Source organism: Helicoverpa armigera, chromosome 19, assembly GCF_030705265.1.
Source record: "Helicoverpa armigera isolate CAAS_96S chromosome 19, ASM3070526v1, whole genome shotgun sequence".
NCBI classification, from domain to species: Eukaryota; Metazoa; Arthropoda; class Insecta; order Lepidoptera; family Noctuidae; genus Helicoverpa; species Helicoverpa armigera.
The window spans coordinates 9,022,345-9,310,702 of record NC_087138.1 but is presented as its reverse complement, the minus strand read 5'-3'; the positions used below and the strand labels follow the sequence as shown (position 1 = coordinate 9,310,702).

The 288,358-nt window shown below is 36.1% G+C and overlaps 14 protein-coding genes, 2 long non-coding RNA genes and 1 pseudogene across 22 annotated transcripts; 9 read left to right on the top strand and 8 right to left on the bottom strand.

Moving 5' to 3' along the window:
• The first annotated feature begins 3,450 nt into the window (after window positions 1-3,450).
• Window positions 3,451-6,423, top strand: LOC135118227 (uncharacterized). Its single transcript, XM_064039537.1, has 2 exons — window positions 3,451-3,881; window positions 5,031-6,423. The coding sequence occupies exons 1-2, from the start codon at window positions 3,577-3,579 to the stop codon at window positions 5,890-5,892; spliced, it is 1,167 nt and encodes a 388-aa protein (XP_063895607.1). The 5' UTR covers window positions 3,451-3,576; the 3' UTR covers window positions 5,893-6,423.
• Window positions 6,424-32,583: 26,160 nt separating this feature from the next.
• LOC135118253 (uncharacterized) lies at window positions 32,584-36,311 on the bottom strand. The gene is made up of 5 exons (XM_064039581.1): window positions 35,889-36,311; window positions 35,034-35,246; window positions 34,671-34,742; window positions 34,067-34,225; window positions 32,584-32,963 (listed from the first exon to the last, which is right to left on the bottom strand). The coding sequence occupies exons 1-5, from the start codon at window positions 36,109-36,111 to the stop codon at window positions 32,584-32,586; spliced, it is 1,047 nt and encodes a 348-aa protein (XP_063895651.1). The 5' UTR covers window positions 36,112-36,311.
• A 22,307-nt stretch (window positions 36,312-58,618) lies between these two features.
• Window positions 58,619-60,508, top strand: LOC126054846 (uncharacterized; annotated as a pseudogene).
• A 62,925-nt stretch (window positions 60,509-123,433) lies between these two features.
• On the bottom strand, window positions 123,434-138,207 carry LOC110381779 (centrosomal protein of 97 kDa). Its single transcript, XM_064039345.1, has 15 exons — window positions 137,904-138,207; window positions 137,678-137,835; window positions 137,282-137,426; window positions 135,453-135,568; window positions 134,681-134,880; window positions 134,371-134,454; window positions 133,886-134,042; window positions 133,472-133,550; window positions 132,467-132,703; window positions 131,685-132,234; window positions 131,077-131,198; window positions 130,522-130,610; window positions 130,082-130,192; window positions 129,616-129,692; window positions 123,434-127,177 (listed from the first exon to the last, which is right to left on the bottom strand). The coding sequence occupies exons 1-15, from the start codon at window positions 137,905-137,907 to the stop codon at window positions 127,054-127,056; spliced, it is 2,253 nt and encodes a 750-aa protein (XP_063895415.1). The 5' UTR covers window positions 137,908-138,207; the 3' UTR covers window positions 123,434-127,053.
• A 166-nt stretch (window positions 138,208-138,373) lies between these two features.
• On the top strand, window positions 138,374-150,757 carry LOC110381785 (GPI mannosyltransferase 3). 2 transcript variants are annotated; one of them, XM_021342188.3, is made up of 10 exons: window positions 138,374-138,517; window positions 138,875-139,146; window positions 140,020-140,245; window positions 141,113-141,260; window positions 141,613-141,741; window positions 142,008-142,160; window positions 142,539-142,640; window positions 143,002-143,178; window positions 143,525-143,756; window positions 147,799-150,757. In XM_021342188.3, exons 2-10 carry the CDS (start codon window positions 138,883-138,885, stop codon window positions 147,883-147,885), a joined length of 1,518 nt encoding a protein of 505 aa, XP_021197863.3. In that variant the 5' UTR covers window positions 138,374-138,517; window positions 138,875-138,882; the 3' UTR covers window positions 147,886-150,757. The 2 variants fall into 2 exon arrangements, with proteins under 2 accessions (XP_021197863.3, XP_021197864.3); XM_021342189.3 differs by lacking the exon at window positions 138,374-138,517 and adding an exon at window positions 138,524-138,690.
• An 842-nt stretch (window positions 150,758-151,599) lies between these two features.
• On the top strand, window positions 151,600-185,847 carry LOC110381783 (hemicentin-1). Its single transcript, XM_049841618.2, has 46 exons — window positions 151,600-151,965; window positions 152,298-152,527; window positions 152,636-152,758; window positions 152,933-153,022; window positions 153,441-153,581; window positions 153,809-153,974; window positions 154,629-154,807; window positions 155,304-155,376; window positions 155,451-155,479; window positions 155,923-156,038; window positions 156,499-156,620; window positions 156,988-157,128; window positions 157,479-157,589; window positions 157,832-158,101; window positions 158,875-159,047; window positions 159,465-159,633; window positions 160,017-160,265; window positions 160,803-160,875; window positions 161,183-161,391; window positions 161,829-161,985; window positions 162,302-162,426; window positions 163,566-163,737; window positions 165,675-165,769; window positions 166,239-166,392; window positions 166,882-167,003; window positions 167,469-167,612; window positions 168,101-168,235; window positions 168,610-168,725; window positions 169,432-169,662; window positions 170,372-170,525; window positions 170,932-171,049; window positions 171,580-171,790; window positions 172,095-172,314; window positions 172,722-173,027; window positions 173,301-173,479; window positions 173,746-173,973; window positions 174,256-174,418; window positions 174,845-174,961; window positions 175,297-175,391; window positions 176,138-176,269; window positions 176,632-176,724; window positions 176,870-176,963; window positions 177,294-177,410; window positions 177,780-177,908; window positions 178,382-178,507; window positions 185,570-185,847. Exons 1-46 carry the CDS (start codon window positions 151,710-151,712, stop codon window positions 185,668-185,670), a joined length of 6,954 nt encoding a protein of 2,317 aa, XP_049697575.2. The 5' UTR covers window positions 151,600-151,709; the 3' UTR covers window positions 185,671-185,847.
• On the bottom strand, window positions 178,861-185,160 carry LOC110381784 (uncharacterized). The gene is made up of 12 exons (XM_021342186.3): window positions 184,954-185,160; window positions 183,979-184,210; window positions 182,870-182,956; window positions 182,574-182,722; window positions 182,267-182,498; window positions 181,884-182,191; window positions 180,826-181,084; window positions 180,666-180,743; window positions 180,210-180,505; window positions 179,736-179,973; window positions 179,382-179,459; window positions 178,861-179,270 (listed from the first exon to the last, which is right to left on the bottom strand). Exons 1-12 carry the CDS (start codon window positions 184,975-184,977, stop codon window positions 179,101-179,103), a joined length of 2,151 nt encoding a protein of 716 aa, XP_021197861.3. The 5' UTR covers window positions 184,978-185,160; the 3' UTR covers window positions 178,861-179,100.
• An 84-nt stretch (window positions 185,848-185,931) lies between the features above and the next one.
• LOC110381781 (uncharacterized) lies at window positions 185,932-189,755 on the bottom strand. Its single transcript, XM_021342183.3, has 6 exons — window positions 189,502-189,755; window positions 188,476-188,687; window positions 188,026-188,078; window positions 187,733-187,831; window positions 187,340-187,440; window positions 185,932-186,983 (listed from the first exon to the last, which is right to left on the bottom strand). The coding sequence occupies exons 1-6, from the start codon at window positions 189,558-189,560 to the stop codon at window positions 186,884-186,886; spliced, it is 624 nt and encodes a 207-aa protein (XP_021197858.2). The 5' UTR covers window positions 189,561-189,755; the 3' UTR covers window positions 185,932-186,883.
• A 267-nt stretch (window positions 189,756-190,022) lies between these two features.
• LOC110381776 (centromere/kinetochore protein zw10 homolog) lies at window positions 190,023-193,743 on the top strand. The gene is made up of 4 exons (XM_049841396.2): window positions 190,023-191,621; window positions 192,461-192,664; window positions 193,049-193,314; window positions 193,520-193,743. Exons 1-4 carry the CDS (start codon window positions 190,121-190,123, stop codon window positions 193,730-193,732), a joined length of 2,184 nt encoding a protein of 727 aa, XP_049697353.2. The 5' UTR covers window positions 190,023-190,120; the 3' UTR covers window positions 193,733-193,743.
• Window positions 193,744-195,339: 1,596 nt separating this feature from the next.
• On the top strand, window positions 195,340-199,272 carry LOC126054751 (skin secretory protein xP2). Of its 3 annotated transcripts, none has more exons than XM_064039485.1 (3): window positions 195,340-195,586; window positions 196,761-197,790; window positions 197,930-198,105. In XM_064039485.1, exons 1-3 carry the CDS (start codon window positions 195,572-195,574, stop codon window positions 197,974-197,976), a joined length of 1,092 nt encoding a protein of 363 aa, XP_063895555.1. In that variant the 5' UTR covers window positions 195,340-195,571; the 3' UTR covers window positions 197,977-198,105. The 3 variants fall into 3 exon arrangements, with proteins under 3 accessions (XP_063895555.1, XP_063895554.1, XP_049697354.1); XM_064039484.1 differs by having other exon boundaries at window positions 195,421-195,586; window positions 196,761-196,894; window positions 197,930-199,272; XM_049841397.2 differs by lacking the exon at window positions 195,340-195,586 and adding an exon at window positions 196,249-196,662 and having other exon boundaries at window positions 196,761-196,894; window positions 197,930-199,270.
• A 1,700-nt stretch (window positions 199,273-200,972) lies between these two features.
• LOC110381775 (UPF0587 protein GA18326) lies at window positions 200,973-206,716 on the bottom strand. Its single transcript, XM_064039458.1, has 4 exons — window positions 206,582-206,716; window positions 201,827-202,013; window positions 201,480-201,599; window positions 200,973-201,303 (listed from the first exon to the last, which is right to left on the bottom strand). Exons 1-4 carry the CDS (start codon window positions 206,642-206,644, stop codon window positions 201,188-201,190), a joined length of 486 nt encoding a protein of 161 aa, XP_063895528.1. The 5' UTR covers window positions 206,645-206,716; the 3' UTR covers window positions 200,973-201,187.
• Window positions 201,836-207,508, top strand: LOC135118184 (uncharacterized). The gene is made up of 2 exons (XR_010277416.1): window positions 201,836-202,013; window positions 206,582-207,508. It is a non-coding gene; the product is annotated as an uncharacterized LOC135118184 (long non-coding RNA).
• A 782-nt stretch (window positions 207,509-208,290) lies between these two features.
• On the bottom strand, window positions 208,291-214,882 carry LOC110381774 (ataxin-10). 3 transcript variants are annotated; one of them, XM_021342172.3, is made up of 9 exons: window positions 214,743-214,882; window positions 213,899-214,025; window positions 212,578-213,443; window positions 212,266-212,406; window positions 210,760-211,594; window positions 210,240-210,384; window positions 209,750-209,813; window positions 209,329-209,390; window positions 208,291-208,986 (listed from the first exon to the last, which is right to left on the bottom strand). In XM_021342172.3, the coding sequence occupies exons 1-9, from the start codon at window positions 214,801-214,803 to the stop codon at window positions 208,861-208,863; spliced, it is 2,427 nt and encodes an 808-aa protein (XP_021197847.3). In that variant the 5' UTR covers window positions 214,804-214,882; the 3' UTR covers window positions 208,291-208,860. The 3 variants fall into 3 exon arrangements, with proteins under 3 accessions (XP_021197847.3, XP_021197848.3, XP_021197849.3); XM_021342173.3 differs by having other exon boundaries at window positions 212,272-212,406; XM_021342174.3 differs by lacking the exon at window positions 214,743-214,882 and having other exon boundaries at window positions 213,899-214,147.
• Window positions 214,883-215,026: 144 nt separating this feature from the next.
• LOC110381777 (E3 ubiquitin-protein ligase SH3RF3) lies at window positions 215,027-258,874 on the top strand. Of its 2 annotated transcripts, XM_064039456.1 has the most exons (17): window positions 215,027-215,388; window positions 218,169-218,295; window positions 234,058-234,237; window positions 234,483-234,562; window positions 238,164-238,278; window positions 238,715-238,814; window positions 247,460-247,586; window positions 247,886-247,964; window positions 248,306-249,390; window positions 250,067-250,254; window positions 250,829-250,959; window positions 251,425-251,545; window positions 251,934-252,001; window positions 252,287-252,483; window positions 254,458-254,577; window positions 255,168-255,272; window positions 255,475-258,874. In XM_064039456.1, the coding sequence occupies exons 2-17, from the start codon at window positions 218,182-218,184 to the stop codon at window positions 255,650-255,652; spliced, it is 2,988 nt and encodes a 995-aa protein (XP_063895526.1). In that variant the 5' UTR covers window positions 215,027-215,388; window positions 218,169-218,181; the 3' UTR covers window positions 255,653-258,874. The 2 variants fall into 2 exon arrangements, with proteins under 2 accessions (XP_063895526.1, XP_063895527.1); XM_064039457.1 differs by lacking the exon at window positions 254,458-254,577.
• Window positions 258,875-258,910: 36 nt separating this feature from the next.
• LOC110381778 (uncharacterized) lies at window positions 258,911-259,890 on the bottom strand. The gene has a single exon (XM_021342180.3). It carries the CDS (start codon window positions 259,825-259,827, stop codon window positions 259,177-259,179), a length of 651 nt encoding a protein of 216 aa, XP_021197855.2. The 5' UTR covers window positions 259,828-259,890; the 3' UTR covers window positions 258,911-259,176.
• Window positions 259,891-276,998: 17,108 nt separating this feature from the next.
• Window positions 276,999-282,375, bottom strand: LOC135118170 (uncharacterized). Its single transcript, XR_010277405.1, has 3 exons — window positions 282,142-282,375; window positions 281,586-281,758; window positions 276,999-277,546 (listed from the first exon to the last, which is right to left on the bottom strand). It is a non-coding gene; the product is annotated as an uncharacterized LOC135118170 (long non-coding RNA).
• On the top strand, window positions 277,857-279,709 carry LOC135118234 (uncharacterized). The gene is made up of 5 exons (XM_064039550.1): window positions 277,857-278,617; window positions 278,760-278,873; window positions 279,104-279,166; window positions 279,244-279,308; window positions 279,572-279,709. The coding sequence occupies exons 1-5, from the start codon at window positions 278,221-278,223 to the stop codon at window positions 279,707-279,709; spliced, it is 777 nt and encodes a 258-aa protein (XP_063895620.1). The 5' UTR covers window positions 277,857-278,220.
• Window positions 282,376-288,358: the final 5,983 nt, after the last annotated feature.

Genomic DNA, 288,358 nt, shown 5'->3' with positions numbered 1-288,358 from the left:
AGCCTGATGTGGCTCTTTCCTCAAAAGGCCATTCCAGACCGCGTACATGGTGACACTCAAACATAATTATTTCATTTATAACATGTTTGGACTTTAAAAGAGACTATGACCCTTGAGTTTGTTTCGGCGTTTCTTCTCAGGGATCAGTCAGTTAGGAAATGCCGGCCTCAGCGTTCTTAAAATGACGTGTAAAAGTGATGTAATGTCCAACTTGCAAAATAAACAATTTCATTTCATTTCAATTTAATTTAATTTCACTGGGTAAGCAAAAGAGCATCAATTGATCCCTCTCTAATGAAAGTAGTTAATGTAGTGTTTGCAGCTCCTGCAACGCAGGTATCAGTGGAGCGGATATTTTCATCAGTAAAATTTATATTAAAGCGAGATTTTTTTTCAGTTATTCGACCTGAACTTGTTATATGTATACTATGAGCGAGCGAAACGAGTAGTTTTTTTATGCTGCTTCACCTTTATTATATTTTGCGGTCTCCCATTGTTCAATAATTAGGGGCTTACGTATCATTTTTACTTTTTGAAAGCTATTTAAGCCAATTGTATTTCTTTTGAGCTATAATTTTGATAATTGTTGATTTAGAATTTTTGTGTAATTACTCTTACAGTAACGGTGCTTGCTATTCGATCCTCTTACTTTGTCATTTTGAATAATGATGGCGCTGCCCTTACCGGGACACCTACGCTGACACTGGGAAGCTGTAAAACGTCCTCTTGTTCGTTATGTAATGGAATTCCACTTTTTCAAAAGTATTTAGTTTAAGGTTAAATATGTTTTGTTTTATTTATTAATAATGAGACTAAAATAAAATAATACTTTTAAATATTTATTGTAATCAGTCTTAGGATCGAGGTAGCACATTAACCTAAACTACATAGATTAATGTAATTTAGACCACTAAACAACATTACGTCACTTTTTGGTACTTAGTACTTTACACCAACGTCTTTCATGTGGTTCATACGATCCATGTGTATATGTTTATGTTACAGCCAAAGTGATAAGTTTGCATATTATATATATTATCTAGATATTATTTATAATGTCTACTCAATTTGGATAAAGTGATAATTGACACAGAATTAATCACATTAACTAGCAATTTTATATAATATCTTCAACTACTTGGATAATGTAATAAAAGAAGTGGGTTAAGATTATAAAATTATATTTCAATTTGCTTTAAGCATAAATAACTACATGTGTAGTAATATTATTAACAGTTATTTGAAATGTAACAATTTTAAAGTTTATTTTAAGAATTAGAATAACGTTTCCATAGTTAATCATTCTATGTTAATTATCAATATTATAAAGTTATTTAACTTTTCATTTATAAATCAAATTTAAAGCTCACTAGCTATAAAACAAAATTAAAAAGAAACAAAGTAAAAAGGCTCACTGGCCATAAAACAAAATTTAAAAAAACTGAGATCAAAACAAGTTAACAACGTTCTACAGTTATTTAACTGTAATTTATAAAGTAAAAAGGCTCACTAGCCATAAAACAAAATTAAAAAAACAGACCAATATCAGGCCTCTGTCACTCGACGTACTTGCGCGCGATAAATGCCTACCGCTCGCTGGGTTACCGGTAGCCCCACGCGGCACAGGGCTTTCGACAGTCGCTTGCCACGCGCGCGTTTAATGTTTATTATTTTTATTTGTTAACATGACGACCTCTGGCCAGTTATGTGCTGTGCTTGGTTGCAGATCAAGTAAAAGAAAAAATATAAAGCTTACGTTTTTCCGTTTACCTAGAGATGTAGGTCAGTTATTGTTTATTTTTTATTTGGTTTTTAAAATTATCTAATAAACTGAACAACTATTTTGATTTGTGTAGGTGTATGTGACTATTGTAGGAAAATATAAAGGTTTCCTATATGTATGGGCATTTAAAAATAGAAACCTATGTATGAATATACATAAGTAAAAATACTTATCTTCTTTGTCATTTTAAAAATAAGCGACTTACTTTAGATACTTAAATTATAGATACTTATACCTTATACTTAGTTATACATGCAATGATTACCGAGTTTTGTAGCTAAAAACATTTCGAGTATAAGTAGGTATAGTTTTCGTCCAACTAAATGGTGGCTTGGAACATTGCATATATCGCTGCGCAGAAGCCAATTTTGGGTAAGTAGGTATGTATCAGCGGTCAGCGGTGTTGTGCCAGGGGTAGTAGGTAAGTATAGAATACTTGCGTGTTCTGTGCTCGAAAAGTAGTTGGGCACCTCCATTGATTTGGGAAGTTAGTTACAAATAAGCGTAACTTTGTTTCCCTATTTAATTGTAAGAGGCAACCCTACGCTCGCTATCGGCACGGTCGCGGTCACTGAACTGTGCGCTATCGCATTGAAATAACAATCGAGCGCTGGAGCTTTTAAGGTTCATTTTCTAACGCAGCTATGAATTTGTAGGTAGTTTGGGAACTTGTAGGTGCTTATAACAGTAGGTATGGACTTTTTTGTATGGAGTGATTTATCTGTTACGTAGTAACTATTATATAATCTGTGCATAATACGTATATAATACGTATTTGGTATCATTTTTGTAAGACTAAACTAATAAAATAACTGACATTAAAATATAACTGGGTCATAAATATTATTTATTCTTACAAGTAAGGCTCCTGTGACATTTAGAGTTACATAAAACGTTGGTACTTCTACATTTACACCTGTTTGAAACACATTTTCCAGTACAGAAGCAATACTGAAATCCCTGGCCACCAAGATTCTTTTTTTGCATATTATCTTAAGACTTTCTCTTAGTAAGTAACCATACTTCGTGTTGGGGAACCATATCGGTTGTAAGAAACGTTTCTTTGCAGACAGTGAACTGATTCCTTGTGTAAAGTTGATTTAGAATCCCATGCTTAGTGCCCAACTTGTACATTCCTTCTGTCTCCTGAGAAATTATAACAGCCATAATATTTCTATCATCGACTTTGGCACGGTCAACATCAGGAATTCTTACCACAACATTGTCACCTCTATTAGCAGCAAGATATTTTAGCGAAGATAGAGTTAACATTTTATCTGCTTGCGCTTTCAGAGATTGTCCAACCAAATTTTCTGATGTTTACAATGTCTTGTTTCTTTTAATCGAGAGCAATTACTATTTCTTGGTCACTTATTTTTACACACTGCGTTTGTTGAGAGAAATAAAAGGCTCAACTTAATACTGTAACAAGATAACGTATATTAATAAAAATGGCACTGAGTGTGTCGAGCGGTAACGCGAATGCCGCTGCGCTGTCTATGGCCGAATGTTCCCGGCGCCGTCGTCCGTCGCTCGCGCCGGCCGCCGTGGTCCCCCCGCGCCCCGCTGTACTAGATGCGTTCCGTCGCAGAGCGTAAATTGTCTAAACCAGCCATACTCAACCAGCGGCCCGCTGCGCTTTTTTTTGCGGCCCGAGCCACGTTAACGGCGTTAGCACACTGACGCCGCAAACCGCGATAGCGAACAGGAAAAAGCGGTAAACAAGCGAAATTTAAGCGGTCGTTTTCACACCGCATTTCAGTATCGCATTTTCCTATTCATTTTAGTGCAACATGTCGTTTGAGTCAGACTGGTTTCTTTCTGAATCTGAAGAAGAAGAACTATTACTTCTTGTATCGACATTAAGAAAAAGACGAAGAATATGGGTTCATGAAATTAATCAAAAAAGAAAGAAGCTTGGAGAAAATAAATTATGCAAAGAACTACAGCAGCATAGTGATCGTTTTTTCACTTATTTTAGAATGTCGCCTGAAACTTTTGATTACTTGCACAACCAACTTCAGCCATATATCCAGAAGAAAAATACAAACTTCAGGGAAAGTATATCCTCAAAGGAAAGATTGGCAATATGTTTAAGGTAAGTTTATTTATTTATTAAAAATACAATTTAGATTAGTATGTAGTAGATAATTCGCACACATGTTTCATTACTCGTTCCAATTAGCAAAACAACTTTGAGCACTCAAGTAATTATTTTCCTTATTATCATTTCTTTGGTCTGATGGTTGAATCATGATGTACTTTTGAGTACTTTTTTCATCAGTTATGATTTGTGATGTGTGTTGATCACTGATTTCAGATGATTGTAAAATGATGATATTAGGTGTTCGTATATTATTATGGGTGTTGACACCTGATGTGGACGGCTGATTGAGGTCACGATTTTCTGTTTGGCTTTGCGTGTTTGAAAGTGTATTATGATAGTTGACGCCTGATGTGGATGGTTGACGGACGTTACGATTGCTGTGATTGCTAAGATCATCGAGAGTAATACTTTCTGGAGTCGAAACATAGGTACTGTTGCTAGAGTTTGGTCTATTGTCACTTGTTATTTCTTTTAATTCATACTCGGTTATTAATTTCATGATTTGTAATTTAATAATGGCTTGGTTGTTCAAAGAAAGTTTCTTGACACTGTCAGCAAAACCTAAAAATGTCATATCAAGCCTGTCACACAATACATTAACTAGATTTTGACCTGTATTTGGAGTAGATGATTTTGCAATCTTCCTCTTTTCTAAATAATTAATAATTTTATCGGATGGATCTAAGTTTCGGCGTCTTCTTCTTCGATATAGATCGCTTCCTGTCTCTGAAATATTGCTTACTGACCCATCATCCTGTGCTTCTTGTTGTGTCTCATTTTTCGATTATAGGTTCTACTCGTTCTTCTATATCCGTTGGATTTTGAAGTAAATTTTCAATCTTATTATTTTCCGCTGCTTGCAGTTTTGGAGGGCTAGTATTTAAAGTGCTCTCAGTAGATCGTAAATTTGTTGTAGAATCCACATAACTCATGTGTTCAGCCCACACCCAATTAGCATATTTCTTTGCAGCTTGCCCACTAAATGTTAGTTGAGACTGTTTGTACTTCTTGTAAGTATCACGCAGATTTTTCCATTTTGCTTTTAGTGATTTCACTGAAACAAAATTAGGAGACACATGTAGATTATGCAGATTTAACAAATCTCACACAGCGTAATACATTCTGTATTTCATTTTTCAGATTTTTGGCTACGGGCGATACTTTTACTACTATTTCATCTTCATACCGAATGGGTATAAGCACCGTTTCAAGTATAGTTTCTGAAGTTTGTGAAGCTATTTGGAAAGTATTGCAGCCAATATACATTCCAGTACCAACTCTACAGACATGGGAGCAAATATCAGAAGGATTTTATACAATATGGGGCTTTCCAAACTGCCTTGGGAGTATTGATGGAAAACATATAACTATCAAGTCTCCACCTAACAGTGGATCGATGTTTTATTGCTACAAAAATAAATTTTCTATCGTTCTTCTGGCGCTAGTTGATGCACATTATAAGTTCATTTATATAGATGTTGGATCATACGGCAAGGATTCAGATAGTACAATTTTTGAAAATTCAACACTCTACAAACTTGTAAAAGGAAGGAAAATGGAATTGCCTGCATCTAAACCTTTACCAGGTTGTGAAAACCCTACACCACACGTGTTCATCGGCGATGGAGGTTTTAGATTGGAAACTTTTCTAATGAGACCGTTTACTAGAGAATCAATAATAAATGATCCTGATAAAAAAAAATTTAATCGTGCATTAAGTAGAGCTAGAGTTGTCGTAGAATGTGCATTCGGAATATTGGCCCAGAAGTTTCGTATATTTTTGAGACCCTTTGAAACTGATATAAACAATACCGTAAAAGTCGTCAAAGCAGCAGCATGTCTACACAATTATTTACAAGATATGGAAAGTGCCTATGTGTATGAAAACCAAAATTCTACTAATCCTTTGGGAGCATTTGTATCCATACAACCAAACAGACATAGGGCAAATAATGAAGCGTTTGATGTTAGACAAAATTTTGTGAATTATTTTAAAAGCTAGTTTCTGTAATTAAATGGAATGCATTGTACACATCTACAGTTTTTAAAACATCCTTTAAGATTATTCCAAACGGACCCCATGGCTCTGACCCAGTAAGGAGTCCTTATGAGGAGTCCGTCAGAATTCAAAATACCTAATTTCATGCTCATCCACCCTACCGAAAGTTGTATGGGGTCGGTAGGGATGAAAACATCCTATCTGCCCCTACGTCTTAATAACCATTTATTTAATTTTTTTTCTTTCTTGAACGCGTAACTTTGCATTAATTTGTATTAAACCGCAGTTAAGGGCCAGGTAAACGTTCAAACTTGTTTGTCAAACTTTACGTTTTCTTCAAACAACCGCGTACACGATCAAACCAAGGAACAAAATGATTTTCATTAAACGCTTCAAACACGTAGATCAACGTAGATTGTTTGACAAACACTTCAAACACAGCCGCACACTCTCAAAAAAATTGATAAACACGTAAAATTTGACAAACACGTTTGATCGTTTACCGGGCACTTTAGGTTAAATTCAACTCACCATCCAAGCCGGTACTTCCCTCGATTTTTCGCCACGCCACTTCTTTTTTATACGAATTCTTGTAATCAGGATGTCCCATAAGGTATAATTCGGGATAACCTCGAATTTCATTAATAATTCTTTCAGTTTCTACCTCCGTCATCTTGTATCGTCGCGATATTCTGTCGAAAAAGACAAATCGCGTCGTTTCTCTCCCAGCGGCGAAACTAAAATGGCGTCGTCCGTGTGAAACAAGTATCGCGAGGTACAACGATACCACACAAACTAAGATGCAATTATAGGAAGTCATAGGCGATAGAGCGAGATGTAACATAACGCGATACGTTTCGAAGTGTGGGACAGACTTACCGCAGTTTCGCTATCGCGGTTCGCGGCGTCAGTGTGCTAAAGGCATAAGGGCCCAAAACTACGTAAAATTAACGTATTTATTATTTCACGCATTTACTCATGTTTTCTCCCTTAAAGCGTACACACAGATCACACTTGAGTGCGCTCGGAGTTAAAAATGTATTTTCTGTGGCGTGCGTGCGGGAACCGATGACTGCGACAGTGAGACCGCTGAGCCAAGCGACATCGCCCTGCCCCCGCCCCTGCCGCACGCGCGCCCGATCCCGTGCGTCGTCTGTCACTCATCATCGGTCAGTTATGCGCTGCGCTTGACCGCCGCCGCCGCGCTTGAATAGTTACCTTACGTTACGGCTGATAATTCGTTTTTACGTTATTTGTGCCGAACATTTGAGCACCGATGTCTCCTCGACGTCACAATGCTCAGTTTTTGTACGGTACTGTACGGAACAGAGTATCGTTCGAGAAGATTTTCTGAAGTTTCTGCCCATGAAAGGTCAAACCAGAGGAATTGATTATATTGATACTATTTGTACTTTTATGGATAAAAATAACATTGATATCAAAAAAATGGTAAGTGTTTGCACCGATGGATGCCCATCTATGACTGGAAGCGAGGATGGGTTTATTTCACTATTGAAAAAAAAAATGACCTTAAAAATCTTCTATCATTTCACTGTATCATACATCAAGAAAACCTCGCAGCACGTACTACTGTGCCAGATATTGACGCCGTAATGAAAACCGTTGTAAATATCGTCAATTTTATTAGAGCACGAGAACTGAACCATAGAAAATTCAAGAGCATGTTACAAGAATTAAATTGTGAGTATGGCGATGTTCTTCTACATACCGGAGTGCGATGGCTGAGTAGGACAAAAGTTGTAGAACGGTTTTACGCTTTAAGGCACGAAATAATATTATTTCTACAACAAAATAATAAAGTTTATAAAGAACTTGAGCAAGACAGTTGGTGGTGTCTTTTAGCGTTTCTTTGCGATATAACAGAAAAACTTGGTGAACTTAATCGTCGATTACAAGGTGAGCATAAACTTATTTCTCAAATGGCAAGTAAAGTGTTTGCTTTCGAAGACAAACTTCATATGTATATCGAAGAAATAAAACATGAAAATCTTAATAATTTTCCAACATTGATAAAAGCTCAACAGGATGGAATTAAGGTTTCCCCAGAAAATCTGGTTTATATTTTTAATTACTTATTTTCATTAAGCAACGAATTTCAGAAGAGATTTCAGGATTTACGTAAAATAAAGAAATGTCTTCTTTTAATTGAAAATCCTTGGCATTTAGAAGTAGCCACTACAACAGAGCTTGCATTATTGGGTTTTGATAATGTAAAATTAACTGATGAGCTGATTGATTTAAAAAATGATACGAATCTGGAGGCGATTTTAAAAGAGAAAAGAGATACACATCAATATGAAGAATTTTGGAAATTAGTACCGGATAGCTATGAAACGTTAAAAAATTGCGCACATTTACTCTTGACATTGTTTGCATCAACTTACCTATGTGAATCCTCATATTCAAAAATGAAATATGCAAAAAATGTCTACAGATCTCGGCTTACCGATTCGCACCTAGACGACGTCTTGAGAGTAGCATGCAGTAACGATGTGCCTGATTTATCAAAAATTGTCAAAAAGGAGATGGCCAAAAAAACACCCAGAGTCGACAGGAACTTCATATGTATGATTGGATTCAGTATAATTTGTGGATTTTAAAAAGTATTTCAAATCATCTAAAAACCATGGGGTTCTCTTTTTATAACGTTTTTTCGATCAAGATTTTAGTTCACAAAAAAGTTTACTTTTACTGTTTGACGTTCGTTAGAAGTTGAATGCAGACTCGTGATTGGTCCGTTTTGCATTGCTGAGTCATTTGTTATATTTGACAACGTCACATGGCGCGATTTTCAAAGACAATTTCTCCAAAAACATTTCATAGCCAGTTGTGAAGGTTGCATGTAACTGTGAAACCTCTCCAAGTAGGTAAGGTCGGTGCTTAATCGTATCTGGAGTGGTTAAATACTGGGTGTCCCATAAGTCCTTTGAAATCTAAATTTCGAATAAAATTTAAATGGCGCGCGGGAATGGCATGCGGGGTGCGGGGATAGCATCAACGGTCTTTCGGAATTCATTCACCATGGAAAGTTTTATCGGAGCAGACCGTGGTTTTTGTGTGCTTGAGTTTTATCACAACAATGATTCGGCCACCATTGCGCGGCGTAAATTTAGAGAGTATTGCAATTTGCGCACGTTTAATGACTGTCCCAGTGTTCAAACGGTTAAAAATTGGGTTCAACAGTTCGAGGTGACTGGATCTACAATTTTAATTTGTTGAATAAACAACGATCGGGCCGCCTAAGGACATCACGGACGGAAGACAACATCGACGTAGTGCAAGAGTCAGTTCGTGAAAATCCCACTCAATCCATTCGTAAGCGTTCCAATGCATTAAATACACCCAGATCGACGTTACAGTTCATTTTAAAGAAAGATAAGAAATTACCATCCATAAAAAATTCAGTTAATACAGGAATTAAAAGATACGCCGCGCAATGGTGGCCGAATCATTGTTGTGATAAAACTCCCGCACACAAAAACCACGGTCCGCTCCGGTAAAACTTTCCATGGTGAATGAATTCCCAAAGACCGTTGATGCTATCCCCGCACCCCGCATGCTATTTCCGCGCGCCATTTAAATTTTATTCGAAATTTAAATTTCAAAGGACTTATGGGACACCCAGTACAAGACCTTTTAATCACTAGGTCAACTCTGAAACTATAGGGTTATTTTATTACTAGTAGCTTGTATAATGTTAGTTTACTTTGCTTTTTTATGTCCCTTGACGTTAATAATCTTTAAAATCAACATATATTCAACATAACCAATTTTGCGATAATATGAAATAGCTCCTATACCCCATGGATTTCAGTCTGAATTTTTGGCACCATCAAAGGTCTATCATAAAGAACCTATTGGTAACCATTTCATTGCTGTCGATTCTGGGTTTTTTTTTCTATGAAAATTTGGCCATCTCCTTTGTTACAATGTCAAAAATCACATTAATTTTTATGACAGAAATAAATGCTAATTTTTTTATTATATAGTTTTATTTAACTGTCGCATAATCTTCGCTTCATTATTAGTAACAAATGCGAAAGAAACCCAGTCTGTCTGTTACGCTTTCGTGAATAAACCACTGAATCGATTCTGATGAAATTTGGTACATAGATAGACTATTCGCTGATGACGTAGGTGACATAGGTATGTAGGTAAATTAATGCGGCCCGCAAGGTTAAACAGTAGCAATTATGTGGCCCAGGGTAAAAATTACTAACTACAATATTCTTTAATTTTACAAACTGCATTGTTTATCCCACTAACATTAAAAGAATTAATTTGTGTAGCTTGTAACCCTAACCTTTCCTTCAGGTTATTTGTTATAAATGATGACTGGCTTCCAGTGTCCAACAACACGCGCACAAGCTGAGCATTATTGTTATTATATTAACTACTTCAACTTGTGCCGTACATAATAAAACATGGCCTGGTGAATGGGCTGACAAACTAACAGGAATAGTTGGCTGAGTGGATTCTGTACTCTCTGTGGCTATGTTAGTAATTGTACTGTTGCTATGTAACAATGAATTATGTTTTTCATTACAGGACTGGCAAAAACTATTCATTTTACATTCTGAATTGTTGTTATCACTACGAAGACAGTTGGTACACAGTTTATGCTTAGCCACTTCTAACAGCCTATCCTTTAAGCTCATCATCATCACCATCAGCTTATCGCAGTCCACTGCTGGACATAGGCCTCTCCAAGTACACGCCACTGAGATCGATTTTCGGCATTTATGTACATAATGTGCTTTATTACAGATAACACATGTTTTTGTTTTTGAATCAAGCAATGTAGTTGTTAATGATTTAAAAGACAATCCTTACTATGAGTAGAGTTTTTGTTATCATAAGCGTAAAGTCTATGGACCTAACTATATTACAAGCGCTACCGACTAATTAATTTCTTAAATAATGAAATTTATTTATTAATGGTATGGACTCATTATTATTTATTAAAGAGTCAAATGTGTCTCTGTACTCTAACCACTAAGAATAGTTGCCATCAAATGTAGGCAAATTAATAGTTGGTGATTTGACAGAATTGTTCATTTTACTACAACTTGAATGAAATGACTCAGACTTATTTTTTTTACTACTTTCTGATTTTAAACTTATCAATTCTTGTGTAAAAGAAATCATGGAATAAAATTCACTTTCTGTAGTCTCGCTCTGACATTTGTTGATCTAAATTTTGATCAATTTCTTTTATTTGATATTGAACACTATCAAAAGACATTGGGCAGATTGGTATACCCCACCAATAGCGATGTCACACATATCATTGGATAGGCCTTTTTATGTAGAGCAACATTTACTATGACAGCTTTGCTGAAATGTTTATCTGTTCTGAGATATAGATCAAAAAACTGTGCAAAAGTTAGACTAAAGTTAACTTAATAATCTATTGATATCTCAAGTTTTTAGAGGAAAAACTAAGTTCCACTAAGTGTAAGTCTCCTAAGTCCTACCTGCTGTGCCCGTTAGGGTCCATAATTGTTACTATTATTTGGCATTTCATATTGCATATTGTACCAACTGGATATTGGGCATAATGATAAACCCCACCAATTTTTAACTGGAACAACATTTACTATGGCAGCTTCCGTTCTGAGATATGGATAAAATACAAACTTAAAATTACTGCAGATTAGGTGTTTAAAGGAAAATCTATTTATGTCTTCGATGTACTAAGTACCTGCTGTAAGTCTGCATTTGTTACTATATTTAGCAGTAATCATCAAACTGTCACAAAACGTTTCGTAATGTCAAATTATTTCAAAATTTTCGACCCGTTAGGAATCTTGAGTCCGGTCATAATTCAGCCTAAAATCATATTGCAGAAGATGTGGCAACAAAAGTTCGATTGGGACGAACCGGTAACCGAGGATTTGAGGGACGATTGGCTAAAGTTTACAGACAGTCAAAATATTTACATAAGTTTTAAATTCCTAGATTAGTATTGTGTGACGAGCCGGAATTTATAGCTTATGGTGCATGTATTTATTTAAAATCAATTAATAGTAATGGTGACAGCACTGTCAAGCTATTATGCGCTAAGTCGAAGGTATCGCCTATAAAACCTTTGACGACCTCGATGGCGCAATGGTCACCATGCCGGACTGCCGAACCTGAGGTCCCGGGTTCGATTCCCGGCTCGGTTGACATTTGTGTGATGAGCATGCTTGTTAGCCGTGGTCTGGGTGTTACAATATGTATTTATTAATATGTATATATGTAGTTTATCAGTTGTATTAGCACCCATAACACAAGTTAATTAATAACTTACCATGGGGCTAACCGACCGTGTGTGAAAAGGTGTCCCGACATTATTATTAAAAACCAACGACAATACCGCGCCTTGAGTTATGTGCTGCACTATTGGCTGCAAAACTTTGTAAATCTGTGGTAGATTCACTCCGGCGACGGTCGGGAAGATTGGTACACTGGTGTGATTCCAGTGTCGTTCTGAGTTGGATAAACAGTGATCCAACAAAATTGAAAATGTTTGTAGCAAATCGAGTCTGTGAAATAGTTGAACTAACAGTCGCATCGTCGTGGCGTTATGTGCCCACTGCAATGAACCCTGCAGATTTAATTTCTAGGGGAGTGGATGCAAAACATTTAATATCTATGCATATATGGTGGTCAGGGCCTAGCTACTTACGTCAAGATGAATCTAAATGGCCACTACTAAAAGAATGCAAGGTGGTTGACTTACCTGAATTAAAGGCATTTACGTCAGTTGTTTGAAAAAGATTTGAAGGTCAGATAGGCAGTGGCTTCTTGTAAAGCACTGGTACTCAGCTGAATCCGGTAAGACTGGAAGCCGACCCCAACATAGTTTGGGAAAAGGCTCGGAGGATGGATTTTGCTCTCGTTGCATTTATTGTACATGCAACGAAACGATTTCGTATCACACGCAACATTCTTTAATAAATCGCCAATGTTAGTGAAGGTAATCACTCCTTTTAATTTTAAAGCCATAAATATAAACTCCATATTGCTATGTTTAATACACATGCATGTGTCTCTGCTAGCTAAACCGGGTGACAAAATATAAAATGGCTAGTATCTGAAGAAGGTGATGTAACTGTATTTGCCACCCTCATTCTTATAAATCACAATCATGATACAGATTTCTTAAAGTATCTACTAGATATCTGATTTGCAGTTTTTTTCTTTACTTTTCTCGTTTCATTCTTACCAGCCGTATTTCTACTTATGTCGTCTCTATTGTAAAATGCCTATTCGAAAGCACCCGTTTGCTCTTGCTAACAGTTCTTATTTTGCCTTTTAATCCTAAAAGTTTGTTACTGGAACCATTTTCCATGCTTTTGTTTAATTTTAGACCTATCTTTTTGATTAACTGTTTATGGGCCGTTGTTTTACAATCAGTGTTTCACGCAGTGATAGCTCTAATATACACAATATCAATGCTGTATTAACAATCTCCATGATGAATCAGTAGCCGTTCACATAGACTTTTCTGAAAATTATTCGTGCAAATTAAGTACCGAAATTCAAGCCATGCACTTCGGTTCCTCACGTGAACAATTTACACTACATACTGGCCTTATGTACAGCAAAGGCAGATATAGAGACCCGATGTCATTTGCCTCCATTTCACCTTGTAACAACCATGGACCAGAAGCTATTTGGGCCTATCTGTCCCTGGTTTTACATTTGATTAGAGAGGAATTTCCTAACGTACATGCAATAAATTTTTTCTCAGATGGACCAACTGTTCAATATAAACAAAAAAATAACTTCTATTTGTTCTCAAAAATCACTAAAGATCTAGGATTCCCCTACTTAACGTGGAATTTCTTTGAATCTGCACATGGAAAGGGTGGTGGCATATGGCATTGGTGGTGCGATGTAGAGAAAATTGGATACGTTAGTCTGCTACGGATCTGACATAACTGATGCAGATTCAGCATATCGAATATTAAACGAGACTGAATCAAAAATTAGACTTTCCTAATAATAAGACTAATTAGATGTGCCAGAAATTCTTGAAAATGTCAATATACAGCTACATCCTGTGCCTGGTACTATGGCCCTCCATCAACTTAGAAACTCTCAGGCAGAAAACAAAATAATTTATCGCACTTTAAGTTGCTTTTGTAATAAAGTATTAAATCCTGGATATTGTCACTGTTTAGATATAAACGAACATAATTTAACAATCATTCAAAAACAGACTATTCTCAAAAATGTAAAACGCCAAAATAATTTTAAAGATTCAATAGATAGAAAGAAAAACAGAAAAGAAATAAGCTATTTAAAGAAAATGAAAACGTCCAAGTGGCGAGGCGTCCATAGAAGCCGATTCCCATCGGCTTCCCTTTCGAATTTCAAGTTAGACGCATAGGTATAATTAATAATATAGGTATAATTAATATAATCATTTAAACCACACAATTTAAATATGTAGGTATAACAAAACGCCTACCACCGAAAATTTTTGTCTATAAATTACTTGAAACATTTTCCTCCTAAACAACCCGGTGAGCGTCTCGGCTTCCTCCTCCATACAAAACTACGCTTGCGTGACGTCATCGGCGCCGAGAGATATTCTCAAAATATGGGCGCAGGTAAGCCGGCACACGAGCGGCTTCCTAGCCACTGAACAAGCGCGAGTGAACGAGAAAGAACGCGTCAAGAGTAGAGTAGCTATATCTGTCTACGCGCCAGTGACAGCGCTTAGAGCTCTCAAATATGTAAACAAAGAAATCAGACAAATTCACTCTAATTGTTCTTATTTTGTTTTAGATAATATCATTAACAATTTGTTAGTTGTATTACTTAATTGGATTTATTAGTGTGTGTATCATTTGGAAATAACATAGTTCGTGTGTGAATTGTATAGTGAAAATAGACAGACCTAAGTACGTTGAAATGAGTTATTTAGGTGTCCGAGCTACGCTAGACCCACTTTTGAGATTACCTCTTGGATTTTCGCAAGTGACAACACTGATTCCTCCCCTGCCCGCTCGTCGCGCCCCTCCACGTCCGCTCGCACGTCATCGTGCCGCGCCGGGCGAATAGCTTCGCTCTAGGGATGGCGATTCTTTCCAAAAAAGATCGATTTTTAAATCGATTCGAATCAAGGTCTAATAAATCGATACACAAAAAAATCGAGGTGAAAAGAATCGATTTTGCAAAAATCGATCTTTTTCGATTCGCATATTGAGTCTATGTTTTTAATACAAACACAAACCCATTTACTATTAAAGAGTTTTACGACTAAATCAAAGTAACAGGTAATAAAAAAGATATTTATTTCAGTTAGGTAGGTAGGTACATTAAGTTATATATTTTTTTATATTTCCCAGTGCTTAATATCCAAGCTTTTTAAGAATAACAATCTGTCTATCAGTTGCGATGTTGCCGGCAATCGAAAATAGACGCTCGCAAGGAACAGATGACCCCACAATACACATATACTTCATGGCTATTGAGTGAACGTGATGATAAATTGAATTCTTTTGTTCTTGCCAGTAAAGTATAGGATCATATTTTAGGTGCACAACTGCTTGCGATAAATAGTGTTTAAATTCTTCGTCTAATAAACCCTGATTTTCGTGTGCAAGTGTATTACAAGTGGAGAGCTGCTTCTTCATTAGTAAGTTGTGGAAATAAAATTTGTTCAAGACGTACTGAGGAGCGAAGTAGTTCGCTCCTCAGTACGTCTTGGATTTTATCGAAGTGAACACGTGCGTTGGAACAGTACAGTAGAATTGTTATTTAATAAAATACTTCTGTTCCGTACACTGAAATTTAATCTTAAAGGTAAGTGATATATATTACTATTTAGTTTCATCGTAAAAACAGGAAAGCCCTGTTAATCTAGTAGATTTGCCCGCTCTCAGGACGGCCTATCTACAGTTATAAAGCAAACTACAAAGGAAAGCCCTTAGTTTATTGTAAATTTTGTTTCTAAACTCGCTCTCGATAGCCGACTGTCGGCTGAGCGCACAGCCGACGTCGTCTGCTAAGCAGACGACTGGCGCTTGCCACACAGACGACACGGCGCACAGTAGATCGACGCCATACAAGCGTTGGGACATAGGATATTTAAATATCCAAATGTCAATTTTTGAAAAACGAGTTATGCCATCGTATTTGTCTTCTTATTAGCTGTTAAAAATGTTACTAGCATTTTCTGATTGGACTCTTACATCGAGAGCTATAGCGCAAAATGTGATTTAAATGTATGGGAAGTGACTTAAAAACTGATGTATCTCGAGATTCCCTTCGCCTTTCGACTTGATTTTTTTATATGGTAATAAGACATATATTTGGCACATTTTCTTCAAACAAACATGGTGCGATAAATGTGCCCGTTTTAAGATACAAGTATAGACCGATTTTTGCAATATCATCTACATATTTATTTATAAGTTTCACATATTTTATCTCTGAATCTCACTTCAGTGGTGACTCACTGATATGGTCAGGCCATAACTCATTGGTGCACCGATAATATAATCTCTGGAAATAATTATATACTACTAATGAGATAATTTGTTAATTTTTGGTAATTTGTTATTACCTAAATTTTAATGAGGTGATTAGCTATTTTTTTGAAAAATTAGCTAATTACTTTTAAAAGACCTTTTTATTGTTTACAATAAGAACTCGAATCGATTTTTAACATACCTACCCTCATTAGTGCCAATTTTGGAAACCATATAAATAGGTGCATTACTTGAAGAGCATTAGTTGTAATTTCATCCTCATCCGAGTGTTGTCATTATGTCTTTTCACGGTTTCGGTACTTACCTCGACCTTTACATTTCTCTACGTGAAGGTGGTGATATTCGGGACTATAATCAATTATTTACGTCTCTGAAAACCAATAGTGATTTTCAGTTAAGAGACGCAGTTGAAAAAGAACTTAAAGAATGGTGTCGTAGATTTTGTTATCGGATCTATGCTAAATGGATGAAATCTTCAAGAAATCAAGAAGCATTTATGCGGAAGTATTCCTCCTGGTTGCAAGCAGATATCAAATGACCAGAAAATTGGAAAGAGAATGTTATTATACCCGAAGAAGAAATAGACGAGGCATCTGAAGAACCAACAGCGACAACATCCGATTCTTTCACAAATGTTGTGATGAATCCGGAATGTCGGGTTTCCGACGCATCTACATCTACTTCGATAGAAAGCCGCAAACCTTTTGAAGAATTATCGAACAAACAAAAAAGAAGACGCACAGAATCGAGTTGCAGCTCCTATAGCACGGAAGAAATCGTCTTCTCTGCTCAAAAGAGCCTCAAATCATCTGGAAAAAAAGATGTGGCTGAAATCCTGCAGTACCTTTTAGAAAATCCAGAGCAAGTCTCTAAAGTAAAGCAGTTTATTCAATTTGGAGAAATGAAAGAAATATCATCCCAAAAAGCTTTGGCATTATATGTCACTTTAAGACTATCAAAGTTTCGATACATAACACTAAGAGATTTCAGTGAAAAGGAAGGAATTTGTAAATACCCTAGTTATTATAAACTTCAAGAAGAGAAGAAAAAGTGCTACCCTGACAACAGTGCTGTAACAATAACAGAAACTTCTGTTAAGATTAAACTTCAAGCTCTGTTAGATTTAACTGTAAATAGACTTATTCAGTGTTTGGACATAAGTCTTGACAAAGATGAACTCCTGCTAATAAGCAAATGGGGTTTGATGGAGCCTCAAATCAAAGTGTACATCAACAAAAGTCGGATTGTTCAAATCAAGAACTACAAAGCGTGTTCATGGCGAGTCTTGTGCCATTGAAGCTCACAACTCAAGATGGATGTATTATTTGGCAAAACCAACGGCCTTCATCAACGTCTTTCTGCCGACCCATTATGTGGAAGTTCATGAAAGAAACGGAGTTTAATGTTAAAAACGAAATGACTAATATAGAAACAGAAATAGAAAGTTTAAATCCAACGAAATGTGAAAATGCAACTATCAAGCATAAATTGCTCTTGACAATGATAGATGGAAAAGTGGCATCCTATATCTCTGGCACTTCTACAGCAGTTTGCGATTTGTGTAAGGTGCGTCCGAAGGAAATGAACAATATAGAATTGGTTCAGAAAAAACCAGTGGACGAAGATATGTATAAATATGGATTAAGCAGTCTTCATGCATGGATCCGTGCCATGGAATGTTTGCTTCATATAGCATATAGATTAGACATTAAATCTTGGCAATCAAGAGGAGACGATGCCAAAAAATCTGTAGATGAAAGAAAAAAGAACATTCAAGACAGATTCAGAAAAGAAACTGGTTTATTATTAGACGTTGTAAAACAAGGCAGTGGGACGACAAACAACGGAAACTCAGCTAGAAGGTTCTTTCAAGATCCAGCCAAAACTGCTGATATAACTGGACTAGACGTTGCTTTAGTGCAAAGACTTGGTGTGATCCTACAATGTATTTCTTCTGGTGAAAAAATTATTGTAAACAAATTTAATGAATTCTGTATAGATACTGCAAAAATGTTTACCAATCTTTATCCATGGTATTTCAGTTCTGTGCCTTCGGCTTGACCTTTCGGAGATTACCTACCTTACCTAGAGTACACACATGCTTGCTACTTACGTCCATTCATGATAGTGTGAGCTGCGGGCGGGCACAGCGACGACCGCGCGGGGAGAGAGGCGGCGGCAGGCGCGCGATTGTAACTCGAACGCGCTCTCGTCAGTACGCTATCTTTATTCTAGCGTGCGCACGTATTGCTACAGTGTAACCGTTATATTGTGGTGTAACGTTGTTGTAACGTTTGTGTAAGAAAATATATATAACGGTAAGTTATTCATTATTTTGTTTTGTGTGAATTGTGTGTTTTAGGTGCGGGCCAACTGTGAACAAGAATGCTGAGGTCTAATGGTGTCTACACACCAAAGCCGCTGATGCCGGCGGCACAGCCCGGCGGCCCAAGCCGCCGGCCGTATTTTGTACAATCATGCCGCATGATTTTACAAAATACGGCCGGCGGGTTAGGCCGCCCCATCAGCGGCTTTCAGCACTTATGTGCTTAATTTTGCATCTGCAATTTTATTAGAGCCAATAAAATGTTTGTCGGACATACCATCCACAAACTGCGACCGATATAAGCGATACGTTGGCAAGCCAGCCACTATCGTACCTACGGGTCGCGCTGCGAGTTGCATGTTTTGTTTACATAAACATTGCGGCCCAAAACTTGGGCGGCGCGGCTCACCATTTGAGAGGCGCGGCTCACTATTTGAGCGGCGCGCGGCTCACCATTTGAGCGGTGCGGTTCGATATTCGACCGGCGCGGCTCAAGGTTCGAGCCGCGCGGCCCTTAATCTAGGCGACGCCGCCCAACATTTGGATGGCGCGGCTCGATATTTGAGCGGCGCGCCCCGCGCCTTGAACCGCTCCCCAACTTGTGAGCACTCAGTGAACTTTTTCACTTTGCTTCAGATGACCCAGCTTGGAGGAGTGGTGACTCTGGGTGAACTTTTGGACGAGCATGCCGAAGCGGAGGAAGAGAACGTGATCTTGGAACGGGTGAAAGTTTTGGCTCAAGAGCATCTCCCCGATGGTTGGACGAACTGGGAGGTGACCACGGCAACGAAAGAGGAAGTCTTTGGGGAGAAAGTCGACCCAAATATACTAAACAAACTCGTAGTTGCTTTGCCTACCGTAGGGTTAGTTCGTGCCTTTATACCGGAGGCGGATCACCTGTCCGAAAAAGGTATAGGAAATTCGGCACAAGATACTAGACTGGGCATTTACACGTGCCCTTATTATAGGACCTCCTGCCATCTCCAACCGCATCCGCGGATCTGCGGCGCGCACGGAATACGTGAAACAGTCGGTTGCTGCGCTTATGCCTCTTCTCCACACAAGAGCGGAGACAGATAAAATACTCTCAGGCTGTCTTTCGGAGACAGAAGAGACCAGTCGAAAGAGGAGGTCGACGTCTCGGGTCAAAGAGCCCGCGACACGTCGACCTAGGCTTGAGTCTCCGCCGTTCTCTACTGGAACGTCACTTCAGGAAGAAAGGTTTTGTGCATTAGAGCAGAAAATGGAAATGCTCCTGGAGATGGTCACTCAAAGCAGAGGCAGAAACAAAGATTCGGACTCTGATTCTGACAAGGAAAACGATTTTTCCGATGGCGAGGAAGAAGTAAGTTCGGACGCCTCGGACGCCCCATCGTGGAAAGCCCCTACCTGGGGCCCATATCCAAACGAGCAAGACGAGCGAAACGAAAAGGAGCTTGAGTTTCGACCCACGACTAAAGAAGCAGATCCTCTTGTTCCGGAGCCGTCGTCGCAAGCCAAAAAGGAAGGCATTGAATGTCAAAGACTGGGCACTGATAGCTGGAATCGCATCAGATACAAGGACGTAGAGAAGCACTTACACGCCGCTTCGCCATTTAGCCCGCTAAAAGTAAATACAGAACTGGGTACTTTAGCCTCGCGGCTCTCTCCGTGGGTGACGAGGCAAGAAGGAATTCTAGGCACAATCACACACGGATTGTTGCGCCAGCGCAAGGCGCTAGCAGACGCGCTCAGTGCCATAATTAAAAAATGCCCAGACATCAGCACGGACTTGAGACGGTTGGTGGAGGCAGAGGACTCTAAGTTCAAATTAGTGTCAGATCAACTGCTACAATATGTTTGCGCTAATAGGGCTGAAACCATTGAGGTTCGTAGAAAACTTTCAGGCCTAAAATGACGTCCTCACCAGCGCCCTCAACAACATACCTCCTTCGCCAACCCACCTGTTTGATGAAAACTATTTAGCGCGTTTATTAAAGACAACGGTGGCACATCGGGAATTTTGCCTCATCTAATTTAAATAAAAGAAACTATTCATTCGTTTCGGAAGAACTCATTTCGCAAAGCATCTTCGCATGCTTCCAAAAGCAAACAACCGACTGGTCGCGGTCACTCTTCAGCAGCGACCACCACCACGTCTACTCGCAGTGCAAACTACCGCCGAAGCGGAAACTCTAAGGCACCAAATAAGCATCCCGATCGACACGGAAAGGATAAGAAATTACAAAGAGGTCGTAAGTACTGACAATTTTCACGGGGGACAGTTGGAGAAATTTCAAGCTCGGTGGCAGGAGTTAGGAGCTCCAAAGAAGATTTTAAAATTATTACAGGCTATACAATACCCTTTGCAGCAAAACCACCTTCGATTCCATTGCGCGAAAATTTAGGAAGGTTTTCCACAAACCTGTCCCCTGCTATGTCCAAGGAGATAGAGATATTGCTCAAGTCAGGTGTGGTAGAGAATTGCGAGGTTGCGAACGGGTTCCTATCAAGAATATTTCTAATACCCAAGAGAAACGGAAAGCTACGGCAAATCTTCGATTTACGACGCTTGAACCAATTTCTCAAACCCCCGAAATTTCGTCTGATAAATCAAAGTTAAGTTCCAAATTTTATGCAAGAAGGAGATTATCTCGGAAAGCTAGATATCAGCCAAGCCTATTTTCATATCCCAGTGAAAAAGAGTCATCGAAGATTCCTTGCGTTCGCTTACGCGAATCGGGTTTATCAAATGACATCTTTACCTTTCGGCCTGTCCACTGCACCAATAGCCTTTTCCAGTGTCAGCAAGTGGGTAGCAAGTTTTCTGAGAGAAAAGGGTCTTCGCGTTCTAGTCTACTTGGACGACTTCCTATTTGCACACCAAAACCCAAACACGCTGGAGAGGCACATGCGTTATGCAGTAGAAATTTTACAGAGCATGGGTTGGTGTGTCAATCTAGAAAAATCCGTGCTAAGGGCCACACAGGAAATAAAATTTCTGGGAATTATTTGGAATGTATCGACAAACCAAAAGACGCTTCCAAAAGACAAGATCGACCGGATCTCAAGAGATCTCAATCAAGTCTTAGAAACAAAGCAGTGGTCATGGGAATCCGGCACGGCATTGATCGGAAGGCTAGGGTTCGCATCACTTGTGACCCCTCTAGGAAGACTTTACACCAGGCATATGCAAAGAGCGGCAAGAAAACTGTCACAAGACCGGCCCGGGAAGAGGGTGGCAGTGAGTTCACAGGCTATTCAGGAAGCTCGTTGGTGGGCTCAAAATATCAGAAATCCCGGAAGGATCTTTGTACCGGAACCGACGATGTTTGTGAGCACAGATGCCTCCAACGACGGCTGGGGCATTCAGATGAGCGACCACCTCCTTTCAGGTCTGTGGACAGAAGAGCAATTAAAATGGCATATCAACAGAAAGGAACTTTACACAGTCTTAGTAGCTTTGCAGGAGTTCCAAGAGGTAGTTCTAGGTCAATCAATAATGGTTCAGTCAGACAACAGGACAGTGGTGTCGTATTTGCGAAACCAGGGTGGAACCAAGTCTATCGCACTGCTAGAAATGACAAAAGAAATTTTGGTCTTAGCTCAGAGTTTAAATGCAACCATTCACTCGTTTTACCTGCCCGGCCGCTACAATTCAATCGCCGACTGCTTATCCAGAGGAAAAGCCCTACCCGATTGGCACATCAAAAGCGAGATCACACAGAAGATATTTCGAAAATGGGGAGTTCCTCAGATAGATCTCTTCGCCTCAGACCAATCGAAAGTAGTACCGGTCTATGTCTCGATAGATGCAAAGGACACACAAGCTCTCTTCGTGAATGCGTTCAGCCGAACTTGGAACTACGAACTGGCGTGGATTTTCCCCCCTCCACCACTTGTACCTCGGGTACTCCAACATCTGAACAAGTCCTCCGGAACATTTCTGATCGTGGTACCTCGATGGGAGACAGTGTTTTGGAGAAGCGACCTCAAACACAGAGCCCTGGGTGCCCCGTACCTGATACCGAACTTAATAGAGAACCTAATCGACTTATCCACGAACCTTCCTCCGCCGGAGGTAGAAAATCTCTATTTGGAGGTCTGGAAGATACGGGGTGGGCGGATTTAGTAGCTGGTTTAGACCAAGCTGACGTTAACCTGATACAGTCAGCATGGCGCGATTCGACTTGGCGTACCTACGAGTCCGCATGGAAGCAATGGGTCTCGTGGTGTAGACAAAATGGGAGAAAACCTAATAGTCCTCGACCTCTTGATGTTGCTGCTTACCTGGGTTCCCTTTCACGAGTACGGAAATTAGCCCCATCAACAATTATGGTTCACAAGTCTGTAATCCTTACTTTTGCCGACCCTACTCAAGAAAAACAACTAGGAATCATCCTGTAGTGGCTGCAATGCTCAAAGCCATAAAAATTCAAAAATGTATGTCAGCAGTACCAAAGACTCAGATCTGGAACATTCAAGACTTATTTCGGTGGCTAAAATCGAATATACCTGATAAGGAAAGTATTTTTCAAGTATCTCGTCACGTGGCGCTACTTCTATTGCTAGCTTCAGGTCGACGTATACATGACCTCACCCTTCTTATGATAGACGACCAGCATTGTGAGAGATCAGATTCCTCAATAACGTTTTGGCCAAGATTTGGCTCAAAAACAGATAATGACAGGAACCGTCAATCCGGATGGCATCTAACATGCTCAGGTGACATGGATTTGAGTTTAGTAAAATGGATAAATTGCTTAATAGACGTGACTAACAGTAGAAGGAGGGCACGAGAGGGCTTAAATAATTTGTTTATTACAACGCGAGGGAAGGTTAAAGCAGCTTCCAGAACCGTTATTGCGGGCTGGTTGAAGGCACCCTTTAAGGATATTGGCAAAGACTGCAGCCCAGGCTCGGTTCGATCAGCTGTAGCTTCTAATGACTTCCAGAACAACGTACCGCTGGATGATACCTTGAAACGAGGGAACTGGAGAGGCTCGACAATTTTTTTCAAACACTACTGTAAATCAGTAGAGCAGCCTCGAGGTAGAAATGTTAATGTTCTTAATAATTCCTTTAATGCAGTGTAAGACTGAACATTTGATCTCATTAAAGATCTCAATCTTTACCTAATGTTTATTTATTAGTTATAAGAAAGGGTCAGGACCCTGTTATGTTTAAAATGATAAGGTTTGTAGCTGCAATACATACATGCGCGCGCCGCAACAGCGGGCGCCCCACTGAAGTCTCGCGCGCCAAGCTACCCATATTTATAACGTTTCGTTCGAGCGCTCTCATTGGCCAGCGCGGATCGCGATAGATTCGCGCCCTATACTACGAAATCATTGTAATAGCATTTAAATAGGCAGGCATTTTAGTAAAATATATTCATTCTTACCTCGACTGTGGAGTTTAATTTATCTACACCTATCTGCGCTACAGGTTTAAGAGTCAGTTTATATTTGCTAAATTGTTAAACTATGATGAAGAATAAAGATTTTATGTTTGATAAAGAAGAATTAGTTATAAAACTGTATTAATAGCATTTTATCGTTAAAAGATACGTTTGCTGTGATCGTACAAGACTTGAACTGATTTTGTACTTACTTGTATAACAGCCATTGATTCTAATTTTAATAAAACAGCTTGATTTTGAAGATGAGAACCTAAGGTTTTATTTCTCACCTTTATCACAGTACGCTTAATAGCACCGGCAGATGATAGACACGTCTCCGAAAGGTCAAGCCGAAGGCACAGAACTGAAATATCACCGTTTTCCACCCCGAAGGGAAGAAAACGATTATTTCAGGTCTTGCCGAGGCTTGACCTGAGCTCTGCCGGCTTTCGGAGATAGGTACTGACGAGAGCGCGTTCGAGTTACAATCGCGCGCCTGCCGCCGCCTCTCTCCCCGCGCGGTCGTCGCTGTGCCCGCCCGCACCTCACACTATCATGAATGGACGTAAGTAGCAAGCATGTGTGTACTCTAGGTAAGGTAGGTAATCTCCGAAAGGTCAAGCCTCGGCAAGACCTGAAATAATCGTTATCTTCCCTTCGGGGTGGAAAACGGTGATATTATATGCCTGTGAGTATTCATAAGCTGCTTATTCATGGAGCTCATATAATTGAGCATTTGTCTATAGTGCCAATCGGTTTTTTGTCAGAAGAAGCATCTGAAGCGAGAAACAAAGATTTTCGTAAATTTAGAGAGTCTCACTCGAGAAAAAGTAGTAGTATTAATTGTAATGAAGATGTACTTCATAACCTGCTTCTCACTTCAGATCCTTTTTTGACAACCATTCGACCAAAATTGGATCGTAACGTAAAGAGAAATATGTTTAAAGAAGTTTATGAAATGATAGTCACAGAAGAAAATCAAGTAGAATTTTGTGACGTTATGAATTTAATATCTGATAGCGATTCTGAAGAATCTGAAATAGAATCTGATGATGATATTTTCTGTGACTAACACTTTCTTTTAGACTATTGATTTTTATGATGCTTTATGATGCTGTTCTTCGTTTTGTTTGTTATATTGAATATTTGTTTTACTGTTTTATCATGTCTAAATATTAGTGTCAACCAATTTAAAATTTTGTCCTTACTTTATCATTATGAAATTAGTTATTAGTAAATTGTAGTTAAGTACTTCAATAAATATCTTAGTAATAGAATTGTAGGTATATTTTGATGTTTTTACATATTTTATTATTTGTAATTTATTATTTTTTTAGTAACTAAGCGTGACAATAAAATATTTTTTTGTTTTTCATAAAAAACGACTGCTTTTATTTAATTTAATTTCAGTCAACCATGCGCCTATTTATATGGTTTCCAAAATTGGCACTTATGAGGGTAGGTATGTTAAAAATCGATTCGAGTTCTTATTGTAAACAATAAAAAGGTCTTTTATAAGTAATTAGCTAATTTTCCAAAAAAATAGCTAATCACCTCATTAAAATTTAGGTAATAACAAATTACCAAAAATTAACAAATTACCTCATTAGTAGTATATAATTATTTCCAGAGATTATATTATCGGTGCACCAATGAGTTATGGCCTGACCATATCAGTGAGTCACCACTGAAGTGAGATTCAGAGATAAAATATGTGAAACTTATAAATAAATATGTAGATGATATTGCAAAAATCGGTCTATACTTGTATCTTAAAACGGGCACATTTATCGCACCATGTTTGTTTGAAGAAAATGTGCCAAATATATGTCTTATTACCATATAAAAAAATCAAGTCGAAAGGCGAAGGGAATCTCGAGATACATCAGTTTTTAAGTCACTTCCCATACATTTAAATCACATTTTGCGCTATAGCTCTCGATGTAAGAGTCCAATCAGAAAATGCTAGTAACATTTTTAACAGCTAATAAGAAGACAAATACGATGGCATAACTCGTTTTTCAAAAATTGACATTTGGATATTTAAATATCCTATGTCCCAACGCTTGTATGGCGTCGATCTACTGTGCGGCGGCTGCCTGTCCGATAGCTTATTAAGAACAACCGCTGCGTGCATTACACCAGCAGAACACACAGGCTTATATATAGTACTGTTTGCAGACGGAGCAAGTTACCCTGGGCTCCCTGACCGAGTGGAGACCTCCGACAAAAGAAGAAGCTTTCTTCAACAATGTCGTGCAGATTCTGGATGAAGTATTCCCAGATAACTGGAGAGCTTGGGTTATCAACATACCCTCCTATAATGAACTATTCAGGGAACATATCTCCTCGGATTTAGAGTGCAGGTTACGATTTGCCATTCCAACGATCAGACTGGCAAAGGCCTACAGCACTGAGACTACACTGAGTGAACGTCGCTACAAAAAGATTAAGAGGATTTTATTGACCTGGCCATTGGGTCGAGCTCTAATTTATGCTCCTTTAACAATAGCGGCAAAAGTTCACCCGGTACAGGCTTATAATAAATTCAGCGAAACTGTCAATATGATAAAGGCCTTGCTTATTTCACACCAGGAGGCGTCAGAAATTTTGCAGAAAGAAGCGGACATTGACACATCCTCCAACTCTAACAGCTCCAGAGCTACTAAGCGCAGTCATAGCCCAGAACCTCTGGCTCCTACAAAAGAACCAAGAATTAGTGAATTTATGGCACAACAAAATGAATGCGGACTTTTTGTTGAATTTAGAAGAAAAGTTATGTTAATTACTTTTTTTTTTTTATTAGTTTGTTACAAAATTACATAGATATTTTTACTTTTAAATCATTTTCCTCACCATGCCATTCACCCGCATACTCATATTTACGAACCACTCACAGTACGTCATGTGGCGCCGGCAGAGAATAAACACGTCTCAAAAGTGGGTCTAGCGTAGCTCGGACACCTAAATAACACCGTTTTCCCCCCGAAGTACCCTTCGAAAACGAATATTTAGGTTCCAGCGTAGCTAGACCCACTAAATTATCAGGCCTTGCCGGCCTGAGAATGTACTGAGGAGCGAAGCTATTCGCCCGGCGCGGCACGATGACGTGCGAGCGGACGTGGAGGGGCGCGACGAGCGGGCAGGGGAGGAATCAGTGTTGTCACTTGCGAAAATCCAAGAGTTAATCTCAAAAGTGGGTACCCTTCGAGGGGAAAACGGTGTTATTTTGGTACGTAGACAGTTTGCATCAGGTTTCTTTTTAGTGTACCTACTTTTAAAACTTAACTAGGATAGCATTGATCGCATTAGACTGTTTTCCGACAGATTATTTACTTTAGGAAGGAACTTATTTTTCAAGGTTAAGTTTTGAGAATAAAAACGTGTTGTAAAACTCGGGCACGCCGCTCGGGTGAATTACCTACCAATATTACGTCAATATTAAAATTACTAACGTCCTGACGGAAGGTCGTGGTGGCCTAGTGGATAAAGAACCAACCTCGAGTACGAGTAAGGTCGTGGTGGCCTAGTGGATAAAGAACCAACCTCGAGTATGAGTAAGGTCGTGGTGGCCTAGTGGATAAAGAACCAACTTCGAGTATGAGGGCGTGGGTTCGATTCCAGGTCAGGCAAGTACCAATGCAACTTTTCTAAGTTTGTATGTACTTTCTAAGTATATCTTAGACACCAATGGCTGATAAAAAGGTGAAGGAAAACATCTTGAGGAAACCTGGACTAAAGTCTGAAATCACCAACCCGCATTGAGCAAGCGTGGTGATCAATGCTCAATCCTTCTCCGTGTGAGAGGAGGCCTGTGCCCAGCAGTGGGACGATAAAAAAACAAGGGTGCTGACGGATTTATGAAACATAAAATGTATTCCGATACCTACGATAAATATCAATGGCTAACAGGCCGTTGTAAATTAAATACTAAATATATATTGTTTCTAGTTTTTCTCAGATTCTAGTAGTTAGGTATAGATAATAAAGTTATTAATAATCTGCCGAATTCCTCGAGAAAACATGTTCAAACTATTAGTCCCTCAGTCAGTGCTGGTGACTGAGAAATTACCTCCATTACCTCTCCCCCCCGTCCCTGAGTACTGCCCCCCCCCCAGTTTTTTTTTTTTTCAGAAATTGCATGTTGAGATCATACCCAATGCAAAAATTGCAGGGATTTTATTATAATAAATAAATTTATTTGAAAATAGCACGCTTTGCGAGGATGAGTAATAAGCACTATTAATCATTATACAGGCATATCTCGTGCAACAGTCTATAATATCCTCAAAGAGTATATAGAAGGTCGCCTGCAATCACCTCCTCGCCAACGGAAATACTCAAAATATGATGATATAATATTAAGTGGAATACGAAGGAAAATTCATTATTTTTTCTTTGATAATGAATTACCGACATTGGATAAGATTCTGGAAGCCTTGAATAGTGATGAGTTTCTACCCGATTTTAAAAGAAGCACTTTATATAATTTAATCAAGAACAAATTAAAATTTACATATATTAAAAGAAGAAGAAAAAGTGCCCTAATCGACAGACAGGAGAGCGTATTATGGAGGGTGAAATATCTCCATGAAACTAAGAGATTAAGGAATGAAGGAAAAAAATAATATTATTTAGATGAAACTTGGCTAAATGAAGGTATAGTGCTGCTAATATTTGTGAAGTCTGGAAGAAGGGGGTTTTACATAACTCGGTAAATAGCTAACCGTATTTCTCAGTAAATATGAGATATGACATAATCATTGGCAATCTATAGAAAAAAAAACCTGCCACTGTGATTGACGTGATCGATAACTGCGATGAGCAGTTTTTTCCTACAATAAAAAAGCTTCTTACTTTAGCTACACTGCCAGTGTCTACTGCAACCCCTGAAAGGTCGTTCTCCACCTTGAAAAGATTAAAAACTTATCTGAGAAACAAAATGGGCGATGAAAGACTTACTGGTTTGGCTTTAATGGAGTTAGCAAAAAAACGTAAAAGACTAAATTTATTACTTTAAAGTTTCACTTTTTGTCATTTACTTTTTAATAAATATTGCAAAAATACATTACATAAAACGTTTTATTTGAAGACACCTACTTAGATTAATTATTTATTTATAGTACATACATAGACTACCCGCGAGGCCGCGACTATAGGGTCGATTTCAAATTTGGGGCCAAAAGCATATAATTTCATTTATTTCTCATGATGTAGAATTTATCGTAACTAAAATTATTTTAAATCATGTAGTCTTATGAGACGTCCAAATGCCAGTTACAACGAATCTTTTATGATTGTAAATTAAAAAGACATATCTAAAACTAGTACCTATTTCTCATTAGTAGTAGTAATGCTCCAAAGTCTTATTTTTTCTAAATCTCTCTAAAAAACGAAATAACGCGTCGAGGAAATTTAAATTTTACTGTGGTATTTTTCTGTATACACTTTAAAGATGAATAATTAGATATTAAAACGAATGCTGGGTATAAAAAAATGTGTTTTTTTTTAGCTTTCTAAAACTGTTGGTTTTTAAAGTATCATTTGTGTGACCGTATTAAAATGCATCAGTAAATAGAATTCGTCCCTGATTTACCCTGCCCTTTACCCCGCGCGCGTCCCGTGTGCTCAGTCGTGACCGACCGCACAGAGTACATTGTATATACTGAGATAGAGACGTCACTCGAACATTTTATAGCGCCCTCTGGCAATAAGTAAGAACAACTTTCCATCAAGATATATACGTATAACTACACCTTCAAATCTACAGTAGGCTTTGTATTGTTTTCATTCCTTGTAGCAATATTTCCTTTTAGTAGTAGATTTCTAAAAATAAAACAAAAGATATAAAATATGAATCCTTTATTTAATTCTTTTTTTACAATAATTGTAGGCCAACTCCTGAACCTTATCTTTTACGTCGTAATCTTTTCGTGACCCTATTAGCAATTTATTGGTGTCTTTACACCAGTTATAAATAAAAAGATTTGTGCATGTATCTTCAATTTTTGAAATTAATTGCACTTTGTGTTGGTTGCAGCGAATAAAACTATAATCTAAAATAACTGAAAATATTGTTTTCATATACTGTCGTATGTTTTTCTTTTACAATCTTTTTTAATATATCAGTGACAATATCTTGTATATTTGAAAAGCATGTCATTAGTGAGATGGACGGATACGTAAGGCTTGTTTTATTTTTTAAATATTCCCTATAATTAATGGAAGTATTTTCTTTATTTTCATTATAAAATGATTTTTTGCACTTTTCGCATTTTCTTATTTTTAATTTACGCAATACGTATCCTGTCACATACTCCAATTGTGCCTTTATTTTTGGATCTTGTCTTTTAATTTCTAGATCTACAAAGATATTGTCACTGTTGACATCATCAAAATCAACCTCCGTTGTATAACTTGACGTCTCAGGTTTCTTAAAAAAGAGGTTTTTTAGAGATTTAAAATTTAAACATTTGTCAACTTCACAGTTGGACCCCGGCGAATGCGTATTGCTAAAATTATTAATAAGTAAGGAAGCATAGGCTGCTTCGAAGCCAACGCACGATGGCGAAGTATTCCGATATCCATGGCTTCGAATGCAGCCAAAAATTTTCTAGGGGTCCTGGTTGAAATGTCTCATCCATAGAGACGTCAAGTTATACTGCTTGGCTAAAACATCGACAAGATATTCAATATTTTCAATTGTCTGCAACCAATTTACAATTGAGGGTACAGTACCAGATTTACGATTACCGCAAAATTTCATGGATTTAAGAATTTTTTTTGAATTTGCCCACACCGCTTTGTGGGTTGAATATGGAGTTACTGGTCCAAGCAACGGTTTTCCGGCCCTTTTTTTTGAATTGTCGTAGCTCCCGTTGACGGAGTCAAATAGCTCGTCGAAAAATAAAAGCAAATCTGCTGTTTCTTGACATTCTGCAGGTAGAATTCCCATATCTGAAAAAGCAAGATAAATTTATTAACATCGACTTCACTTGAAAGTTTACATTCAATTTGTTAAATTATGTATAATCACACCACATCACGTCACACTAATATATAAATGCGAAAGTTTGTGAGTGTATATGTGTGTATGTTTGTTACCCCTTCACACCCAAATGGCTGAACGGATTTTGATGAAACTTAGCAGTAACATAGCCTATGCATCAGAATAACACAAAGGCAACTTTTTATCCGGGTACGGGAAGTAGTTTCCTCAGGAAGCGGGTGAAACCGCTGACGGAAGCTAGTTAATAATATTTACAAATTATCTATCTATAACTGGAATAGAGGAAGACCAAATAATCGTCGGATGGTTTGCGAGGTGCCTGTTGGGATGACAATAGAGAAGTATCAATTGGGATGAGCAGGAGAATGATGAAAGTTATCCATAACTATTTGGACTGGACTGTGTGAATCCAAATGACAATATTTTCGTAAACAACTTAAACAAGGTAATTAATTTGTTTGGTTTGGTCAGAATTTCAGTTCTGCTAGGGCAGAGGGGTGGTTTGTAAAAGTTACCATGGCCCTGGCACACAAAGGGCTCCAGGAGGAACAAAGTGGGTTGAGTAGTCAGTAAAAGTATGACACTCCACTGACCCTCGCACATTTCTTGAAAAGGTGGATTGTAAAAACATTTCTTAAATTATTTACAGTTTAAAGTTTATCAAGTAGGAATCACAGAGTATTGCTTTAAATAAAACAATTTGAAATGTCAATGTTATTTTTACTCCCTACCTGCAAGGTATCCCATATTTGCTGCAACAGAGCGACTGAAGACCTGTGTTGCACATTTGACTTTCATTTTCGATATTTTGTTGGGAATTATGTGCCTATCGGTCAATTTAGGCATCAGCCTTATCCCCTTGTATGAAGGATTTTCCTTATAAAGGTCTTGGACATGATCCCATTTGGCTGTCTTTTCTTGACCATCCATTTGATACACCAAATTTTTTGTCAGTAAGTTATTTCTAATTCCCTTAATTAGGTGAGGAGGATCATACAGTGGTATTATTTCTGCTCCATCTACCTCAAATGTTTTATTTTTTTGAATTTTTCCTTGTCGCAACTGATTTTCTTTTGTATCTTTCACGAGCCAATTAATGGCACTTACATTTGTGGCACCTTGATCACAAACAGTTGCTATTACTTTTAGCCCAATGGCATGTAATTTCCTTATTAAATTTTTATTTGTGAAGCCAATTCTAATGCTGGTGTGGTGCTTGCACAAAATGTGTATGACACTGGCTGTTTATAATTTTTGTACGCCTCTCACCATAAATACTAGAGCGTGGTCTGCAATTTTGTCATTGACGGTAGTGCCATTATTTACAAAACCACTCACTTGATCTGTTCTTCTATTATAATCGAAATGTGGAGTTAGGGCAACTTCGTCAAAAAGCAAAATACATAACTTTTCAGATTCTTTCATTTTTTTCACTTTTTTTTCTAATTCTTCAAATAAGTTTTCATTAATTCCGGGGTGCAATGAAGCCCGTGAGATCATCCTGGTAAGTGTTAGTGGGAAGGCAGTACAAAAACTTTCTTAGCCAGCGATATGCTCTGGGCCCCTGTTTATACAGGGATAAGGCCATCACTTTTTCGTCCTTATTAAATCGGCAACCTAATTTATGCTTCCCTGACTCTCGAAATTGTAGCATGGTGAAAATATTTGCTGCTGGTGAAAATTTGCTAAGTGCTTTCTTAAATGTTGCATTTTCTGACAATTTTAATGCTTTCTTCAATCTTGTCATTGCAGAATCCTTTTGTCCTTGTAATTTTTTTATTTTACTTTTTAGCATAATTGTCTCTGTGTCAAAACTGAAAATATTTCTTTTGACACCTTGTTTTCCTGAAAATACGAATTATGACTTTAGTTCTGGATAGCTCAGTTATAATAGTATGATGAGTCTGAAAATGAAGCAACACTATCATTCATTTCATTACTATAACTGCTATCTTTTGGCTTTTCAATGTCATTATTGATTACAAGGAAGAGTGGAAACATTTCCCCACACTAGGAATTTTTCCTGTATTGTGGGTGTATATATGTAACTGTATACATATATAATAATATAATAGGGTGGTCCACAAATGTATGGCGAAAAAAAAAATTTCAGGTAGAACTTTCGCCACCCCATTATTTTGTTACACATATCTATACTATTATCCATTTTAAATTTCAGCCCCCTATCTTATGTTAAAGACTTAAGCTCATCGACTTTAAAGTAAACTAATTTTATGAAAAAAAAAATTAATATGGGAAAGTCAGAATTTAAATGAAACATTTTTTTTTATTAACTTCTTTTATTAAAAAATAGTATTTAAATATTGCAAATCCAAAAAAACAAAGTAGGTCATGAAACAATTAGATGCAAAAAAGTTATTTTTTCTTAATCTAAAATTATGTGTACTATGTCTTTTTGGATGTCTCTATAGAAATTATTTTTGTGTTTTGTTCCACTACGTGGAGTATAAATTGCTAATCTTCCTCAAAAAAATAAAAAAAAAGTCAAAATCAGGCATTTCTTAGAAAAAATTAAAAATAAAACTTGATTGAGCACCCCCTTCCACTAAAGATAGATTGCTGTAATTTTACTAGGTTAATACTATAGATACGTGTAACAAATTTACGGGGTGGCTATATTGAAAAAATAAAAATGAAAATTTTGGACCACCCTAATGTATACTGTAAAACCCCGATCTACAGTAAATCCTAAGATTAACCAGTAAAACCTAAGATTTACCAACTCTCAGTGGTAAAAGTCCGTAAAGTTTTCGTACTTTTACCACTAAGGGTTAGTAAATCTTAGGTTTTACTGGTTAATCTTAGGATTTACCGTAGATCGGGGTTTTACAGTAACATAAATATACTCAAACACTGCACGAACCGACTTTTGCGAAAAAATGTAATCAGTATGCTACATGTAACAATGAATTGAATAAAAAAGGTACCTTTGGATGTAGGTGGGGCAGGTTGCTCAAATATTGATGGAGCCGGCTGATTTGGAGGTAGAACAGTTGGCTGCAGCACCTGTTCACATCTCTGACCCGAAAACATGGTTTCCCTTGTCATGTTAGTTACATCTTGTAAGGGCAATGATGAGTGGATACCTAAAATAGAATACAGTTCAGTTAAACGAAAGTTCAGTAAATTATTATTTAGTCAAATTAATATTTTAATATGGATTTCGTTTTCGGATAGAATTGCCAAAATGGCAGAATCACAATCAGTTTAACTCTAGATCAGTTTGAAATAAAAAATTAATCTAAGTTGGTTGGATCAAATTGTGGATAAATCCAGACTCGATCTAAGCCTGGTAAATCTAAAATGGCTTGAACAAAAGCCGTTATCTCCATATTTCTTTGTCTAATATTTCCTTAATAACAATCATATCTATTGGTAGTTTTACTATAAAATTTTCATTAAAAATAGTTTCTTTTCTTACACTAAAAGAGTATATATTACACTATGCTAGAAGGTTTTTATCATTTTATGAAAAAGAGTTCAAAATGGATTTATCGGTTTTTGATTAGTTCTCCTCAATTCTAGTAGTACCTTTAGATGTTGATGGGGTAGGTTGCTCAACAATTGATGGAGCAGGCTGAACAGGCAAAGATGAGTGAACACCTGAAATAGAATAGAGTATGTTTTTTAATAAATGTCATGATTGTTTAAGGTGATGATCATCTGATAATTGTTAAAATTACTGGTAGACACTCTAATATGGCCATTTAAATTTTTATATGAGAAGCTATTTGTGGTGTAAGTTCATATGGTTTCAGTCTTGTAAGTGTGGGGCCAGTTCATATGCACTAAAACTGCTTGAACAACTAAAAAACTGAGAGAAGAGTCACAAGTTCAATTCTGCTAACAGTAGGTATATTTAGAAATAGTTATTGCATACATTTATTGTCATACCTGATAAAAACAATGATGGAATTGCATTTTTGCTAAGTCTTTTGCTCGCAGTATAAAATTTTGGGTTAAAATGTGAGTGGCAAATTCTTCCATTTTTAAAGATAGACTTGGGATCCATCATTAAAACATTTCCACCAATTGCAAAAATCCAAGAATTAAATCTATCCAACTCTTTTTCTGGATCAGGGAACTTATGCAAGGTAGTATCTGGACCTGAAAAATTACCAAATATTATTTCTTGACCCAACTATCGATTTAATAGAAAAAAGACCTTAATTCAATAAAAAAAAAACACAAAGCACACATTTGATGTAGGTTGCACAGGTAATGGTCAGCTTAATGAAAAAAAAAGGAATTTCTGATTTTAAATGCAACATACAAGTTATCTTTTCTAAATTATTCCATGTAACTTTTTTATGGTTTTACTTGTGCTATGAGACATTCTCAACGTCTTACAAAATTTCATGTTCTAGATCAATGGGAAGTACCTTTTGGTTCAACTTATAGTCGTTTATCCTGAAGGTGAACACTACTAATTTCATACTTTATTAAAACCAATAAATCTAGCAAAATTAAAAGAAAATACCCATTCAAATTTTGGTTTTTAGTTTATTACATAAACTCCGATAGTTTTAAACAATACACAGATAATTTTTATCCAGTGGCTAAGATTTAATTGTTATTAACATTCTATGCACTTTTCACAAATTTAGATTTATATTAGGGAAACATCACTCTTCGAAAAGAGGCAAGACAGTAAGTTTGACTTCTAATTAAACCAAACCCGTACCGGTACCACCCTTGCAACTATCTATCAGCAATATAAAATTATTATACCTCATAATTTGTACTTACGTGTATTTTTGCAGTTCCGCACACAACACTTGCTCGCGTTCATGTTTATTAACAACACAAACAGTTTACCAAAGTAGTACAAAGTCCAGATTTTCATGCAAGGGTCGTTCAGAGAAAGCGATATCCAAAACTTTTCCAGGTCTACGTTTAAAAGCAGTATCGTCAGTGTCCTTACAAGCCAAGTCGTCAAGAAAAATCCACAAAATACTCGGAGCGCATCCATTCACTCGAAAAGAGAAAAACGGAATATTTTGTTTGAAAACAAACTGACATTTACTTGCGTTGCGTTCCTTTTCACAAGCTTTTATTTAGTTTTTCCCTCATTTAAAGCAGCTCCAAAAATTAATATATTTGCATTTGTGGATAATTTTATCCATTTAAATAAACGTATTATGATAATAAAATGTATTTGAAGGGTGTGAACTCATAATATAATTTAATTTATCAAAAAAATATTTTGATTATTTAAGAATATCTGAGTGAAACGAAACTTATCTTTGGGCTGAACCTATGAATATTTTGAGAAAAGCTCCATCTATCGTTAAGTAAGACAAACTTTTGATATTACTATACGGGTAAATTGAAAATCTATTAAACCAAATGTGTACCTATAAAAGCAGGAGCCTACTGAAATTGGTCGGCTATGATTCGGTCACTTTTGTTCTAAGTTATAGCACCGTGACCGACCGCGCGTGCTCGTCAGTTGTGTGTGGCGTTATTTTAAGAGAAATTCCAAATTTCAGGTAAGATTTTGACTTTGGTAACAAATTTATATCATTAGTGTTTTGTCACATATTGTGCAAAGTTAAATGTGTTTTTTGTTTTTGATTTGGCTGTTTAACAAACCATTGAGAGCATATTTTGTTTCCAATGTAGGTACGGTATATTCTCTAGAACGTTCTATTTACGAAATAAATTCGAATTACTTCCAAAAATCTCATTCGTGTCACTCTCATTTGTGTCGATTCACGAGTCACACGAATTATATGGAAAGTCACACTAATGATTTTTTTTGTTTACTTTTAGATTAAAGGGCTTATTACACTTGACTAAATTCAGTCATCTAAATGATTCAGTCACTAAATTCAGTCAAATGTAATCGCATTTAGGAAGGTAGTTTTCATTAAATCATTTAGAAACCTAATTAGACAAACCTATTTAGACGACTGAATTTAGTCAAATGTAATAAGCACTTAAGTATTAAATAATGGCGAAACCAAAAAAAACAAAAAAGTGAGGAAGAATTAAAGAGGCGTAGAATAGCTAGAAGACAAAAATATCAAACTATTAAAAACAATCCTGAGTTATATGCCGCTGAGCAAGAAAAAAAAAAGACAATATTACTTAAAAGCGAAGGAGAATAAAAAAATTAAAAGTATTAACGAAATGAGTCCACGCGAGCAAAGAATTCAAAGACGAAAATGGAAAGAGAGTGCCAAAAAGTTTTATAGAAAGAAAGTAAGCCAAAGAATTATAGAGAACGTTGCAGTAACTGAAGAAAGTTGTGATATTGAAAATGTTAACATGAATACAGATCCTTTAAGTTGCCTAAAGATATTGCCACTTTCAAGGGGACTATGACAGTTCATCAGGTATATTTTATACAACAAATAAACATTAAAAAATATACTGATGTTACCATATACAATGTAATAATAATACATATATTTTTCTTTCAGGTCGTTTGGGCAGCCGATTCTGCTTATCTAGAATTTAGAAAACAGAGCTGTTTCGAATGTATAAGTGTCGCTTGTAAACATGGCAAACATATAAGATTTTTCAAGATATACAAGCTGTTGTTTTGCATCCGTGCCATAGATCAGGAGGTTGACATTAAATACGTAAATAATCGATTTAAATTACGGTAGATGGGATAAACCTAATATGCGCTGCTTTTTTCGATGTTGTAATTTTATGGCATTTCAGAATTCAGCCCACGGTTCAACACAAATCATAACAGAATTGCCCCGCGGCCACAGTGTGTGCGTGATGGCAGCTATGTGTGCGTAGACAGAGAAAACTACTCTGTCTACGTGTGTGCGTGAGTGTCGATGTGCGAGTGTCTTATCTACGACAGGACAGAGCGCGCGCGCGAGCGAGCGAGACCGAGTGATACGCGATAGCAGTCGTTTTACCTAAATTTGTTTCGAAAATCACCTAGGTACATTATTGTCATTGTCATTAACTTCGCTTTACTTTATCACATAGCGTTAGCGCACAAAATAAACAGTCCTTTAACGTGTTCTGGGGGAGTGTTCACCTGCTTAGTACCTAATAGGAAGTAGACTCCAGTAATTCTTTGTGTAGGTACCTAGGTACACTGTTTTGTTTTGTTTGCTAACAAAGTACTAACACCTTATTATTATGCTTTATTTTTACTAACAACTCTACTAACGTTTTATTTATTTGTAAAAGCTATGGACAAAATGTCTGAAATAAAGATAATTTAATTAATTTATTGACTCATTTTGAGCATAAATGGAACACGGAAATCTTACAAATCACAGTAATACTAGTGCTAGAAAGGAAGTTCACTGACCCGTTAACAGCTGATTGATAACATGATTGTTTTGCCTTTATCTTTCAGCATAAAGCTTTCGTAAGTTAAGTAAGATAACTTCGTAAAGTTCACTGACCCGTTAACAGCTGATTGATAACATGATTGTTTTGCCTTTATCTTTCAGCATAAAGCTTTCGTAAGTTAAGTAAGATAACTTCGTAAAGTTCACTGACCCGTTAACAGCTGATTGATAACATGATTGTTTTGCCTTTATCTTTCAGCATAAAGCTTTCGTAAGTTAAGTAAGATAACTTCGTAAAGTTCACTGACCCGTTAACAGCTGATTGAAAACATGATTGTTTTGCCTTTATCTTTCAGCATAAAGCTTTCGTAAGTTAAGTAAGATAACTTCGTAAAGTTCACTGACCCGTTAACAGCTGATTGATAACATGATTGTTTTGCCTTTATCTTTCAGCATAAAGCTTTCGTAAGTTAAGTAAAATAACTTCGTAAAGTTCACTGACCCGTTAACAGCTGATTGATAACATGATTGTTTTTTTACCTTTATCTTTCAGCATAGTTTTCGCAGTAATTTTGTTTTTATGTTTTGGTTAAATTGGTTGATTTTAAATTTTCCTTCCTACTTAACGGGCTTAGGACCGGCAATAATACCTACCTTAGCTGGTGTACCGATCTACCAAGTTTGATAACATGTTTGTCTACGTTAAATGGAAATGGAAAGATGTGTTAGTTAAGTGTAGGTACGAGGTGATATTTTCGTAGGTATTATTGGCGTAGTTAAAAATTTTAAATCAACTTATTTACACCATTAAATTGATTGAGCTTAAACTACGTAGGTATTTACAAAATGTACAATAAATAAATTACCTCCTTATGTTACCCGGAGGTATTGTTCGAAGTTGCCACCTTCACACTCTTGGCACAATCGAGCACGACGTAGCTGGTTATCCTTCAGCTTACGTAACACAACCACATTCGTTTTTAAAGTGTCGAAAGCACTAATGATCCTATCACGTAAGTCTGACACATTTGCTACTTCCTCCGCGTACACTAACCGCTTAACGTCTCCCCACAAATAAAAGTCCAGAGGCGTCAGGTCCGGAGAACGCGGAGGCCAGGCCACAGGTCCTCCACGACCAATCCAGTGGTCACCAAACCTTTCGGTCAAGTACTCGCGTACTTGCCGACCATAGTGAGGGGGAGCACCGTCCTGCTGGTAGAATAAGTTGCGATGCAGTGCCACGGGAATTTCCTCCAACATCTCCTCCACAAAGTGACGCAACAGCTCCAGATATGTGGCACTGTTGAGGTGCCCATTGATGAAGAACGGTCCTATTATGTGTTCACCAATGATGCCAGCCCACACATTTAACGCAAACCGTACTTGGAACGCGTGTCGTTTGGTTACGTGCGGATTATGGTCGCGGTGAGCCCACCAATGCTCGTTATGAACATTAAAAACGCCAACTCGAGTAAATAAACACTCGTCCGTCCACAGGATGTTGGCGTCTTGGTGTTCTACTAACCAGCGACAAAATGTTAACCGCGCTTCATAATCCCCCGAGTGCAGATCTTGTGCCTTGCGGTAGTGGAACGGGTGTAGCTGCTCGTTCTTCAATAGGCGCCACACTGTGGTGTGGTGCACTCCAAACCGCCTACCAGCATCCCGCGTGCTCGCCCGCGGTTCCCGCTGGAAGTACTCCAGGATGTCTTCCTGCAAGGCGACAGGCAGGCCTTCGCTTCCGCGACCTTGAGCGTGCCGGGGAACTTCAAATTGGCGATGATCCCGCAGTCTCTGCGTAGCAGCCAGCGTAGCAGCCAGCATAATCCTCCGTGATGGGGGTTCCCGGTCGGGAAACATTTCCCGGAACATTCTTATTGCTTCACGCACATTATTGTTACTGATGGCGTACAGGCGGACCATCTCCACCAGCTCGATGTTAGTGTAGTATTCCGTCATCGCGCACTTAGTACCTACACTTCGCGGAACTCAAAGCGCACGTACGCAGCGGCGGCGGCGACATCAAACACACTGCTTGCCGTCGGCGCTTGTTTGGTCCGGCCGGCTTCAAGGGCACGCGGGGAGCGGCTAGGCGAGTGTGTGGGAGTACTCGCACTGTGATTGGGTGAATTTGGGTAGGCTGGATGATCTACGATTTTTATTGAACGATCGTTGCGAATGCCTTGTGCATGTATCGATTGCGTTTGTGTGAGTGCGCAGCGCGGTTCTAAGGCTAGTAACTCACGCGCCGAATTGAAATACGGCTGGGTTACACTGACGGATATACGTAAATAAGATTAAAATAAGAAAAAATTACATATCCATTTTTTTGTTGATTTGGGTCGAGAATCATTAGCATAATTACGTCCTTGACTATGGCACGCATGCAAATCAACAGCTTGTATAATACTCCAATTGGATCTACAATGGAAAATGTAAAGGTCATCCCGGAAAAGAAAAGAATTAAGGTACTTAGTGATGTTACCATTCGCTATGCTAATACCGATGATCCAATGTTACATGACAGCACGCCATCAACTTCAAGTCTCCGCAGTGTTCGACACTCCTGGGCTAATAAATGTTTTATAAATAATTATACAAAAGCGACAGATCATGAAAAAGAATTCCTTGATTTTTTAAAGAAATGTGAAGATGATGATGACGATCCCTTATCAGATTTATTAATTGAGAAGGTATTAATAATATGGATATTGTTATTGTACCCTTTTTAAAACCAGATGAGATACCTGAGGCTTTTGAAATACTAAAAGAAAAAGTATTACCCAAGGATGCAAGGAAAGTCATTGATTGGTTTTCCAAATACTATGTCAATGGTACTTATAAGAAAGGGACTACTCAAAACCTCGTATCATTAAAGACAAACTTGCACAAAGTGCCTCCATTGTTTCCGCCTGACATCTGGAAGCTTACTCTCGAGTTCAATTCCGATCGGTCGACATTGGAATTTTGACGTTTTGTACCCTTGAGTTCGATGCTAGCCCCATATTGGATTGAAATTGCGTGTTCATTTTGGGGAACTAATTGGGATCGGATTGGGTGCTAAACGCTACTCTTGAGTGTATTTTGACAGCTGCGTATTGCGCCAATATTAAGGTGGGATTGATTGTTTATTGTGATTTTTCCAATTACAAAAGTGTAACTTTTTAGAAATTGTTTTGCGTTTTATGTGGTTTTAAAGGTATTCAATAAGTTAGTTTTGTGATTGTCAGTGTGTAATATGGCACGATTAGTGGTAATGCACAGTATTTTGCTAAGTTCCCACAAAAAACAATTAAAACGAAGACGAGATGAGCGTCGGATGATGCGTTATATGGACAAAGCGTTTTCGATGAAGGAAAACGAGTTTAAAGCTAATTATAGAGTGAGCAGGGATTTGTTCGAGGAAATATTTAAAAACCTAAAGCCCTTTATGCAATCCCCTAAGAGAAGAAGTGACATATTATGGTGCTCCCACATTGCCGTTAGAAAATGTTTAATAACGTTAGTAAACATTTATTAGCAAACAATCACAAATACATTTTCATGTTAGAAAATGTTTAGTAATGTTAGTAAACATTTTATAACAAAACAAATTATAACAAAATAAAACATGTGTTATCTTTTGTTTGTAAACATTTTATAAGGGTGATGGCGGGATAGGCGGTGCAGTGCGGTGGGGGTTAGAGTACGCAGGTCGCTGCGCGTGGTGTCTCGCTTGTCAGTCCCTTTGTGTCAGCGTGCATCGCTGTGCGTCAGGGGCGTAGCTACCGCCGTATTTGCCGTATCAATTATACGGGGCCCCCGGGCCACGGGGGCCCCCAAAGTGTGTGAGGAAAAAGAATAAAAACTTTCTAATTTATTTTATTTTACAAATGACAAAATTCTATAAAGTAATTCCTTTTTTTCCCGCCTTAAGCGTGCGTTCAAAAGTTGGCAACACTACATCGTTATGGCGGGCTGCGGGACTTCCCCGTTTTACTTACTTCATCTTCAACTCAGCGGGGAATCCCCGGGAATCCTTTATCGATATCGCGATGTACGTGTACGTTGTTGTACTTTGCATTAGATGTTAAACCACGGAGTACAGTGCACTGTTTATTTACGCGCTTTATATAAATGTGCATTACATTGTAATTCAGTACAAACAATATTGTTCTTCTGGTTTAGCAGTATTAGTAGCGACTTGTAAAAGAAATGAGTGAAAGGAAAAGAGATTATCCCAGCGGCGCTGAGAAAAGAAAAATTAAACAGAAAAGGGACGAGGTTATAAAAAAAGTGCCCAAAATTTCTTCATTTTTTCAGAGACAAGATACTGTGAGTGATTAAGATTGGAAAGGTAAGTACTACACTACTACCCAACCCATTTATTAGGAGCCCGTAGTGATAAACAAGGAAATATTTTAATTTCGGTCTGTCCATCTGTCTGTCACGTTGTTTATTTATATATAATTCTTTTTAGTTTAGTATCAAAGCATTCGTATTTATTTTTTAACAATTACTCGTTTATTTTTAGATTCTTCTGAAGCATGTTCTTCGTCACATATCCATCCGGAAATAGAAGAAAGCCAAGCACATACTTTATCGGATGTCCATCCAGAAAGCGAGGAACCCCAAGTCAACGATTCTGATATATCTGCAGATAATGCAGATTGTAATATAATTTCATCAGATAGAGGAAATTTTGGTGACAATTTAACTGAATGCGAACGAAAAATATTTTTTAAATTGGGTCCATTTAAACCACAAGGACCATTTCCAAAAGTTTCAGAAAATAACCGACCTTTTTCGGCTTATTCATATTTCAATCAGGCAGGCATAAAAATTATAAGACCACGGTTATGTTATTCTAACGTTTTAAACAAACCGTACTGTCACTTCTGTTGGTTATTAGCAGATCGTCAAAACAAATCGTACTCCTCTGCTTGGGTTAACGGTGTTTCGGTTAGAAGCAATTTCACACAAACTATTCTTGACCATGAAAAATCACAGCAGCATATTAGTGCCTCACTCTCTTATAATAATTGGTTGCAAGGAAATACCATCGATACTCTATTGAAAAGTGAAATCGATAGTAAAATTACATTCTGGAGAGATGTACTGCATCGTATAATTAATGTTATAATTACTTTAGTATCTTGTAATCTACCTTTGAGGGGGCATGATTCTGATTCTGGCAATTTTATGGCAATTTCACGCTATCTAACTATGATGCAACTTTAAAAGAACTTCTTCTAAAACCGAAAGGTGAAATAAATTATTTAAGCCCTACGATTCAAAACGAAATTATTAGTTTGCTTGGTACTAACGTTAGGAACAGTATTATCTCAGAAATTAAAAAAGCTCCATTTCTGACAATAATTCTGGATACAACACAAGACTTTTCAAAAATTGACCAACTATCTGTAGTTTTTCGATATATCTCGGTTACAGAAAATGATGATAATGTGCCTAAAGAAATAAAAATCTGTGAGTCCTTTTTAGGATTCATAGCAGTAACCGATTGCAGTGCTGCAGGTCTGAAAACTGTCATTTTAAATTTGACTAAAGAATATGGAATTGATTTGACTAAATGTAAAGGACAGGGATACGATGGAGCAAATGTTATGTCGGGTGTGTATGGAGGATTACAAACCCTTATAAAAGAGCATGCTCCAAATGCCGATTATGTTCATTGTGCTGCGCACGCTTTAAACTTGGTTTTGAACGATGCTGCGAGACATGTTCGTGAAGTATCGACATTTTTCGATAATTTAGAAATAATATATACTTTTTTTGCCAATAGTATAAAACGCTGGGCTATGCTAAGTGACGATTCATCTGAGAAATATTTCAAAATCAAAATCAAAATCAAAAGTCATTTATTCAAACTTGGCTGCAAAACAGCACTTTTCGAACGTCAAAAAATAAATTTACAAAAGACAGCCCCCAAAACGCCCACCCTTCACCACTTCCTATGTGTTTTTGCTGGGAAGAAGAAGTGGCGCAACAAACTCCCCAGCAACACATGTCTGTCTGTTAGGTTAGAAGAACCTTAAACATTGTTTGATATGTACATTTGTATACAATTTAATTTGTATATTACATTAGAGGACAGTACAGTAAAATAATTTATACACCACATGCTAGCTAGCACTCACCCTACATACCTTTACTAACTCAAGCATTGAATATGTTTGATGAAAAGAAAATTATAGCCTCCAATTATTTACACTAAAGGCTCGAGCAGACCGGATGCGTATGCGTAACCACGCGCGTAGTCACGCGCGTAGTTACGGCGTAACCATGAGTTGTAATGTATGGAAATGTATGAGACAGGCCACACCGCTTGCGTAACGTAGACACGCGCGTCGTTACGCATACGCATCCGGTCTGCTCGAGCCTTTAATAGTATATCAGGGAGTGCCCACCTACATGTGCTATTCTTTTGTAAACTAGTAAATTAGTAAATTAGACCGCTCAGCCAGAACATATGTAAAATAAAAAGAGTTTACAAATAAAAACAAAAAAAAACTTATATATAGTCAGTAAGACGACCTGGCACCACAAGCAGCACCCGTTCACGAGCATAACGCGAGGATCAGCCATCGCCCCCCTCGCACATTTTTGAGGGAGGGAGGCAACCCGACCGCCGACGCTACCGCAAGCAGTGCCGTCTAAGGGAGCATGACGTACTCACTGCTACACAACTCAATATCAAGATCTAGACACACGGCAGTGTGTCCGCCAAGTTCGAGCAAAAAAAGCGACACACCGGCCGTGGGTTATATTACACGAACCATTTCGGGCCAAATTCGACCCCCCTGTAACTCAAAATCTATTTTATTTACGCATACCAAATTTCTAGTATCTGTTGAGACCCCCTCACTTATCTAAAATACAAAATTTCATTAATATACCTATTGTAGGTCTTGAGATATTGACGTCAGAAAATCGCTATTTTTACTATACACTCACTGACTGACTGACTGACTGACTGACTGACTCACTCATCAAAAACCTAGACCACTTCCAGTGGTCGTATTGACTTGAAATTTGGCATGGAGGTAGGTCTTTATGTCAAGGTAAAGGGAAAAATCTGAAAATGGCCAAGTGTGAGTCGGTTTCAAAATAATGAAGGTGTTTTATACCCGGTGTAAATTTATATCCCTAAGGAACTAAAACGAAATAAATTTATCTATATTTATATAATATATCTTCGAATGGTCGTACCGATCTGAAATTCGTTACAAAGGTTTGTATTAAGTCAAAGTAAAGTAAAAATCTGATCTGAAAACGACCAAGTGTGCATCAGTTTCGAAAATAACGAATGTGTAACTTTGATCCACGAACATAATATATGATAACATGTCATGTCAGTCAGTTGGTAAATCTAGTCCATTTAGTTAATCTAGTTCATTTCTTTGTAAGAAGCATAAATCTGAAAGATAGTATAAATGAGACATTTCCTTAACTAATTTAATCATAAGAAAAAAATACAATAATCAACCTTACAAAAATAAATGAAATCCCACCCAAAACAATAATGTGAAAGACTGCCAAGTTCGATAATATGGAAATGCTTCGCCTATAAAATAAGTGAGATCTGAATAAGTACCAAGTTCCATAGTTACATATACCTCAGTTCAAAATAGTTACTTTTTAATGATGTTACTTGGCAAGTTTTAATAGAAAATTAAATACTTGATTCATTGCGTTTAGTAGGTTTATAACAAGGTGTGTGAAAACTTGCCAAGTAGCATCATTAAAAAGTAACTATTTTGAACTGAGGTATATGTAACTATGGAACTTGGTACTTATTCAGATCTCACTTATTTTATAGGCGAAGCATTTCCATATTATCGAACTTGGCAGTCTTTCACATTATTGTTTTGGGTGGGATTAAATTATCAGTTCCCGCTAAGTAGTATTTTTTACTAAAATCCAAAACAGAAAATTAATACAAAGAATGTATCTTGTCAATAATGTAAAAACATTAAAAAAATAATAATTAAATAATAAATAAAAATAAAATAAATGTCATTGAGTCAAGAAATTGAATGGGAGAAATTTAAATTATCAAAATAATATAGCTAATATAGCTGTCTTGCGTTCATCATGGCGACCAACTATTTTTATCATTCAAATAATCATTGATGGTGTTATATGCCTTTTTTATAAGAACAGCCTTAATTTGTTCTTTGAATTTATTAAACGGCAGTTCTTGTAAGTTCAAAGGAAGCTTATTATAAAAACGAATACCTAAACCCAGGAATGTGTCATGCACTTTATGAAGCCGGTGATAGGGTACACACAGTTTATGCTTATTTCTAGTATTAATGCTATGGACTTCACTTTTTTTGGTATATAAATGTAGTTCTGTCTAATATACATAATGTTGGCAAAGATGAACTGTGATGCTACAGTGAGAATACCAATTTCTTTAAACAACTCTCTGAGGGAAGTTCTGGTACCTAACTTGTATATTGCACGAATAGCACGTTTTTGTATAATAAATATATTCTCTATATCAGCGGCTTTGCCCCACAACAAAATACCGTAGGACATGACACAGTGAAAATAGCTGAAATACACTAATCGCGCAGTGTCGACGTCAGTGAACTGTCTAACTTTTCTGACGGCATAGGCAGCAGAACTAAGCCTTCCCGCGAGGCTAGAAATATGTGAACCCCACTGAAGTTTTGTATCAACTGTTATACCCAAAAACACGGTAGATGCAACGGTTTGAAGAACCTCGTTGTTTAGGATAACATTAGGACCTAGGTTTTTTACATTAGGCAAAGTGAACTTGATGCATTTTGTTTTTTTAGCATTTAATACTAAATTGTTTGTTGTAAACCAGTGCGTAACTGTTGAGAGTGCACTGTTTACGTCGTCAAATTGCTCTCTATTTCTGTCAACTTTGAAGATAAGAGATGTGTCATCTGCAAATAATACAACATCGCAGATATTTTTGAGGTGGTAAGGTAAATCATTAATGTAGACTAAGAATAAGAATGGACCTAATATTGAGCCTTGTGGCACACCTAGCTGAACTGGAAGGCCCGATGATTTAGCACCATTTACATCTACACATTGCAATCTATGTTGGAGATACGATTCTATTACGTTTAGAGCTCCGTTTTGGACTCCGTAACAGCGTAATTTGCGTAAAAGTGTATCGTGATGGACGCAATCAAAAGCTTTGGAAAGGTCACAAAAGACCCCAATAGCATTTTGAGAATTTTCCCACGCATTATAAATGTGTTTTAAAAGGGCAACACCAGCATCCGTGGTTGAACGACCTTTTGTAAAGCCATATTGTTCTGTATGGAGGAGGCTATTTACATTGAAATATCGTAGCAGCTGCTTGAGTATCAAGTTTTCAAAAATTTTACTAAACGCAGGTAAGATGGAAATAGGTCTGAAATTAGTAATGTCCGTCTTATTACCTGATTTAAAAAGAGGTATGACTTTACTGTGTTTCATGAGGTCAGGAAAAACACCAGTGTCAATGCACTTGTTGAATGTAATCGCAAGGTAGGGAGCAATAACGTCAATTACATTACCTAAAAGCTTGATGGAAATATCCCAAAAATCACCCGTATTTTTTAATTTAAGAGTTTTAAAAACATTTAGTACATCAATTGGAGTAACGTGTTCAAAACTAAACAAAGAATTACATTGAGGCACACTAGCACGCATAAGCTGTTCAGCGTCAGTCGAGGATGAATTTAAGGAGCGAGTCGTGGTTACTGGTATATCCGCAAAGAACTCATTAAAAGCTTTAGCTACATCAGCCGCATTACTAACAAGTTTGTCATCTAATTTAATTTCCAATTTATTTCTATTGTTCACTGACTTGCCAGTTTCATTATTTATGATTCTCCAGGTTGTTTTAATTTTATTTGAGGAGTTTTTAATTGATTCACTTAAAAACTTTGATTTTGCAAAGTTACAGACCTTTTTAAATATTTTTGAATATTGTCTAACATACTCTACAAAATTATCATCAAATTGACAAGTTTTCATACCGTATAACTCATATAGTCTCGCTCTACTTTTATAAATACCTGGAGTGGCCCATTGGTTGAATTTGGCCGAGGTACCTGTAATATTTAAGGTTTTGGTCTTGAACGTAGAATTGAACTCTTTCTGTACAACACCGAATAGAGATCCGTAAATGGCGTTAGGGTCATCGTTATCAAGAACAGAAGGTTCCAGATTTTTTGTTACGTTACTTTTAAATCTAACACAACGACTAGCTGAATAGGGTCTGCATACTATTTTAAGTGGCTCAGTGTGAACTAACATGGGAAAACTAACTTTTTGTCCACAGTGGTCAGACGTGAGATGGTTGATGACTAAATCATTTGAGGCCTCAGTGTCGCTAAATATGTTATCCAAACAGGTAGAAGAAGTTGCGGTAATGCGAGTTGGTTCAAAAAATAAGTTAACCAGGTTAAACGACTCGAATAAGTTTAAAAGTCTTATAGTTAAAGGAGAATCTTCCAAAATGTTAACATTAAAATCTCCACATATAATTTTACCCTTGGTGCTTGATTTTAATTTATTAAGTAAATCATCAACAACTGATTCGAATTTATTATAGTCACCTAAGGGGGGCCGGTAAACGCAAACAATAATATAGCGCTCAAGTTCCACGCAAGACAGCTCAATAGTGCGCTCGATAGAAAGATTATCTAAATCAGGGCGTTGTTTACATTTTAACAAGTTTGAAACTAAAACTAAAGAACCGCCTCGAATAGCATTCCTTCTTACAAACGCACTTTGCACAGTGTAATTATTATTATTAATAAATGAAACTTCATGTTCTTTTAGCCAATGTTCAGTTAAGCATAGAACATGAACATTATGGTTCTCCAAAAATAAACTTAACTCTAATTCTTTGCCAGACAAGCCCTGCATATTTTGATGTACAACATTCAATAAATGAGGCCCATCCTTTGTCGCGCCTAATAGTTTAAACTACTGGGCGAATCAATAATTATGTTAGTATTACTACTAACAATATCCTTAGATACATTAGACATACCTGTGTCAGATTGTATAATATATGCTAAAAGATTAGCAATGAGTCTCCTACACCTAGCTGGTAAATACATTGAGTACTCTGTCAATTTAAAATCAGAAATAAACTCATTTATGTCAAAATATAAAATAGCATTAACTAATTGACAAGTCCTATTATAAAGGAACATGTTCAATTCAAATATGTGCCTACTTTGTTCAGCCGATAAGCTATAAGAATATGGTAGTGCACATAATATGAAATTAATTTTATCTAAATTTATTATTAAATTTACATAATCTAATAAATCGTTTTTAGTAACTGCCAAGCTATCCCCATAAATTAATATTACAGTTGAACCTGGGGTAAGCTTAGATGACTTAATATTTTGAATTAAGTGACTAAAACTGGCACCAGGTACACAGTGATTTAAAAAATATTGCTGCGAACACTGATTGAAAATACTTCCAATGCCTTGACCAAACTTATCTGAAAATATATATGTTCTATTGCTATTACTCACACTTGTAACCTTGTCAGAACATTCTTCACATTGAGTGGCCAGGGTTGTGACAGACTGGGGCTCCTGTGAGGGTGACACACACTGTGACAATTGTGTGGGTTTCACACGGTGGGCCTCAGATGTTGGGAGGCAAGAACAGTTACAAGAGATATTTGTAAGCCGGTCATACTTCTCTGCATTATGTATGACTAAGTCCACCAGCTCACAGGCCTCCTGCAAACGCTTTGTTAAGTCCTGCTGTGAAGCTTCATACTTATAGAAAATGTCCCTGATTGAATTTTCTTTAATACAAAGTTCTTCCTGCAAACGTTGGATGTCACTGTCATACAAGGTCCTACAAATGTCCAATTGATGTTCATAATTATTTAAGTCCTTAACTAAATTAATGTTCTTTCTCCTTAATATATTATTTGACTTAAACACTGTGTACTTTCTCAAAGTTTTCTTAAGTTTTTTAACAACCTTACTCATTTTTAAGTATTTTTTAATTTTGTTATGTGTATTACAAGTAATTTTATTCTGAACTAGAGTATCGTTGGTCAAGTCAATTGTTATCATTGGCTGATTACTACAAGAACCGGATGCACTACCAACAAGCTCATCGTACAGGCTGCAGGTGTTCGCAGACCGTTCACTGGACTTTGCAGACTCCAACTGTGTGATGGTGTTGTGGGCTCTGCTTAGCTCATGTTCCAGCTCAGAGATCCTAGTTAAAGCCAGTTCATGTGTGTCGCTGCACTCTTGCATGTTTGACACTAGTCGATTAAGATGTTGATTTTGGTCGAGTATATCCATATGTTCTATATGTAATTCAGCTAACTGGTTCTTAAGTTCAGTGTTCTTGTCTACAATGACCTTAACTTCTACCTCGCTGTCATCCCGTTCTTGTAACAGCTGTTTGCACAGATCTTTGCTGGTTTCCAAGTCTTTCAGGGTAGCCCTCAACTTTTCCTCAAAGAATGCAGCTCTACGGGTTAACATGATGAAAAGTTAACCCTGAGGCACCCTGGAATGTGAGAAGAGATAGCTAAGTAAAAGAAGGAAGAGAGGTTAAAAGTAAAGTTAAGTTTAGAAACAAAAGACTGGAGGATTATTGTTTAATGAATTAATTCTTAATACAGAGTTAAAGATGCTGAAGCTAATTATAAGGAAAAGAGTACTCTGTATTGCTGGATTGTGAGCAAGTTAATTATGTTTTATGAAAAGAGAAAATAAAAATTAAAAAGTTGTTGAGGGTATATATTTTTTTTTTTCTAAATATCAGTTGAAAATGAATGTGTTTGTTAATTGTTCAATAAATTCTATTTGAAATAAATTTCTGAAAATAAACTTTCACTGGATATGAAATATAGTCTTACAATGACCACAAGAATTTTGATTACTTTTACTTTACTTTTACTTTAATTTGATTACCCTTAAAAAGGTATGTCCTACCAGATGGTCTTCTAGGAACGACGCTTTATTAGCAGTAAAGAAATTTTTTTTACTAATCATGAAAACTTTGTACCAACTAAATTTAATTTCAAATAAACAAAATGAACGTGAAGAATGTAAAAGTATAATTAAAATTTTAGAAAGTTTTGATTTCTTAGTGCTCGTTACATTTTTTTCTTCACTATTTGAAATTATTAATCCTGTTTCTAAAGTTCTACAGCATGAAAATAATGACTTACAGAAATCTAGTATTTTATTAAGTAATCTTTTGAATAGACTGTGCCAATTAAGAAATCAGAATTCATTTAATAGTTTGCTAAATGAATCCAAAGATTTAGCAAAAGAGTGGGGGGTAACAACTGTTTTTAAAAACAGTAGGCGTAAGATAACGAAGCGTTTTTTTGATGAGTTATCACAAGATGAAAGAATTTCCGACCCGGAATCATATTTCAAAGTCAATGTATACTATTGCTGTTTAGATATATTAATTTCTCAAACTAAAGAAAGATTTCAGAGCCTTTGCAACCTGAGTAGTATATTCGAAATATTACAACCGGAGAAACTCCTATCTTCTTCAAGCGAAGAGATATTAAACGCTTCCATAAAACTGTCTGCTAAATACAGTAAAGACATCTCACTGATATATTAATTTCTCAAACTAAAGAAAGATTTCAGAGCCTTTGCAACCTGAGTAGTATATTCGCAATATTACAACCGGAGAAACTCCTATCTTCTTCAAGCGAAGAGATATTAAACGCTTCCATAAAACTGTCTGCTAAATACAGTAAAGACATCTCACTTAATCTTTGTGACCAATTAAAGGCTCTAAAAACATGCTTAAATTCTGAAATTAAAAAAAAATATTCCATTAAAGAACTCATTGAATTATTGCTAGTAAAATTCAATAGTCTTGCATCCAGTTTTCCCGAGGTAATCACAGCATGCTTTTTATTCTTGACTCTTCCAGTTACAACCGCAACGGCAGAAAGAAGTTTTTCAAAATTAAAACTAATAAAAAATTATTTAAGAACTTCGATGGGACAAGAACGGCTGTCAGACATGTCACTATTGTCCATAGAGGCAGAAACTTTAGAAAAACTAAAATCATCATCAGCCATGAATGATTTAATAAATCAGTTTGCCGAAAAAAAGGCAAGGAGAGTGAATATTTAAAATTCGATTTTTATTTGTAAAATGGGTAAATTATGTGATAAATAAATATTTCTTCTCACAATATTTTTTTTCTTTTGTGAAAAATCTTTACCTCCATATAAGGGCCTCCAAAAAAATTTTTATACGGGGCCCCGACAAGGCACGCTACGCCACTGCTGTGCGTGTGTATTAGTGGTTGCGCGTGCGCCAAGCAATAAAATATGTCCGGTAATTGGAATAACGATGATGTTTACAAACTGATTGAAATGTTTCAAGCAAGAGAAGTACTATGGAACACGATGTCAGAGAGCTAGCTACAAAGACCGAAATAAAAAACACGATGCTTGGATGGAAATTGCCAGTGAATTTAATATGGATAAAAAAGTAATTGAAAAAAAGATTCGATCACTCGTAGGTCAATTTAACCGAGAATGTAAATCTAATAAATCTGGTGCAGGAGCTAATGCGTCAAGTAAATGGTTTGCATTTAAAAAACTCATGTTCCTTAAAGGCAAAAATATTCCAAGTTTAACTGTCGATGGAGGGTTGCAGGTGAGTTTTATTTTAACGTCTTTTAATAATATTTAGATGCCCAGTCCAAAAACCCTTCATTTGAAAAATATTCTGCGAATTCTTTTCTTATTTCTTTCCCATCATCTGTCAGGGATTCACATGCTTCAAGTGGTGTTAATTGCTTCAGTTCTAATCTCCATTGTCCATCGATACGTGTACCAGTTACTATGTCATCTCCATCATAGTATTGAGATGGAGCGTAAATCATGCTCGATTCAGTTTTTCTTATAAAATTATGCAGTAGCACGCATGTCATAATTAAAGTAGTAGTTTTTTCTGGATCTAATAATATTGTAGTTCGTAAAACTCTAAATCTGGCTGACAAAATCCCAAATGCGTTCTCTACTGTTCTCCTCACACGACTCAGTCTATAACTGAAGATTCTTTCCTTAGAATTGCTATCCTGTGGTCCTGGAAAAGGATTTAATAAGTGTTTTTCTAAAGGGAACGCATCATCTGTTACGAACACATAAGGAACAGGTTTGTTTCTGCCTGGTAGTGAGCTGTCACTGGGTATTTTCAAACTATTGTCGTTAATTTTATTTCGAAATTTTGTGTTTGCGAAAACTCCGCCATCACTTATGCGTCCTTGGCAGCCAATATTCACGTACAGAAAGTTGTATTCTGCGTCCACTATCGCTAAAAGTACAACGCTGTAAAATCCTTTATAGTTGTAATATTCACTGCCGCTATCAATTGGCTTTTTTGTATGGCTACGTGCTTTCCATCGATACTTCCTAAGCAATTTGGGAAATTCCATTTTTCTTCAAATGAATTTGCCACGTGTAGCCACTCTTGAGGTGTTGTTGGTATCTGGAACAAAAATAGAAGATTAAGAAATAGGCGCGAAAAATAAATTTATAACTCGTTATTCTGACAAATTGTATTGGATATTTTTATTAATTATGAAATATTAATAGATTAAAAAATATGATTTCAGTTAAGGGTTGCTAAGTAATAGAAAAAGAAAATCGCGGTTATAGATTTTTTTACAATTTTAGCTAATTTGACGCGCCTATAACTTGAAATTATCGTTTAATTCTATTATTTCAGGGTAACGAAGAAAACAGAATTGCTTCAGAAAACACTCTCAGTTTGAACGAAACAGGAAATACTGTCACTGTAAATGAAACTACGGGCACGCCTTTCGCCACCCCAAAACCATTTCGGAAAAGAAGACGGCCTGTATTTTACAAAGAATGTACGAATCTAGAAAAAGCAGGGATGAAAATGACGCATTTGGAGAGTATGTCTCGATGAAACTGAAACAATTAAAAAACAGTCATGCTAAGAATACTGCTCAACATCACATTAACAATATTTTGTACAATGCGACAATGGGACAATATGATTTTCCAACAACCTTTACAGACCCAACCGCTAGTAGTTCCTGGGGATACAACTCTGAACCAAATCTATCCACTTTTTCGGAAAATAATGCTGACTGTAGCTTGAGAGGATACTACACCGCACCGAGTCTCTCGGCTTCATTTGAAACCAGTTTATTTATTTATTTACAAATTTTTGTACACACACATAATAAAGAAAGATGACAGGAAAGAAAGAATATACAAAGGTAATGCTTATTTCTAAAGAAATCTCTTCCAGCATACCTGCGAAAGGAAAAAGAGAATAAAAGAGATGTAGACAGTGTGTAAAAAGCAAAGGAAACAGAAATTAAAATGGAAGAAGACAGCTGTATATTGTATATTATATCTACATAAACAATACGTAAATAATGAATATATACCTACTAAATAATATATACCCAAAAATAAAATAATATATACCTAGATACATATATAAATAAATAAAATAACTATGATGCAATGGACAGATAATGTTCTTTAACTTTTCTCTTATAAGAGACTTAAATCTACCAAAAAGTAAAGCAGAGTTATTAGCATCGCGATTAAAACAACGGAATTTACTTACTCCTGATGTTCGAATATCTCATCAAAGAAAACGTCACGAAGAATTTTCTTGTTTCTTCAGTAAGGAAGATGGACTCTGTTTCTGTCATGACGTGAAAGGTTTATTTGAAGAAATAGGTATTCCATGTAACTGAATGGCGCCTTTTTATTGACAGCTCAACAAAAAGCCTAAAAGCTGTTTTACTACACAATGGGAACAAATTTCCATTTATTCCATTGGCACATTCCGTACACCTCAAAGAAAATTATGACAGTATTAAAATGCTATTATCTGCCATCAAATATATGGAATACAAATGGGAAGTTATTGGTGACTTCAAGATGGTGTGTTTTGACTGGAATGCAAGGTGGTTATACTAAATTCTCCTGTTATCTTTGCCTGTGGGATAGTCGTAATGATGCTGCTCACTACCGCCAAAAACATTGGCCTGTACGTGCTGAGTACGAAGTTGGAAAATCCAATTTTAAATGGGAAGCAATTGTCGATCCTAAATCTATATTAATGCCGCCATTGCATATTAAATTGGGTCTTATTATGAAGAGCTCATCACTGACATGATTACAAAATTTTCCATCATTGGATGTAGAATGTCTCTAAAGATGCACATGTTACATTCTCATTTAGATAAATTTAAAAGTAATATGGGTGCTTTTTCGGAAGAACAAGGAGAACGCTTCCATCAAGATATAATGGAATTTGAGAGGCGTTACCAAGGCCAGTATACTGAAAGTATGATGGGCGACTATATTTGGGGGTTTATAAGAGAAACTTCTTTTGAACATGCCAGGAAAAGTAAATCTGTTCATTTTTAAATTAAATATTTAAAAAAGAACAGTTTTACTTTTCCATTTACTCCATTTTAAAACTCATATTGTAAGAATTATTCATAAATAAATGTTCTGTATGCTTTAATAAATTATCTCTATGTCAATTTTTTACGTATTTTCATTAATGTGATTTTTTCACATAAAAGCAAATTCAAAGCATTTTTTTGTTCTTATTCTTATTTCTAGGTGCATTAGCAATAAAAATAAGGTATGTATATCCCGTGCGCAAAAATGCTGTAGACCGGTGTTATTAGACAAGCAGAAAATGAGGAGAGATATTTGAATCGAAAACTGGCCAAGGATTCCAGAAAAAATATATCATCAAATAATGGATCAAATACGCCAGAACCTCCACCGCGTACACCAGAGCCTAATGAATTACCACCACTCACATTACCGACACGGAAGAAGAAAAAAAGGGAGTCGGATGTGATAGAAAAAGAAATATTGGCTGAATTAAAAAACAGGCCGAAAAAGATATTATTCCTGCTCCCTCAAGGCAAAATGAAAAGGAAACAATGCTGCTGTCATTTTTACCTTACATAAAGGATATGAATGAAATGGAAACGATGGATTTGCATATGGAAATACTGACGTCGATTCGGAAGATAAAACAAAAACGAACTCTGAATTACCGCATCTTTTCGAAATCACCATCACCAGCAAGTACTGCACCTAGTTCGAATAACGTATATCTATCCCAGCTGTCGTTTGCGCCAACCGCTGTTACCCAGCCAACAGTTACCTCACAACAAGTGCTAATTGATATGAACAACCAGTATTCACCACCTGAAGTTAATGACAATGCACTACATGATAGCATTAACCCTCTGCCTGTCCCCCAGCCGACAGAAACATATACATTTTCACAGCAAAATGCAGGCGGAAATGCCTATCAAAATTTGTTGAATCAGTACTGAAGAGTAAATTTTCAAAACGCGCATTTAGTTTTTTACTTTAGGTCCTGTTCGGAATATTATTAAAGCTCATCTAAGAGGATAGGAAGGATTGTAATTACATTCGTGATGATTATTTTTTAGATAAGTAAAACAAATGTTTCACAAATAAATAAAAAAATCATTTATGATTATAAAATGTTTCATTTATAATGGTATGTATAATTAAACCGATATCTGTTTATTCCCTTTTTGCAAACAAAATATTCCAAAGTTTCACCAAAAATACTGAATTGCACACCACCTATAATTTTCAATTGTATCCTACTAATATTATAAATGTGAAAGTTTGTGAGAATGTATGGATGTATGTTTGTTATTCATTCACGCAAAAACGGGAAGCTAGTATCTAATAATTCTTCAGCTCAACAAAAATGTTAAACCTTTTTTAAGGTAAACCATATAACATCGTATAGTCTCAAATAATAATGTGCGCAAGAGTATATATTGTATCATATAAAGCTATTCACATAAAATAAACACAGTTTAACCAAGCGGCTTTTTACAATCGCAATTGAACTCAAATAACCATCAATGGTTAATTAATCTCATACGTATATCATAACTAGCTTTTGCCCGCGTACATAAAAGACCTTCCCTCTTTCTCCCCCTTTTCTCACTTTTTTTAAATAAAAAATAGCCTATCCCAACTATCTCTGTACCAAAATTCATCAAAATCGGTTTAGCCATTCATGCGTGAAGACGTAACAAACAAACAAACTCACTTTTGCTTTTATAATATTAGTAAGGATGATTCTGTACTCTTGCTATAAATAAAAATAAAATAAAACTTACCTCAACGTCACTACTAGCATTTCTTCCGGTGTCCATCCCTTCCTCGTCTCATATCCAGACACCACATAGTTCCCAAATAACTCAACCAACTACTTCCTCCTCCTCAAACTCCTCAGCAGTCACCCTTACACCATTCTTCCCAAATAACTCAACCGAATGTTTTGCCTTCCGCAAACTCGCCTCATATTCAATTACCTCCACCTCAATCGCCCGGTACCCAACACCCTCAGCAATCACCCGTACACCATTCCTCACAATTCTTGGAACAAACTACTGTGCCCTCCACAAAACCAACAACTTCGTGAATAAACGTAATTGATAATCAGGTAGTAATGTATGCAGAGCCTAAAATAGCCTTCCTCAGATGCGTATTTTTTTTAGTTATAAATGGCCTCACCATTTCTAATAACTCATAGAATGTTTCCTTTTCCATTCTAAGAAAGTTGCGCAGGTCACCAAAATCAAGTAGATTCATAAAATTTAGATGACTCAGTTTTATTCTTTTCTTAAGCCAACGCTTCATCCAAATTCTTTTCTTTTTTCTCCTCACTTGCGCACACAAGTGCTAATGCCACACCAACTCTTTGAAGTTTAGTTAAATAAGGAGCCATATTGTGATATCGCAACGCGTGCTTCCAAACAAAGAATCGACAACAAACTGAGGTGGGAGCCTTGTTGTAAACAGTGTGGACGCAAACACCAACCGTGGGTTCCACAAACTTCCCAAAAAGGTGACCCCTGTTGAAAGCTTGTTTAGGACAGTCTGGCCCGGCCTTAATACAGTAAGGCGCCGACTGCACGAAGCAGGTATTCATCATCGAGTACCAGCCAAAAAACTCATGTTAACAGCAAGACACAAATTGCAAAGACTCCAATTTGCGCAAAGATTTTTGAATTATGATTTTACAGATGTCATATTTTCGGATGAAAAACATTTCATTCTACCGAAAATGGTCGTATGACGCTCTGGCGTATAAATAATACTCGATATGCAGCACGTAATATAATCAATAACCGTGCAAGTGGCAGAATATATGTTGGGTTTTGGGGTTGGATGTGCTCTGGAGGCCCTGGAGAACTAATCGAGATAGGAGGTCGATTAAATAGCGCGGGCTATGTAGGTAGATATATTGAACGATGTTTTGTTGCCGACGACACAAGTCATGTTGCCAGAAGAGAGGCCAATAAACTTCGTTGACGATACCTGTCCAATTCATAAAGCACGTGAATGGCGAGTATGGTTTGATGAAAATACTGAGCAAATTTTGGAGATTCCATTCCCGCCGAGGAGCCCGAACCTCAACGCCATAGAAAAGGATCATGCCCATATTAGTATGGAGTCAAAAGTCAGCAACGCCATGCAATGCCCAAATTCCAGTTCTATGTCATACGATAGCTTTACAGCCATATTTGTAAGATATCTAGATTTAATATTATATAAAGCACCGATTCAAAAGATATTGGACATTAAACATGATAAATTCCCACTGGTTTTTTATACATTTTATCGTTTATAGACAGCATTGCTATTAGTTTTTCACTAGGAACTTCATGATCATCATAAATTCATGACTTATTGTATGTTATTAGATAAACATGTCAGTTATTTGAATATATTGTATACATTAAATGAATATATACATGGGCCAAAGGACGAGATTACAGACCGTAATAAATAAAGCATGATTGAAACGATGTCATGTACTGCAATATCAACAAGAATGTCTTATTTTTTTTATTTTTTAACCGGTGCTTTTTAAGACTTCAAATTATCATCATAATTCTAGTTTTTATTTAATAGGGCTATCTTGTAATATACTTTCTCTGGGCGTTACTGGGGCACAGTTGGGCATGGTCCTTTGTGGGCTCTTATGGTGCAAGCATGGGATCCCGATACTCTCCGCACTCGACAAAATATAATAGCTCATGCAACAGAAACTTGGGAGAGATTTAGGGGTCAAAATATGGTAGATAGTATGCGCGAACGTCTCCAGGCAGTAATAGACGCGAATGGAGGCCATACCCGCTATTAATTATTTATTATTTTTAAATACAATTTTTGATTTTGCGTTAAGATTTATATTTTATTATCTAAAATATTTTTATTTTAATTTTCTTGGCATAGATCACATAAATCGAGAAGAGTTGGTTTCCAGAAACCTTACCATTCCAGCTCATATTTTTGGAGATAACCATGATGCAGGAATTCTTGTAGGCATTTGACGGCACATATCTTTATGTGCAAAATAGCGCAAACTTTTTATTTCAGAGAATAACATATAGTCTATATAGTCTATAAATTCCGGAATTTAGTCAAACCATTTTTGATAGTGTGCACAGATGGCTATATAGTTGATGTCATAGGCCCATATGCAGCAACAACCTCAGATGCTACAATAATGCGCAGTATCATGCAAGAAAACTCAGGTTGGCATTGGTTTCTAAGGTCTAATGATGTATTTATATTGGACCGCGGATTTCGGGATTCTAGTTCAAGAATCGAAGGTTGTGGTTATAATCCACACACCTAGCAGACCCAGAGGAGAACAATTATTATCAAAGGCCGAAGCCAACAAATCGAGATTGATAACTATGGTCCGATGGCCAGTAGAGACCATAAATGGCCGATTTAAAAAAGATTTAAAAATATTTCGGCATACGTATTTTAATCTTGCGTTGCCTAATATGATGATGGACTTTAGGAGTACTGCTGCACTAATTAATGGAACCCGACGTCCTTACGAAGATAGCGTATACATAGAGCAATTTATAAATATTATATATTATATTTATAATATATAAATAGAGAGAATGAATTGACACAATATGTATGTACAAGAAAATAATATGAATAGGCAAAGAGTAGCCTTCGTGCCTATTGATGGTAATGATTAGTGATGTAAAATGAAAAAAAACGATTTGTTTTTTTTCACTTCTTTGAAAAAAAACTTTGCCTCGTTGTTTTTTTTCTAAATTTGGTTTTTTTTCTAGCGTAAGTTTTAGTTCAATTTTCAAAATTTCCCTTTCGTTGAGTTAATATCAATGAATGTTGCCAATATTTTTATGAAATTTTGGTACTGTTTTATCAGAAAAGTACCGTAGATTCAAGAATAAACCTAAGACTCTATCTTGTAATCTTAAGTATTAATCTTTAACGGTAAATGCCCTAATAATTTTAGGGTTATTATGCTCTTGAAAATAACCAGGCCCAGAAAAAAAACAGTTTTTTATCAGGTTTTTTTTCACATTAGAAAAAAAACGGTTTTTTTGCAACACTAGTAATGATCCATATTTCCATGATTTTCCTCAACTTACCTATGAAGAATTGACTTTGTTTACATTGGGGAGTTATCACTTGAGATTAGCCAGATCTTACTGCCACGAACACATGCGACCAAATGGTCTGTACACATTACAAGTATACAGACACCGCACGTTGGTTGACAACAAAATATTAATTAAAGGGAGAATACAGTCTCGACATGTCAGGAGTAAACATTATTATACTTATGTTTTGGTGAATGCAACACGACATGGTCGAGAGAGTATCGAGGGATACTACTGCTCATGCATTCACGGCCGCCGCACTATAGGAAGTTGTGCCCATATCGTGAGCATAGTGTACTTTTTATTCTGGACCAGACATCAAGAAAATATTGAAACACCTGCGGCTTTCTTGGACAAAGTTTTAGACATTGATGGGGTTGAATAAACATTAAAAAAAAATGTATTTTATTTTCTCCTCCCTAAAACCACAAGTTATACGTTTTCATACTAGGTAAAATATACTTTTTATTATTATTCTTTCATGATCCCCATGAGCCACAGCAATGCGCCACTTATCATTGAAAAGTATTATCATTTGTCATTAATTCCCGCCATATTTTATTTCTGCAGGGAAATTGTGCAGTGAGTGGATTCATAGTATCTGTATTTTAGGGGCAATAGCTGATTACGTGCCGTCAAAAAAATACCCTGTCAAGAAAGCGAGTGCAACAGCTGGATGAACAATTAGTTCGGATGATTGCGAAGGGGTATAACGCCTTCGCATGTTTGATGAAGTGGAGTTCCGAAAGTTCGTCGAAATGTTAAACTCGGGCTACACATTACCGACCCGGAAAACTCTTTCCGAAAGCCTACTTCCTAAGGTCTACAACAAGGGTCTTAGAAACGGTGAAAAAGGAAATAGCTAAAACTGCAGCTGTTTGCATAACTACAGACAGACGCCTGGACATCCTGCGTGCGCGATGACTATATTGCTATCACTTATCACTGCACATTTTATCGACACAGATACGCACGAGCTATGCACAGTTATGATGGAGTGCCAAAGCTGCGTCTACGCTAGAAGAGCCGAGCACGAGCGGAGCACGAGCCGAACACAATTCGTCTAGTGTGGACCAACTTACAAGCCTCTAACGAGCGCTCGGCTACGTTCCGCCTGTTGTCGGTTTTGCCCTTGTAAAAATTACGACGCCCTTTATAAAAAGGGCTTGGTTGGCTGTAACAGCCGCGGTTACTGCAATATTATTAATATCGTCCATATTCGCCAAGAGCCGCGAACTCACTGCGGAAAAATACGTTCGAGAACAGTGATCGTTGTAGATTCGTTGTACGTCCACACTTGACGCCGCGAACGACAGCTCCGCTTGTGCTTCGCTCGTGCTCGGTTCGTCTGGCGTAGACCCGCCTTTAGAGTTCGAGGAGACACACCAGTGCGAACCTAAAAGGCTTCTTGGAGGCGAAGTTCCAGGAGTGGAACATACCGCAATTTGTCAATGTTATAGTCAGTGACAATTTTAAGTGCTGCGTGCCTAGGAGGCTGGCAATCTTTACCTTGCTAAGCACATACCAACAATTTAGTGGTGCATGGTAGCTTGTACACCTTGTCTGATGCAATGGATAGGGTGAAAGCCGTTATTGCGTATTTTCATCGCGGCCATCCAGCGAAGAAGAAATTGGTGGAAATTTAGGAGCAGATGAATATTTCCCCGTTGAAATTAAAACAAGACGTGACTACGCGCTGGAATTCAATGTATGATGCACTGAGCCGGTTGCTGAGGATGAGAGAAGCTCTGCCACTCTAGCAATTTTATGAGGTCAGACCTCAACATGCCGCAAGACGATTGGATCATCATTGAAAAAGCGACTGAGCTATTACAACCCTTTTATGAGGTCACTATTGAAATTAGTGGCGAGCAATATGTATCGGCGTCAAAGTATATTGTACTTTGCAAAATAATTAATCGGCCCCTCGGAAAATACTCTCCTGATGGTCATCCCAAGTTGGCGCTCCTACATAACGCACAAAAAAAAACAAATGGCGCAAAGATGTAGATGTAGGACATAAAACGCTTCTTTGTGAGGCGACCATATTGGATACTAGATTTAAGAAAAGAGGCTTCAGCGACTTGAGAAATTTTGACAAAGCCCGCTGTTCTAAAATTGAGAATTTGCTCGGACAGAGCCCACGTACCCGTTCAGGACGAGGCAATTACGCAACTGCTAGTTCATCAGCCGCCGAAAACTGGCTCTACTTGAGACGAGTTCGACGCAGAAATTTCTGCTCTCGTTCTACAAAACCCAACCGCTGCTGGCATTGTCGAATTCAACAAATATTTAAAGGAACCTTTAATAAAAAGGTCTCTCCTCAAACTCCTTTTCTCTGGTGGAATGATCGCAAAGGTGTAGCCCCGGCTGTACAGATACATGCTTAAACGCCTAAACATCGCAGCAATGTCGGTACAGTGCGAGCGGGTGTTTTCAAAAGCTGGCCTAATATCATAGAGGAGAGTATTCCAAATACAGAAGAAAATGAAGTCCTAAAGGTTACAGTCCCGAAAAAAAAAGAAAGAAAAAAGACACAGAGAATGAGATTGAGAGAAAAAATTCAAGCTTAGCAAGTGAATATGAAATATAAATTCCAGAAACGCCTGAGAATATACAATCTTCTCATCAAATAGACGACACAGTCTCTGTAGATAGCCCCACATTAAGGGTCCCGGGTCTCCTTTATCCATCGTTGAACATCCGCGGTGGGTACGATTTTTTGACGATTTGCAACCACTTTATAAGTGACCATCCAGAAAAGCAATCTCTACAACACATTTGGAAACTATTTATAACGAAATGGTGAATGAAATTACAGACGAACTGAAGTCTATAAATGCTACATGGCTGGAGCAATCAGCGCAATGAAGGTATCATCAACTTCATTATTGCAAAACCCGAGCCTGTTTTTGTTAAAAGCCTTAATACTCTTACAAACCGACATACATCCAAGAGATAATCTACTATACTAATATTATAAAGAGGAAAACTTTGTTTGTTTGTTTGGTTGTAATGAATAGGCTCAAAAACTACTGGACCGTTTTTAAAAATTCTTTCACCATTCGAAAGCTACATTATTCACGAGTAACATAGGCTATATTTTATCCCGGTACGGGCAGTAGCTACCACGGGACGCGGGTGAAACCGCGGGAAAACGGCTAGTTGAAGTTATAAACGTGTATGGAGGCCACAAATTTGTAACTCTTATCGGAGATAACGCAAATAATATTCAAAGAGCATTTCAGATAGTTAAAAATTCGTATCCACACATAATTCCGCTGAGATGTGTAGCACACACATTGAATTTGCTGCGCGAAGATTGTTTAAAACTGGAACCAATTAATGCATTTATATCGATTGCCACGGATTCGATAAAAAGAATTAAAAGAAACCAAAGTATGAGCGCTTTATTAGCTCAAATTGTGAACGAAAAAGGTTCAGGTGAAACACTGAAATTGCCAGGGAAAACCCGCTGGGGTAGTTACAACACAGCGTTAAAAAGTTAAAAAAAAATCCAAAGTGGCATTACAGACATTAGCTGTTCACGAAGATGCCACTATTTCAGACGAAATAAAATCAAATTTATTGGATTTACATTTCTGAACCATGGTAGAAAATTGCATAAAATTACTGGAACCAATAACTGAAAAAAATTTCAAACTTAAAGTAGAGTATTTATAAATGAAGTGTATATGGCCTTCAAAGATATTAGGTCTACATTTAATTTTGCTTTTCCCGAAATATCCATTCTAAATGAGGATCATAAACAAGAGATTACAAATGCTGTAATTAGGCGAACAAATAATTGTTTGAAACCCATTCATTATGGTGATTATTTATTCGATCCAAGATCGCAAGGCATTGAATTAGAAGAAGAACACGAAGTGGATGCCATGGAGTTTATACATGATGTAAGCCAATCGCTTAATATTGACGTTGGCGTTGATTTAGCCAATTATAGAGCTAAACAGGGTTTATGGAGTAGACCATTTATATGGAAGAATGTTGCTGAAAAGGACCCGGTAGATTGGTGGAGAGGACTTTGCAAATTGCTGAGTAAGGTCGCAGTACGTATTCTAACAGCTCTCTGTACTTCAGCAGCCACTGAACGATCTTTTAGCACGCATGCGCATATACATAGTCACAAACGAAATAATAATGTTTAACTAAAAGCTTTAAATAAAATCAGCATATTATTCAATTCAAAAAAAATTTTTCAGATATTCATCCATATTATGCTGGTTTTATTTTAGTTCCTGAATCAGGCTACACATTTTGACGTTTTAAACAACAGACGACAAATAGAGGCGCAAAGAGTGTACGCATCACAAAGAAATTATTTATTTACATAGTTCTTAAACTAAAAATAAAATAATAATCATCATCATCATCATAATAATTACTTTAAATAATGAAAATACCCGTCTATTGGGTTTTTTCCCACATAAAAACCAGGTTTTTTCCCAAATAGGAAAAAACCTGGGTACATTCCCTTTGGGTTTTTTTACCAGTGCCCATCTCTAAACGATACACCTCGAAGCGTACGGCAACATCCTACAGCGTCGAAAATAATATTACACCCACGAATTGTTAGTGATACAAACACAGAAGAGGAAAATGCAGATGATGACTCTTTGTATAACTATATTAAAAAGTAATTTTCTGAAATTTCAATAAATGTTAGTCTCACCTTAAGAAATTCTTGTTTCATTGTTTTGAAAATAGCCCAACATGTCTCTGGTATGGTTTTTCCAAGAAGTTGAGGTGAAACGGCGCTTAAAAATTTCAAATTTTCATACGTGTTTCCACTTGCCAGATAACGTAATGTTATTGTGAGACGTTCTCTTGGACTAACTGCATATCTCATTACTGTATTTTCTTTCTCGATTAAGCGTTTTACTTTACTTTGTAGGTATTCAAAAGCTGATATATCCATTCTTAAAAAATTGAACAAATCAGCAGGCTCATGGATTGACAAATCTCTGAGTAGATTCATATGGCTATATCGCGGCCGTTTTTCTAGCCATTCATTGCTTTACCCAAACTCTTCTTCGTTTTCTTTCTTCGACACAAATAAAACTACCACATATTATTGCTAATTTATGCTTTGAAATAGACATTTTTACAGACGACCGTATTTGCTGGAATTACGATCTGAACTGCTGCCCGTACTCGTGTGTCGAAATCACGGATCTGACAGATCCGGCGGGCAGATCTGTCTGTGTATGGCTAGCTATTAGGCAGTGGAGATACATGTTTCCAGCCATCTTGAAGTCAGGTTGGCTAGACATTCAGTTTTTATTCATTCTCAGTTTTAAATCAAACGTTCAATACCTAAATCAAGTAAGGACAAAGCGGCCGAGTACCAAGATGTGGTTAGTAAAGATAGGAAGGCGCAAGGTTGGATTGTTGTCCACATTGACCAAAGTATTATGACGCATTTGCTTTCTGCTACATCGAGCGCCGAGATGTGACCAAATTAAATAACATATACGAAAAGAAATCTTTTACGTCCCTACAATTCAGAACAACAAAAGTTTTATACACTGAAATGCGACAGTGATATATCACTATTCTTTTCAAAGATATAAGAATTACGAGCGAATATTAAACAATTAAGCGACGATATATCTGACAAAATGGTCAGTCATATCACCAAAGTCCTTATGTCGTTACCCGAAAAGTATCGTCAATTTATTGCCGCGTGGGAGTCTGTACCGGCATCGAGTCAAACTGTTGAAGAACTGATGGCGAGATTGCTAGTTGAAGAAGAGCGAAGTAAATCTACTACAACAAACACTGAATCAGAATGTGTAGCTCTTAATTGTACAACAAACAAATCTAGTGCCGTCAAATGTTTTGGGTGTGGCAAGATCGGCCATTTTAAAAAAGATTGTCGTGCCAAGTTACAATGCTTTTACTGTAAAAAATATGGTCATTCTATTAAAATGTGTAGACTACGGCTAAATAAACAAAAATTTAACAATGATGTTGGTAAAACCGAATCAAATAAGAGTGTAAGACATGCCATGAGCTTTTTATCACACGATATAGAAAATGTAATTTTAAAAATGTATGCTCATTTTTCACATTCCGCTGTAAGAAGAGAAAAGGGAAACAAAACAGACTTAAATGACAATAAAGACACTTACCTGAAAACGGAAATGAAGGAAAAATCTGAAAATAGTACCGAAAATAATAATGAAAGAGAGACTGAAGACTTAAATGACAATAAAGGTACTTACCTGAAAACGGCAATGAAGGGAAAATCTGAAAATAGTACCAAAAACAAAAAAGAGCTAGAGACTGAAGACTTTAAGGACAAAGAGATTAATAACTGTACGCACTAAACACATTATAAACTAGTTAATGAAATGCCACAAAGAAATAGAGCAATTAAAAAATAATGACCAATTTTAATCAGCAAGAAGTCAGTATTTGACATGTCCCCCACTCGAATTTCTCGATGATAAAAGTTATTCTGAAAAAAAAATTGTATGGCGATACATTGACTTTTTGGTACGGTTTGAAAGAACTCTGAGTCTTCTATCGTCTCCGATACTTTTAAATTCAAACCTTAAACAGACACTTCCACAATTCAATTTCCAACAAACATGTAAGAAGTGATGCCGACCGGAAATGACAGGTTTGTTACGGCTAAAACAGCTATTTAAATAATACTTAAGGACTTTTTCATTTCTAAACTGGCAACATTAACCTTACAATCCAACGTTCGAAATAAAAAAAGAATCAGTTGTGTCACGAAACCGAGTAAAACAACGTGTTTATTTTGTTGTGCCACGAACGTCAAGATTTTTTGTGTCGGATTTGAGGCACAATAACTGCTGAGTCCGGTAAGTTTACATTATTCCATGATATTTAAGAGATTAATAATTTAATAATGTAATCGTAATATATAGTCAATAACAAATTTAGTGTAAATCGTTATATTAGAATACAGTTCAGAATATATAATAAGGGAATAAGCGTCACGTCAGGTTTGCGACATTTTATCCCGTGACCTACCAGGCTGACCAGCAAAGTCGCAAAACCGACACCATAAAGCAAGGTTTACATTAGGATAATTTACAATTATTTTTTATTTCCTGTTTTATTATGTCTGTCGGTCTGTTTGAATAGTGAGTTATTTTTTAAAATAAGTACTTTAAAATAAGTAACACTTTTCGTTGTGATCTAGACACACGGCAGTGTGTCCGCCAAGTTCGAGCAAAAACAGCGACACACCGGCCGTGGGTTATATTACACGAACCATTTCGGGCCAAATTCGACCCCCCTGTAACTCAAAATCTATTTTATTTTCGCATATCAAATTTCTAGTATCTGTTGAGACCCCCTCACTTATCTAAAATACGAAATTTCATTAATATACCTATTTTAGGTCTTGAGATATTGACGTCAGAAAATCGCTATTTTTACTATACACTCACTGACTGATTCACTGACTCACTCATCAAAAACCTAGACCACTTTCAATGGTCGTATTGACTTGAAATTTGGCATGGAGGTAGGTCTTTATGTCAAGATAAAGGGAAAAATCTGAAAATGGCCAAGTGTGAGTCGGTTTCAAAATAATGAAGGTGTTTTATACCCGGTGTAAATTTATACCCCTAAGGAACTAAAACCAGGCCTGTGTCACTCGACGTACTTGCGCGCGATAAATGCCTACCTGATAAATGCTCGCTGGGTTACCGGTAACCCCACGCGGCACAGGGCTTTCGACAGCCGCTCTCGACGCGCGCGTTTTGTTTATTATTTTTATTTGTGAACATGACGACCTCTGGCCAGTTATGTGCTGTGCTTGGTTGCAGATCAAGTAAAAGAAAAAATATAAAGCTTTCGTTTTTCCGTTTACCTAGAGATGTAGACAGGTCAATTATTGTTTATTTGGTTTTAAAAATTATCTAATAAACTGAAGAACTATTTTGATTTGTGTAGGTGTATATGTGACTATTTTAGGAAAATATAAAGGTTATCCTATTATATATGTATAGGCGTTTAGAAATATTTTATACCTATGTATGAATATACATAGGTTTCTATTTTTTAAGTAAAAATACTTATCTTCTTTGTCATTTTAAAAATAAGCGACTTACTTTAGATACTTAAATTATAGATACTTATACCTTTACTTAGTTATACATGCAATGATTACCGAGTTTTGTAGCTAAAAACATTTCGAGTATAAGTAGGTATAGTTTTCGTCCAACTAAATGGTGGCTTGGAACATTGCATATATCGCTCCGCAGAAACCAATTTTGGGTAAGTAGGTATGTATCAGCGGTCAGCGGTGTTGTGCCAGGGGTAATAGGTAAGTATAGAATACTTGCGTGTTCTGTGCTCGAAAAGTAGTTGGGCAACTCCATTGATATTCGGGAAGACAGTTACAAATAAGCGTAACTTTGTTCCCTATTTAATTGTAAGAGGCAACCCTACGCTCGCTGTCGGCACGGTCGCGGTCACTGAACTGTGCGCTATCGCATTGAAATAACAATCGAGCGCTGGAGTTTTTAAGGTTCATTTTTCAAAAATGTCAAATGTCTTACCCTTTGTTTGAATTTTATATGACAATATCGTTCCAAGCACTCATGCTTGGAACGATATTGTCATATAAAATTCAAACAAAGGGTATCCAATGTCGGAAATGTCTTACGACCATCTCGGGACGAAAAGGGACATGTATGGTTTGCAAACAAAAATATTGCAGCGAATGTATTGGTCAGCAAATATATCCTGATTTTATATGCGATCCATGTCTAGAAAGCTAAAAAATAGTATAGGAGTATTAATTTCTTCAGTGCCTAGTATGAAATTACTTCCATGATAATTTCTTTCTCAATTCCAAAGCAATGCTGCAATCTTTGTAGTTCCCTTACCGATTTAATACAAGGTTCGATAGTGTAATATTTGTTGCACCTTTACTGATTTTTTTATTCAGATTGATCTAAATATCAATTGAACTGAATAAGCTACAGCATGGCTATTTATTACGATGTTGATAAAATTCTAGCAAGATATGATTTTGTACAGTGTTACTACAATCATATTAAATGGCCTTGGCCTGTAACTCACTTTGTCAGAACTGAATATTGCTATGGATGTCGAGAGGAGCTACATACGAATAATGCACAAAGACCGACGCATTTAATGCTAACCATGACAAGAACTGATATTTTTTTACTTATTGCAAACTTCATATTTTTGGTGCAATGATTGCCAACTATGTGTTTACGATCATTTTTCTGCTGATGAATGTGTAATTTGTTGGAATTAGTATTCATTATGATAACTCTCAAATATTATTTTAGGTACGAAATTAAATTATTAAATATTATTTTAGGTTTTTTTGTTACTATTTGTGGTTTCATTTACAGAAAGTTCAATTATAGCCTTTATTATTTACTTGATTATTTAGAAACTATCACAGACACCTATTTTCATATTATTTGTTATTACAAGAAGTATAATATGAACGACTGATAAATTATGTAAAAGATCTCAGATTTAACCTTGATCTCAAGTTTTTAGAGTAAGTAATTAATATTATAAAGATTAAAATAAAAGTATACAAAGCGTTATTTAATTTTTGATAAGAGAAAAAAGTGGCAAAAATGTTATGATATTATATGCAACACCTAGTAGTGACTACCTACAAAAGCAGAGGCAAAAACGGAGATGTAAAATTGCTGGTCCCTAAAACTAAAGATTTAGACTGTGTTCCTGAAATAAATGTAGTTAAAAAAATTGAATTGGTCGAAAAAGAGGGCAGTCTTTCTCTGAAGAATATAGAAGACGTCGTTTATTTTTTATTAAGTTTTTTCTGTTTAAACTTTTTATTTTTTCCTGTCTTTTAATTTGAATACTTCATTCTGATTTCAGCTAATAATAAATGTACCTCTAATAAAAAACTTATTTTTAATTAATTCCCTTATTCCCTACTTTTTTATTAAAGCAGTCAATGCACACTTAGCTTTAGTTTACTATTTCGTTACGATATTTCATAACAACTTTTTCGTTACATGTACATCTTTCGTGAGAAATACTCATATGGCATAGAATAAAATTTGTGGTTAACATTGTGGCAGCTAAGGCTCGAAGTCTTATGCACAACAGTGACAGCAATAGAGTCTTTCAATAGTATAATTGCTAAATTTGTTGGTGGGAAACGCATAAACTTTTCATTACGTCGGGGCTGTGATGCAAGATGCAATGCAGCCGTGGTATCATTTAATACAAAACGCCCACTTACCACTTTACACAGAGCGATTTTGGCGAGAAGTCCTAGGTCGCTAGTGAAGAAACTAGAGGAGAAAAGCTCAAAACAAAGACAAGGAGCATCGGCATATCGTAACCTTTGTCTGATTATGGAGAAAATTGTGAAAAGCCAGACATGACAAATCTGGAGTACAATCGCATTAAAGAGAATTTTTTGAAAAGTTTGCCCAGTTCAGAAAAAGATCGAAGACAAGTAGAAAAGTCTACAATTCTACAAAGAGAGTCAAGTGAGTGGTTAGAGCTGAGAAGAAAACTTCTAACGGCATCAAATTTTTCCAAAGCATAAGCGACAAAACTCAAGAGTGAAAAATTTAGTAAAAAATCTTATATATCCAAAGAATATAAGCCATGTTCCATCTCTGAAACATGGTGTAGAACATGAAACAACAGCTACAGAGCAAATAGCATTGCAATTAAACATCCAAAAAGAGCCTTGTGCTCTCTTCATAGATAAAAACTTGCCTTTTCTAGGTGCAACTCCAGATGGAATAGTGGGAGAAGACACAATCATCGAAATCAAGTGTCCTACGAGGGTCAAACTGAAAGTTCTTAGAACTGGCCACTTATAATATAAACAATATAATAAAAAAAATATTTTAAAATTTGAAAATAGAACTTTTTGTAAATATTACTGAGTATACAAGATGTTGATTTGCATTTGTGCCATAGCACACTTTTATTGGGAATATCAGTGCGGGCCGTGGCTAGCACTGATAATCCCTATCAAAGTGTGCGTGCGCGACGTACTTGCCGCTCGCGGTGCGTTTCTATGAAGATAACTTACTCTATTTTTTTGTACTCTGGTAGTGACATGTCTTTTTATATTAATACATAAAATACCTGATATTAATTCAATGTTTTTTTTCATAGATATCATCATCTGATAGAATATGCCATGCATGCTGGATGAGTTGCAAGCGTGCTGCCATACGTATTGAGCATGCTGATGATGCCCGTGGAGTTGCTACTACTGAAGAAGTTCAAGTTGAAACAGGTGACTCTGCGCTAATCACTGCTGAACCAGTTCATGAAAGTCTAGATCTGCCTTCTGTAGTTGCACCTAGTGAAATAATGTTGGAAAATTATAGACGGGCAGCAAATACTGCTTCTCACTGCCTTTTCCCTCAATGTAATAATATTAATTTTCACAATATGGCAGATTCATTTAGAGCAACAATACTCAGTACATATCAATATTACATCCCTGTGCACAGCCGTGTTTGTACAGAACATAGACTAAGTAACCAGTGGAGTAATCTGTACAATTCAATTAATAGCATTAGAACATTTACTTTACAACAAGTGGAACATATTTTTTCATTTGTTAATGCTTTCAAGCCTTACCTTGATTTTACAAATGTAGAAGCTATCCAGGAAATTGAGGATAACATATTTTTCTTTTGGACTGGAAGGTCTAAACAAGATTTTTTCACCCTTGTTAGTGAAGTTCCTCGCATACAAATGATGCACAAAGGCCTTTTAGGATTAGCTGCATTGCTAATAAAAATGAGGACCGGTGAATCAGATGTTCGCTTATCTACATTATTAGATGTACCGCGTAGTACATTAGAACGGCTAATGAATAAAAGCAGGGAAATCCTGGTTCAAGATTTTGTACCTATGCACCTAGGTGTTACTCACATATCAAGAGAAAATCTAATGAATCATAATCTTACAATACCAAATGGTATATACAATGAAAACTTCACAAATGCTATTATTATTTGTGACGGTACATACATAAATATAAAAAAAAGTTCAAATTACTCCTTCCAAAAGGATACATATTCATTACATAAATATAAAAATCTATTAAAGCCATTATTATTTGTGGCATGTGATGGTTACATCCTTGATTGTTTCGGTCCATACAAGGCTACCACATCCGATGCCGACATTATGATTTCCCTCTTTGATGATGAAAACGCTCCTCTAAGATTATATTTTCAAGAAAATGATGTGTTCATTTTGGATAGGGGATTCCGAGATTCCATAAGAATGCTGGAAGGTTGCAATTACCGGCCATACATGCCTGATTCTCTATTAGAAGGTGAACACCAATTAACAACACAGCAAGCTAACCAGAGCCGCTGTGTGACTATATGTCGTTGGGTGGTTGAGGCAGTTAATGGACACTTTAAAAGAGATTTCAAGCTCCTGAGGCAAGACTATTTTAATAAATCTGTCCCAAACATGATGCAGAATTTCCAAATAGCTGCTAGTTTACTAAATAGATTTGGTGTTCGTTTTCAGGACCGAAATGAAGCTAATGAGATAGTTACAATTATAAGACAGCGAATTAATTTTGAAAATAATTTAGCCTTGTTAGTTGAACAACTTAACATGAATAGAAGGTCCACTGCTTTTCAGAGTATAACTGCTGACCGAGATAACTTATTTTTGTTTCCTAGATTAAGTTATAGCGAATTAATATTATTTGCTCTAGGTACTTACCAGATAAGACAAGCAAGGTCATACTATGGAGAACATATTAGATTTCATGGATCATATCGAATAGAAGCATGTAGGGATACACAAGACTTTTCTCAATATAATCTTAGAGGAGTGGTGATAAAACGTTAATAAGAGGAAAAATTAAATCCAGGCACATTTCAAGAAAACAATACTATGTCTATATTTTAGTAGAAAATAATGTGCCTGGCAGAGCTGGGATTGTTGAATATTGTTGCAATTGTTTGGTCGGTCGACGAACCATTGGATGTTGCGCTCACGTGATGACGGTAGTGTGGTACCTTGGTTGGGCTAGGTACGAAGACAATATATCTGCTCCAGCAGCATTTCTGGATGACGTAGTTATAAGAGAACTTGATGATAATGATGAGTATTAATAAACTATTCCATTGTAACATAGTGTTTTATTTACTTTATTTAACTAATTTTTTAGTCTTATAAATGTGGGTTAAATGAACTGTTAACAATGTTGGTTTACCAAATAAATAGGTAATGTGTCATGGAGAACAACAGTTCTCAACTCGACATTCATTTTATAGTGGCAATCATTGAGTTTTAACATTGATTTACAATTATTGGTTTCAAGGAATTAATAAAGTAGAAAAGATGTTTTAAACCATAGTTAGGTAAAAGATATTCCTATTTTAGAATAAACTTCGAGCGTTATTAATATGTTCATACACGTTTGTTTTTATCATTTCTGGTGACAGCAAATCCTAACCTAAAAATAAACATTAATATTTCTCGGAATTTGTGGCGTTTAAATCGCCAAAATGAATTTAATACATTATTTTCTAAACTTATAGGAATTATTTCTACTATATCTTATAGCTATACATATACTTTCACTATCAGGTTTTTCAATGTATGGGAAGTGGGCATTGTTCTTTGTTCTCATTATGAAATGGGTGTGATTAATACAGAGTACAATCAAATCTCTGCTGATCAAAGCCAGGACATCCTTGCTATTTCCCCATCACCCCATCAGTCTGATCAAGAAATATCCAAGGAGCCCGGTCCACCGGGACCTTTTTCAGACTCAGACTGACGATGAAGATTTGGTTACGGTCTCGATTCCAACAAAACGAAGTCGTAACTTTTATTTTAAATCTGTCTATGGTTCTTCGTCTTCAGAGAATTCAGACGAAGAAATTAAGAAGAATCGATTAATTGATCAGGTGTTTAGTCAGGCTTCTAACTACACAAAAACAAGTCGTTTTAATATTTTCGCATCTAATTCGTCTGATGAAGACATATTTTAAAATCCAGAACTGAGAGAGCTAAGTCTGATTATGTAAAAAAAATCTTTAAAAACTTTAAATGCGCTAAAAAGAAAAAAATAAACTTTTACTGTAACTTTACTGTCAACTTATAACGATATTTCAAATTTAACATATTTGACACAATTTATACGTTTTAAAAGCTTGTCGCGAGATTTAAGTACACGTATTTACTTTCTTAGTAAAATCGCGACAAGCTTTTAAAACATAAATTGTGTCAAATATGTTAAATTTGAAATGTCGTTATACGTTATGACGACAGTAAAGTTACAGTAAAAGTTTTTGACGTGACAACGTCTTATAAATCGATGGAGCCGGCTGCACGCACGAAAAAACATGACTCATGCGGCGTTACCTCGCTCTGAGGCGTTCCGTTTAAGGCTTGAAGTGCAAGCGAGAGCACGCTAGGAGCGACAAAGAGGCACGGTCGGCCTCCGCGTTCGGCAGCATTCGACACCTGACGATCAATTTCTTATGACGTTGTCACGTTCGACTATCGTCAGTAAACCGACTTTACAGACAACCGTTTTTTCTTTCTTTTTAGCGCATTTAAATAAAAGCTTGTTTTTAAAGATTTTTACCTCAATTTATTTTATAGTATAAGTACCTGACTAGCAGTTGTACTTACCTGATTAGTAATTATTCCAAGCAAGTCTGCATATTTATTAATGGATCTCGAATTAGGTAGTTATATGTCAGAAGGTGACGATAAGAAACGTCACTTCTGTGATCTTATTTCAAGTATTTTTTTCTGTGTCTTCTTGTTGTGTTCAAGAATAATTATTATTTTGGTTTAATTGATATCAATGTATGTTAACAATTATCGTTTATATCAAATTCTTGGTTTACAAATGTAAACCAGAATTATTTAGAATATCATCATTTCTGTTACGTATGGCGTCACATCTGTCATCGTCCTTTTTTATTTTATGCCAATTATCTCGTAATTGAAACATAGATTACCTCTGTGACTAATTATTTTGTTGATTATTTTTGTTACTAAACACATTCAATCTAATAAGCATATGAAAATCGAAGCTTCTTTTTTATTTTATTTTTTTACCCCAAATGTAGAATGACCCGTTTATATTAAATAATTAGTAGCAATTATTTAGCGATGTTATGTGTGGTGTTTGGAAATCATTTGATTAATTTCATCGGTCTGATGCATTCGTACGTAAGGATCGATTAGTCGAGTTTGACAGGAAATGGTTTGTGACAGGAAGGATTTTGCTCCGTGGTCGAACATTCGAGAGAGTGCGTTGTCATTGCGATGGAAAAGGATTTTTGGGTTTGGACGTGAGGAGTCACGCCATTTTGGGTCTGAGCTTGATGTCTGGAGGGGCCAGGGTTCTGGAGCCCTGAGGCCACGAGTGCCGTCGAGCCATATATTGTCAAGCATCGTTTCCCGCTCAGCCTTATCCAGGATCCATCTGCAATGGAAGCAGACTTTGTTCCCGACTGTTTCTGACGCTTGTCGGCCATTATTTGTTCGGAGCATATTTTGGAGTTTCCTGTGAGTATATTGTACGTGTTTCTGTTCCTCTCGGAATTCGTGTAGATTCATGCGTTTCATACAAGGTTGTTGCCTACAGGTCTGGTTTTTTAGGAGGGCCTTAATCTTAGGCTACTCTTGTGCACGTGATCACCGCGTGGGTGATTGGTGTCGCCGTGGTCTTGCGACTGTTCGTCGGCCAGGTATGGTCCGACGGGTGAGCTGTGACAGCGTGGCTGACCCGCAGTGGCTGCTACCGCCTCCACGCTCCTCGTTACATGAAGACGTCAGGTCCCTTGTGTTGTGCGTGAGTATCTGTCCTGGACGACATACCCCGGAGGACACGATTTCCGTGTGGAGATAGACGGACCCCGTCTATCACCGATGCCAAGGGGAGTTATTTGAGAGTCTGTGGGAGAGACTTTCAGACTAGGGAGTTGTATGCAGAGAGAGAGTACTTTGTGAGCCTTGCTTAACAAGAGCTTTGTATTAATTTTATTATCTGCCTGCGTGTGTGCAGCATAGTGATTACTTCATTTAACGATTGAGCTACCAGTCACCAGTGTTTACCTGTCGAACTTGCAAAGCGGCCTTGAGTCAATATACTCATGTTCACAGGTATAGGATTTGGACAGAGGTTGCCACTTCAGACCACTGTGAAACCTGAGACATAGTGTTCTGGGGCGGTCAGCCCTGTACTGTGTGTACAATTATTATTATGTGTCTATTACAGCATTAAATAATAACTTAGATTGTCTGTAAAATACATGGAAGTGAAATATAATTGTGTTGTTTCATTGGTTACCTATACCATTTAATTTTTACTGTAGAACGGTGGGAGTAAAAACCCTGTGCCGGGTTACATAATGTAATCAGTTTTTTTATTTTTTAAGAACTTTCAGTTTGACCCTCGTATAACAGCATTTAAAACATCTTTGGAAGAATCTGTAGAGAAGAAATAAAGTGAATTTTTGGAAAAATGCTAAACCGGACTTGTCATAAATAAAAAACAGCCTTGGTATATACAAGTACACTGTACAGGGACAACTTCATATAACTGGTAGGCAAAAATGTATTTTCGGAGTATGGTCTGGATGCGACAAAGACGTTAACCCGTATCATCCCAGTGATCCATTATTGGATCGGTTAGTTTAATATTTTTTTTACTAAAATTTCGTGAACGCAGCCATTTTTTTTGTCTATGGTGGCAGCACTGACAGTTCTTGCCGCCATATTCACTTGTCAGATCCTCGGTGGGCCGCGAAATTTGTGTTTTGTTACGCACTGAATTTTTTGGAAATTGTGAAAAAATGTCTCATCGCCGAATGTAAGTATTTCTTGTTTTTTTTTTAGATAATCTATAATTATTGTATCGTATTTATATCGGCTAGGAGTTGAGTTATCATATTGCAAGACAGTGAAATGCACATTTAGCTTATTTACATTTATTTTTTACTTTTATACGTACCGATCCAATAATGGATCAGTAGGATAATATGGATATGGAACATTTTATGTAGTGACATAATTGTTATTTTTGAATTTTGCGTTTATTTTGTTTTAGATTGTCGGTAAATGACATAATATCGCATCTTGAAGACAACGATGACGTATTGTCAGCAGATATTTACATAACACCCCCAGATAATTACGACAAAAGTGATGAAGACAGTGGAGATGAGGAGTCTTCGAACATAAATCACCTGTCCAGGCAGCAGCTCTTAGCACAGGCTGAGTTTAGGGCTACTGTATCTTCACAGTCTAATTTAGATATTATAGAAAGCGTATCAAATGAAGTTTCTATAGATAATAATACACACGGCGACTTATCAGTACAACCACCGGCAAAGAAAAAAAAATGTCCAGCTACCCGAAAGTGGAGGAAAGTAGATATTCCAGTGAAGACAGAGAAAACATCAGAGCCACCACATTTCTTAGAACACCTAGATACTCCTGTTCACTTTTTGAACTTTTTGACGAAGACGTTTTTGAATTGATTCGCTCTGAAACCGAAAAAAATGCTATTCAAAAAGGTTACCACAATTTCAAAGTTACAACTGAGGAAATAAAACGATTTATAGGGATTCTCTTGCTGTCTGGTTACAACAGTGTTGCTAGATATCGTATGTACTGGGAGCAAAGTGTTGATTGTAATTTTCAAGGTGTGGCAGCTGCTATGCCTAGGAACAGATTTGAAGAACTATTACGATTCTTTCACGTCGCCGATAATAATAACTTAGCTCCACAGGACAAGTTCGCGAAGGTTCGTCCTCTCTGGAATCTACTCAATAAGAGATGGGTAAAATATTATCCCGGTGACAGGAATCTAAGCATTGATGAATCCATGATTCCATATTTCGGGAAACATGGGACGAAGCAACATATTCATGGTAAACCCATTCGGTTCGGTTATAAGAATTGGTCTATATGTACTCGTCTTGGATATTTGATATATGGAGAGCTTTATCAAGGGGCAAGCACAGGAAATACCCACCCAGAACTTGGTGTAGGTGCTTCTGTTGTTTTAGACCTCATATCCAAATTGCCGCCCGGTACTTACAGCTTTTATATGGACAACTATTTTACATCTTTACCCTTGTTGGATGAAATAAAAACATTAGGACACGATGCGACGGGAACGGTTAGGGCAAATAGGGTAGAAAAGGCACCCTTGAAAGAAGCGAAAGATATGAAGAAAATGAGCAGAGGGTCTTTTGACCAGTGTACAGATACTCTGACGAACATCACCCTCGTACGTTACAATGACAACAATATTGTTACCGTTGCCTCAACCGAATGTGGTGTGGAGCCTTTAGCTAAGGTAAAACGTTACTGTGACAAGCAGAAGAAAGACGTCGACCAACCTCGCTGCATCGTCAACTATAACAAATATATGGGCGGTGTCGACCGTTTGGATCAAAATGTGGGATGCTATCGTATTTCTATACGCCTGAAGAGGTGGTACTGGCAGCTACTTATGTTTCCTATAAATGTATGTATGAATAATGCTTTTCAGTTATATAAATTATCGCCAGCTTCACAAAACAATCAGCATGACTATTTGTCATTTACAAGACATGTTGTAACAACATATCTTCAGACTTTTCCTGAAAATTCTTCTTCAGTAAAGAAGCCTATTCCAAGATCATCTCTAGCAATCATAAAACGAGTTCCAGTTGATATTAGGTTAGATGGAAAGGCACACCATATTATCAAAAGTGATAAACAAAACCGTTGTGGTTTATGTCATAAAAACACGACAATGAAATGTGGCAAATGCAACGTCGCCCTACACCAAAAGTGTTCTCCTGCGTTTCATACGAAATAAAATTGTAATACTAAATGTTATACTAAATGTTATATAAAATACTAAAAATACTAAAATTATATACTAAAAATAAATAAGATTATTCATAAATATCTTTCATTATTTACAGCAATCTTCCTAAAAAGCACACAATACCAACAATAAAATACAGTGGCATATTCTCCTACTGTTCCATTTTTGGATCGGTACTGTAACTGAAATACCGGAAATCGAAATTTTTTTTTTGTTGCATATTATCGATAATTAGGCTACTAACAAATGATTCTGAAAGTTTCGCTTCAATCAGATGAGTTTTGAGGACTTGGGAAGATACGGGTTAAAGTTGAAATTATACGAGTAGAGAGGGATGACCAATATTGGCAAGAAATGGAACCAAAATTAGTACATTTTATATGTCATGCATGTTACCTGAGCTATGCGATCCCAGACATGTTAGAAATATGCCAATACCAATTTAAGCGAATTAAATGTTATGTAATTTTGACAATGTGGAATAAATTATGGTAAAAACCATATTAATGGCTATACATTTTCTGCAGCTGCTACAACTGGTCTACGACTGCCTCGTTGGTCTAGTGGTCGCAAGCGCGTCTGCTGGGCTTGAGGTCTCGGGTTCGATTCCCGGGTTGGGCCGAAATCGCTTTGTGGGTTTTCTTAAACTCTTACAAAGTACCCCGTAGTCTGGAAGTTGGTGATTGATTCACCCGTGCAGAGCACGTAAATGTCGGCCCTGCGCCTGATCTCTTTCCGGTCGTGTCGGATTACCGTCCCATCGGGTTATGAGAGTGAAGGAATAGGGAGTGCACCTGTGTCTGCGCAAATGCTCGTGCACTTTAATATGTCCTGCGTAGCTGGCTGATCTCCTTAAGTGAGAACAGCCGCCGTGGTCGAAATCGGCCGTGGATGCCATCATCACAACTGCTCAACAAATTGCCATTCAAGTAAAGGAAATTGTAACAGAATTACAGAAAGCTGGGATTATTGTTGTTGCAACAATTTGTGACCAAAATGCTAACAACAGACTAGCCTTAAAGTCACTGGCGCAAGAATCACGCGGTATCTATTTGAGAAAAGGAGAAGAGCCAAAAGAAAAAGTTATTCTTATCAACAATGAAGAAGTTATTCCACTGTATGATCCGGCGCATTCATTAAAATGTCTTCTTCTTTCTCCTGCCCTGTTCCCAAATATTACTTGGGGTCGGCGCAATATGTCATTTTCTTCCATTTTCCCCTGTCACTCGTCATACTGACACTTACTCCCTTCCTATTCATATCATCTTTCAGGCAATCCATCCATCTTTTCTTAGGTCTTCCTCTTCCTCTCCATCCATCTACATTCATACTTAGCACACACTTTGTTGCATGCGTATCATCCCTCCTCATTACATGTCCATACCACGACAATCTTCTACTTCTCATCTTTTCTGTAACTGGCGCTACTTTCAGACTTCCTCTAATGTAATCATTCCTCACTTTATCCATTCTTGTAACACCACACATCCATCTCAGCATTCTCATTTCTGTTACATGCACTCTCTTCTCGTCCCTCTTTTTCAATGCCCAACACTCCGATCCATACAGGACGACAGGTCTAATGACGGATTTGTAAATTTTGCCCTTCAGTTTGAGGGGCATCCGCGGGTCACAGATAGTGCTAGTTACCTGTCGCCACTTCATCCATCCAGTATTGATCCGATGCGTAACGTCCCTGTTCACCTCACCGTCACTTTGGACGAGTGAACCAAGGTACCGGAAGTCGGAGCAAACTGGTAGGGGCATGCCGGCTAGGGTTATGGTCATGGGTCCCGAAATACCGCCAAAATCACAATGAAGGTATTCGGTTTTACTCCTGCTCACCTTTAAACCCACTGTCTCCAGTCTCAGCCGCCATGCCTCCAGTCTACTCTGGACCTCTGGCCCACTCTCCCCCACCAGAACAATGTCATCGGCGAAAAGCATACACCAGGGTGCCTCCTCCCGTATATCTGCCGTAAGCGCGTCCATTACAAGCAGGAAGAGATACGGGCTGAGGGCCGACCCCTGATGTAAGCCAACACCTACACTGAAGCTGGTGGTAGTGCCCGCTGCGGACCGGACTTCTGTACGGCATCTGCCGTACATCGCTCGGATCAACTGCACATACTTCCCTGGTATACCTTTCTCCTCAAGGGCCCACCATTCATTAAAATGTATTCGTAACAATTTATTAACGAAAAATCTGGAATACTTTGCCGATAATTCAAAATGCACTGCTAAATGGGAGCACCTTATTTTGCTCCATAAGGAAAACTTATGGAGCTTATAGGTGTAAAACTTATACCAAAACTGACAGAAAACCATGTTTTGATATGTTTTGGCGGTACATGTACTCCCCCATGTACCACTTAAGGCGACGCTGGCTCCTACATGATCGACAGTGTTGTTTCAACTCGCGCCACTGACGCTCTCTGGTATTTGTGTGAATTTTAACTCTGACATTACCACCTGGGGCCGGTACTCCTAACGAATCGTCAACCGGAATCTCGATGGTCCCCCCTACAAAATTCTCGCTATGGTTCACCGACGAGTGACCCCTCATGCCCAAGCGTAAATGTATGTTGTCATATGCTCGGTGCATGTCCGACATTATATACGTGCCTGTGCGGACATTTGCCTCGACAATAGGGTCCAGGGTCGTACGCGACTTATCCGGGATGAGCTCAACATGAATTTTTTTGGTAAGGCGGCTTAAGCACCCAAATGTCCAAGTTTGCCGCCTTAACAGCCGGCCCCGGTGGTATTTTCTAGTGAAGAAGTGGGTCTCGTCTATCTCAACGATGTCCGTGTCCCCACCGAGCAATTCCCTATCGTGGGCTTCTGCCACCTCACACACCTCTCTAAAGTAGTGATAGGTTTGGATTGCCGTTTTTTTTGTCACTCCAACATCTATTGCCGCCTGCGAGACCTTATCCTTTCTTAGGAAATGCAGCATCAGACGCAGCGTATCAAGTACGCTTACGTGTGACCTTTCAAAAAAAGTATATTTTAGGGGAGATCTAATAGACGGTCTGCCCTCCCTAGCGCACCTCCAGCACCTTAGTCGGTATTTTAATTTATAGCTCAGTTTGGGCTCCTTCGACATATTGCCCCGGCATATCGGACACCGAGGCGTCCGGGCCGGAATAAGCAGCCATGCCTTGGCTGCAGCGACCGCGGACTCCTCGTCGCGAATTGCGCAAGCAAAATTCCATATATTGAAATAGCGAGCTAAAATAAGCTGCAATGGATCCATTGCTACTGCTACTACTGCTAAAAAACGAATTAAAACAACAAATCAACAATATTTATTTTAAAAAAATTATAAAGAAAACTTATATCTAAAATTACAAAGAAAATAAAACAACCAATTAAAACTACAAAGCAACAATATTTATTAAAAAAATAATAATAAAGAAAACTTATATCTAAAATTACAAAGAAAATCTACAACTACCTTACTAACTACTATTAAAATAATTAAAACAAAGAAGTTGGCTCTTAAAAGAGCCTTTGATTGCTGACCGTTAAAGGTCAACAATAATAATAAAAATGAAATACTAACCAACCTAAAAACTAATAACTATGAAACTACTTAATACAAATTACAATAAAACAATTACAAATTACAAAAATAGCACGTGAAAATGGAGTATCGCATACGCAAACCGAGATTTGAGTACAAAATTTGCTCATAAAAGCGTTGCCTACATCAACTCGGTCGAAATTCGGCGAAAACATCGATATCAAGGACACACAGGGTCGCGCGGGCACACGCACCAGACGTGTCGAGAATATTTGTATGGAAATTTAATTAACTAGCTTAATAATTAAGTTAGCTAAAAAGTTTTTAGGGAAAGTTCATTAATTTTTTTGTCTTGTACGCGTTACCATTAATTATAAAATAATAAATTACAGTTTTCGATTTTTTTAAGCAATATTTACTTTTTAAAACGTATTTGCCGTGAAACCGTTGTACCTAGACAAAAAGTGCCCAGATTGTTTTCGTCTTATTTTTAGACATTCTATACGATGGAAATGAAAAACTAGGCATTTTAGGAAAAAAAAATTCTGATGAAAATTTTTCTAAGTGCTGTATGCATTACACAGCCTTTTTCAGGCGAACCGTTGGTCCTAGACAAAAAGTTTCCAGATGATTTCCGTCTTATTTTAAGGCATTCTATACGATGGAAATGAAAAACTGTCCATTTATAAGAATTTTCATTTGCACACCCTAAAGTAAACGGCCCTACTCAAATCGCGAAAAAATTACAAGTCCCTGGCTCCTCTACCTTCAACTAGGAATATCCGCCGATTGATGACCCGTGGCGGGATAGTGATCAGAGCAAAAAGCGATTGTATTTACGTGTTCTATAAATTGGCATTGAAAAAAAAAACGATTTTTGGAACTTTTCAGTTTACACGTATTTTTTCTAAGTCCCTGGCTAACCTTCGACTCGCTGTTGCTGGAGAACGGCTGACGCTAGCAAAAAAGTGATCGGAATGAAAAGCGTTTATTTTCCCCTCCTCTATACAATAGAATCAAAAAATTTTAGAATTTACAGAAAAAAAAAATTGCTCCAAAAATTTTGTTTTTACGTACATCGCAGAATGACCTTCAGTGCTCATTTTCAGGAAAACCGTTGGTCCTAGGCAAAAAGTGCCCAAGTGGTTTTTGCCTTACTTTTAGGTATTCTATACGATGGAAATGAAAAACTAGGCATTTTCAGAAATTTTCATTTTTTGTGAAAAAATTTTTAAGTCCCAAAAACCTTGCACACCCTTTGCTACACTCCAACCGCGCGCGTGTGACCGTAGCATAAGATGGTGTTGGCACGTTAAGGCTATTAGAGCAAATTTTTTGCCACAATAAAGTATTCCTAAACACTCCGTCATCACTGATTCGTCCTTAGCAGCCAATATCAGCGAAAATAAACCGATAATTGCTGTCAACTAATGCCAAGAGAACAATACTGAATGTATATTTGTAGTTATAATATTCAGATCCAGATCTAACAGGGTATTGTAAAACTTTATGTTTGCCGTCCATCGCTCCAACACAAGCAAGCAGATGAAGCAGACATTTAATACTTTGAATAGTGTTCTAAAATACCGAAGAACTGAAGAAGATGAGTGCGATTTGTAACGCAAGTTACTTACCAAAACATTACTAGGGCTACCTGAAAATGAACGTACTATTATCATATACGAGATAGACGGCATGTTTATAAACCGCTTAAATAATCGTAGTACCCCATCACATGATCTAGACACACGGCAGTGTGTCCGCCAAGTTCGAGCAAAAAAGGCGACACACCGGCCGTGGGTTATATTACACGAACCATTTCGGGCCAAATTCGACCCCACTGTAACTCAAAATCTATTTTATTTTCGCATATCAAATTTCTAGTATCTGTTGAGACCCCCTCACTTATCTAAAATACAAAATTTCATTAATATACCTATTGTAGGTCTTGAGATATTGACGTCAGAAAATCGCTATTTTTACTATACACTCACTGACTGATTCACTGACTCACTCATCAAAAACCTAGACCACTTCCAATGGTCGTATTGACTTGAAATTTGGCATGGAGGTAGGTCTTTATGTCAAGGTAAAGGGAAAAATCTGAAAATGGCCAAGTGTGAGTCGGTTTCAAAATAATGAAGGTGTTTTATACCCGGTGTAAATTTATACCCCTAAGGAACTAAAACGAACTATATTTATATAATATATCTTCGAATGGTACAAAGGTTTGTATTTAGTCAAAGTAAAGTAAAAATCTGAAAACGGCCAAGTGTGAATCACTTTCGAAAATAACGAATGTGTAACTTTGATCCACGAACATAATATATGATAACATGTCATGTCAGTCAGTTGGTAAATCTAGTCATAGTTAATCTAGTTCATTTCTTTGTAAGAAACATAGTGCATATTAAAAAATCTAAAAGATAGTATAAATGAGACATTTCTTTAACTAACTTCATCATAAGAAAAAAATAAAATAAACAACCTTACAAAAATAAATGAAATCCCACCCAAAACAAAAATGTGAAAGACTGCCAAGTTCGATAATATGGGAATGCTTCGCCTATAAAAGAAGTGAGATCTGAATAAGTACCAAGTTCCATACACATACCTCAGTTAAAAATAGTTACTTTTTAATGATGATTACTTGGCAAGTTTTAATAGAAAATTAAATACTTGATTCATTGCGTTTAGTAGGTTTAAAACAAGGTGTATGAAAACTTGCCAAGTAACATCATTAAAAAGTAACTATTTTGTACTGAGTGAAAGAGACGGAAATATATCCGTCTCTTTCACTGTTATGGAATCTCCTATCGTGTTTTCGTGTCAATTTATGACTCACAGTTCGTGTCCGGAGCTTGTGAAGATAACCTATCGCTATTTTATTTAACAAGGACGCAATCGTTTTTGAGTGTGTTTACCAGTAAATTATCAGGCAAGGTTCATGAAATTAGTTAATCCTTTATTGACAAATTAAATTTAGGTCACTTTACTGCTTATTTCTATATTACATTACGTGAAACATTCAGTTTTGAGCCCGTTTATCATTTAATGTTATGCTATTTTTCGAGGCTCATTATGAGTTAAGTCAGTTTACTATTTAAAATTATACAATAATAAAGGTAGGTAACTCTTTTGAACATTCAGATATAAGCGTTTTTATTACTTAATATATCTGTTACTTATGAGCCCTAATAGTTGAGTCTTCGTTTGAAAAAATTCAATGTGCAATATTTTCACTGCCTGTAAATATTTAAAAAAAACATTTGAAATTCTGGGGCGTAATTGTACCCTTTCAAATATGAAAACTCATTTTGATCACCCAATTAAACCTACAAAAGTATACTGCATACTTGACCCCGCCCATTTGATTAAATTAGCCCGAAATTTATTTGCCGAAACTCATTTGTCATCGGAGAAAGGTGACATTAGATTCGCATATATGTATAAAAAAAACTGCAAGATTTGCAATAAGAAGAGGGGCTGAAATTGAAAAATAAATTGACTAGGGTACATGTCGATTATTTTGGAAAGAAAATGAATGTTAAACTAGCTGTCCAAGTACTCAGTTCTTCTGTGGCTGATGCAATTGACTATCTGAGGTCAATTGGTCATCCTAGTTTTGCTGGGAGTGAAGCCACAGTGGAATACCTACGGTACTTGGACAGACTATTTGATATTCTTAACGCCAAAAATCCCATAGGAATCGGTTTCAAATCACCTTTGCGGCTTAATAATAAACATGTCTGGTCACAAGTCTTTGAAGAAACAAGACATTATTTGACCGAGCTTAAAGTCGACGGAATAAATATAATGACCCATAGAGGGAAGACGCCGGTTATTGGTCTGAAAAACCAGAACTGACGCTTTTTCAACTAAAACTGATTGAAGTGGAAAACAAAAAATACAAGCTTTTAATGAGAAAAACAAAGAACAAGACGATGAAGACATGTTGTTCTTAAAATCATTGGCGCCATATTTCAAGTATTTAACGCCAGTACAAAAACTAAGACTGAAAAATAAAATTCAAACTTTTATTGCTGATGAAATTAGATTATAATTTAAAAAGTTTTAGTGGAAGATATCCTGATAAACAACTGAATATTATTTTCTATACAGATAATTGTGCTGGACAAAATAAAAATAGGTATATTGCATGTTTATACTCGTATACTGTGTCAAGCTTTCCGAATATAATGAGTATAACTCATAAAGGACAATGGGCGATTCCGGTCCAAATTTCCACCACGAACGAGACCTATATGGCTAGATAGCCCGTTAAATGTAGAACATTTTTTGTTATGAGAGTTAAAAAAAATATAATGCCAGAAAAAAGTTATAGCAAAATCAAATAATACATTTTATAGATTTTTTCAATTTCAATTTTTCAATTACGATTAGTGTTTCGTACTTTCTGTTACTTCTGACAAAATAGAATTGTTCATTATAAGAGAGAAGACACCACCAGTTACATCCAACTTTCTTAGATCCAGGAACCGCTGAGTATATTCAAGCACTTCTGGCGCCTGAATTGGTTAGTGATTCGTACATCCATCGGGCAAAAAAATATGGACTATTTATATGCAAATGTGTGTTACTCATCTAGGTTTTAGATAAAATGCGGAAATCTTAGTAGAATAAAATAAAAAATAATAACGATAACATACAAAAACTACCGAAAATTAAGAATACAGTTTTGGCTATAACTTTTTTTCGGCATTGTTTTTTTTTACTTTCTTAGTAAAAGTTACTCTAAATTAAGTGGACTATTTAATTGTATAGGTCTCGTTCGTGGTGGACATTTGGACCAAACTTCATACATTCTTGCCCAATCTCCTTTCTCATTCGCGGCCACACACACAGAATGAGGGTGACAACGTTCATAGCTTGACCAAAAAGTCAAAAATCTGAAGTCCGGACCTATATACACTTCACATCAGTATGTTGCCCTAATAAAAAGTGCTAAGAAATCTGGATAGCCTTTTAAAGTCCAAGAGTTGAATTATGATTTTTTTATTGATCTGAAATCTCTACAAGATCAGTGGGGTTATAATTTTAACGAAGATGATGAGCGCAACCAGGTTTCTTGGAACGACATTAAGGTTTTGAGATGTTTGAAAGACGAACCCTATACGATTTTCTTCAAAACATTATACGCACAAGAAAATTTTAAACGTGTGTGAACATGAGAAACAAACGAAAACGAATGCCTAATGTTGAAGATGTCTCAATCCCGAAAGCATACCCAAATAAAATTAGGTGAAAATAAAAAGGAAGGGGCTAAGCCAACTCCTGCGAAAAAATTTAATACCCGGTTTTTATATAGATTATTAAAATCTTTATTAGATGATTAAGATGAAAGGCTGGTGGAGGATAGAAAGTTCCTAGTGAAGGAAGGTTTATTTTTTGATTTGTTTACTATTGATTTTATTGACTTAATAGTCTATAAGATTATTTTAGAAAGAATCATGTCCATTATTGACCTGAAATTTTTTTTACGCGTCTTGAGATGTGATTTATCTTAAAAAATTGCATTTTTTTTGTTCAATTCATATCGCCTATTTGAATTTTCAAATAGACCCAGGGAAAAAAGCAATGTTTATTTGTTTATCATGGTGAGTTACGGATAAACGCAAGGGCACAATAAAAAACAGACTTGAAACGGAACGCGTTTTACACAGTTCCGATTCACGGAATATGAAAAACTTGTTCGTTCGTCATGTGGTTAATAAAAGTAAAATAATTGGTACTTGTTATGTTACTTCTGCTTATTAATTAATAAAAATCATAGCTATTCATAAGAATAGAATGAATAACCGTGATTATTGTATAGTTTTAATAATAAATGTTCAGTTGACAGATACAGACGCGTAAAACGAACTACTTTATCGTGAATGACAGGCTGTCATTTGTTTCATGTTTGACTTTGACATTTTGCAGTCGTTCGTTTGCTCTTGCTACGTATTGTACTGTGCGCTTTTTGGATTTCCTGATACCCTTACAACTTTTGCATTCTCCACGGACTCTGACACCTACCACGTACGATTACTTTGGCTTGTGTGATACGGATACCGATTTAGTGTTTTTCGATTGGAAGCTACTGCTCTGGTTGGAAAGCGTTATGGAGCCATCTACGAGATTGCTTTGTCTAAACTGCAACATATGCATTAATACGCTTCGGCGTTATCAAGCATTTCAACTTGATAGCAGAGTCATCTCGTTACTTAGCACTTGGATTTCTCCAGTAATAGTAAGTATAATAACAATCATGTACCTCACGATTTAGCATTTAGTCAACGGACGCTACAGAAATCATTGTTTTATCGATAGAAACTGATTAATATCCATTAACAAGAAAAATACACCCCTAACACGACCCACTAATGAAATGAGTTAGTAACATGTACATTTTCCCTATGTTAAGTGTTCTTTTAGACAGCTGTTTATAACAAAACATGTAAAAATATAAATTAAATATACTTATTTCCATTATAAGCTTCAAAATCTCATAATTGATTTGTTTTTCAGATAACTGAAGATGATTACATTTGTGAAGCATGCTTTGATATATTGATGCAGACTATTAATGCTCGCATTCATGGAAATAATGAATGTGATCCATCTGCTGGTTCATTTCGCCGAGGTCATGCTCAAGTATGCCCTGTTTGTGGTCGATCCTTACTCGGTCGTCAAAGTGACTACATTTTAAAAGAAAACCCATCAAGCATCACACTAAGGATGATAAACTTAATCCGAACTACTGTAGCACCTCGTCAGGTTTGTATTAAAATATTCTAACTCATTTTAATTAACATGCAATTTTTTTCTTTAAATATCATGGTCTAATCTATGATTTTTACTAGGTATGTCACTTCATGTATTACAAATATGTTGCTTTTTGTTGTCAGATATCACAATCAGACCGTGTATGTCATGCCTGTTGGTTGAGATTCAAAAGACAAGCTCTTTCAATGCAGCAACAGGATGAGAGAAGAGGCTTAGATGGGGACGAGATTCTTCAAGGTGAAGAAGTTGGACATGAAGTGGAACAATCTGCTAATCCAGTCCATGTTCCAGAAGTTCAACCTCTCCTGTCTCTTGCAAGTACAGATGAGGAGCAAGAAAGGGAATCTTCTGTAGTTCCAGCTCCAGAGATCCAATCAAGTAACATAACATTACTTAATTATCAACGTGCTCCCAATACAGCATCTCATTGTATATTTTATGGGTGTGAGAATGTAGATCTGCATACTGTGTCAGATGCACTGCGAGCTACTATTTTGTCCAGCTTCAATTTTTACATTCCCAAACTGGCTAGGGTATGCACAGAGCATTTACATGGAAACAGTTGGGTTTTCCTTTATGGTAGTGAAAACAGCATGACTGATTTCACTGTAGAACAAGTTGAGCATGTTCTTTCATTTGTTCAAAAATGTTCAAAAATACAAGAGTTTTCTTGATTTTTCAAGTAGAGAATCAGTACAAGAAATTGATGATCATTTGTTTGGATTCTGGATGGGATTAACAAAAGCAAAATTCCTTGATTTATTAGATGACCTTCCACGTCTGTTAGGAAAGCATAGGGGAATATTAGGTCTAGCTGCTATTTTAATAAAGATGCGGACAGGTAACTCTGACTTAAGAATATCAACATTGCTAAATGTTCCACGTACTACACTAGAGAGGTTAATGCAAACAGCACGAGAGGTACTGTTACAAGATTTTGTTCCTCATAACCTCGGAATAAACCACTTGACAAGAGAACAGTTGAAGGAACACAATCTTATGATTCCAAATGGAATTTATAATGAAAATAATGAACAATGTATTGTGATGTGTGATGGAACATACATTTTTTTAAATAAAAGTAGCAATTATATGTTTCAAAAAGACACATATTCATTACACAAATACAGAAATCTGTTAAAGCCATTTTTAATAGTAGCCTGTGATGGTTATATTTTAGATTGTTTTGGCCCATACAAAGCTACCACATCTGATGCAGAAATAATGTCTTCTTTGTTCAGCAATGAAAGTTCCCCACTAAGACAGTACTTTCAAGATAATGACATATTTATTTTAGACAGGGGATTCAGAGATAGCATCAGCTTATTACAAAATTGTAATTATAAGGCATATATGCCAGAGTCACTTTTGGAAGGTGAACGCCAGTTAACCACCACCCAAGCAAATAGAAGTAGATGTGTAACTATATGCAGATGGGTGGTGGAGGTTGTTAATGGATATTTTAAAAGAGATTTTAGATTGTTGAGGTTTGACCATTTTAATAAAACTGTACCAAATATGATGGCATATTTCCAAATCGCTGCGAGTTTAATAAATAAGTTTGGTGTTCGTCTTCACAATAGAGCTGATGCTGCTCAAATTCTAAATGTAATCAATGAAAGGATGCCCCTGGAAAATAATTTATCGACTTTAGTTATAGATTATAATTTGAATCGCCGGGCATCCTTTTTCAAAGTATTACAGTTAATAATGCTAATATTGAGTTTCCCCGTCTAGAATACAATGAATTAATATTATTCGCCTTAGGAACGTACCAAATTCGCCAAGCACGTTCTTATTACGGTGAGCATGTGCATTTCCATGGCGGATACAGAATAGAAGTTTGTGTAGACAACAATCACATACCCGAAATAGGCAGTGGGGAAACATTTTGATATCAAATGGTGTTAACGGACGAGAAGGCATTAAAGAATATTGCTGCAACTGCATTGTAGGACGTCGCACTGTAGGTTGTTGTGCGCATGTCATGACATTGGTGTGGTATTTGGGTTGGGCCAGGCATGAAAACAACATTGTTGCTCCAGCAGCATTTTTGGATGAAGTGGTTGTACGAGAAGATATCGAATAAATAATAATAAATTAAGTCCTGTATATTATTTTACTTCCCAGTCCTCGCCAATAACATGTAGGCAACTCTTTTTGTCATATATTTATGTTGTAATAACCAACAGAAGTCCCCCTTGTTTGTCCATCACACTGGGACATGATGGCTAAAAAAACCGCCTATCAAGCTAACTCCTGGAATCTGCTAATTCGCACGATGTTGTGTAGAAAACAAGCATAACATAACATGTGAAGTTCTCATATTATGAGAACATATATGCAGTCTGCAGCCACGCGCTGTTTTGATGTTAATATTATGTTGAAAAGGGATTTATTTCTGAGCTAGTGCGCAGATATGCGCGAGACACAATTGATTTTCTATTGTCTTATAATTACCGGCATTTAAAACAACATTTGATTTCAACTATCCTTTGAGTTTTGAGGTTACAGCACCTGTCAATAGTGTCAATCATTATCTGACAGCTGTAATAACCTCAAAAACTTATTTACTTAATAACATTTTTTCCTGGCTTCTAATTGAAAATACATCAAGTTATTATGTTATAATAAACAATAATTATTTTTATACATCACGAGTTGTAAAAAGACGCGACCTGTAAAAAAAATCAAGTGACAGGTCAATCAATGTATGGACGGTGGGCATGATTCTTTACTTTTTGTTGCTAATTACTTAACATTTGTGTTGATTTACACTGGTTTTTTATGGACAGCTTCATATTTTTATTTTTTTAGATACTTTTATAGAGGAAAAAGGTCTTGTTTATTTGTTTTTATTTTAAGTGTCAATTTTTCTATTAGATATAATAACAGTCATTATGTCTGTTTACTAAGTAGAGTTCCTATGAATAAAGATCTCAGTTATACATTATTGACCTATAAGTGTTGATTTTGATTTAATATTATATTAAACATTGCCATTAATAAAGAAATTCAATTATCTATAGTTTTATTTTCTACACTTTGGTATCCCATACCCAATGTGCAATTTATAAGAAAAAAAAATTATTGAGTTGGAATATGCAAAAAAATACACAGTGTTATAAAAACAAAAAAGGCGTTACCTTTCACATATATTTGATATTTTTTCGGTCGAAAAAAGACGCAACTCTTAAACAGTCAATTTTTTTTTTCGGTCCGAAAATTTATTTTATTTAATTTTTTATTTTATTTAATTGGCTTATCAACAATTGTTAACACTTATACAATTACAGGAAAATCTTGTGTATACGTAACTTAATCTAGTGTCACAATTTCTTACAGATAAGCACCACATGATATATATATATATACTAGGACTGTATGCTAATACTTTTTATATGTACAATGTTTCAAGATACAGGTTACAAAAATGACTGATAGAACCTTTTTTTCTATATTAGTCTTATTAAAATATGTGTTTTTTTATGACACTATAATAGCCGAACATCTTCTTTATAATTTACAATACAAACATAGTCACTGACATAAATAATAGACGAACGATTGCGGTGGTGTCAAAATTTTAAAACTTGTTTTGCTATTTCCCAAAAAAAACAGATTTTTTGACGTCGGTTTCGTCTTAAAGGTGCGATATTTGGCCCATACGCAGCCACAAAATCAGACGCTACAATTATGCGACTGCTGTTCCAAAATGAAAATTCTGAGTTAAGGCAATATTTTAGACAGAATTATGTTTTTATTCTCGACCGTGGTTTTAGAGACTCTTTCGCATTATTAACACCTTTGGGATATACAGTTTGTAAACCTGAGACCCTAAGCGCAGGGGAAACTCAATTATCGACTGACGGCTAGTGACGCTGTGCAGGTGGGTTGTAAAAGTTGTAAATGGTCGGTTTAAACGGGATTTCGAAATAAATATTTTAATTTAGGGTCTCAAAACCTAATGAATGATTTCAAAATTGCAGGAGCTATTTTAAACCATTTTCATCCCGTTTTGACTGACCATCCTGATGCTCAAACTACTGGAAAGAGCTAATCAGAGAATGAACATGCAAAACTATTTGGCTAACCATGTGATTAGGCATCAGCTTAATAGACACCGAGCCAGTTTCGTCCACATAAATGCTCAAATGCCACAGCTGAATGTGTTCCCCATCATGGAGATGTCAGATTTAGTTTTATTTAGTTACTAGTTATTTTAGTAAAAGTATCAAATGGTACTTTTACTGTAGAAGTAAGTGAAGATGTACAATTAATAAATATTCCAGGCTTTTAGTCATCACATGAGACAGTATTAATCAGAGGACGAATAAAGTCACGCCACATTAGTAGTCGAGTGTATTACACATAATATTTTATTGAAAGTGGCAGAGACTAATTCGCAAAACTGTATTTCTGATTATTTGCGTAATTGGGATAAGAACTGTTGGAAGCTGTGCTCATGTGATGACAATAGTCTGGTATCTTGGATGGGCTAGGCATCAAATTAATATATCTCCACCTGCGCAGTTTCTCGACAGTATTTTAATAAGAGAAGACGTTGAAAGTGAAGAAAATCAAATCAATAAATAAATACTATTTAAAAACCTAAGTATTATTCATACAAAACCCGTACATTGGCGTGTAATTATAGCTTGATATTCTGATATTAATCCGTTTTTAAATAGCATAATGTTGAAAGGCTTTTTATCCGCTTCCGATCTCGATTCCCCGTCAATAAAAGAAATTCTCTTATGTATTTGAACAATGGGTCGGTGGGTCGTCTTATAGTATAGTAATGAGTTATAGTATTAGTCATTATCTTCGGCTCATTATAAGCTCTGGTGTAATATGCTGAAACATGCACTTCTTGTTGATCGAGGTCTTAGTAAAATATTGTCAAACACCGCCAAGTCCATCACAGTTCATTTCAAAAACCGCAAAGTCCAAACTAGCTAATGGCGAGCCGCCATTTTGCTGATGCGATATACCGAATAGTTATGGCGGCCAGCTTAGTTTATGCTGTGTGTGTGAAAAAATTTAAGTATTTATTAGATTCTGTTTTATTTTCGAAGTTAAAGTGCCATAATTACGAAGATGGCTAAAGCTCGGAAACGGCAGAGAAATCCAGAACAATGGAAGAGAAACCTGCAGAAATTAGAGAAGAAGGTAGATACTAGTATGAGTAGTTTTGATCAATGATTTCAAAATATTTAACTTTTCTAAGTTGTCTTTTTTATTTTTTTATTCGAATTTTGGTACTTACACGTATATTCGAAATGTCCACATGTATTAATTTGATAATTGGTTCATGTGCAACTTTCTTTGAGCGATTTGAATCCCTTTCATAATCTTTATTATGAGAATAAAGATAAAAAATCACAGGATGCTTTTATACTAAAACAAATTAAAGGTTCATATGAATAATACTTACTTCTAGACGCCTAAAAGGGTAATCGCAAATGGAAGGAGTTAACCACAAAATATAACGTTTACAGCCGTTCCGTGAAGAAAATTATTAGAGTTTGTCAAAAAAATAATTGAAAGAAGGACTTGTGCCAGAAGATAACCGAGGAGGAGACCGTAAATCTCACCAATATTTAGGACAGAAAACTGCAATAATTGAATTCATCAAAAAATTTAAATGTTCTGAGCCTCATTACTGTCGAGGAAGTAGCGCAAGGCGTTACCTAGCTACTGAATTGAGTATCAACAAGTTATTTACATTTTACAATGACCAAGCAGAAGAGCAGCTAAAAGTTAAAAGAAGTTACATCAGGACTGTTTTCAACACTAATTTTGATTGGGATTCGGGACGCCTTGGACAGACGTATGCTCAGTTTGCTTACAATATACAGAGAAAATCAACTAGATAATGAGAGATTAAAAATGACTTAATTATCCAACAGTGTGTCCATAAAAAACGTGCTAAAGCATTTTTTACTTATTTAAAAGATGAATCCCCCAATGTTTACATATTTTCATTTGACTGTCAACCACTCCCTAAAATTCCCGATCAAAGCACATACACTCTTTTGCAAAAAAAACTGAAAGTTCGGAAGAAACTATTTCCACGGCCTAAACCAGACCTAGGTAGATAGATCTCTGCCAAAGCCAGCGAAATTATCAACAACATCAACACCACTAACTAATGATCCGCTATGGCTAGACAGCCTAGTCCTGGAAAGCGAGAAAGGACTAACTTCGGAGGAGCCGATTCAGGATTTTAACTCTAACTCAAAATATTTAAGGCAGATGCGGCAGGATACGGCGGAATGAGTAATCCAGACATTACAACCTTTACAAGTTATAAATGCTACATTTATAAATTTTATCATTTCAGGGACGAAGGAACCGGGCAGCCTTAACTACACCCCAAACAGTAAAGCCTATTTTCACCAACAATCTCTTAATCTAAGTGCTACTTAGAATAAGGGCTCTCCCAATTTTGACATAAATGACTATGGATAAGGGATACCTAAACTTTGGTGAAAACGAAATTCTTATTAAGTGTTCCGTAAATGCTCTTAGGGGATCCCTTAATTTAAGTATTTGTTGGTGAAAATGGGCATAAACAGACCAAACACCCCGGATTTGGATGAATATATGTAATAAAATACACTCAGCGGCACGGAATTTGGCCCAAACAAATACAAGTAGATATCAGCCCAGATAGCTGTTGTAAATTCTAATTTCATATGACATATTGTCAGTCCTTTCATAATTGTTAATTAAAATACAGAAAAATGTGTGCCTGTTTAATTTTTGTAACACTAGAAACAGATTCCGTTGTTGGAACACAAATCAGGAAGTTAAGTTTAAATTCAGATAGAAATTGCCGAAGTACTAAGCACGTTCCAAAAAAAATTTATGATTATGGTCGTTTTTTGTTTCTCTTTTTATCACAATTTGATCTGAAAATTACCCTTACTGCAGCTTAAGTTGCTCAAGTAGTGTTGCTAAGACGTCAAGGGTAGAAGCAGCGGAAGATGGTTGAAACTTTAAGTGCACCGCGTACACGTTAAAGATATGCATAGAAAATGTATGACCAGACTGGCCTTTACACAAGAAGACCAGAAAGTGGGGGTATAAGGTGTTCGTCGGCGCACGACGACCGATTTATCGTACGTGAAATAATGAAAAATCGGTTTCTCACTGCGTTAGAGATACGCTAGCCTTTGCAAACAGCAAGAGAAGTCGATGTCAGTAAGCGCACATTAAGAAGAAGGATGGAGGAACGGGATCTGCGTGCTCGAAGACCAACTCGAGGCCCGGAACTTCTCCCGCACTATCGCATAGCCAGACTTAGGTTTGCAAGAGAACATGCAAATTAGACGCATGACCAATGGAGTAAAATTTTATGGACCGATGAATGCAAAGTCGTCTTAAGAGCTCCAGACGGCCGTGAATGTGAATGGAGAAAGCGCGGAGAATGGTTTCTTCCCACCACTACCAAGCAAACAGTCGGTTTTCATGGTGGGTCCATCTTGGTTTGGCGAGGCATAAGTTCAGAAGCCCGTACTGAATTATTGGTTGTCGAAAATCGTCTGACAATAGTGCGGTATATTGAAGAGAACCTTCAAAATCATGTTTTACCCTGTCAGGGATTCATAGGAAGTGAAGAATTTCGTATAATGCAGGACAATGCTTGACCTCGCGGAGCTCTTTGAGTAACCGATTACTTGTTTGAGGTCGGTATTCAAAAATTGGACTGGCCTGCAAGAAACCCAGCCATGAATCCTGTAGAACATGTCTGGAACATGCTAAAAAGACAGGTCCAAGCAAGTCGTAACCCACCACGGACTCTTAGTGAACTGAAAACCGCGCTGGTAGCTGCCTGAAAGGAGATCTCTCAGGTGGAGATAAAAAAACATCCTCCAGAGCATGCCAGATCGTATGCAGGCAGTCATCAGATCAAGAGGAAGAAACACCCATTATTAAAATTCGATAACTTTCTGTTTTGTTAAAAATGTTGAATTGAAAAAGTTTATGGTGATTATTGCGGTAAGGACTCTGTTTTCTAACTCAATGAAACTTAATGAAAATCCTCACAATTCTGTTGTTTGTTAGTCATTTTCTTTTGGAAAATGAGTAAATTAAACAATTTTAAAATAAAACTTCAGATTTTTCATTTAAATAATGTTTATAAGGCTCAAATGTGTTTGGGCCAGATTCCGTGCCGCTGAGTGTATGATAATAACGATGGCAACGCACCCCAAACAAATAGCTTGGGACCAACCCCCGTTGTAGATGAAGACCAGGCTGGAAAGTGCCAGGCAGGACCAGGCACAGATACAACGCTGTTGGAGAAAACCGACACCTTCATCGCGAACAGTAACTCTTGACTTGACCAGTCCAGCTATTCCCCCAGACCGAATGCAAATAAGTTCTCTCGACCAGACTCCACCAGCGCAGGTTCAAGACTCTCCAAGACGCCGAAGCGGAAACTAGCCCATGATCCTAAGAGATCTTGAGCGAGTAAATTACAAGCCTTACTTAACATTCAGGCGATGCTTCAAGACGCCGAGGCGGAAACTAGCCCATGATCCTAAGAGATCTTGAGCGAGTAAATTACAAGCCTTACTTAACATTCAGGAGACGCTCCAAGACGCCGAGGCGGAAACTAGCCCATGATCCTAAGAGATCTTGAGCGAGTAAATTACAAGCCTTACTTAACATTCAGGCGATGCTTCAAGACGCCGAGGCGGAAACTAGCCCATGATCCTAAGAGATCTTGAGCGAGTAGGTCAATTACAAGCTTTACTTAACATTCAGGCGGCATTCAAGTCTACAAAATAGAAATGAATGCCTATACTGCTGTCATTAATTGCGATTACAGTTTCATTTTCAAAGAAAAAGGAACGCAGAAGACGGCAAACAGACATAATTGCTAAGATGATGTTCTTATTATGCAATTAAAAATGAACATGTAAAGAATTTTACGACATGATTTCTAAGGAATACGAAATTCTTGACTTAGTAGGTGCAAGTAGGTACCAAATAAAAAAGATTTTTTTTTTTTTCATTTTAAATTGTTCTATAATTACCCACTATAAAGTCAATTCTTACCTAGCCGTAAAATTTATAAATTAATAAATTTATTATCTTTTTATTTCTTTCCAGAAGAATGGCTATTTTCATTTGTTTTATTATATTTTTTAGTTTATACTATTAAGAATGCCAAAAGAGAGCTATATTCGTGTTACTTAATAAACATATCAAATTGGTAAACGAGTTTTATTATTATAAATATTGTGTCCATCTTTTAATAAATATCGAATATGCATATATGACAGACTCCATCTTCGATTTCATCATCACTTTACATCACGTATAAATACATTTTTCAAGAGCCCAGCTGTAAAAACATTATGTTTGGCAATAATAAAAACATGTCCGGCTTTTAAGGCAAAACATAGAGCCGGGCAAAACAGTGAACAGACCACACACTCCGGATTCGGATGAATACAAATAATAATAACGATGGCAACGCACCCCAAACAAATGGCTTGGGACCAACCCCCGTTGTGGATGAAGACCAGGCTTGACCGTGCCAGGCAGGACCAGGCACAGATACAACGCTGTTGGAGAAAACCGACACCTTCATCGCGAACAGTAACTCTTGACTTGACCAGTCCAGCTAATCCCCCAGACCGAATGCAAATAAGTTCTCTCGACCAGACTCCACCGGCGCAGGTTCAAGACTCTCCAAGACGCCGAGGCGGAAACTAGCTCATGATCTTAAGAGATCTTGAGCGAGTAAATTACAAGCCTTACTTAACATTCAGGCGACGCTCCAAGACGCCGAGGCGGAAACTAGCCCATGACCTTAAGAGATCTTGAGCGAGTAAATTACAAGCCTTACTTAACATTCAGGCGACGCTTCAAGACGCCGAGGCGGAAACTAGCTCATGATTTTACGAGATCTTGAGCGAGTAAATTACAAGCCTTACTTAACATTCAGGCGACGCTCCAAGACGCCGAGGCGGAAACTAGCCCATGATCCTAAGAGATCTTGAGCGAGTCAATTACAAGCCTTACTTAACATTCAGGCGACGCTCCAAGACGCCGAGGCGGAAACTAGCCCATGACCTTAAGAGATCTTGAGCGAGTCAATTACAAGCCTTACTTAACATTCAGGCGACGCTTCAAGACGCCGAGGCGGAAACTAGCTCATGATCCTAAGAGATCTTGAGCGAGTCAATTACAAGCCTTACTTAACATTCAGGCGACGCTCCAAGACGCCGAGGCGGAAACTAGCCCATGATCCTAAGAGATCTTGAGCGAGTCAATTACAAGCCTTACTTAACATTCAGGCGACGCTTCAAGACGCCGAGGCGGAAACTAGCTCATGATCCTAAGAGATCTTGAGCGAGTAAATTACAAGCCTTACTTAACATTCAGGAGACGCTCCAAGACGCCGAGGCGGAAACTAGCCCATGATCCTAAGAGATCTTGAGCGAGTAAATTACAAGCCTTACTTAACATTCAGGCGATGCTTCAAGACGCCGAGGCGGAAACTAGCCCATGATCCTAAGAGATCTTGAGCGAGTAGGTCAATTACAAGCTTTACTTAACATTCACGCGGCATTCAAGTCTACAAAATAGAAATGAATGCCTATACTGCTGTCATTAATTGCGATTACAGTTTCATTTTCAAAGAAAAAGGAACGCAGAAGACGGCAAACAGACATAATTGCTAAGATGATGTTCTTATTATGCAATTAAAAATGAACATGTAAAGAATTTTACGACATGATTTCTAAGGAATACGAAATTCTTGACTTAGTAGGTGCAAGTAGGTACCAAATAAAAAAGATTTTTTTTTTTTTCATTTTAAATTGTTCTATAATTACCCACTATAAAGTCAATTCTTACCTAGCCGTAAAATTTATAAATTAATAAATTTATTATCTTTTTATTTCTTTCCAGAAGAATGGCTATTTTCATTTGTTTTATTATATTTTTAGTTTATACTATTAAGAATGCCAAAAGAGCTATATTCGTGTTACTTAATAAACATATCAAATTGGTAAACGAGTTTTATTATTATAAATATTGTGTCCATCTTTTAATAAATATCGAATATGCATATATGACAGACTCCATCTTCGATTTCATCATCACTTTACATCACGTATAAATACATTTTTCAAGAGCCCAGCTGTAAAAACATTATGTTTGGCAATAATAAAAACATGTCCGGCTTTTAAGGCAAAACATAGAGCCGGGCAAAACAGTGAACAGACCACACACTCCGGATTCGGATGAATACAAATAATAATAACGATGGCAACGCACCCCAAACAAATGGCTTGGGACCAACCCCCGTTGTGGATGAAGACCAGGCTTGACCGTGCCAGGCAGGACCAGGCACAGATACAACGCTGTTGGAGAAAACCGACACCTTCATCGCGAACAGTAACTCTTGACTTGACCAGTCCAGCTAATCCCCCAGACCGAATGCAAATAAGTTCTCTCGACCAGACTCCACCGGCGCAGGTTCAAGACTCTCCAAGACGCCGAGGCGGAAACTAGCTCATGATCTTAAGAGATCTTGAGCGAGTAAATTACAAGCCTTACTTAACATTCAGGCGACGCTTCAAGACGCCGAGGCGGAAACTAGCTCATGATCTTAAGAGATCTTGAGCGAGTAAATTACAAGCCTTACTTAACATTCAGGCGACGCTTCAAGACGCCGAGGCGGAAACTAGCTCATGATTTTACGAGATCTTGAGCGAGTAAATTACAAGCCTTACTTAACATTCAGGCGACGCTCCAAGACGCCGAGGCGGAAACTAGCCCATGACCTTAAGAGATCTTGAGCGAGTAAATTACAAGCCTTACTTAACATTCAGGCGACGCTTCAAGACGCCGAGGCGGAAACTAGCTCATGATTTTACGAGATCTTGAGCGAGTAAATTACAAGCCTTACTTAACATTCAGGCGACGCTCCAAGACGCCGAGGCGGAAACTAGCCCATGATCCTAAGAGATCTTGAGCGAGTAAATTACAAGCCTTACTTAACATTCAGGCGGCATTCAAGTCTACAAAATAGAAATGAATGCCTATACTGCTGTCATTAATTGCGATTACAGTTTCATTTTCAAAGAAAAAGGAACGCAGTAGACGGCAAACAGACATAATTGCTAAGATGATGTTCTTATTATGCAATTAAAAATGAACATGTAAAGAATTTTACGACATGATTTCTAAGGAATACGAAATTCTTGACTTAGTAGGTGCAAGTACCAAATAAAAAAGTTTTTTTTTTTTTCATTTTAAATTGTTCTGTAAATACCCACTATAAAATCAATTCTTACCTAGCCGTAAAATTTATATTATCTTTTTATTCCTTTCCAGAAGAATGGCCATTTTCATTTGTTTTATTATATTTTTTAGTTTATACTATTAAGAATGCCAAAAGAGAGCTATATTCGTGTTACTTAATAAACATTTCAAATTGGTAAACGAGTTTTATTATTATAAATATTGTGTCCATCTTTTAATAAATATCGAATATGCATATATGACAGACTCCATCTTCGATTTCATCATCACTTTACATCACGTATAAATACTTTTTTCAAGAGCCCAGCTGTAAAAACATTATGTTTGGCAATAATGAAAACATGTCCGGCTTTTAAGGCAAAACATAGAGCCGGGCAAAACAGTGAACAGACCACACACTCCGGATTCGGATGAATACAAATAATAATAACGATGGCAACGCACCCCAAACAAATGGCTTGGGACCAACCCCCGTTGTGGATGAAGACCAGGCTTGACCGTGCCAGGCAGGACCAGGCACAGATACAACGCTGTTGGAGAAAACCGACACCTTCATCGCGAACAGTAACTCTTGACTTGACCAGTCCAGCTTATCCCCCAGACCGAATGCAAATAAGTTCTCTCGACCAGACTCCACCGGCGCAGGTTCAAGACTCTCCAAGACGCCGAGGCGGAAACTAGCTCATGATCTTAAGAGATCTTGAGCGAGTAAATTACAAGCCTTACTTAACATTCAGGCGACGCTCCAAGACGCCGAGGCGGAAACTAGCCCATGACCTTAAGAGATCTTGAGCGAGTAAATTACAAGCCTTACTTAACATTCAGGCGACGCTCCAAGACGCCGAGGCGGAAACTAGCCCATGACCTTAAGAGATCTTGAGCGAGTAAATTACAAGCCTTACTTAACATTCAGGCGGCATTCAAGTCTACAAAATAGAAATGAATGCCTATACTGCTGTCATTAATTGCGATTACAGTTTCATTTTCAAAGAAAAAGGAACGCAGTAGACGGCAAACAGACATAATTGCTAAGATGATGTTCTTATTATGCAATTAAAAATGAACATGTAAAGAATTTTACGACATGATTTCTAAGGAATACGAAATTCTTGACTTAGTAGGTGCAAGTACCAAATAAAAAAGTTTTTTTTTTTTTTTTCATTTTAAATTGTTCTGTAAATACCCACTATAAAGTCAATTCTTACCTAGCCGTAAAATTTATATTATCTTTTTATTCCTTTCCAGAAGAATGGCTATTTTCATTTGTTTTATTATATTTTTTAGTTTATACTATTAAGAATGCCAAAAGAGAGCTATATTCGTGTTACTTAATAAACATTTCAAATTGGTAAACGAGTTTTATTATTATAAATATTGTGTCCATCTTTTAATAAATATCGAATATGCATATATGACAGACTCCATCTTCGATTTCATCATCACTTTACATCACGTATAAATACTTTTTTCAAGAGCCCAACTGTAAAAACATCATGTTTGGCAATAATAAAAACATGTCCGGCTTTTAGGGCAAAACATAGAGCCGGGCAAAACAGTGAACAGACCACACTCCGGATTCGTATGAATACAAATAATAATAACGATGGCAGAGCACCCCAAACAAATGGCTTGGGACCAACCCCCGTTGTGGATGAAGACCAGGCTTGACCGTGCCAGGCAGGACCAGGCACAGATACAACGCTGTTGGAGAAAACCGACACCTTCATCGCGAACAGTAACTCTTGACTTGACCAGTCTAGATATTCCCCCAGACCGAATGCAATTAAGTTCTCTCGACCAGACTCCGCCAGCGCAGGTTCAAGACTCTACTAATTTTATCGGACGTTATCATATTAGAATTAAGAGTCGAAAGTGGACTGTGAGACTATTTTATCATCTTTTAGATGTTTCTGTCGTAAATGCTTGGCTGATATATAAAAAAGTCGAAAGACAAAATGATGTGACTTCATCCAAACTCCTAAATCTGTGTGAGTTTCAGCTAGAATTAGCAGATTCACTTTGTCGGGTTGGTATTCCTATAAATAACGGTGGAAAACGTGGTCGACCAGCAATTTCTACTTTACAGACTGAAATTGAGCAGAAAAGACGTAAAGGCCAGGTTCAAGCGGCGCCATCTAAAGATATCCGAATGGATCAAATATTTATGTGTAGTTGTTTTTGTTTCTTTATGTGTACCTACTAACAATAGTTTAATAAGTTTTAATGTATTTACTAACACTATGGACCTCGGTCTGCAAATAAATGAGTAATAATAAATATCACATTGGGCTGTTTGGACTGAAAAGCAAGAAAGGTGCAAATACCCCGGTTGTTCTGGATTCGCTTATAGAAAATGTATGAAATGTGGGGTTTCTTTATGTGACACAAAATCAAAAAGCTGTTTTTTTAAATACCACAATGAATAAAAAATAAATAATTTCTTTCTGATGGTTGCCATACTTCGTGTTCCCTACTGAACGCGCATTGTAGTTTTTAAACAACACAATGTTTTTTTGCGAAAAAGAATAATTTTTCAATATTTTTTTGTGTTTTTTATTGTTATAACTAACAACATTTATTTATTTTATATGAAATAAAAAAATTGCGACTTTAAGGGTTAAGAATTATTAAAAGTTATTATTCGCAACTTATTTTTTACTCTGAACTACAACCCACATATATAATATGATGATCAAAATCAAGGCATACAAGCTATTAAGCATTATTGCTGCAATTGCATAGTCGGCCGAAGGACTGTAGGTTGCTGCGCTCACATCATGTCTGTCATAAGCTGGGCCAGGTATGAAAATATAACTCCACCGGCCCAGTTTTTAGGCACGTTTTAATAACTTACGAAAATGAATAATTTTGCAAATAGGTAAATCATTTATTTTAAATTTTTGAAGTTTTTTTTTATTATTTAACTAAACAATTTGATACAAAACTTCCTATACATATGTTTTCTATGTAGGTACTGTAAGCTACTCAATAAAATCAAAAATAGTGCAATATTGTTATGTTCATGTTCAAGCCCAAACGCTTGGGCTTATGGTTGATGTCCTTTTAAGTCAACAGAGCAACGGCAGGAAAAAAAGAATGCAGGTCTCGTGGAAATGGAAAACACCAAATAAAATACACAACCGAAAATTACAGAATTTATTTAAAAAATACAAAGCTGGCTGGTATAATAATAATACGGAATAACGTCGCTGTGGAAATACAAACCCTATTACGTCCCTTACCTGGGATTGAAATCAAGAAATACTTGTTTGTGTATCAAGCATGCGAATATTGAATTATAATTCAAAACTTTACAGCTATACGGGCCATTAAAACAAATACATATGTATCTTTGGAGGAAGTTTTGGATCAAGTTACTTGTAACCGTCAGTCATATTCTTGTGCGACTAATAGATAGATGTACTAACTAACTATTCTTTATTATTGACCTATGAATGTCAGCAAAAGCAACGTCAAACATATAATGTTTTTTTTTTGTCCAGTAATAAGGTGTGTTGGGGAAAATCGGCGCAGGGGTAAGAACGTAGAACTCAGATACTCCAGTTATTTGAATTAATTTTTTAATACTAGCCATATTGCGCACAATGTCATTAGTAATGTTTAAAACACTGTCTCTTAATTTTATGAAAATCAACTTCATAAAGTCCTGTGTTTATATTTTTAAAAACTGACATCAGAAACCCAACTAGGCTTGGACGAAATAAATAAAGGCTGAAGAAAGTATGGAAGATTTGAAAAAATATGAAAATGTACCTCGTGTGGCTATTGCAGATCCCTATAGAACATGCCAAGAATTTTATATGGAATTGACGTCAGATTTGATTTAGGACATCCTTTATTTTCTATTTTACTCATCGTTGTAAAACCATCTACAGCTCAACAGTTTGAAATTAAATCACTGGTGCCTCTGCTGAAGCGATTTCTTGTGCTTTATAAATTTGTGACAGCACAAAAATGTGACGATGAATGGCGAGCTCACGCAATGCTCGATTTTTGTACCTAAACATGGGCTTGAAGCCTGCACAGGTTGACCTCTTCGTAGACCGTAGCGTGTATGGCCGGCATCGTATTTAAAATGTTCTTTTTGCCACATATATACATAACAGTGGACATTACAGAATCCTGAAAAATACGATTTCGATCTTGCATATGGAGCCGGATGGGACGACGCTGGACGGAATCGAGTATTTTTATGTTTATACTTTGACTTTGTTTATACTTTTTACACCCTTAAAATGTAAGACAACTTACACTTAAAGTTTTTTAAAATATCGGTCGTGGTGGAATGATGAATATAAAGCGGTGTTTATTCAGTTGGAAAAGAAATTTTGGAGCTACTCCTATATCAGTAGCGAGAGACAGAGTGAGAAACTCCACTGTACAAAAGAAAAGGAAAGAATCCTTGAAGAGTCTAATAGACATAAAAATTAAGACAGGCACAAGGAGAAGTACATGATCAACTCATGAAACACAACGAGGAACGACACCAAAAAGAACTTCAACTATTAGGCACAGCTCAGGAAATTGGTTTAAGGCGCTGACAACAGCCAAATTGGCTTGTCTCAAACAATATTTTACTTTTCTACTTATTAAGTTTTTAATTTATATTATGGTTTGACACTTCCTTGTGTGTATATCTCAGAAGTATGTTTGTATGTCATAAAGTTCACAGGCGATGACATGACATACTCGTCTGTAAAATGGTGCCACAATGTCGACGACAATGCGGAGCTATTCGGGTGGACACCACAGTAAAAGCTTGTATCGCTCGTCGATGTTTGTGCGGGTCGTCAGAACTTTGGCTGATTCGCGTTACGAAAATACGAAAAACTAAAAACGGGGATAGTCAAAGAATGTCCTGAGTCAGTTAATTGCAAACAAATGTATGAATTTATTTAACCCACAGTCAAACTATTGCAACGGTTTTGTGGGGCTTATAAGATGATTACTTTGAGAAGATGCCATTATGAGAAGAGGTGGAATGGCATAAAGGAACAGGTGAAAACCTGGGAAGAATTTGTTTCAAAAGTTCGCCACGCCTTTGACCCCCAAAGGACCTGGGTACCAATTATTTCAGAACGTGGTGAACATAAAGCAAGGTAAAGATATACTCACAGAGGTGTTTGTTGCAAAGGAGTTATGTGTGATGTTATAATACGCTTATCACACAAATGCCAGAACCACACTCGGAAACCCAAGAAATTGATATGATTTACGGGCAGTTACGGTATAAAATCAGAGTAAAAATGCCACGCGACACTGTCAATACTCTTGATGCCCTAGTGAAGGCAGCTAGGGGTATAAAACAGCTCCTTGTTGAGAAGAAGATGCCAGAAGGGACAGAGAAGGAGAAAGAAACAGGGAAGGTGCCATTTAAAAAGAAGCGTTGCACATACTGTCGATTGCCTGGGCATTCAATTGAGATATGTCGGAAGAAGGAAAAGAAGGATTTCGCTTCTGGTGCTTCTGATGCTTCTGTCGCGAAACCTGCGCCTACAAATGTTGCCATGGGTACTCAAGCACCATCGCCCTCCACACCAACGTTTGCATGCTACGGATGTGGTACACCAGGAGTGGTCCATTCAAAATGCACCACCTGTACCAACGCTAAGCCGAAGGTGGGAAGGGCTGAAGTAAGCTTCTGCTCAATCAACACGGCAGATGTTCGCGCTCGGCCAATTGTGGGTATTGCCACAGGCAAAATAAATTGCGAGAAGACAAGTGTTGCCTCATACGCGCTGTACAAATGCCTGCGTAGACTCGGATTTGCGTTCCAGACACAACAGCTGATGGTGTAACTGGCTGATGGCACAACTACTCAGAGAGACGTATTAACCGTGGAGGCCCCGTTAGTATTTGCTATCGTGTTGTACCAAAGACTTACCGTCTTCCCAGAAGCTCGTTAGTCTCGCACACTGTTGGGTATTGGGTTTATCGAGGATGCCAAAATGACATGGCATTTTGAGGCTTACCCTGGAGATGTCTTCGACCTTCAAGACGAAGATGCTGAGGAGATATCAATGGGAAAGTTGGAAGCTACGCCTATTCATTTTAATCCTCGGTTACGTCATATACTAAAGGATGTCGAGATGCCTGAATATATTTAGATATATACATATATATAGTCTTCTCCTGACAGCAATGCAGTCATTAACTTCCTAACTTTTCTTGGCTTTTGGGCTGCAGTGCTACCTGAAGTAGTTGACGCACAGATTTAGCTGCAGCAACGAGGACTAAGTGTGGATAAGTGTGCTCAGAAACTCTGCGATTTGAAAACCCGCTTAGTGGAAAGTAAGACTCTGCTAAGACTCTCTGCGAAAAACTCGGAATCGAACTCAAAACGAGAAGAATCCGCAGGAAAAAACGCATGTCTGGCGATGAATCTTCTAAAGATGCAGCTTTGACTCACCAGCAAAAAATCCGTCGAGAGGTATTCGCATCATTCGACAGGATCATTCAAGAAATGACTACTCCACCATAGACAAATATAAATATTTTAATACCAACATAGAGTAGAATAAAAACTACACATTCTAAAATTATACAAATTCGAATATGTCCACTAATTTGCTGTCAAAACCACGCAATTAAGAAAGATATGGTCAAGCGTGCCCTCGTCTACATCACATTCACAAAGTGAGGAGTCCCGAACTCTAATTTTGTTTAAGAAAACTGGGGAGCAACAGTGACCAATACGTATTCTGTAGATAACGGAAATAACGGTCTTGGATACTTTTTTTATGTTTATAGAACCAAGGCTTCGCAGAAATGGATGGTTGAATAGAGGCAAACAGACCACCTTTCAGCTTACTGGACTCGGACCAGTCAGTTTGCCAGGACTGGAATAGTCGTCCTACAAAAGAACTATTGTGACCCGTCCTAAATCTCACCCCTCTCTACATCCTGGCTATGACCACAGGGCTCACCAGGATATTATTAATAGTTTCTCATTCTCCCCTTCGCCGTATGGTTGAGCTCTCATGGATACTCTTCCTTCCGAAAATGATCAAGTCCAGACCATCCAATCTATTATCCGTTTATTATCCTCTTTACTTGTTAACTTTCCTTTACCTGACCACGTTGCCACAAATTTAATCAATTCCATTAAATCTCAACATATTCCATCTTCTGCAGTGAATAATAATAAAAGAAGTCTTTGACGGTGGCGGAGGTATTGAATCGACTCTGGTTCTGTACGGTGCCGGGACGCAAGTTCAAGCACGATTCTGTCGTCAAACGTTTGAGGAGTAAACGAAACATTGACGTCGAAATTGTAGACGAGGCCTACACATCACAGGCATGCTCATCGTGCAACTAAAAAAACAGGAGAGTTTCATAAAGTAGCCATGAACCACAAACTACGCCGGGGGGTTTGCCCAAACTGGGCCAGCGAGTTTGATCGCGACGCTAACGCAGCAAAGAATATACTCGTCAACTATACAAGGTCTACCCTCTGTAGGCCAGGATATATATATTCAGTCCATAATGACTATCACTGAATATGAGGTTTTAGCCAAAGAAGCTCTACTTCCCAAAAACTTGAAACCGTTCCAGGGCACGTTAAATATTCACCAAGTCTTAACCCTTTCCCTCCTTACGGTACTTAGAAGTACCTCCACATTTTTCGTCTAATACATTAAGTACGAAAATATTTTATGCAAACTAAAACTGACGATCCTTTAGAGTACCGTTTCCGTAAGCCAATCACAGCGCGTTATTTGAATTAGCGCGTGAAGTAGCCACAGAATTTGAAGAGCAAGTTACAACTTGTCGAACATTTGGACACTACGCAGTACAGTGTAATTGGAATTTTAAAAAAAATAGAATATCATAGGTAAGTGCTACATGTTTTTTACTTTTTACGTTGTTTATATCACTGATAACATTTATAAAAGCTGTTATAATGTATTACTAGTTTATTATATTGAATATTTGCTAAAAATCGAAGCGGACTTAAAAGTACCGTCAGGTATCATATTATCATAAATGAATTTACTTTTCTGTATGTATTTTTATCATTGTTCTGATTTATATTCTTATTGTTTTAGCCATCGAGATGGATATTAAAAACAATTCTGCTCTTATTGAAGCCCTATTATTAGAAGATCTTCCCGAATGCGACGAAGAGTCTAATGCAGGAGTGTCCGATGACGAAGAGGAAAATCTTCAACTACCTTCACCAAGAGGCTTTGATGAGATTTTCGAACGAGCTCTAGACAGTGTGTTAGCCGAAGTTTCACCATCTTCGCCGTCAAATGAAGATATTTTAGAGGACCCTATAAATCAGGTACCCACATCTCCTATACCTGGACCTAGTGTTCAGCCTGAACTCTGTCAGTCTGCAAATACGTCTACACACAGAACTAACCAGCGATTACCCGAACCAAACCGTAAATGGAAAAAGAGGGATCTAAATACAATTTTACCGGAATACTCTGCAGCTACTGGAGTAGTAGAAGACTATTTTGCTCACTGTGCTACACCGACTGATGTATTTTTAGTACTGATTGAAGATATTATTGACAATATCATATACCAAAGTAATCATTATGCTACTCAGAAAGGTAAGATATTGAACCTAAAAAGGGTGGAACTCCTAACATTCATAGGTATGAATTTTTTTATGGGTTATAATACTCGTCCGGCCTGGAGAGACCATTACTCTTCGCAACCTGATCTCAACAATGCACTTGTTTGCAAATCAATGGCAAGAGACAGATTTGCTATAATTTTATCTCATCTGCATTGCAATGATAACTCCCAAATGCCACGAGACTGTAAAGACAAGTTATATAAAATTAGACCAATGATTGATGGACTCAATAAAAAATTTCAAGAGGTTTATCATGGTACTCGCGAACTCAGTGTAGATGAATCAATGATTAAATTCAAGGGTAGGTCTGTCTTGAAACAGTATCTTCCCATGAAGCCCATAAAAAGGGGGTACAAGCTATGGTGTCTTGCTGATCAGAGAGGCTATATAAAAAAGTTTCAAATTTACCAAGGAAAAGACGAAGAACTGAACTCAAAATTTACCGGCTATGGCTTGGGAGAGAAAGTAGTTTTGGAGTTGACGGAACAAGATTGGGGTAAAGGGAAGATTGTTTACTTTGATAATTTTTTTTTCGTCGGTTGCTTTACTTGAAAAATTGAAAACGGAAAACACCTATGCATGTGGAACTATCCGAAGTAATAGAAAAGGACTGGCTGGATATGCTCGGTGATTCTCAAATGAAAAGGGGCGACAGTGACCATCGATTTTCAAATTTAGACATTGGATATTTTAAATGGAAGGATAACAAAATAGTTCATTTAGTATCTAATTTTCATGGCAATGAAGAGGTAACTGTGTCACGTAAAGAAAAAAATGGATCCAAGTCTGCTGTAACATGTCCAGTTGCTGTCAAAGATTACAATACTTACATGGGCGGCGTAGATACTGCGGATCGTTTGAGAGCCCTATACTGTATAGATCGCAAATCACCGAAATGGTGGCACAGGTTGTTTTGGGGTCTTCTGGATATCGCATTTGTCAATGCATATGTCATTTATGGACTAATAATGGAGCAGACTACCGTAAAAGATTTTCGACGGTCTGTTTCTCAAGGCTTGATGACAATGAAGGATGTAGGTCAGAAAAGGAAGACTTCTTCTGATAATACTGCGCAAAGCGGTCCTTCCAAAAGGCGCAAATCTGACTATTCCACTATAAAAGACGTACGCCTGGGTAACAGAGGCATCCATTGGCCTACATTCGTAGAGAACAGGGGAAGGTGTGAAGTTTGAAGAAGATTCAGTCGAAACCTCATAGTAAATGTTCACATTGCAACGTGTTTTTGTGTGTCAATGAGAAGAAAAATTGTTTTGTTGAATATCACGAGATTAATCTTTAATGAAAAAACCTATCAATTTAATTAATATGTTAGTAAAATAAGTCAATATTGGATCTCATTACTTTTGTAGTTTCTCTATCAAAGTTCCTAACATTGTGCTAACTCGAAGTTCCTGATGGTACTTATAAGTCTAGGTATTGGAATTAGTACTTCTAGGTACAATAAAAATCTGAAAAAAATCTGTGTGTTTCCTTTTACCTACCTTATTATGATAATAAAGTCTAAAAGCGGAATATCGTTAAAAAACACTACCCCGGGGGGAAAGGGAAGGAAACAAGATTTATTTAACCTCGTATTCAGGAAAGCCAGCTGTTTTAACTGTCAATCAATCAATCATTTTATTTTTATTTCTCATCATCATGTACAAGAATAACAATAAAAATTATGAAAAATTTGTTGGCCGTGTTTTCTGTTCAGATGTGATGTGTGTGTGTGTGTGTGTGTATACATGTGATTATTTATGTGATAAACGGTAAACATTTAGGATTTTCGAAAGTCTTCAACTTCTGTGCAACTGAAGAAGAACGCCCTGGGCCGAGTTCTGGAGATTCAATTACTCCTGAATACGTAGCACCTCTCGTTAGGACCAAGAAACCTCGCAGTATTCTTCCTAACGTAACAAATACATCCCCTAACATTAATATTGTCATGTTGTCCAAAAAAAAGGTTTCTTTTAACTTAAATAAATAAAAAGGTATAATACTTTAAAACGTGGGTTGATTTGATGATGATAATATCATTATATTATACTACTCGTTCAAATAAAGAATGGTAAGGAATTTAAAACGTAATTTCTACGAAAGACGCTGTGAACGAAGATGGCTGAACCTAAGAAAAAAGGTATAATAGGATTAAAACCCTCAACAGGCCCAAAAATGTCAGTATGGAGGAGTAGAAAAAAGTTCATGACGAGGTTCGAGATATGCAGGTTGGCGTCAGGAGCACAAACCGATACGACTGAAGTGCGGACGGCATTGGTGCTACATTGTATGGGAGAAGAGGAGGCCCAAGAGACACACGCGACATTCGATTTTGAAAAAGATCAAAATTTCAATTATGAAAAGGTTATACAGAAGTTCAATGAATACTTGTACCGAAAAAGAATGAGATTGTTAATTCACATAATTTTTTTCGTAATCAACGAGAAGGTGAAAATTTTGATAGTTTTTATACAGAAATAAAGAAACTCAGCACAGAATGTGAGTTCGGAAATCTACTAGACAGATTGCTTACAGACAAAATAGTGACAGGGATCGCTGACAAAGGACTCAAGGATCGCTTGCTGAGAGAGGGTGATTTGACACTAACTAAAGGCATAGTAATAAAAAAATGAACATTAAGAAAACTGTATCTTGGATATTAAGAAGTATTGTATCTTATAAAGTACAAAATTTATTAACTATAATTGTTTGCATGTTATTTGCAAGGGTGATATTAGATTCGCATATATACAGAAACTGCAAGATTTGCAAGAAGAAGAGGGGCTGAAATTTAAAAATAAATTGACTAGAGCAGACATGTCGATTTTTTTGGAAAGAAAATGAACGTCAAACTAGCTGTCCAAGTACTCAGTTCTTCTGTGGCTGATGCAATTGACTATCTGAGGTCAATTGGTCATCCTAGGTTAGCTGGGAGTGAAGCCACAGTACCGTGTGAATCCATTACACTGTATCTGCAGTTACAGTGTTTTGAATTTACAACGTCAATTCGATTTCTTTTTGCCTGTTACATAATCCTACATTCATAGATTTTGGTCTTTATTCACAAAAATCTGAGATATCGTCATGCAAAAAACAGTGTATTTAACTTAGACTAAAAGCCTAAAATTGCAAAACACGGTAACCAAAGATGCAGTGTGTTGGCAAAATAATTCTCGCGCGTTTTAAGATACAATGTTTTGTCAAAAATGTCGTGCGACGCGAGCGCGCCAATCAGAGCGCGGCTGACGGACAATCTCGATCATTATTGGTCGATTTAAGTTCTCAGTGCAGCGCAGTTCTAAGCAGGCACGTGCCATTGTTTACGCGCGCGGTGTCCAGTTGTTGTTTAGTTATGACAAGTGTTTGTTTGTTTCCGGAGTAATTGGTGAATTATTAAAATGAGTGGTTATCGTAATAAATTGCTGATAAAGTTATCACAACGCAATGTGCTACAATGGTGTCTGAGTTAAATACTAATTTTCAAAAGGAAAATTATACTTATATTACTGATCCTTCTAGTCTCTGTGTACCTGATGATCCCATAGACTTAAGTATAGACTTTCGCGATATCAGCCCGACTTTATTACCATTGAGTGAATCGGAGTGCCCAAGCCCTTGTGAAGAAATAGGTAAAGGGGACTATACTGAGTTACTAACAGTAATTACCAGTGGCGAAGGGTGGTTTAATGAAATAGGGAAGCCGCAGCAAAAAAAACTGGGGAGTACTCAGGGATGGGAGGGAGAGGTAATGAAGGTAATTTCTCAGTCCACCTTTTAGCACTGACTGAGAGACTGATAGTTTGAACATGTTTTCTCGAGGAATTCGGCAGATTATTAATATCTATAAAACTTTATTATCTTTAGTTAGGTATATTAACTACTAGAATCTGAGAAAAGTTGGCACTAGAAACAATACATTTTAAGTATTTAATTTACAACGGCCTGTTAGCCATTGATATTTATCGTAGGTAGGTATATGTTTCATAAATCCGTCAGGACGTTAGTAATTTTAATATTGACGTAATATAGGTAGGTAATTCACCCGTGCGGCGTGCCCGAGTTTTATACCTAACACGTTTTTATTCTCAAAACTTAACCTTGAAAAATAGGTTCCTAAAGTAAATAATCTGTCGGAAAACAGTCTAATGCGATAAATGCTATCCTAGTTAAGTTTTAAAAGTAGGTACACTAAAAAGAAACCTGATGCAAACTGTATACGTATCAAAATAACTCAATTTAACGTAGGTAGGTATCTCTATTTTCACTACACACACACACTGTACTTGTACTGAGTAGGGTCATTAAATCGCGGAGAATCTTAACACCGCGATTCAGGATTTGCATAAAAATGCACAACGCCATCTATGTTGACGTAATGTAACTAAAACACTTAAACTAACATAAAATATTGTACACACACGAACTATGTTATTTCCAAATGATACACACACCAATAAATTCAATTAAGTAATACAAAGAAAAAATTGTTAATGGTATTATCTAAAATAAAATAAGAACAATGAGAGTGAATTTGTCTGATTTGTTTGTTTACATATATTTGATAGCTCTAAGCGCTGTCACTCGCGCGTAGACAGATATAGCTACTCTACTCTTGACGCGTTCTTTCTCGTTCACTCGCGAGTTTTGATTGGTGGAAGCCGCTCCGTGAGCCGGGTTACCGCTCGCCCTTATTTTGCGAACATCGCGCGGCGCGGCGTGGATGACGTCACGCAAGCGTAGTTTTGTATGGACGAGGAAGCCGCGGCTTGTTTAGTAGGAGCAAAATGTTTCAAGTAATTTATAGACAATTTTTTTTTTACGGTGGTAGGCGTTTTGTTATACCTACATATTTAAATTGTGTGGTTTAAATGATTATATTAATTATACCTATACCTATATTACAACTTATACCTATGCTTCTTTCTTGAAATTCGAAAGGGAAGCCGATGGGAATCGGCTTATTAGGACGCCTCGCCACTGGTAATTACATCTTCTATTACTCAGTACTTCACGGCGTCTTCAACGTCAGATTGTGTACAAACTTCTGAATCGGTTGATAATAACTTACATAATTGCATTGAATCGCCAGGAAGTCATGATTGTGTCCAAATAAGTGCAAAGGCTATTATAAAGCACCAACCTAATCCTCGTCAAAAAAAGGACAGTATGCTTGTCCCTACCAGGCAACCGCGTGCAGCTAGTGACATCGATTTCAACGAAATTTTGCCAATGACTGAATATGATAGTGAGCCTTCAAGGAAACACAGTGTTACGTGTAACGACGGGTCCAACAATATAGAAAACCACGATCAAGTTGAAATTTTACAACCGAAAAGAGCGAAGAGAGAGAGAGACCCAAAAATTATTCTAGAAAATCAAAGAAAGAAGCACCCCATGAAACCCCCTTGCAGTAACTGTAAAAAGTCATGTACTGAACTTATTAGTGAGATAAATAGAGTAAAAATACATGAACTATTCTGGAATATGGACAGACAAAGACGGCGAGATTTCCTATCTAGACAAGTGGAAAAGTTGCCAACTGCAACAAAAACTGCTGGATGTAACTCTAGAAGACTTAACACATTAGTATGGACACTCGATGAGAAAAAGGTCTGTAAAAAGTTTTTTCTCAGCACATTGGGTTACACAAATGACGAAACAGTTCAAGCGGTTTTAAGAGCTAACTTGATATCTGGAAACGAAAATCCAAAAATAGGCGCTGCGCAAGACCCTCGAGGACGTCACCCTAGTTTGACTGCATTTCCTGCGTCTTATCAAAAAGAAATTCGACATTTTATATTAAAATCCCGTTCATTCTCACTACAACATTCAACATGCGCCTAATCGTCGTTCCCTTCCAATAGGGCTTACTTTTTCCTATATTTATAAAGAGTTTATAAGGTATTGTGACGAGAAATCTATAAATAAGTGTAGTTGGACCCATTTTCATAAGATCATTACAGAGATAAATATTTCTACTGCAGAGCCAGTACATGACATATGCACAAAATGTAAAAATCACGAAATTAGTCACAAAACAATCCCACTTCCTTGCAACTGTTTGGACTGTATTGACCTAGCTCAAAATTTAGAGAACAAAAGAAACTCGAGAAACTATTTCAAATAATCATTTTGATGACGATGAAATAAATGAAAAAATTAAAACACCTCTGCATTATTATTTTATTGTTGCAATTTCTGAAGTTTCAGAAATTCTAATAAAAAGACAGATGCTGCTCTTACAAGCTCACCCTGAACCTGACTGACCTGACTTCAATTACAACTTCCTCGGCACATTTAATCATTTTCATAACTATGTTTAAATTAAATAAATATGAATCTAAAATATTTTCATAAATATGAATCTTCAGCAACAAAGGTCACCCATTCGATCTGTATGAATTGAATAAGTGTTTTTTTTCCAAATATAAAAGTGGCATTCAGAATCTTTCGCAGCTTATTGCTAACTGCTTTACTGAACGATGCTTCTCACAACTAAAAAGATTAAAAAACACGCAAACAACAAAAACCCGTCAAGACAAGCTTAATTCTTTAGCATTGTGTATTGAGGCAGACAATTCGTCACATAAATTTCGACGATGTAATCTCGGAGTTTGCTCTGAATAAGGCAAGGAAAATATTTTTTTATGTTTTAAATTATACCTACAAAATTTTCTATTTTAATGAACTTTCATTTTATAATTTCCACCTTCCAAATTTAAGCAAAAGAGGGCTAGACAGACTCTGTGCTAAGGGCCTCGGAAACTGTTAATCCGCCGTATAGATGACATTTCATAATCTTTTTACGAAAAGGAACAAGGATCGGATATGACACAGATTTTTGTAAGAGCAAAATACTATTGTGTTATTCATTTACGCAGTTGAAAATAAAAACTTTTGCGCAAAATACATTAAGTTCAAACAAAAACCAAGGAACATTTTTGTTGAACAGATGCACAAAAAAGAAACTGAAATTATTCAATGCCTTAACTTCTATGTAACTCCAAAACCATCGATTTTTTCAAGACCAAACGTAAAACCATTTTTGTAACAAGACATGCAAAAACCACCACGACGTTAATTTTATACCCATTTTGCAACGATCGATTTATTTTAACCATTTTGCGAATATAATACATTTTATCGAAGATTTTTCAATAAGACAAAATGTTGAATAACAAACGAGACATACGATGTACCAGCTGAAATAATAAGTACAATATATATTGTTTATAAAAAATATTATTCTTTGTGAAACACAATATTTTTAAACAAGCTTACAATATCCATTTTTTTAATGAGACATCTGGTATAAATAAATCAATACATTAAATGAATAAGAGACAAGGCGTACTATTTACGAACTGTAGGCTGTTATAATGGTGTACAACCCACCACAGAAAACTACGAAACTTGAAAACCGGACAAAAAAGTACTTTGAGAAAAAAAGGACTACAATCAAACGAGACCAGCGCAGGACACAAGTCATGAATAAACATGTCATCTTACTCGTTCTACAACATATTTTTTTTGCAATCAATAAGATAAAATCGATTTCCCACATCATCTTAATATTGATAGTTTGTTACTCAACAATGACAAAAAATACTGAAACAGATTCGAGAATTGGTCATAACGGGTCTTCAGTTCCATTCGTAATAATTCTAGTGGTCACAAGTGTCATTGCTGTGGTCCTTAGTTCTTAACTTCTATGTTACTCCAAAACCATCGATTTCTTCAAGACCAAAGTTAAACCATTTTTGTAACAAGACATACAAAAACCACCACGACGTTAATTTTATACCCATTTTGCAACGATCGATTTCTTTTAACCATTTTGCGAATATAATACATTTTATCAAAGATTTTTCAATAAGACAAAATGTTCAATAACAAACGAGACATACGATGTAGCAGCTAAAATAATAAATACAATGTATTTTAAATAAAAAATTAAAAAATAAAATTCTTTGTGAAACACAATATTTTTAAACAACCTTACAATATCCATTTTTATGAGACATCTTGTATAAATAAAACAATACAATAAATGAATAAGATACAAGGCGTACTATTTACGAACTGTAGACTGTTATACTGGTGTACAACCCACCACAGAAAACTACGAAACTTGAAAATCAGACAATAAAAGTATCTACTTGAGGACTTGCATTCATAATCCGACAAATACAGACGTGCTCAACAAAGCAACTTAAAAATAGCATAATTAACAATTTTCTTATTGTGACCTAGTTCTAGAGACATAACGTTTTTGTTGTGAAATTATACAGTTTTTGTTACAAATATGGTCAAAAAGTGATTATCTACAATTATGGATAGCAGCCCCTCCCATCGTGGCGGACTGCCGCATCACTCTTCACCATCAGCAGTAGCATCACCCAAGAGTCGAGCACAGGATGAAACAGTTGAGGTTCTTTCTACCCCTGAAATTCAATCCTGGATGTCTAGCATTGAACAGTGCCTGAATGAAGTATCGATAACGGTTTCGGAAGGCAAGATGAATTCCGAACAAAAACTACGAGTTACTAGCCTTTGTCGCAAAGTGGGACACGGAGTCTCTCAAATGGCTGTGCAATATCAGTCATTAAAACATAAGGCCATCCAGAACTACACTACCCTGCAAACGTTAAAAGAAAATCAAGACCTCGCCATCAGTTTGACTGAGATCAAGCAGAAACTACAAGAGACTCATCAAACCTACACCGGAAAGCACTTCCTTCGCAGACATGGTAAAGGGTACAAAAAGCCTTATTCGGCCTCAAGCAACAAGCTCTGTTGCTATATATCCTAGTGACCATACCAAGATTAGTGATGAGACCAAAAACTTTGTCCAAAAAATTGTATGCCCTGAGGAAATTAAATTGAAGGTACATGGGCTTCGGAAAATAAGAAATGGAGGAGTTATCATAAGCACGGAGACCAAGGATGACATCCTAAAATTGAAACAGACTGTCGAGCGCTCCACGTCTGCATTTACTGTTACTGAACCTCAAAAGCGAAAGCCCCGTATTATAATTATTGGCGTACCCACTGATATGCCAGAGAAAGAAGTATTTAGATGTATTTACGAGCAAAATATCGTCGACAAATTTCCAACACTGACAAAGGATACATTTTTGACCTCATGTAAATTAAGCCATAAGTCAGGGAAAAGGGATGCTTACAGCTGCAACTACATTGTTGAAGTACCAGCCAACGTCCGGAAAGCACTAGTGGATCAGAATCGACTTTACATAAACTGGACGTCGTGCCCGGTACATGATTTCACCCTTGTGACTCGGTGCTTCAAGTGTCAGCAGTATGGTCATGCATCCAAGACTTGCAAATCTGCTACCTCTACTTGTGGCCACTGTGGTGGAGAAGGACACGCGACTCAAGAGTGCTCGTCAAAGGAGCAACCACCGAAATGTGCAACATGTAAGCGCTACAAAAAACCCCACAATCACAAGACGGGAGATTCCGATTGCCCTGCTAGAAAAGCCGCTGAATATAGGTATATCAACTCCGTAGATTATAAAGGCATCTAGTAGCGTCAAACTCTAGATAATATTTAGCTCTAAATCATTTTTACACATTATATAATTTCATATTTTACTTGGGGATTACTGATTATTTTTAGGCCCGCATTTTTACACTTAGATATTATAGGTACTCAATATGTATATTTTTATTAGTATGTAAGCATTACATTATACATGTGTAACAATACTGTATTTGTCACATTGACCTAGAATTTTAGTCACTATAGCAATTTCTGTTAATTCGCTATAAATATTATAATAAGCACTTTTACGCCCGAGACACAGGTTTTTACCTAGTTCGGGCAAATTATACATCAGCACTTTTTAGAATTAAGCTAAATATGGTAAAATTTTGTCCAAAGTGAAGTACTAAACAATTTCTTTATTTATTTATTATTTGAGAAAAAAAAGACTAAATCAAACGAGACCAGCGCAGGACACAAGTCATGAATCAACATGATGATGATGCATAATCTTACTCGTTCTACAACATATTTTTTTTGCAATCAATAAGATAAAATCGATTTCCCACAATCATCTTACAATTGATAGTTTCTTACTCAACAATGACAAAAAATACTGAAACAGATTCGAGAATTGGTCATAACAGGTCTTCAGTTCCATTCGTAATAATTCTAGTGGTCACAAGTGTCACTGCTGTGGTCCTTAGTTCTTAACTTCTTTGTTACTCCAAAACCATCGATTTCTTCAAGACCAAAGTTAAACCATTTTTGTAACAAGACATACAAAAACCACCACGACGTTAATTTTATACCCACTTTGCAACGATCGATTTCTTTTAAGCATTTTGCGAATACAATACATTTTATCAAAGATTTTTCAATAAGACAAAATGTTCAATAACAAACGAGACATATGATGTACCAGCTGAAATAATAAGTACAATATATTTTTTATAAAAAATCAAAAAAATAAAATTCTATGTGAAGTACAATATTTTTAAACAAGCTTACAATATCCATTTTTATAAGACATCTTGTATAAATAAAACAATACAATAAATGAATATGTAAGAGACAAGGCGTACTATTTACGAACTGTAGGATGTTATAATTACAACCCACCACAGAAAACTACGAAACTTGAAAACCAGACAAAAAAGTACTTTGAGAAAAAAAGGACTACAATCAAACGAGACCAGCGCAGGACACAAGTCATGAATCAACATGATGATGATGCATAATCTTACTCGTTCTACAACATATTTTTTTTGCAATCAATAAGATAAAATCGATTTCCCACATCATCTTAATATTGATAGTTTGTTACTCAATAATGACAAAAAATACTGAAACAGATTCGAGAATTGGTCATAACAGGTCTTCAGTTCCATTCGTAATAATTCTAGTGGTCACAAGTGTAATTGCGGTGGTCCTTAGTTCTTAACTTCTTTGTTACTCCAAAACCATCGATTTCTTCAAGACCAAAGTTAAACCATTTTTGTAACAAGACATACAAAAACCACCATGACGTTAATTTTATACCCACTTTGCAACGATCGATTTCTTTTAACCATTTTGCGAATACAATACATTTTATCAAAGATTTTTCAATAAGACAAAATGTTGAATAACAAACGAGACATACGATGTACCAGCTGAAATAATAAGTACAATATATTTTATATATATTTTTTTTTTAAATGTATGTGAAACATAATATTTTTAAACAAGCTTACAATATCCATTTTTATGAGACAACTTGTATAAATAAATCAATACATTAAATGAATAAGAGACAAGGCGTACTATTTACGACTGTAGGATGTTATAATTACAACAGACCACAGAAAACTACGAAACTTGAAAACCAGACAAAAAAGTACTTTGAGAAAAAAAGGACTACAATCAAACGAGACCAGCGCAGTTACATAGAAGTTAAGAACTAACTTCTATGTAACTGCGCTGGCTCCAAAACCATCGATTTCTTCAAGACCAAACGTTAAACCATTTTTGTAACAAGACATACAAAAACCACCATGACGTTAATTTTATACCCACTTTGCAACGATCGATTTCTTTTAACCATTTTGCGAATACAATACATTTTATCAAAGATTTTTCAATAAAACAAAATGTTGAATAACAAACGAGACATACGATGTACCAGCTGAAATAATAAGTACAATATATTTTTTATAAAAAATCAAAAAAATAAAATTCTATGTGAAGTACAATATTTTTAAACAAGCTTACAATATCCATTTTTATAAGACATCTTGTATAAATAAAACAATACAATAAATGAATAAGAGACAAGGCGTACTATTTACGAACTGTAGGATGTTATAATTACAACCCACCACAGAAAACTACGAAACTTGAAAACCAGACAAAAAAGTAGTTTGAGAAAAAAAGGACTACAATCAAACGAGACCAGCGCAGGACACAAGTCATGAATCAACATGATGATGCATAATCTTACTCGTTCTACAACATTTTATTTTTTGCAATCAATAAGATAAAATCGATTTCCCACAATCATCTTACAATTGATAGTTTCTTACTCAACAATGACAAAAAATACGAAACAGACACTATGCTATGTATGTTTCACGATGCCCTCACACGCTCATAATGCTTGAGTCATTGGTTAGGTTCCCAAAATGACTGGACGAAATCTATGGATTATTGGAAACTTATACAAACCAGGTCGAAGTCTGGAATTTGGTCAAAGCCTGCCTGGAATGACGATCGACCTAGTGTCACATGTTATGATGTAATTCGACGTCAAACGAGTAGATCTGACATATCTCTGAAATTAAGATTTGTTATTATCCAAGACATTCAGTGAAATAAGAGGTTAAATAAAATACAAATAATATTTTTAAATCGTTTTATAAAACATAATAAATACAGGCTATAACGTAATGGACAACAAATAAGGTGGGTACGCGATGAAGTTGAAATTATGACATACACAGGACGGCAAGTGTCTTTGGAACCTCATGATGCGTTCGCAATTATTTTGAAAAAAAAAACGTTTTTTTGGATACTTAAAACGGGAAAAAATGGGTTCTAAGTATTCGGACTCAAATACCTCAAGTTATTCATGTCTTTTTGACGTTATAACGACATGATTTCTGGTATTTGAGCTCTATTTACTCTTACTATTATGAGACAGATTACAAGAATACTTTCATTATCAAGAAATATGTTAAGAAAATAACTGTGAACTCATCAAAAGATTTTTACATCAAGTTATCTTACGTTTAAACGGTTAACATTTTTGTTAGGATTAATCCAAAATCGACCAGTTTCTTACAAACACATCTTGTTTTACTGTACTTCGAAACTGAGAACATTTTTATAATATTAACTGTGTATCTATCCTCTTTACTTTTTGTTCTATTACAAAGTACAGTGAGACGCGATGAAACAATCTATCCCTACCCGCGCTTACCAAACTACGTAATATATGTATTTTAAGAAAAGAATGTACATATTGTGAACACATTATGTCATGTAAGGCGAAGCTAAAATTAATTGCACTGACCACTATAAATAAAATGACAATGCGTTGTTAAAAATGACTAGTACTTAGCATATTAGAGCTTCTTTATAGGATGGGGCCATTTGAATTATTACAATAAACAATGTTTGTAATATTTGTCCCACGCATGACACTCCTTCAGCTTCGTGAGGGATCACATGCCATAGTTTTTTTTTTTTTTTTATCGCACGATTCGTTTTCTTAATTGTAATGTTTCACGCATCTATCAATTAAGAACCCTATCAAATAAAACATGCAGGTTTTCAACCTATATATTCATAGTTCAAGTAGTCCCATACTATAACAGAAAAAAGTAATAAAATCATATCCAAAAATTATTCAAGCGTAGAGATTCATGAACTAGTAGACACACGATAAAAATACAAAATTAAAAAAAAAATATATCGCGACGAAAATAAAGCTCAATATACGCAAGGCATCTCGTTTTCACATTTTATAATACCCATAAAACTAATAGACTTCTTAAGAATTCCGTGATTTTATGCTGTTTTGGTTGAGACAATATGTTTTAAAACCCTTACTGTGTGTGAGTCATCGTCATGTTGTGAGTAAAACAATATATTTTTAAAATTCCAACTTGGTGCGACCCTACAAGTCCTGAGCTACAACTTGTACAGAAATAAGTTTGTAAGACAGCACCGCCCCTTACTTATTTCTGCTACAACTGTGTATTTGTTTTGTGTACATAAGTTATATTTTCAAATTTAGTTACACTGAAAACTATTACAACAACACTTTTATTATACCTAATAAATTGTATATTACCTTGAAAAGTTGTGACGGTGTTGACTATTGACATCTGAATAATCTTATCACCTAAAAGACATTCTTCGGAAAATCGATATTCTAGAGAGAATCTAGAATTATGTAGAACATTATCTTTTCTTTGTATAATTTAATACTAAATAAACATTAACATTTATGTACCACAACTAGAAATAAATATGCATTTTTAACAATTAATACTGACTTATAAGCCGATTGGTTTACAGTTAATGTGAATATAAAATAGGTATGTGGAAAAAATATGCAAATTCCTTTGCAAAATGGCAGTGACGTCAGTGCGTTAACGAGGTGACTTTGTACACTGTCACAACTGGCAGATTTATATTCGAATAGACGATTTTAATTCAACTTTGAGATGTTAGACTGCCTTAAAACGGTCATTTCGTAGACTTCATTGTGGCCCTAAAATACTTTATTTTTATGATGATTCAACTGACTGAATGCAATACCAGTGTATAAATAAGTGCATGGCCTGTTAAAGCAACTTGGACTATTAATATATTCGTTTATAATACAACAACCGTGGCTTTGCGAAAACTAAACCTAATATTTACTAAAGTGAACGTTGCATTTTAATAGTACATATTATATTATGCATCAATTAATTACAAATCAACAACTTATTGACCCAAGTAAGTCATTTAAACAAAACGGCTTTAAGCTTAAAAGCTGTATGTACCTAGACGAAAATTATAGAACAATTTGAATAAAAAGATTTATGAGGATATTAGAACAGAACTTTTCCAGTCTTGTTTTAATTGGTCTTGGAAACGCTTCGCAACCGATATAATTGGAAAAACCATTTCAGCAGCCATTCGAAATATTTGTTGATATAACATGTCACTTCATGTCAGCATCATCTTATAACTAGAATTTTATTGTAAATGAAATTATATTTTATATATTCCAACCAGTCTAATTAATTTCTTTGTGATACATTAAAAATAATTTTAGTGTAATTTTCTTTATATGAATAGTATTATTGCATTTAATTCGGTGTTTTTTTTTCTTTGTTGTCTTTTATAACGTTATCACATTCTTTGGTATGTCACAGATGAATATTTTTTTCACATCAACAAATCCAACGATCTTAAGGGAATTGTTCTTGTTTTGTTAAACTTTCCCTTTCGTGGCAAGTTACAAAACAGGCAAGAAAAATCGTGCAGTGTCTAATGGATTTTGATGGGAGAAAAGTTAGTACTTATTCAATATTTTATATTAGAAACTTTGCAGGCAACTGCGATAAAAAAGTGCTAAAATAATTATTAATAAAGAGAACTTTTAAAGCTGCATTTTGAGATGCCTTTTACTATTTAACTTCCATCATTTAACTTAGCCATGATTTAAATTTTAAATTACATTTTCTTCTTACTTCTATTAAACAAGCCCACAAACCAAGCTTTGCTTTAGCGTACCACGAATATGAACCTTAGCTTTAGTCTAAGATTCTTTAAGATTACACTTACAGGTACACTGCTCTAATAGATAACCAAAATAAATTGTTCATTTAAAGAGATAGTATATTGGTATTTTTATTTTGAAATAAAGACAAACCTCTTTTTATGAAGTGAATACATAAAATTACATTTTAATGTTCTTTTGTCTTTGGTTCTTTAGCTGCGCGTCATACTACAAAATTCTACTATTTTATACATTATAATAAATTATGAACCCTTTATAATACCATTGTCAAAATGTCATTATGTTTCTTATAATTACGAGAAAGATGAATTATTTATTTCAATATTTATGGACTGGAATATCAATGTCAAACTTACATCACGTATTATAAAAACATTTTCAGGATATATCGACAAAACTTAAACTAGCTACATAGAGGTTCGTTTTTTGTGAAAAAAGACTTTTGTGTATTACTTGCGTATACTATCTCTTTAGAAAAGTTATCTTTGGCGGTTCTCCCATGATGAAGAAACTAAAAATTAAAAACACAAAGGTTATCTTATCAACAAAGTAGTAACCTTAGGAAATCACGGACTTTAGTGCTTTTACTATCAAATTGTCAAACCATTTTAGATAACTTTTTTTTCAAAATATATTGGACTAACTTCTCCGTGAGAGAACCGAGCGAGCCCGAACAATATTGGCCATCAAATAATGTCCTATGAACATAATGGTCACTTATCAATCAACGATGACGTCACGATCCCTCGAATCAACCTCCACTTCGATTGTTTCCGTAGACTGCTCTTCAATAACGGACTCGGTCCGCTCTATACCCAGAGCGGCCGTTTCGTTTGCATTTTCACTGTAATATTGTTCAAATTGTAGCCTAAGGCTGCCCATTGCCCCCTCACGTCCGATTTTTTGTAGGAGAAAAATATTGATTTATATTGTAGTGATTGCAATAGTGTACCTTCACGTCCAAGTCGGTCAGAAAATCCAGTTAAGTCAAGTCCTATAAAAAGGCTCGATTGTTTGTCCTACAAAAAGTCTAACGTGGGTGCGCAGCCTAAGAGTGAAAAGGAATGAAATATACATTGGACCAAGATATTCGATACTAGCCAATTTCCAGCGGTTTCATTCGCGTCCCGTGGGAACTACTTACTGCCCGTACTGGCATAAAGTATTGCCTATTTAACCCGGGAGTGTAGCTTACCAACAGTGAAAGAATTTTTCAAATCGGTTTAGTAGTTCAGAGCCTTTGTGTAAACCAACAAAAAATGTATCTTCTTTATTATATTATAGTTCGGCCGTTCAGAGAATGCGTTCCTGACACCTATCAGTTAGTCAGGACTAGTGATGGGCACAACATAACACTGAGTTCGTTACCGTTCCCCCAAAATAAACCGCCGCATTATTTTAAGATTATTTTCGTTTTAAATTGGCGGAATCATTTAAAATTTATATTTTAGTTATTTAAGTGGAAACCAAAAAAAGGTAATATTCATATAATAAAATCGTTTTATTTATTCTTTGTTACAAAGTTACAATCTGTATTTCTATGCAATAAAGTAAGTACATTGAATTGAATGTGCGTACAGAATATTAATCAGACTCCGATTCGCTTGAGGAGGTGGTGTCTTCATCATCATCTTCGCCTACGTGTATAATTATATTAGGTATTATCAATAACAGAATCAATCCTGATATCTCGGTCAAAATCTTCCAAAATCAGGTTTTTAGAGCTCTACCTCACTGGGAGGCCATGGCGACGTCGCCAGCGGCACAGGTCTGGCTACTTCTGGCATCCAAATGTCGCCAAGTCGAGTGGCCATGGCGTCTCGACAGTCAATTGTTTACGTCGTCGCTCAAGAAATTGCAAGCTGACTGGCGACCACATTGGCGACTGTGTGAGGGAGGTGCGCTTTACCGTGTACATTATAGTGGCTACTGTGGCCACGTCGCCAAGTTGCCACGGTAGCCAGAAGCCACATAGGGAACTGTAGCTCGTGGCCACGCCTCCAATTTGGCGACGTTGCCAAACCGTCGCCAAGTGAGTTAGGTTCCATACATTTCAATACTAACTGCTTGGATACGTAGCCGGCGACGTCGCCATTGGCGTCCTAATGAGGCAGGGCACTTAGTTTGAGACAAACACAAAATGACGGCCCATGATGCCATTTGGGGTTACCATTTTCAACCTAAATATAAAAATGCTACTTTCTTTCGCGCGTTCAGTTTGATCATAGTTTTATTTTTATATTTCATAAAAGTTATCCTATAGTCCATTATTTTCAAATTCTTAAAAAGAAAAACAAAACAAAACAAATTATTTTATATTATAAGTATAACTGTATAAGAACCATCAACCAGAACAGATTACGATACTTGCCTGTTATTTTTAGCACAGCACTACAAATATAAAGCGCTGACATAACCTTGTAATAGCGCAGTATAGATTTAGAAAAATATTGTTTACCAAGTTATTTGACACTCAATTTGGCACAAAATTACAACATTCATTGATTATTATTGATATAATAATGTTGTTTTAATGCTCAACAATTGTTAAAACGATAAACAACCAGCAAAAATATTTTTATCGTACTGCAACGCCATTACAAAGTTACGTCGTCAGTTCAATCGCGATGTGTCAGAAACGCATTCTCTGAGCGGCCGAACTATAGTAGAGAAGTGCATTCGTGTAATAGGCATGATGACTGAAAAAAAGTAATTAGTCTGTCTTTTAGATAACTCTAAAAACAATGGACACATATTTTTATTTTCTCAGACAAACAAGGAACAATAAAGATATAACACGATTCACGTCATTTCTGAGTAAAAAATGTACACAGACGTGACGTCACTAGCCGCCACTCTCAATCTTTGTTGCGTTCCTCTTCTTCATAGGAGCCTTTTCTCAACTACGTTAGGGTCGGCTTCTTTGTTCCGTTATATCTTATTAAATACTAGCCGTTTTCCCGCGGTTTCACCCGCGTCCCGTGGGAGCTACTGCCCGCACCGGGTTAAATTGTAGCCTATGTTACTCGCAGATAATATAGCTTTCTAATGGTAAAAGAATATTTAAAACCGGTCCAGTAGTTTTTGAGTTTATCCATTACAACCAAACAAACAAACAAACAAAGTTTTCCTCTTTATAATATTAGTATAGATTTAATGTTTTGTTAAAATAAAAAATACTTGTCTAATATTTTTAGCCAGTCTAAAATGCGGACTCATTAGAATAATTATTTTTTGAACCCTGTCAATATGCGTATTGTGTGTGTGTGCGGGTAGACTCACGTGTGTTCCCTGTGCGCGAGCGGCGCGGGCGCCAGCGGCAGCGACTGCGGCCGCCGCAGCCACGTGCAGCGCTCCTCCTGCACACAGATACTTCACTTACTAGCTGTACCACGCGCCGAAACCCGCGGCTCAGGAAACCCGGGGGAAACTCATAGTCACCTTAGAACAACTACCACGTTTACATCGATACTTTCGTATACGCTGACATGTGGCCTTCGGCGATATGTATAAAGCTTCATATTATAAAATGTGACGTTTCTAAATGGACATATCATACAAATTGCCTGCGACTGAGATGCTGTTGAGTCACAATAAACATCACATGAGGAGAAAAATAGCCAGTCCTCTACTCACTATTTCCAGTCTGTGTCTCAAGGCTAAACGTATTCCTAGGTCTAAACCTTTAAAAAGAGCCACTATAAAGGGCCCTATAGAATTAATTTTAAAAAAATGGAAGTTTTCTAACCTGCGGAGTGATAATAGCCGTAATATCAGTTTGCGTGGCGACGGGTTCCGCATGACTCTTACTCGATACTGCCTTCAGCACCTCTTGCATACACCCCTGTAGCTCTGCTACCTAATCACAGAGTATTATCTGTTATTTAAATGTACATCCAGACCGTAAAGTAGTAGAATTGTTGAGACCTCGTAATGGCACATAGGAACACAAAGAGAACATAAATAAATCTAGTAAGAGAACTATCTCTTAATTAATTTATCTGTGTTTTATTTCACATTATCGATTGAATTTGATGTTGCCAGAGCAAATTACTTCACTTTGTTATTTTAATTTCAAAATCTATTTGTTCAAAAAAAAAATGTTGTAGAAGCCATGTACCTATTTTGCGTCGTGGTGAATTTGCGGTCTAGTCGTTGTGAAAACAAATCTCTCGTTCTGGTACATACCTGAGCTTGTAAGCTGAAACAGGTTTCCGACAGTTGTCGCAACGCATCCGAGTTGTCATCAGACTCCGATAATCTTTGCTTCTGAGTGTCTGCAAGTTCAATTGTTATATTTAGTTTAACACCAAGTAGGGAAAAGGCTAGGCAAATTATTGGAGGCGACCTAGACGGGCAAAGATAGGTGCGATAACGATAAGTTTCTCAGTTTACGATATGTGTACAGTTCTCATAATCGCATTAATAGCTATGGTGCTCCTAAGACACTTAACATTTATGCGCAATAATGATTTATTTACATATTTTTTAATGATTTGCAGCCAAAAACATTAAGGGTTGCAAACGTTGTGACGGGAGTTATGAGCCTTATCGATATTTTACAAGCATATTACAAAACCATTCGGGACGTAAACGCGATCAGTACTTTTCGAACGTCAACGTCGGGTAAAGACAGGTGAAGAAAAGGGTATCGGACCTTTATATATGTATTACCTAAGTCAAAGTCCTGATTGTTTATAAATATATGTAGGAGTCGCGAAAGTTTAAAAACCTTTATCTTACCAGCAGCCTGTAGAGTGGAGACTTTCTTCCATAGCGCATTAATGGCTTGCATTTGCAGTTGTTGTATTTTGCGCTCAGACTCTAACGCAGCCTTCGTAGCCTCCATGTCGCAAGTTAACCTCCTACGAATACAGAGTTATTTATAGAGAAGATTTTAAGTCTGATGGAAATATGTATATGAAAAAATAAGCGTATTAAGTTTATGATTCATTTGACATACTCCTAGGGCCGATTTTTCTATCGCCAGATAACTGTTTTCTGAAGAATATGTTTTTTGACATCTTTTGTACAGAAAATATTTCAAAGTGCCATAATTATACCTCAGATAGAAGTCAACTCATGATTGAAAAATTTGCCAATAGTCTAATTTTCAAGAACCTAAACATCCGCAAGCTAAAAAAATACTCTCTTTTTATAGGACTGCTCAGAACGGGATTGACGATCAATGACTCTCATAAGATTACTCATAAAATGCTTTCAGAACATTTTGTGGTAACGGACACTATTGAATGATTTTGACAGACAATCTTAAGTACTTCGCACGTGAATGTGTAGCTTGAACACAAATTGTTCCATTATTTTAATCTAGCAAATAAAGCAATACTAACTGTATATGCTGCCTCGCCCTCGCCGCTTGTATAGCATGCAGAATCCTTAGCGTGTCCTTATTGAGATTCCTACTCCTATACCCACGCCACATCTTCTGTATAGTGACAGCGGCCATGGATTCAACACTCATTTTCTTCTGCCGTCTCTGATTAGAAGCCAACTTCATTATATCCGGACCCATTTGATCCGAATCATTTGTCACACCGTTGAGTTTCTTATCATCATTCTTGACATCAAGTTTGGATAAGCTGCCTTTTCTTTGTTCCATCCTTGTTTTTAGTTTGGGCGACGAAGTGGCGCTCTTTGGTAGTTTAGGGGAGCCTTTCATGTTTTTCGCTGTTCGCGGTTTGTCTTCGTGAATGCTGCTGTTGCTGGATTGTGACGATGTGTTGGACACGCTATGTACTGAGTTGTTCGTGGGCTTTGGTATGGATCTTTGGATATCATATATGGGGTCTTGGTAGTCGGGGCTCATGAGCGATTCAGGTACGGGCACCATTTTCGAAGCGGCTTCTAGTGAATGGTTTACTGGTTTTGGTTGTGGTATCTCTGTTAATGTATAAAGTACATTATTTAATTAGTTCAGGAATACTAGTAATGATTTATTTCCTAAACATACTCCAATTTTATAGCAATTAACCTACGTAAAATCGATGTGGAAAATTTGCACTTCCCATATGACTAGAAATGTTTAGCCTAATAAAAATAACGAACTATTTAAAATATAATATATGAAGAAATATTCTTAAATTCAAACTCAAAGCATAAAAATCCTCCATACCTTGAACCTTTTCCTTCTCTCTGACGTCACGCTTCTCCGTGGCGTACATAAGTCCGGGCGAGTCGAAGCTCTGGCTCATTGCAGTGGGGATCGCTTGCAGGTCCCCGCACAGCGATGACGTCATGAGCGATGACGTCATCTGGTGGGACGGCGACGACGTCTTGGAGAGCGCCGAGTGGTAGCTCGACGTGAGGCGGTCGGGGGACCGGCCCATGTGACGCGGAGTTGATATACGCGCTACAAATTAGCAGGAGGTAAGTTTGCAGGTACTCGACTATGTTGAACAGTCTAATATTGGGCTAACAATAGGTTAAGTAGGTTTTTAACTATTTTAGGATCAGAAATGTTTACTGCACAGCCGACCGGTTTAACGGATGAAACATCAATGAAGTAAATAAATAATTACTTTTTATAGAGTTCATTACAATGAGAACAAAAATTGTTATACAATGTAGAACAATTTCTCATATTCCAATTTGTCTGTATACAATCGTATTGATTATTACAACAAGCCGTCTAAATCTGACAATATAATACATACAAAGTCGAACTTAAGTACCTAATAATAATCGTTTATTTGGAAAACAGAATGATTTTCTGTAGAGGTCATTGTACTACTGCCAAAAATAAAAACTTCAGTATTCTTAAACCCACATACCCAATTCCACAAATTTCATCAAAAGCTAATTAAAATATTTCAACATTATTTGCGTTACCAGACGACATGGCATACATTCTCTACAAATAACGGAGTTCAAAATAGAATTCTATGAGAACTAAACATCATATATTCTATGTAAAATAACATGAAAGTATACAATCTGCAGTAGTTAATAATTGAAAACCATTTTTTTATTATTTTTAGGGTGAAAATGAGAGATCGCCCGACACGACCGCATGTAGGCAATTGCAAGAGGGAGTCACAAGAATGTTGTCGGATTTTAACAAAGGAGAATACTATAAAAAAACAATTTAAAAAAACGTTGAATGTCCATTAGTACTTACATTGCATTCTTGGCGATTGCAACTTTGGCTTCAACGGACTGTGGTTCTGGTCTTTCAATTGTTGCTGATGATGTTGAGCCTACAAATAAACAACAAAACATTTTCAGAATACCGCTACGATATACTTCATATTATAAATGAGGAAGTGCGTAGCACCCATTAAAACCTCTAAGGCCCATGTTTACCATCATAAACATCAATTCTTAAAACAACGGTTCACTATAAACATTCACGTTCAATTTTCAAATTAAACAGTTATTTTACTAAGAACTGATACTTATGTTAATTGTTAGTTACTTAAGTCACTCCTTAGTGACGGATTGTCAAAGAAATCCTTCACTAAGGAATGGCTTAAATAACCATTCTGCGGGGTTTATTCAAATCAAAGTTGTGTTACACCAAAAGCGACCCTACCTTACTGAGGATAAGGCGCAACTTCCTCTGATCTTCGGTCTCGAGAGCGTCGGCCGTGAGAGGGCACGTGGACGCTAAGTACTCGCACAGCTCTTGATGTTGTCCCGCGTGGTAGTGCCGCCCCTTACCTTGACTATACAGCCATTCTGCTTTTAAACTGTAGGCAATATTTCAAAAAGGTTCGTATAAAAGAGATTTTTAGAGCCATAGGTACATATAGACTAAACGATTTATAGGTTCTATATTTAAATATGGGGCATTATTTATTGTATGAGTATTGATTTATTCGTAATTTTTTTATTGTTTGTTATTTGTATGTATAATGTACTAATTATAAATATTGTGCTAAGGTATAATAGGGATTTTGATATGCTTTAGATACCGGAAATATGTTAATACGTGATCTCTAGTTATTTTCCCAGAATGCAATAGAGTGAATCTAACCTAAAATGTAATGTTTTAGAAGGTATTATAGCTTCTCCTACCTTTCTATAGCACTGACAACAAAGCCATCGATAGATTTGACGCTCATTATCCAGTTCAGCACAAACGGCCGGTAGTCAAATCCTCTGTTTATGGAGTTAAGGGATATTTTTTACACGTTACAACATATAAGAATTCATAGTTTAGTTACATTAGCTAGTAATACGGTAAACATTAATTTTGTAGTTTTGGATTTCAATCAAGGGGTTAAATTCGATATTAGATACCATAAAAGAGGTTTAGAATAGCTAGACGAAACATAAAAGAGCTAAAATCTACCAAAATGACAGTTTTGTTAAACAAAAAGGATACAATTTGTCCTTGCCAGCCATCGCCACACACGGGTTTCCCTGTATCGAGAAGCTGTCCAGTTTGTTCAGATGTACCAAGTGACTAATCTCATTCAAATCCTGGATGCTGTTGTGGCCGAGCCCCAGATGCTCCAAGTGAGTGGGTAGGTACCGGTCACACTGTCTGAGGTCTGATATTCGGTTCCTTTCCAGATTTAAGTGCTGGAATAATGATTAATTGTCAATACATACTCTATTAAGATTTTGTAATTACTATTTAATGTTGTGTGTATGCGTCGTGTTAAAACCTTTTCAAAATTATGGCCTGCGCGACAGTGGGACAGCATGGTTAAATACGCTTGTTATAAGATTCTCCAGATGCTTTCATAAATCTGAATTAGTACCGGAGCGTTGTCAGAATGATTGCCTACGCATATAGGTACAGTATGGTAAGGTAATTTGCCATCAGTCTCACTAACCGCTTAGGTACTGTATTCCCGCCGCCTACAAAGAAAAATTTACTGACGTCCTGTGACAATACTGAAATGTAATAAATAAATTACATTGTTCTAAGTGTTGCTATAGCATTGTAAGAGTTTTCATCCGGCGTGACAGTCACCCTGAAACACGCCACGGGAAACCGCGGCAGTAATGTTCTTTCGATGACACAGCATCAATTGAAAACAATGGAATCTAAGTTGTATTCATGCGTGATAAGTTTCAATATCCTTCACCATGCCGTCCCAGTACGCGTTGGTTGGCCATATGACGAAATTGTATAATGTAGCACTAACCTTCAAGCTCTTCAAATATGATATATCAGCTATGAAAGATATCTGGTTGTTGGAGAGATCCAGGTGTTCCAAATGCATGTTATGGTTCAAGTGTTCTATTGATTTTATGTTGTTACCTGAAAGGTATCACATGATGACATGAAAGTTGTTATTTTGTTTTTAAAGACTCAGCATGCCTTCAAAATGTAAGTGTAGTTTGTGCTAGATTTTAAGATATCTAGTAAATAGGTTCTGTTCTAGCATACTAAATTGATTTGACTATATATTTGAGTATAAAAGTAGTCCGACAGGCTTGTCTATAGATTCATAAATGAGAAAGATTTTTAATAGGTAATCAAGTTTTTCAATACCATCTAGATGACGGTACGTAATTAACTACATGCTACACACCTTCACATGACGTAATTAAAAGACCCTGACTTTATCAAATGATGATCTCAATCAGCCTTAGCTTTTGAGTAATCCTACACTGACCTCAATGTTAGTTTTTATCTTATGATGCTTACCACTTTATGGCTACTTCATCCATTTACTTTTATGGGCTACGCTTGTTAAATAAATGAAAAGTGCTGGGTTAGCTAACCAAGTCTGCATAGCAGCAATAAGGTACTTGATAAAAAGAACCTGGAATAGCCATTTTATTCTCATTTATTATTAGTTTTTGTGCTAAACTATAATTTTTAAATCAATGTTTAATGACTTCAGTACATGAGTAAGTTCTACAAGGCAACATGATTAAGTATGGAGTATTCTTCATTAACTTTCCATACCATATAGGGGAAAATTATTCACACTTAATGTAGCATGAGCATCTTAGTGAGAACTCATTGTATACCATCTACTAGATAAATAGCTAATTTAGTTTTAAAGTATGCACAAACAATGATATGATGATGATAAATTGTAAAAAATAATCCTAACAATTAACAATCCTAACAATGAAGTCGTGGTGGCCTAGTGGGTAAAGGACCAACCTTTCTAAGTTTGTATGTACTTTCTAAGTATATCTTAGACACCATTGACTGTGTTTCGGATGGCACGTTAAACTGTAGGTCCCGGCTGTCAGTGAACATCCTTGGCAGTTGTTACGGGTAGTCAGAAGCCAGAAAGTCTGACACCAGTCTAACCAAGGGGTATCGGGTTGCCCGGGTTACTGGGTTGAGGAGGTCAGATAGGCAGTCGCTTCTTGTAAAGCACTGGTACTCAGCTGAATCCGGTTAGACTGGAAGCCGACCCCAATGTGATTGGGAAAAGGCTCGGAGGAGGATGAATCCTAACAATTACTAATATTACAATTGGGAAAGTTACCCAGTTTGTCCTTCATGTTGTCACACCGAAATTACTAAACTGAATATCATGCATAGATAGTTGGTACCTGAGTAAAGATATCTGGGTGTGGGAAGTTGCTCCGTTTGTCATGTGGGTGGAACCGAGGGGAACAGCTAGTTTATCATACTTTTTGTATTGTATGTATTAATAGTAGTAGGTAAGTAGGTTACATTAACTAGTCACCTAAACTATAAAGGAGCTACTAGAACAACTAAGTAGGCTATTTAACTATATACAACGTCAACTATCAAACTCAATCCACCCTAATGGGTTTTTTTGAATTTTTAACTGTTTATTTAATCCCTTATTTCTATAAACTCAAAACAATTTGTTTTGCGTTTAGAAACTAAAAATATTGATTGTTTAAATCGAATGTCAAAAATATGCAATCCGTAAACAAAATGAGTTGTTTCATTTTATCAAGAAACTGGGAATTAAACCATTACATAACTATTTTTTTTTTTTTAGTTAATTATTAATGTTTTTTATTGATTACTTACCTGCAAGTTTTAGAACTTTGAGATAAATGAGGTCCTTCAGTCCTTCAATTTGTAAAATGCCATTGTTGTTCAGAGCCAAGATACGGATGTTGGTCAGCCGGGAGACACCATGCATTCGTAGTAGGAAGTTGTTGCATATTGATAACTAGATGAAAAAAATACTAGTTACAAATCTTCTATTACTAATATCTACAAAACTCATGCAGAGGTTCTAATTATCATGATAGTTATAAATTCTGTTTTAATGATGGTCATTAATAAAAATAACTGTTTAAATTGAAAGTAATATGTACGTATGAGGTTTACTACTCGGCAGCTACCAGTTTCTACATTGTTTTTACTACATTTTGAATATTTTTGAAAGTTGAAGTGGATAGAACGAGAAAAGGGGCTTACATTTTCTACACGACTGTATGTGTCGATATTATCGAGTCGTTGCAGCTCATTTTGGTCTAGAATTAAATTAATAATCGTCTTAGATTCCTCCGCAGGCGCTTTCTCTATTTTCTTCAACCCACGCCTCGAAAGGTCCACAGTTTCTTTTTTCGCCTCATCTATAAACAAATAACACAATACTATATTCGCCCAATTAAACACTTCCTATTTGAGTAATGGTACATACCCATTTTATGATCACAACATCATAGTTATTTAAAATAATGAAAAGAATTCTTTTCATGTAATTTTCCCCATAAAATCAACATTCGTAAATTGCCGTTCCAAACCTGTCCGTATATTTTACGCTAAAATAATCGTTAACTTTTCCATCATATTATACTCTTATTTCTTAATAAATAAAATGTAAATAATGTCACTTTAACTTTCCAATATACTTATTTAAAATTAATTCGTCACAGCTTTCACTACAGTAAACTTTGTCAACGAATTATCTGTTCGCCATTTTTCTTTTCAAATGCACTATAGCAAGTTTTTGAACGCGCTCTCGCCTATTTGACTAAATAGTGTTGTGACCGAGATGTTCAACCAAAGTAAGGTTTTAGTCGATTTAAACAAGCGCCATTTATTTGATTTGGCGAGCATTACAAACATTTTTTTATTGAAAACTCAAATATATGCAGTTTTGCAAAATAAAGTACTTTCGGTAAGTTCTTTTTGATTGCAAAGTAAGGCCAGACAATATTTATAACAGTTTTTTATTTTTATTAGAAATACTAAAACTATTATTTAAAAATATTAGTACAGCACTACTTCGCGGTGGCGGCGGGTTTTGTTGAGGTTAGTGAAATAATTTCGGAAAAAATGTTATAGTGTTTATTTTTGGCTAAAACAAATGATAAAAAAGTATTATATACAATCATGGAATAGTGTTATGTAAACAAGTTGCCTCAAAACGACACTGTTCATTCAATTCTATCGATAATTAAAAGGACGCGTTAGTTGACATTTTTGTGAGTAAAGTTTGTTTCATTAGCTAAAGTTATCAATATCAATATTTCTTATTAGACTGATCGTTTTATAATATTTAATATGCACAGTGTTAATATATTTTAAACCTATTTAATATCGGTTGTTATTGAGCACATTATAGCTTTCTATTTATAGACAATTCACATGTAACCTCTTTCGATTTAGGCGGGAGAATGGTGTTGGCAAAGGGCCTGAGGCCTCTACAGGTGGCTTCCGTGATACTATTTGTGAGGATTCTGTCCGTGTTCCTGGTGAAGACGTGGTATGTGCCTGATGAGTACTGGCAGACCTTGGAAGTTGCTCATAAGCAAGTGTTTGGGTATGGAGCCGTGACTTGGGAATGGCAGAACGGTATCCGTAGCTATCTTTACCCAAGTATAGTAGCTGCGATATACACCATACTCAAATACACTGGACTGGACTACCCTGAAGCACTGGTAAGCGGTCAATTCACTGTAACATTTAATTTATTTTCAGTGCTGAAATTAATTACTCACCATGACCATGCAAAAGATATAGAATGGCTGATATTGTGAATTTCAATTGATCATTTTAGTATCAAAAGCAGTACTGTGACTAAGTGCTGCAAAAACTTGTAGAAAAAACTCATTATCCTTTTTTCTCTGTTGCTAGGGTTGATAGACTTCAATTATTATGTCTTTATGTAACACTTGAATACTGTTGATTTATAAACTTGTTGGTACTATAAACACATACCTACCTATATTAATTTAATTCATATAGGTATCAAGTAAACATAAACAATAACAATCATGTACAAAACTAACATGAACTCACTGATAAGCTCATTTAAAAAAATGTTAGCTCTCTTACTATGAAAATATATAGACCTTGCTAGCCTAATAGATATCATGATTGAAATATATTTAGTAAGTAATGACAAAATACAGGAAAAGGAAATAGTTGTCCATACTAGACTAGTTTGTAATATGAGTAGCTCACTCACGAGGAATCAAATTTCTGTAATCAAATTAACCATGCATACCACCAACATATTTGTCTGTTACATGAATGTGTAATTAATGACATATCATGTATAAAAAATAATTAAACTTTGAATTCCTATGCATAAATTTGATACTTAACAGTTCAGATAAATTTATATTTAAACATAATATGCAGCTTAAAATGCAATTTAAATAATATGTTGGGACACCTTTGTGTGATTCTTTACCTTTAAATGGTAAATGTTATTTATTTTTCCAATAAGTCAGTCAAGAGGCTATTCTAATGTGGTATAGATTGAATATAATCCCCATTCTTTTATCTATTCATCTGTTTGCCCACAGATTCTCCTGCCTCGCATCCTGCAAGCTATAGTAAGTGCTGTAGCCGACTACAGTTTCTACAAATGGACAGGCAACCGCAAATGGGCTTTATTCCTCGTCCTCACATCATGGTTTTGGTTCTTCACTTCTGGTAGAACTCTGCTGCAGACCTTGGAGACTGCCCTAGTAGCTGTGGCCTTGTCCCTGTTCCCATTCAAGAGTGGGAAGCTGGGATATTATGAACAAGGTATTTTAATGGCATACTGTTTATAAACATTTGATTATTAACTTACATTATTAAGGAAGAAATTAAGAAAATTGTTTTATAATGACTTTACTTAATGTTATCTATATGTTGCATCATTCGTACCTTATCATTGTTATTACCTTTTTATATTGCTACTGAAAACTAAACAGTAAAAAAGGATTTACACTTTATGCATTTTACAAATATCATGACAAGATTTATTACTATCCTGAATACCAGAATAGTATAGATTTTTAAATACACAAGGACTAAAGGACAACTGCTTGGTGCATACATCCACTGTATGGTAGATAAAAATCCACTTTGATGTGCATTCTTGAATGTTAATTAATGTACCACATTGAATACCAATTACATGTATCATTTATATATTTACTCCAACTGTTGTTATACTATGGTAGATAGGTAAATCCAACATAATATTTAGTATCAATTATCCTTGACTTATGGTCATTCATTAAGTAATTCAAACACAAAACCTTTTCCTCAATTTAATGTAAATCATATCTAAGTGCTTATACAAAACAGCAATACCCAAATGATTAAGTGATTTACTCACTTGAGTAACATGCACTTAGAGCTGGGTTTCCCTTCGAAAACACCATTTTATTCATGTTATTTTGTTACACTCTGTTTAACTTTACACCTTCAGTTACCACAAAAAAGTATTTATTAACATCCATTCCCAATATCTGATGTTTTGCTTACTAGAGACAAAAACTTGACATTACTTGTATAGGGTAGTATACAAAATTCTATCTCTAGTAAGTAAATCAACAGATAGATAGAGTATTGGGAGCAGCCCTCAATCTAATATAAAGAATGACACCTAGCACTTCTTTACAGAGAACCCTCAATGGATATGGCTGGCGGTGCTTGCGGTGTTTATACGTCCGTCGTCAGCGCCGCTGTGGGCGGTGCTAGGCGCGTACAACTTGCTCACCACTAACCAAGGACGGCTCAAGCTTTTTGTTCGCACTTATTTGCCTATCGCGTAAGTTCCAAAGGGTTTTTTGTACCACTTAATGGAAAAAAAAAATAGTTTATGGTCTAGGTTACAAAATGTTCAAAATAGGCACTTTAAAAATGCGTTACAAATAAGCTCTCGTAAAAGCCGCTGAATGTGATATTATTTTGAAACGTTTTGTTAAACTTTTAAGTAAACTACATCTGAAAATATAAGCGTCTTTATAAAGATAAATCAAAAGATGCAGATGGATTCAAAAGTGTTTTTTTTTTCCTATATGCATAAAACTTGTTCTCATTGGCTCAAAGATATTGGGCTTTATTCCTTATTTTATAAAACAAACAATATAACAACATTCAATAAAATAACGTTGTTTCAGTGTGGTAGCGGGTGGCGCCCTCGTGGCGTTAGACTCGTACTACTACGGCCGTCTCGTCATCACGCCCTGGGAGTTCTTCAGGTTCAACGTTCTAAACGATATCGCTTCTTTCTATGGACAGCACCCATGGTATGTAAATAACTTGTTTTTGTACATATTTAGTTATACAATAGGTCAAAGAACGCATTTGAATTTGAACAATATGTTTTTTTGTCAAATGGTGATGGCTACCAGATGTTTATTGTATGATCGTGTAAAAACATAACAACATAACAAATTAGTGGTTAGTTTGCATACTGTTCTAGTATCATGTTTGTCACAGTACTTATTGAATAAGGACATCTATGTTGCGATTTTTTTTGCAAGACTCTCCTAATATAATATTTTTTGTTCAGGCACTGGTACCTCACTCAAGGAATTCCTGCAGTGTTAGGCATAAACCTGATACCAGTTTTGTGGGCAATCAGCAATATTCTGCGACGACCAAAGGAAAACAAGATCGGAAGCCTACTCCTGACTGCTGTCGTTCTATATGTAGCTGTATACAGGTTTGTAATAATTTCTATACAAGTTTCCGTCCACGTCTCGAGGGAACTACTTCTCACATTTGTAAGCTATAGGTATGACGCCCAAATTACGTCCCGTTCATTCGTTTTTGCGTGAAAGATTAACCAACAACCATACAAAGTTCTCGTTTATAATATTTTTATGAACAAATAACAACGAAGATACAACACAATTGAGTTTTATTTTACATCACTTTTAGGTACAAATTTTATATAGATAGACTTGACGTAACGGGCCCCCACTCTCAAGCTTAATGTTTTGTTAAAAAAAGTACCTCCATGTCCAATATTTTTCGCCCATTTAAAATGAAGTCAGACTAAATAGAATCAGTATTTTTGAACCTTCACCTATTGTTACAGTTTCATTCCGCACAAGGAGTTCCGCTTTGTGCTGCCGTTACTGCCCATCTTCTTATATCTCGCGCAAGATGTCATCGTGCCCTGGAGTCGCAAGGCGCAGAAGTGAGTACATTATAATACATACAATGTTTACTATATTTAGAGTTTTATGTATTGTTTATGAAACTCAAAAAAGAGGACTTTGCATTATTTATGAATATCGAAATAACTTGTGTAAAAAAAAGAAAGAAAAATGATTTGTTGGCACAATACAAAAACAAATTAAAAGTAAAGCAATAAGGTTAATTAAATTCGGATCTGAAGTGCAACAAAAAATGTTAAATAAGTCCTTACGTAACAAACACACATAATACCCATATAAACTTACTTTTTGTTGTATATAAATAGATACAATAAACTAATTATCATTTAAAATAACAATTATTATCTTGTTACAAAACATGATGAGCTATTATTTCCTCAGATGGCATCTATACCTTGTAGCGGGTCTCATCTTGATCGGTAACGCGGTGCCGGCGGCGTACTTCGGCTCGATCCACCAGGCCGGCACCCTGCAGGTCATGCCGCTGCTCAGAGAAGCCGCGAATAACAGGAGCTCTGTCACCTTCCTTATGCCGTGCCATTCTACGCCCTTGTACAGGTAAGATAGACATTTTTTTATGAAATCACCAGTGTTCACCTGTGACTCTTTTAAACTACTTCACGAACCAAACCTACATCGTCCCCGATAAATGGGCTATCTAACACTAACAAACTGAAATATTGTTTCAAATGGGACAGGGTTTTCAGTAATTAGTGCATTCAAACAACTCTTCAGCTCTTTTTTAGAAGCAAGGAAAAGGAATCTTCTTATCATAGAACACGCATAAGTTTTGTCAAACTTACTGTCTCATCACAAGTCCACGCATGTGTCCATAACACATGTGTGGACTTATGACGATATCGAGTTTTATGAGACCTGTACCTGAATAATATTTTCTCTATAGCCACCTGCACCTGAACATAACGACCCGTTACCTTCACTGCGAGCCGCCTATCAACGGCTCAGCCAGTAACTACGAAGCCGAGGCCTTCTTCAACAACCCGCAGCGCTGGTGGAGAACCGAACATGCCTCCCGACAGACGCCTGACCTAGTTGTGCTGTTTGACCGACTGCGGGGAAGAGTAGAGAGCTTGTTAACCGGGTATAAGCTGATACATGAGATACCGCATACACAGGTAACTTGAGATTTTTACTACATACAAGATATTTTCGTCATTTTTATAAAAAAAAAATGTCCCGTAATTAGGCTTATATTTAAACGAATCAGACACATATGTGTTTAATTCTACAACAATATTTTCATTCGCTACATATACACTTATTTAAACTTCTTTATACATCTATAAAAAAAATGATACATGATCATCAATCATCAATCATCATCAATGATAAAAATGATACAGATCCGAACCAAATCCAATTTAACTTAAAGAATAGTTTAGAAGTGTTGGCTAAATGTAATGTAATAGTTTTAAGTGTCAATAGAAATAAACACCTTAATGAAATAAAATTAAATACCCTTATAAAATTCACATGTGGTAGTTATCAAAATTGTCATTTTATAGACATATTTAATTTAAACAAACATTGCTATAACTACCACTACTTACAGGGCCACATATGCCAGTTAATCAATCTAACTATTGATACACGAGACTATGAAACCAAATACATTCCTTCAAATACAAATAAAGTAAAACCCTATCAAACCCCCATTACTATACACGACTTACCTAAAAAATCCCTTGCTGTTACAAACGAAAAGAAAAAAGGGACCATCCCATATTATTTTCCTACCATAGAACGTAATTTAATTAATAATAATTCGGAGATACCTGACAAAAATATTTTTTTAGGCGTAAATCAAAGGAATTAAAAGGGGATAAAATAAGACTACTTCATCAAAACATAGCAGGTATTTTAAATAAAATTCCTAACATTGAATTATGCCTATGTGAACTTGCCAAAAATAGATACCCAATACAATTTTTATGCTTTAGTGAGACATTTATAAAAAGTGGAGATGAGTCAAATATTAACATTAAGGGTTATACAATAGGTAGTTACTATTCTAGAAAAAAACAAAAGCGTGGTGGTACGTGCATTTTGACATATAGTGGTATTGATAGTAAGCCAGTAGAATTGTGCAAAGAATACTCATGTGACAATATATTTGAATGTTGTGGTGTAGAAATCTCTAGTATAAATACTGTCATAATATGTTTATATAGAACACCCACATCTAACATTAATTCTTTCTTTAATAAATTGGAATTACTATTGCATAAATTAAGATATAAAATATTAAGTAAAAAATTCATATTAGCAGGTGATTTAAACATCAATACTTTATTAAAAAATAAAAATTCACTTACTTTACAGAATATCCTTGCAAATTTTAATCTAACTTTACATATAAACGAGCCAACACGACAAAATAACTGTATAGACCTTATAGCAAGTAATTACCAAGAGGCTCATGGAACAATTCATCGGTTCTATCTATCTGATCATGACACTGCGCAAATGTTAGAATTTCCAGGAAAATGCGATACCATTTCGAGTTATTGGTATGCGAAAAAACGTGATTTCAGCAAGGAAAACATTGAAAAATTTCTTTACTATATCTCACAACTATCGTGGCAGGAAGTCTACTCCGAATCAGATGTAAATAAATCATTTAATATATTTCATGAAGACCTTTTATTGTACTATGAATTATGCTTTCCTTACTACAAATGTAAAATGACTTCTAATAGTAAATCTCCTTCATGGATCACTAAAGGACTGAGGAAATCTAGTGCAATAAAAAGACAATTAAGGTTTAAATATTATAAATATAAGAAACAAGATATACTTAATATATACAATACTTACGAAAAAGTGCTAAAGAAATGCATCACATGGTCAAAAAGAAATATAAATAGAAAACTACTTTATAGTGCTAAAAATAAAGGAAAAGCCACTTGGGATGTAATAAAAGATAAAAAAAATAGTATCAATTCGGTCAACAGTATAAAATCAATTCAAAAAGACAAAAACACTATTTACGATCCAACTCAAATAGCATCATTATTTAATGACTTCTTTATCAATGTAAGTAATGGGAATTATTTTCCGTCGCCTAGAGAGCAATCTCATAAAATAACAATAGAACCTAATGATAAATCAATATTTTTAAAACCAACTTCAGAAACAGAAATAATAAATATTGTCAAATCGCTAAACAACACTAAAGCTGTAGGGTATGACAGTATCACTACAGAAATCATCAAAACATGTGCTCCTATCATTGCTCCGGTCCTCGACCATATAATAACAAATTCTTTAGTTCAAGGAATATTCCCTGATAAACTAAAGCAATCCATTGTCAAGCCGTTGTTTAAAAAAGGTGATAGAAATGAACCTAATAACTATCGTCCGATTACCCTTGTGCCAATAATATCAAAAATTTTTGAAAGAATTGTGTACAACAGACTATTTGAATTCCTAAATAAGCATAATATTATTAAAAAAGAACAGAATGGTTTTCAGCACAATAAATCAACTTCCCTAGCTGCATTCTCCCTTATTAAAAATATATCTGAATACATCGATGAGAAAATTCCGGTAGTAGCCATATTTTTTGACATGAGTAAGGCTTTTGATTTTGTAGATCATGAGATCCTACTCTACAAATGTGAAAAATATGGCATCAGAGGTGTAGCTCTAGACTGGATAAAAAGTTTTTTGTCCAATCGTAAACAATGTGTTGAAATTACTAGTTTAAATGATAGTCATGAATGCAATGCACACAGATCATCATACAAGGTCAACAAATATGGTGTTCCACAAGGGAGCGTTCTAGGCCCCTTGTTATTCTTACTATACATTAATGACTTACCAAATTCAATAAATTGTCAAAATGTTTTATTTGCAGACGACATATCCATAATAGTACCGTTTAAGGATAAAGAGACAACTCACGAAATTCAGATAAGTAACGAAGTAAAATCAGTGTTAAGGTGGTTAAACGCAAACAAATTAAAAGTAAATCTTTCAAAAACAAAATTCATAAAATTTGGCACATGTAAAAGTAAACAGTTTGATAACAAAGCTATTAAGATAAATATAGAAAATGACAAGATAGAAGAAGCTGAAAGTATAAAATTTTTAGGTGTGATTTTGGATAGTCTTTGTAACTGGAAACAACATATAAATGAGGTTAGTGTCAAATTAAGCAAATTTGTCTACGCCCTTAGAAAGCTCCATACCATATCTGATCAAAAAACTGCAGAAATAGCATATAGAGGCTATGTGGAATCAATCCTAAGATATGGGCTAATAATATGGGGAAATTCGACTGATGTTAGCCAAGCCTTTATTGCGCAAAAAAAATGCTTGAGAGCTATTTGTGGAGTGAGCCCACTTGAATCTTGTAAACCTTTATTTAAGAAACTAAACTTACTGACTTTGACTAGCATGTATATTCTTGAGGTATCAGTATTTGTAAAAAAATATAACGAATTTTTTAAATTCAAAGGGGATCATGTTACTAAATACAGACCAAGAGATCCTACCAAAATATTGATTCCTTTTTGCAGAACAACCCTACATAAAAAGAATGTCTACCACATGTGCATTACAATATTTAATAAATTACCTAAAAGCCTAAGAGAACTCCCCCTTAAATATTTCAAACGGAAGCTAAAGAAATGGCTGATACACAAGTGTTTTTATACGCTAGATGAATTTATGCAATGTAAAATTGATGAATATGATTATTTGTAAAACCAAAGGAAATGTAATAGCTATTGTATATTTATATTAATTAATATTAAGTAGATTTTAAGCAACTATAATTTAATTATAATTTAAATTAAAAAAAATGTAATTATTAATATCAATATTTTCATAAAAAAATAAAGTATAAATATTTGCATGCCAAGTTAGGCAGAATGTAGCTAGAACTTTTAACCATTGTAAAACCGGGTACCACCTATGTTTTAAGCAAATAAATGTTTCTTTCTTTCTTTCTATAACTAATCGTAGAGCATGGAAATAAACATTTTGTCCTTCGTTTTGTTATTACTGCTTAATTATTTCATGCTATCCATCCCAATTTTTTCGGAGCTAAGGGCTCCAAACAAACAAAGACATGTTTCCTTTTTATTGTATTAGTATAGATTTAACATTACACTATTCTCGTGAGTAATCATTTTTTTATATTTTTCTCAGTTCCCAGAAGGCGAGGTGAGTGAAAACGTCCTGGTTTTCCAAAAGGCTCAATCTCCACCCAAGACTGTAGTTGACGACGTCGTGTAAATCTACGAGTGTCTCCGTTCAACTGTTCATGTTAGTGAACCCAGTTATGTAGCAACGTAGTTACAGCGAACGATTATGGTTCTTATTGCTCAACGAATAAGAGCCGTAATGGTACGAGTATAGACTGTTTTTGAGGTAACTTACAGAAAAGAAATCGAAGAATGTCCAGTGCCAAATTTCAGTTCAATTTTTTTGAAAGTATAGCCGTGTAATAAGTTCATACGGAGCTTGTAAACTATGAAAATCATTGAGAGAAATTACTTTTAAGTGTGTGGAATAGCAATGTTTGAATTAGTTAATAAATCGGGCACAGTGTAATAGAGTTAACTCAGCTTCGGAAACAAGTCTATGCTTATAAAGGTAGTTGCTATGTATGTAGAAACATTTCCGACGATGCTATAGCAAAACAAACCGATCCCTATCGACATTCACGATTTTCAATCTTATTTTAATAATTCGAATTTACTATTCGACTAAAATTAATTGGCTTTTGGTATTAAATGAATAAATTAATTATTAATATTAATTATTGATTCTATGGGAATGTTATCCCATAATAATGTGTTCGTAATAGAAAATTTACAATTTATTGTGTAGTTTTACGTGATTTTGAACTACGAATATTGAATTATATATTATACATGGATAGTTTATACAATATCTCAAATACCATTATAATGATATGTTTCAATACTTTAATGACTTATTAAATCCTTTTAATTTCAAATAACTTATGAAAAGTTGACTATAAAACTACTGTGACCAATTTACTTACGATATGATCACTTAATAGAAAATAAAATATGAATTGTTTCCTGGATCCTTATGAATTGTGCGCAAGTGTTGAATAATTTCAGTAGTGCTCCTATGAATTAATGGTTATTTTGAATATACAGCTTGTTTAATTTAAATGCTCGTTTGACCGTCGATCGAGTTTCTTGCCATCGTTACCGTTGGTTCTATTCGACACGTCAACGAGTCATCACTTATTAAAAAAATGAACTTTTTATGCAATGTGGATACATATTACAAAGACTGTAATGGAGTGACGTGTCTTGTTTTTCTTCTGCATAAAGCCTCCTTCTAATATTTCGTGGTCATATCGCATTAATGGGTAATTATAATATATTTGATAAGACGTGTATGTGTGTGTACAGAAGAACATAATCATCGTGAAATCAGTCCGCCATTCACCACATCCATGACTGAGCTTTGCAAGACGCAAGTACAAATCGTATACATTTTATGTAGTTTATATACTTGCCAAAGTTATTCATAAAGTGTTATGATGTTAACGTATTTTGTGCTACGCCCGACTGGAAATATACATACTTATATGTAGATGATTTAAGAATTAACTAAAGCATTTTTTTATTTGTCAGTGTCTTCAAAAAAATTAGCCTATGTCAGGTTAATCCTCTCGTGTATTTTTAAATCAAATTGCCAAGCCCTGCCAATTTACCTCATTAATTTAAGATGTATGTTGTCTCAATAATCGTCACCATCTTTCATTGTAAGTACCGCTCATTAAAACAATCATTTTATATTTTTAGTCGGGCCCATTATATTTATTTTGTTAGACAGATTTATTTTTCATTTTGGCATTTTTGAGGATATCACCACATCCACCGAAAAATCATCATAATAGATTTAAGAACTGAATTATCTTCAAGTAAAGGTTTATATGTTGAAATCGAAAGCCTTGTGGCTCAGGACAATAGGGTTAAATAAAAATTAGATAGTACATGATAAAATTCGCATTCTCATATTATTAAAAGATGCTTGCTTAAGTTGCTATCTAAAATGCAATAGAAATCTCAGTACATTTACATTTACAGTACATTTTATTTTATGAGCGATTAACACCTTTGCTTGAAGCTGGCTAGTAAAATAAAAGGAATATTTCAAACTTTTTAAATTAATTATTATTTAATGTCTATGGTTTTGAATTGCAATACATTATTAAGAATTCTTTTATAACGTAATTATAGTAATTAGATTTATATGTATGTTAGGGATGCTCAAAATGTAAAGACAGACAAGTATTTTAAGATCTCTTTGTCTTTGTTAATACTTTGACACTAATTTGTTGTCGTTACTTTTAGTGTTGTTTTTTTTACTGGCTACCTTGTGACATAGACATGGAATTAAGATAAAATCCACACTAGCTACTTATTGTAGTTAAAAAAAAAACATTTCAGTAGAGTTTTTACGAAGGTAGAAAGTTATGAAACAACGCCATAAGTACGGCAACGCAACCCATTTCAATTGTATTTTAAAATGATCAATGGCTGAGGGTAAACAAGCGTTATTTGTGTAATCAAACTTCACAGATTTAAGTCGCATTTTAGGCTAAACGAAGCGTATTTTACGCTACAGAAATTACGCTTGTTTGCCATGAAGCTCAGTATATGCTGTAGACTTACTAGAATTTGTCAAGATTCCTGCCGTGTATACTCATCATGTTTAACACTGCTTTGTATGGAAGTAGTGGTCCGTTTACCTATAATGAGCGTCTATATAAAATATGTAAAACTTTGTGTTGTGAAAATATGGTATTTTGGAACAGTCAGAGCAAAACTTTATGACTATGCCGTGTTCGATTTATTTATAACTAGTATAGTGTTTCTTCAAAATATTTGAATTTAGTACGAGTCGTATTCTTCTACTATTTAAGAAATTGTTTAATTGCATTGGGTTTGAAAAATGATTTCCACACTTCCAAACAAAGCAATATGTACGAATGTATAAGAAGCTAATTTTGAGCAGTAATCTAGGTGAATAGGTTGTTTTTCGTGTTTAAGTAAACAGAATGTCTTCTATACAGATGTCGAGTGTGAATTTGAAATAAAGATTTTATTTTTAATATTAATGTATTCGTTGATCGATTGACTGAACAACTCCACTTAATCATACAGCTGTTTGATTTAACGGCTATGTCAACGCAGTTACCTGCAACAGATGCATATGTTTGAGATTTTTGCGTTCAGTGAGCGAGTCCTAAATTACTTTTTTTACATCTTTCCTAACTTGAGCACAACAGCTAAGTTGGTAATGTAACCTCTTCAACCACCCTTTCAGTGTCATTGGCTTGACCTTGAACAAGCTCACTAAATCTAGAGCACCCTTGCAAACTCCGATTAAAAGGTGACGTAGCATCTAATTATAAATTTAAATAAAAAATGTTTGACCTAGTATAGCAACTCATTCGTAATTTCCACATTAGATATGAAACTGATAAAGGGGTTTCTAACTTGGACTCGAGATGACTGTAAACGATTGAGTTATTTCCCTGTTAAGAGTTAGTGTACATTAGCGGATTAAATCAGTATGCACTGATGTATGGGTAAATCGTGCGCGTATTTAGAATGATGAATTGTTCATAAATACACGGGACATAGGATATCCCCAGAATCCTCTTGAAACTAGAACTTGCTGAGTTTCAGCATTGGACCTACGAATGACCCCTGTGGCAACCTAGATTTTAGTATGTAAACAAGGGCAAGGCTGTTTCCCTAACCAATTATGATAATTTAAGCATATTGTTATAAATAATACATGGCTACTGTAAAAAAATTGACGACGTTAACAAAAATCGAACCAAAAAATGCTGCTAGATTTACCTAAACACAATTGTAGAATCCGGAAGATCCCAAAATTCATGTGCAACCGCTCTTAATATAAATACACCCAAGTACATAATTTCCTTACTCCAACCCACATTGATTACTCGGTCAGAGGTTACAGATAAGTTCATTAAAACAGACCACTACACATCAGCTAAAAAACATTTACTAAAATTACACCATGTGTTAGTGCTGAAAATGTTTGGGATCGTGAAGTGTTTCTTTGTGTTCATCTGTGTACTTTTAGTTGGTATTCAGTGTAAAGAGTTGATAAAGAGATCGGCCCTAGATAGTGATGACGGGAAGAGTAGTTTGGCGTTTGTTTTCGATACGACCGGCTCTATGTACAATGATTTGAAACAGTTACGTGAAGGAGCGGAGATGATCCTTAACACAGCGTTGAAGGAGAGTGATGTGATTGCTGACTTTGTGTTTGTACCATTCCATGATCCCAGTAAGTATTTGTTACCGACTACCTACGGCAACGGCTTACTCTGCTTCATAATATAGTGAAACTGAAAGGCTAATATAAAAAAAAAATGTATCAAAGTATTTCTAGAGCTTGCGGAAATGATTAACGAAATTGACTAAACGAACAGACAGTCACATTTTACAAATAACGTCTTTGTACCAAAAATTTTTAATTCATTTTGATTCTGAATGATAACTTAAAAATAAGTAAATTTTTGCAATTTTAACGCAGCATTTATACAGTACCGTTCATAACATCCAAAATAATAGTGTAGAACTTTCATCCCAGCCTGACGCCTTGCCCTAATTTTCCAGCCGTAGGCCCGGTAACAGTAACTCGAAGAAAGGAAGAGTTCAAGCGAGCGTTAAGCATGGTCCGCGTACACGGTGGAGGGGATTGTCCTGAGAAATCACTTACGGGGATACACCTAGCGTTGAACGTGAGCCGGCCTCGATCGTTTCTGTATGTGTTTACGGATGCCACGGCCGCTGACCACAGGATCGTTGGGAAAGTACTAGATACTATACAGAGGAAGCAGAGTCAGGTAAGTTTGACCTATGAATCTTCAAGGATTGTATTGAGCTGAACTTTGTTAAGATCCATAAATAACGTTCATTTCGAAGAAATAGCTATTTTTACTGCTGATTTTCAGGTTGTGTTCATATTGACGGGACATTGCAACGATTTAAAGCGTCCTTCATACAAGGTGTACCAGCAAGTCGCGGCCGCAAGTTCCGGACAAATATTCAACTTGAACAAAACCAGCGTGCATAAAGTTAGTACCTACCTATTGTCTCCAAATCAAACAAACAATATTTAGGGAGCTGCGAAAGTTGTGCTCAATGTTTCCCCTAAATTCAAATGGAAGAGCAGACTGCTCTGTTCCATCATCTACTAACTTTTGACGTAGGTAGGTATGTATGCACTTTTATGCAATTGTATGTTCCAGATGCTAGATTTTGTGACGAGTTCCATAAAAGGTCGCATGGTAAATCTGGCGTCTGTCTCAAACCCGCCCGGATACAACTACACACAAGAGGTAAGGTGTTTTACTGACATAATATATATTATTATCAGACAAACAGATAGATAAGAGTTCCTTTCGCATTTATAACATTTGGTAGTAAGTGTTTTAACAGCTGTTGTCTTTATGTTTAACAACAAAACATTCAATATTACTAGTCATAGACGACCTCGTTGACGCAATGGTCACACTCTGACTGCCGAACTTATGGTCCCGGGTTTGATTCCCGGTACGGTCAACTTTTGTGTGATGAGCATGCTTGTTGGCTGTGGTCTGGGCGTGATAATATGTATATGTAAGTATATACTTAGACTTACATGTTAAGTAGTATATGTAGCTTATCATTTGTTTTAGCACTCGTAAAACAAGCTAATACATGTAATAACTGCCCAAAGATTTATCTATTATCAGTTTAAAATCTTTCTCCCTTTAGATCCCAGTGGACAGCACACTAGGAGAGGTGACGGTATCCGTATCAGGAGCTAAACCCAAGATCACGGTAGTGGACCCTAACGGCGAACAGCTGACTGGACCACCCAAATTGATCACAACGCTAGATCTCTCTGAAATTATGGTGAGTGCTACGACTGAACTGCGGATTACAATAAATGATTCATCCATTGTTTTTCGCATTAGAGATCGAAGAAAAAGTTTATATGAAGCTCATGTCAAAATCAAAAATCAAATGTGCAATCGCAAAATTACCTAGTGATGGGTTGTTGCAATCCGCAAAAAAAACTATGTATAATGCGTTAGGTGCAGTTTTTGAAAATCGTTTATGTTATTGATGAAAAACCACAGGTTGTAAAAGTGATGCAACCAGAGCCTGGCAATTGGACGATAACAGTGGGCAGCGAAGAGGAGCATTCCGTTAAAGTCGTCGGTCTGTCTAACGTGACGTTCACTCACGGCTTCTCTGTAGAACAACCCAGCTCTATGAAGGAAACTAGCTATAGACCTTTGAGAGGTAAGTAAACTCCTTGATCAGTGACGGTCGTTTACAGTATGCTATCTGTCTGTGGTTTTGCTAACTTGAGATTACTTGTATGGGGTTAATGTCAAAATTATGTATCTAGTAGGCAAATCGACAGGTAGATAGAGTATAGGGAAAGATGTTAAATAAACCATTGCTAGAAGGTTTTAAGTCCCTTTTATGTCAACGGAAAACTTTTGTTGTTTTACCCGTTGCTGTTAGCATCCAAGTTACTCAAAGAACACCACTTTTCAAATCAGGCCAGTAGACACACTTGGACAAAGTTATATATTATTTGTGTATATCATCCTATATTATTTGGCCTATCACTGTATAGACGCCAGCACATCAAGTTACTCCAATTTGTAAAAATATCTCAAACAACATTTAAGCTTATACTTTAGTATAAATTACAACATTTAAGCTTGTACTAAAGTATTAACTGTCTTAATTGTTATTTGAGAGATAAAGTTACAGATCAATTAATTACATTTTACAGATTTGACAGTAGCTTGATCTGCTGGCTTCTTTAGGTAAAATAAAAAAAATTAAACACCTCCAGGCATAGCATGGAGATCTGTAACAAAACGTAAGAAATAAAAGTAATTTAATTTGATTTGAAAGAATATTCTATTTTGTAATTTCCAGGGACATATAACCACATGCTGATATCCTTGTCTCCGGCCAACGCGTCGGCAGATATAAACTACGCAGAAGTACTAACGCTAGACGGCCGAGTTTTGTTCGAACTGCCTCTTAAGAGAGTCGACAACAATATGTACAGAGCGGACCCTTTTATACCCCCTGAGGAGTTCTTTTATATAGCTGTGAGTTGGTTTTTTATCTTACATCATTTAACCACTGCAATGTACACATTGTATACTTTATATAGAAAAACAATCATCATCAGCCTATCGCAGTCCACTGCTGGACATAGGCCTCTCCAAGTGCACGCCACTGAGATCGATTTATACAGAAAAACAATGTTGAAGACGATTGTCGACACATATGTTGCTGGGGAATTTGTTGATCCACTTGTTCCTAGCAAAAACACATAGGAAAAGGTGAAGGGTGGGCGTTTTGGGGCTGTCTTTTGTAAATTTCTGACGTTAAAAATGTGCAGATAGGTTCAATCAAACAAACAAATCATTTTTCAGTTTTTATTAAAGTTTTCAGTTTTCGATTATGAAAATGTATGTGGAGAAAAATATCGAAATCGGCTTAATCATTTTTGTAGGAAAACAGCTTTACCTTAAGCCATTCTTGCCTTCATGTAAATTCGGCATTTTCAGTCCTCCAGATGCCATTTACAAACTGTTTCAGATTAACGGCCAAGATAAGCATAAGCAAGACCTGCGTCGGGTTGGCTCGACTGCTATTCAAGCACAGTTACCAGGTACATAAAGCACTTAATTAATATTAAACTATTTCTACTTATTTTTTATACTAAAGCGTGTTCCCTTTTTGCAGATGTTCCATACCTAACTACACGACGAAAGGTAAGAATGGAAATACATAATAATCCGCGTCCCGGGGGAACTTGTGCCCGTACCCAGATAAAATACATTTTATGTAACTCGAGGATAGTGTCGTTTTCTAAACGCAAAACGGTACAAACCAAGAAAAAAAATATCTCTTCTTTATTATATTGGTAGTAATTTTAAATATGGGCCACTAACGCCACCCAGTGAAGGCGAATCCTACGAAATCCTACGGCGAAATGCGAAAGTCCGTTTGTTTGCTACACTATCACGCAAAAACTACTTAACCGGTCATCATGAAACTATATTCACATTCTCGGTGATACTAGAATGAACATACACTTTTTATTTAATAAAAAAAAACTCACTCCGGACGCGGGTGAAACCGCGGGGAACAGCTAGTAGAATAATAGATTTGAATACTAAAAGAATCCTTCAAAGGATTTTGTGTATATTTGTAGGTAGAAGCACGAGCACATACCCGGGTAGTGTTACCCTGTAACGTAGAGAGTTTGGTGCCTGTCACCGCTATGTGGACCAAGGACGCCTCGAGGATACAAAAACAGATTTCCAGCTTGTAAGTACTTCAGTTACTAATTTTTAATTTACTATATTTATGGCCAGTTTTACTGGTTATTGATAAACTATCAGGCAGAAATTATAAGCAGCCTCTATCTGGCAAATAGCATTAACTGTCGGATAACTAACTGACACTTTATCGGTAATTAGTGTAACATGGCCTCACACTCGTTTGACAATTAATTAAACGATGGGTAATGATGCAAAAAATGTGTTTAATTTTCTCAGCTCGGATTTTTGTGAACTAAATTCCATGATCACTGACATCATAAACTTCAATTTACAATTGTATACTATAAGTTTTCAACGCAAAAATCCGTTTTATGTTATCGGTGAAAATGGGCCCTATTAGTTGTAATACCTACTTAGTGACGCTAGTTATCACCAGTGAAAATAAAAAATAATTTATACACATACAACGGCCATATTATTATTGACTATATTTGAGATTATTCCAGGCAAACTACATCACTCGACTATGTGATCGAGAATATGAAAGAAGAAGATGTCGGTACATACAGGTGTATCGCACACAACGTGGCCGGAGTCAGCAAGGCTATAACACTACTCACACTTACTGGTAAGAAGACAAAGCTTTTGATATCATTTGCCTAGCCATTTTCCAACTATGTTGGGTCCGGTTTCCAGTCTAACCGGATGGAGCTATCTGACCTGCTCAACCCGGTTACCCAGGCAGCCCAATACCCCTTGGTCTGGTTATTTATGGCCAGTTTCAACGTTTACTGATAGTCTCTGATAGGCTAACAGGAACCTATCTTGCAAATAAACTATAAGTTTTGGTTTCGCAGGTCTCAAATAGCAATATCTGTCAAAAAATATAATTTACTTTCTATCTTAATCTAACAGATAGCAGTAGCTATCAGATAACTTGCTGACACTTTTTCGGTAACCAATGAAACTGAGCCTAACCTTTGTTACAATTTCAGTGGAACCTCCTCAGATCACGATAAATCCAGTAAATACGACTGTTGAGCTAGGCGACAGTATTACTATATCCTGCACTGTGTATAGTGAAGCGCTGCTGTTGCAGAATCAATTTATGTTTAATGGGACACAGACGAGATATGGTAAGTAACATTCTCAATCGAATTCTCAAAACGGAGGAGAATGTTTTCTTTTATAATAATTTTATGGGATGTCTTAATAAATTTTCGATATAAACCCCTTTCAAAAACGTACCAAGTGTGGCCTATTTACTGCATCATAAATATACCCTGCCATTTTACATTATTTACTTACCCTAACTGCCTATAATTACCTGCCAAATAAATAAAAAGAAAATATCCGATTTGCCTATTTATCCTAAAAATAGGCTATTCTTGATACGTTCTTGGTACTTAATGCTGATTCTAAATCGCTTTTATTTTGTATTATTTTAACTAACTATACATATAATCTCTCTTTTCTTCTCTTTCAGCTACTGATGTAGATAAGAGCCCAAATATAGAAGGAGTTTATACTTATAACAAAACTCTACGAATAACTGAAAAAGATATTGGAATTTATTCTTGTGTTGCTGCGAATAGAGGTATGAATTCATCCTAATCAAAATGTAGTGTGTCTACTATAAGGGAAAATATATAAAAGGGGCTTTATTCTTTGCCCTTAGGGCTAGGAAAAAACTGAACAAATTTAAAAATTATTTCACTGTTTGGAAGCTAGACGATGTCCAAATCCCTCGGGGCGCGGGTGATACCGCTGGGAACAGCTAGTCCTTAAGTAACTGTCGAATATATTATTTGACATCACAATGTTTTTCTTCATTTACAGGTGGTAAAACAAATCAATCAACACACGTATCACTACGAGCGAACCCAACAGCACAAATATTAGGCCCGCACACACTATCGAAGCTGATAAACTCAGAGTTCCAACTCGTGTGTACCGTGGAAAACGCGGCTACACTCGTGTGGACCGACCCTAACGGAACGGTGATGACGTCACGTGACGTCACTGGTACCGCTACTGAAGTCTTAAATGTGAAGAATGTTACTGATGATGGTGGTTATACTTGTACGGCCGTGAGAGGCTCTCGGAACGGTAAGGTTTCAGTAATAGTAGGTGTAAAGATGTTTAACCAATCCTGCAAAAACCGGGGAGTTTAATTGTGGCATTTTCTTTAAAATGAAAAGAGTAATAGTTATAAATGGCAATATGTATTTGTTTTACGTAAAGGTAACACAATCATTTGGATCAATTTGGCACCATTTCATAGCCATATGCTATCTGCCATAGTATCAAACTTTGGACAAAGTTTCAAAATGGATATCATATATTCATCATTTATAACCACTATCTCTTTATATGTAAAGTTTAAAATCTAGAAACTCTAGAAATTTTATGCTATACTACAACATGTAACTTAATTAACGCACATCCTGAAATTAGTTTGTTCAGAATCGTTTACTGAATCGATTTATATCATTTTTAATATAGGTCATTTTTTATCCCAAAAATAATTAAAACTACGGAAATTATTGTCATATTAACCCTGTACAGTCAAAACAAATTCAAATAGACCGTAACTCAAAGTAATAAGACTTCGTGTATTGTCGGCTTTTTCCGTAGTTTCGTTATGTTGTGTCGAGTCGAGCGGCGCGCGGCGCGATATTTGCGTGCGTAGTAGTATGACCAAAAAGTTCTCAACAATGCATATACATGTTAAATTAAAAATTCAGTGTATGTATTATGATTATAACATAATATTCTAATTGGGGTGTTTGAGGGTGTGCGTTAATTACGTTACATGTTGTATAATAACTATTAACGATGTTGTAACAATATGGGTTATGTTAATTTTATACGATTTACAGGTTCAGACACCGTGAATGTAACAGTTTTAATAAAGCCAGTGGTCAGTATCATAGGGTCTAAGAACATTACCATATTGAATGGTACAGTCATTGAAGTGACTTGCCAAGTGATAGCGAAGCCTGCGCCCAGAATACTGTGGCATCGAGAGACTGAGACGTTTTTGAATCATACCGTGAGTAGCCTATTGAATTTGGAAATAAAATATGGTTAGATATAGGATATAATTCGTGGTGGCCTAGTGGGTAAAGAATTCTTGATAGGTTTATTAAATACTAGATTCCGCCAGCGGCTTGGCCCGCGTGGTGTGTTGATAAAAAATAGCCTATGTGTTAATCCAGGGTATCACCTATCTACATACCAAATTTCATTCGTCAAATCGGTCCAGCCGTTTTTGCGTGATTGAATAACAAACATACATCCATACATTCTCACAAACTTTCACATTTATAATATAAGTAGGATTGATTTAAATTCGTGTGTAATGTAGTGTATGTACTACATAAGTTATTTTTAAGTTGAATTACTGCTATAACATTGGGTATATCTTGCATTGATAGTCAGTAAATAAATATGTAAATAAATCTTCCAGGTAACACAAATAAAACCGAACACATACCGTAGTGTGTTGATGCTGAACTCCAGCGCAGAGTCGATTAACGCAACGTACTTCTGTTTCGGAGAGAACTCGGAAGGCATTCATCAGGACAGCGTCACCGTCGATGTCAGACGGAAGATGACGATACTGCAAGGATTTAGTGGTAATGATGAAATATTTATACTTCTATACAAAAAGTAAAGATTTGATTGTTTGTTATATGCTCCGAATGTACTGAACCAATTTGAATAATTATTTCACTGTTATGTACATTCTCTGTACTGTACATAGGCTTCTTCATGTACCTGGACAAATTAGGTAGATGTACTTAGAGTAGTACTGAGAAGAATTTAATCAAGTCTGTAATCTGAAAATACTAAAGATCGTGGTGAAGCTACGAGAAACAACTAGTAAATGCCACAACATGGATATTTTAATCTGGTTTACCATATCATTACATAGATGTAACATTACAGCCAATCTTTTGTAAAAAGAATATTCTTACAAAATTACAATTAAAGATAATTCCAAAAAATTAAATTCCAGACCAGTCAGTCCAACTGTACTACCAAGTGGAACTCCAATGTGACATAGACTCTCACCCCGCACCCCACATCACTTGGTACCACAATGGTACCCAACTTAGTACCGGTACTAACGTGCATATGTCTGAAGATAATACCACGGTGTATTTGAAGCGAATCGAATTTACTGACTTAGGTCTTTACCTTTGTGAAGCTGATAATGGGTTTGAGAAAATTAATGTTAGTGGGAGCATTAGTGTTGTTGGATTGGGTAAGTTGTATTTTTAACACTTTTGGTAAATAAGGGCCAATATCAAAGCAAGCTGAGTAAAAAAGTCGTGGTGGCCTAGTGGGTAAAGGACCAACCTCTCAAATATGAGGGTGCGGGTTCGATCACAGGTCAGGCAAGTACCAAAACAACTTTTCTAAGTTTGTATGTATTTTCTAAGTATATCTTAGACATTAGACATGGCTGTGTTTCGGATGGCACGTTAAACTGTAGGTCCCGGCTGTCATTGAACATCCTTGGCAGTCGTTACGGGTAGTCAGAAGCCAGTAAGTCTGACACCAGTCTAACCAAGGGGTATCGGGTTGCCCGGGTAACTGGGTTGAGGAGGTCAGATAGGCAGTCGCTTCTTGTAAAGCACTGGTACTCAGCTGAATTCGGTTAGACTGGAAGCCGACCCCAACATGCTTGGGAAAAAGGCTCGGAGGATGATGATCAAAGCAAGCTGAGTACCAGTGTTTTATATGAAGGGACTGCCTTAAGCTTGAAATTAAGTTTGTAATAATAAACTATTTATTTCAGCATCGCCGGTATTGTCGAAGGAGCCGGCGAGTGTGACGTCACGCGCAGGTCAATCTACTATAATCACATGTAGGTGAGACTATGTATCGTTGTAACTTTACTTTTGTCTTACTTAACATTTTGACCTTAGTATTAAATCAGACCAAACTCTTTTTTGTCTCCAACATTTAATTCATTCTTGTTGTCTGTATTAAGGCTGTAATTCTACGAGTATATTTTGGAATGTTGCCAGTTAATTGTAGCTAAAAATCTTATTTAAAATAATGATACAATTTTTAAACAGCAAAGTTAAATATGTACCGCATTCATCGGTATGACAGACACATAGAATAAAGGTATTTTTTCTACATCCATGTTATAATATAACTTTTATATTCTAGGGTGATCGCTGGCAACCCAGAGCCTACAATAACATGGCAATACAGACGTCTCTCCTCAGAGAACTTTATATCCCTTCCAAAAGATATAATAAATAATGAGAGAGAACTTATAATATCTAATACGACAGAAGATCATGTTGGTTTGTACCGCTGTGTCGCTGTCAATGTGATTGGAAAAGATGAATATGACGTCACTTTGGTCGTGCAGTGTAAGTTAATACCTAATATTTACTATATCCACCTTAACGTGGTTTTAAGAAGTTCCCGCTTTAGTAATAACTTTAGTTCACTGATTTTGTTCGGGACAGTGGTTTAAAGGTGGTACAAAAGCTGATACTTTATTTAAACCACGTTTTATAATAAGGTGTTATATGTATAGCAATTGAGATCTTCCTAGCTAGTCCTAGAGAACTAAACGACGACTAGACTCAAACTTATTTATATTGTTGGCATTCATTTGTGCTTGTAAAAGCCTAGATAAAATAAACGATTTGACTTTGACTAGATTGGCAAGTGTTTCTTAAAACAGTTACCCAACTGCGATTGTTTAAAACTGTTGACTTTTCAATGTATTAGTTGACATTTTTCATGCAGATGAATTTTCTGTTTTTGAATATTATTTTGTTAGAAAGACCGAATGTTTCAGATCCACCGCGTTTTAGCAAATCTACCACAGAAGATGACAAACCTCGTCAGATAAGAGTAGGAGAGAGAGTGAGTTTCTCCTGTGAAGCTGTTGGCTTACCCCCTCCTATTACTGTGTGGACCAAAGATATGCATCCAATTGTGTTCACTGATAATATGTAAGTTTTTTAAGATATTTGGACCATTTTCTTTGTCGAACTGTGTAACTTAAGACATTGAAAATATATTTTGCGTCGTACCACAAAAACTTTTAAATGTCTGTTGAACACTTGATGTCAGATTAAAACGTTGAAACAAGGTCCGTTTTGCAGCCACACTTTTTTTAGACAAGGTTTGAACAGATGTTTAAGTTTTTGTAGTAAGGCTTTTTATGTTTAATTGCCAGAAAATCTTTCGAAGTTTCACAAAAGACCTATCCTCGAAATAAGACACATACACAGAACTTTTTAATTAATATCAATTGACTTTCTCTAGATTACTGAACAACACAAATGAGTTAGTAATACAGAAGGCGACGGCCTACGACTCGGGAACTTATACGTGCAACGTAACAAGTTCAGTTGGCTCTACGCAGAAGAACTTTACTCTGGTTGTTTACGGTAAGTATATTTTTCAATAATTACTGCTCCGCTGGTCTAATTGCGCGACTGTTACGAGGTGTCTTTTTCGATTCCCAATAAGCTGCCCTGAATCTGAAAGTAAGCGTATGTATGTACAACCCGTGCCGATAAAGAATGGGATTAGAAATGGCGGCTCATTGAGCTGGGAGCGTCAGCATAACAATGCAATAACAATAAAAACTAATAACTGAATAACGTTACCGTTGAAAGTGTTTCGTTACTTCATGAATTAAAATAAAGCTTATGTTAGTTAAATTTGTGATCGTTTTGAGACTACATTACGTAGGTACAATGTCAATAAAACCATTACCTGAATCGCGGAGAGGGTAAGGTTGGATATAAACTATTTTCGCTTCATAACTTTAAATAATCTTAAATATCCATACTAATATTATAAATGTGTAAGTAACTCTGTCTCTCTGTCTGTCTGTTATGCTTTCACGGCTAAACCACTGAACCGATTTTGATGAAATTTGGTATGGAGATAGCTTGAATCCCAAGGCCTTCCTTGGGCTTACGCTAATTTACTACTACATATATGCTACTTTTTATTCTTCTTCGACTTTCTACGCTTGCGCAACATTCACGTGGGCAAAGGCTAGTTTTGAAATAAAAGGATGTAATAAATATTATAATTTAGTTTATTTCCACATCTTGCTGGTGCCGGCAATTACCGTATCAATATCACTAAAGGGGGGGAACGCATAATCCAAGTCGTTATTTTTTTGTCAGTCGGTACCAAAGAGTGTGAGTATAGACGAAAATAATATGCGAGCGAGAAGTGAATAGATGCGCCGCCATTTCTAATCCCATTCTTTATGGGCACGGGTAGTATGTAAAGGAATATATGAAACACAAGAAGATATACAGAGTAGTATATAAGAGATAATATAAAGAGGAGTAGTACATACGGAAATACATAAGATAGTATACAAGAAAGTACCTACATTACAGCCTAGCTTGGCTAGCTTTTCCCCAACTATGTTTGGGTTGCCTTCATATCTAACCAAATGCACCCAAGTACCAGTGTTTTACATGGACCGGTAGCCTGTTACCCGGGCAACCTAACCCTTTATTTAGACTAAGTCATAAGAAATAACGTCTACATAAAATAGCAGATCCTCCGTCTATATTACCGTCTTCATCGGATCCCATACAAGAAGTACTGGAAGGTCAAGCCGTGGAGTTACCGTGCTCGGCGCAAGGAGTACCCGCACCTTTTGTCCAGTGGACGATAAACGGACAACCTTTGTTTAGGCAAAGGATGTATGTCGATGAATATGGGCTGAGGTAAAAAAATATTTACTTTAATAGAATAAGAATTTTTATTTGCCAGTTAAGAGCGTGTACGCTCGGCGCGCGATGTCAACTTTAGGTAATTCAACGCAAAAAACCGCGCAGACTAGCGTCGCGGCTGTGTGCGTGCCTATCATACTTCACGTATAGTCACACAAACCATTTTGATCCTTTCGAGTGACATTGGTAGAACAAAAAATATATTATTTAGTAAATAGTTAATAGCGGGAAAATAGTGTAAGTCTATGGATGTCTAAAATATAAAAGCATGAAAATAAGTCGTTAATACTTACACTCTTTTTCAAAAAAATCGGGCACCTATGAAAACCTTGGTTTTGAGGACTTTCTGTATATTAGGTACATACAATTTTCAACAGTACTAAATAGTCGACTGATGATTAATGACAATGTTAAGAGTTTCTGTATTTTAACCGATTTCAAAAAAAGAAAGGAGGAGGTTTCAATTAGATTGTTTTGTGATTGTTCTCAATTTGATTGTTCTCGATTTCTCAAAGACGCCTGTACCGATTTGAAAAATTGATTGTTTATATGAATGGTCCAGTCCATCCAGACCGAAAAATTGTGGTCAAATAACAACAATTGCCGGAAAGCCAAATATTGGTGAAGAGCTTGGGTTTACCATTGCAAATAAAGTTTTAAGTTATCTATCCTTTATGCTTCAAAAGTTATTCGAGATCAAAAGTCAAAATTTGGGTACATCCAAAATGAAAAAAAAAAAAATTATAGCTCGATTGGTAACAGACATAATAAGTGATTTCTAGCCTAAGGAGTCGCCATATTGGATTTAGACTCGCGACACATTTTTTTTCGAGTTATTCATAGCAAGCCCTTTCATTTGATACCCATATCGTAGGAATGCATTAAAAACATTTTTTTCTCCATCTTGGGTATACCGCCATATTGGATATAGAATCATACATTGTCATTAAAACTGAACATTCAAACAAAATTTCAACTCAATCGATAAAAAAAATATGTTTCAAAATTGAGCTTTAAATGAAATAGTAATGTATCAAGATTTGTTGGTCGCGCTTGAAATGTACTCTATTCTCGGTATCCACGGCAGAGGTTATTCACCCTACGCGATGTGACGGAGCGACACGTCCTCTCTCTGTGAAGCCTTGCGGCGGTCTGGTTTGAGTTGACTCGCGTGCAGCGTTTTATAGTAGTTTTTAAATAATTTATAAGAAAATAAAAACGAGAGATTAAATTATAATATAAAGTTTATGTTTTAAAGAAAGAGTTATATTACTATAGTAAATAATTGTTATATTAAATTAAGTAAGATAGATAGGTAAAAAAAGCATTTGAAATTCACAATTTTTCACATTGTTAAAATATTTTTTTCTGAAAGATAGAGACCTAAATCAAAAAATGTTTTCAACTAACTATATGCATGGGGATTTCGTCTATGAGTAAAAAAATAAATATGATTAGATTTGCCACTGTTTTCACATGAATTTAAGCTTCGAAATAGACGCTGAACGGGAATTTTATAAAACATCTGTTACGTTATAGGGGTTTTAAGTATTTAAACTACACAAATTGAAATTTATGTTCAATTAACTATATAGACAGTGAAATTACCTTGCGTTATTAAAAAATAACATAGTTATAGGATAAGTAGTTACTGAGAAACAGTGGTTTGAAAAGTACCATTTTAGGCCAAATGGCGCGCGGTTGACGTACACGCTCTTAAGTTTTTAAACTCGTGTCATTTAAGCGTAGTAAGTAGTTCAAGTTAATAAATAAAATATATTCGTTTGTTTGTTTCGGGTATATTTACACACATAGAAAATTATAGGTAATATTAAACGTTAATATTTTAACCTTAAACAGAATAAGACGAAAACGTACCTTCAGAATTAACTTACCTACTTCTTGTTTGTTTAAATTGTATTTTTTCACAGATTTGTTGCAAACTTGACGGATTTTGGAGAATACACCTGCACGGCTAAAAATATACATGGAAACACATCTATCACTTACATGTTACACGTATGGGGTAATTATTAACTTTCTCTTGACTTACATTTCTTATGCTCCTATATATTCCTGGAAATGTGGTCGTTTTTGGGGTTGTGACATGTAATTCTGACGATTGAAATTCCTGTTTTTCAGACTACTTTGAATACTTAAATGTTTTTTTTTAATCTTATCTTATAAACTTGTACTTATTTGAATACGTACCTAACCGAATACAAACAAGTGTTATTTATTGCAACAAGTTTAGTATTTTAATAAGAAGTGTTTTTTTTGATTTTTGTTTTGTGTAATTTTCTACTTTCAAATTCTATCATTATTTAGGGTATGTTGGTTAACCTGTAATTGGCGACTGTGTAAGTCCTAGTAATAACAGAAATTGTACTCTAACCTTAATCTACACAGAAGCTGTTGGTAAACCCTTTAATAAATAAACAAGTCAAAAGCCTGCAAAAATGTAATCAAACCAATTAATTTCCTTTTTCTTTCAGTACCCCCGTACATATCCCCGCCGCTACAAGTAACAAAGGAGGCATTACTGGGCTCCAACGTGACACTGCAGTGTGACGTCATCGGCTTCCCGCTGCCCGCCATACGCTGGCTCTTTGAAGGCAATCCCCTCACTGATAATACTACGGATTTGAGGTAATTTCATCATCTTCCGAGCCATTTCCCAACTGTGTTGGGGTCGGCTTCCAGTCTAACCAGCTGATGCAGCTGAGTATCAGTGTGTTACAAGGAGCGACTGCCTATCTGGCTTCTGAACCCAATTACTCGGGCAACCCAATATGAAATGAAGCTTTCATTATAGCGGGTTCACCCTAGTGTAGCCTCACATCCGTGGCTAAAGTTAGGTGTAACCGTGTAATTGTGTTTCTGATCAGTTATTCGACCTGGGTTTTCAATTAAGTTTTAAGAATTATGAAAAATTAAAAACAAGGACGGTACAGACACTAGCCGGTCAACCTACCCTAATCTGTCAAAATACCAATCGAATATTAACTTTATCGTGGTAAGGTTGAAAATCTATTGAAGAAATTTGACAGATTGAGGTAGGTTGATGTGCTGTCTGTACAAACAAAAAATATCTTTCTAATAATATGCTAGCTAGATCATAGAACATTTTTGTTTCAGCTTCAACGATGTAGGTAACTTGTACATAGTAAACGCAAGTGTAAAACATGAAGGTTTGTACATCTGTGTAGCTGAGAATAATGGGGGCGTCGCCGAACAAACTACCTTCCTTAAAGTTAACGGTAAGTTTATGGGCAGTAGCTTATGTAGTCAAAAATTGACCAAAAACTTGGTCCAAACCACACTAACTTTATGAAAGCTAATAATAAAAAAAATATGTTGACTCTACTTTATCAGCCATCACTTGTAACTATACTTGCCAAAACTAATAGATAAAATGAATTTGGCCGTAACTTTTACTTTATGACATTACTTTGGCTTTTACTTTTGATGAAGAAACTGGCTGTAAGTCAATACTTTGACGTTGTTTCAAGGAACCTGAGTCTGTGTTATTAAGGCGAAGAGTCTAATAATGTCGAATGTAATGTGACACAAATCCACTTTTTTTTAACAATCTTTATACTGTAGATATTTACCTAATTTGAAAAAATTGTCTAGCTCCCCTAAGTTCTTACAGCTCTTCTCTGTACCAGGAAGATAAACAAAAGTTTTTTTTTTTAATATTCAGTAAAAATATGATTTTCCAGAGCCTCCTAGAATACTAGAAGACAACTACACAGGGCCGTACATAGCAACTGACATGGACACAGTACTGACGCTCGCGTGTCCCGCGACAGGCAAACCTAAACCTTTTGTCGTTTGGTCTAAGGACGAGTTTTATTTGAACAACGGTATGACATATCTTTATTTCATACTTTTTCAATACTCATTACAGCAATAAGAGAGGCAATAGTTTTAGTGTTAGTGTTTTTAATTTTGTTAGTCGGAAATCAAGACGAATCCGACTTTGAATGCCGGATCGTTGAAAGAAAATGTAGAAATTAAAATAAAAAAAATAGCATTAAGGACATCACTCAGAACTTTTAACTAAAAAATATATTCAACCGTTACAAGGATATTAGTTAAATAAATACAATAATCATTAAGATATATCCTACTTATATCCTACTTATATTATAAATGTGAAAGTTTGTGAGAATGTATGGATGTATGTTTGTTATTCAATCACGCAAAAACGGCTGGACCGATTTGATTGAAATTTGGTATGTAGATAGGTGATACCCTGGATTAACACATAGGCTACTTTTTACCAACACACCACGCGGGCGAAGCCGCTGGCGGAAGCTAGATTAAAATAAATAAATATTTAAAATTTCAGATCCACGCTACGCCATAGACACGGATGGCACGTTGAGCATAAAGTCTCCTTCTGAGGACATGAGCGGCAACTATACTTGCACAGTCAGCAACTCTGTCGGAAATACCAGCAAAACGATGCCCGTTGAAATATATTGTAAGTATACATATACCTTGACATTTGTCAAATATACTTAAATCTGGAAAAAAAACTAAATCGAATTAAGAACCTCTCCCCTTTTAAAAAGTCGGTTTTAATACATATTTTTATTTTAAAGGAAGTACATATTTAACTCTTGTTTTATAATTAGAAATTAAGTTAGTTCTCTCTGACGGTAGTGGCTAATATTCGGAATGACCTTTGCAAGGATTTTATACCACATGACTTGTATTTTTTTTTATGATTCTATTAGTCCTTAAAATTAAGCTTTTCTTCAATAAAGTTTTAGGTTCTATAAACTACCTTTTTTATTCGCAGTCAAAAATCCACTTTCTTAACATGACGTAAGGATGATTTTTGCTTGTCCCCAGCCATCCCTACACATATGCAGTCAGAAGAGAGTTTGTCCTCAGTGACGTTGTTGGAAGGAAGTGACGTCACACTCCAGTGTCCGCTACGAGCGACGCACACACTCAAATGGTACAAGGTTCGATTTTACACTATGTCGTGTCACATAATATATAGTTTTTGTTTTTGTCAATCTCGTTTGTCTGATATTTAGAGTTAGGAGCAATTAATAAATACATATGTTTGTCATTGTTTTGTTTTTAGTGCATTAATGCTTAATTATCACCATCTGCCTAGGCAGTACGTCTAGCACCGATTCGCCCATTTTTAATTTCGTCACAAAAAATATTATTTGTAAAGTCGCGATTGGCACTTCCGTTCCTCTTAAATACGGGGGAATCGGCTACCAACCCCTATATTGGGGTCGGTTTGCAGTAACGGTTACGGCTGAGTACTCGTGTGTTACAAGGAGCGACTGTCTATCTGACCTCCTCAACCCAGTTCCCCGGGCAACCCGATACTCGGACCGACTGCTCTAAGCGTTGCTCGGGTTTCGGTAGCCACTAATTGGTTAAGTGGAATCCCTACTAGTATTATACATGCGAAAGTAACTCTGGCTGTCTGTCTGTCCGTCTGTTACGCTTTCACGTCTAAACCACTGAACTGATTTTAATAAAATTTGATACAGAGATAGAGTTGACCTTGAGAAAGAACAAGGGATAGTTTTTATCCCGGACTTTTGCAGAATTCTCTTGAAAACGCGATATAACCGAACTCTACGCGGGCGGAAACTAGTTCTAGTTGTAGTTCTATATATTTTTTTTACTATTTAACTTACCTTACAGAATGCAAAACTGCTGTCAACCGGTTCCCTTCACCTCCGCAACATATCGCGAACGAACTCATCAACATATTCGTGCGTTGTATCAAACGCCGTCGGCTCCGCTCACTCTAAAGTACAAGTTAATGTGGAATGGCCGCCTATGTTTGTGGGAAATGCGACAAAAAGTTTGGAGGTTGTGAAAGGAGAAGATAAGTATTTAGATTGCGCTGTAGACGCGAAACCTAAGGCTAAGGTTAGTTAGAACAATATAAATTTATGATTATTTTCAACCCTGGTTCTAAAGGGACGACTTAATACACTACAGAAGACTGTAAGATACCTTTTCTCCATAATAATTTTCTTAGAGATCTGAATAAGGCATAATGATAGTAATACCATGTAGTCAATTAATTAAAACTAGTCAAAAATTTGTAAATAACCACATTTTAAAACCCATACATCTACATATTTGATAGTGTACTACACACTATTAAATATCTTTTGTCTTGTTCATACCATCATCATCATCATCCTCCGAGCCTTTTCCCAAACTATGTTGGGGTCGGCTTCCAGTCTAACCGGATTCAGCTGAGTACCAGTGCTTTACAAGAAGCGACTGCCTATCTGACCTCCTCAACCCAGTTACCCGGGCAACCCGATACCCCTTGGTTAGACTGGTGTCAGACTTACTGGCTTCTGACTACCCGTAACGACTGCCAATGCTGTTCAATGACACAGTACAGTTTAACGTGCCATCCGAAACACAGTCATTGGTGTCTACAATATACTTAGAAAGTACATTCAATCTTAGAAAAGTTGCATTGGTACTTGCCTGACCTGGAATCGAACCCGCACCCTCATACTCGAGAGGTTGGTTCTTTGTCCACTAAGCCACCACGACTTTTTACCACTTTTTTGTCTTGTTCATACCAAATTATGTTAATTGAAAAACCTTCTTGCAGACGAAATGGGTGTTCAACTCCAAAACCCTAGTGTTTGAAGACAAAGACTATTTAAAACTAATTAACGCACAGCCACACAACGCAGGCACATACAAATGTATCGTTAGTAATGTTCACGGGACTGTCATCAAGGAATTCTCTTTAAATGTTCTCGGTAAGTAAGATTCACAACTAAAATAAATCTATATCCTACTAATATTATAAACGCGAAAGTTTGTATGTATGGATGTTTGTTACTCTTTCACGCAAAAACTACTGAATGGATTTTAATGAAACTTTACAATAATATAGCTTATACATCAGAATAACACATAGGCTACAATTTGTAAACATATTGTTCGAAATACTAAACCTGCGCAGACGAAGTCGCGGGCACCAGCTAGTATTCCATAATTTAGTTCAAGATTGTATTATGTAAAAGAAATGTTATACAATTAAGTATTTATAACTCAAGACTTTCTGAACCAATTTGGAAAAAAAATTGTTGCCCCAAAACATATATTTTATGTTTGCTACAAAAAGGGGGCCACTTTTTGACTATTGAAAACATGTTGTTTCAGAACCACCGTTTATATCAGAGTTTGATATTTTAGACGTTCAGTTGAAAGAAGGCGTGAACGCGACGTTAGAATGCAACGCTAGAGGAACGCCTGCTCCTAAACTCTCATGGACTTATAAGTATATATTATATTAATTTTATAACAGTTTTTATGAACATTATCGTCAACTGCACCATTTTTTTTTCTTCTTATATCTCCTGGTAAAAAGAGGAGTTTTCTATCAAGTGCAATCATGATAATTTGACCTGAATGTCTTGCCAATCAACACAATAAATGAAACATTATTTTGATGATTGGTATGTATTAACAAATACTAACTTCTCTTGAGTCGATTTGGTATTCACAGTATTTAACTAACGATTATGTTGAATTGACTTGCAATAGCTTCGCAGTACCTGTATTATTGACTAGCTTCTGCCAGCGGTTTGACCCGCATCCCGTGAGAACCTCTACACGAACCCAGATAAAAGTAGCCTATAGCCTTCCTCCGTAAATGGGCTATCTAACACTGATATATTGAACACTAAATAATTTTCACAAAAATCGAACCAGTAGTTTCTAAGATTACCGCATTCAAACAAACAAACTCTTCAGCTTTAATATACCTAAGTATAGATTTTAAATATTCACACAAATACTGTTTCACAGCAACACGAACTGGCATGAACACAACTCGAGCCTATCAAGTAGCAACATTACCAGGCAATCAGAAGGTATATACCGCTGTGACGCTACGAACAAAGCCGGGGCCACACACATCGTGTACCGAGTGACCATCGTCGCCGCTCCTTACGTCGATGACATTATAGCGTTCAGCAATGGAGAGGGAATTTCTGTTGAAGGGAAATTGGAAATTGTGGTAAGGCCTTTGTAGTTTCAATCAAAGTTTGAAAGAGCTATTAGAGCTCAACAACAGTTTTTGCTACGAAAAATTTAGGTTTACCTTGTTAGTATGGTCCGTTGTGACGCTACGAACAAAGACGGGGCCACACTGGTAACTGAATATTCGTTGCAAGCTATTAAGGAGTGCACAAAAATCCATTAATATTGCTTTTCTTTCACATAGCTATAGATACACCTCTACATACCTAAATATTTCTACATACCTTCGCACATAAATCTTTTTCCCACAGACCTTATATCAAAAATAAAATCTCTTCCAGCAAGGTTCTCGCATACGTATAGCATGCAAAGCAACGGGTAGCCCAACCCCAGATATTCAGTGGATAAAACAAGGGCAAGTAGTCGGTGAGAATTCCTATGACATCGACTATGCAGATCTAGTACTAAATAACGTTCAGGTCAGACAGGCAGGTGTTTATACTTGCGTGGCTAATAATGAAGGCGGGACGAATGAGAGGACTGTGAAAATTGAAGTGTTGGGTAAGTTGGTTTTAATAAAGTTTTTTTTAACTGCCCCACTGTTGGGCAAAGGCCTCCTCATTCTGTCTCCACCTCTATAGATCCTTCGATTACCTACCATATCGGTGGTTCAAAAGTAGACTGCTTAATAAAGTTTAAAATAAAAATTATAAATCAGAACCGTTGTGTAACGGGAACCGAAGGTAATCTGGACAACAAATCACCCTTTCAAAGAACCTTGATGAATGAATAATGCAATAAAAAGCAATGACAAAATCTGCATGAAGATATAAAATATTGTATACTTGATAATGCTGGCTGTATGGCCATAAAGCGCTTCTGATTAATTTTACTGTTCTTCTTCCTAAATCATCTAGGTAAATACGATTACGATCGTGCCCAAAAAAACTAAATTTTCCACATTACAGAACCGCCAAAAATATTCCAAACGCTTTTCCAAAATGACAACACGTCATCAAATGAGGTCCATTTAGAAGTTCTATCGGGGCAATCGTTCTACCTACATTGTCATCCTTACGGCAATCCTTTGCCTGAAGTCTACTGGTTCAAAGACGATGTGCCCTTAAAACTATTTGATGACGCCATGGTGACAACTGACTTCGGGGAAGTCATTGTAGTCAAAAAGGCAGTGGAGAGTCAATCGGGCAATTATACGTGTGTTGCCAGGAATAAAGTTGGGAATACCAGTGTTGTTTATTTAGTTGATGTTTTGGGTGAGTATTTTTTTATTTACTAGTTTTTTTAAGTGGAAAATTGATGGTTTTTGTATTATACACTTCCATGGTTCTATCTTCTGAAATATTTCAATGTTTCTGAAAATTCTCATGACATAAATAATGTTATCATCCCTATTAATTTCATCAGCCATGCCTTCGGCTTCCAATGTCTATCTTGTTTTATATGGACTGACAGCCCATCTGACTTCCACAACTTTTGGTTAAATTAGGAGTCAGATATCAACTCAATATACACTCAATTGTTCTCAGTGCCGCCACCATCACCCAAAGAGTCCACGAAGAAGATTACAGCAGGTTTTGGAAAGCCATTAGTTCTAACTTGTCCAGCCGTGGGCAGTCCATTGCCTGAAATTATGTGGATAAAACATCCGTACACAGAAATAAGTGGAGATACGAGAATACTACTGTCTGAAGATAATTTTGACTTGGTGGGTATTTTTTTATTGTATTGTATTAATTGTCTATGACTTATTCTCATATAGGCTTTTTCCAACTATGTTGCGGTCGTCTCCAGTCTCACTGGATGTAGCTGATAACGAATGTTTTACATGGAGATACGCGAACCAAAAAAAAACGAAATTTGAAAACGACCGAACATTAAGCGAGGAGACTCGAATTTGGTCCGTACGTGTGCAAAAAGTTTCTAGCCAATATGAATTTCGTTTTAGGAAGAATATGATTATCTTATTTCCAGATAATCAACCAAACAGAAGTTACCGACAGCGGCAAATATTCCTGCATTATGACGAATAAAGTTGGTACAACTGAGGTTATATTCGACGTTACCGTACAAAAACCGCCGTCCATTGCTGCTAATGTAGGCAGTAATTTGATAGAAGGACACGTGGTCGCGTTGAAACGAAGCATTGTACTGAAATGTGAGGCTGATGGATATCCGTTGCCTAAGATTACTTGGCTCAAGGTATTTTTTTTTAGATTGCGTTTTTGTTTATAGAAAACTGCAATGTTTGTAATTATAAGGCGCCATATAGGCGGATAAAAATCTAAAAAAAAAATGAAACACGGAAATCTGTAAAGATACTGACCTGAAAATTGTCAAGATAAAATGGGTTCGATTACCAGGTAGGTATATAGGTAGGTCAATAATTTTGTGATTTGCCAAATTCTCATTTGTGAGCTTTAATTTTTCCTTTACATACACATCAATGTCAATTTATAATGTCTTATACATCGCACTTTCCAGGATACCCAAGCCCTAAGCGAGAGTCTCTCGAACATACAAAGAGTATTAGGCAACAGCCTATTGGCGATATGGAGTGCTGACGTCAAAGACGCAGGCCAGTACATCTGTGTGGTGGAGAACGAAGCCGGGACTGCGCATCGGAGGTACAATGTCGCTATACAAGGTGGGTTAAAAAATATATATTTATTGAAACATGGCTGCATAGCAGCGATTTTCGAAAACGCCCACCATTCACCACTACCTATGGGTTTTTGCTGGGAAGTAGAAGTGGCGCAACTAAGTCCCCAGCAAGGTTATTCGTACATACTACTAAAATGATTGATATAGGGTTTAGATAATTTATTTGTTGCCGTTACCTTAGCCTTGGTTAGAAGTACATATACATAAATGAAAGAACACAATATCTAGGCTAAGTATTAGATGAGGCACGAGTCAAAACAACTGCTGCTACTTTGAACATAACTTGAGAAAATACTTCTATTCACCGATCGATTGACATTTATTCCACATAAATTTCAATAAAAGATATGTGATATAAATCATCAACATTTGTGTAATAAGTAATAATTGATTTACTCGTTCCTTCCAGTGCCCGCTAAATGGAGTCCGTGGTCTCAATGGTCGTTGTGCAACACTACCTGTGGGCTAGGTTATCAACAGAGGTCTAGGTCCTGCTACTACATTGATGATAACAATAATACTATTGGTAAGCATATCTATTCAATTACGATGTCTTGTGAAAATAATGCTTAATTAAAGTACTTATAATTCGTTAGTTTATAATTTTAAAGAGGCTTTTGATATAGTTAGTCATTATCAAATTATAGTACTAAGACATAATTGAAATAAAAACCATAGTTTTGAAATGATACTTATAAGTATTCAGGCACATGAGAGGCAAAAATGACAAAGAAAGTAACTAAATCATAATGAATAAGTACGTTTTCTAAGGTGTACCGCAAGGACATATTCTGAGATCAACTTAGTTTCACATTCATTTTTAGTTGACTGTCCTGTTCTGTTTTTGATTTGATATTTCAGATAGTTCTTCGAAATCAGAGAAGATAATTCTAGATCAGTCAGCGTGTAAGGGTCCTACGGTAGATAAACGGAAATGTCACATGCCTCCTTGTGATGTAAGTACCTACAGTTAATATTCTTTGATACAATTATATATTATCCTCATCATTATCTGTATATCCTGCCTTTTCCTTACTATTACTCCTTATTATTGGTACATAGCTACCAGTCTAACGAGACTCGACCACCTGTCCTCCAGGTTCCTCAACTCAGTTACCATGCAACATAGTTGTAATACTGTCATATATTGGTTGGTATCTATTAATATGGTTATAAAGCATTGAAATGGTTTTTGCAATCAAATATAATTATTAACATAATTTTGAATTCCTCTCCTCTGGAAGTTTTGCCGTAATATGTTACATACTTTATTAATTACATATCGGGTGTGTCGTTCATAATCACATTAAATTAAATGCGTTAATATATGTCGATTAACACAAAGATAAAAGAAAAATACGTAAAAATAAAAAAAAAAGATTTTTTCAAACAAAGTAAATGGAATAAAAATGTGAAAAAATTAGAACACCATATAAAAGTCAGTCATTACAAACAACTGAAATTCTCCCTTGAAAACTGACAGCTGTCAACTGATCAAAACATACGATACTCCTAACTTTATCTCTGCTTTACACATGATGTTGTAAATTATAAAAACGAAAAATGTCTCCTGTGGTTAAACCACTGAATGGATTAGGTTATTTTTTTTACAATTCGCCATAGAATATCATAAAGTGTATGCGATATGATTTAATGTGATTATGAACGACAGACCCGATATAAGTGAAATCATTTTATGAAGGTTGATGAATCAAAACCTCGTTGGTCCGTATGGTCGAGATGGTCGGAATGTTCGGCTACTTGCGGCGTCGGCACTCAGGCGCGGACTCGACGCTGCAAGACTAAGGCCAGGTGTGATGGCGATAATGTACAGGTATGGAACTTTCTGGAAACTTCTTGAACATTTGTAACTGGAGGGAAACAGTGCACGCAATTTAGAATGGTCCATCGTTTTGACGTCTTATGGATAGATAAATGATTTCATTTCTTTCAGTGGATGATGTTTATGATTTCGTTTCTTTTAACCGGTGGAACTAATCAAAAGATTATTAACAATGTTGCATACTAACAAAATACTTGGAAGAATATCTTTACCTAGACTTACATATGGTTGGTTTCTGAGAACCGCAGGTAATATAATTAATACGAATGAAAATTAATAGATAAACTCTCGACAAAGGTGTTCAGATGACGGCCATAAGAGATCAACATTTTTATATTGCTTACGTTTTTCAGATCAAGAAATGTGATGGCCTTCCTCGATGCAGTCCTACTTCGAGTGCAGCTGATGCTGACGTTTTTGACAGCAAAGAGGATAACGGCGATGGCGTATGTTTTTATATTTGACTTTATCCCAAACTTATTAATAAAGTCTACATGTTTTGCCTGCAATCAGCGTACCAAAAATTTTGCAAAAAGCTTGATATTCCCATTTCTGCTCGGCTCTCATTTAAAAAAAAAATCCAATTTGCAGGACAATTATTTACCAGACCAGACGTTTGAGTTGCAACCAGAAGTGATAAATTCACATTTCTCACCGGACGTCGAAGAATTTTATAGCACATCAGGTAAATTTTAATGTTTCCAAAGTATATGTGTTAATAATAGTTAGTTTTACAAACATATTTCACCACTAAGAATCCGGCACACTCTTCCACCGACTCCAGGTGAACTATATAGTCCATCATTTGTCTAGCCTTGGGAAAAGGACTATATGAAAGAATTGGACTATGGAGGGCATTGATGTATATCAATAATGGAGGGTATGGAAAAAAAATCCAGTCTCGAAGCCATTTCTCAATGTCAACAGAAATAATACCTACTAAAATGACAATAATAAAATGATGAATATTTGAACTGCTGTAGTTGAAGATGATAAACGAGAAAATATATTTCAGGATCGCAATCAGCCACGGTGTTCTACGACGTGAGTGTGTCTGACAACTTGGACCACAGCGACAGAGGTCCCTGTGACCCTGGATATAGGCACAATAAGACGGCTAACACTTGCGATGGTATGTTGTAACTTTCACTTATTACTGATAAATTGTCAGTTATCTATCGGAGAGCACGTTAATGTCGGTCCTGTTTGTGATCTCTCTCCGGTCGTGTCGGATGGCCGTCCCATCGGGTTATGAGAGTGAAGGAATAGTATAGTGAGTGCACCTGTGTCTGCGCAAATGCTCGTGCACCATAATATGCCATCTGCCAGATAGAGGCTGCTTATAATGACTAACAGATATTGATATCTGGGCAAACCAAAAGTTAAAGTTTATACTTTTTTTATTTTTTTAAAGAGTGTCTATCTAGTTTTTAATACTTTGATTTTTTTTAATACTTTGATTTATGCTGATTGCTTACTTTATCATTATTTTTTTTAACAGACGTGGATGAATGTGAATTCGAGACGAATCAGTGTCACTCGACTCAAGTGTGCTTGAACACGGACGGTGGGTATCGATGCTCCTGTCCACCCGGGTACCTGTCTCTAGCGGCCGGACAACGGTGTTTAGGTGAGTCATTATAAACATATAAGTATAGTTATCGGCACGAATCTTGAGCTCTGATCTTCACCTGCGCAGAACTATACTTACTAATATTATAAAGAGGAAACATATTTTTGTATGTTTGTGAAGACTCCGAACTATTGAACCGATTCGAAAATTCCTTTGATTGATGGGACACCATACATTTCTTATTTATACAGGAACTAGCTGCCATAACTGGGTTGTATAAACCTATAACATGTGCCGCTTCAGAATTCTTATTCTATCAGCATGAGTGTGGATGGATGTAGAGAAAGGGGATAACGTAAGAAACAATGAATGGGCTATGTGGAAGGCTAGAAAGAATGTTACTTGTTAGATTTTGACAAACAGGAGCCTGAGCCGACCCCGAAATCAAATTGAGATAACTGCAGGAGTATGATGAAGATGAGGACGAAAAAAGCCTTTAACTTAGTTAACGTAACGTCTCTTGTTCCCAGATATAAACGAGTGTGAACTAGAAACGGACGGGTGTTCGCACTCGTGCGTGAACACGGCGGGCGGCTACGTCTGCGCCTGTCCGCGCCATCTGCGCCTGCATCTCGACAAGCATCACTGTGTCACTCGTAAGTACTACGCTATAAGGTCTATATTACAATAGCAATCGTCTTATAGTTATCGGCACGAATCTTGAGCACTGACCTACATCAGCACAGAAGTGATTTATTAGCAAAGAACCAATACCGAGTGACGGCTATGACGCGATGCACTGCGGGCCAATCACCGCTTTAGCCCGCTCCCGCGCCTCACTTCATACCACATAAGGGACCCAATAAATTACTTCTGCGCAGGTTAAGGTCAGAGATCAAGATTCGTGCCGATAACTATATTAAGGAGTTACTAAGAGCATACATTTGGTATTATTGTTTATTTCGTATAAAAATATAAAATATATTAAAGTAATTAATTAATTAAATAAATCTATGGGACTCGATCCTTTAAGACAAGATACATACATAGTATTGTTAAATATGTTTCACTTTGCCACATCAAAACTGATGTCACATAGTTTTACATTAATATTTGATTTCATCTTAATTTTATATCGACGCCTTAGGGTGAAAACATCGTACGTGTAAGACACATAACTTTTCGTGAGGAAGGTATGCGACGTTTTTTCGACATAATATTCTTAAAAACAATGCATTTTCGACGATTTTCACGAGGCAACTTCTTGTGTTTCTAATAGTTGTTCATCTTGTAAATATTCCCTCGAGTCTTCGGATGCGTTAGCGTCGTCCTGACTCTCGAAGTAGTCGCTGTTATATTCATAAGACGAGTCACAATCCGGATGCATTTTTCTGTATTTGATCATTCTTTTCACTATTGCTGGTGTCATGAAAAATAAAAGCAATTTAAAAATTTTAATCAAGCTATAATAAAGTTCGTCTGAAATATAGGAAAATTCACAAAATATAAAGTTCGCAGTGCAAAATGTACCTTTTCTATCAGAGCCCTTTTTGTCGAAATGTGGGGGCGTGTTTTCCAAAATATACCATTGTGCATCTTCATAGGAATCTGCAATAACAGTCATATTTTTGTCAACCGAGTACGAATAAAAATACTTTGTTAAGTGTATCATCTCCTTCCTTTATCCCAATTATATTTGTAGTAACATTATTTTTAGCTGTCTCGACTTTCACACCATCCTTCGTTTCTTAGGTCTACCCCATCCACTTTATCCATCCATATTTAAGCTCAAAACCTTCCTCACAACATGATCCTCATTCCTTCGCGTCACATTCAAACTACTTTTAATATACTCATTCTTTATTATATGATTCGTTAAATTACCTGCAGCATATTTTACAATAGACATGTAAGAGATCCATATGTCAGAAACGTTCTCGTTGTTCAGGACACGATTCTCCGTATCCTCGGGGTCTTCAATAGGAAATGACACCATTACTCTTCTGTCTGTCGGTCTACGTTTCTTTATCCACGACGCAGGTATGCATATAAAGTCATCAATGTCATTATAAGGCGATTCCGCAAATTGTATCACATAATATTGCGGGGCATTGGGTTGAATCTACAATTTGAAAAATCACTTGTAGGCAAACTCCTTCACCCGATTTCAATCTGTTGCTGAGTTGTCTTGTTCTCTTTCATACTTCAGTTCAAACCTATTTAAATTCATCATGATATTTGTTGGGCCAAGGTCTCATAAAGAAGGACTATGCATTGATTACTCGCTACACTTGCTTTATACGGATTAGCTATTTGAAAGTAGCCCAAGAGAACAATTTAACAGAACCATACACCTACCTGCTCAGGAATTCCTTCATTAGATTTATGATCAGCTACTTCTCGTGTATTTAAATCATCAGGAGTTGGCATTTCATTTTGTTTGACACTAAGGTGTTCCTCGAATCGTGTAGATTCTGCCGTCTGAGTACATTGTACCACGTTTTCATGTAAATCTTTATTCGTTTCTGATAGTGTAAGGTGTTGCATTTCACATGTCGTGTCTTCATCGCTCTCCGAAAGTATTTCGATAACTGTGTCTTCAACAGTATTCGGATCGTTCGTGCTTACGACTGTTGCATTCGCTCTGGCTGTTTCTTTGTGCAAAAGTAAAATAACATTATTATTATTATATTCGTAGGTTATCAACATGAGAGCTTGAATGTCAAAACAAGTTGAAACATTTTGATACGTCTTTGAATCTGTCTTTTTTTTGTAATGATCCCTAATGTAACACAAAAAAAAGAAATATTTTACCTGGATTATTTAAATTGACACATTTATGTTCGTAATCAATCATGAATTTGATATAATGTTGCGCTTGTTCATAATCATCTGTAAAACAAAAAAAAAACATTGTACTGCAGCTTCATAACATCGAAGTTTAAAATTGTAATAACAAATGAAAAAACCTCGCCTGTACTGTATTTCTTAATAGCTTTGTAAAAATCCCATTTCTCTGAAAAATCTTCATCATTTTTGACACGTTGTTCTGTAGTTGCTGGGTCTTCAATAGGATACGCGACTGTTACTGTTCTATCTCTCGACCAATGCTGACGTTGTCTCGAATGTTCATAGATAAGCCATTTGAATGGTATGCACACATATGGTCTAATATCAGCATTAGGTAAACGCAAAAATTGTATCACGTAATATTTCCACTTGCCCACACTCGTCTGAAATTAAAAACTTAATTATTGTGCTATAAAAACGTGCTATTCTTTTCAACCGACTTCAAAAAAAGGAGGAGGTTCTCAATTCGGCTGTATTTTTTTTTTATGTTTGTTACTCGATTTCTCAAAGACGCCTGGACCGATTTCAAAAATTCTTTTTTTATTTGAAAGGGTATGCTTGTCATTTGGTCCCATCGTCATCAGGTCAGGATCTGATGATGGAAACCCTGAGAAATCGAGGGAAACCTTCGAAAGTTGTAGGCATACTTAGGGTAAAAACTTGACATTCAGGTGCATGCCTGAAAGCACTATTCAACAGTGAAGGTTTGAAGCTGACCTGATGATGGAGACCAGAGAGGGTCGAGGGAACTCGACAACTGAATATGTAAACTACCTCGTGTTTGGGCTTATATTATTTATATTGACGAGACCTTTGCAACAGTGCAGGTTTGGAGCTGACCTGATGATGGAGACCAGAGAAGGTCGAGGGAATTCGACAACTGAATATGTAAAATACCTCGTTTTTGGGCTTATATTCTTTGTATTGATGAGAACTTTCCACATAATATATGGATAGTGACAACTATTCGTATCACTGAAAAGTTGTAAATAAAAAACTTTTTTACAAAAAAATTAAACCGACTTCAAAAACTAAAAGTAAAAACGAATTTTAGGTGCATCGGCCTAGAAGTCGGTGGCAAAATTAACTTAGTAACATCCATTAGACACCGACTTCTAGGCCGATGCACCTAAAATTCTTTTTTTTTTTTACTTTTTAGTGTTTTTGTCAGTCATCACTTACAGGATCATATGTTGCCGAATCAGGTCTTCCATTATTAACTTCTTCATGAGAAACTCCATGAGTTGGCTGTCGATTTTCATTGATTTTGTCATTTTTCTGACACGTCTGTTCTTTGAATGTTACCGTGATCTGAGTTGGTTGTGTTGCTCTTTCAATGTTTATCTCAATTTCTCTTTCGATTTTATTATTATCTACTGATAGAGCTTCCACGGGATCGTCGATAGAATTCCCACTATTAATTGTACTCGCAGGATATTCATTCATAGTATTGTAAGTGTTTTTGATAAGTACAGCATCCTTATATGAATCTGGAAGAAATAAATAAGTAGTGTAGAAAAATAATTTTACATACTAGATGAAGTTATAGATGAACAAGTACAAACCTGTAGAATATTTCACAACACCCCCGAACAATTTCCAGGACGCTGAAAATAGTTCTTCTCTTTGAACACGTGATTCTGTCTCTGAAGGAACTTCAATAGGATATTTTATAAGTGCCAGATTTGTTTCATTACGCTGTCTCACCCACGATTGGGGCACGCATACGTACTCATCGGTTTTTAAATATTTACTTTTTAAAAGTTGTATCACGTGAAATCTGGGTTGATTGTTTTCCTAAGAATAAGAATAAAGAATATTAAAATCAAACAACTGAAATCGTTTACTGCTATAAATCATTTAAATACTTACAGAGGTAGATTTCTTTGACTGAGATTTCGAAGTCTTTCCTTGAGATTCATCGTAAATTCGCTTAAGTTTTAACATTACTTTGCCGTCACGTTCGGACATCTCTGCTTTATCTACTGACGTTTCATTTCCTTTGGTATTGTGCTTTTCATCTGAAACATTGAGGCTTACATAGAGCTTAGACATTTAAGAATGCTCATATACCTACTTGTCCGACTCCTGCTTGGTCGGTTTTCACGTTCCGCCTCGTTTTTGTCTGTTGCTTGTACATAGGAAGGTAACATTACGATGATACTTACCACGTTTCTTGGTTTCCGCAGAGTCTACATCTTTATCTAGCGTTTGGAAGACATTTTTGAGAATAAACTGCGCTTCGTCGTAGTCGTCTATAAAGCACAAAGAAAACACATTATTTTTCACACAAAGTTTATCATATTTCTTTAACATGATTTCAACCAGTATTCGCCCACGTCTTCTTTATCTCGTAAAGAGGATTTTTTTAGTTAGTTTATGCTCCTTTAAAGGCTACGAAACGACTACTGAACAGAGTGCTTAGTGCGAGTTTTCGTGAATTTTTTTACGGACTCACATGAGAGCGCGTATACTAAGATTTGTATGCAGTGTTGCCAACTTAGTGGATTTTCCACTAATACTGGTGGTTTAAGTCCCCTATTTAGTGGCGAAATGTTGAAAGTACTGCGGGTCAAGTAGCGAAATGTAAGTTTTGTGGTACAACTTTAAGGAGTTACTATGGAGATTTGAAGTCTCACGGAATGTCAAAAAAGCATCTACAAAACAAAAAGGTGAACGACTACTATATAATTATATTAAGTACTCATTCATTGGTCAAATGCGTAACTAAACAATTTGTGAAACTACTACGCCGATTATAATTTGTGAAGGATTCGGATCGGGTCGGATGAATTGCTAAACAGATGTAATGCTTTGTCTGTTTTAATTTTCTATCGTTGCCGAGTTCTTTGGATGATTAAATTGTTTTAGGTTACAATAAAATATAAACAATATTTTTTTAGTGGTGAATTTGGTGATTTTAAGTGTGGGATAAATTTTTGTTAGTGGTTTTCTGGTGGTTTTAAAAGTTAACTCTGGTGGTAAGCTTCTACAACTGTTGGCAACACTGTTTGTATGGAACAAAAACAGGTTCCAATTTTTGACACTAGGTGGAGCTGTTTTTGTTCCATACAAATCTTAGTATACGCGCTCTCATGTGAGTCCGTAAAAAAATTCACGAAAACTCGCACTAAGCACTCTGAATTGAATAATTATTTCACTGTTGGAAAGCTGCACATCTCTAAAGCACCTCCTATTCCACACATCCAAATCAGTTTGGTAGTTTTAATCGTTGAGCTCAACAAACACTGACTACTTAGGTATTAGTAAGAATTACCTGTCGTGTGTCTAATAACGGTACGATATGTAGTGCATTTTTTCGGAGGTTTTTGTCTCCGTTTTATGCGCTTTTCTCGAACCACTGGGTCTTCTATAGGGTAGTACACTGATACATCATATTTGCTATGCCAACGTTGTTTTATCCACGACCATGGCACGCAAATAAATTTGTCAATACCAGGAACAGGCTGCTTTAATTGTACCAAGTAGTACTTTGGAGATATTTTCATCTGAAATTGGAGGAACTGTACTATTTATAAACAGCTAGTTAAAACGAATCATGATCATCATCATCCCTGTCGTTATCCTAATTTCTTATTTGGAGTCCATGCAGTATGCATTCTTCTTCCATACTTCTCTGTAAGACTCAGCTAGGTACATTCTTATACCCATATCGCCTTTCACACAATTCATTCATCTTGTCTTTGGTCGTCGCCTTCCGCTATTGCCTTCCACATTCACGTTCAACACCTTCCTCATAACATGACCATTGTACCTCCACATAACTCTTCCGTACCATGACAGCTGGCTTCTCTATTACTGTTACCATTTTCAAACTTACATTTATATACTCATTTCTTACTCTACCCACTGGCGTAACGTAAGATCGGATGATAAACAAATCGGATGATAATCAAGAAATAAATGTAAGATCTCTAAAGTCCTCAATATATTTCTTAAAAAAGTCCCCCTGAATTGGACAAGACGCTCCACAGAGCTGTGACAGTAAAATGAGTCACAACTCATTTATTTCGCGAACAAAACAATATTGTAGCAGTGCCCTAGAATATTAATGTAGTGTATATCTAAACTGGTCAAACAGTTGTATAACATAAGTTTCTACGTATCAAAAATTATGCCCTGATAATCCCTCCCTTTTCAATTGTGAGAATGAGAGAATGAAGAGCCGCCTCTCTATAAGTAAACAAGAATGAAGTTTTCTTGATAGACCTCACTCTCTAACCATACCTACCTTAACTCCTTTATACGCTTCCATATTCGGTATACTTTATTCACAAATGAATTGAAATGGAACAGTGACACATGGTTATCGTTTCAATAATATTATCGTGTACCACAACACTAATATCTATTTTTAAACGACCACAGCCGCGCTCGTGAATTTTGAGTCAACTGAACGTCCTTCAGCAGAACATTTACATATAAACATAGACAAGGCACTAGTTGTGCGCAAAAGGGACAGAGAATGGGAAGGCCCCGGGTCATCCAATAGGCTCCAATAATTGTAATGGTCGGTTCAGTATTACGTCTAGTCTACTTTTTGAGTTTCTGCTAACTCATTAAACTTTGACCTTCGCGTTTTATCACAATTATGATAACGCATGAATTAGTTGCCGCTTCATTGTTGAGCTTTCAGTGTAATGGTCCCAAGTTTATCGCGAGGTAAAGCGAGCAGACTTTTTAATTTTTATCCGTCGTCCTGTGCCTGAACAAATTAACATTCTTCAGCCACGGATATCTATTCTAGATTGTTGGTATCAAACTGTTTAACATAATATTTTATTTGGTACACACGGAATCGTCCCACAGTTCTGAAATGATGATATATTTTTTTTTGTTTGTTTCAGCTGCACTATACCGAAGGCCACTCGGCGAGTTGGAGTCAGATTATTTGAGCACCACCATAGAATTTCCTAATAGATACACGAAGCGAAGGAGTATAAATTAGTAGTAGACTTTTTAGTGTATTTTTAGGTAATGTTTTTAAGATTAGTTTTCAAATATTTACATGGATGAAACGATTTGATGAATCAGTTAATGTTCTCCTCAATAAATAATGTGCTCAGTAGATGCCTTTAGACATATTACGTGTAAAAAATATTGTGAGCGTTACAAATGGAAATAAAAGATAAGACATTAATTTTCTACTTTTTATTTTAGTCTACGTGTTAATTACTTAACAAAAATGTTTGTGAATATATTCTGTTTATTTTAATTTAAATATTCTACCAGTAAATGTAAAACCTGCATTTAAATCAAGAATTCATGTGATAGAAGCCGTTATAAAACAAATCCTGTAATTACAGACAATTATAGTGACTCTAACGTAAATCAATTTTTTCTATAAATTAAATAGACAAAAACAAGTGATTGCTTCATAACTAAACAGATTTTACTGATGATGCAGTAGATATGACTGATGCTTTCGTAGACGTAGTCATCTTCATAGCCTCAACAAGACGGTCCACTGCTGGACTGCATCCCGCATACATTATATTCAAATATTCAGAAGAATAAACCTAAATAGAGACAACTGATAGTCTGATAGTTAAAAACAGACTACAAAGTAAGATACTGTCACTATAGCTTTTTGCAGAAACGATGATAGCGTTAGTCATCATCCTCCGAGCCTTTTTCCCAACTGTGTTGGGGTCGGCTTCCAGTCTAACCGGAAGTAGCAGATTAGATACCAGTGCTTTACAAGGAACGTTTGCCCTATCTGACCCCCTCAACCCAGTTACCCGGGCAACCCAATACCCTTTGGTTAGGCTGGTGTCAGACTTACTGGCTTCTGACTACTCGTAACGACTGCCATGGATGTTCAATGACATCCTTAAACCTATGATGAAACTATGATAGCGTTACTTTAATAGCAGCGTAACTCTACTGCAACATCACAAAAACAAAGCGCAAATACTATGACTTCCTTAATTGTGTCCTTAATTTTTTTATACCTACCTAAAAGAAATAGGATCTACGTAATTCTTATGTTATTGCTTTGATATATACTTATAGTCTACTTGTTGCACTGCCTACCGAGTACCGACTTCTACGTTTTTTTAACCACCTTAAAAAGATACACACAGGTACATCTAGCATCTAGATTAATACTAAGTATTTGTAAGAAAATAAACTCTACAAGTGCGTTAATAATAATTGCATTAGGTAGCGATAGGGGCGAGTCGCTCGTTGCCGATCATCTTCTTTATAGGTCCTCGCTTTGGGTCCAGCACTCGCTCGTCGCTCTTTCTGGCGACGTTTCTGAAATGTTGTACCGATAGTAATAAGAACGAATCAACACTGAACTATTATACCGTTTTATGGAAATAAAATAAAAGAAGTGCCTACGTCAACAAGTATCAATTTAAAAAGCTTATTGTTCTATTCTAAGCTAGAGCTCAGGACCTAGACGAGAAACTGCTATGAACATCTCTAAAGCTAACCACTTTTTTCAAGTTGGTTTACAAAAACTAGAAATTTACTATATCCTATAATAACATAGTTTAATTTAGATCATCTTTAACGCCAATATAGTTCAACAATAAATAAGTAAAATATTAAAGTTTTATTTTACAATATGTATTAGACCAATATGACACCATGTGTATGATACTTACTGCCAGTAGCTGCTATTCTTCTGCAGTCTCAAGATATTATTCTGGCATATCAATAGCTCGTTCTGCAAGTAGGTTCTTTGGTCGTTCACTCTCACGAACAACTGCAATACAAAAAGCGTTAATTTTGCATCTTCACGGCTGACGAAGTTTTACCTTCGTTCTGAGAAACTTTTGAGTAATTGAAGCACATATTTATAGTTACTTCAAGCGCATATACATAGTTGATTAAAGCGTATTCCACGATCTTTTATCTCTAAAATATATATTCTTAGAGACCCTCTCTAAGAATATATATTTTTTTAACAATCAGCAAAGTCCGACAAATAGAACATCTTTCAAACTCTCATTTACCATCTTTGATAGATAAGTATCCTGTACCTAAAGATTTCTCACCTTAGATTCCGAGTCTAAGCGCCACTCTTTACTTCGCAGAGTGCTTATCAAGTCGGTTTTGAGACGCTCAAATCTCTTGACCGTTCTCAGTAATTCTGCCTGTAAAGTATTGTATAAAGATGGTAAGTCTTGGGGTTTTTGTTCAATTATTCAAAGCAGGCAGCACTTTTTAAAGGTCAAATTCACAGAAGACAGCCCCCAGAATACCAGCCCTTCCTACGTGTTTTTGCAGGGAAGAAGTGGTGGAACAAACTCCCCAGCAAGCACTCCCATAGTAGGGTAGGTCAACTTACCGGTGTAAGAATATCCAGGTTGATATTGAGATCATCGTGCTTTAATTTACAATCTGCAAAATAAAATATTTTGTTAAATTATCCCATTTCGTAAAACCGAATTAGGAAGATGCCTATAGTTAGAGTAGTTTCTTTATTTTCCTTATTGGATACGGCCTACTTTATGTAGGTAGATACATTCATATTCGCAGTAACTTGACCTAATTCTACAGGCTAACACGCTACACTCCGGTCGACAAAGTGTGTGTCTCTAGAAAGGTAAAGAACTAAGGGTTCTACCAAATCGCGTGAGTGCTCTCCATTTAGGCAGAGGATATTTCTAGACAGGTTGCATTTTCAGCTAGCTAACCGAGATTAACATAAACTAGGTACACGGCCAGTTTTAAACACACAAACATCTGTTTAAGTTTATTGGCAACACAAAATATAAAACAGTGTTGAAAATCGCACCTGCACCACAGATCTTAGCTTTTTTGATCTTCTCCTTCAATGCTGGTAATTGTTCCCTCAGCGTTTCTATAGTGTCCTGGAACACCTTATGCCTCGCGCTCTCCTTCATCAAGTCATCATCATGATCCCAAGTATAATCGGTCTTGCGGAGTTCGTCCTGTATCGAGACTATTTGCTTCTCCAGTTCCCCATTCTGCCATGCTGCTGACTCTCTGGTGAAGAATAAGAGTTTGAAGATTTTTTGTGTACCTAAGTATATATACCTACCTAAAGTGTCGCTGTCTATCATGTGGTAAGACTTGAAGTTATTCTTGCTGAAATCCGATGTTCTTATAGAACGAACAATGATTTGCGTATACTCGTCTATATGCAATTTTAGCGAGAAATATCATAAATGCTTTTATGGTGAATTTAACAAGTGACATCAACTAATAACAGAACATCGAAACATTGCTATTATCTATTTAAGGGGTTGTTGGACACCTGTATGATAAGTTGGTACTGGCAATGTAATAGATAGTCATAAGTACCTAATTTTCTTCATTGTACATCAACAAGGTATATCAACGGAAGAGGGTTAATATCCATCGAGTCTATTTGCAAGGAGTGGCAATAAAAACCGTGATTAAAGATACAAGGTACATACATACTGAGAGCCTAATAATTTAATCATAGTAAGTTATTCTGCAAAAAGACATTCTAGCAGTAGGTATAAATCTAGGTCTGGGTACCTCGTACTCGATAATGCAGATTGTGCACTAAATACCTTCAAGGAAGTAGGTAGGTAAACTAGCTGTTCGTAACCTTGACCCACATGCATATAAGGCCAAAATTAAGTAGTTCGGTATGGTAGAGGTCGCATACTAAGAATATAGTCCATCTTTACTTTATTGTAATAGATTTAAATCATAATTTACAACAGCATACAAAAATACAAAAGTTTTAGTACGAAAACAAATTGAAAGACGCATTTCCTACATTTATCCATAAAGTACCCTCATATTTTAAATACGATGTGTTACTGACCTGCAAGTTTTCTCGTGCTCCAATTCAGTTTTCAAACATTCAATCTCACAGTCGTTCATAATGGAAAATATTTTTGAGCGCTTTTGTTTTAGTTATTGTCGGAGCTTTGCTATGTTGAACACAGTGGTGCCCTTGAGCTTTCAATTGATTAAACAAACGATGGCAACCAGATCGTAGGGAAACAGTTTCTTCTTTCTTGAAACTAATGCGCATATTCACTTTAGTCAACTTTGGTCAGTAAAGAATGATGTTATTTGGACTGTATTTGTATATTTTCATCTTCCTGCAATAGGTATTACTAAACTATTAAAGCTTAAAAGCTCTATATAATTCAATAAAAATACTAATAAATACGGTATAAAAGTACCAGTACAGATCATTTTAATTGCAAGGGCGGCTTCAATTAAAATTAACATTTATTCTCAAATTATAAAGGCTCATCAAATTAATTCAAAGGCTATGAAAGGCTATTTTTACATAGAACGAACAAAACGCACCTGTCGAGTAGAGACCGAGAGAGATGTCAAAGTCAAAAGGAATCTATTTTTGTTATAATTTGAATTTAACTGAAACAAAAGTTGGTGCTTTTCGTTATTAATTGTTAATTTAACTTTGAAAAATGAGTTTATTAAGTGCTGTTCTTCAAGAAGCTGAAAGAGTGAACACACAAGAGCTGAAGAAAACTCGAGATCAAGTATTGCCTCTTGTAAAAGACTTAACTGAGCGCGTGCAATTATTGTCTTGGGCTTTGCAACAAAATATTATCGATACTTACGTGAATTTTACCATCACGAAGAGCTTAGAACAACTAAACTATAATAACCGTAAGGCCAAAATCATTTCTGATCATTCCAAATGCATTGAGGACATCAAATTGTTGCAAGACAGATTTGAAGAGAATGATGAAGATTTCGCAAATCACTGTGCAAAACTGAGTAAATCGTTTGAAATTCTGAAAGATTTAAGCACCATTGTTGAAGGCAAAAGGATTTTAGAGAAAGCAAATCATGAATTTGGGAGATATAATTACAGTGAAGCAATGCTAGCAGTGAAAAAGTTGAAAATGGAACTAAACAATTTAAAGTTCGAAGGTAACATGGCGAAGGCTTTAGCTAATATAACTGCACAGGCTGAGAACCAACTAGCCTTATACACAGCTCAGCTGAGTTTGGAGTGGGAAGATCTTTTTAAATGGTCGGAGACAAAAGGTCTTAAATTCTTATCATACTCCTTTACTGTACAGCAAAGTGACCCAATCCTCTTTCAGAAAATATTAAAAACATTGTATGTCACTGACAGGATGCATGCGGAACTTGGCCTCTTTTCACACTTCTTCATCAACAATCTACTGCACAATGTAATCAGACATAATTGTGATATGTGCACAGAAGATCCTTCTGGTTCTCTTGTATTTAATATAAAAATTACTCTAAATGACCCTAGTAAACCAAATTATCAAACCATTTTCAACAATTTAATGATAATATTTGAATTCCTACAATCAACATTAGGCTCACAGTTTGAAGGTGAGAAGACTTTCATAGAAATCTTTGCTGAAACAATTCGTCAAAAGTTCTTTAACAAAATAATTGAAGACTGCATCAGAATGAATCTGCCTTCCTGTGACAGCAGTTACCGCAATTATAAAAATATAGTTATTGAGTTGGAGGCATTCAACAAGTTTTTGATTGATTTGAAATTTGTGAAAGCTGATGTATCACCATTAAATAAATACATTGATGATACCGAATGTGTGTTGTACAACAAAAAATGTGATAAATTACTATCTGATGTCCGAATCTTGTTAAAAGAAAGTCTTTCGTATGGCACCATTGTGGTAGGTTCAGTTCCGAATAATGAAAATGATTCTACATTAGATGTTACTGATAACAATGCAGTCTGGGATATCACCAAGCCTCTGTTTCTCCCAAAATGTGTGATATCTCAAAATGTCAAGGCAATCATGACATTGATTACGGAACACTTAGAGGAGAGTGCAAAATTGCCAGAGAAATATAGTAGACAGCTGGTCAGTTACATAAAAGACATAGCAGTTATGTACCAGAGTTTGGTTCCTAAGAAGTTCAAAATTAATTTGGAGTGCTGCCCTGCTGAAATTGGTAAGTTGTGTTAATTTGCTCTTAGAATATATCGAGGGTTAAGAACTAGAGTAGCGTAAGGCCAAAATGGCAACTTCTCAGGAGAGCCCGAAAACAACTCAAATTTACCTATTGTTATCTTATAGCCCTTTTTGTGGCAAAATCTATAGTAGTTAGATATCTGATTTTTACTGATAATAAAACTTTATTTATCGACTACAGAATAATGTAACTTTTTGGTCAATTAAAATACGGTTTCATTTTAATAAAATTTATTTTTCAAAAACTGGTTGACATACGTCATTTTGGCTGTTACATAAATTAGTGCCATAGTAGCGTATCCCACCCTTACGTTTTTTTGGCAGGAAGAAAAATTACGGAAGCTTACGAAACAAGGACCCATAAGCAGTAACGGTACTTTACGTTTATTTGGCACGAAACAAACTAAGCCTACATAATCAAACTTTCTGCGTTAATAAAACGTATGGCAAGATACGTTATTTAAGCGATTACATTGATGGCATATTTTGGTGTCTTATTCGCTCTGTAAATCGAGTTACGATCGTTGTGCTCGTAATTTTTTTTAAAAATAATGTCAAGATTATTGTAAGTAGAAACACTTCATTTTGGCAATAAACAAATATCTTTTTTTTATATACGTTATTGTTGTACTAAGCAATCAACACACTACATCGTTCCAGTTTTTTGGCACATAAAAATATGGGGATTAAATAAACGAATGGTGAAAAAAAAATTTTTTTGTATTTTTGCCCTTACGCTACTCTAGTTCTTAACCCTCGATATATTATATTCAATTTAAATTCACTTTTCTGTCAACTAACAAAAATATTTTTTTTCAGCACTATTCTTCAACAACTGTTTCTACTTAGCCCACGGTTTACTTGGACCTCCATGGTGCAACAGCTTACCCAAAACCTTGGCTGATCAACTGAACCTGGTGCTGCTGGAGAGCATACAGGACTTGAGGGTTTTGGGGCTGGAGAAGATGTCCCTGTATTTACAAAGCCAAAGGAGTAGCATCATGCAGAGCATTGAAGCTAAAGGTAATAATTCTTTATTATATAGGTAATATTTTAGTTCTTTCCGGTTATTTGATTATCATCCTGAAGGAATTGTATCCTTGTTGAAGATGAAGATATCCTGTTATCCGTCTTCTACTAGGTGTTTTCTAGAAAACGCGAGATATTCAACTTGCCGCTGCTCAGGAGAGTCAGGAGAGAGAATACCCAACCGGAGGCTATATATTTCTTGGGAACATTAATTTAAAATAATGAACCAAATGAATAGCTTTCACATCCTAATGCGTAAAAATACGAAGAAACAGATTGCGTGTCACAAAGTTAATAAAAAAGTAGATATATATCAAAATTCAGTCATTAAAGTCACTTATATTTTATTGCTTAACAAATGTAAATTGTACATTACAGGAACAGCTTGGAGTCTAGAGTCTTACGAGCAATTTGACTGTGCAATCAACAAAGCGCTCAGCCTTATGAAGGACCTGAAGTCCTGCTGGTACAATGTACTGCCTACACGAATGTACGAGATGTCCATTTGTGCACTAGTGCAGGCACTATGCCAGTCTGTTCTAGAAAGAGTCATGTCGGACTGTAAGCCAGTCAGCGAAGAGTTGGTGTATATGTTAGCGATGAGAGCTGAGTCCACTGTGGCTGGTGTTTATACACTTTTTGAGGTGAGTTTATTATTAGACAAAAATTTGTTACAAAAAAAATACTAAAATGCAATATTTTTTTTATATTCTTACTGCTAACAATCAATATATTGAGGATCAATCCTGATGACATACACCATAAGCCAGAGTTTAGTTCACCCCTTTTTTCAGGATCTTAAAAAAACTATAAAAAAAAAATAATAACATTATTTTCATTTATTTCCAGGAGCCCATAGAATTCGAAACAAAAATAAACATTTGGTCGAAGTTTACAAAATTGCCGCTTCTACTAAAAGCCCAACTGTTGGAGATATCAGACTTGTGGAACAACGACCGGGACCAGTTCAAGAGCTACACTTGTGAGGAAGTCAGGCAAATTGTCAAAATGAGATTCCCTGATGATAAATATAGGCTTAAGATATTGAAAGAAATACAGTGATATTAATGTAATTATATTTTTTATTTCTGCTTCCTTCTCACATCTTCAATCAACTCAAAACTCCTTTAGATAATTTACACGGCGGTAAGCAGATTTTGTAACGTGTAAAGTTTGAGAGCATTTCTTCGATAAGTTAGAGTCAACGCCAGCCGCGGCGTAGCGCGATGCCGTGAATGAATCACATCGGTCTCAGTTATTAATTAACATTATTATGACTTTAACAAAAATATTTTCATACTCGCGTTAACATTGTACAAGTATATTTATTAGATGCTGTGGCGCTACTTATGAATGAATACGAACGTACATCATAATCAAAATGCATGATTAATGCAGCCTGTGTTCTTGTGATTAATTGAACCGACTTTGTGTACGAAATGTGCTGCTATTATATCAATCAAGTTGGAACTACTGAATATACGATACGACTAACGGCCACTAGAGGTAAGTTCTTAGTGTATGTTGAGCACTAGCAGTTTTCATAGTGTCTTTTCAGCAGAATGTTAATGGCGAAGCGGTCGTAGAAAATGGCTACTTCTACTGTACTGTCTTTTCAAGCTTAGGATAGCAATACAATCGGGAGGAGCTCCAGCTAAGTAACGACGCGATCATAAGGTCAGGAAAACGTTGCGCGTTCGGTGCGTGGACTGTAGGAATCATATTACGAATTTCTCCGTGTTCTGGAAGGCACGTATTGTTTACCTCGGCTAACAGTCTTAAAAAGGGATATCGAATTTGCCTTTCTTACTGGCTTGATGTCAGATATAGTTATATGCTCAGCTGCATTCGGTTTCACCGGAAGCCGAATCCCAATATATTTAAAAAAGCAGAGGATGATGGTACAGCAATGCGTGTTATTCGTGTCAATAAGAAATAAATTAACTAATTACCTTGTGGAAAAGACGAGAACCAAGGCGAACTAATAATTGCGTGCTTTGTTTACATGGTTGCATAAAGTCCACAAACAATTTTACTTTTGGTGCGTGCGGAAAATCGGAAGCAGGAAAATACATTACAGATACCTACTTATGTGCGCAACAATTCGGTGTTGGATAACGGATTTGGCCAGAATACGGTGTAATTTTCAATCTTACGCATCGCTGTTATAGGTATAGAAACGCAGACCTACCGTCTATCTGATTGCTTACCTGTACTTAGCAATAATTATACGCACATACTTAAGAATGTGTCGGTAATCAGGTTTGATCACTAACTCTTGCTCTACTTTTTACATAAGCATGATGCGTTTAATCTGATTTATTGGAGAATTACATGAACATGAAAGTATTTTGTGGACGTTGATAGTTGTAGCTCGTTTTAGAAATGATATCTCTCAATTTCATTCATCGTAATTTTTTCGCAGTGTTCTTAAAATGGCCCTAGCTTACAAAGAAATCAAAACTAGCTCAGATTTTACCCTAGGACTTGCCGCTTAGTGCCAATCTTGAATCTAGGATATACTTACCGAAGTAGGTACGTATTCAACATCTGTTCCTAAGTACATAATTAATTGGAAATTCACCCTAACAGGTAACTTAAATTAATTGAATTTAAAGTAGTAAGGCGTAATTTCGATTGTATCTGCCTACTTATGCCAGCGCAAATTAGTGCGCACTGGTTGTTAACATATTCTAGCATAACTTGGTGTAAGTACGTACCTAATCATTTTGTAACATTTCTTTTTAGTTCTGGACTGACATAAAGGGATGCCAATGATATTGGCAGAGAAAGTAATCGTCCTGTAATCAGCCACCCATTACGCGAATGCTATATAAGTGAGTGGCGCTTCCTCGGACCTATCATTACGTTGATGTCTGCATCGGCCGCAGGCACCGCAATATGCAACACTTATCGGTAGGTACATCAATTAGTTGAAAAAAGTTTGAACGTTTTCTAGAATGTTAAAACGGAACGCGAGTTTTCGAAAACGAATGAACGTAATCTTTTTATTATGGCGCGGAGTACAATGTTTCAAATATGGCGGAAAAACAGTGATTGTTTTTGGTGTTGACTTTTTCAGTTTTTGTGAATTAAAAAAATTAAAATATAAGTGCAAGTGATAGTGGTTGTTATTGTCTGTGATTAATTAGTGTTCATTGAGTGCTGTTTTTCTTATTGTGATTGAAGCGATTCGAGCTGGGTAAAGTACAGGCAATCAGGTTACAAAAACGACTTCTATATTATTACTAATAAAGTGTAATTAAAAAACTAAAAAAAGTATTTAATTTCTTAGTAAATTGATTTAAAATGCTTTACTTAGTTTAATTTGTGATAACAATTAACCGATTTTGTCCAAAGAAAAAAATGTTTTGTGCTATATAGATAGGTGCTTTGAAATATATTTATGTACCAGGTACCTATGTTAATAATTCCTAGAAAACTCCCAAGTAGGTAATTAAAGAAATACATCCACATAAATTAAGCAAGTTTTCCCATACCTACACAATACATATAAGCAAGAACACTTTTGTGTATCTCAAACAAAAAACCGTTCCTCTCACACAGGAAGAGGATCTTAGCCAAGGCGTTAATTACTTACACATAGTAAAGGAAATATGTAGGTGCTTATTAATTTGTTTCATGGGGAATTTCTCAGCGTCTTACGAATAGTGTTCACTGCCTTAACTTAACTAGACGAATACGGAAAGATGGCTTGCGTGTAAGCCCAACACACGCACGACTGATGCCGATAGTAAAAACAGACAAAAAAATATAAAACACCGAGATATTTGCAGTAAACACGCCTTATTTAATTGCTTTTTTGCACTTATCAATTTCTTATCACTGACAGGAGCTGAATTTAAAATATGCTGATGGATTAGATATGTGGTTAACTTGACTTTTATACTTGAACTGTTAACACGCAAGAAATAAATGTTAGAACTCTTTTGTTTGTTAGTGGTACCTACCAAATACTTAGGTCCACCAAGGTATGAAACATAATATTATTGAAATACGGAAGTATGAGCAGTTAATTATAGTATTAATACAGGAGCATAGTAAAATTCATTCAAATATTTTGTTTCAGGCGGCATTCCTGATCATTTCGTTAGTGATCGTCGTCAATCAAGGAAATGGCGTGACGGCACAAGATGACAGCTTGGACGAGCCACTCGCTATAGAGTCGAAGAATAGAGCTGTTACTATAATTCATAGTCCAAAGTACGTAGCTGAACCTCAACCCAATAATCAGTCACTGACGAAACCTGACTTGTCTACTCACAAACCTGAACAACGACCGCCAAGTAAACCGCCTAACATTCCTGATAAACTAGTGAAACAAAACCACGTAGTCGATGTTCCTCGACCTCATCTTGGGCAGATACAAAAACTGCCGCCGCCACGCCTCTATCCCAAACAACCTGTGAAGCTGCATCATTCACCAAACTCTATTTACAAGTTTCCTAGAGTGATCCCGCTACCACCACACCATAGGACATACTACTTCAAGCCTTCCAGGCCTCTAGTGTATGCTGCGTCAACTGGCCGACCTATTGTTGCAAACAGCCCTAAGTTCAGCTTGCCCGTTCAAGTGATCAATGGCATCCGATCAGATATTGTCAAGCCGCCGAAATTTTTCAATACGACTTCAACAACGACTACAACCACTGAAGCCACAACCGTTACTACTACCCAAAAAGTATTACGGACGAAAAGAATATGGCCCAAACGTGAACTAGACAAGAACTCGACTTTACACAACACGACATTGACAAAAGACAACACGACTCTAACAAAAACAAACACTACTGACGAACAAGATCGTGACACCTCTGCGAGCTTTACCCACAGAACTAGATTTGCGTACAGAAACACAACGACTGTGACGACGACTGCCACACCAGTCACGGCCTCGACGCCGCGGGTGTACCGCCCAGTTACCAGAAAGTTAAAAGTTAAAACCACCACGAATCTACCACCGATTAATTTCACTCAAATCGAACCTAATGACTGGGTGCCGATATTGCCCTCACATTATCCACAACTCAAGAGGCCCTCGCCGACATCAATCATTAAACGCTCGGATTATATATCTGCCATTCCCGCCATGCCTCAAAGTAAGCAAATGATGTACTTACAATCTTTTGGGATTATCCCAGTTCCGAGTTCTCAAAGTCCGTTGCCAGTTATGGCCCGAAAAAAAATGGTTTTCTTTAAACGAAAACGACAATTGAACCCGTATTATTATGGTTACAGTGGGAAGCGGGGACGCTCGCCGACGCACTACATGTACGGGGACCTAGAGAGCGATGGCAGCCACAGTCGTCCACGAGTCGTCACCAAAATCAAACATCACCATCACCACCACCACCACAGATACATAAAAACCGTTGAGAAACCTGTCAAGGTACCATACAAAGTCGAGGTTCCTAAGCCATACCCAGTGCAAGTGGAGAAGAAAGTTCCAGTACCAGTGGAGAAGATTAAAGTAGTGGAAAAGCCAGTGCCTTACCCAGTAACCGTCGAGAAAAAAATTCCTTATCCCATAGGTATCAAAGTACCGCATCCTGTGCCAGTGAAAGTAGTGGAAAAGGAGTACGTACCAAAACCTTATCCCATAGTTCACCGGGTGCCCGTAGTGAAGCACGTGGAAGTGAAAGTGCCGGTACCCGTTCACGTGGAGAAGAAAGTACCGTACCCGGTAGAAGTCAAAGTGCCAGTACCAGTGGACCGACCCGTCCCTGTGCCCGTACAAGTAGAGAAAAGGGTCCCCTACCCGGTACCTGTGAAAGTGCTCGTCCCACAACCGTATCCGGTCGAAACCAAAGTGCCTTATCCAGTCCAGGTTAAAGTTAAAGAACCATACGAAGTGATAAAACACGTTCCGATAAGGGTCCCGTATCCCCAACCTTATGCTGTCAAAGTACCGCATCCGGTTCCGGTGCCCTACGAGAAAAAAGTGCCTTATCCAGTCGAAGTGGAAAAGAAAGTCCCAGTCCCAGTCGAAGTGCTTGTTCCACAGAGAGTAGAAGTGGAAAAACGTGTGCCCGTTTACGTGCCCAAACCTTACCCGGTTGAAAAGAGAGTTCCCTATCCGGTCAAAGTGCCTTACCCTGTGAAAGTCAAGGTACCAGTGAAGGTGCCTGTGAAAGTCCCTGTGGAAGTGCCGGTGTACATTCATCCTTACCAAGTGTTCACCGATGATCAGTACGTCTCTAATTATGTGGAGAATTCTGTGACACAGAATACGCCTATAATTTCAAGTACGCCTCATCACACGGTGACTGTGCACGGGAACACGGGCTTCAATGGCTTCCAGTCTCGATCTGATACACCTGAAACAACGACATCGACCACACCAATTAGTTAGATAACGAACATATGTAGGATACCTATTAGTTATTAGTAGTTAGAGCAGTGCTAGTACCCGACTCCGCTAGAATACTGTACCATGTTTGTTATCGATAAGTTATTATGGTGTGTGTGGAATGCTAAGTTTTAAGTTGAATACGAGTAAATGAATGGTGCTGTGATAAATACCGCCTTCTCATTTTTTTGATCAATTAATCTAGTTAGTTAAATCAAATTCGTTCTTAATCAAAGGGGTGTTTAAATCATGCCCTAGGATTTTGGTTTCAATAATTTCGTCTAAATCGAGCTCTTCATTAGCTTCTAGACCGTTTAGGAAAATAATCTTGAAACATCATTCAAGTTCAATGGTCATTTGGGCGGAGCAGAGCTAGCGCAAAATTACACGCTGCTCGTATGTCACTCACCTTCGTAACGAACTGCCTTTGACGCAATTAATACACGCACGGGAATGTGATCGCGATTTCACGGCCGATCGCGAAAGGAGCAAGAAATTAGTTGAAAATCTCCGGAGTTGTGTTTTCGTCACTTAAAGACTATAAACTTGTTTGTGTGTGATTTAGATTGACAGATAAACGCAAGTACCCGGACTATGAGATCTCCATATAAACCTAAGTCGCAGTTTCGATTCCGGCACTGGGATCGGGTGCGCCTTTCCATATTCGTAAAACTACTAAATAGTTTATATAAAAACACATTTGCGTGGCGCAGTTGGGTAAAAAGGTTTAGGTACTGAGCGTAGTCCATCGAATTTAATCACCCGAATACTTACTAACTATTAGTAGCTGTAGATACATTAAATAGCCAAACAAATGAAACATTAAAATGGTGTTATTAGACAAAGATTAACTGCGGAATAGGAAGCGTTGATCGAAAGTGAAGTCACAGTCGAGTTGGCGCGCGAAAACATAAACGCCACATGGTTCACTCAATTGAACGCATTCTCGATACTTTACTCAAGCAAAAACAGGCATCAATCATCGTTACATTCACAGCTTATGTATTATCTACGCAAAAGGCGAATCAAACTTATATTAATTTAATGCGCGGCTCATAATCGCTATTCAACACCTTTTAGTTTCTTAATTACGTGCCTTCGTTATCTAAAACAGTTTTACTCATTAGTATCTCTTACACAACACAGAGCTAAGTGAGATACTTAGGTACCATTTTCAATACGCAAGGAGGCAAAGATATCTCATACTCATTACCCTTGATACTTAAAAGCCTTATTTTCAAGATGATAAAAGTACGTAGTACTACGACGGCATTTGAGTGTTACGCTAACTAAATTCAAGGCCGACTTTAATCTCGAATTAAGAAAGCCCAAAACTTACCATTAATCGATAGAACAACAATTCAAACTTTTATGTTTTCCAAGTTCTCCACATGCCAACTCCTGCTATATCCAGAATGAGTGCCGAACATATTGGTCTTGCGCAGGCCCGCCATCTCTTCAAACGGTTGTTCAACAGTCCGTAAAACAGCAAGTTTCATAGACCAAGTGCAAAATAAATTACTTCACAACCAATTACATCCAGTAGAAAAGTCGTAAATTGTCGCTTCCTTATGCCTTGTGTCTGTAATGTATGCCACGGCATATATCGCGTGTAATGAAACATCTTTCGGAAGTATCGCTAAGTAAAATAGAACAAACAAATGGTTAGAACATGCAAATCAAATGGCGTGTTTTTTACATACGGTTCGTGTTAGGAATCAGTCTTGAGCATGTTTTATTTACTCGGAAACTGTAATAGATAGATAGAATTCATTGCTAGTAACTCCTTAAATCATTGCAAGTTATCATCACAGTCCATTATCACCTTAAATTACGGAATTGGAATCTTCGAATTTTGAATGTTCCTAACAGACAAGACTAACGTAACAAACAATTAACAAAGTTTATGGAGAGAAAAATTAATAAAAAAAGTTAATTTTTGAAAATTTTATTGAAAATGTCATAACTAAAATAAAATTATACCTATTTTATTGTGTAAACAGTATTAGAGTAATATCTGACAAGATTGTTTTATTGCATTGAATAAGTATGGACAGGTCTTCAATAAATGCATTTTAGTACAAAGAGGTCCTATCCACTATCTTATTATTGTGAGTTCCCCAATGGGTAGCCATGGGTTACATAAATTACTTCACTTTAACAAACTGCCATTCCAATTCATAAACTCCAACTGAGTTCTGATTTTTGTCATCATAATCCGCCCATTCCTTTTCAGTTAAGTCTACATCTTCAAATGTTTTTCCTGAAACAAAGCAATTATAATAAATTATTAATGAATCATTTTGATATGAGAAAGCATTATGTAGGAAATAGATTATTATAAAATTAAAGATTTAAGTTGATAACCATCAACCATTTTTGTTTTTAAGAGGCACCAAGTGGTTTTCTTAATTTCTTATTAGCTAAAAAATTTCTTACCATCATCTTCACCAACAGCTATCCATCCAGATTTAGGTTCAAAGTCAACAGGCTCCACACCTCTGCAGTCGAAAATAACTAATGTTTTGAACTTGCCCTCATCACTACTTCTAAATTGGCCTGTGAGGAAGAAAATAAATGATTACTCATTATACAATATATTAGACTGAGGAGTAAATTATTTTAATGTTTGGCTTTAGGAATACTTAACCGACATAAGGAATATTGGAAAACTAATTTTGGGATACTTATCAAGTATTCGAAGATCCCAGAAGCTGATAATTATGTTATTAGAAACGAAGTAGGTACTGAAACACTTTTATATCAGAGAAGTTTCTTCAACTTACCATTGCTGCCTTCGACAACGTCTATGCTGTTCTCTCTGGAACATAATTTGCACTTTATCAACAAGTTAGTTTCCGACCTATTGTGCTTTTGTGGTATTTTTTCAGCTTCGGTGAGATCGTGGAACTTTTCTGTCACTTCGCCGCAACTCCCACACTTAAGTTTTAGGAACCATTGGTAGTACGGGTGGTTTTGTTAGGAATTTATAGTCTATGACATTTAAAAAAATGTAGGGTTGTTAGTCTATGAAAAAGAATGACTGTGGTGTGATTTGTCATGATGTAAAAACCAGTGAGAACAATGTTATAATTCCTAACAAAATGTGAGTGTATTTCTTTAACTATTAATAAAGATATTCAAGAAGACCAGAAGTTTGAATACCTACAATAGGTTATGGGCCCAGAACGCCCGAGAAGAAAAAATTAAAAACCGGGATTGGGTAATGAAAAACCCAACATGAAAAACAAGTGAAAAAAACTAAAAAACAGTAATAACAAGGAAGAAAATAAAAAACGGTGAAAAACTAAAAAATGGAAAAACCTGAGATAATACAGATAGAAAAATTAAAAGATGCGGAAACATTTTTATTGTGGAAATTTGAATTCAATATACACTTAAAAGCGGCAAATCTTGCAAAAACAATTGCACAAATAAAAGAAGATGACAAGAAAAGTGACTTCAGTATCAAAGATGCTCAGGTGCAAAGAATTATCATAAGCAGTATTGATAAGAAACTAAAAGGTCACATAATTAATTGCAACAGTGCACGTGAAATGTACGTAAAATTATGTGAAATATTCGAAGGTTCTGAGCAAAGAAACAAAGATGCCCTATTACAAGAGTTTTTCACATATAAGAAACAGGACAGTCAATCGCTTTCCCAATTAATAAGCGAAATAGAAAATTTACAATTTCGTATAAATCAGCTAGGAACAAAAATAGATGATGAAATGGTCATATCCAAAATACTAAGCTGTTTACCAAATAATTTAAACTATTTTATAACTTCTTGGGAATGCATGGCAGACGATAAAAAAACCCTTCAAAATTTAACAAACAGACTTCTGGCTGAAGAAAATCGAATGTTGAAAGCAAAAGAAAGTGACAAGCAGCTAGCATTTCAAGCTACATCTTCATCTACATCTAAGAAAAAGTTTAATACAATAAAATGTTTCAAATGTAACAAAACAGGGCACATGAAGAAAGACTGTAGAGCCTGTAGTATCTGCAAAAGGGACAACCATGAAGATAAAGACTGTAAGTTTAAAAATAAACAGTGCTCAATCTGTAAAAATTTAATCACAAAGAAGAAAATTGTTTTTCAAAAATAAGAATAAGAATGAGAATGAAGAAAAAGTAACAAAAGAATAGAAAAGGCATTTTTTACAAACGGTGAAATAGAAGAACCAAAACAGAAAGAATTTGTTGTAGATTCTGGGTGTACTGCACACATGACCAAAAATTTAGACATACTAAAATTTTTTGAATGTAAACCATCATCTGTTTTGACTGCAAATGAAGAAACAATAGAGGTGAAAGGGACTGGTAAAGTCATTGGCAATAAATGTACTCTTAATAATACCCTGCTTGTTCCTGACTTATCACAAAATTTATTATCGGTTAATGCAGTTACAAACAATCAAGGAGTGGTTATATTTACCAAAGATAATGTAAAATATATAAGGAGTCAGAATTAATATTAACAGGAAAAAAGAAAACGGTTTATATAAAATTAATTTGGATGATAATAATATGCAAGAAAAAACACTGTTAATGAAAGAAAATGGCACTGCCTTAGAATGGCATCAAAGACTTGGACATCCAGGAAAGAAAATACTAGATATATTACCAGATGTGGCAGATGGAATAAAAATAAATGGATTAAGGCAAATAGACGAATGTGAAATCTGTACACAAGCTAAACAAACAAGACTCCCATTTAACACAGTAAGAAACAGAGCCAGTAGACCACTTCAATTATTACATACTGATGTATGTGGACCGTTCGAAAACAAAACGTATGATGGCTATAGTTATGTTTTAACCGTCATGGATGATTATACTCATTTTACAAAAATATACTTGCTTAAATATAAAAATGAAGTTAAAGAAAATTTAAAACATTATATAGAAGAAACAGAAAGAGAGAGAACAGAAAAGGTATCTACCATAAGATGCGATAATGGAGGTGAATACACAAGCAATGATTTTAAAAATGGTGTACTGAAAAGGGAATAAAACTAGATTATACGGTACCATATTCACCACAACTAAATGGTAAAGCAGAAAGACTAAATCGAACATTATTAGATAAAATCAGAGCATTACTATTTGATTCAGGGTTAGATAAAGAAATGTGGGGTGAAGCTGTATACTGTTCTACTTATATTATAAATAGATTACCAAGTGAATCATTGAAGAATAAGACACCTTATGAGATGTGGCATGGTAAAAGGCCTAATATATCTAATATATGCAAGTTTGGTTCAATAGTATATGCTAAACAATTACATTCAAATATTAAGAAACTAGATCCAAGAAGCAAAAAGTTAATCATGATTGGATATACTAATAATGGATATAGATTGTGGAATAAAGAAGAAAGAAGAATTGAAATAGCAAGGGATATTGTTATAATTAATAATAATAAGAAAATTGGAGAAAAATATGAAGAAACAGGAAGTTCGGTGATAACAGAAATAATACCAGGTAATAATGAAGAAGAAATAAATCAAGAAGAAGAAAGTGATGACAGTTATTATGAAATAGAAGAGTTAGAACAACAAAGTAATGTAATAGAAGACAACATCCCAGATATTATTGATGAAGTAGAAAATGATGAAAATAAAGAAAGTAATACTGCAGAGATAGAAACTATAAATACAAAACGACAACGGAAAAAACCAGCTTACCTGCAAGATTATGTATTACTTACGTATGATGAAGTCATGAAATCTGCTGAAAAGAATAATTGGGAGAAGGCCATAAATTCGGAGAAGGAATCATTGGAAAGTAACAATACATGGGAAATAGTTGATATAGGAAGAGCAAAAGGACACAAGATATTGTCAAGTAAATGGGTATTTTGTATAAAAGAAAATGGTACTTACAAAGCAAGACTTGTAGCGAGAGGCTTCGAACAGCAAAGCATTGATTATCAAGAAATATATAGTCCAGTAGTAAGTCAATCAGCAATAAAATCATTAATAGCAATTGCTGCTTCAAAGGAATATGAAATGATAACTTTTGATGTGAAAACAGCATTTTGTATGGCGAGTTAAAGGAAGACATATTTATGTATATTCCTGAAGGATATGAAAGACAGCCTAATAAAATTTGTCGTTTAAAGAAAGGACTATATGGGCTAAAACAGGCACCAATGACATGGAATAAAAGATTTACAGAAACTTTAAGGAAACTTGGACTGAGAGCTACAAAGTCAGATCAGTGTGTGTTTTTTAACGAAGACAAAACTATAATATTGGCTATATATGTTGATGACGGTTTGGCCATATCAAAAGACAAGGAAAAGTTATTACAGATCTTGCATCAATTGGAAAAAGAATTTATCTTAAAACATATGAACAACCTCAAAACTATATAGGTTTTGAAATAAAAAGATCAGAACAAGGCATTTTGTTGCACCAGCAGAATTATACAGAAAAATTACTTAGAAAATATAATATGTATGATTCCAAAGCTGCAGATACTCCATGCATTGTGGGAAAGGAAAATGAATCTAAGATGGCTACGTCAAATTTTCCATACATAGAACTAGTTGGTGGATTATTGTACTTGTCAACCAGGTCAAGACCAGATATCAGTCAAGCTGTGAATGAAGCAAGTAAAAAGGTAGAAAATCCATCAAGGCAAGACATATTAGCAGTAAAGAAGGTGTTGAAGTACTTGAATGGAACGAGAGATAAAGGGATTTTATATAATGCTGGGAAAGATATTACAAGATTGCATGCATATTGTGACTCAGATTATGCAGGTTGTACAGAAACCAGACGAAGTACAACTGGGTTCATAATAATGTTGGCAGGTGGACCTATAGCTTGGTGCTCCAAAAGACAGCCGATAGTAAGTCTATCGTCAACTGAAGCTGAATATATAGCAGCAGCAGATTGCGTTAAAGAGTGTTTATACTTAAAGACTTTTATAAGTGAATTAATTGGTAGCAGTATTAAGATTAGTTTGAATATTGATAACCAGAGTGCTATCCAATTGATAAAAACAGGTTCATTCAGCAAGAGATCTAAACATATAGATGTGAGATTTTATTTTATACACGAAAATTATAAGAAAGGATATTTAGATATTATATATTGTCCTACAAATTATCAGATAGCGGATATGTTGACGAAACCACTATATAAAGAAAAATTTAAATTTCATTGCGATAAAGTTGTTGTGTGAATTATTGAGTGTTATGATTAGAAGTGTTTAAGTTAATGTTTTGAATACTTGTTTAAGTTAATGTTTTGAAAACTGATGGTGTCTCTGAAGTAATTATAAGGTATTTTTAATTTATGTTCATATATTAAAAATAGGAGAAGGTGTTAGGAATTTATAGTCTATGACATTTAAAAAAATGTAGGGTTGTTAGTCTATGAAAAAGAATGACTGTGGTGTGATTTGTCATGATGTAAAAACCAGTGAGAACAATGTTATAATTCCTAACAAAATGTGAGTGTATTTCTTTAACTATTAATAAAGATATTCAAGAAGACCAGAAGTTTGAATACCTACAATAGGTTTGTGTATAGCTTGTCGATGGATTCTAAGGTTGCTTTGATTTGCAGAGCGATTTTAACCATCTTTCTTTCGTAATATATGTATTTTGTTGGAAAAACAACACCGAGATTCGGGAAATCGAAATCGGCCGAACGTCAATGTCAGACGGTGACAATGACAACTGTCACCCGTGAAACTGTCAATATTGTTTCAAAGTCAAAGTCAAAGTCAAAGTCAAATCATTTATTTCATTTAGGCCTTTACAAGCACTTATGAACGTCAAAATTATAACTAAGTTTGATTCTAGTTGCCCATTCCAAAAGTAGCTTCCTATGGAGAAGAACGGGCAAGAAACTCCATGGTTACTCTTTTTAAAAATAATATAGTATTACAGTTTGTATGTATTGATACATACAGTAAAAGCATGCGAAGATCATGTAGAATCGCAAAGACAAATGAGGATAAAGTGACAATTAAAATGCTACATGGTGTTCACATTTACAAATTGGTTTATATTTTGGTACAAAGTTACAAACAAATAATCAAAAGATGAATACAATTTTATTTGCTGGTGTAGTTTTAATTTGTTAATTAATTAGATATTGTCAGTATGTCCTATGGAGCAGGACCAGCATGTTTCCAAGCATTTTTATCTTGAATGTAATCTTCTAATTTATAATATGCTTGCTTACAAAGTGTGGCTTTTATATGAGTTTTAAACCGCAAGTCATTCAATTCCAGAATGTTGTCTGGTATTTTATTATAACATTTGACACAATATCCCATGAAAGATGTATGTACTTTAGATAATCTAAACTGCGGGATAGCTAACTTATTTTTATTTCTAGTGTTATAATTATGTCTATCACATATTTTATCAAACAAATGTAAGTTTTTCCTAACATACATGATATTTTCATAAATAAATTGGCAAGGTACGGTCATGATATTAATTTTTAAACAGTTCCCTAAGAGATTCACGACCACGTAAGTTGTACATAGCTCTGACCGCTCGCTTTTGTAAGATAAATATGCATTCAATGTCAGCAGCTCGTCCCCACAGCAGAATGCCGTACGACATGATGCTGTGGAAGTAACTAAAATATACCAGTCTAGCTGTTTCTACGTCCGCTAGCTGCCTCATCTTTCTAATAGCATAGGCGGCCGAGCTAAGACGACCCGCAAGAGATGTTATGTGGGGTCCCCATTGTAGTTTTTTGTCAAGAGTGATTCCCAGGAAAACTGTCTGATTTATAAATTCTAGTTTTTGACTATTGAGTATTATGTCACATTCACTACTTTTTACATTTGGCAATGAAAATCGAATGCATTTTGTTTTTTTTTCATTAAGAGCCAAGTTATTTGCGTTGAACCAATTTTGAACCTGGATAATGGAATTGTTTACGTCGTCTAGGTTACGTCTACGTCGATCAATATTAAAAATAAGAGAGGTGTCATCGGCAAACAACACCATCCTAGGTTGATTATCAAATAGATAGGGCAAATCATTAATATAAACTAAAAAGAGGAACGTTTATGGAACGTTTAACTTTATTTTGGAATATCGAGCCTTAGGTAGACTGAAACTAAATGGCTGAATTAAGTTGAAAATAGGCGAGCGGTTAAGTTGAAAATAGATTAGAGTTAACGCTATATGATAAATCTGTTATTTTTTTAATCCTTATTTCATTTTCGTACAGTAGGAGACGGGTAAAATTAAAATCAAGTGTAGGTAATGATTAAATGCATTTATGTATTTATTAATAATTTATTTCTCACATAGGAATAAATCATGGGTTATGATTGAAAACATTGCAACAAGCAAAGGAAACTAGTATAGTTCATATATTTGCATATAACAAGACTGGCTTTACACAAGATTAGCTTCAGACTCCATCATATAAAAATCTATCACAAATGTACTGCACAGCTGGTATTTCTTCTGGAGTACATATCATACATTGAATCCAACAACCACAAGCCATTTCAACAGTTTTACATCACCCGAGGTATTACAATCTCTTGTAGAAAGCATAGGTCTTATTAAACATAATACTTCACTGCACGATCCTATTCTATACTGAGAACAGAATAAAGTTACACACATTGAAGTAGGTAGGTAGGCAGCAAATACGTTTATGAATAAAAACATGTTTTAATCATGAGTCTCCCTTGGATTTTTGAAAGTATAGCGTCTTCCTAATAAGAATTATAATCTGGTTTCACCCAAATCGATTCTCAGTACGGAATAGTAATCTCTACATAAGAAGGCTATTATATAGGTTGGTTTTATGTCAGTCTAACCGCGGGACATGGGTACAATTCTGATGCTGTTGCCTTGAGTATCCGTCTGAAGGGTCAGACCCATCTCTTGAAGTACTTCATTGTCGACTGGAGCTTGCAGCGTCATTTTCGATATTACTTCCTGAAAAATTATGTATGTTGAATTTTTTTTACATTAATAAAGAGGCAACGTTTTTTTATTTGTTTGTATGTGTACCTGGTACCTGCTCTGAAGGACAAAAAAATTACTGGACTAATTTGAAAAATTCTTTACTGTTGAAAAGCTACATTATCCCTTAGCAACAGGCAACACTTTACCCACGGGACGCGAGTGAAATCGCGCTAAAACAGTTGAATATTAATATATTGAGGCCAATGAATATAATCGAGCAGTTTTCAATTCTAAGCCGCATGTGCCGTAGAGTTTCATTTCGATTGATAAGTTATTTATTTTATGTTCATCAAGTCATCAAAAACATCGTACCTGATTCTCCGGACAATTCTCGCACAAGTTGCGTACAGCGAAGATGACCCACTGCATAATCACTGTTCGTGTTATAAGGAATTTTATATGGAAATATTGATACAGTTTCTAAAGAAATAGAGTACAGTTCGCGCAAAACTTTATAGCGGCGGAACATCTTATGTGGCGCCTCTGTCGACGATTGAAATGACTCATGAGTTAAATGAGAAGCAAGTAGTGATTCATATACATAGCATTAGAAAAATAATTAATAGCAAAATGAATTACGAGCCGCCATCAAGTTTGGCGAGAAATATACCTGTGAAAGTATTATAAAGAAAAATTTTTATGGTTAAATTAGTAATTAGCTACTTTAAGTTTAGGGCCATGAAATATTGTAACAGTTTCCCCAAAATAACTAGTATGTTTCATAAAAGGATACGAGGATTGCGAGCGTCGATATTGCAGCAATCTAGAAGCACTGGAATCACCTCCAGCTCCCGGATCTGTAACGAGTGCGAAGTGAGTAAAAACCAAGAACATACAGAAACACATATTTCTACACGATGAATATAAAGAGGATCAGATAGTCATTTTTAGGTGACGCAAAAAAGTATACTTTAATAGTATGGCAATAAAGGTGATTTTCTATCAAAATACGAAATATCAAGGGGAGAAGGTTTTTTTAGTAACAACCATTTACATTGCAATTTTAACTTTATTGCCATAATATTGAGCTATATTTCTCCTTGCCGGGTCTAAAGGTTAAAACATACTTATGTGTCGAGCGAGACGCGCTAGAAACAATCTGTTTCGTACATTTAATATACGTGTTGCGACACAGACGACATCCAGATATGTCTCTAACCATAATAAATGAATGCTTCTTCTGGTGCGTCACGACACATAGGTGTTTCCACCTTAAGTCTCACCAGTTTCTTATTCTCCTGGTTCTTCCAGCAGAGGTTGGCGAGTGTCCGCACGAGCGCCGCCTTGAAGCCGAACGCCACGTGCCGCTCCACCGTCTCCACGCACGTCACGGCTTTCTTAGGAGTCGTCATGTCAACCGCTCCTAGCCTGGACATATAGAAAGCATTGTTATAATTAATTAATTGTTCATCAATAAATAACTTATTGTTTTTTCATCATCAATCATCAATTAACTTCTATCTAAGGAATAAATGTGCACGATTTAACATATTTTTTTATACAACAATTGTCATTACATCACATATTCTTCAGATAAAAGTTATTTGGCGATTGAAAAATTGGCCTTTAGGCTGCGACTCCATTGAGGCGGCGACGAGCGGAGCTAAAAAGACGAGATGTGGATTTCATGTAATGTGATTGGGCGATCCCCACACGTCTCCTCTCAGCTCCGCTCGTCTCCGCCTCAGTGGAACCGCAGCCTAAGGGTGTTAAAAATCTATTTGCGGAATATATTTAACTGACCTGGTCTTCGCGCCCTCCGGCGAATCGATTTTCACCGACGGCACCTTATTATTAGTCGCATCATCAGAGATCTTTACTTCTTTAGCTGGTTCACTCTTCTTCTCAGCATTAGCTGTTTCCCCACGCGTTTTCTCCGATGAAATACCCAGAATTTTCTGTAGTTGTTCACTGAGATCGAAATCCGTCGACAAATTCTGACTCTTCTTAACTTCCTTCGGAGTATCTGGGGACTGCTTCTGTGACTCCGTTTCTGTAACATTCTCTGCTAAAGGTGGTGATATTTCGCTGGGGGACGCCTTGACTTCGGTTTTCAATTCATCTTTGGAAATGTGAATTTCTGTGGGAGGATCGTTTGGCGAACTCTCTTGAGACTCAGTTCTGCTTGTCGGCTGTAGTTCTAACCTCGGCTGCAAGGCTACGGGGATCATTTCCGCGATGGTATTCATGCTACCATTTGGCGACGCCGAGTCTATTATCAAAGGCGGCTCGTTATCGTCCCCTATATCAATCTTATGTTCCAAACTAATCCGCCTAGTAGGCAAGGGCACTCTGTCCTCATTTTTAGGAACGGAACTGCTTCGCTTATACGCGACTTTCGAAAGATCAGCATCAATTTTGACATTAGAATTTGAGTTGCTCCGCCCATTTTTGACTTCGGGAAACGTATCGGGGAACTTGAGAGGTTGTAAATTGTCAACGGCGTCGAATTTGTCCATGTAAGCTGGATTTTCATTGCACTCGAAGTATTGCTCACTGCTTTCTGATTCGGTACATTCTGAAGTCGTTTCGTTACAGGATAGCATGTTATCGGCTGAATCGTTTTTGGTTAACGGATCTGTGAATTTGTAACAGAGTATTAACTAAATTGAATTACATGTAAATTTACTACTATTAACTGTTTACATAGATCACGATTTTTTCCCAATTAAAAAGCCTTCGAGAAATAATAACTACTACTTTACTTTTTTGCTTATTCAATTTGATTTACTCACTATTTCGTAGCATTGCATTAATTAACAGACAGGACATACTGAATTAATAATTTCAATTAAATTTAAATTTTTGCAAAAATGAGCATTCTGTATTATTCCATTCACTATCTACTATATTATGTATGAAATTAAAATAAATTAGTTTCAATGTGTTGTGTTAAAGGCGGTGTTTGTAGAGCCATGATTTTCGATTACATGGTCATGCTGTTACCAGTTTTTATCAATAAAACCGTGAAGCTATAAATTTCAATGCTCATTTCACACATTAATATCATCACATAGATATCTTAATATTTGAAAGATGTTTTGTAGCATTTTTACTGTTCCACCAAACCTAGGGCTGTATGTGTTGATTTTTTTTTCTTAATGATCATATAAAAAAAAAATACAAAACTATAGTACCCAAATGTAAAATTTCTGTACTAAAAAACTAGCTAGCTAGACACTCAATTTATTATCTCAACCGTTGTGAAATTCTTGCTGTTATTTTGTTAGTAATGAACATGCAACTTACTCTCACATGGACTATTGGCGGGTACAGTTGATAAGTTCTCGTCATCAATGAAAGTCATGCCGGTAGCCTCATACAGTTTGTTGAGAGATGAGAAGAAGTTGCTGCTCTCTTTGCCTAGCTTGTGAATCGCTCTTAGGAGAACTGGAAAAAAGTAAACATTCATTTATTGCCTAAGGTATATATTTGAAGGGATAATTTGGTACAAAGTAAAAATGTTACCTAATATAACAAGGTTACTAATTAATAAGGTTAATATTCCTCTAACAATGGATCTATGTGCAAGTTACGTCAATATATGTATCTCATACTTACATGCACAATTAATAAATAATGAGCTGTCCGTCTGTAAGCAGTCCATGTAAGCATCCATACTAGATGCAGTAGCTATGATCTCCAATAAAAACACCACCTCCTGAGGCTCAATAGTGTTCACGTACTTATCAACCGTCTTCAATATACAATCCGATTTACTCTTGAACTCATGAGCCATAAACTTAACAAAGTTTACTGACACATTTATATCTTGAGATTCCGTAGACATCAATATATTGTAAGCCATGTTTAACACCAGCATTCGACATTCAGGATCCAACTTTGAATATAACTTCTCAATATAAGTATTTTCAACACCAATTAAATATTCTATGATTAAATGTGGGTATTCAGTGTTGCCATTACTATACATGTAAGCTAAAGAGTTTAATAACATAACATCATCTGGCAATACATTAGGTTGGCCTAATAAAATGTTGTAGACAATCATGGCAGCTGCAGTGGCTATCTTATCATTGGAACCAACAAAGCTGTTGAGGATATTGGCATCAAATTTATTCCAAATCATAATTTGGTTGAAGGGATTATTTACAACTAAGTTTCCTAATGTTTGCATGAGTACAGTCATGCATGACTCAAACTTTTTTTGCAGTTCTTCATTGACAAAGTCAACACTTGGATGCTGGTATTCTGTAGCTAGAATGTGCATAGAGTCTAGTATGGAGAGTTCTTTAGAGATGTAGGTCTGCATCTTAGTGCCTGCTGCAGCACATGAACGCACCAATCGGAGGCATTGCTCGGCAACAGCTAGTGTGCTCCTGTTGTACGACGCTTGCTCAACATCAAGACGCATTATGTGCAAGACTTCTGCTATTAGTCGCAATGTATACTCTGATGCCTTTTTTCTGAAATATAAAAAGTGGATTTTTAATTGAAGAGGCGAAGAGTATTTTTTTACTGAAGCTTTGGGGAAAAGGTGTTGTAATGACTATTAAATGATAAAATTAAAAAGTTGTAAGTAAACATAATCATACTAAAAATAAACATGGTTATAATCATTGTCACAATTTCAAGCACTGAAATTAACCAATTTAGTAAAAAGTTTAAGTCGCACAATTTGTGTATTACTTAGCTACAAAAGGACAAAAGGGTACCGAGCGTACTATTTACATCAGGTAAAATCTAATATAAAAAGATATAAGAATGTTGTACTTACTTATGACAACATGGTCGATAATTATTTAAAAATTCAGTAGGAGATCAACATAGCAAAAGTAAAATTGCCAAATATCTTAAGTGAAACGCGATTTATTCAAAACACGATTGAGAAACATTTTAATCTAATGTTTTTATTACTTACGGGCGCAATCGTCCGGTTTCTGCATCTCTCGAAAGCTGAGCTTCGGCTCGTAACATCTCCTCTACAGCGTCCCATTCTCCAGTCTCCAGTTGAAAATTAATTAATTTGGCATCCAACAATATCTCTTCTGCAAACCACACGCTTTTATCTCGTGACATTTTTGAGAAATTCAAGCAAATAAAAATCTACGCAAAAAATTCTGACATATTTTGACAGCGTGTGCCATTTTTTAGAGAATCAGTTATTTATCTGTGGCATTGAAAAACAGATTAGTTGTGTTAACTTGGTTTTTAAGCCCTACCATATTTTGGGCCTGGATTTATTTGCCACTTATGTGGAGGACACGCACTGCAAGGAATATTACTTCTAATAACAGTTAAACAGTAAACAGAAATAACTATCTGAGGACTCCTGAACTCCTATCATTGCTCAAAATGATAGTCGTATGTATACAAAAATCTATTACACAGTTAAATAAAACAGAAAATATATGACTATCTCACGAACTAGTAAAAAAGTATTCACTATTTTTTCTAAGTGATGATTGTGGAAATAAATACTGTACATCATGTATTTCTATGAACCTTAGCATGCCCAAAATACGATGTTAAATATTTAATAAGAAATAGCATATATAACGAGCTACTCTGATCTTATTAACCTTGGTTCAAATAGGTACCGTCATCATTATGTCGAAACATTTTTCGAAATGATTTTTGTTACTGTTATTTCTGAAAATTCTTCGAATGTTAAATGAAATGCGTATTATGGATAATGTTACGATGAACAGAGTTAGCAATTAAAACATGTACGATATGCATTATTAACATTGCTGTTATCTTACCAACTGAATCGTTAGGAAAATTTGACCGAAGAACAGTCTTTTTATTTTTATTCAAGAGCATTTCAAGAACGATTACAGGAAACGGGACAAGGATTTTTCATTCTATTTACAGAAACTTACCATTACCAAAATCTACCATAGTAGTTTCGACATGAATTTTCAGTAAACGTACTTTACTCGCTGCTAACTTTTACGCTTTAAATTAATTTTATCAAAGATATTATCAAATAAATAAATACATATAGTTTATATGAGTTGGATCCATAAAATGACTTTGTTGAATAAGCATGGTAGGAATGGCGAGATTTTGATGTGCAACCCGAAAGGTGATAGTCGCTTGCTCCCGCCCCCGCTTCGTCGTCCGGTCGAACGAAGAAACGGCGAGAATGGCATTTGTGCGTGAAATTGTATCAGTTTTTGTGTGAACAACTGCAAATTTCTCACAGCAGCAACTTCACCCTCCGACCTTTAGTTCGCTGGTGTAATTATCCCTTCACAGTGTTAAACTATGTGCCGTTTTAAATAGTTTAGTGGCGAAGAATTTTTGTGTGACTGGTTTGGGGTGGTATCCCGTAGATTTTGTTTCATTGTGCTTAGCAATAATGGTCAGACTTCCCGCTAACATCGTTGGAATTTAAAACATTCGGTGAGTCATCAACATTTTGAGTTTTAACGTTAGATGTAATCATGTAAATCTCACAAGAACGTGCATGTCGATCTAAAAATATCAAGAAAACTTGCATTGTAGCGATATTCTATTCGGTATCGTGTTTGATGGGCTATTTTTAATCAAATATATTTGTTTCTCTGGAGCTTCCGTGTATTTTGTGGAATGCAAACATGAATTTCGTAACATAACATCGCTTTTAAATATATCTTTCCACTTTGCAACATGCTTTTGTAGTAGAATTTCGTGTCCAGAAATCAACTGATCATTCCTAGAATACATCAAAACCACCAGTACTTCCATATTAACAGTTGATCTCGCATTAATTTCTCACTAATGCTTATAATATGGTTTAAGGCTGATAATAATAATGATTTCCAAAAGATTCTGTGGAAATGATCATCATGAAAGTACAAACCTGCAGTTGATAAGTCAAGTTAACAACCTAAGCCATGTTGCATGTTTTATAAACAAGAATATTCAATACATTTATTCAAAGTTCCTATCAAACTCACTGTTATCAAGGAATTTATCTCATGACTCAAGATAATAATCCTTTAGCATAACTTTTACAAACTGCAAATGTTGAATTATCTATTCAAATATTAGGATACAATTTTCTAAAATCTCCCATAGGGTCTGTGTACTTTTTTTATTAGACCACAGTATTCATCTATTAGGCTGATAATTTGTGCAAAAAGTTTTCTATCAGCTGTGATATCAAGTACACATGTTTATGTTGTTATGAGCTTATCTGTAGTGAACAATTTTATTACTCAGACATCAGTAGCTTCTAGAAGAAAAATGAAAATATACTGCATATTTTATACAATTGAAGAATAAGACGTCTATTAAAACCTTATTTGTTGTATTTAATCAATGAACCAGATTCATACTTTAACACAATAATTATGAAGTGTTGAATTTACTATGTTTATTGTTCTTTTATGACCTGTAACAATGAGAAATGTTTTGTTAACAAATAAATTACATTTCCTGTGTAAACAGTGACATGTTTGTTCAAGCATTTTGTTATTAAATCACATATACTCTAGTATCAATAATATCAGGATTAATTCCACCTTTATATGCAGTTCAATCTATTAGGATACAGTTTTGTAGTGTATGAAAAGGCTAGGCAGATGATGGTGTTAAACTATTTCTAGAATTTGAACAGTCATTATTGGTTTCTAGGACTCAGTTTCATTTCTACTTATCTTTATTGCTGTTTATAGTTTTTTAAAATTATTATGCAGTTTCAGCATGTACAGAATGAGCATTGTGGATCAAGGTGCAGTTCTTGAAAGAAATTATTAGATTTAGCCTTAAAGTTCATGTTTTCATTATTGCGGGCAAGTTTTTCAACATACTTCTTATCAGTCAAAACACAAGAAGTAAGCAAAGCCTACTGTTGTGACAACAACCTGCTTGTTGATGTCTCATAGACAATACAAAACTGCAGAGTTCTAAATTAATGTAGTAAATTGAAAACATATCAAGATTCGGGTTATTTACAGTTTAATAGTGAATAAAGTGTATCTTTGACACAAAGATGCTTTAAGATTAATCTAATCTATATTTTGTATATGGATGGAAATTTCCTGAACTTTGAGAGTAAATCCAAAATAAAATGCTTTATAATAATGTAATCATAAACAGGGCAACTGTATGCCAGACATAATATCTGATTGTACCCGAAAAAGCTTAATTAACACTGTCTAAAGACAGTCCTTCAAGACGCAGGAACAAAATACACTGACTACCTAAAGTGCTCTCAAATTCATTGAGTGTTGTGAAAAAATCAACAGGTGTTAACTTCCAAGGAAGTGTACATTGTTACGAACACAAAAGAAGTAATCATTTCATACAACTCTGTATTCATATTGTTCTTAATTGAAGATGTCTTAATCAATGAAAATGATTGTGTAAATAAAGTCGCTCTTATCTCCAGACTTGTTAATGTTCCGTAAAATACGAATGGATGATTTTATAGACTTGAGTCTGGGTTCTGTCTATCAGTGTTTACATATGTAGTTAGGCCTTCAGATAAAATTAGCTGCTCTGTGGCTTTCAAAATGTTATGAAAATGTAACTATGCATGCAAATACATATATAGGTTTCATAAAGAAAAAATATATCACAGTTTTTTTAACACTATAATCAATTAAATTATAGCGAATTAGATAATGTTACTGGATATCTAACCGGAAAAATGTTGAAAATGTGATAATAAGGTCAAGTTCATGCTAATAGATTGTGCTCAGCATAATACAAATACCATTTGAATTATCGATGGGATAAACCTGTATTTAAACAGCTGTGTTATGAATAATATGCTTGAGAGAACTATATTTTCATAACAGAAAAATGATAGGGAGGTAAGATAAGATGTATGGAGGAAAAAGTCATGTTTTATTTTGAGTACTTTCTGTGTTTTATCAGCTTCAGAACATTTATATTTTCTTTTGGTATAAGATGTTTCTTTGAAAATGCTGTTATGGGGATATTTCTTTAAAATTTATTATTGTCTCGAAACGGATGCCTCAGAACAACTAAAAGTTAAACAAGCAAACACTATGTCAAACACTGGTACTCAATTACTCAGCTGCACTGTGTGTCCATGTTAGAATGGAAGCTTGCCTCAAAATGATGAGATAAATTTTAGGGATACATATAACAATAAGCTATATTGGTAAAGACAATTTTTTTTATCAAAATATTGAGTATATTTTAATGATTTCTTATATTTTTGTTTCCAGTGCCCCAACCGGCATGGATGAAGGTTTACTCAACGATCTCCTCGAGTGCTCCGTATGTTTGGAGCGACTCGACACCTCGTCTCGGGTCTTGCCGTGCCAGCATACCTTCTGCCTCAAATGCTTGAAGGTAACTTGTTTATTTAGATTAAACCAGCTTCCGTCACTGGTTTCATCTGTTCCCCGAGGAAAATACTTTCGTAAGCTATATTATTGGCAAGATTCATCGAAATCCGTTCAGCCGTTTGTGCATGAAGAATTAACAAACATACACACGTATTCAAACCTTCAAATATAAAACACATGAGTGTAAAGTAAAAGTAGCTACCACGTCCATCCAAGCACTTTTTTTGTTTTGGTTAAAAAAGGAGACTTTTTCGCCCGAGTTACCTGCGTCCCGGTAAACTACTTATCTCATATCCGAATAAAAAATAGCTTATATTTTATGTCGTTTTTGATGATAGATACTAAAGGCAATTAATGTATCATTTGGCCTACACAGTTTAGTTTGAACCTCAGATGGCTCTAAGATGTGGTCATGAGTTGAGATCTAGCTAGCTAAATTGGTTTTACAGAAATTGATGACGAACAATGAGTCACTTCAAATTAATTGAGGTCTGAGTTTACACAAAGTCAGACATTAAAAGAGTGACGGTATAATATAAACAATGAGTATCTATTTATATTTGCGTAAATCTAACGCACCTTGCATAGACAACCTTGCTGACAAGATAATCTATAATCGCAACGATAATTTAGGTGACTTCGATAACTTTATTCCTAGAAGTTAACGAACCTTCAAAGTTAGACTAATTGAATATTTTTTTATCCCTCACTATTTTATTGAGTGGCTTCGTACACTATTTTTATTTATTTATTTATTTATTTAACAATTTATGTACACAGTGAAAATATAAAAGAAGTAGACATAGTATAAAAAATAGTACAAAGGTACTGCTTATTTCTAAATTCGAAATTTCTTCCAGCAGACCCGTAGTAGGAGAGTTAGAATAAAGAGAAGTAGATAGACTGTGTAAAAGGACATAGTAAAGATATATAAATTATACACATATATATAGGTATATTTAAAGCAAAAGATAATACATACATACAAAAATACATATTTTATAAAATCTCTATGAAGAAGAGGAGGACAAATAGTAGCTTTTGAGTTTCTGTTTAAAAGTAGCAACAGTTTGACAGCTCCTTAATTCAGGCGGCAGCGAATTCCACAACCGTACTGCGTTTACTGTGAAGGAGAAGGGATAAAAGTCAGTGGAATGGGAGGGGATTTTAAGGAGAGATTTGAGATGCGTTCTGCAGAGCGCATCAGGCGAGCGAACAAATGAAAAGCGTTCTCGCAGATAGGAAGGAGTTTTGGTATTAAAAAGGATATTAAAAAGAAGACACAAAATGCGAGTGTTCCTGCGAAGACGAATAGGGAGCCACTTGAGTTCTTTGCGAAAATGAGAAACATGATCATATTTTTTGAGATTGAAAACAAAACGAATACATAAATTTTGCAACCGCTCAAGCTTATTTAAGAGCTCCTCTGTGGCATCCAAATAACAGGCATCAGCGTAGTCTATGATGGGTTGAATGAGAGTCTGAGCAAGAGAGATTTTGGTTTTCAAGGGCAAAAAGTACTGGAGGCATTTCAGAGTGTGAAAGGTGAAGTGCACCTTGCGACTGACTTCATTGACCTGCGCAGACCATGATAAATGGGATGATGACACCCAAATTTTTAGCCGTTTCTGCATAGCTCAGTTGAACCCCACCTAAACAAAGAGGAGGCAACGACGCAACATCAAGCCTGCCACGCAAGTTTCTGCCGCCAATGATCATGGCCTGAGACTTCTTGGGATTGATCTGTAGCCCAAAGGACTGCGCCCAGCCCTCGATCATATTCAGGTCCTGATTCATAGCGGTAACGGCAGATTCCGCATCGCTTAACGAGAAATGTCTGTAGAGTTGCAAGTCGTCCGCATAGAGATGGAAGTTGGAAGAAATGACCTTAGTGACAGAGTCAATGAAAACAGAGAACAGGAGAGGAGAGAGAACGCCACCTTGAGGTACGCCCGCAGAAAGGTTGCACCAATTGGAGGATAAGTGATTAAGCCGGACACACTGCGTACGGCCTCTAAGATAGGAGTCAAACCAATTTAACGCGGAAGAAGAAATATTAATAGATTTAAGGATGCCAAGAAGAATGTCGAAATCGACAGAATTAAATGCACTGCTGAAGTCAAGGAGAACCAGTAACGTCAGGGATTTATTTTCCATCGCAAGACGGATGTCGTCAGTAACCTTCAACAGTGCAGTTACAGTGCTGTGACCGGGACGAAAACCAGATTGTAAAGGGTGAAAAAGGTTATTGCGGCTAAGGAAAGAAGAAAGCTGAGAATGCACCAGGTGCTCCAGAACTTTAGACAGGTAAGGAAGGATGGAAATGGGTCTATAATCAGACAAAGCAGCTGGATTGGAAATTTTGGGTAAAGGAATAACAATGGCTTCTTTCCAGGAATTAGGAAAAGAACAAGAGAACAGGTAGAAATTTAGGATATGTGTCAAGACAGGGAGGACAGTCGGTAGCGTTAAGAACACCATTCTAGAGCAAATGTTATCATTACCGACTGCACTAGAGGATATGGCAAGGATAGACTTTTTGACATCGTCTTCAGTCACAGCACTCAGTTCGAACAGAGAGCACTGAGGCAACGGCAAACTAGCAAGCCCACTCAATGTACGGGCACGGACGTGTGGGTCCAAACGTACGGGGGGAGAGGAGAAGTAGTTATTAAGGGCACCCACGTCAGTGTCCCCACCAGCAGCGCAAGCAGCCTTACCGATGCCAACAGTTTTAGAAATTTCCATACCTCAGAAGAGTTACGGTTATCGAGAGAGTTGTGGAAGTAGCGTCTCTTTGCATCTCTACACATTCGACTGCAACGGTTACGCAATGTCTTGTAGGTAATGAGGTTGCGTTCAGACGGACTGCGCTTCCACCTACGCTTGGCTCTGTCTCGACTGGCCATCACCTCCCTTATAGCAGGAGTGAGCCACGGAGCAGGAGCATACTTAACTTTGACACGGCGGAGTGGAGCATGAATGTCAAAAAGTTGCAATAACTTACAATTAAATAAACTCACCATTTCATTAACGCAGGTACTCATGAATATGCTAAACCAGTCAATGCAATCAGCATCACGCTTCAATGCCTCCAGATCAATGCCCTTGTAATTCCGAAGATACAGGTATTGAGGCTTACGCTTAGGAGGACGAATCCGATAGGATAAAAAGATTAGATCGTGATAGGAAAAAGATGCTGAAATCTGACCATGAGAGGATACATTACTTGTCTTAGATACTACTATTAGATCAAGGAGAGAAGGAGTGCAGTTGGGAAAATGATGAGTAGCAGACAGAGGTAAGAGACTGAGATTGAAAGAAGAAAGGAGCGATTGAAGTTTAAGAGCTCGCCTGTCATCTATACTTATAATAAATTCTTTAATAAACAAGTATTAAAGTCACCCATCAAGACCACGTGTTCGTAAAGGGGGGAAAAATCATGCAGGAGCGTGTCCAGTGAGCCAAAGTAATCAATGCTCAGGTTGGGGCTATAAAATACACCCAGGAGTACCTTAGTATGATTAAGAAGGACTTCGAGAAATAGGTGCTCTGCCGATTCCGAGTACACTGACGGCGAAGCACTGATGATCTTAAAAGGTATTCCAGCCCTTAAATAAATAGCAACACCACCACCCCCCTTCCCAGTTCTATCATTACGGATAAGGACAAAGCTAGGCAGGGCATAGTGGGTAGACAAGAGAGAGGGCTTAAGAAAAGACTCGGATATCAACAGAGCATCAAGATGAGATTATGAGATGATTATCTAAAGACGAATTCATAAAATTAAAAATAGTTCGATTTTTTGTTAATTAAGTATTCAAAAACACAGATGTTCGATCGAAAAAAAGTAAGCATATAAAACATTCAATCATGACCTTTTACATCACCAGAAAATACATTAACATTTATTCATTACCTATTTCTGAGAGAAAAAAATGTTTGTACATAAGCAGATCTAATGCATATAGAACATAATTTCTAGTCTCTGGTTTCCTACATCCTTCCACTTATATTGATACATAGAATCCATTGTCTTCAGCGATAACCTTTTGACAGCGCACTCTGGCGAACCTTTAGGCTTCTATACATACTTACTTTTTGATCTGTAAGAACCTATTATTGCTTAGAATATTACTAAAGCTTGTTGAAGATATTTATCAGCAATTGAATTCGTGTTACTAGCTTTCGCCAGCGGTTTCACCCGCTTCCAATGGGAACTACTCCGTGCATCCTTGCAAAAAGTAGCCTTCTTCAAATGGGCTCGGCTCTATCTATTACTGAAAGAGTTTTTCGAATCGGTCCAGTAGTTTCAAAGATAAAAGCGTTCAAACAAACTCTTCAGCTTTATAACTCCCGATAACGCAGTGCATAATGCATATGCATATGTATGTTGCTTCTGTATATCTTACCTTAACCTATAACTTTCACTTCAATGTTTATGCTGCATCTATAAGCTTCAATGTACCTGTATTCCTTTTAAAAACTGACGAATAAATCAATTCGCCAACTTAATTTTCATGGATGTCACTGGACAGTACTACAGATTGTAGACAAGCATTCGACCTTCAGTTAATTCATTCTATTTTATGCTATTGTATTAGCTCTTAAACTGAAGAGTACATGAGCTAATAATCTAAACAATTCTATCGATTTTGAATCGTATTTCTGAATGGACAGGGTGTGTATTTGGTTAAGGATTTATTACTTAAGCATCAATGGTGAACTAGTAATGAAAGGAGGACTGTCTCAGTCGATCGTTTTTACGAATAATCATTTGGTAAATTCACTACATTTCCCTTTTATATGTGGAGAATTGATATTCTTGTGAATAATATGTCCTTAAATGACATGGTGGTTTTCGGGGATTTATAATTAAACAAAGACCGTCCCGTTTTTCCCTACCATTTGGGATAACATAGTCCGACTGAGATTGACTTATTCAACTTCTGCAAAATCGGTGGTTCCTAATTAGCCTTTTCTTTTTTACGTGCCTGAAGTGGCACCATTCAAACCATCATGTTCCATAGAATAGTCCCCAAACTGTGATTGTTCTACTTGTTTCTGTATTTTCAGTTCTTCTGGTTTACGTATCCCATTAATTGGGAACCACTAACCTAGAGCATATGCCCAATAAGGACTCGCACTTGAGATCCCTAGTTAAGATCGTCCGTTTCAATGCTGTGGTGGTCCACTTAGTACTCATAAAGTTGCCAAACAAATGAGTCGTCAACATACATTGCCTTATTAAACATCGCAGTAAATGTACGTAACGTTTTTTATAACAAAGTCATATGTTCTATTGCCGCTCACGAATTGGGGCAGCGTAATATAAACAAGCACTACCGGTGTTGGCGACGGGAATAGACTGACGTGTTTTTTTACACGGCATAACAGCTGTAAATTGAGTCAGTGTTTAGTATTCTTATTGTCTTGTTAGATACTTGAATTACATAAAATTTTGCGAACACTTTCTTACGGGTATTGAAGATAAGGGTGTGAACCTGCACGCCTTATTACACTTGGCCGGTTAACCCCATGCTGTATACTTATGTATTAGCTTGTGTTATGGCTAACACAAAACACCCAGACTACAGCCAACACACTTGCTGGTACCGAGAATTGAACCCGGGACTATTAGTTCGGCAGTCTGGCATGGTGACCATTGCGCCAACGAGGTCTTTGAATATGATATGTACATTGCATCATCCATCACTTAGGACAGTGTGAGGAGATCCACAAATCCGATTGAACCTAATGCTACCAGATACAAAAACTCCAAGTTTTGAGGCGATCTGGGGCGCGATTTGTTAGTTAACTGTACACCTAATGCCCCCCTTCCCCTGCTTCCTGAGTTATCCTCGTCCATAGTAAATAAGCAGTAGTTACTGTAGTTAGCTCCCTATCTAAACACAGCATTGACTCACGCCTGAATCATTCACCAGTCTACCCATTCATGATGTGACATTCCCGCCTCTATGTAATAGGACGGATTATATCATAATACTCGTATTTTGATTCGCTTCTGTTATTGTAGGGTTTTCACTACACTACATATATGTTTAACGCCAATTGTAGTGATTTTCCTCATACCTACATTAGTTCTCTTTCAGGTGTGGGAAAGTCCCTAGTGATTAACATTTCGATGAGAAGCTACTTATGTAATAATATGTCAGTCACCAATTCTAATAAATTGCCGAAAGAAGACTGTCCTTTGTCTCATTATAATGTAAAATATAATTTACCTTGCACCAAAGTGAATGTACCGACTTCAGGAACTTCTTATGTTAATTCAGGATGCTCTCGCTATGAATTCTACTCCTAGTAAGACGTGTTATTATGTGGAAAGTTAGGAAAAACCCGATTTCGGAACTATCTTTTTCATTAGCATAAAAAATATGGTGCCAGACTGTTAGTAGCAGCAGGGACAAAGAGATAAGATAATGATTGATTGATGATAAATAAATCTAACGTTACTAGGAATTATGTATTCTCTATTTAAGATTATTTTCGCCATAACTTTACCTCGCTTCCGAATTTCAAAAAACTTCTAACACTTTGTAATTGTGATCTTCAAATTCGGAAGAAACAAATATCTTTACAAGAAAGAAATACAGGACTTTTAGATTTTTCTAGTATATAGTAGGATTTGCTTAAATACATATAGGTCACATAAAGGTTTTATCCTACTCATAAAACCTTTTTACCTGTCATTTAACGCAGCGGACTGTCATCAGACCTCCGTTATGTAACATAGAAGGTATTTAACCCCTCTGCTCGACAAGATTTTGACATATGACTATACCGTTGATTCGGCGGGATATTTTGAATCGCGACATGGAAGTCAAAAATTTGTACTAACTTTCAACACATGAATTCTAAGTCCGTAATGCCTGATTAGAAGTATTTTACCTATAACTTTAGAGCTCACTTATTTGACAACAACGTGCAAAGGTCAAATGGGGTCAGTTAATTTAGAAAAATATAATAATTACGGTGTTTTTAAGTCTATCGAAAAGTTAGGCATTTCAAATTTGGTGAAAACTTACCAATAAATAATCGCATCACTTTCTCAAACACAACACAAACGTCATATTTGTAACATTTTCAATCCGTTGCAATACATTTCGTGCACTTATTTATGTTCAACAACTAAAAAATCAGCACATAAAATACACAATAAAAATGAACAATTTACAAGATCAAAAAGAAGTAGAGTTTGGAATGGAGTATTTTTTTTTTTTTCAATCAGCGGTGTGCATTCGATACCTAAATCGGATATTTATTATAAATAATCGAATACCAATTTTATATATACCTATTTTTTAATAGCAACTTATTTCAATTTTATTTATTAATTTGAAATTATAGGTTCAATTTGTTTTTGTTGTTAAGAAAAAAGATATTTAAGTTTTATGAAAGTTTTTAGCATTAAATTTTTATATGTATTATTTATTTTGGTGTTGCGTCATTCGTAATAATGTTTAACTTTAATTGAATTTTTATTACCTATTACGGAATTTTAATTTATTCTTATATTATTTCTCAACAATTCTAAGATTTTTGTTTCGGCGGAGGGTAAGCCTGGCGTTCTGAAATATATAACAATTTGTAACTACCAAAGTAATGTACTTATTTGATGATGAGAAACAATAATAATAATTGATTAATTTTAAAGTCACCAAATATTTTTAACCGAATCCCAAAAAGGAGGTGGTTCTCAATTTGGATGTTTGTTTTTGGTCGAAGGGCTATATTCCCCATATTTGTTATTAGGTCCAGGATCTGATGATGGAAACCTTGAGAAATCGAGGGCAACTCTCGAAAATTGTAAGCATAGATAAGGTTATAACTTGAGACTCAGATGTATATCTGATAACACTATGAAACAGTAAAGGTTTGGAGCTGACCTGATGATGGAGACCAGAGAAGGTCGAGGGAACTCGACAACCGAACTTCTCTCGTCTCCATCTCCTTCACTGTTGCAGAGGCCTCAAGGTTCCATCATCAGATCCTGACCTGATGATAATGGGACCACCTCGGAAGTATACGCTAACAAACAAAAAAAGAATCATCAAAATCGATAAATAAATGGCGGAGTAATCGCGTAACAAACATACAAAAAAAACGGTCGAATTGAGAACCTCCGCTTTTTGGGAAGTCGGTTAAAAATAAGTCCGCGGCGGCCATCTTTCCATCTTGGACCAGCTTTCAATGAACAGCGAACTATTTGCCCTTTCAAACAATAAACTCGTCATAACATTTTGCGATAACTACACCTACAACTACGGCTCTCGTCAAATAGCTTTGCCGCTCAGTTAAAAAGTTGGAAGTAACGAATCGCCATTAAGTTTGGCAGGTCTACAGGAATCCTGCACATCAAACACCCGAAGAAATAAATAAGTCTTTATTTGCCGTCTTCAGAAACCCTAAAAACCGAAGATTTTGTTTTATTCCGGCTACAACGTATTTTCTACCACTGATTTTCTAGCATTTTTTTCAAAATAAATTAAGTCATTTTACTTTTCCTAATTTATTTTCAGATTATGGTAAGTATACAAAATTGCAATTTAGTAATATTATAATATCAAATAATATAAAATTATTAAATCGATTCTTTATTTTAACGATTCGGATCATTCGATGCAAAACTTCTATCACCGTCGCCATCTTGTCTATGCGTCTTCAAATTTAAAAAAACAACTAATGTAAACAAACATGGCGAGTTCGATCAGAATTCCCGGTAATTACGATTGGATTTTAAAAAGGTATATTTCTAACGGGATGCTAAATATGAAAGGTTTGAATGCGTAAAAATAATTTAAATTTATTAAGTTATTTTATTTAGTACTCACAAATGTGGTTTGATTGGAAAGAAAATAAATATGAGCGTAAATAATTAGGAAAGTGTATGACTGATTCTTAGACCCCAATTGGGGTCTCAACCGAGCTTACGGTGACATTGATGTTCAGACCCCGATTGGGGTCCGCTACGGATTTGACGGTTAATCGTTATAGTACATACTCGTAACAAGACTGGCTGACTAGAAAGTGACTACCAGTTTCGGCATCACACACGCAGCATTCCAATTTTAAATCATTCGTGATCAGTATTTTCAATTAAACGTTAAATTATTTATGTTTACGTGTTACAGGAATGGTTGTTTTTGTTACATAAGTCTTGTTTGATCGGTCCTTTCTCGCCTTTAAAGAAAGTGTAAGTGATAATTTTATTAGTTACTTTACACTCCGAAACAATACACTTAGGAATAAAGCATCAGAGAACTTTATATAGGTGAAGATATTACGATAATTTTAAGCACGTAGTCTTTTTCTTTGCTCTTAATGCATTCATTTATAAAGCTATCGAATGTTAAATTCAGTGTCATTATCCCTTTCATTCTTACCAACCTAAATGTGCAATGGGCATGCGTGCATTCGAAGTAAGTTTTCCAGTATACGGACGGGTTAAACTCCTGACCTTTCGGTCGCCATTCACAGCCAACGCCTTTGGCAATAGCAAAATTGTAACTGGGCATAAGCCATACGATAAACGTTTAAACTTTTCTTTACAATGATTCCATATTTCTGGGAATAATATTGATTCCAGAAAATGGAATATAGGTCTATCAGCAGAACAAATATACAGGATAAATTGAATTTGAATACGGTTCCAATTGCCATCGAAATCTGTGAAATGTTTTCTCTAAAATAAACTTTAAACGCGTGACTTTATTAAAAATTATCAAATAGTGTCTAAACCTAAATTAATGGATAAACCGTAGAAATTATCGTCGCGTCAATATGACATGTCATTCATACAAAACGTTAAACCCCCGTTATTTCTCAAAAGCCTCACCCGTTTATAAAATATTAGTCACACAATTCACGGAAACTGATCGCTAGTGAATAATTTAATCAAAAAGCATCCAATAACAGTTGAGGTTTATTAAAAGAAACTCTACAACAAGATTAAATAAAACGACCTTATTCCACAATTGAGTGCGGCGCCTGGAAATGTGTTTTATACTTCTAGACACTTTGTAAGTTGCACGCTTAGTGGTAAAGTAAGCTAAATACAAAAATCAAAATTTTTGGGAATCATGAAATCCTCAAATCTCTTTACATGTTTACTTGCTACGAAAGTTTGGTCAATCTATTATTCACAAGGAAGGTTTTCAGTTTTACCTGCGTGTGAATCCTCGAAAATAATCTGAAGATAGGTAATGGGCGGAATTGACAAAGGTGTTCAGCGTTTATTTTAAACCACCCTTCGACTTCAATGTAACTTCTTAAAACATTTTCGAAGTTTTCAAGTTCACTTTGATCTTATCAATCGCATTGGCGTAACATGCATGTGTAAGGTAATTCGTCACAATATTTCCGCGATACAGTCTCAGGAAGAAATAGATATGAATCGCTAGAACCATATCAAGGTAGAACTTTAAACATTTTGGCAGTGTTGCCAAATTGGTGGTTATGGCAGTTCTCCCAGGTATTTAGCCACACCAAGGTTCAGACATGATCTTTCTTCTCCTCTTTTTTAAGTTGCAGGCAATCCCAATGTTAGGAAGATCCCTACTTTTTAAAGAAAACCCAAAATGGATTGTTGAGAATATAAGCTGCTATTTTATCAAACGACTAAAATTGTCAGTTTGATGTACAACTATAGCCGCCGCCCCATTTGTCTCTAGCTTTTGTGTCGCTGTTGTAAAACCTATTTACAGAAGCCCTAGTACATTTAACTCAGACTCGGCCTTTATTTTAAACTTATCGATCGCCTGTTGCGTGTCGGTACACTTTCACCGGCTGATTCTGTAATCTTACCGCTTATGATGTCATTACGGTCAAGTGTATGATAAAGGTAAATCCATATATTATTATAATATAGAATGTTATCATTTGCTCTATTTTTTCAATCGTCCTCCAGTCTGCGTCAGTATGTATCCGGTACAATGTCGTCTGGTATATAATCATTATCAGAGTTTTTTTTGTTATTAAACCGTGATTGATTAGTGTTATATATTGTTGATTGTTCGAAGCACGTGTTTTACTGTTTATTTAGTTTCTTATACATACTTTGGCTGTCGTTGTCATCACAAATAAGTGTCGTGTCGCCACCCGGATTTTACAAACTTGTAGCTATTTTGAGATGCGTAACTTAAGCTTTGGAATTTTATCACCTGGTGCATTAATAAAAGATTGTATATTTAAAGATTCGAGATATTTTTTTTTTGTATAGCAAGTTAATGAAAAGGATATGAATTTGTAAACCGCAAATTAGAATTGGTACCTCGAAAAAAAGTACTAGATACACCTAAAATTAACAAATGGTCCAACAGACTTCAAAAACATCGAGGGCTGATCATAAAACTTTAAAAATAATAAATCGTTACCACGAGTTGGTTGAACACGGTCTAGAAATGGTATTGATCACTAATTGTCCTACTTACGGATGTGCGCCACTGGGTTGTCCATCCACGTACATTTTAGACGGGACGGTATAAATAGATGGCGGCCTCTGCCTGTTTCTGGCGTGTATTAATGTCTAGGGCCGTAATTGTTTATTTATATTTACTGACAAGCCAAAAGCACCGTTTATTTGTGGATGCCCGAGTTTGAGGGTGATGGAGAATTGGAGGCGATGAGATGATCTGTCAATGGGGATCCTTGTGATGTCTTCATTTACTGGTCTAAAGTTTGTCTTGTTCATTAATTGTGTAGAATTTTAAATAAATCTATTTTGCTGTCCTCCTTTTGTAGGCCACGTGAAGCTGATGAAAGTAAGGAATACTCGAGTTACAAGATTAATTAAGATTATTAAGAAATTATTTGAATATTTTAAATATCACGAGCGAAATCATCTGTACAACATATCAAACAAAATGGTTGGTTCAGTCGCTGTGTACAAAGCCTCGCCGGCAGCTTCCATAAAAAGGTTAAATTTTTAATTTGACGTATCTCTCTTTATTACCAACAAAAGTTTTTTCATTAAGAACCGGAAAGCTTAATCGCTAATTAACTGTATGGTGTATCAAACCCATTTGTTTTGCTGGAATATAAATCTACGTAAATCGCGAAGATGTAGCCATGTTGAGTATTTTTTCTCACTGCAATATTACCAGATGTAAAATTTGAATTGTGCCAAAGAGGTCATGTCGTTTGGCATAGAAGACTGCTCCCTTAGGTAGGCGATGTAGCTGCACTATAATTGTGCCTTCAAGATCTCCGACTAGAGAGCAGTTTAATTAGTAGGCATATGTATGCAATGGAAATTAAAGGACATGCTGTCTAGCTGATGACGTAGGCAAGCAACAGTGTATGTCTATCTTGTGGAGTGTTAAAGGAATTAAGGTGTACATGTATAGGACAGGAACAGGAAGATTTTTATAGGAGTTCTGGACTTGTACTGGACTTTGATACTTAATTGGTCAATTTTACTTTCTTAAATAATTAAGTTAAGTTTCTCTAAACAGTCATGACTCTAAGTTATGGTGGATTAATGAGCCCCTATGTAAAACTAGAACAGTCGGCACGTTCAGGAAAGAAGCGGAAGTAAACGTATCTTTGACTTACTTATCGCGTTATAATAAACATAAACACACACATCGAACAGTTCTACCTTGACTTACAAAAATTGCTGATAATAATCCATTGATTACTTATTGATTAGATAAAGTTTTAAATTATAAGTTTGTTTTGTTATTATTTTTTGTTGTTGCGTTGAATAATTATTCTAAAGAGGATGCAATTGTTTCATTGAATTACAAATGGAGAACGAATCGAAATTGTTATTTGAATTAATAAGATATGCCACTGTTCCGGAGTCTGTTAGTGAACGATGTTTATAAAATTACGTAAAATGTATCAACAAACTGAAACGAAATAAGAAAATTATTCAGACCATTTTACGCTAGATTTAAGTTGCACTTTGCTATACAAGGATAACATAATTTCAGTCCATTCAATCCTACGTTCTGCGTAGGTTTAAAAGACCTAGTTACGAAGTCTTGAACAAATTACATTGCTTTTATACTTTATCTACATTGATCTTGACCATTTTGGCAGCGTCGCCACACACGACAATTGATGGATATGCGTTACAGTCGCAAATTGAACACACTAAGTTGTTGTCTAGTTATAATGAGTCACAAGTAGTTTCTGGGAAGAATTTAGCGTTTTAATATTTTCAGGACGTAGTATTCCATGAATGACTGCACGCCTTTCTGTTTGCTTGATAGTAGGTTGTGTCGGATAAGTTAGATTAAGGAGTCACCTTAGTTTTGAGATCCCCAATTCTCTTTCCATATTTATACCCATTGTTTTCTATGACCGAGTAAGCCCTGTTCAGCTACCAAATCCTTGGGTAGTCTATTTTCAAAATAAATTCTGTATGTCGTAAATGTGGTTTTAACGTGAATTTTGTTGCTCTTGCAGGATACCAAATGAACTTACACTTCATTGCAAGACTCAATCCCACAGTCTAAAAATATCGCGAATTTCTTGCGTTCGTTTTCTACATCTGTCTTAACCAAGAGACAAAAGGAACATATGTATGAACAAAAGATGAAGCTTCAATTACCATTTTCAGTTCACGTTTCAATAACATTACGTTGTTGAGTTAAGAAATTCATTTTTCTTAAAACACAATTTCCATCTGTTCCACAAACGTTGTCGAGTTATGTGCATACATTGTAGATGCTACCTTTACTTTCCAATGTTTTGCTTCTATGAAATGTCCTTCTACTTCTAGCTAAGAACTATTCCTTTTTTATTTTGTTTCTATCTTTGGATCAATTATTTTAACAAAAGGAAAATAATTTGGCCACATTTCGAATATTAGCTCGAGCTTTATGTACCTACTCAATACGATTTTAAGTACATGACCGCAACGTTTACCTTTATACATTTTGTGTTCGTGTTATTTTAGTTCCATTTTATTGTTCCCCGTAAAATTTAGCCTAGTATTATTTTATTTGACCTGCTTCAAAGTTGATGTTAGTAACAAGAATAAACCCATCGCCTACGAGCATTAGGACAATTCGTTTCCCTCGATTTATTACTCTAACTAGCGTGGGATGATAAACGCCCTTCATTTCGGTTGACTCAAAGTCTGGCGGCTACCAGTTATTTACCAATTGATTCTTTGGAAGCCTCTGAAATGTCTTATTTATCTTGATACTCTGTGGGTTTCGTGAAGGAGCTCGAGGCTATAATAAGACATAAATACTTGATTATGTCGTGATTTACCCATCTCAGGCTCAATGTTCAGCCAGAAAAAATGTGTGAGATTATTTAGTCAATATTGAACTTCTCTAAGAAACCTCACGATTTAATTAAGACAATTTAAACCATATTCCAGAAAAGGAGCTCCCAAACTTTTTCAGTTCGTGGCCCACTTACAGGGTTAGTTGTTCTTAGCTCCGTAGCTTGTCGAAATAGGTTATGATGGTAGAGAGCTTCAAAACGTAGTAAAACTGGAGCATCCTTATTTGCACTCTACGGCACACACTTTAGTCTTCTGTACTATCTATCGATGACGCCAGTGTGAGGTGCCTAGAACCTTTAATTTTAAGTTGCAGGTCAGGCTCCCAAAGTCATTGCTTTTTCTGTAAGAATTTCGTGCTTTGGAATGCAAAATTCAGACAATGGGACCCAGTCAAAATTACATTACTCAATGAGTTGTATTATAGTGCTTTAGAAAAGTAGTAAGTATTAAGTAATCTGTCGTACTACAACAATCGGCCTCCTGCGTCCTCGGAGGTCTGATAATGTGTTGTCCCGTATCAAAGTTCATGAGGTCCGAACTTATCTATTTATTTATTTATTTATTTATTTAAATCAGGCATCAAGGCCCATAGCAAACACTATACATAAATATTATAACATTAAAAATAATATACTAATACATATTTTATATAAACAACTTAAAAACTAATGCACACGAAGTGTCGGCGTCGTGTTACGCTGCGTGGTGTCGCGTAGCCATCCTCGGAACCTCCGATAGACGACACCCTTCGGCCAAAACTCTTCCTTAAGGAATGTGTCGATGTGATGAGTTGGAACTCGCACCATAAACGAATTGAAGTTCGTATTGTGGCGCGACTCCAACTTCGCCACCCTCAAGGTCCAGTTGGTCTTGGATCGAACATACTCCACGATCTGCTCCACAGTCGTGGTGTGATGTAGACGGGACACGTACAGCTGCGTCGTTGGTACTGCAGGACGCAGCAGGATGTTGGGTCCAGTTTGTGCGGTACCGCACTGATTCCTACAAGGTGGCCTCTTTTTTCTCCTTTCTACCTTAATGAAGCCATCCTTGTCGCACGTGTCCTTCTTAGGACCAGTCTGTGGCTGTGATGTGCCACGGGTTTGTTTACCCCCTTTTGCTTTGGTCCGCTTTGATTGCGTCACAGCGGGCTTGTTGGTGGCTGCTACTGCTGCGTAGGCGCGTTTGGGGGTCGATGTTCCTACGCAAGGTTCGGCCGCAGGTGTTGACACAGCAGCGGCGGCGGCGGCGGGGCGGGGTGCGTCGTCAGCGACATTGGCAATCGGTGACGCATTCGAATTCGCCGACTCGAAACTGATGACCTATCCCTATGATGATGATCTATCCCTCTAGTCACTGGATAAAATACCTAATAAATCATAGCGCATTTTGGTAGATCAATTAATGAAATTATAGGTACATCGATGCACAATAATGCCAAAATAAGAAATTTTAAGACTTTTTTCCCCTTTGACACAATTTTCTCTTTCATTGCAGGTGATAATAGAATCTCACAAGGAGCTCCGATGTCCAGAATGCAGGGTCCTGGTGGAAGCGAAGGTGGAGGAGCTGCCTCCAAATGTCCTCCTCATGAGGATCCTAGAGGGCATGAAGAACTCCGCCCCGAGGAAAATGGTAACTGGACAACGGACTTCGAGAAGCGGTGGACATTCACAGGTAATGATAAATTGGGTGTTTTACTTTGAAAGCAGTAAGCCCTATTTGAAATCCTTTAAATTTAATAACGACTCATTCAATAAGTGTCTATTATATTTGAAATCAAGTTTTACTTCTACTTAAATTAGGGACTATTTTATATGAAGTATTTTGCTTATCTATTAATATTCACGGTAATTTTGTCTACATAGTTTATTTTTGTAAATGTATAACAAAACTTATTTGATTTTAACAAATTGTTGAAGGCTCTACAAGGCGTTCAAGGCGGTAAGCAGTTGCCGCCACACGCGAGGGCCCTCTACGACTTTATATCGAAGGAGCCCGGGTAAGTTGACCGACCTCATTACATTATGTTTTACTTTTTAATAGGCTGCTTATCGACCAGATCAGTCCTACTCGGGTTACATGTTGACTTATACTGTTTAAGTGAAAAGAGTGTGTTAAGCAAAAGTAGGTTCTACTTATGCTCGTTATTGATTGTAGATGGCAAATTATTTAAAAATATAAAGAAAAATCTGATATAACTTCAAAAGTGAAAGCTATTTTTATTATAAGTTGTAAAAGTATTCAGGTACATAAGATTGGAGAATAACAAATTAATTAAATACTTAGAATATCTCATGTCTTAAGCGTGACAATATGCGTGAGAAATTGTCCAATCATGCTAATTACGTACATTTTCCATTTCGTTTAACTTGCAGTAATTTATTGTTAACGATTTATGAATGGAGCTATTGTACCTACATACGGATACTTCGAATAGGACATTCCCATAGTCGTAATTCGATGACGATACCATTTACTCTTATTACGAAGACCAGTGAGAAATACGAACGATATGTTTATGACTTTATCAAACAATAAACAACATTTATTTTGAGCTAATTTCCGCCCGCGGTTTTACCAGCATCCTGTGGGAACAACATAGATTATCCGGATAGAAACTAGTCTTCTTCGATAATTGTGCTGTCTAAATATGAAAGATTGGTTCAAATTAGATTAGTGCATACGAATAAAATCTTCAGCTGTAACATATTATAGTAGATTATAGAGCTGAACATTGGTTCGTGTATTATTTGTGTTAGCGAGAGCGTTTAATGAGGAAGGCTTTAGGCAATTTTTTATACAAAAAAAATCGGTCGTTCGTATTCGTAGTACAAATACATTGATTATTCGACACATTCATAGTAGAAAAGTTTCCCTGATCCTGACTCACGAATGACCTGCAGGTGATTTCACATTTGCATGTAACATCACTTTACACGTGTGATTAATTGTGACTAACTGAAACATATTAACTGAAACGTATACGCTTCAATTAAATAAAGGAAATAGAATAATTCTACAACAAATCTGAATAAATACAATAAATCGTCAACAATGGTAAATAAGGCTGAAAGAAAATGACATAAACTTGCATTATTTCTATTTTATAGATATAATAACAATTAATAAGCTTTAGGAATCATATGAGGAAAGGACCTTTTTACACAGTTACAGTAGTAGATAATTACTTTTCAGTTTCTAACGTCACATAGAGCAGCCTTAAAATAGGAATGGTCCTTGGGAAAATTTGCAAAGTTGCAAACATTTTGTAAACAAGTATATAGGTTCGAGTTAATTCATTAGCACTAATGAATCATTCTGTTTACTGCCAATGTAAATAATTATTGATTTATTTATCCCGATAATGTTGTATAGTGTACATAGTTCACGTATGACGTTATATACAGTGCTATAGGTACTTAATAACGGTTTTAATTTAATACCTGATATTGCAGAACTATTTAATAGATTACTAACGCTAAAAACGGGCGGTACTTTATTAAATTGAAACTTTTTTTAATTCTCTGGGGTGGAAGCAATTATGTTTTTTTTCTATTGAGTGTTCAATTACTCAACATAAATAAACAACAGTTTTTAACCGGCTGCACGAGGATGTCTTTCATTTGAATGAACTTTAGACGGCCCGCCAAAAGTTTACCTAAGATTAACTGGGCAGGTCGAAGTGTACTGTGATTTATTTTGCACTGTAACCACCTTGTTGCATACATGTGTCAAATAGAAAAAAAAATCTTAGCAGTTTGTGAAGATTTTTACACATTGACCTGGCTGGTTTTTAGCAGTTTAAAAATATTGCTAACTGATGCTACTCTAATCATATTATTCTAGAACTAGTTATCATATTAATATATCAAACTTGTTAATTGATGGTCGCCTATATTGCGAGTGTTAATCCACTTTTCAATTTGACTATCTAATAAGAGTTACACGAGCCGAGCGACAACAATAAGACTCCGAGTAAATAAACGTCGGACGTCAAGTGGCTACTAGAATATTAAGTGCGAACCTGCCAACTACCCGAAATGTATGAGTCACCGGGGACCACTGATAATATATACTTTGAAGTCGATGTGATCGGTGGGTTGTGAACCACTTATTTTAAATTAGTAATCATTGAACTTGGTGCATTATTGTTGGTGAGTCACGGGCTAGCCGTATGCGCTTAGTAATGTGCTTGGACGGCATATTAACATGTGCACTGTTGTGAAACACTTGTACGATTGTAATTGCAGTGAACAGGTGTTTGATTTTGTAAAGATGCTGACCAGACTAAATTTTTTGAAGGTTAACCAAAGATTGCGTATTAATTGATGGGTCTATAAATACTTCAAATGTGCTTACAAAAGGATCCAATAAAGAACACTGCCTTATTACAGAATTTAGGATGAATGAAAGAAGGAAAGAAACATTTATTTGCTTAAAACATAGGTGGTACCAGTTTTTACAATGGTTAAAAGTTCTAGCTACATTCTGCCTAACTTGGCATGCAAATATTTATACATACACAATAATTTCATTTCTTTTTACATACTAGTATTTTAATTATACAAATTATAATTGCTGAAACACCAACACCATGTCGTTGTCAATCCGAATTATGCATGAAGCCATATAATTTAATTTTATAAAGACCACAATACTTTAAAAAATAAGTACATCGTTAGGGCTAACTGTATTAAAGAAGATTAAGGCTTGTGTTTAAACACCACCCAAAAAAGTGCCTATTTTACAACCAAAAAAATTCTAAACGGTTACCAAAATGGATAAATGGTCACCAAATAACGTTTTCAAAAATATTATTAGATAAAACCATTTTTTCGTATTATTGACTACTAAAAAAATATATGGACGCCTTTAAAATACACTTTAGACCAAATATTATATATTGTCACTACTTAGATGTTACCAATTATGTAATACCATGACTCCTAATTTGGTCATTTTTGTTAGACTAAAAAAGCTAATACTAGGGCTCCCAAACGTACCTACGTCGCTTATTTATTGTTATATGAATTTGTGTGTAACTCAGTGCGTTTAAAATGTAAGCACGAAACATGCAGCAAGCATGGCTTCTGTCACGGCTCCGGCGCTTCGTGGCTCCGGCGGTCCCATGCGAGCTTATCGTCGCAGATGGTTTTCACGCTCACCACCTCGCAGGCCGCCTCGCCCCTCCGCGCCTACGCGGTTTTGAATTGCACTCTAGGGGTAGGGCAGACAAGACTACGTGGAGTCGGTTTTGCAGCGATTCGTTTTCGTCACTAACTTTGATTTTTGGTAGTAATATTAATCTTTTAGTTGGATAGAATTTGGTGACCATTAATCCATTTTGGGAACCAAAAATAATATGTGTGCGAGATTTGCGATTTTTCTGATGTTATTTTATTATTTTTGGATCATAATATTATATACTTTAGTGCCCTTTCAATAAAGTCAATTTATTTTTTTTGGAGTTGTTTATTTTATTTGGTGCCTCAGCTTAGAGTCTTAAAAATATTTTTGGTGACCGCCTAAATTATACCCGAAGATTAAAAAAAAACCTGGTTTGATTTTGTATATTATTTATTTGATTTATTTGTTTACAGGGACCTCTCGTTCAAGAAGGGTGAAACAATATTGATACAGAAGAAATTGGACCCGTTTTGGTATCAGGGAGAATGTTCCGGCCGAACTGGCATGTTCCCCATCACTTATGTACAGGTTTGTTCATAGTTTTCAGATACCATTACATAATACAAATTCAGTTTACGCTAATAGATTATTACACATAGACATTTAGGAAAACTACGCCTTTAAAAAGTATTTCATATTGTAAATGTTAATTTTAAAGGTTTACCAGCGGTTTTTGTCTGACGTAGCGATTTAACAGATGTTCTAGACAAAAGCTGCCAATGGTTTAAGATAATCTTCAGATACAAGTCATCAGGCGATCAAAAATTGGATCTAAGAAGACCACCTTTCTCCTTTCTCTCCCACAATAACCTGTATGTAACTAAAGTTTGCGCCACGACTGAAGCCCGGATGAAAATTTACGAACAATTTTTTTTGTATTCAAACCAATGGCATTTCTCTACTAAATAATACTTATTATAAAATAAAAAAAATAATAATTAAAAGGTTAATTTATGAATTTCAGGTGGTAGTACCTCTCCCAGTGGCTACAGCGTTATGCAAAGCGTTGTACGACTTCCGTATGTCCGCCCCCGACGAAGAAGGATGTTTGGCGTTTGACAAGGGTACGTATTCTATACCAAACTTGTCACTAGAGGTACTAATACGTACAGTTCGTGTATTAAGTTCTTCCCATGTACATATGTTGATATCGTGTAGGTAATTATAAACTTAAAATTAGCTGGAACTAAGCTTGCGGAAGGTACTACTTTCCGCGGGATGGCTACCTTTTAATTAGCTGAAAGTTGCTTGCGGAGGTAAATATACTTCGCACAAATGGATAAAAAGCCGATAGCCTATAGGCATCCTCGATAAATGGTCTATGTATCACTGACAGTATACATGAATCGGTCTACAGAACCGATTCTGAAAATACTGTCATATTAAATATTAATGTCATTTGATCGATTTTGAATTTTGATTAGTATAAGCTAGGGTATGATCTCCTAGCCTTAATCAGAAATAAAACGTCAATTCGTATCACAATAACTTCTTGTATTCACTTTTAAAACACAATTTAACATCAATCGTAAGAAAACATAGTTTATCAGTCCACGAAGGAAGCGCATGGGAAGCGCGCGCTCTAACTGTCAAAATCTCTTTTTAGTGTTGTCCTCACAGTAGAGGTAGTGTTGTCCGTATAAAACTAAAATGATTTAGTATACTTCGGTAAATATAGTATAGTTCCTTAATGTATGAAAAGAGAATATAACATACAGAACAACACAGGATAATATTAGTCTAACATTCGGCCATTCTGACCACTAAGTTTGTCCTCAAACTTCTCAAAGTCAAAGTCAAATCATTTATTTCATTTAGGCCTTTACAAGCACTTATGGACGTCAAAATTATAACTAAGTTTGATTCTAGTTGCCCATTCCAAAAGTAGCTTCCTATGGAGAAGAACGGGCAAGAAACTCCATGGTTACTCTTTTTAAAAATAATATAGTATAACAATTTGTATGTATTGATACATACAGTAAAAGCATGCGAAGATCATGTAGAATCGCAAAGACAAATGAGAGTAAAGTGACAATTAAAATGCTACATGGTGTTCACATTTACAAATTGGTTTATATTTTGGTACAAAGTTAAAGGTCAAAGTCAAGAGGTTATTCGCCAGCAAGAATTCATGACTGTGCCACCTTTACAGAGCTGCGTTCCTAGGACTGCCTCGAGGCCTTCACTCTTACTGGACCCATCTACACCACCCAGTCGGCCTTAACTGGCGACGTTTGCATTTGGCCTCATGACCGTATCGTGGCCTTCACTCCAACTGGAGCTATCCACGCCTTTCAGCCAATCTCAACTCACGACATCTGCATTTGACCCCTCACCGCAAAGCCAAAAGGATGTCCACCAATAAGGCTTCACGATCGTGCCAACCTTCCAGAGTCGTATCTTTAACTAGGACGGACTGCATCGTGGCCTTCACTCCAACTGGAGCCATCCACGCCTTCCAGCCAATCTCAACTCACGACATCTGCATTTGACCCCTCACCGCAAAGCCAAGAGGATGTCCACCAACAAGGCTTCACGATCGTGCCAACCTTCCAGAGTCGTATCTTTAACTAGGACGGACTGCATCGTGGCCTTCACTCCAACTGGAGCCATCCACGCCTTCCAGCCAATCTCAACTCACGACATCTGCATTTGACCCCTCACCGCAAAGCCAAGAGGATGTCCACCAACAAGGCTTCACGATCGTGCCAACCTTCCAGAGTCGTATCTTTAACTAGGACGGACTGCATCGTGGCCTTCACTCCAACTGGAGCCATCCACGCCTTCCAGCCAATCTCAACTCACGACATCTGCATTTGACCCTCACCGCAAAGCCAAGAGGATGTCCACCAACAAGGCTTCACGATCGTGCCAACCTTCCAGAGTCGTATCTTTAACTAGGACGGACTGCATCGTGGCCTTCACTCCAATTGAGCCATCCACGCCTTCCAGCCAATCTCAACTCACGACATCTGCATTTGACCCCTCACCGCAAAGCCAAGAGGATGTCCACCAACAAGGCTTCACGATCGTGCCAACCTTCCAGAGTCGTATCTTTAACTAGGACGGACTGCATCGTGGCCTTCACTCCAACTGGAGCCATCCACGCCTTCCAGCCAATCTCAACTCACGACATCTGCATTTGACCCCTCACCGCAAAGCCAAGAGGATGTCCACCAACAAGGCTTCACGATCGTGCCAACCTTCCAGAGTCGTATCTTTAACTAGGACGGACTGCATCGTGGCCTTCACTCCAACTGGAGCCATCCACGCCTTCCAGCCAATCTCAACTCACGACATCTGCATTTGACCCCTCACCGCAAAGCCAAGAGGATGTCCACCAACAAGGCTTCACGATCGTGCCAACCTTCCAGAGTCGTATCTCTAACTATGACTGCATCGTGGCCTTCACTCCAACTGGAGCCATCCACGCCTTCCAGCCAACTCTAACTATGACTGCATCGTGGCCTTCACTCCACCTGGAGCCATCCACGCCTTCCAGCCATCTCTAACTATGACTGCATCGTGGCCTTCACTCCAACTGGAGCCATCCACGCCTTCCAGCCATGCTAACAAATCGTCAACAATATAATTGCATAAACTCTCACTACGATAAACAATTTCTGCGAATTAACAACAATTAACAATTTCATTTCATTTCATTTTGAATCCAAACTGTGACTTGTGTACCTACATTGCCATTTTAACAAATTGGCAACCATATACTTGTACAAATTCTTACTACGGTAAACAACTTCACGTCTAGTATTTGGACTTGTATACTTTATCAAAACATTCAAGTTTAACAGAGTAAGTTAATCTTACTATCACTGTGACTGCAACGAGGAATTCACTCCTATTTGGAGCTATCTATGCCTTCTAGTCATGTTAACAAATTGACATCAAGATCCTTCTATCAAGTCTCTCGACTTATGTACCTTATCAATACATTCAAATTTAACCATGACAAGTCAACATCAACATATTGGCATCTATATACTTATATATTTTCCTATTCAAATAATCGACTTGTTTTATATCCAGTCTCTGGATTTATTTCTTTATAAATACATTCAAATTCAACCATTACAAGTAAACATCAACATATTGGCATCTATATACTTATATCATATCCTATTTCAATAATCAACTTTATTTATATCCAGTCTCTGGATCTATATTTTTATAAATACATTCAAATTCAACTATTTCAAGTCAACATCAACATATTGGCATCTATATACTTATGTCATTTCCTATTTCAATAATCGACATGTTTTATATCCAGTCTCTGGATTTATTTCTTTATAAATACATTCAAATTCAACCATTACAAGTAAACATCAACATATTGGCATCTATATACTTATATCATATCCTATTTCAATAATCAACTTTATTTATATCCAGTCTCTGGATCTATATTTTTATAAATACATTCAAATTCAACCATTTCAAGTCAACATCAACATATTGGCATCTATATACTTATGTCATTTCCTATTTCAATAATCGACATGTTTTATATCCAGTCTCTGGATTTATTTCTTTATAAATACATTCAAATTCAACGATTACAAGTCAACATCAACATTTTGACATCAATATACTTTTATCATTCCCCATTAAATAAACAATTCTCTATATCCAGTCTCCGGACTTGTGTAGGTACCTTACCAATACATTCAAATTCAAGCAATACAAGTCAAAATCAACATATTGACATGAATTCATTTATATAGTTCCCCATCAAATAAACAATTCCTTATATCCAGTCTCGGTTCTTATCTTACACATACCTTATCAATACATTCAAATTTCAATATTACAAGCCAATATGAACATATCGACGACAACATACTTATATCATCAATCATTAAATAAAGAATCCTATGTATCCAGTCTCTGGATTTGTGTACCTCATTCAAATTCAAGCAGTACAAGTCAACATCACCATATTGGCATCAAAATACTTATATCATTTCTCATTTCAATAGAAAACTTCTATTATACAAAGTCTCTGAACTTATGTTCCTTATTAACACATTAAAATTTATCACTATCATAATTCAAAGTGCAAATCAGTATTTAGGTACACATTGCTTCTGCTTATATAATTTCTCATTACAGTAAACAACTTCTTTCTGTCCAGTACCTGGACTACTGTACATTAACAATACAATATACAATTTCTTAATATCCAGCCTTAGATTCATAAACTGCGTCACTACACTTGTATTGATCTTCAATACAATATACAATTGCTTAATATCCTGTCTTATTTTATATACTTCACAATTACACTTTATTGGCACAATATATACAATTTATTTTTTTAAGGACTTAGTTTCGAAGAATTGAGAGCTATGAGAAATATACACAGCTTTTTAAGTAGGTATGTGTCAATGAAGATCTCTATAAATATTGATTAATAATATTATCCCAAGCGGCTCCTTACACAAAACCGTCCTTACACAATTCCTTCCGTGTATTAAATTCAGAATCATAAATGACTCGTAATTATCAATATCATCAAACTGGACAATATACAAATCTCTCAATTTATTACATCTTCTATCTCTGACTACAATATATATGTATACATATTTTATCTCGTTTAGTATCCATTAATCATCAATATGATCAAAGTAGCTAATACAAATTCTTTAGTCAGTTTCTCTGCCCATCTCTTATTTATATTCGTTATCTCACAACTAGTACAATATATCTTGTCTATTCAATACTCAATTCTTTATTAGCATTCCAGTCGCTAGTTTTTTAATAATTAACAACATAATAAAACGAGAAATGTACAAGTAATTACATTTTTCTCTGTCCATCTCTTATTTGTATTAGAGCAATGCCTAGGGTTGAACTAAATCAATACATGTCTTCTATTATTATTATTTAACAACACAATCAAACTCAATCAGACCACTACAAGTTACAATTGTTACAACATTACAATTGTTTCTGTTAATCTCTTATTGTAGTGGTTAAAATACATAAATACATAATATCCATTTTCTTCCTCGAGTCGTTTGTTTTCAGCAACAAACAATAGAACCAGCTAAAACAGTACATAGTGCATACCTTCCAACCTATGAACTTATCAAAAGTTTATTTATGTAGTCTTATTTCAATAATTCAACAATACAACCAAACTGAATTAGTATGAATCTTTCAATTCATTTCACATCTCAATACAGAGGCTCGTAAGAATTAATAACAGATAATCAAGGTAAAAATTGTACAAATCTTTAATTTATTCATTCAATTTTCTTCGTCTGGTATTGTTTTATTAATTAACAATTCATTAAAATCACTACACTTCTCAATTTAAGCTTTTCTTTTTTAGTTAATACCATTTAATCAAATTATAACTCTACAAGTTGTAAACCGTGAGTGGAAAAGCTTTCTGCTCCTTCGGAACTATATCCCTGATGAGGGATACGAAAGCAGAATTGAAGGTGGTGCCGTAGAAACAATTTTAATACAAACAAAGTGACAACAAAGTACCCCTGAGCCTAGTTTAACTCATGGTTCTTTATTTATGGTGCCTTAAAGTATTGCCTTCTTTAGCTGTGCCCTAACAGGGCCTATAATGGTACCAACTTAGTTTTAAGCCTCTTCAACATCTATTGTAACATTATGGAATGCAAATAAATATATATGAAAATAAACATAACCAGATGTCATCATCTTTAAATATAAGTTCCAATCACCATATAAATTGTTCTTTATCAGTCAGTTTATTCAATTAATGGTTCAAAACTAATAAATACTAAGCAATGCTCTTTCTTAGTTGTTGACTGTAAAACACTTGTGGTTGTACTTACTGACTTGTTAAAGATGTTGTTGACACCCCACTGAATCTCCACAATCTTGGTTTCTATTTTATAAGTGGTCAGAATAGACTCACAACATCAATCAAGAAAATCATCATAAACTGTACATGTAATTTTCTGTGAGAGAAGGTCTAACATACAATATGTGCTGAAATTTAGTCTCAGAATAAATTGTCTTACCTCCCAGGAAATTACAAGATTTCCTGTCATAAAGAGAGTATAGAGAGAAATGTTAACTTGTATCGTTACCATCCATAAAAGTTCAGGTTCAGTTTATTTATAATAATCTATATGTTTTACTGAGTGCCCTGGTATGCATTCAACTTTTTATTGGGCTAGGACAAATTACTTATTAATTGCCTAGTCTTTTATTCTTTAACCGTCTCACATACTTCTTTTTCAGTATGGTATAATGTATTCCGATGGTATAGCTCCTGTGTAGTATCAGACAATTTTACGTATAACTAATGTTGTTTTGTTCCAACTCAAACCTATCTCTTATTGACCCAATTGCCATATTCATTTATTAAGTTAATAATATATAGACTGCTTTCGATTCAGATTTCAAAGCCGAAATTTCTTTATTTTGTATTTATTTGATTCTAGTATACATATCTTTAAGCACTTGGGGTTATTTTTAATGGTTGAGAAAACTGGTCTCAGCATCAAGTGGTGGATTCCAAATTAAAATGAAATCTTTCAAAAAGAACATATCTGATCTGGCTACTCAGATTACTGATACAGTTATATTTTCTTCTGATTAATTGACACTACTGATTTATATTTATTTATTATGCTTCAGTCTGTAAAATCCTTTAAGTAAATAATATTTACTACAATTGCTGCATCTTTACTGTGATTAAACTATCCTTAATGTGTTACAGTCCTATAATGTACCTGTTAGCTGTAATATCATCCAACATTCAGATAGAATAAGCAGTTTAACTTTTTCTAGAAAAGGCAATTTACAGTTAATAATATGGAAAAGATCATTTAAAAAGATTACCATTTTTATAATTTTCACTTTAGATACTCTTTAAAATAATAACAAGCAATGATATTTGCTTGGAATGAAGTTTTACTTAACAATGATGTATGCTATTGGCAGTACCAAGATATTGGTAAAACATACTTACTGTCTGAAACATACTGGCTTGAAGCATTTAGTTTCATAGTTACTTTATTAATAAAAACCAGTTTAGTGTTTATAGTACTTTAAAGTATTTGATTATCCATTATTAATACCTGTTATCACCGCTTTGGATGTACATAGAATAGTCAAGAGCTGTGTCGCACGGTTTTTGTTGGTTGTCAATTAACCACTTTATTTTCTACCTATATTTGTAAGTGATTATGATTATTTCAATTTTAATTATTGTAATATTGGCTTTATATCATGAATATCCTATTGTTATATCCTATTTACTTATTTTTATAGGTACTTCCTTTGTCTATTTCAGTAATGTATGTAAATAATGCATTAACACCAAATCGTTTGGCCATCATCCCCATGAACTATGCAATTAGCTTTACTTGCTTTATTTACTCTTTTCTCATGAATATTTTATGTATTCAATGTGTAGCAAAAATAACACCATACATAATTACTCAGGATATAAATGTTTACCTCAGAGTATGTCATGTTCCCAGCTGGTTTATGGATGTCTAATGAAATATATTGTTGTACATTTACTCACCTTAAAAATGCATGCATCAAATGGATCAATAGCAAACTCTGTTCACATCCATGTAAAACTGCACTTATGTGCTAAATTATATTTTGAATGGCACCCATTATGTACAACAAAATATCTATAACTTAGAGAAAACTCAGTACCGAAGCTCTGAAATGTCAGCTCAAATAGTTTTTAGTATATAGAGCTAAATGTTTCTGGTTTTATATTTGTATGCCATGACAAGTGGCAAACATGTTTTAAGCACATACCTTTAATAATTGTATTATCCTACATGCATGCACCTGCGTGTGTATGCATGTATACACATGTTTGGGCAATTAAATGATTGTTTTCTATTCCATGGATTAATTGGAATGAGAAAAAAAAATATTAATGCTTATACCTGATTGTCCAATGTCTCGGGTACCTGTTGCATCGCGGCGGAGAAGGTGTCTAATCGCCATCAGGCGTAGTGTGTGTCAAGCAGTAATCTACACACAAGAATCTTGTCTGGTCGTCGTCATTATAGGCTCCACAAGTTGTTGACCATGTCGCTTTGTTTTCCTTGAGTAGATAAGTCCTTGATACCTTATTGCGGTTGAGCAATCAGTGCTGTGGTCATCTCGTCTTCGTTTAAGTGTTTCGCATAGTGTGGCGTGATCATTAATTTTATTGTATTCGGAGCATTCGCGCCCCATTGGTAATTAGGCGTTTTCTGTTCTTCCCGCTTCTGATATAAGCTAGGGTATGATCTCCTAGCCTTAATCAGAAATAAAACGTCAATTCGTATCACAATAACTTCTTGTATTCACTTTTAAAACACAATTTAACATCAATCGTAAGAAAACATAGTTTATCAGTCCACGAAGGAAGCGCATGGGAAGCGCGCGCTCTAACTGTCAAAATCTCTTTTTAGTGTTGTCCTCACAGTAGAGGTAGTGTTGTCCGTATAAAACTAAAATGATTTAGTATACTTCGGTAAATATAGTATAGTTCCTTAATGTATGAAAAGAGAATATAACATACAGAACAACACAGGATAATATTAGTCTAACATTAGTCTGCATTTAATTATTTTTTTTCTTACTCAATTAAATATTTCCTTGTAGTCATTGCGTGTATAAATGTTTCGAGGGGCAAATTAAATATTTGCTTGTAATAATTCCTTGTAATAAATGTTCCCAGGAGCAATTATAACGGTGCATCGTCGTGTCGACGACAACTGGGCGGAGGGTCGGTTGGACCAACGCGTCGGCATCTTCCCCATCGCTTTCGTGGAGCTCAACCAAGCGGCTAGGCAGCTCATGAACAGGTAGACATTTCATTAAATGTTGGTAAGGAACTTGTAGCTTAGTTGAAGCAGCCGGATTCGAGCTAGCTAAATAGTAATTCAAAATAGCGACATTCTAATGGAGATTGATATGGTTCGGGGTAAAATATGCATTTTGATTCACATATTTAATTCTACAGTTTTATTTATTAAATCGATATCGTGAATGAGAGTCTAAAAGTTTAATTCACTTTGATTTTGCCACTCGTTGTCAAGATCGAAAGCAGTGAGGAAGTTCTTCAATAACTTTTTTTTTTATATATAATTGTGTGTTGTTCCAGTGTACCGTTGAACCGACCGGTGCCGCCCATACCCGAACACTCCCGACCTTCGCACTCGGAACACAGGCATCATGCACAGGTTATTAATAGTTTATACGTTACACAAATCGGAAGCTTTTTACACGGGTGTACAAAGTAGTTCAAATCGCAATCGTAGTTGCTGTGTAACTGACTGTATCCTAATCCTAAGGGAACCATGATAAAAAATAACCATGTTCTTAGATATCGCAGTTATTTCCATACGAAATCTAGTCACTATCGGTTGATTTTTTTGGCGTGAATTTAATAAACAAATTCTCATCATTGTCTATAATATAGAAGGATTGCTAAAAAATAGGTTACCATTAGCAAAATATCTATCTATTTCTGTAGAGATGTCCCACAAAAAGCATGTTTAACAAATACTTTTTTTTCTTTCAGCAACACTCGCACCGTTACCAACCGATGTCTATGTCTACCCCCTCCACCGTGCAGAGTAACTACCAAAACATGGCCGCCATGAGTCAGTCGCATCCCAACTACCATCCCGCGCAGACGCAGCCGCAGATACTGCTGCCCCAGCCCATCAACCAGCACGTCACCGTCTCCCACGGAGGCCTCGTCACCACCACCGCCGTACCCAGAAACATCATGGAGCCACAAACCAAACACTCGCTAGACCTCATACAATTCACTAACATGCACAACAAAGGACATCAAACTATGGGTATACAAAACGTATCCAGAATCGGAGAAAATTACGACAGATTACGAACAGTCAAATACGACAGCTACAACTCAACGCCAGTACATAAAGTCGAAACTACATACCAAAATGTGAGGACCCACGAACATTTTCCTGTTTCCGTCGCCAATTTCAATACTAGTAATGTCAGTTCGGATTCTAGTTCGAGCATGAACACGCCATCTGTCGGCGTTAGTTCAACAACAACTCCAAACACAAGTTCCAATACAAGTACCTGTGAAAGTGCTGAACCGAGCCTTCCCAGTTCTCCCGATAACAATACAGAGCGAAACGCAACCGTAATCGCTTCTAATACGACTCAAAATCCCCCACAAAATCAAATCAATCAATCCCAAACAGAGGAAGAAACGAACAACGACGAGTCTCTTAACACTTCAATGGGAGTGCTGAGTTTGAACGAAAGTTCTACGGCAACGAACACGTCTCTGAATGTCAGTTTACCGCCGTCAGAGAGTCCAAAATTGAACGCTTCGAGTGGAAGCAATACGTGTCAAAACCAGGAAGAAAATCAAGAAGCTGCAAGCAATAATGATTCTAACAGACTGGATGCTCCTTCGTCTAGTAAGAATTTGCGTTCTAGTGGACCGGAGTCGTTGAATTTCGGTTTAGGCTTGCAAGCGGCATTGTCCCCTTCGCATGGGAAGGATGGGAACTACATGGTGAATAGAGCCCATAGAGAACACCACCACAGAGAACGGGAAAAGAGACACAGCTTGACACCTTCCACGCATTTACAAGGGAATCATAACACGCAAAATAGGTGGGTAACTAATTAAAGTATATATAGATAATTTTCAGAAAGTAAAATTTTACAAGATAATGATTACACTTGAAAATTTAAATAAGCCTTTTTTATCTCCATAATTTTCATTGGCATGTCATGTTGATTGATCCTGGCCGATTTCGGCCATAGCGACTTGGATCTGCGCTTAATTTTGAGAGCTTCGCTGGTGTGCTCTCCAGTGACTGACAAAGCCAATTTTTGCACTCCTCCGATATAGGTGTATTGGATGGCCGCATGTCATAGTAAATCAGCCATTTTATCATATTTTGAAAGAGACACTATGATTATGTTCGTTTATTTCATCATAATTATCTCCCGAGCCCTTTCCCTTAGCCCCAACTATGTTGGGGTCGGCTACCAATATTTAATTGAATGCAGCTGAGTACCAGTATTTTACAAGGAGCGATTGCCCAGTTACTCGGGCAAAGTAATACCTCTACCCCTTGGTTAGAGTAATTGTCAGACTTACTGGCTTCTGACTACCCGTAACGACCGCCAAAGATGTTCAATGACAGCTGGGACCTACAGTTTAAGTTATGTAAAGGTTCAAAAATATTTTTGGTTATCGTTAACCTATTTTACCGCTTGTCTTCAAACGTAACAGGGTAGTATAATCCTTGAACATAATTACAAAAATTGACTCGTTTTTCAGGCACTCGGCAGAAATCCTAGCAACCAGTTTGCTGGACTCGGGCCCGGCGGAGCGAGGCGAGCGGGCGGAGCGCGGCGAGCGGCGGCGGCGACGCTCGCGCAGCAACGAGCGGCCGCTGCCCGCTGCCTACGTCGCCATCTACCCCTACAAGCCCTGCAAGCCCGACGAGCTCGAGCTCAAAAAAGGAGGTAACCATATCTATATACTGTTACTGCCTTTTTTATCGTCCCACTGCTGGGCACAGGCCTCCTCTCACTGCTGGGCTCGGAGAAGGATTGAGCATTAATCACCACGCTTGCTCAATGCGGGTTGGTGATTTCAGACTTTATAGTCCAGGTTTCCTCAAAATGTTTTCCTTTACTAGTTACTTTTTTATCAGACATTGGTGTCCAATATATACTTAGACATCAATATACTTCATCGTAAATATAAAAAAAAGACATGGCTGATAAATCTGCTCATTTTGACTTCAATAAATGACAACGGTCCGGATTCACTGGTCACTGATACAGTTTTAGTTTCTTTCAGATATTGTTCTCTGAGACCTATGAAACTAAGTTAAAGTTTATCTGCCAGATAAGTTTCTGATAGGCCATCAGTAACTTTTTCAGTAAAGTTAATTTGTCTAAGTCATCAAAAAATTATGCATGTTTTTTCAAATATTGTTTTCAATCTCTGATTTTTGAAACTGTGTTCGGAAACTTAGTGTTTTTATAAAAATGTAGTATGTTACAGTAAAGTAAATAAATGTATGTTGTATAGGTATCTACACGGTGACGGAGCGGTGCCGCGACGGCTGGTACAAGGGCAGCTCGGAGCGGTCGCAGCGGGCCGGCGTGTTCCCCGGCAACTACGTCGCGCCCGCACACCATCTGCGCCCTAAGCATGACAAGGTATTTCTAGTAGAAATTATTTCAATCAAATGTGTACTTAGTTTTTTTCTTCTATGTTAGAAAAAGTATCTGACCGTATCCGAGTCTCATTGCGTCCGTCGACCATAAAATGCGGCATCTTATTGATTTATTTAAATACTTCTTGCACATACAGTACAGGACTTAACGCCCTAGGCGTTCTTTACTTGTCTAACTTTGGGTGGCGGAGAGAACGTATCGATAGGCGCAAACTAATTGAAAAAAAATATTGTATGAAATGTTACGTATATTATAATACACAAATAAATTAATAATGATACATGTGTATAATAATATATAAATTATGAAAACATCATGCTTGGCATCTTGCTAAAATTTTGAAATAAATATACAGAAATAAAAATCATACGTGGACGTATTTCGCCTCTTCTATTTGGTGCTAATCACTCTGTTTACACAATATAAATATAACATGTATGTGGTAAGGCGGCGCCGACGGCTGTGTCGACAGTGTCGGCAGTGGGTGCGGCGGGCGCCAGCAGCGCGGCGGCGGCCCCCGACGCGCCGCCCCGCGCGCGGGACGCCGCGCCCGCCACCTTGTTACTCGGTAAGCAGGGCTCGTTACACTAGAAAACTAGACGTTCTTCTCTAACTAAATTCCGACCACAAGTACGCGCATGACTCCATAAGCATGTGATGCAAAGGAAGTTGTGGCCAAAGAAACAATGGATGGACTTTGCGACAAACGATAAAGCTGCATAGAGTTAATTGGTAGATGACAGTCAAAGAAGTACCTAAGAAAAAATTATACTCCGTAGACCGTAAATCCTCCTCCGTGTAAGAGGAGGCCTGAGCCCTGCAATGGGACGATAAACAAGCTGTAACAGAAACAGACCGTAAAAAAAACTTAAATGAAGGACAGGAAGCACGTAAACAGGGTTATTTACTTGTGAATGGTCGTGTAAAATAACTAATGATTATTATTAATTTTCCAGCTCAACCGCTCACCTACCCTTGGAGTTCGCCAGCACAGTCACAACAAAATACACCCAGATCTGAAAAGGTAACATTAAACGAAATTTAAATAACTTTAATCTTAGACAATTCTTCTCTTAAGGTTATTCTCCATCTGACTACGTATTTAACTTTTAACGAAACTTTTAAAACTATGGCTTAATTTGTTGTATAATTGTTATAAGTGTATTTCTATCATAGATACACGTTTACCAACTGGTTTAACACAAACAACAGCTCTTGTCTCTGTTAATGAAAAGTAAAAAAAGGTATACGAAACCGCATCTTGTCACATTTATAAAAGTTTGAACTGTATATTAAAATTACTCAACAGCCAAAAGAGAAAGCGAAAACGGAAAAGTCTTCAATCTCAACGGGTGTGAGTTTGATGAAACGTTTAGCTGCCATGAAGAAATGCAAGTCGCCGCCGCCGGCCGGCTATAGTATGGACAACCCGGTGTTCGAAGACGGGCCCGGGACATCCCTCATGCTGACCTTGAACACGCAGCAACATCACCCTGTACATGTCAGGTCAGTCACCTTTCATGTGTTATACACGAGCTCGTTAGCAAAGCGCTGGTTTGCGAGAATATCGACGTAATTCAAAATTCTGTCCAATTGAATACTGAATGCCAAACGATCATAAATCTTTGAATTATTGTTTTGATACTGCATTAATTTTAATTCAATCATTTATATTTTCTAGTATGCAAGTTCTCTAAAATAAATGCTGCTCTCTAAAATCAATCTTTTTTAGTTGCGTCGCTATTCTCGCAAACCAGCGAAGGTTGCTGCGTACATATCAATTCTGAAATGGATCGCAACCGTATCGACCTTACAGACGTTCCCAATAATCTATGGTTTCCTTACTAAAGATAAGAATTTGACATAACTTGTATGTGGCTGATGTCAAAACTCTATTTCTATTTCTAATCTTTTTTTTAACTAACGAGTATAAGGGAAAAAAACAGAGTGTAGGTAGTTGACAAATTAAAGGCTAGTTTAAATAATATAACTAGTTTTAGCTAGAAGCTTGAATTGTTTTTACACTGCCTACTGGGTAGCTCGATGGACCCACTATCTTGTGTACTGAATTTCATCTAAATTGGTTTTGGAAACGAAAGTATAGACAAAATTATTATTGGGAATTACTCATTATAATATTACTAAAGATGGATCAACCATATAACATTATTCATTTGTAGTCGTTTAACTTTTGTTTGTGATGTGATGCTGTTTTTTTAGGAATAATTCAAGGGCTTGCAGGCAATCTGATTGAGGTTCCCAGATGTATTTATTTGTAATTTAACAGATAAGTTTTAAGAATTCTTCTACTAATGTGAACTGAAATTGAACTCTGAGACCCTTACGCTCAGAACTCACAGTAGAGTTTTAGAAAAAATGGCCTTATTAAGTTAATAAAAAAAAAAAATATTTATTCAATAACTCTCTCAATCATCTTTACTGAATCGCTCTGACGGTCGATAACATTTTGGTATTTTGAACAATCTATATATCAAGTAAAATCAGTCAATCGAACTCAATTGATTGATTCTTCGATATTTAATTTTGAAGTTTGGTTGATATCATTGGGATTGCTAGTTGATTTTACCAGTAGTATAATTTACATAGGTGTTATATACTAGTTACTGACTACCTGGGGCCTAATCAGAACGTCTGCAGCCTTTAAACGTGGTTCTAACATGTGTGTGCTTAAGTTGTTTGTTCTAACAGCACTTTGTCACTGCATTTTGTGTATCACGTGTGTTTTTTGTTGCCACAAGCCGATATCCTGTTTTTTTTTTTACCTATACTATGACTTAATTATTATTATCACGGTTTATCTTTTTAATTAAAATTGTATTTACTTAAGGCAGTGGTCCGACTACTAACGAGAAAATGGCGGATTATCGGCGACTTTCTTTCTTGAGGAACGCCAGTAAATACGCATAACGTGTAAACTAAAGAGATGTAAATAATAGTTGCTCTCACTTTGTCAGCTCGCTTTTTCGCAAAGATCTGTCAAAATATTATTTTTTGGTCAGAGATGCTCGCTTGTCAGATGCTGGGTATGCACCATACACCAGAACTGAGAAATCGCGGACGACTAATTCTTCGTCTCACTTGAATACTTACGCTTATGCTTTTAATACAGCGATAAATGTATTGAAGATAGATAGTATACCCTCGCTTCCCACTGATCGCCAACTCGTTTATGAGTTCTACTCGATTCTCGTTCATCGTTCGCGGTCTGACCACTGCCCACGGCCGGTTTCAGAGCTACCCTCCATTCTCCCTTTACGAAATGATATAATTGAAGATACGATGTAAACCTCATTTTGAGTCCGCATTCAATCGGTTGATTATCTATTGTGAATATTCAAGTTTACTGTTGAAAGTTGCATAGTTTTCATTTTTATCGATGACTTATGTACTCGTATAATATACGCGGAAAATCGAAACAATTAGTGATCGGCTCGTGGCATACTAACGGTGTGGGTACAGGTCGGGCTCGTGCCCGTCGCAGCTGCTCCGCGCCCTGCCGCCCGCCGCCCGCCCGCACTCCTCGCACAAGGAGCGAGCCGCACCGCCCGCCCTGCACGAACACCACCACCATCTGCACAGGTTGTATGCACACACACACACACATACACCCGCCCGCACTCCTCGCACAAGGAGCGAGCCGCACCGCCCGCCCTGCACGAACACCACCACCATCTGCACAGGTTGTATGCACACACACACACACATACACCTGCCCGCACTCCTCGCACAAGGAGCGAGCCGCACCGCCCGCCCTGCACGAACACCACCACCATCTGCACAGGTTGTATGCACACACACACACACATACACCCGCCCGCACTCCTCGCACAAGGTGGACGTTGTACATTTAGAAACACACATACTACATTACCTATGACACTCAAAACATAACATATTTTACGTTATTTTGCCTTGTTGTACGTGTTTCTTTTGGCATGGTGTTACGTTTCTGTGTTGCTTATTGTCACACTCGCCTCGCTCATTCATCTAAAGACATTTTCACTAAATTACTATTTATTTAATGGTTATCACTAATTGGGCCAAAAGCGGGTTGAAACCTCTTTGAATATAATAAAAGATAATGTGCAGGTATTTTTTAGTTTGAACACTTGAAAGATTTTCGTTTCTGGGGAGAAACTATTTAGAATAACGAATTATTCAATTTATAGAGCCGGCACGGAAAACCCTTGGCAGACCCAACACAGAAAATCGCAGTCGCTAGACGTGACCGCTTCCAGGCGAGACAGACATCATACGCAACCGAACAAAGAGAGGTAATGGCGCCCATGTACTTATTCAGCCGCTCCATGCTGTAATTATTTTATAAAAATAATATTTTTTAGAAATAAATGATTTTCACCATGCATTCACCTGTATGTAAGTTGTACTTTCAGTCACTACTTAGTATATTCCAAAATTACTTTCGTAACTAAGCATTATTTCTCTTTGCTCAAAAACTTTTAATTTACGTTACAGATTCCGCTGTATAGTACCCTATCCGCCTAACTCGGAATACGAGTTGGAACTCAAAGTGGATGACATAGTGATTGTTTCGAAAAAGCGAGGCGATGGCTGGTACAAAGGTACCCTACAAAGGACTGGTCGTACCGGCCTATTTCCCGCTTCATTTGTACAAAGCTGTCCGCCCGAATGACAAAGGCCTACACCTTCGAGGTTCGGAACTCTATTTTAGTACATAAAAGTGATGGGAACAGGTGATTAAAGTAATGGCCCAATATATAGCTCCTATATTCTAAAACACGGCATTATTTTTTTAATTGAGTGCTGAGATCTGTGGGTTAACTTTGTCTATGCGTAAATTATATGTGGTCGTATTACATTGTGAAATATACTTGCTTGTTTTCAGTGATCAAATGTTGAAATAAACAATATTCACCGTAAAACAAAAATGAATTATTAATATTTTTTAACGATTGCGTTTTTTAACTAATATGTAAACATGTATTAGACAAATTAGCTTGCAAATTCACTCAGCACTTGATTTCCTATATACATTACTTATTTATATATATTTTTTGAAGTATCATTTTCAATTTCATGAAGAATTTATGTCTTAGTTTCTTTCAGTCTTACTGGTCTCAAAATTCGGTCACATTTTTTTTTTATTTTAGGCAGCTAAAAGCTATCGAAAATATCGAATCTAGATTTGTATTATAAAGAAACGAAACTAAGGGTACCTCTAAAATTTTTCTTAAGTGGAATGAAATAAATTTTGTTTTAAAGGTAAATACAACTATACGTTGTATAGTATGAATTTTGTTAAGGGTTTTGATACGAATTACTTACATTCAATGTTTAAATTTTCAAAATGTCACAAAATAATAGTTTTTAAACATATTAATGCCCATAAGTATGGCAGTTTTAGAATATTCTTCGTTTTTTTATTATTAATCAACACAGAATTTAAAATTTCACAATTATTATTATAATAGATTTCTTCCTACATATTTATGTCAATAGATAAGACGAACATGTTAAAACGTATGTGTTAATACTCATGAACCGTTTTTACTTTTAGTTAACAATTTTTACATTTTCGGTCTAGACCTAGTATTTCTAAAATCATTGTGACTGAACCTAACTGCCGACTCTTTGTGTAAATATACTTCAATTATTATTTAAAATGTTATTTTTTTTAATCAAACAATGTGGGCCAAATAAAGAGTCCATGATAAAAAAAGTATTTTTGTAGTATTAAAATAAAAATGATGATAATATTAAAGTTGTGTGGCGTGTATATTCTGATCTTAATTTAGATGTATAGCTGTTGTTAGTGAATTGGTGTTTGACAATTAGAGACATAATAAACTTTATGATTAAAGTTATTTTTGATGACAAATGATTTTGTTATTTTTAGTACAAGTTTGATTTATTTTTCGTGCATCGGTTTAATGATTCATATTGTATCATGTTTTTTTTGTTGTTAATTCAATTTCTGTAGTAGAAATGAACTTGCCACTTTTTTACTTTCTCATGTCTCTAGTTATAAAACACTCGTAGCTTTAAACACCCTCGCGTGCATGGAAACTGCATGGAATAGTTTTACAAACATACTTCAACTAGCCATAATAATATTGAAGGAAATATTAAAAATACTAGTACCAGTATACTTGCAAACAAATTCAATATTTTGAGCTTAACACAACTTACCCTTAGTGAACTAAAATAGTGTTATTTTTAAATATAATTTTACAATTAAACTTTAGGATTCAATATACGCTTACTATTTTTTAACAACATTATATTATTTTTGTTTTAGGACACTGCCATATTATCGTTTTCTATATCTTTGATTTTCATTTTGATATTAGTTTTAAGTACTATACATGACTTCAAGGAATAGGGTAGTTACATATTTTAACTAAGAAAATGTTTGATTGAACTATTTATATAGTAAATAGTAATTTATAAAAAATGTTTTACTTTGGGTTTTAAATAAAATTTTGATGAAATTAAGACTGTATGATACCTTAGTTTTTAGTATGTAATGTTGATAGGTATCATCTGGTAATATTATAAGTATATTTAACCATTTTCGGAAAACTTGTTTTTGCTAATAAGTTATAAGATAAATATTTGAAAATGTTCGTTGTTGTACCCATTTTTGTGGTCTGATGTGTGTTAACTTAGTAAGATGAATTTTTACCTGAATTTATATTCGTTCGAGATTTAGCGATGTTTGGTGTTGACAAAGATGTTATATTTATCATCACTACAAGTTTACTGCAACTTAGATAGATAAATTTTATGCAGAAATCTCTCGGAATTGTTTTAGCCTAATTGAATTGTCTAACTAGAATACAAATTACCCATTATTTAAGAAATATTCCAAATTCAAAAAGTTTTCATAGATATTGTAGTAGCTGGATTCCAAATTCAAATAAGCATGGTAGTGTTTTTTTTTAATTATAATTGTAATTTTACCATCAGTCCACGATTGAAATGGTGTATAAAAAAGGTCTTGATTTTTATCTATGGAACAACAGCTCAACTGCCCTCTGGGTGTAGTTTTAGCACTAGTTAATATAGGAACAATTGTACATTCGATGTCTTCTATCTATTTGTATAAAGAGAAGTGCATGAAACAGGTATATTAGCCCTTTAGTTTAGGTAAACTCGTTTGTTTGATATTTTAATACGATATAGGAGATCGCACTGTTGATTTGTAGCGAATTGTTTTGTAGATTTGTATTACGACACGATATGAACATTTTCGAAAATAGTTTTACTTCTGAACTCTTTTTTAAATGACTTTCTCGAACATTCTTTTTGAAATGTTTATTGAAAACTGAATTATAATTTAACATATACTCAGTTGTAAGCATATCTTCATGGTGTCGTAATATAAATTCTAAATTAAGGAGTGTAAATACACTATTCCTAAATAGTGAACATTGATTGTTCACGAAACTTGTTGTGAACTGATTTAAAACGTATTTATTTTATTTGATAATGTGTACTTTTAGTTGTAGTACCTTTTACAACGAAATTTGTTCAATGCTCTTCTCTGAAAGTGGGACACAAATGTTGATGCTCTAGGAAAAATATATTTTATTGAAGTGGCAGCAACATTCGATCAATTTATTGAAAATTTTAAGTAATTATTTTTTTTACTGCCGATGTCTTTCCTTGGTATTTTTATTGTAATATCAACTACTAAATAGTGAACGAACATACCTTATTGGTTTGACAGTTGAGTTTATGCGACGTACCCACCAAGTGACTATTTGATCAAAGTGGAGCAATTTGTGTCCATATTGTTTTGTATTGTGCGCTTCTATTGTAAATTTTAAGTGAATCATATCGAAGTTATAATTAGGTGATTTCGAAAAGAATTAAAATTTCTTCTTAACAAGTATTGTTTTATTTTTTAGTCAAGCAAAGCGTCCGTGAACCTTAGTTTTTCAAAGAACAAAAACAAATACTGCATGTTAGCTTGCCCGCAATACTCACGATAATTCGCTTATTTATTTGTTACAAAAGGCGTAGGCCATAGGCTGACACAAAAAAACAACAGAAATTATTTATTTAACATTTTTTGTCACCCGCGAACATAACCGAAGAACTTAACTTGAATTGCAGACTTAAAAAAAAAAAACAAGTTTATTTCTAACTACGTGAACTACTAGAACACACTTTTAGATTCATGAATAAAAATTATAGTTCATCCTTCACCAACTTTAAGATCTCGTCCTCATCTTGGCCCCACTCGTCAGGGTTTGACGTCATCTTGCTGATAGCTTCCATGCGCCGCTCCATCGTCACTTGCTGCAAAACATGTTCCATCTTTATGTGCATACAGTCGTTGAACACCGACGCGTACTCGCAAACCTCAAAGATTTCCTCCACTGCTTTCGTACACTCCCCTATGGCAATCGTCAATCTATCCAACACCTCACTATCTGCACCATACACGGCTTTGTTAGCCTCCAACAAATGCTCCTTACTTATCTTATTATTCTTTATAATCGAATTCCTTTTCAAAATACACGCAACAAAACATTTTCCCTGTAATGATGACTGGGGAATCCTCTTCAAAAAGTGTTCGACGTCCGCCATTGACGCTTTGACTTGGCGCGCGCATTCAGTCAAGTTTTTCCGAAAAGGTTCTACATCCTCCGTCATTTTGTTATATCTTTCCATCTGTTCTTCTTTAGTTAACGGCGTGAAGGAGATAGTCATATAAAACGCGAATGAAAACAGTAAAAATAATACACTGGCAAATAAGTTTGTTGAAGAATTATTCATTTTAGCTCGCGCCTTCTCTCGCGTGCGTCTTGTTTTAATCTTCATTTTATTGTAGCGCATTTTTATTAATTGGTTGTTAGCGCCACGTAAGTAATTTGTGTTATATTGACCTAACTGTTCTGATGCAGTTGGAATTTTATACTTTTTTAAACTTTTATGTAGGAATAATGTTTTTTTTTTTACTTCTTTCACCAGTCTTTTGCTACATATAGCAAGGTGATTTCAAGCGTTCTGGCAGAACTAGCATCCTCTATAAGAACCTAGGTATATACCTCTATAAGTAGGTACCTAGTAGAGTCCCGAAATGCTTGACATGCCGCTGAAAGCTGGGACATTTGGTAATGCAAATTAACCTGTACAGGTACAGATAACCGATTCAGTAGGTAAGTTGAGTAAGTACCAAGATAAGATATCAATCAAATTTTAAGCATAACCGAAAGATGCAACTGGTATAAACAGGGGCCCGATTCTCCTGAGTTCATAATGTCAAAGTCGAATAGAAATCGAATCGCAATATGATCGCAATAGCAGTTTTAACCATATCGGGCATTTTGCTACTAATAAAAGACCAGTCGTATTCGATTGACATTTGATTGGTGTGCGATTGGTCTGCTATTTTGGTGATTTTGGTCTATACGGTAGTTTGCTGTAAAATCATTTTGCAGTCGTAAATCATTTGCAGACAAAATGATTCATTATTGAATGACAGAAAAGAATAAAAACGTTTATTTCAAAGAAAAAATTGCGGATCTCAGTCGAATCGAGTCGAACGTGAATCGTATGTCGCATAAGTAAAATTAGGAGAATCGGGCCCCTGAAGAATGACGTGTCCTAACAGAATCGCGTAATCTGAAGGCAGTTTACGATTAGGAGACGTAACCACACGTAGGTATGCGATAACCGATAGCTTTGGGTTTATTGTTTTGTACAATAAAGAAACCGACTCTGACTTAACGAGGCCACGCTACCACTTTTTATGTTTTTTTTTTACGATTCTGCAATTTACTCCTCCGAGTTTTGCTTGTGAATCGGCTTAGTCAATAATGCAATGCTTGAGAATGGAACTCACGACCCCGCAATAGATGCGATTTTGTACCTACTTGAACATACCCGTAAAATTAAATCTATACTAATATTATAAAGCTGAAGAGTTTGTTTGTTTGTTTGAACGCGCTAATCTCTGGAACTACTGGTCCGATTTGAAAATTTCTTTCAGTGGTAGATAGCCCATTTATTGAGGAAGGCTATAGGCTACTTTTTATCCCGGTACGGGAAGTAGTTCCCACGGGATGCGGGTGGAACCGCTCGCAGAAGCTAGTATAGGATATAGACGAAATAATATAAATTCACCTATAGGTACCAAATATCATCCAAATACGTTAAGCTATTTTGTGTCAAAGCATAACAAACAAACTCATATTCGCATTTGTAATAAATAAGCAATATGAGTACCTAGGAATTTACCCGACATACGCAGTGCAATGTTTTGTGTGGGATATCCGCCGGTGTTATTGTATAGCTAGGTCTAGGTATCTAGTCATCTTCCTGCCACCATTCCCGAGACACTACGTCGGCGAGGTACTTATAGTTGGTACCCATCCATATGTCTTCTTATTTCCTTAATGGCCTAGTAAAGTTTACCAGACAAAAATAGTATAAGGGAAGTTTCATTTAATCAGTTCTCACCTTCTATAGTTTGTAATAAGATACCCTATGCCTCTAGCATCGAATCGTCTTCCATTAATCTATCGACTAATATTATAAAGCTGAATAGTTTGTATGAGCGCCAATCTCGGGAACTATAAGATATATTTGCTTTACACCTAGAATATTAGAGCTATCCTTATTAAGGTAAGGTGGAGACCACGCCTCGGCAAACGTAGTGTAGGACGTCCTCAGGCACGGTGGAGTGATGACTTGCGCAAGACGGCTGGCAGGAGCTGGATGCGAGAAGCCGAAAATAGATCTCAATGGCGTGCTTTTGGAGAGGCCTATGGCTGGAGAGGCTAATGATGATGTTTAAGGTATTCTTATCCGAGTGCGCGAGTAGTTTGCATGAATAAAAATGATAAGACCATTCAGCTCGTATAGGTTTTCGAAGGCGTGCTTCATTCGAAGACTTACTTACGAACTTTTTAATCTGGAACTGGTATTTAACACATATAATGTTCAAGTATACGGTAAGCGTCCAACCGACTACTAACAGCGCCTGGCGGTTGGCATAGCGTGAAAAACAATTGTTGGCGCCGACACAAAAAACCTAGAATGCAAATCGATTTTACTAGCGTTTAAATTACCCTACTTTTAAACGTATGTTCGCATAATAACCGTTCTTGTGTTGTAATCTTAGATGTGCAGTGAATACTATCTACTCATATTATATTATAAATGCGAAGTAATGTATGGATGTCACTCTTTCACGCTGAAACTACTGGATGGATTTTGAATAAACTTTCATAACAGGCTAAGTACCAACTTTCTATCCGACTACGGGGAACCTTCCGAAAGAATGTGAAACCGCTGGGGGAAGCGAGTATCTATCAATTAATGATTAGTCTTGTTAAAATTGGTCTGTTTTTTACTGGGAGAATAATTAAACTCTGCATTTGAAATTGTAATTTTACTCTAAGTCCTATCAATAGAGGTTTTCTAAGGTCCTATCTACAGATGCCTAAGTATCAGTAACTGCATACGAAATCAAATAGGGCTACGAGAGTACATCGGCGAGCCTGACTTTGTGTCAGTGCCAACAACATTAGCATTTAGACGGGTTCCCTACAAATTGATGATTTGTGATTATTCTGTCTAGGGGAGACAGGCTGCTGCTTTTTGCAGGCGAAATTGGGAAATCTTCATAGGTACTTAAATTTTCATGTTCATGAAAAAAAAGTTTTGATTGAGGTTGACCTTATAGGAGCACTGTCCTGTGGACGAAATAACATAGGTACCTAAGTACTAACAGGCTATCTGTAGGTATTGATCGACAGTAGTTTTTTGAAAGTTTTTGGTGAATGTTCATAAGTACCACAGAATGATCTCAGGAGGAGCTACAAGTAGTAAGTACTTAGGTACTTTCTATTATTATTATTAACTAGGTACGTCTAACTAGTGAAAGGAAGTAAAAATCTTATGAAAGAAGTTAGGTAGTCGTTCTGAGGCAATGCCTGATGCCCGGTAGACTTGAGATACTGTGTTTTTTCTTAACAAAACTACGACCATTGCATTGTAACAGACACTTTGTAGTGCTTACATATTTTTATGTTTTCTTCTTATAATTATTTATGAACCTCCTGTTCATAAAATTTGAATCTTGAAATAGCAAATGTAAGTATTTTAATGAGAATTCGGGTATCTACGTAGGTATTAGCAGCCGAGAGCATTGAACCCAATTGAACCGCTTGAGAGGCTACACGGTACACAGAGAATCATTTATTACCTTTTTTGCCGTAATCCTAAAAAAACGTAGCTGTTTTATTAAGATAGGTACACGATCTCCATGAATACAATTGAATTTGAATGCTTGTTTATAAAAACCGGAGTCTTTGTATGACTCATAGTTTTTTTCTGATGCTTTAATCCGCATGAACAACATTTGTAGTCGGGAAGGACACAAAAAATACTACTTGAAGGAACTTCGGATTGCAGCGTCTTGGCTAATACCTAAGTAAAATGTTCAATAGTATGACAAGGTCGGCAGACACGCATGCTAAGTAGTAGCTAACTTGCGGATTTTGCTAAGTCGTTCAATATTTATGAGAATGCCTGTCGGTCTAGAAACGAGAAGACATACCTAAATTGCCGAAATGTTAAGACATCAATAAGGTGTTTTGAATTTGGATTTATTTTTGTTCTTGAATAATAGTTTTTATTTAAGATCACGAGCAAACTGCTGGCTTAGCTGAAGCTGAAAATAATTAGATGATAAGTATGTACAGGCAGGTTATCAAGGAATACTTACCAACAAAAAATAGAGCATAATTTCGAAACGTGACCATTTAAAACGGTGGGTTGTGTCAAGTACCTACTGGAATATCAGACGGCTCGACTCGTATACCGCCTACAATACCTATATCTGTTTCATTTCAACCACATCGGTGATAGTTGTTACACTTCAAACTAACGATTTCTCTTTACCAATTCCTGGAATAAAGTAGAAAGAGAATCGAGTAGGTAGACCAGGCAAGCATATTCATTCTAATAAAAAACAAAACTCATATCGAAGTCTTTTTATTACATTAATCTTAATTACAAACAAAATATTGGGTATCACAATTTTGGCGTTCTTGTCGCACTCGATTTAGATAGGTAATCATATATGCGTGAAATATTTGTTATTTCTTACATAACGTATTAAATTCGTCTCGTGACGTTATCTTTTTTCCACAATGCCGAACAATCTCAAAAATATTTACCCTACCAATGATTTCTACAATTTCAGTCATATAATCATAAATACATTTAGGTAGGTTGACTACGTGTCTACTTTAAATACCAGAGCTTATATACACATAAATAAATATGGTATGTACACAATCGTTCCACTAACATTTACCTACGTTATACATAGTAGTTTTTTACGAAATAACAAAAAGGGATTGGTCGGTTTTAAGTACAAACACCAACTTACAGGTTCCTAAAGTACAGAATATCAGACTATGGATACTAAAAAATATGACAAACTTAAACAGATTATATGCGAGTATTAAAACAGTTCAATAAGAAGGGAGAGAGAGACCATTGGGCGTCTAAATTACAATGGTGGCTTATTTCTAAACGTTAATTGATGGTAACAAGGTAAATTTTATTTTAATAAGATACAAGTATTCGGATTATACTTATGCTTAAATTATAAGTACTTATTTGGCTAGACAAAATCCAGAAACTAACCTGGGTCTATCGGTTGAAATTGAAACTGGGTGAGTATTTTTAATGAATTTCTACGAATGAGTTATGTTAAAACCTTAAGGTAAGTAGATTCGTAGAGCAGCTATAGGTAGGTACGATAATACGATTACCATTCGCGTAAAATTAGATGAAAGATCACTGATACCAAGATCGGTGCAGAACAAGATTTTCTATGAAATTGATATAAATAACATGACTGGTTGGAAAGCCAATAAAATAAACAAAGCAGTGTGTCGTGAACACAAAGGACAATACATGTATCTTTGATCTAATATACAAACAAAGAGCTAGCGTGAATATCGTTTTTTTTTATAAAGTAAATTATCAGAAAAGGCTTCGAACTATTTACTCTTGCTAGGTAGGTATTTGAAGAACTTATCGCGTCAATAAGAAAGTTCTACATACATAGGTATGTTGATATCCATACTGTCATGGGTACTTCGTTTGCTTCGTAATGATCGAAAAGTACTTAATATTATAAAAATTGTAAAATTATAATTTTACTTAAGTACTTTTCGCGTATAACTTGGATAATTATGAAAAATTTAAAGTTATGAAAAGTTAAAATAAACGCGTACAAGGCCAAAATAGGAAATAGGTGTTATAAATTCTTAGGAAATGTTTTTGAAATACTAAATTACAAGCAAGACGTAAGTATGTCTTTTTGCTGCACCATTCACTTCCTGGCTTGGATTCGAGACAAAATATCACTGTTTCTTTGAAACAGAATATTTGTGATATACATACAATAGAATTATATTGAAGTTTAGTATCGACATCGCCAGGCAAAATATTCTTGTTGACATTTTCTCGGAAACACGTCAAAGTTACAGACTTTGTATAATGTTTAATACATAGGTGTATGGTACCTATAATGCCCGCTTGCTTTGTCTTAGGTACGGATCATTAATATTATACTTTAATCAAATTACAATCGTTTCTATTTTCAGACTGAAAATCCAGACAAAATATATTTTGTGCTTAACTGTAACTGAACTGACAACGTAAGCTTTTCCTTCCATATTTTAATGTGGCGTACCTTCCAATGTTCTAAGGTTAATCAGGAGTTCAGTGGAACCCATACGTACTAGACCAATCCACAGCAATGAGGGTTTTTGAAATTTTTTCTGCCACCGGGTGGCGCCACGTATGCGTCTGGTCCAAACAGCTGTCAAATAGTATGGAATTGTAGGTGCCGAACTTATTGTTTATTGAAATTCTGTTATATTGGAAGTGTTATTGATTTTATTATGGACTACGGTCAGAATAAGGTTTCCGAACTAAAAATTGAGCTAAGAGAGAGGGTGCAAAAGTCACTGGTACTAAGGAAAAGCTTGTTGAAAAATTTGTTAACACAATATGATTTAGTTTTTTTTATTTACTCAACCGCAATAGTAAAACAATAATGCAATGCTTTAATTATAAAATAAAAAAAACACTAAAATCGTTCACTATTCATAGTAAAGATAAGCACTTTGACAGTTATTAGACCTGACGACTCGGTGCTGCCACCTCGTGGATTGCCATTTTAGAAAACCCTCATTCACCCATTATCGTCGTCACAGCCTAAAAACGTATTAGGATAATATTTTCAAGCTTCTGAAATGCCTTACCCATTAGGTATAACAGCCGTATTAGGCACATTGTTACATTGAATTGATTAGTACTATTATGAAACGACTAACATTAAGTACAATGTCTTAATTTTATAATGTAAACTCACAAAATCAGTTCCCAATCCCTCACATTTGAATATTAAGCTCATTAATTTTATCGTTTTTTTAATTGCTTACTTCCGATACATTTAGAAAAATTCCACAGGGGTTTTCGTTACTTTCCTATATTTCTATGAAAAATTAAGATAATCAGTAGTTACCAATTTTTTCCTTAAGTCACACACAGTTTGGCACATTTTAATTGATTCAAAATAATTTATTTTCCTCAACCCTAGCCGATTTTACGGGGTCATTCTTTGAATAATGACTTTTTACAATAAGTATAGGATCAGAAAGAGTAATTCAGTGGTTTCTTACTGAAAGGAAATTATATCCCTTGTAAATGGACGAAACAGAATAAAGATAGCAGAATAAGTACGTCAAACTGTTCATGAGAAAGTAAATTGCTTTGATATATCCGGTAAAATAAATGTGGGAACTAGGCACAAACTTCCGACCTCAATGAGACATAGAATTTGACAAAGAATGGAAAATGTTTGATTCATTATTTGCTTTTGACCTACAGACTATTGACAATTTGATCCGCGTTTTCCTCGTTATCGAGATTTTAGTTTAGCTATTCATTTCTAAATAAGATCAGTTGACTAGGCTATGTTAACACTACCCATACCAAACCCTAGAATACGCTATCAAGAATGACAGTAAATCCTACTGTACATCAAAACCAGAAACATTTTGAATTGCTTTGGAGATTTACCGCTTCAAAGTAGATGCTTCGTGTATCGGAACTAAACAATCGTGCAAGGTGAACAACCTCGCAAAATATTCTTTCCTTCAGCAACGTTAGTCCCGACACAATCGCGTCTCATTTGCAAAACAAAATAACGCGGCTTCTAACACCAGACAATAACATGGTGTAACCTAGATGAGTCACGACGAACACTGGAGGTACCACTTGTTTTTATCAAGCTCCGCCGCCGAGACACTTTCGAGCGTTTGCAAAAAGCCCGACTTTCACTTTCGCATCCCATTGCAAAACAAACATAACCTCGTTTTGACGTGGTTCGTCAAAATTAGGAAGATAACTCAGACCATTTAGCGGTTAAATAATCTTGGATCTGTTTAGCTCTCCTCAGTTTCCACCAGGACCGGCAGGCTGGTGTGCACGCAGTGAGGCGAGGCTCGCGACGTGAACGCTGACATCCAAGACTCCATGTCGCGCTCGGAGCAAACAAATTTCGCGGAGATTGTGTTGTCGTACCCTTTCTGCCGTACAATAAAACCGCTGTTTGATTCTGCTTGTTCGACAGCCGTATTCCGTAAGTTTACCACTCCGATCGGCTTCGCTACCCTCTTTCGCGGATAGATCACCGCAAAATGCTCCAGTGAGGTTCTGTACACGACGACTCTCACGTCCTGCCGCATCCCTCCGGGTCCCAAAAGCACCAAGAATCCAGATTTTACTTCACTTTCGCTACTTTTTTTACTGAAACTTTTACCGAAATTTTCACCACGACATGCATTCGACATAATATCTGCAGGCATTTTGCTATTTTGATAACAAACGCTGTTCACATAACAATGTGCAATGTTATTGTTGGCGGGCGCGCCGACCGAGCGGAAAGCAGCCTCCCCTACCGCGTGCACAATATTACTGAAGAGTCATTTTCCAAGCGGGGTCTATTTATAACCTCTGGGGCCCGATGTGGTTCGGGTGTTGTCGGTTGTGATCGTTACTTTGCATTCACTTTGGAGGCAGTGGAGGCTCGACAGACAGTAATAAACCTACAAAATGTAGCTGTCTGTCTGGCGTGAATAAACGGCTATTTGATGATGACTTTTTTATATGGCAGGGTTACTGGATAGGTCGAATGTTATCGGTCTCGGACGAGATGTGAACGTGAACCTTCGTGACTGCATTGTTCTGTGCATAACTAGATAGATATACGTTTTATCCACGTCGTTGGTAATAGTCTTAATAGCCGTTTTGCAATGGGTTTTTACTAAAACGGCAACGAGTTTTTTCGTTAAAATGCAATAATCTGCATTTTTAGGTACCTCATACCATATCGGTTAGCGCGATGTATTTCCTGCTTCTATTCCTCCCTGTTAGCTTTCAAGCAATCCATTTATGAACCAGCTAACAAAAAACTGTTCACTCAAGATGTCACAACGATAACATTAAATAAGTAATCAACTAGTTTGTTCATTGTAACTATTGTAAGCGTACCGCCTTGAGTTCGACGAGCCTTAGGTAAAGGGCAGACAGCCTTGCACACCGTCTGGCTAACTTCATTGTTTATATGAACTGATCTTTGAAAACACAAAGGAAAAGTTCATGTCAATGACATTCAAAGTCTAAAGAAATCCAGTGATTTGATTACGGACCGCCTAAAGATCAATGATTTCGGCGGCTAAGGATTTCGTAAAGTCGAAATGTAACGATCGAAGTATGAATAAAAAAATCGGTAAAAAAACTTTTAAGGTAAACGGTTTTATCTTATGTGCACTGAAAACTAGAAAATAAAAAAAACTGTTACTTACCTATAAACCTACATAGGTGGTCCCGGTCATATTAGACTAAAATAAAAACGTGGGGCCCATTACCTAACTATTGCTATAATACTTTCTTCTAGAGGTATAATAGGTGTGGATTGCATCGTCTTACTATAATCGTAACTGGACATTTTGACAATCAATAATCAGCCGTAGCGGCTTCACCAGCGAACGCCGAGCTCACGATCTACCAAAGTATAAAGATATGCTTTGCCATAGGTAGGATTTCAGAGGGCTCCCACGTTTTTATTTTAGTCTAATATGACCGGGACCACCTATGTAGGTTTATAGGTAAGTAACAGTTTTTTTTATTTTCTAGTTTTCAGTGCACATAAGATAAAACCGTTTAACTTAAAAGTTTTTTTACCGATTTTTTATTTTCTAGTTTTTAGTATTTAATGAAAATGCCTACCGAATATTCCTCATTCTATATATGGGTCAGCAGCGGTGAGGGAGTGCCAGACTCTTACTGACTAAAAACCGTTGTGTTTCGTCGTAGGCCTTTTATGTACCAGGACAATCCCGCAGCCCAGGCAGGCCTTGGCCCTGTTGGGCCCCGCTGGGGTTGCTGACAGTATTCTACTTGAGTAGCCCTTTCATTTGATACCCATATCACAAAATACATAGGTACAGAAGTCAATCTACATATAAAGCGCGTTCGAGTCACGCAGACATAGGTGTCTATGTGTGCGTGTTCACAGACGCGCTGTCTCAAAACAACTCAAAACAGTGCGAGCGGGGCTGCCGTTTTCTTGAGATACGCGCGTCACACACAAGGTAGATAAATGTGCACGCGTTTTGATACCTACCTAACTGTAATTTGACTGTAATATTTTTAATTTTAATAACAAAAGAAAAAGTAATAATGGAGTAACAAAAAAAGTCGTATTATATGTAATTGTTCAGTGGACGGTTGTTTTAATACAACAATAAACAGTGAACTGTCGTTTTTTAGCCTGCCGTATTACCTATAGTATGGACCTACTTATTTTCTCATATTTCGATGGTTCTTTTAATAAACGCAGTAGGTAGGTACAGTTAGGTGGGTAGGTAAGCGCCCTCGCGGCCTCTGGCCCAATGCCGTAATAAGTTTTACTAGTGTCGGCCCAGGCGAACCGCCCAACCTACCCTCAAAGATTATTACTAAGTAGTAGGAGTTGATAATTCATGGCGAGAGTATGTTGTAAGGTAGACGAAATAAAACTCGCAAATCAAGGTTTCTGTAGGTAGAAGCAAGCTTAGATCAGGGACTGTACCAACCCATTACATACAAAAATATTTTTTCGCAAGTAAAGAGTAATAAGTAAGTACCTATAAGTATATGTATGAATAACAAAATTATAAATTGCGGTTTCTGAAAAAGTTCGGTATCTCGTTCAAACGAATTTCCGTTGAAAGTGTTTATTAACCTCATGTATGCCACATTAAATATTTTATTATTATTGGTTTATATTTCATTTTTCCTGTTTTATTCTCAACAATAAATCAAATAATTAGATACGAGTACCACTACCACGTTAGTTTTATGCGCATAAAAAGTTGACGACCCTAGCGCGACCGCCGAGTTTAGGCATGAAAAGTGAAGTACATACATGAGATTGACTTCTGTACCTATGTATTTTGTGCCCATATTGAGGGGGTTGAGGAAAAAATATGTAATCCGCCATTTTGTACCGGCGGCCATCTTGGATTTACAATGTTATTGATATTAGTATATTGTATTGTCATCGGAATTAAAGGTGTGTACCAAATTTCAGATCAATCTGACAACAGCAAGGTACTTAAATTTGAATTACTAAATTTGACCCAAGAATAAATAATAAATAAAACAAACAGGGTAAGCTAAATAAAACCGTTTAATAAAAATGACATCCACGCCCTAACTAAATAACATTTTTGTTTGTCCCAATAATCCCTATTTTTATGACCTCGTCAATAAATGAGATGGTTTACTTATTTTAGCCTATTTTTACGAGGAACTCAATAAAAATCTCTGTTGAACCTGAACCTTCTTCGATAAATGGGCCACCTGAAATTGAAATAATTTTCCAAATAGAACCTGTAGTTACTAAGATTCAGCGTTATATTAATCACAGGTGATATTATTAATATTAAGTAGTTACTAATCTCACGAGCCCTTTTCCCAACTATGTTGGGGTCGGCTTCCAGTCTAACCGTATGCAACTGAGTACCTGTGTTTTACAAGAGGCGACTGCCTATCTGACCTCCTCAGCCCAGTTACCCGGGCAACCCGATACCTACTTTAAGTAAGACTAATTATTGAGTAGTTAGTAAAGTATTTAATAGAAATGACGCGTTTGATAGTCTAGTCGTTAACCTTCACGGAATCCGTTAACGGCCAACTGATATGAAGTTTTTGCACTTATTTTGCAAATGACTGTAGAATTAAAACTAGAGGAAAGATCTTATAAACAAGACAGGTGTAGCGTAGCACATTAATTGCCCCCACTGGGGAATATATTACGTAAAACTTGTTATGTACGTTTAACCGACTTTCTGCTATAAATAGATTGTAAGGTATTACAATTATTCTAAGTGATATGTTAGGCTAGAAATTACTGTAAACAGTCATTTGGCCAGTCTACATATCTTTATGTTTAGTAGGTAGGTAGGTAGTTACTTTTTCTAAGGCCAGTACCTTCTGATAATTCTACCTACCAGACTTCTTTTCACGCCCAATGCTCTTGCCAAGTTTACCAGCTAAGATAAACCATGGCAACCACCCTTCAATTGTCTCTTTTAAGCATATTATTATGCAAAATAAATAAAATATGCATGTTCATATGCATGAGGGCAGGACTACATCCTCCATCTAAACTTAGATTTATTTTCTCACTGAATTAACGCTTAATATTTTTCCTAACATTTAATTTAATATTAGGTAAGTCCAGCCACAGATTATATAATAGTTACTACGTAACAGATAAATCACTCCATACAAAAAAGTCCATACCTACTGTTATAAGCACCTACAAGTTCCCAAACTACCTACAAATTCATAGCTGCGTTAGAAAATGAACCTTAAAAGCTCCAGCGCTCGATTGTTATTTCAATGCGATAGCGCACAGTTCAGTGACCGCGACCGTGCCGACAGCGAGCGTAGGGTTGCCTCTTACAATTAAATAGGGAAACAAAGTTACGCTTATTTGTAACTAACTTCCCAAATCAATGGAGGTGCCCAACTACTTTTCGAGCACAGAACAGGCAAGTATTCTATACTTACCTATTACCCCTGGCACAACACCGCTGACCGCTGATACATACCTACTTACCTACCCAAAATTGGTTTCTGCGCAGCGATATATGCAATGTTCCAAGCCACCATTTAGTTGGACGAGAACTATACCTACTTATACTCGAAATGTTTTTAGCTACAAAACTCGGTAATCATTGCATGTATAACTAAGTATAAGGTATCTATAATTTAAGTATCTAAAGTAAGTCGCTTATTTTTAAAATGACAAAGAAGATAAGTATTTTTACTTTAAAAAATAGAAACTATTTCTAAAAAAAAATATTTCTAAATGCCTATACATATATAATAGGAAACCTTTATATTTTCTTACAATAGTCACATATACACCTACACAAATCAAAATAGTTCTTCAGTTTATTAGATAATTTTAAAAACCAAATAAAAAATAAACAATAACTGACTTGTTTACATCTCTAGGTAAACGGAAAAACGAAAGCTTTATATTTTTTATTTTACTTGATCTGCAACCAAGCACAACACATAACTGGCCAGAGGTCGTCATGTTCACAAATAAAAATAATAAACATAAAACGTCACGAGCGGCTGTCGAAACCCCTGTGCCGCGTGGGGCTACCGGTAACCCAGCGAGCGGTAGGCATTTATCGCGCGCAAGTACGTCGAGTGACAGAGGCCTGGTCCAGCTTCTGCTCGTGGCTTTGTATAGTAGGACTTATCTCGCCATCACTAATTTCGAGATAGGTAAAAAGCTATCTAACACTGAAAGACTTATTTTGGGTTGGACCAAGTACCTACTTCCTTCCTAAGATCATTTGCCATTTCAACAAAACGGCAAATTCTTGAGCTGTATAATATTATTACAGCCACGGTCAGAAACTAGGGTAACAATTTCAAAATCAGGATTGGATTTCTTTGGTCTCCAAATAAAGAAACTGGTACAGTTTGTGTCAATCCACGGCAAAGAGCTTGCTATCTATACTAATATAATTTATAATAAAAATGTTTTTTTTTCTCTCAAACAAACAAACAAAAAAATGTACTTGGTTTTGAATGATCTCTCTATCAACTCTATCTATAAAAAAAAAACGCACGAAAATCGGTTGCGTAGTTATGAAGATTTAAGCCTACAACGGGACAGAAAAAGCGACATTGTTTCATACTACGAACTGTTTGACTTGACGCTAAAACGTCTATAATAAAAATGGCAGTAAAGAACTATGCCAAGCTATTTGGCAGCAACCATTGTAACCATTGTAAGGACCACCAGCACATTACTCCATTTAGTACCCACCGACCTATTTGGATAAATAAAAAAATCTGGATCTGTCTTACCTTAAAACCGTAGTCTACCGTAGTTACCTCACGTAGCTCGAAATGCAAGTGTTCACAATTTGGTACTTACAATTAAAAATATACCTAGTTACATATACACAGTTACAATATATCATCATCATAGTGTGATTAGAAGGTTACCTGCACAAGTATTTTGTACGAAGCAATTGCTTATTTGACTTCCTCGACCCAAAGCCTGGTGTTCTTAATAGCATGTTAGGTATTTCAGACTACCTCTTCTTCTCTCTATAATACTCCAGACCTTCAAAGGACTGAGCTTGACGTCAAACCATCACGTGACACTGGGCACGTGGGGTCTCGTGACGTCAGTAAAGCTGTCTAAACAACGCGTCCGCGAATAAATAAATAACAAATCCAGATTGTCACATTAATAGGACTGTGAAGGAATAGAAAGGAGAAAATAGTAACGTACGAAGGTAAGTACCTAAAGAAATTTCACGCAACGGGCGGTTCCGTTTATTGGTTTCGTCGCAGCCCTAAGTACCATACTGATCTAAATCATATTTATTTATGTCAAAGGAATATTTTAAACCGCGTGGGTGAAAATACTGAACACTAGAACGATTCACACAAAAATACCAAAAGTACCTAACTTTACGTTGCCTTCAATCATTAGCACCTATATTACGGTGTGGATAGACCATTCAGTACCCAAAGGCGAAAATGTTACTAAATGTGCATAGTTTTTTCAAAAAAAGTTTTTATACAAAAGAAAAGTGCACTTGCCAGACAATAAAATCCCAACTACTAAAGTATACCCTTTCAGACAGAAAATAATTGACAAATTGGATGGTAAATGATAGAGATATGCGAATGGAGATATGCAAAACGAACATATAAAAAATATAAATATTATTATAAACATAAAAGTGCATGTGGTATTTGACCCGTGTCACATGTTAAAAAATATTCGTAACTGTTTAGGTGATATAAAAGTATTAACAGATGGTAACGGTGATGAAATCGATTGGAAATATATTGAAAAGTTAGCTGATTTACAAGAAAGGGAAGGATTAAGGCTAGGTAATAGTCAAATCTAAGGAGACGCAATACAGAATACAGAAAAAATATAATGAAAGTATTCATAGCTGCGCAAACATTAAGCAGTAGTGTGGCAGATGCCATTGAATTTTGTGATCAAAAATTAAACCTCCCTGATTTCAAAGGGTCAGGTCCCACGGTAAAATTTATTCGAAGTGTTGATCGGATTTTCGATTTTCTTAATGTTAGAAATCCCTTAGGTAAAGGTTTTAAAAGCCCTATTAGGACTTCTAATGAAAACAGGTGGAGGAAAAATATTATGAAGCAAATTAATTATATAAGCGAAATTAAACTGCATGCACCAATAGCACATTCAAGACGTAAAGCGGGTTTCCTAGGCTTTTATAACTCTGTGCTTTCTGTTATAGATATTTACGAAAAGTATGTAAAATCAAACGGACATTTAAAAAATCTGTTAACTTATAAAATGAGGCAAGATCACTTGGAATTATTTTTTTGTGCCATTAGGAGTAAGGGTGGGTGGTGTCCGAATCCGACAGCAGCACAGTTTGTCAGTGCGTATAAACAGCTCATGATTCATCATGAAATTAAAAATTATGATTGCAATGTCAAAGCAAATGATGAAAAAAGTTTTCCGGTAGTTCTTACAGCAAAAGTTATGAAAGAGTTGCTACCAAAATCAAATACTTTGTTTCCAGAACTACGCCTTCATTTTTTGGAAACAATGATGTTTGAAACTGTAAATAGTCATTTTGATGTATTAATTAAACAAATTATAATTAAGTATATCGATGTTAGATTTTTTGCAGCTACGAAAAATTACTCTTTGTCAATTTCAGGTGAAAGTACAAGAAATTTCTTGACACGTCAAATAATTTGGACACGTCAATAATAAAAATTGCATTTAATTTATAAAAAGTGTTTTATTTTACCTTTTTGGTTTGATTAATTCACTATTCTATGGTATGGCAAGAGTGAAATTGTAACAAATATTCATCCAAACTATCGCAGTATAAAATCAGTCTGATTAAGAAATAATGCATGTTTTTTAACAGACTTCAAAAAAAGGAGGTTGCCAATTCTGCCCTATCTAATATAACTAGAATTGCATAGTTTTTACATGTACCTACGTATATGTTGGTCTATACCAGCGTCTTAACATGTGTGTAAATATATATATGTATGTAAAAAATTCTATGTATGCAAATCAATCAATCAACAACATGAGATGTGGGATTGACCTACAAAATGCAAAAAAAGTAAGATAATTTGAATTTCGCGGGCACAGTCGGCGCTCCCACCTTAATATAATATGGTAAGTAATTATGATTACTGTAAACACTTATTATCAACAGTTTTTTCTATCGATATTTGTTCGCTGATCTCGACATCAATAGTTTTAGTACCACGGACACTCGCTACGTCTAACAGCGCCAAAATGGGGATTATCAAACGGGCACAAAAGCACGTTGACAGCAGCCGGTCCAGTAGTAAATATAGAGATCAGTGTTGATTGATACGACATGACGGACGTTCCGTTTCTCGCATTCACGTACATAGGCTTTTTTTACGTCAAAAATCATCACAAATTACACCTAGCACGGGTCAGCAGCTCGCTCATAAACTTAAATTCATTGACAAAAAAATAGCCTATTACAAGTACAAACCAAACACAATATTCGAGAACAATAACCACAGACTTTACTGGGATAGAACCATCATCACTGACAAAACCATACATTTTAATAGACCTGACATCACATTATATGATAAAATCAATAGAATTGCCTACCTTATCGACATAGCCATCCCAAATATACACATAACGTACAATCTCTGTTTTAAATTATTCTAAAGCCATTAATAGCTTCGCTATCCCCGTCCTCATCTACTCATTCGGGATAATCAACTGGTCCCAAGGCTACCTACTAAACCTGCAAAGAGTCATAAATACCACTCTTACAGCTCACCGGAAGCACCATCCAAGATCTTGTGTGCAAAGGATGACTCTCCCAAGACGTGAAGGCGGAAGGGGAATTATAGACTTTGTTAATCTACACAATAGACAGATCACCAATCTTAGGCAATATTTCTATCATCATGCAGAACACACAACACTTCATGAAACAGTAACCCTCGCTGATACCCACCTCACTCCCCTGAATCTAGCCGATGGAAACCCGCAAAAGATGAGAAAATTACCGATGCAAAGGAGAAGGTCGCCACATGGAGGCAGAAGTCTCTACTACACGGGCGGCACTACCACGACCTGCATGCAGCAACCCCATGTCGACAAGACTGCGTCATACAGAAAGCTGTCTTACTAAATACCTGCCGAATTACAAGAAAATGTTTAACTACATCTTCCGTTTCATCTACATATTTAATTACTTAATCCGTTCCTAACATATGCATAGGCTTTAGGAATAAAAATGAAGAGTTATTGCAAAAACACGTAACTGTGGGGGGTATTTATCATGACTTAGTTTTGTTCCCCTTGTTAAAAACACTCTATTAAAAAGTGCCATTTGGAAGTCATTATGCTGTTTTAACATTTGTATGCATTCTTCCGACACCTTATTTTTTTAAATTAAATCATTTATGACACTTTTGAGGTTGGTTATTTTTAATTCCAACCTCCTTACACGCTGGCTTAAAGTTTTTACTTTTACTTTTGCAAATTTTAAGGATCTTCTTGTTTGCTGGGCAACTGTTTTTAATGATCTTGGTGTAATTTCATAACAATGGTCATGTAACAATCCAACTTCGATTCTTGCCTTTTTAGGAGTTGATGAGACTTCATAATCATGATAAGTAAGCTGTTCTTGATCCCTCTTTGACTGATCCGATAATTCTAAAATATTTGCATCACAAAGTAATTTTCGTTTGGCTGAACTAGTATGTATATTAGCTGATTTTGTAGCACTCTTTGTAGTTAACGGACTAGGCAATAACGTAGACGCTGTCGAACGAGGCGAAGATGTAGACGTTGACGGACGAGGCGAAGATGTAGTCATTGACGGATGAGGCGATGATGCAAAGGTAGATGTTCCTGAAAAGTAGACATTCAAAAATCTGAATATCACATCTCAATGTATAATTATAATTATGAAAATTTTAACAGAAAAGCACAGGATAGGTCATTCACTGAAACATAAAAACAATTTGATGTGAACAATATGAAGTATGCTTGCTCAGTTCGAGAGATTTTGGTGTCACATATACTTGCATATCTATTTATAATGCCATAGGTATTTTCTACCAGCCAACCATTGGATGATGCAGAGGCGATATGTGCTAGGTGCCATGAAGTTATCATAAAATATACATAAGTATTATAAAATAGATACCCAGATACATAATGATATTGTAAGGGCTGATTTTTCAAGAGCCAGATAAAACGTCAAGTAGCTAACTGATCAATAACTTTATCTGATTCTTTAACGAACCAATAAAGAGTTTCAATTTTTCAAAGCATAGTTACCAGTCAGTTTACTACCTGACCTTTTTTTGTGACTAGCTTCACACTACATCTGTGTGAGCGAGACGCGCTTATGAACATTTACAGATCTAAGAAAGAGACAAACAATTTTCAACTTAATGACAGCGGTTGTCACATTTTAGAGGGAATCATAACATAACCTTAAACTTTGACGACTCGTCTTCGTGTTAATATTTATTTTCCGTTCGAATTTATTGTTTGCTTTTTGTGTGTTGTGTGTAATCATGGAAAATATCGTAAAACGTGAACGTTCCACGAATTTTAACAAAAGCGAAATAAGATTATTGACTGAATTGGTGGCAAAACACCGTACTATAATTGAAAATAAGCAGACAGACGCCGTAACCAATAAAGAAAAGGAAGCAGCGTGGATAAAAATCAGTTCATTATTTAATGCGGCTACGGGATTTACAGCGAGGAGTACCAAGAGCCTGAAGCTTAAATATGAAGGCATAAAAAAGGAAACCAAAAAAACATTGGCCAAACATCGGCAAGAGCTGTACAAAACTGGTGGCGGGCCCTCTTCAGCCCCAGAGGTTACAGATATACAGGAGAGGGTTATCGCGATATGTTCGAATATCAATGGGCTGGATGCTCGAAATGACAGCGACAAAATTCCAGGTATGAAGTCAAATATTTTAAAATATTTTTGTTGATGTTACCATGGGAATTGATATAGTGTTTATGAAAACAAAAGTAATAACGCACTACATTTATCTTTAGCATCTTTCTAAGCAGTTTGTGTATTGTTGTTTTTTTTCAGAACCTTTAGAACTGGAAGAGACTGCTAAAGTTGACCCGCTATCGTTGCCACTGCAATCATTAGAAAATAATTTAGTAATTGTACCATGTGATGACGATATTCCGTGTACTTTAGGTAAAATATCTAATTCAATAATAATAAATAACTTTAGAAAATAACTAAACATGTGCTGTAATTAATCTCTGGCTGCAGAATGGAAAAGAATAAATGTTTGATTTTTACTCATATCCTTGATAGATTTATGATCACATGATGGCCACTGATTTTTTTACAGAATGTTCAACCTATATATATTTATTTAATGTAAAATGAAAACAAGGACCTGAATATATTTTTTGTTTTAGATCAAGAAGAGTTTTGCCCGCAACAGGATTTAAAGGAGAAAGTTAACAGTGAAATTGGAAATGGTATTTTAATTTATTGAAAAAAAAGTACATAGTATAATAGTGTAATAAAATATAATAGTAAATTAATTTGTTTTCAGACAAGGCCTTTGATGACTTTCAATCTATAGAGATACAGGATATGGAAGTGGATCAAACTGAAAAGGTATGTCTTTATCAATTTTCCAGTTCATTTATTTACATTGTATAAAATAACATTAATTAAAACTTATCATTATTTTCAGAGAATAAGTGGTCTTCATGGAAGCCAAAGGCTTTAAAACTAAGATTAGTCCATACTTGAAAAGTAATCAAAAAATTACTAAAGTTGGAGTGACTGCAAAACTGGACCATTTAACTGAATCTCGCTTAGAGCTAGTGAAGCTCCAGAAGGAAATTGCCATAAAAGAGCATGAGTTTGTCAAACAGGCACACTTATTAAAAATGCAGAACCTGCATAATGATGAAAGAAGGAAGCAGGAAATGCATGAAGTACTATTAAGTAAGCTCCGTACTGGTGTAAATTATGGAACAAGTCCTTTAGAAATAATAAATAAAGATTTATAAAATGTTTTTTTTTTCATTTACCTATTCAACAAAACAAGGATCTCTTTAGTCTTTGACCATTTTTATTGTAATGTGTGTGTTTAGTTCCAATAAATTAATTTTTTATCACTACAAACCCAGACTGTTAAATTCTAATAATCCTATTCAAAAGCAGTGAATACCTCACCACAAATTATTTGATTATAACAATATGATTACTGTAAAGTGGAGGTATAATAAAAGAACACATTGTAGTTATAAAATTGTGTTTATTAATATATCATTACTAGTTGATTAGACTTTCAAAATATTCTAACATAGAGTCCCTTGTACTATTGTGTTGGTGTCCTGGCTGGTCAGCAATGAGAGTTTCAAATTGTGGTTGTTGTGGTATGTGGACTTCAGGATCCACAGGTGGTTCGCTTTCATTTCTAATTCTTGCAAGATTATGTAAAATTGCTGTTGCTACAATAATGTCTTGAGCGAGAGGGATTCGGCACCGCATTCCTATACTTAACACAGGAAATCTCCTTTTCCAAACCCCGAAACATCTCTCAATTACATTTCGAGTACGAATATGAGACTCATTATATAGTCTTTCGGCTTCTGTTCGAGGATCACTTAACGGAGTTAGTAAATAATGATTTAAGAAATAACCACTGTCACCTAGGACCAGTCCATTCTGAAATCTATTAGTATCAAACTGAAACTTTGCTGCAGAGTTTGAGAATATCAAACTGTCATGTGTTGAACCTGGCCATCGTGTTACTATATCTTCAAATTTTAAGTCGCTAGTACACATAGCTTGCACATTCAATGAGAAGAAACCTTTTCGATTTCTGTAGTCTTCTGCAGTATTGCCACCTGGTGAAATTATCTTGATGTGAGTACAATCCAATGCCGCTATAACCCTCGAAATCGGGCAATATTAAAAATCCTTCCTGTACTAATAATATTTCTTCTCTGTTAGCTGGCAATGTAACAAATTCCTGGCGAAGAGAGGCAATTGCTTCAGTAACTTTTCTTATAATTTTGCTCGCAGTTGAGTTGTGTATTCCAGCAAAATCACCTATCGTAATGTAGAAACTACCACACGCATAGAACCGCAAAGTCAGAAGTAATTGTTGTAAAGCTGGAACAGAATTGTTTCTGAAAAATAAAAAAATAATATATAGGTATCTTTCAATGTTACCTAGATCGTAGTCAATATACAAAAATCTCGTTTTTATTATTTATATAGAAAATAATTCTTACCTGTTTGTTACGTTGGCGATTTTACTTTCAATGAGGGTTAATAAAAATTGCACAGTACTTTTTTCGAGACGAAATCTCCTATGAAATTTCTTATCATCCCATAGAGACATATTATCAGGTCTCTCTCTAATAACTCTTTCTCTTCTCTCTGACTCTAAATAATTTAGCACTATATCATCTTCCTCGATTGTTTCGTCGTCGATAGAATCAAAAATATCCATTATTTTATAATTTAGGAAGCAAGAACACAAGTATAACCTACAAAAACGAACGCGCGTGATTGCAGAAATGACAAAATATCTGAGTTATCTGACCGTTAGCGCGCTACCTGGCCCGTAAAGGGCCAGATAAATTTATCGGCTGGATAGAGAGTTTACCTGACCGTTAGGGCCTATCTGTCAATTGAAAAATTGAGATTCTCGCTAACTGTGGAATAAACCTTATCTTTCCCTTTATCTGACCATTGAAAAATCGGCCCTAAGAATCAGTATTTATCCAACCAAACAAGTTGGGCCGAGTCATAGTCTATGACTCAGTGTCTGTGCGATTGATCCTTAGATAAATTAAAAGGATTGATCAGGTAGGAGGACAACTGTATTCTTAAATTACTTCTAGTAAATTAATTTATATGAAAACAACAAACCTTCAAATATTGTCGGAATGCTACCTGGTTTCAATGCTGTTCTATTGAAATGTTTGACAAAACATTCGTCATTGAAATGTAGTGAACATAGATAATTATATGTTTTAGGAGTCCAGTTGTGGGTTTTCATGTTTTGAAGCCAAACTTTTTTTTCCTCCAAATCTTTTGGAAGTCTGGAAAAAATATAGGTTAAGTAACGTAATCTCCAATGAAGGCTGAACATTACATATCCGTTAACATCATGTGAGAGAAAATAATTTGACTACACAAGCTGAACTATGTCAATATCACGGAAAAAATGTGTTCAATTAACTATCGATAGTGAAAATATCGATATGATGCAACCACTGTCGAAGGCGGTTCTAGTTGAAATTGAAAATTGTAAATAAAAATAATCTTTATTCATATCTTTATTCATAGGAATTGCATTCGGTAATGCTTGTTAAGAGTAAGACTTGATAAAAATAAGTAAGACAAGATTACTACGTTGTAGTGTGTGTACGTAATTTAATTTTGTTAACTAAAATAAAAATATGACTAACTATTACAAACAAACCTGTGAAATGATATGTGACTGTCTTTTTTGTAGCGTCTCTTGCAATATACACATGACCTCATTCTTGATTATAATGCTTATCACAATAACAACATAAAATTACAACCAAATTATTTAAAAATGCATGATTAATTTAAGTAAACAAACACCTCTCACAGCCATTTGAAAATACGTCAAATTTAGTTCTGTGGACACTCGCTTAGACGATATTGGCGCTTCAAATGGGCACAAAAAAGTTGCTGTCAAACGTACGGAACAGCCGGTCCAGTGAGTGGTAAATACAGAGGTCAGTTCGTATCAACGTCATTTAATTTTATAATTTTCAGGTCATATACGAAACGTTTTTGTTATCAACGATTAAAAAAATGGAATATAAGTTATAAAATTGTATTAGAAGGAGAAAATAAGTCAGTGCAATTATGATCCGAATGTCACGAGATTTTGAAAACTATTTGTCCAGAAATCTGAATTTATTGGGCCTCGGCTCAAAGGGCTCGGGCTCGGTTGCTGAAATCAAGTTAAAGGAAAAAAAAAGCATAAAATATCAACATAATTTATTTAAAATTTTACTATTTTCTTTAACATAATTATCTTGTTCTTTGTGATTTGGTTTGGTTAGCCTCCAGCCTTACAGATCCCTTTAGGTTGTCTGTCTTGCGTGTTTTCAGTATTTTTTGCCTGTGGCACTTGGCAGTTTTTATGCTCTATGGCTTGTTTCTACAGTGTTACCAGCTTAGGAGTTTCCTCCTCAGATGCAGGGTATGAGAAAGCATCGTCAGATTTTTTAGGTGCTTTTTATTTTTAGAAGTATTTTGGAATATCTGCCCTTTTATATTTCTCATTATGTATCAAGAATAAGCGACAACGAGTATGATTTCTCGATAGTTAGAATACAGGGTAAATTGATTAAATAAAAAAGAAACTTTCGCGTTATTAACATAGGCAAATGTTATTTGCTACAGGTGGTCGAAGCTTGCTGGAAATTCATTTGTTGCTGATTAAATTTTCTGTTGCTTTGTAAATCACTGATTTGTTTTCAGTGTCTAAAGCAAGTTAGTAATACAGTCACAAGGCTGCTTTTCCACAGGAGATATGATATGCTGTGCGCAATTATGTTACAAAAATGTAATAGCTTAGCTGTTGCCGTTTCCACTAATGCTAAGCTAAGTAGCGATATGAGTAGCTGTGGAAGGAAGATGCGCAGCTCTTGCTAATAAGAATAACACTGCTCGCAACATTCCATAAGGTGCCCACGCATCCGTAGCAAGCCTCCGTAGCATGTATTTTCCTCCAATGAATTTCATTGGTGGATATCAAAAGCAAAGTGGAAAAGCGGTCAAAGTGTTGTAGATTTTTTGTGGGGATTTCAATGAAATTAGTTTAGAGGTACTTTAAACTTTAGAGGTAAATATTTTTAGGTGTTGGTAACACAGACTCTTTATTGTCAACTAGTTCAACTAGAACTACACCAGTAATCTCGTAATCTGTGGTCTGTCTTTATCAGTCTGTGGTCTTTAGTCTTTATTGCAACTTTATTGTCTGTTTTAAACTGTTCTCTGCGTGCGGCTTGGCTGGCCGTCCTGACTTTCGATATTGGTTGTTTGTTATAGTTAGCCTCAAAGTACCTACATTATTAAATGTAGTAAACTAAGTGTAATTTAACTTGCTTGTGCGCAATAGTTATTTAAAAAATGGGTTCTCTAGTAAGTTTCTACAAAAACCCTATGGCAAGTCGTTTGTTATGTCACGGTCGTTATTTTGTGTCGAGGTTATCGTTGTGGTGATTTTCTGAATATTGCTCGCTTCTCGGTTATTGATGCAAAGTTTTGCAATTGACAAAAGAAAAAATGAAAAAAGTACTGATCAAATCAGTAGTCTTCTCTATTGGGTGAATTTTTTAAGTGGTTCAAGATGGTTAAGTTCGGTGTATCGTTTTCGTAAAATAACCACGTCGAATTCAATGGTTGGATATTTTTGTTATCGCTACAATTGTATTGTTCTTTCTATTTGATTGGTTTTTCTGTCTTTATTATAGTGAAAAAATAAACAAGTTTAAAAGATTCAGATTGACAAGTAAATGTTCAGCGAAAATATATATTTTAAGTTGTTGTTGTGTTGTTGTTGTTGTAAAAAAAAACACTTGGTTTATTACATGATACGTCATGTAATGTTGTGATACTATGTCCTAGATCGCTCTTGTTTGCCAGTCGGCAAAGGCTTGTTCCAACCATTTCTATTCTATCCTTTGTTCAGTCACTTGATCCAAGTCCAGGTAAAAAACTATTTAAGTATAATAAAAAATAGTTTTTCGAATTTGTCAAGCTAATTGCACTGTCCCAAAGAGTGGGTCTTATGGAGAAGAACCGGCAACTCAAGCTCCTTATGTACTCTTTTCAAGAGATTTTTTTAATAGTTTACAAGCTATCCTTGAGAAAGTGGTATAATGCAAATGAAGCCAATAAAGCCAGTTAAAGAAAGAAAAAAATATATACAATTCAACATTTGTTTCTGCATGACTCCTGCCACTTTCCGTAGGTTATTTAGGGGTGGATTAGAACTCGTTGTTTTGAATTTGGAATATCTTCTCTCTAAAAGGCTCAATTTATAAAGTACATTTGAAATGTCTCCGTGGTAACTAGGTGGAGGAGGTCAGATAGACAGCCCCTTCTTGTGAAATGCATCCGGTAAGACTCTACGCCAACTCTAGCATAGTTGAGAAAAGGCTTGGGAGATGATGACAATAGTCTAGCTTGTGGTAAAGTTATACATACACGGTCTAAAGGGTTGCGCCCTTGCCTGGGTAATATTGGGTTGCCTGGATTGAGGAGGTCAGATGGGCAGTCACTCCTTGTAACAAACTGGGAAAAGGCTCGGGAGATGATGATGATGGTTGAAACCTGGTGGTAAAGTTATATTTGTTTTGATTTGCTTTTAGTGTGTAAAAGTCGTGGTGGCCTAGTGGGCAAAGAACCAACCTCTCGAGTATGAGGGCGCGGGTTCGATTCCAGGTCAGGCAAGTACCAATGCAACTTTTCTAAGTTTGTATGTACTTTCTAAGTATATCTTAGACACAATGACTGTGTTTCGGATGGCACGTTAAACTGTAGGTCCCGGCTGTCATTGAACATCCTTGACAGTCGTTACGGGTAGTCAGAAGCCAGTAAGTCTGACACCAGTCTAACCAAGGGGTATTGGGTTGCCCGGGTAACTGGGTTGAGGAGGTCAGGCAGGGCAGTCGCTCCTTGTAAAGCACTGGTACTCAGCTACATCCGGTTAGACTGGAAGCCGACCCCAACATAGTTTGGGAAAAAGGCTCGGAGGATGAGGATGATGGATGATTTGCTTTTAGTGTGTGTGTGTGTGTGTGTCAATAATGGTTTTGTCTTGGTTTATCTGAAGTCTTTCTTTGTTGGTGCCATTTTTGTTAGTAGATAAATATGAACATACTTTTAAAAATAAAACCAGTTTAAACTCTTTATAACAACAATGAAGGGACTGTGTATTTTACAGCATTGATTGTAAAGAGTTGTTGTTAAATGGAGAGAAGAAAAATCAGAATTAAAAAAAGAAAACATATATTTAAGACTATTGTTAGTAATTATGTACATAAAAAAGAATCTTATTGAATTGGTGGTGATTAAGAGTCTTAATTTTGTGATTCAATGCGTTTCGAAATCGGGTAATGGTTAATCGGTTGATAAAATTTCATGTTCTGTGGAACTGCATGAAATAGTAGCAACCGTAGGATCAGACTGAATTGGTGGCAACACTACTTGATTAGGTAATTATTTTTTTCCATTGAATTTTATTCTGGAGAATGTGAAGAAAAGCCCTAGCGCCCTGGGCGAGATCCCTCCAACTGCAAATCAAATACGAAAAAAGGGAAAACATATAATTAAATAATTATTTATTGTACAACTTAACCGTTTATTTAAACAAAAAATCTAATAAAATTTAATTTTCTGGTCTTTCTATCAGCAAACTCTTTTATAAGGTTATCAAAGTCGATGTTTTCTGCAATTTCGTTTTAAATTGACAAAGTTGCTAAGTTTGTCAATCGAGATTGAGATATTGTTGATCCAAGATAGGTTTTTATCAACTTCAGCTTCGAAAAACTTAGAAGTTCATCACACAACATACAGCCATCTATGTCTGATTTAGAGTCTACAGTTAATTTTAATTGTACCTAGATCACTACATATGTAGCTTGACAAGCTCAGGTTTTTCTGGAATCTCTTTAATGTTGTACAAAAAATTCCAAGATTTCGAGTACTGTTTTAAATGTTCAAACCTTTCATTGACTGAAATTAAAGCAGTGGCCAAAAGACAGTTGAAAAATTCAACCTCAATTTCTTTTCTGGAGAATTAATAGGGTCATCCCGCGCAATTTTACCAGCTTGGCGCTTAGCGTAGTCTTCCAAGAAAATGCAGCGTTTTTTCAACATTTCTGTACGACCTTTACTAACATCCATGTCTTTGGAATGCAGAAATTATTGACGATATTTATTTGAAAAAGTATGTAATCTTTTAGCTGTTCGGCTAAAGTTGTAGCCTCATGAGACACATGAACATCAGTTTCTGAGTTTCAATAACCAAAGCAATTGTCGTCACATCGTGTAATTAGTTAAAGAAGGTAGTCCAGGTTATGTTGGTTTGTACGTTTTGCGGTTATTTTGAAACCTCAAACTAGATAAGGATGGTACAATGTTGCGTGGATGTGGTTAAGTGTTACAAAGTTGCGATAACTTGCGTGGTCTCACGGTGTGCGACGCGGGGTTGCGATTGTTATGTGATAGTGGCAAAAACGACTTTAAAAATAAAATATTATTTTATTTAAGATTTGATTACAAGTTTAACAATATAATGTAGGAATAGAACTTAAATAATCACTATTGGCTAATTACTTAATAACATCATTTGAGAACAGTAAATAGTTGTAACCTAAATGATTAGATATTAATAACACATTATACAAATCGTTAGTGAAATAGAGTTCAAAGATTGAAAGATAAATGAAGTAAACAATATTGACAATGTAAAAATAAAGTAGTAGGTATATGAGAAGAAAAGGTAAATAAGCACATTGGAAGGAATGCTATATTATATAACACTTCCCCGCCTAGAATAAAGATTGGGTGTTAGCGCCGAATCTTTTTGGAGTGGAGGAATTGTCGTCGCTGTCATCTTCGGAGATACATGGTTGTGGTTTGGTTCAACGTGGTCATCGGGATGTTCTGAATGTGACGTGTTGATCGATGTCGTCTTGATGTTCTTCCGAAGCAGTTGTTGAAGATTTGGATGCAGTGTTTGTCATCGTTTTTGCGATCAAAGTTATTTGCAACTCTTAGACATCTTCTGAATAAGTTATACATCAAAAATGATAGCATGAGGGTTCCTGTTGTGAAGTAGAACCAAGAAAATCTATTCTGCTGTCGTTGGATGAAGGGTTTCTGTTTTATCTGCTGGATTCCCTAGTTATGTTTATCTAGTTGATGTTTGAGGTTGTTCAAAGTCAAAATCATTTATTAAAATAGGCTAATACGATTAGCACTTTTTAACGTCAAAATTTTACAAGAATGACAGCACCCTCAAAACGCCCCCCCTTCACCACTTCCTAGTGTTATGGCTGGAAAGAAGAAGCGGTGAAGAACAAACTTCCCAGCAACACAGCTGTCTATTACAATTTAATTATTATTAATTTATTTTACAATTATACAATTCAATTTTATCAATTATTAATTTAAAACGCCGAAAAATACAAAATAAAATAAAGCACTTTTGTTCCACTTCAGAGCTGCCATCTGCGTTTATCTGTGAAATAATCATTAACATTATAATATGCGTTGCTATGTTGAGTGAGTCTAGTGGAGTTTCGTTGATTGAGATAGGTAGAAGGTTTGGAAAATGATGATCTTCAGTTTCTTCGAAGCAATCTTCAGTTCTGATGTCGGGAACTATAATCGGGAATATGATGTTGTCTTCCTTGCTTTGGTGTGCTGACAGCGTACTGTATCCTGTGTGAAGTTTACAGTTTTTTTCAAGGGTAATAATTCCTGATCCGTAGATGTTGTGATGCGAGACTTGATTGTTGCATTGAAGGATGCACTGTGTTGCGTTATTGAGGATGTAGAGCCATCTGTTGTTTTCCAAGCGTTGGAATGTGTTGATTTGTGCAGCGAAGGTTGTAGTTGTACAGATGGTGGTGATGTCGTTCGAG

Bases quoted from the DNA above. Each gene is read 5' to 3' on its own strand.
- LOC110381776 (XM_049841396.2), top strand. From the start codon at position 190,121: ATGAGTTTATTAAGTGCTGTTCTTCAAGAAGCTGAAAGAGTGAACACA. The intron at 191,622-192,460 runs GTAAGTTGTGTT...ATTTTTTTTCAG, and splicing joins GTGCTGCCCTGCTGAAATTG to CACTATTCTTCAACAACTGT. The intron at 193,315-193,519 runs GTGAGTTTATTA...ATTTATTTCCAG, and splicing joins GTGTTTATACACTTTTTGAG to GAGCCCATAGAATTCGAAAC.
- LOC110381784 (XM_021342186.3), bottom strand. From the start codon at position 184,977: ATGGAAGCGTATAAAGGAGTTAAG. The intron at 184,211-184,953 runs GTAGGTATGGTT...CTCCAATTTCAG, and splicing joins AAGCGTATAAAGGAGTTAAG to ATGAAAATATCTCCAAAGTA. The intron at 180,744-180,825 runs GCGAGGTTTTTT...TTTGTTTTACAG, and splicing joins TATTAAGAAATACAGTACAG to ATGATTATGAACAAGCGCAA.
- LOC110381777 (XM_064039456.1), top strand. From the start codon at position 218,182: ATGGATGAAGGTTTACTCAACGATCTCCTCGAGTGCTCCGTATGTTTG. The intron at 247,587-247,885 runs GTAGACATTTCA...GTGTTGTTCCAG, and splicing joins GCTAGGCAGCTCATGAACAG to TGTACCGTTGAACCGACCGG. The intron at 249,391-250,066 runs GTGGGTAACTAA...CTCGTTTTTCAG, and splicing joins AATCATAACACGCAAAATAG to GCACTCGGCAGAAATCCTAG.
- LOC110381778 (XM_021342180.3), bottom strand. From the start codon at position 259,827: ATGCGCTACAATAAAATGAAGATTAAAACAAGACGCACGCGAGAGAAG.
- LOC135118234 (XM_064039550.1), top strand. From the start codon at position 278,221: ATGGAAAATATCGTAAAACGTGAACGTTCCACGAATTTTAACAAAAGC. The intron at 278,874-279,103 runs GTAAAATATCTA...TTTTTGTTTTAG, and splicing joins CGATATTCCGTGTACTTTAG to ATCAAGAAGAGTTTTGCCCG. The intron at 279,167-279,243 runs GTATTTTAATTT...ATTTGTTTTCAG, and splicing joins TAACAGTGAAATTGGAAATG to ACAAGGCCTTTGATGACTTT.
- LOC110381783 (XM_049841618.2), top strand. From the start codon at position 151,710: ATGTTTGGGATCGTGAAGTGTTTCTTTGTGTTCATCTGTGTACTTTTA. The intron at 152,528-152,635 runs GTAAGTTTGACC...GCTGATTTTCAG, and splicing joins TACAGAGGAAGCAGAGTCAG to GTTGTGTTCATATTGACGGG. The intron at 160,266-160,802 runs GTAAGTTGTATT...TATTTATTTCAG, and splicing joins CATTAGTGTTGTTGGATTGG to CATCGCCGGTATTGTCGAAG.
- LOC110381785 (XM_021342188.3), top strand. From the start codon at position 138,883: ATGGTGTTGGCAAAGGGCCTGAGGCCTCTACAGGTGGCTTCCGTGATA. The intron at 141,261-141,612 runs GTAAGTTCCAAA...ACGTTGTTTCAG, and splicing joins CGCACTTATTTGCCTATCGC to TGTGGTAGCGGGTGGCGCCC. The intron at 142,161-142,538 runs GTTTGTAATAAT...CTATTGTTACAG, and splicing joins CTATATGTAGCTGTATACAG to TTTCATTCCGCACAAGGAGT.
- LOC110381775 (XM_064039458.1), bottom strand. From the start codon at position 206,644: ATGGTTAAAATCGCTCTGCAAATCAAAGCAACCTTAGAATCCATCGAC. The intron at 202,014-206,581 runs CTATTGTAGGTA...TCCTAACAAAAC, and splicing joins TCGACAAGCTATACACAAAC to CACCCGTACTACCAATGGTT. The intron at 201,304-201,479 runs GTAAGAAATTTT...GCTTTGTTTCAG, and splicing joins AGCTGTTGGTGAAGATGATG to GAAAAACATTTGAAGATGTA.
- LOC110381781 (XM_021342183.3), bottom strand. From the start codon at position 189,560: ATGAACGACTGTGAGATTGAATGTTTGAAAACTGAATTGGAGCACGAG. The intron at 188,079-188,475 runs GTGCGATTTTCA...TTTATTTTGCAG, and splicing joins AGCTAAGATCTGTGGTGCAG to ATTGTAAATTAAAGCACGAT. The intron at 186,984-187,339 runs GTAAGTATCATA...ACAACATTTCAG, and splicing joins AAGAATAGCAGCTACTGGCA to AAACGTCGCCAGAAAGAGCG.
- LOC110381779 (XM_064039345.1), bottom strand. The intron at 134,043-134,370 runs GTAGGAGAAGCT...TATTGCCTACAG, and splicing joins GTTGTCAGTGCTATAGAAAG to TTTAAAAGCAGAATGGCTGT. The intron at 133,551-133,885 runs GTAGGGTCGCTT...GTTTATTTGTAG, and splicing joins TGCGCCTTATCCTCAGTAAG to GCTCAACATCATCAGCAACA.
- LOC110381774 (XM_021342172.3), bottom strand. From the start codon at position 214,803: ATGCTCTTGAATAAAAATAAAAAGACTGTTCTTCGGTCAAATTTTCCT. The intron at 211,595-212,265 runs GTAAGTTGCATG...ACAAATTCACAG, and splicing joins CGCCAATAGTCCATGTGAGA to ATCCGTTAACCAAAAACGAT. The intron at 208,987-209,328 runs GTACGATGTTTT...ATAATTTTTCAG, and splicing joins AGAATTGTCCGGAGAATCAG to GAAGTAATATCGAAAATGAC.
- LOC135118227 (XM_064039537.1), top strand. From the start codon at position 3,577: ATGTCGTTTGAGTCAGACTGGTTTCTTTCTGAATCTGAAGAAGAAGAA. The intron at 3,882-5,030 runs GTAAGTTTATTT...TTCATTTTTCAG, and splicing joins AGATTGGCAATATGTTTAAG to ATTTTTGGCTACGGGCGATA.
- LOC126054751 (XM_064039484.1), top strand. The intron at 196,895-197,929 runs GTACGTAGCTGA...TTATGGTTACAG, and splicing joins ACTATAATTCATAGTCCAAA to TGGGAAGCGGGGACGCTCGC.
- LOC135118253 (XM_064039581.1), bottom strand. From the start codon at position 36,111: ATGGATGCGCTCCGAGTATTTTGTGGATTTTTCTTGACGACTTGGCTT. The intron at 35,247-35,888 runs GTAAGTACAAAT...GTAATTTTTCAG, and splicing joins GCGGAACTGCAAAAATACAC to GTCCAGATACTACCTTGCAT. The intron at 34,226-34,670 runs GTACTACTAGAA...ATTCTATTTTAG, and splicing joins TACCCCATCAACATCTAAAG to GTATCCACTCATCATTGCCC.